At 44.9% G+C, this 268,789-nt stretch overlaps 19 protein-coding genes and 4 long non-coding RNA genes across 43 annotated transcripts; 15 read left to right on the forward strand and 8 right to left on the reverse strand.

The window, feature by feature from the left end:
- The first annotated feature begins 995 nt into the window (after window positions 1–995).
- On the forward strand, window positions 996–2,873 carry LOC129603803 (uncharacterized). The gene is made up of 2 exons (XR_008694026.1): window positions 996–1,137; window positions 1,536–2,873. It is a non-coding gene; the product is annotated as an uncharacterized LOC129603803 (long non-coding RNA).
- Window positions 1,263–6,545, reverse strand: znf330 (zinc finger protein 330). Of its 2 annotated transcripts, none has more exons than XM_055506927.1 (10): window positions 6,410–6,545; window positions 5,876–6,035; window positions 5,749–5,768; window positions 5,585–5,655; window positions 5,111–5,187; window positions 4,155–4,281; window positions 3,964–4,068; window positions 3,770–3,816; window positions 2,661–2,778; window positions 1,263–1,774 (listed from the first exon to the last, which is right to left on the reverse strand). In XM_055506927.1, exons 2-10 carry the CDS (start codon window positions 5,993–5,995, stop codon window positions 1,509–1,511), a joined length of 951 nt encoding a protein of 316 aa, XP_055362902.1. In that variant the 5' UTR covers window positions 5,996–6,035; window positions 6,410–6,545; the 3' UTR covers window positions 1,263–1,508. The 2 variants fall into 2 exon arrangements, with proteins under 2 accessions (XP_055362902.1, XP_029004671.1); XM_029148838.3 differs by lacking the exon at window positions 6,410–6,545 and adding an exon at window positions 6,125–6,274.
- rnf150a (ring finger protein 150a) lies at window positions 6,403–17,410 on the forward strand. Of its 2 annotated transcripts, none has more exons than XM_029147611.3 (7): window positions 6,403–7,560; window positions 11,608–11,858; window positions 12,378–12,449; window positions 12,612–12,694; window positions 12,833–12,929; window positions 13,002–13,212; window positions 14,230–17,410. In XM_029147611.3, exons 1-7 carry the CDS (start codon window positions 7,107–7,109, stop codon window positions 14,343–14,345), a joined length of 1,284 nt encoding a protein of 427 aa, XP_029003444.1. In that variant the 5' UTR covers window positions 6,403–7,106; the 3' UTR covers window positions 14,346–17,410. The 2 variants fall into 2 exon arrangements, with proteins under 2 accessions (XP_029003444.1, XP_040927492.1); XM_041071558.2 differs by having other exon boundaries at window positions 11,614–11,858.
- Window positions 17,411–17,814: 404 nt separating this feature from the next.
- On the reverse strand, window positions 17,815–24,621 carry LOC114855554 (uncharacterized). Its single transcript, XR_008694025.1, has 4 exons — window positions 23,526–24,621; window positions 21,775–23,435; window positions 18,520–18,655; window positions 17,815–17,998 (listed from the first exon to the last, which is right to left on the reverse strand). It is a non-coding gene; the product is annotated as an uncharacterized LOC114855554 (long non-coding RNA).
- On the forward strand, window positions 21,952–34,777 carry tbc1d9 (TBC1 domain family, member 9 (with GRAM domain)). The gene is made up of 21 exons (XM_029146342.3): window positions 21,952–22,084; window positions 25,642–25,752; window positions 26,584–26,702; window positions 27,041–27,269; window positions 27,400–27,661; window positions 27,744–27,951; window positions 28,193–28,399; window positions 28,473–28,637; window positions 28,719–28,869; window positions 29,646–29,860; window positions 29,965–30,082; window positions 30,173–30,458; window positions 30,527–30,656; window positions 30,783–30,881; window positions 31,118–31,186; window positions 31,426–31,666; window positions 31,751–31,816; window positions 32,091–32,177; window positions 32,622–32,690; window positions 32,896–32,999; window positions 33,075–34,777. The coding sequence occupies exons 1-21, from the start codon at window positions 21,964–21,966 to the stop codon at window positions 33,846–33,848; spliced, it is 3,831 nt and encodes a 1,276-aa protein (XP_029002175.1). The 5' UTR covers window positions 21,952–21,963; the 3' UTR covers window positions 33,849–34,777.
- Window positions 34,778–36,542: 1,765 nt separating this feature from the next.
- On the forward strand, window positions 36,543–38,829 carry ucp1 (uncoupling protein 1). 2 transcript variants are annotated; one of them, XM_029147366.2, is made up of 7 exons: window positions 36,543–36,699; window positions 36,887–37,020; window positions 37,111–37,309; window positions 37,409–37,606; window positions 37,695–37,796; window positions 38,095–38,275; window positions 38,359–38,829. In XM_029147366.2, exons 2-7 carry the CDS (start codon window positions 36,895–36,897, stop codon window positions 38,471–38,473), a joined length of 921 nt encoding a protein of 306 aa, XP_029003199.1. In that variant the 5' UTR covers window positions 36,543–36,699; window positions 36,887–36,894; the 3' UTR covers window positions 38,474–38,829. The 2 variants fall into 2 exon arrangements, with proteins under 2 accessions (XP_029003199.1, XP_029003208.1); XM_029147375.2 differs by having other exon boundaries at window positions 36,559–36,699; window positions 36,884–37,020.
- A 59-nt stretch (window positions 38,830–38,888) lies between these two features.
- Window positions 38,889–43,115, reverse strand: elmod2 (ELMO/CED-12 domain containing 2). 2 transcript variants are annotated; one of them, XM_029160945.3, is made up of 9 exons: window positions 42,958–43,115; window positions 41,912–42,059; window positions 41,806–41,834; window positions 41,309–41,406; window positions 41,044–41,173; window positions 40,598–40,731; window positions 40,076–40,144; window positions 39,835–39,968; window positions 38,889–39,719 (listed from the first exon to the last, which is right to left on the reverse strand). In XM_029160945.3, exons 2-9 carry the CDS (start codon window positions 42,054–42,056, stop codon window positions 39,568–39,570), a joined length of 891 nt encoding a protein of 296 aa, XP_029016778.1. In that variant the 5' UTR covers window positions 42,057–42,059; window positions 42,958–43,115; the 3' UTR covers window positions 38,889–39,567. The 2 variants fall into 2 exon arrangements, with proteins under 2 accessions (XP_029016778.1, XP_055366685.1); XM_055510710.1 differs by lacking the exon at window positions 42,958–43,115 and adding an exon at window positions 42,689–42,868.
- Window positions 43,116–44,673: 1,558 nt separating this feature from the next.
- On the forward strand, window positions 44,674–49,743 carry gprin3b (GPRIN family member 3b). The gene is given in 3 exon segments (XM_029152205.3): window positions 44,674–45,164; window positions 47,103–49,146; window positions 49,148–49,743. Coding segments are annotated over 2 exon segments (2,130 nt in total). The 5' UTR covers window positions 44,674–45,164; window positions 47,103–47,187; the 3' UTR covers window positions 49,319–49,743.
- Window positions 49,744–49,882: 139 nt separating this feature from the next.
- Window positions 49,883–65,958, forward strand: zgc:154142 (uncharacterized protein LOC555481 homolog). The gene is made up of 25 exons (XM_029152193.3): window positions 49,883–54,395; window positions 55,187–55,317; window positions 55,692–55,785; window positions 56,411–56,551; window positions 56,782–56,879; window positions 57,362–57,488; window positions 57,896–58,108; window positions 58,744–58,959; window positions 59,447–59,587; window positions 60,143–60,388; window positions 60,521–60,706; window positions 61,446–61,555; window positions 61,678–61,778; window positions 61,872–62,149; window positions 62,357–62,520; window positions 62,601–62,790; window positions 62,898–63,116; window positions 63,289–63,423; window positions 63,528–63,749; window positions 63,866–64,039; window positions 64,136–64,248; window positions 64,341–64,435; window positions 64,616–64,905; window positions 65,011–65,171; window positions 65,528–65,958. The coding sequence occupies exons 1-25, from the start codon at window positions 54,269–54,271 to the stop codon at window positions 65,723–65,725; spliced, it is 4,170 nt and encodes a 1,389-aa protein (XP_029008026.1). The 5' UTR covers window positions 49,883–54,268; the 3' UTR covers window positions 65,726–65,958.
- A 305-nt stretch (window positions 65,959–66,263) lies between these two features.
- On the forward strand, window positions 66,264–100,756 carry fam13a (family with sequence similarity 13 member A). The gene is made up of 24 exons (XM_055508031.1): window positions 66,264–66,512; window positions 68,707–68,902; window positions 69,751–69,960; window positions 71,389–71,590; window positions 72,598–72,745; window positions 74,095–74,178; window positions 74,718–74,804; window positions 77,526–77,746; window positions 81,827–81,868; window positions 85,871–85,912; window positions 86,003–86,191; window positions 86,790–86,975; window positions 91,970–92,202; window positions 93,930–93,995; window positions 95,365–95,578; window positions 95,663–95,804; window positions 95,913–95,994; window positions 96,086–96,291; window positions 96,442–96,525; window positions 96,686–96,781; window positions 97,621–97,704; window positions 98,673–98,869; window positions 99,258–99,359; window positions 99,455–100,756. Exons 1-24 carry the CDS (start codon window positions 66,486–66,488, stop codon window positions 99,576–99,578), a joined length of 3,264 nt encoding a protein of 1,087 aa, XP_055364006.1. The 5' UTR covers window positions 66,264–66,485; the 3' UTR covers window positions 99,579–100,756.
- On the reverse strand, window positions 88,367–91,609 carry LOC121202761 (uncharacterized). The gene is made up of 2 exons (XR_005898666.2): window positions 91,137–91,609; window positions 88,367–89,000 (listed from the first exon to the last, which is right to left on the reverse strand). It is a non-coding gene; the product is annotated as an uncharacterized LOC121202761 (long non-coding RNA).
- A 263-nt stretch (window positions 100,757–101,019) lies between the features above and the next one.
- Window positions 101,020–116,909, reverse strand: herc3 (HECT and RLD domain containing E3 ubiquitin protein ligase 3). 4 transcript variants are annotated; one of them, XM_029147960.3, is made up of 25 exons: window positions 116,672–116,904; window positions 115,242–115,584; window positions 114,478–114,637; window positions 114,265–114,341; window positions 113,719–113,940; window positions 113,302–113,393; window positions 113,015–113,145; window positions 112,598–112,749; window positions 112,416–112,489; window positions 111,271–111,395; window positions 111,064–111,123; window positions 110,016–110,127; window positions 109,312–109,501; window positions 108,844–109,007; window positions 108,575–108,688; window positions 108,348–108,371; window positions 108,138–108,236; window positions 107,855–108,025; window positions 107,595–107,738; window positions 106,926–107,092; window positions 106,084–106,150; window positions 105,759–105,841; window positions 104,246–104,429; window positions 103,747–103,849; window positions 101,020–103,487 (listed from the first exon to the last, which is right to left on the reverse strand). In XM_029147960.3, exons 2-25 carry the CDS (start codon window positions 115,462–115,464, stop codon window positions 103,279–103,281), a joined length of 3,147 nt encoding a protein of 1,048 aa, XP_029003793.1. In that variant the 5' UTR covers window positions 115,465–115,584; window positions 116,672–116,904; the 3' UTR covers window positions 101,020–103,278. The 4 variants fall into 4 exon arrangements, with proteins under 4 accessions (XP_029003793.1, XP_029003638.1, XP_029003883.1 ...); XM_029147805.3 differs by having other exon boundaries at window positions 108,138–108,239; XM_029148050.3 differs by lacking the exons at window positions 115,242–115,584; window positions 116,672–116,904 and having other exon boundaries at window positions 108,138–108,239; window positions 114,454–114,616.
- A 170-nt stretch (window positions 116,910–117,079) lies between these two features.
- ppm1kb (protein phosphatase, Mg2+/Mn2+ dependent 1Kb) lies at window positions 117,080–123,407 on the forward strand. Of its 2 annotated transcripts, XM_029155992.3 has the most exons (8): window positions 117,080–117,229; window positions 117,328–117,419; window positions 118,212–118,742; window positions 118,844–118,944; window positions 120,845–121,010; window positions 121,089–121,233; window positions 121,329–121,463; window positions 121,556–123,407. In XM_029155992.3, exons 3-8 carry the CDS (start codon window positions 118,273–118,275, stop codon window positions 121,685–121,687), a joined length of 1,149 nt encoding a protein of 382 aa, XP_029011825.1. In that variant the 5' UTR covers window positions 117,080–117,229; window positions 117,328–117,419; window positions 118,212–118,272; the 3' UTR covers window positions 121,688–123,407. The 2 variants fall into 2 exon arrangements, with proteins under 2 accessions (XP_029011825.1, XP_029011834.1); XM_029156001.3 differs by lacking the exon at window positions 117,328–117,419 and having other exon boundaries at window positions 117,096–117,229.
- Window positions 123,408–124,202: 795 nt separating this feature from the next.
- abcg2d (ATP-binding cassette, sub-family G (WHITE), member 2d) lies at window positions 124,203–130,664 on the forward strand. Its single transcript, XM_029151793.2, has 15 exons — window positions 124,203–124,411; window positions 125,314–125,373; window positions 125,445–125,559; window positions 125,759–125,911; window positions 126,003–126,160; window positions 126,260–126,411; window positions 126,534–126,629; window positions 126,763–127,013; window positions 127,870–127,952; window positions 128,440–128,529; window positions 129,099–129,220; window positions 129,324–129,478; window positions 129,626–129,715; window positions 130,021–130,127; window positions 130,206–130,664. Exons 1-15 carry the CDS (start codon window positions 124,203–124,205, stop codon window positions 130,351–130,353), a joined length of 1,989 nt encoding a protein of 662 aa, XP_029007626.1. The 3' UTR covers window positions 130,354–130,664.
- A 41-nt stretch (window positions 130,665–130,705) lies between these two features.
- Window positions 130,706–137,961, reverse strand: pkd2 (polycystic kidney disease 2). 2 transcript variants are annotated; one of them, XM_029157480.3, is made up of 15 exons: window positions 136,778–137,961; window positions 136,356–136,469; window positions 135,306–135,439; window positions 134,844–135,094; window positions 134,489–134,713; window positions 134,018–134,246; window positions 133,759–133,929; window positions 133,467–133,648; window positions 133,263–133,383; window positions 133,062–133,160; window positions 132,727–132,848; window positions 132,518–132,635; window positions 132,213–132,373; window positions 131,680–131,827; window positions 130,706–131,517 (listed from the first exon to the last, which is right to left on the reverse strand). In XM_029157480.3, the coding sequence occupies exons 1-15, from the start codon at window positions 137,199–137,201 to the stop codon at window positions 131,317–131,319; spliced, it is 2,700 nt and encodes an 899-aa protein (XP_029013313.1). In that variant the 5' UTR covers window positions 137,202–137,961; the 3' UTR covers window positions 130,706–131,316. The 2 variants fall into 2 exon arrangements, with proteins under 2 accessions (XP_029013313.1, XP_029013303.1); XM_029157470.3 differs by having other exon boundaries at window positions 132,213–132,376; window positions 136,778–137,959.
- A 1,804-nt stretch (window positions 137,962–139,765) lies between these two features.
- g3bp2a (G3BP stress granule assembly factor 2a) lies at window positions 139,766–148,254 on the forward strand. Its single transcript, XM_029151832.2, has 13 exons — window positions 139,766–139,942; window positions 141,504–141,622; window positions 141,707–141,788; window positions 142,208–142,381; window positions 142,659–142,749; window positions 142,875–142,980; window positions 143,066–143,246; window positions 143,367–143,465; window positions 143,631–143,733; window positions 143,939–143,998; window positions 144,103–144,234; window positions 144,319–144,437; window positions 145,083–148,254. Exons 2-13 carry the CDS (start codon window positions 141,528–141,530, stop codon window positions 145,362–145,364), a joined length of 1,524 nt encoding a protein of 507 aa, XP_029007665.1. The 5' UTR covers window positions 139,766–139,942; window positions 141,504–141,527; the 3' UTR covers window positions 145,365–148,254.
- Window positions 148,255–149,409: 1,155 nt separating this feature from the next.
- Window positions 149,410–161,266, forward strand: uso1 (USO1 vesicle transport factor). Of its 7 annotated transcripts, none has more exons than XM_029162557.3 (27): window positions 149,410–149,665; window positions 150,430–150,516; window positions 151,102–151,166; window positions 151,286–151,362; window positions 151,603–151,614; window positions 151,890–151,943; window positions 152,745–152,845; window positions 152,938–153,040; window positions 153,146–153,201; window positions 153,312–153,432; window positions 153,597–153,775; window positions 153,876–154,016; window positions 154,113–154,201; window positions 154,279–154,433; window positions 154,584–154,789; window positions 154,933–154,953; window positions 156,727–156,837; window positions 157,135–157,253; window positions 157,620–157,801; window positions 157,895–158,016; window positions 158,150–158,288; window positions 158,644–158,804; window positions 159,085–159,150; window positions 159,356–159,454; window positions 159,541–159,645; window positions 159,826–160,041; window positions 160,406–161,266. In XM_029162557.3, exons 1-27 carry the CDS (start codon window positions 149,600–149,602, stop codon window positions 160,484–160,486), a joined length of 2,934 nt encoding a protein of 977 aa, XP_029018390.1. In that variant the 5' UTR covers window positions 149,410–149,599; the 3' UTR covers window positions 160,487–161,266. The 7 variants fall into 7 exon arrangements, with proteins under 7 accessions (XP_029018390.1, XP_029018399.1, XP_029018418.1 ...); XM_029162566.3 differs by lacking the exon at window positions 154,933–154,953 and adding an exon at window positions 155,815–155,829; XM_029162585.3 differs by lacking the exon at window positions 154,933–154,953.
- Window positions 161,267–162,503: 1,237 nt separating this feature from the next.
- LOC114862387 (cytochrome P450 2U1) lies at window positions 162,504–165,205 on the forward strand. The gene is made up of 5 exons (XM_029162632.3): window positions 162,504–163,095; window positions 163,206–163,856; window positions 164,124–164,285; window positions 164,410–164,577; window positions 164,682–165,205. The coding sequence occupies exons 1-5, from the start codon at window positions 162,660–162,662 to the stop codon at window positions 164,870–164,872; spliced, it is 1,608 nt and encodes a 535-aa protein (XP_029018465.1). The 5' UTR covers window positions 162,504–162,659; the 3' UTR covers window positions 164,873–165,205.
- A 2,376-nt stretch (window positions 165,206–167,581) lies between these two features.
- Window positions 167,582–170,475, forward strand: hadh (hydroxyacyl-CoA dehydrogenase). The gene is made up of 8 exons (XM_029162683.3): window positions 167,582–167,781; window positions 168,730–168,858; window positions 168,958–169,115; window positions 169,207–169,333; window positions 169,578–169,667; window positions 169,754–169,826; window positions 169,968–170,084; window positions 170,163–170,475. The coding sequence occupies exons 1-8, from the start codon at window positions 167,665–167,667 to the stop codon at window positions 170,279–170,281; spliced, it is 930 nt and encodes a 309-aa protein (XP_029018516.1). The 5' UTR covers window positions 167,582–167,664; the 3' UTR covers window positions 170,282–170,475.
- A 657-nt stretch (window positions 170,476–171,132) lies between these two features.
- Window positions 171,133–206,317, reverse strand: lef1 (lymphoid enhancer-binding factor 1). 4 transcript variants are annotated; one of them, XM_029162672.3, is made up of 11 exons: window positions 205,301–206,315; window positions 203,443–203,509; window positions 202,266–202,393; window positions 186,656–186,788; window positions 183,719–183,809; window positions 182,614–182,733; window positions 181,659–181,818; window positions 180,902–181,009; window positions 179,291–179,333; window positions 178,777–178,818; window positions 171,133–172,578 (listed from the first exon to the last, which is right to left on the reverse strand). In XM_029162672.3, the coding sequence occupies exons 1-10, from the start codon at window positions 205,496–205,498 to the stop codon at window positions 178,784–178,786; spliced, it is 1,083 nt and encodes a 360-aa protein (XP_029018505.1). In that variant the 5' UTR covers window positions 205,499–206,315; the 3' UTR covers window positions 171,133–172,578; window positions 178,777–178,783. The 4 variants fall into 4 exon arrangements, with proteins under 4 accessions (XP_029018505.1, XP_029018498.1, XP_029018488.1 ...); XM_029162665.3 differs by having other exon boundaries at window positions 179,291–179,339; window positions 205,301–206,314; XM_029162655.3 differs by lacking the exon at window positions 178,777–178,818 and having other exon boundaries at window positions 205,301–206,317.
- Window positions 206,318–234,307: 27,990 nt separating this feature from the next.
- Window positions 234,308–242,365, forward strand: LOC121202300 (uncharacterized). Its single transcript, XR_008694588.1, has 3 exons — window positions 234,308–234,868; window positions 236,811–236,918; window positions 237,525–242,365. It is a non-coding gene; the product is annotated as an uncharacterized LOC121202300 (long non-coding RNA).
- A 1,874-nt stretch (window positions 242,366–244,239) lies between these two features.
- LOC114857109 (mitochondrial calcium uniporter dominant negative subunit beta) lies at window positions 244,240–251,603 on the forward strand. Its single transcript, XM_029153275.3, has 8 exons — window positions 244,240–244,729; window positions 249,862–249,931; window positions 250,031–250,195; window positions 250,277–250,381; window positions 250,517–250,677; window positions 250,757–250,960; window positions 251,057–251,173; window positions 251,354–251,603. Exons 1-8 carry the CDS (start codon window positions 244,622–244,624, stop codon window positions 251,429–251,431), a joined length of 1,008 nt encoding a protein of 335 aa, XP_029009108.1. The 5' UTR covers window positions 244,240–244,621; the 3' UTR covers window positions 251,432–251,603.
- A 576-nt stretch (window positions 251,604–252,179) lies between these two features.
- Window positions 252,180–261,761, reverse strand: LOC114857094 (uncharacterized). 3 transcript variants are annotated; one of them, XM_029153235.3, is made up of 13 exons: window positions 261,681–261,761; window positions 260,926–260,966; window positions 260,376–260,714; window positions 260,209–260,310; window positions 259,260–259,592; window positions 256,372–256,692; window positions 254,504–254,824; window positions 253,970–253,994; window positions 253,679–253,828; window positions 253,479–253,555; window positions 253,002–253,177; window positions 252,772–252,901; window positions 252,180–252,623 (listed from the first exon to the last, which is right to left on the reverse strand). In XM_029153235.3, exons 2-13 carry the CDS (start codon window positions 260,960–260,962, stop codon window positions 252,400–252,402), a joined length of 2,235 nt encoding a protein of 744 aa, XP_029009068.1. In that variant the 5' UTR covers window positions 260,963–260,966; window positions 261,681–261,761; the 3' UTR covers window positions 252,180–252,399. The 3 variants fall into 3 exon arrangements, with proteins under 3 accessions (XP_029009068.1, XP_029009076.1, XP_029009096.1); XM_029153243.3 differs by lacking the exon at window positions 261,681–261,761 and adding an exon at window positions 261,400–261,471; XM_029153263.3 differs by lacking the exon at window positions 260,926–260,966 and having other exon boundaries at window positions 261,681–261,717.
- Window positions 261,762–268,789: the final 7,028 nt, after the last annotated feature.

The following is a 268,789-nucleotide window of genomic DNA, read 5'->3' on the forward strand; positions in this document are numbered from 1 at the left end:
GTTGCATGTTCACAAAACACCTTTCAACACTTTAAGAAGGCGTAGATTTGTATTACTTGAAAAAAATGATGGAAAATTTCAGAAACTCTTATCTAAACATCAACACAGTTTCAAAACATATTTTCAGAGTTGTGCATCTTCATCACTTTCAGATCAGTTTGTTGTTAACAGTGTTTAGGGGCAAACTTGAACAATTGAAACAGTTGTGTTCATATGGAAGGACAGTATATAAACAAGGGAGGAGTATTTGTGATGTACATGTACTACCTAATATTTAAAGCTGAGGGAAAATACGTCGTTTTAACACACTTTGCATCATCCTCATCATATATATATGTATATATAGGACCCCTATAGTCTTGAGTGACGCACTTGATTCAGTAGAGCGTAAAGTTGATGTTTTACAGTGGGTAAAAATAGTTGAAAACACACCTACACACGTTTTTCAGATAAAAGACGCCTAAATATGTTCTACGCACGTGTCGGCCATTCAGAAATAGCGCAGCCGTGTGTTTATACGACAAACGCTGCCTATTTACAACCCGCCGAGAGGAGGCGGCGCCTCCTGAACCTGGCCGTGTCCCCTGCACAAATGAAAGTGAAAGTAAACCTCAGCGGCCGTGGCACGCGCTTGGTTTTTCACCAAATAATCGCAATGCGGCGCATTTCACCTGGAGCCGCTCAAAAACAACCAACCGCCGCTCGACGCACGTGGATGCGCGCGCTGACACACCTCCGGTCGTTACGCGCGACCTGGTTCCTGCCGGTGCGACCTTTGGCACCTTTGGCCCCGTCGCCAAAGGAAAACGCCAGCAGAGGTTCACCACGACGGCTCGACCGCGCCGCACCGATCCGCAGGGAGGCCGCTTACCACTCGCTGGTCTCCGGGGCACGGGAGCTGGACGAGGACCAAGTGGAACGCCGTCATGGGGCCTGTCATCTGCGCACTGGCCGCGGCTGCTCTCGTACCGCGCGGAGCGACGAGCGCGCCTCACATTTTTGCATTTCACTTGAGATAATGAAGCCGTTTCGTCTCATTGGCCTGTGTCCGGCAGGAACGCTCGAGGCGGGCTGGATGCGATCCTAATGTCGCCACGACTCCTGAGGCCGACTCACACACGCCCTAATATCGTCATGGTGAGTTGAAGTTCACTCCTCCTCTGATTCGTCATTTTGTTACAAACCAATGCGTCGTTGCACATCAGTGTGTTATGAGACGGCCGCCCTGAGGTTTTTTTGAATCAGTGTAAGAGAGACCTCAGTGTGCTCCAGCAGACAGGGATTTATTGCCAGATTACACGTGAAACAAGCGTGTCTCAACAGGAGCTAATCAGAGATCAGAGCATGGCAATAATGTTTGGACAAGCTTTTAACTACCAATTAAGCGAATAAACTGTTAAATGTGATTGTTCTAGTTTTGTATCTGTGCAGACTTTGGCACCTCCAGTATTTATAATCGGCGTTGTCCTAGTTTACATGTGTCTACTGATTCCTCAGTCCATCCCAGTTTACGCAGCGTCTCCATCCACTTTAAGTTCCGCCAGGGAATCGGCCGCTTCCTCGGCACAATCTTCGTCCTCGTCCTCCTCCTCGTCGTCCTCATCCTCCTCCTCGTCGTCCTCATCCTCCTCCTCGTCGTCCTCACCATAGTCATCCTCTTGGTCTCTGCCTCCCGACGCTAAATTCTTCCAGTAGGAATCATAACCGGACGCCCCATCGTAATCGTCGTCGTCGTCGTCAGCGCCGGCCTGGCGGCCAAACTTCAACGTGCGAGCTGCAGAAAGCAAAGTCGTGTTAGAAGCGTTGCTCTCATTTACATTATCACAATTACAGGATCGTGTCATATTTGTCAGGATAGGGAAAAAATACAATTATACTGACTCCCCGGTTTCACCTTTGTGTTGTTCAGCAGACATTGGTTTCACTGAAGGTCTCTGAGAACCCTTGGCATTTGTAAACAACCTTGATTTCCAGGAAATGTTATTAAAGCAATGTACTGGTTCGATCAAATTTCAGTTTTGCTTTTGGTTCTGTTTTTTTTTTTGGTACCTACATGTTGCTGTACAGCTACAGACAGGACAGCGTGAATACTGTGCTTGGGGTGTGAGGACTGATACCAGGTTCACTAGTACTGACAAGAAAGCCACAACACAACTTGAACCACTTTCCCAGACTCAGTCTCTCGCTGTGCAAACACAGATAACAGTCCAATAACAGCAGCCACCAGCGTGTCGTCACAGTCATTAACCTTTAAGCTTAATGTATCTGTTGCTGCACTGTGCTGATCTAGTGGTATAAAAAAAACAGCAGTGTAAAAGCCATTGGGTCATAAAGAAATTCTCAAGCAAATGTGAAAAGACAAAAAAGAATAGCCATTTGGTCAAACAAAAAGAAATTCACTAGAAAATGGGTAAATGTGCAAGAAATAAATAAAAGGGAATAAATATGTGAGAAAAAACGCATAAGGCTTTTAACAGGAAATCAATTCAATTCATGTAATGCACATGCACATCTCATAAATGTCCCGATTTTCTTTCTGTTTCACTACCAAAATCCTGATTCAGCAGGAAGGTTGAGGGTGGTGAACCTACTTCCACAATTCAGGCCCCGACCGAAAGAAAAAGCAGCACTTTTGGCTGGTTTGTTTGTGTGGGACTCACTGGACATGCTGAGGTCTTTAGTCTCCTGGGTCTCGTGGCCGCACTTTGGACAAGGTGGAGATTTTCCCTTCTCCTGCTTAAAGACCTTACTCCTGGTGTGGTCGTCGCAGTAGCAGGCCTGCAAAATGTCACGTGGAAATGTTACAGCACAAACGTGACGGTGATGCATAATTCAAACTGTCTTTTGAAATACAGAATGAAAGGTTATCAGTAGTCAGACTTGTTGTGACTAGTAATGTAACTCGTTCCCATACTTATGTTTTCTTTTTCTCTTATTTCCTCATCTGCTCTTTTCTTTTCCAGCAGTGTTTTGATAAAGCTGGGTCATTTTGTATTTTCTATAACATAGATTCAAAAGCTAAAATTCCCTTTTGTGGTTTCCCCAGACGAAGCACACATGTGCGGCGTCACATGTAGGGTGTTGCCATTATGCTTATATACACTTAAAACACACAAAAATAACGCTTTATATTTAGACACACATGTTTAGAGTCTGACTTTTTTTCCTATATTTCTTATAGTGTGGCCAATATAAACAGGACAAATGTTTACACCACATATAAATATATATTTGAATAACAGGATTCTGTATTTTAAGGTGTAAATATTTTGTTGATAAGTTTTACTGTTTGCTGTTTTAATTATTTTACCTTTTAGGTTAAAAATTCCAAGTTTGACGTCAGAGAGGCTGATTTGGCTGCTAACACTATAACACAGTGGAGACTAATAGTCATGCAGAACAGGTAATCAGGAAGTTAACTTAATGTAATTACTTTTTGAAAACGGTCACGATGCCATAACTCAACAAATAACTGACAGGGTCAGAGCAGTTTAAAAGAAAGTGGTAGGTCGTCTTTTTCTGATGCCTTCTGTTTCTGCTGCTTTTTGATCTTTGTTTCAATTACATTTCCTGTTTTCCAGGACAATTTCCTGCTATCAGCTAAACTGAAATCATAACCAAATAAGGGTAAGATCGTATGTTTTGTTTAACACTGAAGTGATTATATGGGAGTTACTTGTGAGTGTTTACAAACCCTTATCATGGCTGTGAATAGAAGCTTAACTCAGCTTCCTCCACTGCCTTGTGGATTTATTGATGTTCTGCTCACCTTGCAGCGCAGGCATGAGTGTTGTCCGAGTCTATTGCAGGAAACGCCTAAAATACAGTGTGAGAAAAGGTAAAACCAGCCGTCAATCATCACATTTTCTCTCTTGCAGATTTACCCCCCTCCTCCAGTTGTTATAGGATACACTCCAGTTTCCACATTATCCAGTGATGTGAAAGAAAAAGTGAATGACTCACATTTGAATGTTTCTGCTTGAAGGACCTGGCAGCTTGCCTGGTGCTCGAACTGATCATCCTCACACAAGAAGTTTTGACAGAAGGAACAGCGGAAGATTCGCCCTCCTGTTCACACAGTTAAGAGGCGGCACTGATTTTTATTGTGTCACTATGACCTGGCGACTTTCACGCTGATGTGAGAGGAGTCTTACCATGATCCCAAACACCACGGTCACACTCAATGCAGTCTGCGTCCGTCAGGGGGCATGCACAGGCGTGAGTGCTCAGGCATTTCCTACCGTGGCACACCCAGGCTTCACAGAAGTCACACACTGCTCCCTTTTGAGCAAAACAAAAATTTCAGGCTCTGCAGTTTGAATTTTTTCCCACCACAGTCTTCAAGTCCTCCAACTCAATATACATAAAGTGATCTTGTATCAAGGATGTAATCACTTGTAGGTAAACTTAAATTCCTCATATTATGATTCTGTTATAACACACATATTAGTTTTATCTGATTATATTGTTACTTACACATTACAAACGGTACTTGCACAACATTAGAACTCTTGTGTAACAGGGGCTAAGACCAATTGCCCTCCTCTTATCAGTGGTGCAAAACTTATTCACTTAAATAAATTTCATGCATTCAAAGGGTTACTCTAGTAGAAGCACGTGGATTATCAGGACACTGATTATTGTGTAAGCATCATTTGACTTTATGAACTGCTAAGTAGTTTATAAGTGTCTACCTGAAGGCCGTAACTTTTTTTACTATACCGTTCTTAACTGCCGACTAGGTCAATGTACACACAGTAGTTCTTTACACTACTACTACTACTAATACATCTACGGTTCTCTAGCATCTTATAATGGACATTAGGGGAGGATGGCACATATTTATTTATTACTTATTCACATTACCCTAGGCCAGTAAAATCCAGTTCAAAAACTGATTAAGATTTTACACATTATACAATAAATACATATCCAATGAAGAACGTTGCATTTGTAAGGATTGGCCTGACCTAAAATGGAACATTATCTACGAGTTTTACAGTCATACACCATAAAATGTATAAAACAATAAATGGGAGGAGATAACTCACTGCAGAAAGAGATGGACCTGTAGTGCAAGTATATGAGAACAAACCAACTGCCCACTTACCACCATGGCCATCCCAGTGGTGTGGATTCCCGGATGTTTGACCACACAGTCTGATGATTTCATGCACTTGGTTTTGCCTCAAAAACAAAATTTGAAAGATAACAGTTTAAATAAGTGATAAGTAAAATCTTGTGACTTTGCACTACACTAATGACATGAACTAATGTATGGTAAAGTGTTCTTCTTGGTACGTCCCCAAGAGGGCGCCACAGCAGCATTCCAACAACTATACAATTAGTTTTACACCTGCAATCTATTGGTTTCACGCACAACATTTACGCCATTAAACGTATGAAAACACTCCCCGTGTTTGAGAAAATGATCCACAGTATTTACCAGAGTTGTCAGTCTAAGGCAAACCTTTGCATTGAAATATAAAAAGACTGCATTAAAAACATCTCAGCGTGATGTAGACCCCCTTCTTCCTGTAGGATTAATGTAATATATGTATAGATTGCTCAGCAGTTTGCTTACCACACTGGGCACAGACAGGCAATTTCTGCACTGCGTTACAGAAGTAGCAGAAAGCTCTGTTCTTCTGTTTTCTACCAGATGACATAAAAAAGCGCATTAGTGTCACACTACCTGTCTCCCACCATTGACAAGCTACTTGTATCTGATACGGCGCAGTTACTTACCTCTGACATTTGTCGCAGTCCTATAAAACAAAGCACATCAAGGTGATGTTTAAAATGATAATCGAAGCTCTGCGGTGTTATAATTATGAAGTATTGCTGAGAGGCATCAGCTATAGCATCTTCCTACCATGTTGACGTTACAGGGATGTTTGGCCACATCGACATGTTCTCGATTGGCTCGATTCTGTTTCTCCCGTTCTTTGCGACTTTCTGCCTTTTTCCGAGCACCGGTTTTCTTCTTGGGCATTTCTCCTTCAACGGGTAGAGCGGCTTCTACTACAGGCTGTCTGCAAACACGAAACACCCAGCTGCAGTGAACAGTGTAGCTAGTTTAAACTAAGCTAAGCTAAGTTGTCCTTAACAAAGGACGACCTACTTTTTAATCTTTAGGGATTTATTTTGATTTCTGAGTAGTAAACACCAAATTTACGGTAGACATCAGTTGTTCTAGAACACGTGGCGCATTATCGAGCTAAAATCACGATGAAGAAAAGTTTAAAACGCTGGTGTCAATGCTGACAAACAGTTTCAGGAAGCGCTGATATTGACAGTCCAGTACCCGCATGTGTGTGATATTCATCTGAATGTCTTTATATATAATGTTTAAACTATAATGAATAACTGTTACTAAGAATGAAAATTCTGATTTGCAAAAAATTACCGAAAATCTTTGCGCCACCGCCGCTGTTGTGTCCGCTCCGAAAATCTGTTCGAGTTACACAAATTACACAGCCCTCCGTTCCTGCATTATGGTTCCGTCTTCCCCTAACTAAAGGTTTCACACCACTGCACTGCACGTCAGCCAAACTCAACTGATGTTTTTATTTTTTTAAATTACTTTGAATTGTAAGTTCTTGTGATTATTTTAATGAAATTACTATATGATATGAATGAAGTGTATTAAAAGGAAACTTCTGCTTTAGCGAAATATATACAAACAAAGCATCCATTATCCAGTCATTAATAATTATATCTTCGTGTCTCCTTTACAGTGTTTTTCATGGTTCATGTTTTATTTATTTATTTTTACATTTTTACATGGTTTATGTTTTAGTTTTTCCACATGACACGGATGACATCAGATATATTGGCACGCCTCGGTCACGTGTTGGAGTAGCGAGCCAATCCGGAGCGAGGACGGGAAACAGCTGACGCCGAGCAACAACAAGCAGCGTCGACTTCTACTGCAGGTGGTGCTATGTAGTAGCCTCCAGTCCACAGCCCAAAACTCTGAGAGCAGCTGTCCGGTCGTGGCTATTATGCAAGACGCCTCCTTAACCAGCGCCTCGTTTCAAAAGAGGGACTCGCTGTGAGATTTCAGGAGGGAGCCCGGAGCTCGTCGTCCACCCAGACCCACAATGGCACCGTCCCTCATCCGAGCTTGCCGCAGTCTGGCTCTCTCGACGTGGCTGCTGTCGTTTTGCTTCGTCCACTTGCTCTGTCTGGACTTCACGGTGGCGGAGAAGGAGGAGTGGTACACCGCCTTTGTCAACATCACCTACCTGGACCCCGTCACGTCGGAGATCAGGACGGAGAAAACCGAGTGCGGCCGATACGGCGAACAGTCGCCCAAGAGAGAAGCCAGGGGTCTGGTCCTGGTTCCGTCCCACCTGCAAGACAGACAGGCGTGCGACCCCAACGTCAGGTTCTCCCCCGTCTCCGCAAACACCGCCTGGGTGGCCCTGGTGGCAGCGGGCAACTGCACGTACAAAGAGAAGATCCGCAACGTTGCAAACCTCAACGCATCTGCAGTTGTCATATACAACGTGGGCTCCGGCAGTCCCAACGACACCATAACGATGCCCCATCCAGGTAAGAGGAAACCTGCCAGCACTTAGGGCCAGTAGTCCAGGAAGTGTATCCTACTGATATATCGGCTCCCGGTGCAAACAGAGCAGGCGTCTGCCCCACAGGTGATCAGCCACACGTCACATAGGCCTCAGAGTACACATGTCACCCATCGGCTGCCTGTGGAGCGTTAGCCTGGATTAATGGTTTCATCTGCAGCCCTGCTCCTCTGCAGCTGCTTAATCAGCTAAACAATCTGTCAGAGTCTCCTGATAAGTAGAGGAGGAGTAGCTGGAAATGGATCTGCAGGACATCGGCTGGACGGGACCACCACAGCCTGAAGCTGTGATGGCTGGTCAGTATAATGTCCAAGTTCCCATACACTCACCAGTCTAATGCCAGTCTGGAAGCGCACGTTTAATGGCAACTCACTGGTGCAAAAAATGCCTGTACGCTGCAACCTTGTCTCTAATTCTGTATTGTTAATCATAGGTGTCGCAGCCGTTTGATCTTAAATCGGCCCCTGTGGTGTATAGATTTGTGGACAAGTAACTGCAGCTCAACTTCTCCCAGTCTCATGAAAGGGAGGCATCTTAAATGTGAGCTGATGTGTGAGGAGGTCGGGTTAACACTGAGTCGACAGCACCTGGAAACACAGACGCCAGATTCAGTTTCAGGCTCTCAGAAAGCATTTTCCTCTTCCTTTTCTTCTTCTCTGCTTTGCCTGAGGCAGTGCGAGCTGACGCTTGGATAACTGGACACTCACTCATCTGTTTAAATAGCACCAGGCAGAGTCGTTTACTCGCCGTTTGCCCGTGACAACTGCTGTACGTACATCCATTCACACTGTTTATGCTCTACGCCTAGGAATCGATCCCAGGCGAAGGCAGATGGTGTTTAGTTGGAGTGGAGGGCTCATTAATAGGCTGTTCAAAGAGGCTGCGCGTCCTGGGAGCCTTCCTCTGCACACCAACTGTGGACATGTTAAAGCTGTCAAACGTGAATTATGGGACGCCTCATTGATCTTCATCTGGAGTTTTCTAGCAGCTCGCTCGATGCTGTTGTTGTTGTTGTTGTTGTTGTTGTTGTTGTTACAGCTGTTTCACTCACGCTTCAGTGTGCAGCAAACGAGTGGTTCCTTCATTTTTTTTATGTTCCCATTTATATTTTCACCCAGTCATATTTTCTTCCCTTCTTGACTTAACTCTTGGCCTTTGGTGTTTGTTTTTTTGCTTTTTGCTGCTCCTGTGCCAGACAACGATGCAATGCGGGACGTGACATTACCTGAACAAACATTATCTGTGACAAAAGAAACGGCACAGGAGCAGATGTTCAAACAAGAGTCAGGTGTCAGCAAATAATAAGTGAGTGACAGGTGTCTGGATGATTCACACTGTGTTCATGTTTTTAAAGGATTTAGTCAAGTTATTATGAGTTATGGATTGTTTAGCACTATATTTATTGTAATTCTTATCCATTATGTGCTGCACTTGTATAAAGTGAACACAAAGTTCTCACTGGTTTAGTTCATATTCATCAGCCTTGTTTAAATGCAGCCAGCGGTGGTTTTTAGTACATATGTTTACAGCAGCACAAGTACACAACATTAGCAACTAGCCCATGGACACACAGAGCCTCAAACCCTGCAGATATTTGTCTCAGGAGTTGGTGGAGAGTAAATATAGCATTTTTCCTCACGAACCACAACAGTTTGACTAAATGCTAATGTCGCTGGGCCACAGTGGTAAACAGGAAACGGTTTGTTAACGCGTTTGGAACAGCCTTGTAAACTGAGAACGTCAGGGTTGTGAGTACCGTCCGCCGGGCTGCTGTCAGTGCTCAGGTCAGATAGTGTCACCTGGTCTCGTACACGGACACAAATGATGACATCATTGAAACAAAAACGCCTCCATGCGATGTAATGTGGAGTTTTAATAAAGGAAGGTGAATATTAGGGAGTCACATTGGTGCAGTTGCCCTTTAATCATATTGTGAACGTTCTCCTTTTTTACATGTTACTATTTGACTCGGTCTGATAATGTTTGACCATTAATCATCCTGCATTCGTTTGTCTTTGAAGTAATTTACAGGCAACACAGTAAAAAAAGGAAGCCAGGGTATTTTTAACGGATCTGCCCTCATTGAGCCTTGACACAAATAAGAACCCAGAGCCAGTGCAGGTGTGGCGGCCACGCCAGCGAAGCCGAGGAAGCTAATGTGCAGCGACAAAGGGACCGATCTTATGTAATGTGTGGCCTGACTGTGTGGCTGCCAAACGAACAGCGCTCACATGTGGCCTGTAAAGTCCAGAGGTGCCAGAACAAGGAACCTGTCACGTCCTGTTTCACGTCCGCCCGTCGTTCCCCGGCCATTTCTGTAAAGTCCACTCACAGTGTGTCGAACCTCGCTTCCCGTTAACGTGAAACAGTAATGGAGCAGGTCCACCGAGAAATGAAGCGAACGTTTTGGCCGGAGTTCAGTCAAACTTCACTTCAGGCTGTGAAACTGTCAGTTGTTCTGTGTTGAGTCGTGGTGAGGGAGGCGTCGGCACTGAAGGCTCATTCACCAGGTGGATTTTTATTAATAATTCATTTAAGGGTCGCTGCTTGCGTTGGCTGTGATGCTGAACATGTGAAACTGCAGAAGTCTGGGCAATGAATGTCTTTATGTATTTATTTTTTTATTCTGTCTTAGTTCAGTCTTGTACTTTGCATTGGTTTCGGTACACGGTTGTTAATGAAGGGGTTCACGGTTAAACTCCAGCAGATCTGGAGCCTGTTGTTGTTGTTGTTTTTTGTCTTCATGTCCACATTTTGGCAAAAGTGGGTCTGAAGAGTCTCAGACTTTGCCCTTCTGTTTTACCAGCAGCTATTTTTACCTCCCCCCGACTGCGTCACAGCGGACAGAAGAAGATAAGAGTGGAGGCTTAGGAAAATCCTACAAGTCTTATTATACCTTAATTCTCCTCAGTATGCGGCTGAAAGAGACTGTTTTTAAAGTTGAACCTTTCTTGCCTCTGGACTTTGTTTTATCATCTCAGAGCCTAAAGAGATTTACTGTATAAAACACACTCACACATTGATATCGTGAACTAAATATCTTTTTACAGTGTTTTGTCAGTGAGAAAGAGGTGAACTCTACAACCTGCATGTGTGTGTTGGCTAAGGGGCCCAAGTCTAAGCAGATGTGGCAGTACCTGTGCAAACACAGCCTTTAGTTTGGCACTGTTGTTTCTAGCAGGGTTCTGTTTAAGTCTGAACTGAATGAACTTCATGAGCTGGTGTGAATGCTCGCTTTGACTTTACACTCAATTCTACCATTCTAGTGAACAGTGTTACTCTGTTTAAACATATGCTGTATTGTTACAAGAAAACCTTTTAGGGCATCATTTTGGACCTGGCTACAAGACCTCAGTCATAAAAACAGCAGCTGTGCAGATTTTACAACAGACATAAAGTTACATAAAGGGATTTCTGAGCCATAGTGTAACACAGCTCCATCCTGAAGGCGCACCATGTGTGTCGGCTTCAAAGCCTTTAAAGCTTCTGATAGATGTAAAACACTGTTTTCTGTCAGCGTGAGTGTCTCTGTGACAGAATCATGCTGGTGTGCGGTGTTAGGATGGATTTACCACAGCGCCGTGTGTCTGGCAGGACGGACGGATGAATGGATGGATGGGTGGATGGGTGGGTGTCTGGGCAGCAAAGGAGCCCATCTGACCTCACACAGTGATGTAACTGTGGCCATTCAAAAACATTACATGTACAAAAGATTTGCTTTCTGTTAAGCTTCACTAAATTGGAATAAAAGCCCTGACTCTGATTTGAAATACACTGAGAAAACCTGAGGTTCACATTTAGTTTTATTCCTGCATTTGAATTACAACGTCATTATCTCTGTTAATACTAAGCCGCTCATGCACCTCTCTCTATATTAGTGAGTATTGTGTCCCAGAATAAAATTATTTTAATCCCCTTTTAAAGCTAAGTGTACATACTTATTGAAGAGCTGGAGCTCTGTGGTCCTGTCACTCTAAGCTCCTCTATGTCTAACGTGCCCTGTTCTGTGCAGGAACAGGTGACGTTGTGGCCATCATGATCCCGGAGCCCAAAGGTCGTGAGATCGCGGCCTTGCTGGAGCGGAACGTCGTGGTCACGCTGCACATCACCATCGGAACGCGCAACCTGCAGAAGTACGTGAGCCGGACGTCGGTGGTGTTCGTCTCCATCTCCTTCATCGTGCTCATGATCATCTCCCTGGCCTGGCTCGTCTTCTACTACATCCAGAGGTTCCGCTACGCCAACGCGCGGGACCGCAACCAGGTACGTGGCGCCTCCGAGCGTGGCCTGCATGAGCCTGACCGCCGGTGGAGCGGCGCGTGATCGGGCTCAGCTTCCTCCAATCAGCAGAGCAAATACTCGCCCGTGCCTCCTCGTTGTTGTGTTTGTTTGTCGTGACGTCTGTGGACACAGTGTATGAGTGCGTCTGTTGTGATGAGAGCCGGTGCCCTGGCAACGCTTGTTTGCTCTTTCACATTGAATTGTGTTGATTTATGTTGTGATGTGAATTCAGACATATTGAACACGCCGGCTTTCATATTTAATTTTTTTTAAGCAGGACAATAAGTTAAAGCAGATGGAGTGTGATGATAAACTGTTATTACTATTTCCGCTGTGTACCTATGTAAACTGTGTAACACACATTTCTGCTGTCTCACTGCTGCACGTCCTCAGTGTCCTGGTTTCTCTTCAGGTGCATTCGTTCTGTCTCTCTGCTGCTGCCGAGTTGCTCGGTAGTTTTGTTGACATTTTGAATCCATTTTATTTTTCCTGATCTTCCAGCGGCGTCTTGGAGACGCGGCAAAAAAGGCCATCAGCAAACTCCAAGTACGAACCATTAAAAAAGGAGACAAGGTAAATCGTCCTGTATCACAAACCTCCAACTATATCTGGCTGTCAATGAGCTCAATTACGTTTCTGTGTCTTTGAGGTTTTATAGGTTTTACATGAATTACTCTATACTTTCTGTATTTGGAATCTGAGAAGCCGCTTCTTCCATCTCTGCCTTTGTTTCAGGAGACTGAGTCCGACTTTGACAACTGTGCAGTGTGCATTGAAGGTTATAAACCCAATGACGTAGTGCGGGTGTTACCATGCAGGTACTCTTTGTTTATCACTGCTGTGCATCGCTTTAACACGGAGCAACTGGTGTCTGTACATTCTGCCAAACGCACCTTTGCACTGTTGTCCTCCTTTCGTTGTGCTTCCTCATTTTCGCTCTTGTCTCGTTTGGTCAGACACGTGTTCCACAAACACTGCGTCGACCCGTGGCTGCAGGACCACCGCACCTGCCCCATGTGCAAAATGAACATCCTGAAAGCCTTGGGAATCCCAGTGAGTTCCTCTGTAATAATCAACCTGAATGCGGCTGCGCGTAGCCCGCGTTACAGTTCCGACCCGTTCCAGGTCAGCGCCGACTGCTCGGACGACATCCCTCCGGATTACGAGATGTCGGTCGGAGGCCCGCCCACCGACCCCATCAGCGCGGCCAGTGAAATCACGGTGAACGAGAGCTCGGTGGTGCTGGATTCGGCCGGACGAGCGATCGGCCTGCAGCAGCTGCCTCCTGACACGGAGCTGGCGCCTCAGGCCGGGGAGAGCTACGTCATCTCCAGCAGTGAGTTCAGGCCTCATGGCGTCTGCTTTCCTGTTAGAAACCACCTGTGTTAAACCAGCTCCATCTGTAAAAAGCTTCTAATTGCGTGTGATATAAAATCAATATATCAACAAAGACAAAGTGGGAATAAATGTAGAACCTTTGGTACCAGATACAGATACTCCCTTTAATCTGCAGAGTTCAGTGTTCATTCGTTCTAGCGCTGCTTATTGACTGCTTCCTCTCACCTCCTCCAGTCCAAGGTTGTTTTATTCTGGGGTCCAAACCGGGTCAGCAGCCACCTGTTCCGTGCTCCCGGGTGACGCTGTAGGGGAAACGATAGCATATGACCTGATCCAAATAGGTTTTACGGCCCTGTGTGGGAAACCTGTGCTCTTCAGCACTGTTTGAAGGCTCCCCGCGTCCTGTCAGGATTAATGTGTGGGAGACAAACGTAGAGCGGGTCCAAGTGTAAAAAGGGAAATGTAAACCACCGTTTTATGTTTTGGAACTAATTCAGGGCATTTTTCCAAGTTATACCAAGCCATAAAAACCAGAACATATGACTGTGCGTTCCCATTTTTATTTTTATTTTTCTTGGAAGGCACTCACAGGCGGCTGACACAAAGCTATGCTTCTGCTTTTGTGGTGGATCGCTCAGCACGGATGAGCCTTGATTTGTCATCTGCCGCAGCACTAATAAGCCGACAAGGTCCCTGACAGGCGGTTAGCGTGAGGAGAACGAGCCGACCTGCCAGGATTTCTGCCGCCGAGGCCTGGGAGTGACGGAGCGCACGTCCGGCAGCACCTTTTAGCTTGAGTTATGACAGCACTGCAGCTGTCGCCCTTCTAGAACCACTGGGCGAACGTCTCGGTACCAGAAACATACAGTATGGTTGGAGACTGGGCCAGTCTACAATCCTGTTAAAAGAATATGTAGTACAACAGCAACCAAAATTGATCTGTTAATTTGCAAATAACACAAAGATGGCAGAGAACAGGTGGTTATTAATTGATGACTCCCCATGTCTTCATCAGGTGACCACCAGCCTCCGCTCAGCAGCGACTCAGACACCTCGATCATCATGGCCACTGAGGGCATGTTCGAAGTGGACCTGTCCGCGGAGCAGGAACGCGACGGGGCCAAATCCTGAGCCGATCGCACCCGAGGGGAACAGGCGTCAATCACAAGGGAAATTAAGCGAGGGAGCAGCACAGAACGATCAGGAGCTCCCAGAGATTCAGCGCGTCAGCGGAGGATGTGACCTCACTGAGGATGAAATGAGCAAAACGACCCGCGGCGGCACAAAGCCACCCAGATAAACGGACCCGAGCCTCCGTGGCGTCCGTGGACACGTCGCTTGCTCATTCATGCAGTGGTCACAGCTCACCGTTTCTGGCCACCTGATTCTTCACATCAAAGCCTAACATCCGAAATACACAGATTAAGATAATAGCGACCTTTAATTAGTATTATGAAAATGTGGATTGTTGTATTTGATTCCTTTTTAGAATGAGATCACTGCCAACATATGTGATTTGTCTTTAAGATCAGTTGAGACATGAATGCACAGATTTACTACACTATTTGTGTTTCCCGCTGTTGTTGAGGGGGAAGAACCCAACATGTGCTGGATGTGCAGTGTCTGTCCTCACGTTTGACAATCAGAAACTGCTGCCGATTCACGAGTCCGCGCGGCCCACGCCGTTGGCCCTGCTTCCTGCTGGCTGTGGTGGTGGTGGTGGTGGTGGTGGTGGAACAGTCTGACGCGTGTGTGTCGCTGTGGTTTTTCGCGTGGCTGTTAACTGACCCTAAAACTGTGCATGATTCGAAGCTAATCCAGTAACGCGAGGACGGACGGACGCTGTGGTAAAGCACTGCATGGCCAATAAAGTGGAGTTAGCCAGAGTTTTATTAATAGATGCTGCGGGCGTGAAAACTGAGCTGTATAAAATGTTTACAGTTGCACAGTAACTTTTTTTTTTCTCTGTTTATTCGCCACAAAGAGATCCACACGCAGCAGAGTGGCCCCTGTTACGCCCTCAGTCAGGCAGAACTCACCTTTAGCGGATCTCTACTAAATGTTCCTCCTCATGGTTCAGGCTGCACTGAGTCCCAGCCCGAGGCTTCAGTTAAAAACCTACAGGAAACCGGTTTATTGACCTACAAAGGCACAGGAACAAGCACAATCATTTTGTCACTGGCAGCCAGAGGCTTGTAGCTTATGAGACCATTTGTGCGTCCAAAGATAATTAGTAACATTTGTGGTGCCGTACATTTAAACTGGTTCTGATTGTTGTGAAAGGTGTGGGCAGACGTGGACAAAGACTTCATGTGGAACAGAACTAGGACTCAAACCCCCGACATGATGACGACTGTTAATCGCTGTTCATAACAGTGATTCTAGTGGAACATTTCTCCTCTTCCTATTGCGCGTTAGTTGAACACAGGATCCAATGCTGCGTCAGAGCTGTTTCCTCTCACATTCCTGTAGAGCTGCACACTAAAGAAGCACAGACCCAGCTAGTGGAATTTAACTGGCGGTTTTCTCCCGCGGTCAATGTTTCCATTATGTCCTGCAGCCACCTGGGACACACACACACACACACACACACGCACACACACACACACACACACACACACACACACACACGTTATGCAACACACACGTGTCCACACTCTCCTTGCTTGGGTTAATCATTGCAGGGTCATTGGGCGCACAGGCAGATGTTTCAGTTTCATGGGAGCTCTGGCATTAGTTCGCTGTAACTCGTTCCCGGCTGCAGCAGCTCGGTGCTCACATTATCCCACATAAGCTATAGTTCCGACGCCGATGAATCGTTTTGGTAGCATTGCAGGAGAATTCATGAATGTATATTTGTATTGTTTCCTGAACGAGGTCAGAGCAGGATGGAAAAGGAGGAAGATTGCGATTCCTACCAGCTTAATGTAGATTTATATTTGAGAGATCTCTACCAGCCAAATCTGGCCCCGACGCCTCTGCCTGCTTCTTCAGCTCACGTTAACATAGCACAAGACATGCGATGAATGGAGACGCTCAGCAGCGCCCATCTGAGTTTATCGTCTTCTCCAGCACCGCCTTGACTCCGTTTCTCCTTCACGTGTGTGTGTCTGACCGAGCGTTTGAGCCACGGTGATGAAGCACATCAGCTCCAGATGCTTGAGTCTGGCTGCACTGCCTAACGGGACAAGCTGCTCTAAGTTGGACTAAGGCCTTGATTTTACATGGCAACTTGTGATTAAGCTGCAAGTTGCTCGCTCAGATTTGTCCGTTTACAGCGCTTTAATAACAACTGTGTCAGAACTTTAAAGCCAATTTAAAGCTTTTAAATCGCACGCACAAAAAGCTGAGTGTGTCTTGATATGACCTTCAGTCTGTATGTCAAAAACGAAAAAAAAAGAATGTTTCCAAATTTTACCAGCAACATTCCAAATTATTGTTCTTTTAAAATGAGACACGTTTCCCTGAAAGAACTTTGTAATTTGGTACCTAGACACTTTCATATTTTAGGAAAAATAAAATGTCATTATTCAAAAAGCTTAATTTAAAGTCCCGTTTGTTTGTACGTGATTAATCTTTTTACTTATTACCTTGTTTAGTATATTTTACAAATTGTCTCATCGTTTTCATTATTGTGGCCACACATTGATGTTGCACAGAGAGCTGAGCTTGTGAATACATATCACACTGGCAGGAAACTAATATTGATTAACTTCCTGAATAAACAGTCGTTCAAACCCTATTACAAACTTTTCTCCTGATTAAAATTATTCAGTAATAATAACCCTGTTAATATAAAGTTCTTTCATGATGTGACATGAGGCCATTTTCTCTGTCACACGCTCGCTCTGTAAACTGTCCTATTTGCACTTTATTCCTCCGGTGAATGAGGAGCGGCTTTACTGAATGACTTGAGCCTTTTTTATGTGCTGCTTTCAGGGCAGAGGGCTACAGTTTTGAACATGGCACACGTGTCATTTGTTGCTTCATGTGAAATGTTGTGATCTTTTATCTGTTCTCTTGTGTATGTGTGTTGGGGCGTATCAATATATTGTTCACTATACCCAGCAGAAATAACAGCATCGCTATTTTGTATTAAACAACTCCGATTAGTTCTGTCGCTTCCTTGTACCTTGATGCACGTGTATGAATGTCCTTGATTTTGGCATAATAAATTTTACCCAGGTTTTTTTCAACCCTGCTTTTTTACAAGACTGTGATTTGCCACATGCAAGCATTGTATTAAAAAGATGAGTGTGTCAACGCTGAAAACGAGTCATTGCAGCAGTTAAGAATGAAGGGACACTGATTCCTCCATAATTTATATGCGCAGAAGTTCTCAAACTGGCGGATTATTTGCTATGAGCTCACAAACAACTAGTGCTTCCTGGTTTCCTCTGTACCTGCCCCGGCAACGGTCGGACTGAAGGGGCGGGGTCAGACAGAGAGGGGGCGTGGCTAGCCTGCTGGAGCGCAACTGCTCTGTCCGCCATTGTTTCTCCTCACATGCGCTTACAGCACTTACATTCAATGGCGTGTGCTACTACGTGATTGAGATTATTTAGAACACAGCGAGTACTTCAGCACGCACAGTCTGATATTTGTGGTTAGTTGCATGAGTCGTTCAGCAGCGTTTTATTTTAATTCAAAGCAGACAGTTGTTAGAAAGCCACAAATTCTTCATTTAGCCTCTTCTTTTCTTCATCCACTGTTAGTGGCTGGAAAAACAAGACACTTGTCCCTTCCAAGAGTTTCTGTGACGGCCAGCAACTGGCCGATATTACCTGCAAAAGAATGAAAATAATTATTTTATTAGTTTTATGGGTTTCTGCTAGCCAAGCTAATACATAGATTAAGGTTAGCAACATAAGCTAACCTAAGGTTTTGGTCAACGCTTGTTAAAACTATAACTATTCTTTCAGCTTCTCACTTTTTTTTTTTTTTTTTACATTTTTTTGTTTTTAATTAAAAAAATGGGAACAACAGAAAGGATCAGGAACAGTAATTAATTCTGTACCACAAGGTGGCGCCTTATCCACAAGTTTCTATATTATTGCAACTGTAGAATAACTCAAGGTCATTCAACACTAGTATTAAAACAACACTTTTTGTGTAACTAATTAATTACTAATATGTTTGGCTTGCAATAAAATATGGAACTATTAAGAATCCACATGATCCCCGAATCCACAGTGACATGTTTACAGTGTTTATGTTTTCCAACCAAAATCCAAACAAACCTGGATTTATATCATTTGACTGGATTGGTTCACAGACCAGTAGCATAATTCACACAGCTCAATACCTGCCGCTGGCTTCAACGGGTTTTCGAAGAGGGAGAGGAATGATGCTACATTGCTGCCAGAATGGGCCGCGGTGCGGAGCTCAGCCACTTTCAGCTGGGCAGAAAAAAGCCTATAGCATAAACAGGCAGCATAAATCTATAAGACACAAAATAGGAAAACAAAAACAAAAAGGGATCAAATAAACATTTTGAATTTCCTGTGTTGTATCCAGAGTTATAGATTTTTTCAAACAGGGCACCTTCTTTTTCAGTGGATCAAAGGTATTTGGACAGTTGACTAAATATTCCACCAGGTGCGATCAATGCTTTCATTGATTGCAAACAAGTGAAGGACATTAAAGGTGTGGATTTAATATCCCGTATTGAGTTGACGCTGTTTGACACTGTAGCAAACAAAACCGAAGCAGGGGTGAGGTCAACAATCTCAACGCCTGATGGCTGTGGAGCTGCTCTACATAGCGTCGATCTATTCTGCTGACAAAGGCAGAAAGACCCTCTGCAGGTCAGTCAGTTTTGCTCATTGTAAACTAGCATTGAGTGCAGACAAAGTCACTTTGATGCGGTAGTGTTTGTCTTTGGTGCCAGAAGAGAAAACTGAGGGGAAAAAGGAGAAGACAGACAGAATCACGTTCGAAGCATATCCAGGTAGTGAAATGTAAACATTGTTGTCTTTCTCATCGAGTGCTCAAAGATCTGGGGTTTCCTTCAACTCTGATGAAGTGCAGTGCACCTTGTCAGCATGCCTCGTTGATCTCACTGATCTTTTGGCTCAATCACAGCATTGCCATAAAGTACGTTATGCAAGAACATTCCTTAATGTCATAAATTCTGCGTGTGACGGTGCAGGAGAACAGAAATGGTTCTAATGAAACAGTCTCTCTTCTTGATTGCAGGAGAACAGCTGATTGAGCTGGGCCCACAGACAAACGATTTGTTGCATCTTACAAAGGAGCTGCCTTTGAAGTTGCTGGAGAAGGAGTGTGTAAAGCCCAAATGATGAGCAACAGCCAAATAAAATAAAAAAGCTGTAGCCCAAATATTGTTGGAACTCACGGTTCTGTATTAAAATGTGTCCACATGCTTTAGTGGAAAGCGTCTAAATGATAAGTAGTGCGCCCTCTGTGGGACAGATGAGCATTTCTGGTCCTTCTCTATAAAAGCTTGTTTCTCTGGTTTTCCAGCAGATGGCGCTGTAGAGCCCATGATTCCCTGCATCGTATCTCTCTGTGTCTTTGTTGAAGTGAGACAAGAGCACACGCTGCTGCATCCCATCAGACAGGGGACATTCTGCCACAGAATCCCCTTTGGCTGAGAAATGTGTGATATTAAAAAGATTTCCCACGATGCCACAGCAGGTGTTTCTGCTGAACATGTGATGAAACGCAACTGTGGAAATTCCTTGGGAAAAAATGGGAGCCTTGACAAATTTACTTTCTGTTCGTGGTGTGAAATTGTGAAATTGAAAAGACTCAGTTGTTTGATCTGCAATGACTTTTTTATGTAAAATCTGTATAAAATCTAGCAAGTCATGGAAATGCACAATATTAGCATCAATTTTGCAAAGTTCTCTCAAATAGAAAAATCAATTTACTGATTTACTAATGTGGCTGTTTAACAGTTTCCAGGTTTATATCCATCCTTCTGTTTCAGACTGTTGTGTGCTGATAGATACGGTTGATTGTGTTAATAGTAACCACTTAGATGACTCCACCAGATTGTTATAATACCAGATGTACATTTGCTAATGAGGCCTCTATCCTCCTAAGGAAAGACCCAAGTTGTATTTGAAACAATGAAACAAGCTCTGTCTTGTTTTATTTTTCCCCAGCAAAATGAGGGAGAGACATAACTACTGTACAAAATAGAACCGGGTACAAACAAACACAAAGGTTCTTCTTCCCTTATATTAAAAAGAAGAACCAAAGAACTGCATGCAAAGAATGAGGATGTGATTCAGGAACTACGAAGTGGAACAGATTACGGGGGACACACTGTTGCTGGTCGGCTTATTGTTTGATAAGAAAGACTGAGCATTTAAGAACCGAGATGTTCTACTTTGCAATGTTCGCTGACATAAATAAAGCCACAAAAGCACTGAAAGCCCATGGTGTCAGTACTCCTGCCACAACCCCACAAACCAAAGTGGAGAAAGTCGCAGCACTGTAAACACTCAACACTCATTTTAGTCCCGGTACTCGCGCAAACAACTGCTGTCGACGAGTCTGTGCCGCATGTGCGCGCAGCGTCGACGCGGTGCGGTTGACCAGAGGGGAGCGCTGGTAAACACCTACCTGAAACCATGATTCAGTGGGGTTGAGTCAACCTGTGACTGCACGGCTGCTCCCCCTCCTCCTGCATCCTGTTTATCGGCCAACGCGCACAGCAGGAAACTCGGCATCTCAGCACCTGCGTCTCATTCTTCATATCTAGTGTTTTATATTCGTGTTTACTGCATTCGCACTTCTTCTTTAACCCTCTGTCTTTCCCTTGACATAATCGAACGCCTGACCAAGCGCTGACACCAGGGTTTGGCTGCTCCCAGCAGCACTTTGGCCCCAACGACTGCAAGACAAGACTCCATCAATGAGGCTTTTGCGTTCGAGTCCACGGTGTTTGTCCGGAACCGAGACAAGACACGGGAGTCTGGGTGATTTAGTGAACGTCCCTAATGAGAAGCCACAGATGTGACGGTGACGGGTTACTGACACCAATTGTAGCGTCTAACCAGTTAATTCATTATTTCCTCGCGCACGCTGACGTCGCGCCTCGGCCAGTCTGTGACGCGCTCGCTTTATCCGTGCGCGGCGCCACGGCCGAGGAGGAGGAGGAGGAGGAGGAGGAGCGGGCGGCGAGTACCGCAGCGTTACCGTCGGCCTCACGGGACCCGCGTCGTCTTTGTGCTTCGATGCCACGGCGCTGACACCGCAGCGGGGAGCTCACGCGGCCCGTGTACCGAGCGCGACGCGCCGTTTCTCCGCCTGCTCGGCGTCGGTCGGTCGCGGTGTTGACGGGCATCGGGTCGCGCGCACCTGCCGCGGAGCGCGGACAACAAAGAGCGCAGCGCCGCGCGGCGGCGAGCCGAGCCGCTCTCCGTCGGAGGGACAGAGTCCTCGTTGAGTGCAAAGTCTGCGCCGCTGCGGCGCGCGGAAGACCCGTGTGCGCGAGCTCCGGCGTCGGTTCGCCGTGTTACAGGCCGACGCTCGGCGGCGCGCGCTGGCACGGTTAATTACAGCAACACTTGCATGTGCGCCTTACTTTTCACCGGACATCCAGTAGCAGGCGACACCGAGAGGGGGGTCGTTTGAGGAAGCACCGGGCCGTCGACGGCTTCTCCAGGATATTCGGAATCCTTCCTCGTCCCAGTCGCACATCTCCGGTAGAACCAGCTTTGATGGTCGCCGTCTGCGGTCCCGTGTGTTCAATGCTCCCTTAAAAACAAGGAATATGTGGGTCAGCCCGGAAGATGTGCTGCTGGCGGGCGCGCTGTGGATCACCGAGAGAGCGAATCCGTATTTCATCCTGCAGAAACGGAAGGGCCACGGGGATGGAGGCGGAGGACTGGCGGGTGAGTGCCATCTTTACGCCGTACTGATCAACAACAGCCATGCCAGCGCTCCTTCTAACCCCGCGACACGCCGCGGCGGCAGTCACGTGACCGCAGGTTATCGCAGGTGGCCTTTCACCTGGAGGCAGGTCCGGGAGGCGAGAGACGGAGCGTCCGTTTGATTGAGTCACGGCCTGATGCTCAAGAAGCCTCAACCTTTGGTCCAGCTGCTGAGCACGTGACAGGAGCACAGGAACGGGCAAAGTGCATCGTATAGTGTCTTAAAGCAAACTTTAGGACATGATGGAGGACACTAAGCTCCCACTGTGTGACTGTGACTGCCGCTGCACAATAGCAGCCGTTGTGCAGCTGCTAAAAGCTGGAGCCTCAACAACAGCAAGTCTATCTGCGCGAGCGGACGCGCCGCGTTTCTGCTTGCTCATGCTGAATCACTCCGCTGCTTCTTCTCTGCCTCCTCCTCCCTCCTGCTTATTCCACCCAAAACGGGTCAGGCAGCAGCAGGAAGCCTGAGGAAGGGGGCGCGAGGGCGCGTGGTGGGAATGTCCCGTCAAACAGGCCGCCGCCCCGCCCCTCGCGCTCCCAAATGGGAAACGGGTTCATTTCATGAGCTGAAAAACCACAAAGTGACACGAGATGACAAGTGTATCAGGTTCACAACTTCAGAGGAACTAGACGAGGCTATTGAACATATGTTGCTACGGTTTGTCTCCACAGACCTCTGTTTCAGCGTTTAGTATTTTGATGTCTCCCAGTGGCTCCTCATCATAAAGAGTGGCTTAATTGTGATGGGGTAATAGAAGGATAATCTTAAAAACAAAGAAATCTAATTTATCACATTCTTCTGGATCTTTGCCCAAAGCTGTGGAAAACAAAATATCTTCCATAGAACGCTGGTTTTCTGGTTAATCTGGTGAACTGGAGAGTTACCTTTCTTTCAAACCGAAGTCTAACCAGTGAGGTTGCGGTTTATTCCAGATATAACACATGAACATATACTACTGAACTAAATGCAACGCGCTGGTTATAAAATGTCATTAAAATATTGGTTATTCGATCCCCTTCGACATCAATAATTCAGCAAATCGCCCCCTTTCTCCCTCTCCGGTGGGTTCTCGCCGTGGCAACTCGTATTGTGCTAAGTGGCGCTGGGGATGATGTCATCGTTATGTAAAAGCTGAGCTCGCGGACTGGCGCCGTGTGCCAGTTGGCGCGCGGCTCCCGGTCGCCCCGGTGCCGTCCTCAAGCGGCTCCGCCGGGAGGAAGGAAGGCGATGAGCCGCGGCACAAAGCGCACAGACGCACAAACGCACACCCGTGGGCTCGGCTGGCGTGTTTTGCACCATTTGATGGAGCTGTGGATGCAAGGACAATGCTCTTTGTTGAATAAATATCAGAAAGGAGGTCAAATTGGCCATGAAGCAGTATTTACTGTAAATACCCACAATCAGACGCTCCTGCTACTTGTTGTGCAACCTTGACTCGCGCCTTTTAAAGTGTTTGTTGTCGGCAGGTCGCACATCTCGTACTTGACACGTTGCGAAATGGTGGAAAAACACCTCCATTTATCCAACAGCTGAGGCGATAGCGGTCCAGGCTTGCGTCACTTTTCATGTGATCGGAACGGATATTGATGCGCGGGAGACGACGGCTCCCTGTGCTCAGTGCGACCGCCACCAAAGAAAAGGAGGTGAACTCTGTCAAAGAGGCCCGTTTGGACCTTCACGTCCAGCACCGAGTGAATACCATGAGTTTGGGTTTGTTTTGCTCTGACGGCGGGGAGGTGTGACTGTCGCCTTGTTTCTGGGCAGAGAAGCGCAGAGCGTCACATGGCTAAACCGCTTGCTTCGCTGAGCAGCGCGCCCTGAAACGCCCAGCGCCGGGGGTTGTTTCTGTTGCGTTTGACGGCGGCGCGAGGAAGGAAATCCTCCCCAGTGCAACTTCAGACTCCATCAAAGCCACCGGAGGACTGTCTGGATGAGGTCTTGCACCTCGGGGCGGCCTCCTTCCTGTGTGACCCGAGGGCTTCCAGCGTCAAACCTCAAGTCACACGTCGTGGGTTTGACCCAGTCATTCCGTTGACTGCCTGAATCTGCTGCTTTTCATGAATTCACATTCAATGACGCGTCCGTTCGCTGCCGGGCTCCAGTGTCTGTCACACGGCGCGGGGGTGGATCATGGCGACCTGGTCGGACGCCTGGGCGGACTCAACTTTCTGGCTGTGGCTGTTTTGTCCTTGTCGTCTTACTTCAGTCAAAGAGGAACTTGTCGTCAGCCTCACAGCAGTTGTTTGTTCCTTACAAATGCGCTAAACCAGAGTGTGAAAACGCGGTATCGTGTTCCAGCACAAGATCAGGCAGTTCAGTTCGTAGGTAGTTATTAACTGAGATGCAGCTGAGCAATGGCTGCGACAGAACTTGGTAAATCAGGAAGTCCGTGTGAAATGATTCCAAATAATAGCTCAGTGTTTCCTGCAGATCTGCTGTTATTTCGTGCCTTCGCTCCTCATCCTCGCCGCGTGACTCACTCCGTGTTTGCCCCGATGAGCTGCCGAGCAAAAAATAACCTGTCTCTGGTGGCTGCCGCACCTCCCCAAAGGGAGGGCCGCACATTTAGCACACTGATCGAGACGACGTCTGATCTACAACGCTGTATGTGTAAATCACAGCTGCACCCCTTTTTTTTTACACTTTTAAATGACAAAGTTGTTGGAAATCGCACAGTGGAGTCATTTTACAAAGCCGCGTCCTCCATAGAGTCAGTCAGGGTTTATGGGTCTATCACTTCATGCATACAGTAATACACCAGTAGCACGGGCTAATGAGATGTGCTGTGGTAATTGGCCCTGTAACCTGCACTGTTTACATCCACAGCCACGCTTTCTGTCGCGGTGTCATCAGCGAAACCAGTGTGAGGGTTGCGTTTCACCCACGTGTTCCTGAACACGCAGAGGCACGACAAGAAAACACAACTGAGACTGAGTCAAGGGGACATTTCTAAGAGAAGCCCATATAATGATATTAGTTTAGTGCTGATTTCACCCCGTTTTCTTTTCCCACGCTACACAAAGCTCATCTAACCTTTAATACGGGGATTCTTACTAGTCTGAAACTTGAAGCTCAACCTTCAGAGCCATGTTTACTTCTGATATTATAGTTTTTTATAAAGAAAGCAGCAGACGTTTTCTCTCCACTGCATCTAGTCTGTACACGTCTGTGTGTCGGGCGCCAAAAGCCAAAAATGTTTTTATTCCAACCATTCATACACAGTCGTAATTTTAAGCCAGAGTTGTACGTACTCGTCTAAAATATATACACCTAAGTTTCATGTAGGGACTTGAATGTGTGCTACACTTTCAGGCAGGAGGTTAATATTAGAAACCACAGAACCTCATGAGTTTCTTTCAGCAAAATAAATGGTGTAAAACTGTCCAAGCACCTACTGTATCAGGCTTCTCGCGTTAACGGCGTATAATATGGCTGCTGGTGCTCATCTGAATCTGTTTTGTTTTTTGGGCAATAACTGAGATATTTTTGTCCACCCACTTTTTGATTCTTGCAGGTTTACTGGTGGGGACCTTGGATGTTGTCCTGGACTCGAGCGCTCGAATGGCGCCGTACAGAATCCTCTACCAGACTCCGGACTCGTTAGTTTACTGGATCATTGCTCATGGTAGGTGCACTTTAACTGCTGGATCAAGACCTACGCTATGTAACAGGAGTGAGCTGTGATCCGCATTTGCATTTGTGAGTTCCTTTTATGAGGATATCCAGTATTTCAGTGCAGACCTGTGTGACTAAGCCGCCTCCCGTTCCCCAACAGCACATGATATTAGAACCTTCTGCTGCTGCTTGTACTGGATGTGCCTGCACAGCGTGACGTCACGGCCCGGCAGGCTCACAGAGAAGGTTCACGAGTGAACGCTCAGGTGTTCAGGAGTTTGTCACCGGGTGCTGCTTGTAATAGTGTGATCTGCACATTCTCTATGCCAGCCTTCAGCTGTTCTCTCCAGGTTAATGCGAGCTGTGAGAGGCCTTTGTCTGGTGCAGTGACTTCAGGCTGATTCGAAGCAGCACCTTTTTGAACCGTCATTTTAGTTTGCAAGGTTTGCATTTTTTTTTAAGCAGTTTGCTACTAAATGTACATAAAAAGCATATAAAATGCGCCGCCTGTCTGAAATGGAGGCTGAGTGAAGACCAGCCTGGCTCTGAAAAGGCATTAGCGCCGTTCTTCCCTCCCTCCCAGTTCTTCACTCCGTATCCCAGTGATGGGAGAGTGAAGCCGCCTGCTCTCACTCACAGCCGTTTGCTGCAGTGCTGAGGCATACAGTATCTCGACTGATCCTTTTAATGGCCACTTCCCACACTTCAGTAGAATGCTGTCAGACAATTTGGGATCATACCTGGGTCATCATTTCCAAAACATTACACCTCGGTGGCCGCTGTGTGAACCCGGACGTGAGCTCTCTGACCGCTGCTCCTCCTCCTCCTCCTTCCCCTGCAGGAACCTCCCGCAAAGAGATCACAGAGCACTGGGAGTGGCTGGAGCACAACCTGCTGCAGACGCTGTCCATCTTTGAGAACGAGAATGACATCACCACGTTTGTCAAGGGAAAGGTCCAGGTAAACAAAACCAAATTTCATTAGGTCCCTGATTATTGTACTGTAGCATTGCAAGTGAACTATAGCGCTCATTTGTATCAGATTCTTCTTACTGGTCACACAAATAATGTTTATAATTGGATCAAATAGCAAATTGAAGGCACCTCTCATTTCAGTGAGACCAGTAATAAATTTAATTTGCCATAAATGTTTCAGGCCAACAGACAACAATGAAGGTGTCGCGCTGCATCGTCATCTATTCCTGTAGTGAATAGTCATTACAGACAAGGATGTGCAGAAGCCACTGCTGCTTCCTCTTTACAGCCCTGATGTCTGTCTCGTCTCTTTCTTTGCTGCAGGGCATCATTGCGGAGTACAACAAGAACCACGACGTCAAGGAGGACGACGACACGGACAAGTTCAAGGAGGCCAGCGCCAAGTTTCGAAAGCTGTTTGGGATGCCCGAAGAGGAGAAGCTGGTCAACTACTACTCCTGCAGCTACTGGAAGGGGAAGGTTCCTCGGCAGGGATGGCTCTACCTCAGCATCAACCACCTGTGCTTTTACTCCTACTTACTGGGAAAGGAAGGTAGGAAACCCTCCACGTTCCACAGATTGATTCACGTCACTGCTCCACAGATCTTTATCCGTATCTCTGTGGGCATTTTAAATCCTCCTGAGAGCATGCGGTGCATCTGCGCCATCTGTCTCCCCCTCAGCCAAACTGGTGGTGCGCTGGGCGGACATCACCCAGCTGGAGAAGAGCGCCACGCTGCTGCTGCCCGACGCCATCAAGGTGAGCACGCGCGCCAGCGAGCACGTCTTCTCCGTCTTCCTCAACATCGGCGAGACGTTCAAGTTGGCCGAGCAGCTGGCCAACATCGCCATGCGGCAGCTGCTGGACAACAAGGGCTTCGAGCAGGACCGCTCGCTGCCCAAGCTCAAGAAGAAGTCGCCCAAGAAGGTGTCGGCGCTCAAGAGGTACGTGGTGTGAGATGGAGGAACGCATGAGCCTCAAACTGAACGCTTACAGAGGAGCTCAGATGCATTGTGCCTCTTTTAGGGATCTGGATGCGAGAGCGAAGAGCGAGCGGTACCGGGCTCTGTTCCGTTTGCCCAAAGACGAGAAGCTGGATGGACACACGGACTGCACCCTGTGGACCCCCTTTAACAAGATGCACATCCTGGGCCAGATGTTCGTTTCCACCAATTACATCTGCTTCACCAGCAAGGAGGAGACGTCGTGCAGCCTCATCATCCCCCTGCGTGAGGTGGGTTGTGTGTTCGAACTGGTCACGGACGTGTGTCAAACGTGTACAGGGACAAATGTTTCCCAACTGAATGTGTCAGGAGCAAATCCATCGCCATGAGTGTAAACATATAGATTATTGACTCTCGTGCACAGACTGGTTGGTTTGGCCCAACCTGTTTGACTTGAAGCTACAGAAATGAGACCCGCTGTGTGTTTTCATTCGAGGGGACCGATGGCTAACGCTCCCTGTCGTCTCCCAGGTGACCATCGTGGAGAAGGCGGACAGCTCCAACGTGCTGCCCAGCCCGCTCTCCATCAGCACCAAGAATCGCATGACCTTCCTGTTTGCGAACCTGAAGGATCGCGACTTCCTCGTGCAGAGGATCTCGGACTTTCTGCAGCAGACCACGTCCAAGATCTACTTGGAGAGGGAGCTAGCGGGCAGCCTGAACAGCTCCGATGACGAGGTGGGTGTTAGAGGGGAAATGCACAGTTCCGCATCATCGCCATGGTCGTTCTCACGGCGCGGCTCCTCTCCAGGTTTACTCCCAGCACGGATCCTTGCTGTCCAGCAGCCCACAGCACAGCCTGGGGTCAGAGGGCGAGCGGACGTTCAACCTGAATGACAGCAGCGTGCCCACGGCCACACAGGCCCTCATGACCATGTACCGCCGCCGCTCGCCCGAGGAGTTCAACCCCAAGCTGGTGAGTGGGGCGACCCGTCGGCGTCATTGAAAGCATCTCGTCCGTTTTAACAGACTGCATCTACTCCGTGTCGTCGCGCAGGCGAAGGAGTTCCTGAAAGAGCAGGCGTGGAAGAACCACTTCACGGAGTACGGCCAGGGCGTGTGCATGTACCGCACCGAGAAGACCAAGGAGCTGGTGCTCAAGGGCATCCCTGAGAGCATGAGGGGCGAGCTGTGGCTGCTGTTCTCCGGTGAGCAGACGCTCCTGTCCTCCTGCGACAGCACACCTACTAGTGAGACACATATACACAGCATCAAGTCCAGCTGTTTGACTGTGTAGAGCGTCACAGGACACTAAAAGCGTGGTCAAACACGTGTGCCAGAGCACAACATGACCTACTGACCTTCAGACTACTTTCACTGCTGCTGTGCTACTTATTCAGGTGTGCACACGCGCCAGACTTTCCTGTTTTCAAGCCCGGTTTGACTTCATCGCGGTCGTGCAGGCGGCGCTACCTGAGCGCAGAGCGGTTACAAACGGCTCCAGCCTCTCTCTGCCGCGACCCACTTTCGTCACCGCTGTGTGTGTGCTCGCACGCGCGACCCGTGACATTTGTGTCCCTCGCGCCGCGACGACCGCGCGGCCTCCTCTCAAAAGAAAACAAGCCGAGAGACGACCTGCAAACAGGCCTGAAGTGCAAGCGTGACTTTTAGTGTTGTTTTCTGGATGTTAAAACATGCAGGAAAATAAAAGATAATAAAAATGAAACTGTGATAAGACGAGTTGGTTTTGTGGTGACTGCGATAGGCAGCGTGTCTTCCTGTACAACAAGGTTCAGCCGATGTCAGGAAACCCTTCACTGACTGTGTCTAGACGTTATCAGTGGTAATATACAGCTTTGATATTTGCTTTTGCTTTATTATGATACGCTGGGACATTGTTTTTTTATTCTTCTTTATCTCATTGGTGACTTCGCATCTTCACCTTCATCTCCTGCGTGCGTTTTTCTGATTCATTCTTCCACAGGGTCAGTCAACGAGATGGCCACGCACCCCGGCTACTACGAAGACCTGGTGGAGAAGTCCATGGGCAGGTACAACCTGGCGACGGAGGAGATCGAGAGGGACCTGCACCGCTCGCTGCCCGAGCACCCGGCCTTCCAGAACGAGATGGGCATCGCCGCGCTGCGCCGCGTCCTCACCGCCTACGCCTTCAGGAACCCCAACATCGGATACTGCCAGGTACCCGTCGCACCCGCTCGCCTCCGCACGGATCGGCAGGAACCCGGCGCCCCCCCCCCCCTGACAGCGCTTGTTGTTTCCTCTCGGTTGCCTCCGCTCCGCAGGCCATGAATATCGTCACGTCCGTGCTGCTGCTCTATGCCAAAGAGGAGGAGGCTTTCTGGCTGCTGGTGGCGCTCTGCGAGAGGATGCTGCCCGACTACTACAACACCAGAGTTGTAGGTCAGCGTGTGCATTTTCACCTCTACTTCCCGTCCTGGTGCCTGTTCTTCACGCGTGACGCCCCGCCCGGTTTGACATGGTGCTTTTCAGGCGCTCTGGTGGATCAGGGCGTGTTCGAGGAACTGGCCCGCGAGTACGTGCCCCAGCTGTACGACTGCATGCAGGACCTGGGGGTCATCTCCACCATCTCCCTGTCGTGGTTCCTCACCCTCTTCCTGTCGGTCATGCCGTTCGAGAGCGCGGTGGTGGTGGTCGACTGCTTCTTCTTCGACGGCATCAAGGTCATCTTTCAGCTGGCGCTCTCCGTGCTGCACGCCAACATCCACCAGCTGCTGGGCTGCAAGGACGACGGCGAGGCCATGACCGTGCTCGGCCGGTAGGAAGACGCGGCTCCGTGGCTGCTCATCGTGGAAAAACACAGGGTGAAATGTCTGTGTGTTGTAGGTACTTGGACAGCGTGACCAACAAGGACAGCACTTTACCCCCCATCCCCCACCTGCACTCTCTGCTGACGGACAACGGGGAACCTCATCCAGAGGTCGACATCTTCAAACTGGTCGGCAGTTCCTATGAGGTATTTAACATGGACGCCGACGTCTGTGCACTAAATTAAATGGGTTTCGAAGCACGTGAAGTTCATTCAGCATTTTTTACCTTTTTTCTTGATCTGTATTTATTTCCTGTCTTGCTTTTGTATCAGAAATTCGGCTCGATCCGTGCCGACGTGATTGAACAGATGCGTTTCAAACAGAGACTGAGGGTGATACAAACCATCGAAGACACAACAAAGCGCAACGTGGTGGGGACACAGTTACACATGCATTCAAATTTGAATGTGTCAGGTGCAGAATATATATAGAATATATACTAGACTATGTCTGAACTGCACTTTAGCATCCTTTGGTTCAGCAGGTCAAAGTAGCTTAAGCTTTGAACTACATTCAAACCCGTATCGGATACTCAAATCGTGTTTCTTGGCATTGAATCATCATCTCCAGGTTCTTTTTAAGCTAAATTAATTATGTTCTGTTTCAGGTCAGAACTATTGTTACAGAAACTGCTTTCACTATTGATGAGCTGGAGGAGCTCTACGTGCTCTTTAAGGTGAGTTCTCACCACAGACCACTGTGAATGTGCCACAGCTGAAATAAAGACAGGAAATGAACATCCATCCTGTCTCTGCAGACGCAAATAATAAACAGCGCGGCAATAACTTGGCGTGGTTGTTTCCCTCTAGCATGAGCTCTCTTTACTACAGGCCTGTGTATTACTAGGCCAGTTTTCCTCCCTCATTCCCAGCGTAGCGCGTGGTCGTTTCAGCCTTTTGCCCGTTGCGTCCGCAGGCAGAGCACCTGACCAGCTGCTACTGGGGCGGCTGCAGCAACCCCACGGAGCGCCACGACCCCAGCCTGCCCTACCTGGAGCAGTACCGCATCGACGCCGAGCAGTTCAGGGGCCTGTTCAACCTGCTGTTCCCCTGGGCCAACGGGGCCCACTCGGACCCCCTCGCCGTGCGCTTCTTCCGCCTCCTTGACCACAACGCAGACGCCCTCATCAACTTCCGTGAGTTCATCAGCGGTTTGGGTGAGTAGAGAAAGATTATGTCAGTGTTTAACAGCGGCGGTGCGTCATGATTCCTGTTTGGACTAATGATAAGCGTTGTTGTAGGCGTTTTGTGTCACGGGGACCTCACTGAAAAACTGAAGCTTCTCTACAAGATGCACGTTTTACCTGGTGAGTGAGCATCAGTGCAGAAACGGGAGAAGAACTTTGTCAGGGCTCGGGTCAAATGTTTTGAATGAGTCAACTGACATTCATTCGTTCATTCATCTCCATTTGGCTCTGAACAAAATGTAGATTTCACTTTTCATTTTTAAAACAATATAACTATAAATTAAGTTATATATAATGAATATTAGCAGCATTAAGTCAACACTGAAAAAACTTTTTTTAAATGCAAAGCAACTGTTTTAAAATATAAGTTGGTCGATGTTGAACTTGTTTTCAGAGGTCACTCATGAACAGGAGGAGCCAGACTCTGCCTTTGAAGCCACTCAGTATTTCTTTGAAGACATAACTCCAGAAACATCAATCGGTAAGATTGTTTATTTATGTAGTGAGCGTTGGACTTGTGTTACTTCATGCCTTCAACAAGCACAACGTAGGTGGTGCAGTTTTACCCATTTTTCAGCATGTCAGAATTTTATAACCTTTAAAAAAACAGTTGAGGTAAAGACCAAGTAGGTTATTAAAAGAAAGTAGACAGAACTGTACAGATATGATGTCATTAACAGATGAAGAGTTTCTGGAGAGCATCTGCATCTACAGGTTGAACCTTGTGCTGTTAGATGATTAAACCAAACTATTAGAAACCTGCGTACGTCACAAAAACAGGCTCATTAAGTCACGAGTGAAAGTATCACATGTAATTTCATCATTGTTACCTTTTTTTCCCTTTTGTTCAGGTACTTATTTTTCTGGTCATTTGTTAATCACAACGGTGATATGTCACATATTTACGATCACTATTTCTCCTCAGGCCACGACTCGAAGTGCAGAAGCGAGAAAGACGATGGTTTCGTCAGAGTTACGTTTAAAACTGAAAAGGGTAAGAAACACAAATCATTATTTATTATTATTATTATTATTATTATTGTTATTGTTATTATGTCTATTTATAGTAGATTTACCTCAGCAAACTGCTGTTTTATTGGAGTTATATTGGTTGTACCACACGGTTCTGTTCTTACAACGACTACGTAATATGGTCAGACATGGATTTAGTTCAAACACGTTCTGTTTACCTTTTACAGTGAAGAAGCTGAACACTCCTGATTACCGCAACTACCTGAAGCTGTGGAACCAGGAGGCCAAGCCCAAATACGAAAGCACAAAAGACCTCCCCAAGCTGAATCAGGTCAGCCTCTGCCTCCTGCATCGGTTCGTGTGTGGAGATGCAGCTGTGACGGACCTCATGTCTTTGTCCCTTTAGGGCCAGTTCATCGAGCTGTGTAAGAGCCTCTACAGCATGTTCAGCGAAGACGTGGCCGAGCAGGAGCTGTACCACGCCACCGCCACTGTCACCAGTCTGCTGCTGGAAATGGGAGAGGTGGGGAAGCTGTTCTCCAGCAGGAAGGAGCTCAACGCGGAGCCCCGAGCGGAGCCCCGAGCGGAGCCAGGCGCGTGTACGATAGACATCACAGACCCCCGCTCCGTGCAGGCGTCCGGGCCCGACGGCGCCCTCCAGCACAGCGACGCCTTCGCCCCGTCCAGCCCGGAGAGCAAACCGGGGGGGGAGGGGGAGGGCGGCGAGCGGCCGCCGCCGATGCACGACATCAAGCTGGAGGACGCGTCCCCCAAGGACGCGGGCGCGTCCTCCGCCATGCTCATCTCCGACGACGAGACCAAAGACGACACGTCCATGTCGTCGTACTCGGTGCTCAGCGCCGGCTCCCACGAGCTGGACGAGAAGCTGCAGTGCGAGGACATCGCCGACGACACGGTGCTGGTGCGCAGCGGCGACGACGGCGGCGACGGCGGCGCCGGGCCCCGCGGCCGAGGCCTGCCGCACAGCACCAGCATCGACAGGGACTGGGCCATCACCTTCGAACAGTTCCTGGCCTCGGTTCTGACCGAGCAGGCCCTCGTCCGCTACTTCGAGAGGCCCGTGGACGTGGGCGCCACCATAGCCAACGCCAGGAACGTGCGCAAAGTGGGCCGCACCCTGTCGTCCACGAGTGACTATGAGATCTCAGTGTCCGGCTGAAGCCGCCGCCATGTTGGAAAAGGGAAAGCGGGAGGACAATGAAGATAGAAGTTTAATGGATGTGTATGATAGTGGAATGAAAGTGACCAAAAATGCTCTTAGCGATGTATTTTACCAGATGTGAGAGACTTTTATTATAACAATCACTAGGTTCTGCCCCGTTGAGAAGGAACATGACATTAATGTTAAGGTTGGTGTGTACTTGTAGTAGCTGTATTTTAAAAGACATACAGTAGGTAGTAATATCGTAATCTCTAGTACTCTCACTTCATCTAGTTGTGCACAGATACAGTACAGATTCAAACTGATAATCTACAGTATGTACGCTCACCTAACATTATATCTGCTAGAAATGTTGCCTCCTTACTTTACATTTCCATTTGCTGCAGATTTTTTTTTAAGTTGTTGCTAAAGATGATATAAGTGAAAAAAGAGGCGAAACTAAGCTGTGAAGATTCAACTGTAGACTGAATTTTCACGTGTCCATGGATGAACTCTCTTCAGCTCCACGTCACTTTAACGTCTCTACATCCATTACGTTCCCAAGCATCGCTCCAGCCAACGACTTGTTCAACAACTACAAAACGAAGGACCATTTTCTCAACCATGCCTTCAGGTTATGGACACGGATTCTCTGCTATTTGAGAAACTCAATGGACGGTTACACTAAGTAAATGCTGTTGGACGAGCAACCTGCACTTTATGCTTACAGCATCATGTGATTCACTAACGTTTTTGCCTGCGAAACTTCATCTGCACTCAACAAAACTGTTTTTTTCTTTTTTAACTTTCTTGCTCTTTTACAGTTTTTTACACCTGTTTTCTTTTGCAGTATTTTAAATGTCTCTTATGGTTGTTATTATTTCACTGGATTCTGGTGCATTGTATATCATGCTAATTAAAATTTCTGTACAATTGATGCAATGCTACACTGTCTCTAGTGTTTCATTACAGTAACTACATTGATCTGAGGGAAAAGGTGGCGCGAGCTACTGCCATCTAGTGGAGAGTAATGGGATGACACATATTTAACACGTAAAACGAGTACATTTGTTTTTAAAAGACTTTTAAGCGGCCAGATGTTCATTTTAAAGCCAAATGTTTTGTCAGATGAAGAGCTGCATCCTCTGAACTGCAGACTGAAACCATTGGTGCTCACACCACTGCACTTTTAAACACAGTGGAACAAACAACATTTTTGACTGGCCAAAGATATTGTAACATGCACCTTGAAGACAACTGCACTGTGGACTAAACACACTGGGGTTGTGGCCCGGTTTGACCAATCACAGCTCGTCAACTCAACTGAACAGAGGCGCACATGCAAAACAAGCATCGATTATTCAATCAGCAACAGTGTGTGTTAACCAATGAAATACTAATCACACGGCTCGTCTAACAATTACCAGAAACCCTGAACTGTGAACTCCTTGTTGCTGTTGAGAACTGTGGCTAATAAATAACATCATATGTGATTACATTAATGGGAAGAAACAGCATAACAACATTAAGAATAAGCTGATGTCATTCCTTTTGACAGATCATTTTTGTGAGATAACTCAGGGCACAGGTCATGTGGCTCAGTGACAGGCTGTGGGACATTATCATCTTTATCTACGACTCTCTCTGTGTAGACACATTATTATCTCTGATGCTATAGTTTTCCCTACCAGTACCAATACTGTGGTCTGTGATGTTGGTCTACTGTGTTTATATAAAAGACGATAAGATAATATGAAGATCTATACTTCATTTATCTATCATATGATTTCTAAATATCTTTGAACATTAAATAATTTAACTTAAATATAAATAAATAATATATTTATACACTGGCAGCTTCATTTTATATCAGACTATGCTCATCATAACCTTTATAGAAGTAATATTTCTGAATTAGATCATATTAGTTTGTCTGGATCACGTCCTTTTTCTCTAACATGTCCAGTCAAATCCTTGTATAAATGTACAGGTACAGTGTGAGCGGCTACTGTACATAGGTGAGATTCAGGGCAAGGTATTATGAAACACACACCCCCTGTGCCAAACTGCTGAGTGGCTGAACACGGTGTGATACACAGCTCTTATCTGCACCTCAGTGAACTTCAGTCAGTAGCCGACATCCCATCGCTCTCACCCGCCTCCTCTCTGAGATTCATTCTTAAAATGAACGTCTAATTTCTGACTGTGACTGATAGAAATCACAGCCAGCAGGGTGTCAGTGGATTAGTAGGAGCCACGTAACAGCCCTTTAACAGGGCAAGGTTGACTATAGTCTCCTGAACAGTCATTTAGCCAATCAGCTCCAAATACTCGATCATCATCTGCACGCTGTCCTGTCATTGGCTCAGAGAAACCAGGCCCTCAATGATCAAGTCCTATTTGTCTTCATTATGACTTTTGTAAATCTTGAACAGTGCTAATGAATTAAAATAATTAATATGAAGTGAGTAAAAATAGACAGAACAAAACTATGAACAAATGCAAGACGGCAATATTTATCATTACTACTCAGGGTTCTATGGCAGGATGCAGCATGTTGAATAGGACAGCAGGAATGTTACAGTGGAGGTTGAGGGGTTGTTTTTCTCCAAAGTGTCTGCCCTCTGGCTTAAATTGAACATTGACTGTCTGACAGCCGGTGGACTTTGATTTGGACTCTGGGTGTAGAGGAGTCTACAGTAACGCCTCCCCGTGGATGTCATAAAAAGCCAAGCACAAAAAATATAAATACAGGGCAAAAGATGCGTCGGTCCTTTCTGTGGAGTAGGACTCTCTATGGATTAATATCTGGCCTCGCTTCTGCCTGCTAACGGACGACCAAGGAACAAGGGGCACCTTTTTAGACAGCGTAAGTGTGATGTGTGTTTTGACATTCTACTCAATGATTAGCACGTGAAGTTAACGGGCAGCTGCTTGCTGTGTGTGTGTGTGTGTGTGTGTGTGTGTGTGTGTGTGTGTGTGTGTGTGTGTGTGTGTGTGTGTGTGTGCGTGTGTGTGTGTGTGTGTGTGTGTGCATATACCTGTCATCCCAGCAGCAGAAACCATGGTGGGACTTAAACCCTCAGACGTCCCCCCTCCACTGGGGGTGAAGATGGCGAGTGCTGGAGCGGCGGCCTGCATAGCTGACATCGTCACATTTCCCCTGGACACGGCCAAAGTCAGGCTACAGGTACCTGTTCAACAGCGCCGAGCAGAGAATAAGGACAAGAATCCATGTGGTTTTAGCTGGTTCTAGCACGGAGCTGTTCTGTGAGCCCAGATCCAGGGAGAGAAGAAGGCGGTGGCAGGCATCCGATACAGAGGCGTGTTCGGGACCATCAGCACCATGATCCGCACAGAGGGACCCAGGTCTTTGTACAACGGCCTGGTAGCGGGTTTGCAGAGACAAGTGTGTTTCGCCTCCATCAGAATCGGCCTGTACGACAATGTGAAGAACTTCTACACGGGTGGAAAAGACAGTAAGTGGTCAGAACCTGAGCTCAGTTAGGAAAATGGGACCCATCCTGCAGAAGAGCAGCAGCACAGCCTCACGCTGCTCCTTGTCTGTCCTCCTCCAGACCCGGGCGTTCTGGTCCGCATCCTGGCCGGCTGCACCACAGGCGCTATGGCCGTGTCCTTCGCACAACCCACTGATGTGGTCAAGGTTCGCTTCCAAGCGCAGATGAACCTGGACGGCGTTGCCCGGCGCTACAACGGCACCATGCAGGCCTACAGGCACATCTTCCAGAACGAGGGCCTGCGAGGACTCTGGAAAGGTTCGCTCGACAACGAATGTTCCGAAGTCCCGTCAAAATGAGGGAGGTCTTTGCTAAAGTGTGTGTTGTTCCTCCGCGGCACCGTCAGGCACGTTGCCCAACATCACAAGGAACGCACTGGTCAACTGCACAGAGCTGGTCACGTACGACCTGATCAAGGAGGCTATTCTTAAACATAACCTGATGTCAGGTGAGACACACACACGCACACACACACACGCACACACACACACACACACACACACACACACACACACACACACACACACACACACACACAGGGCCTCACTCCTGATTGGGCAGGCGTCCGCACACCCTCCTACCCCTCCACTGCTGATAACAGCACACCGCTGCTGCAGCACATCAAGATACTTATCTGAATCCTATCTATTGCCCCATTCATAGCGTGCGATTATCTAATCAAAGTGTTGAGGGATCAGTAAAAGCCTTCTACTCTACTCACTGACATTCACGCTCTCACCCCACAGACAACCTGCCGTGCCACTTCGTGTCTGCGTTCGGCGCCGGCTTTGTCACCACCGTGATCGCGTCCCCAGTGGACGTGGTCAAAACCCGGTACATGAACTCACCGCCAGGCCAGTACAAGAGTGCCATCAACTGTGCGTGGACTATGCTGACGAAAGAAGGGCCCACAGCGTTCTACAAAGGGTAAAGCTCCTCTCATCCCCTCACATTACTTTACAAATCTCTATACTACAGCTTCACTCACTTTGGACCTTTGCTTGTTGCAGGTTTGTACCCTCGTTTCTGAGGTTGGGATCATGGAACGTTGTGATGTTTGTCTCGTTTGAGCAAATCAAGAGGGCGATGATGGTCACTAAGAAGAGGATAGAGGCCCCAAATTGAGATCAATGGGTTGGAGCTTCTGTGATAAAATCTACAGGACATGAGCAGTAGTTTTCTTGTCCTGTGCTGACAATCCTTTGGATTGGATCCTTTGTTGAAAAAGGAGTATTGGACAAACTACAGCACCTTGTGCTGACTTCACAGCCACGGTCCCTTTTTCCTATTTATAATCTGCCCATTGTCAAAGTAAAAGGCATGAGTACAACACTATACAGTAAGAACCTCCTTTTGGTCCTGTTTGCACTTTAAAATACATCGATCTGAGTCTGCCAGCTACACTTTTCAGGCAGCTGACGCTAGTGCACCTTTGTATGGCAATATAATTGGTGCCCACAATAAAAAACCTTTTGACATAATTCTTGTTTAACATCTGCTTGAGTCTCTTGATGTCTTTGACACAGACATGAAACAGATATTTCAAAACATCAAAGTGTTTATTAACCGAGCATTAAGTGTTAATCATTACAGGTCTCAAAAGAAATCAAAGCATAAAACATTAAAAATGCAATTTTGAGACATACATTTATATTTAAAAAAAACATAAAAGGGGAGGCAACCCTTTCATTTCCACATCACCTATATTACATCATACAGATGGCGTCAGTGGGGACACATTAAGTCATGCACAACGTTTAATAACACTGCACAATGGAATTTAAACCTTACATTTGAACTAAATGATTCCAGGTGTAAATACTACATTCCTGAGCAGGAGAGGTGAGAACAAATACAAACAAGAGCAATTCTCAATATCTGTCTTTGAACTGCAATCTTTTCATTTGGATGCTTGCTTACGAAGGTGCGTAACGCTTCAGTCCAGTCATAACCTCAGTCTCTGCAGCAATGCTCGATCTCCATTAACGTAGGCTAATAGCTCACTGGAATGGTCATTTGTGAGGTATAGGGTGTTACGCTTGTGCTTTAAAGCCTCAAAGTATCACACAACAAGGTAACAACTTTAATTTAAAGTTAGGTTCAGTCTGTTTTGTGCAGCACTGCTCACACTATCTTGCCTTCTTCTGGCTGAAGAAACAATGGATGCTGCAGAGACGTCAGGAGGACATGTTCATCTTTACAGTTAAGTAACTGTTGGTTTATGAGTGGACAGTCAATGTGAGTGACACACCAGGGTCTTCTAGATCTGCCTTGACCATGTTATGGAATTTTTCTCTGTACTGATTAAACTGCATGATGCTTTCTGGTTCTTCTGCCACCCAGAATTTATCAAATTCATACGCCAGGTAACCTGGAAGAGAGGAGCCATTTGTATATTTACAGTTTTTTATAAAACGGATACCCTCCAACAATCATGGCTTATTAGAAGGTGCTTTATTTTGCCTTTGAGATGCTATTTTACTCACAGTACAGCTGATGAAAGTGCTGAAGCTCAGGCGTTCCCAGTGCGGTGTTGTAGAAGTGTGGCTTCAAAGCCCCACTCTTCATGAGGCTGTAGGCCATCTCTGTCAGGTTGATCCCAACTATGGCATATGAATAACTGAAATGTGTAGAGTCAAGAAATAAAAAGATTAAATCAAAAAGTGACGTGAATATGCAGCTGTTGTAGCACAATTCTTATAGAAAATACACTTAAATATTCCTTACCCCAGTTTAGGATGATTTGCATGTGACAACACCTGACGAGCCTCCTCTGTGTAGTGTTCACTGAAAAAACTGTAGAAGCAAAAATATTTCTGTAGTAGCACTCCTTACTTCTTTACATGACGGAGAAAACATACTTTCAAATCAGAGTGAAACAAACTTTTGCAACTTGCTTTGCATCTCTGCCAACTGGAGTGCTCAATATTATGGTTTTGCATTTTAAGGTGGTGATGAGCCCTGGTGGGTTTAAACCTGGGACCTTGTGCTTCCCAGGCCTTGCTTCACCAACTGAGCTACCAGGTTACATTTATACCTAACCATTAGACACATACCCTACAATGTAAAAAAAGAGGTTTGGCCCCAAGTATAACACAGGATGTGTGCATAAGCCATATAAACCAATAATGCATCTATTTAATCAGTTACAACACATTTTCAGTATTTAGATTTGTAATTATGCCTTGCAAAGTCTTAGACTTAGTCCTAGATAAATAATGATTTCATTATTGTTTACTGAGAGCTCACACAAGGTTGATTAGGCCCAGCATCCCCATTCCTCTGAAGTCTGTCTTAGGGTCATCTCCTTGGAATCCAATGTCTCCCCACTGTTTGGTTATCCTTGATTCCAGTTTGACTGTTGGCATCAACAGGTCCCACAGCTGGGATCACAAATAAGGTGTTTAAGGTGTTACATTTTATTTATAGTATTAAAGCTGAGTGTGATCAGTACTGTACAGTCATAAATGCTCTCCAAAACATTATTTTAAGCAGAGAGAAAAACTATTTCCAGAATTAATTAATCAATCATTTAATTAATTAATTATGGTGTAAAAGGGCTTTGGTAGCTAAATATAGCTGCAGATCTGAAATCCTTACTGTGACGATAAAAAAGTCTACTGCAACCTGATTTTTGTGAAATCTAAGTATTACCTGAGCTATATGATGACAGTGATGCAAACATAAGCATTTACCTTCAGAAGCATTGCTTCATGTTCTACTTTCTCTGAGCTGAAGACTTCTTTTCTCAGCTCCTCCACAGACTTAAAGAGGCTGCTGTATCCTGTTATCTGTAACAGACAAGTGTGTAGGTTCTCCTTGAACCTAAAAATGCAAAATAGATTAAGTGATTGCATCTGCCACGAAATATAACTGCATATGATTCCATTCATTTGTTAAGGAATGAATTATATGTCATGAATCAATTCAAGTTCAGTAGTAGACAATAAGTATCCTTACTGGGGATCTTTCTCAGGTTTGATATCTTTCTCTTTCATAATTTGACCCACACATTCTTTTAAGTTATCTTTTCTGGCTTCCAGTGCGCTTCTTAAAACCTACACAAAAAAGATGAAATTACAAAAGAATAAATGATACAAAATCCCGGCACAGTGGTCACTAAGTAATCTACCCCATCAACAACAATTAAAAATATAAGCCTTAGAAAAAGATGAGCGAGCTCATGTGTCTCCACACTCAAAAGGACTGCTGGTTATAAAACGTTTAGTTAGCAACTATCATAAATGACAAGCAACGCTGACTCATTCGCTTGGCAAGTGTATTAAAAAATACAGACTGATTAACTTAGCAAAGTTTACACATACAGTAGTAAGTAGGTAATAACGATGTTATTACTGCTCCACACTGCAGTATTTGAAAAACTTGAGGAAACATATTGTGCGGTCATCTCTAACATACAATTTCAGATTATAATATTAATTGTAACATTTTCTTACCCTGCTCTTAGATGATCGAAGGGCATATTCTGCAATAAAAAACAACAGGTTTACTTATAGACCAAGAAGGATATTTGTAACACAAATAAAATAATAACTAATTAACCTGCTTTTGTTGTCCTTGTAGCCCCTGGACTGTATCCTGAGCAAACTCTTTGCAGCTCACATGTCCCTGTTGCGTGTCTGATCAGCCACTTTAACCAGTATCTCAGGAACGACGTGTAGACACAGTCCAAGATAAACCCCAACATTTTCTGCAACACAAAAATCAATAAAAGCAGAAATAACATATACTTCCTAAGTATTGTGGATGAGATACATAACTTATTTCACTTGATGAGGACATACCATTATGATAATGGAAGATCCTACAACTGGCAATTCAATACATTTCAAAGCCAAATAAACTGAAATCCACTTGGCATGAAGATTTCACAAGACCAATACTGTGAAGTAATCACACTTGTAGTTATTTAAGTGAAACAGCAAAGTCTGAGACTGTCTACATGGAGTGTATTTACTGTAAAAAAAATACTTGAGCTTGCCAGTTGCTTATTAAGAACATAAACGTAGTTCCAATAAATCAGAAGTTAAACATTGACTTCTGTTTTAACATTTAGGTGAAGGGCTCAATGAGGCGTGATTACAGACAAAAAAGACTACTGGTGGTCACGTGACTCACTGCCAATAACACTGCTGGCATCACTCTATATTAACCACAGCAACTAAATATAGAAGAAGACTAGGATCGTTGTAACATACTAGTACACACATGTTAGAGGACTAGACGGTACTGATGTGCACGCTACTGGGACAAAGCTATACAAAAGCAACAACAGCACTGCTCTAGTTAGCAGTGACGCTAATGCTAACCTCAACCTACCGTGCATTTTCATTTTACAGATACGGGGCGACTTTTGTGCGCTTTATCGAGCGATCTGACCACGGCGTACTAATGATAATAAACTGCCAACTAGTTGCTCCAGGCTGGAATGAATACACGGAGCTAACAGGCGTCCGGACGCGCAGATGTCACACTGTGAACTGGTGTCACAACAGGTTGTCATTGTATTGGCCTGTTAGCCAGCGACATTACGATCACTTTATTGCCTTATGTTGCAGACAATCGCTAATCAGTGGCTTTAAGCTTACCTTGGTGCGATCAAACACCAAAAGATTTGTCCAAAGTTGTCCGCACTTTCAAGCTAGCTACAGGCGTGCGCCGAGGTTAGCAACGTTTCTATTGACGACTGTCTGGCTGTGGTGCGTTCACGCTCGCAGCAAACACACGGCACTCAGATCAAGGGCAGTTGCTGAACATCGCGCACCTAGCGTACATGAATGCAGAACACGCTATTATGAAATACTCACATGTCAACCTATGCAAAATGTAATTAACAGGAAAGGGAATCAATTGCATATATGAGAAATCGGGGAAGAATTTATCTGTAACCCAAACGTGACTGGAGGTACTTGAATGCAGCACCAGCCAAAGTAACGCTGTGTTTTGAACGATGAAACAGCGTCACCTACCGTCCAGTCTCACCGTCTGCACGTCTACGCCTGTGGTAGTGGGTACATTCGGCCCCCTCTTCAAGTAGATGGGTTCACTAACAGTCAGGTGACCGTATGAACTATCTTTAATCGCTCGAATTCTTAATGCTGGCCACGTTTCTGCCTTCTGTATCATCAGTGTGAACAGGAGGCGCTCAGTCCTCACTGTCCTGCTGTTCTCACATTAACCACTAGATGGCGCTAGATTCACCATTATTTGACTGAACACCCTGATTTTAAACCGACGATTATATTATGTTAATTAAATATTGCGCTGGGTCTCTATGTCATGATGGTTTGCTGTATTGTAGTAATTGAAGTAAGGGTACTTCATTGATGCATGCAGCTTCCCCTGGGTTGCTGGCGCACTTTTAACATATTTGCAGCCTGCTGGACCTTGTCACCTAATCAGCCGCTGTGGGCTTTCAAAGACCAGAGGAACATCCCATACTGTACAATCACTATATTTGAGGTTATATTAGAAAACAGATTTCAGCCGACGTAACTACTTTGAAAATAACACCAGCATACATAAGTCTGGCCATCTCTTAGTAAAGATGCTGTAGATTATGGTGCTGAGGGACCTCCTTCAAACCCCAAACTCCCTATTTTCTCCAGCTTTCCTCCTTCTGTCTACTAAAATGCTTCCATTATTCCAAATGTCACGAATTCTGTCTTTTTCCTCCCTCTCTGTAGCCCCCTTTATTTCATTTTCTGTTATCACTGGAGTCAGTGCTGTGCATCTCCAGTCTGTGGGCTGTTGCTTCCTGTTGTTGCTGCGTTTGTTTGCTCCTGTTGTTCCTCTGTCTTCTCTACCTTCCCAGTCCTGCTGAAGCAGATGACAGCCCACCTTGAGCGTAGTTTTGCTGGAGGTTTCTTCTGTTAGAGGGAGCTTTTGCTATTTAGATGTATTTAAAATAAATATATAAATCAGGTATAAAAAACAAAAATTAGATCAAGGTCATAACTTCATCTCATTAATATTACTATGCTGTTGTACTACTATTACAAATATTATACCTAATATAATAAAGCAGGTCCATATGAAAAATATTTGTAAGAGTTGTTTGTGAATTTCATGCTTTGGTGAGTGCATGTATCAGATATCAAATAATAAACAAATAAAATTCCTGAATACGAAACTGGTTTATTGGGCGGAATTCCTAAAAACACAGTGAGAACGCAGACTGAATCTAAAAAAATCACACCACTGAGTTCAGTTGCTTTCTACTTGCGATAAAAATGGCCCAGCCAAAAGAACTATTTCCCTGCTTTGGCGTGATGCAGGCAGATGTTAGTGTGATGCAGACAGATGTTATTGCTGGGATGTAAACGCGATCACCATCCAGCGCCGTGAATACCTGCGGCCGCCTCCATTCTCACCCTCTCCCCCATTCATCCGTTCATCTGCTTTACTGTGCTGCACCACGTTTCCCGTGCTGCCTGCACCGGATCAGTCTGGGATAGCGCAACACTCCACGAGAGGTCCATTTTGGGCACGGTTCACTTTTTCTTCCCAAGCACCAAGCGGCGTTGACAAATCTAACGCAAGAACATCAGGTAGCGTCCGCCGGTCGGACGGCGGTGACTCATCGCGCGCAGTCGGCGAGTCAAGGTGCTCGCATTTTGCGCTTCGCTGGGGAAGATCGATACCTCCAAGACCCCATAGTCTGGTTGGAAGGCGTGGCCTGGTGTCACCGACACAGCGTTGATTTTCCATATTCATTTGTAGGCTTTGGGCTCGTCTCGGTGACACGGACGCGCCGACGGCACCCCACGGCACGGGACACAGCGCGTCTGTCAAGGTAAGCCGCCTCCGGTCGGCGTTAGGCTGCGACCCCCTCCGTCACACGCGGGGTTCGACGAGGAATTGAAGGTCAAATCACATGAGCAAATATCAGCGGGCGGTGAGATCTTGGGGAGGGACGGGACCGCAAATGTGGGCTGTGGTGGGGGGAAAAAAAGGGCACAATTAGCCTCACGTGTGCATCACTTAATTGCATCGCTCGCGCGTGCCGCGTTGCGTGATTTCACGTCGTGCACGAACTCTTGTGGTTACTCCCAAAGTGCTGCAGAGGGCGGAAGGAAGCGGGGCGTTTTAACAGCCGAGGACCTCATTACAGTCATGATGCGCTTTGTCAATAAATGTTTGCACTCTGACAACAGACGGGCAGATGCACGGTGGGAGAGCACACGCACGCACACGGTCCGCACCTGTCCACGAAGCGAGCGGCTCCGCCGCTCCGCATCACTTTACCTCCATCGCCATCGCAAAGATCCCAATCTGCGTCTGGCGCAAATGATTCTTCGGGATAATTGAGTCACAAATAGGAGCTGATCAGTGAGCGCGTGCCGTGCGTGGCCGTGCTGTACCTCCTCTAAACGAACCGTCCGACTTTAACGTTACTCTGATGGACTACACATTATGCAGCTTGGATTCTCATCAATATTGTCATGGAATGGAAACGAAACGGCCGCGCTCTGTGGAGCATGGAGTATGAAATGGTTGTCTGTGCTTATCTTACACGTAGCCCATAGGCTCTTATGTGTAATGAAAGTCCTGATCACAGTGTAATTAATTTGTCCCGTAGATAAGGATGAGTGCTGGCGTCGCTCAATGCTTTTACACATTCACAGACTGAGATGGACTCGTCATCAGGCCTGTGATGAAGAGACCTGCGAACACTGTAGATCATCGATTGATTACAGGGCACGGGGTTCGGTTTTAGGTTTGAAAATGGAAATGGACTCAAATGTATATTGCTTTGCCTGGAGTAGAAGCATGTTTTATGTTAGTAACAGCGTATTTACTTGTCGAGTTTGCCTTTAACGGCGCCACACAAGAACCCAGTTTACGTGATAGCAAACATCACATGGTGCGGCCTCTGAGGGAGCATCAGTAGAAGGATTCGTCAGTGGCTGAGCTTCGCTTCCGCCTTTCACACCGTACCGGTCTCCACTCCTGCTGCTTAACGAAACTCCAGCTGAGAAATGGGGGACACCAAGTGACACTTCAGGTGGAACGCCAGTAAATGTGGGACAGTCCCAGTTCTTAATCATACAAATGTCCCTGTAAGCATTTCCAGCCTACCTGCATCTGAAGCTTAATTCTGCACTTTAAATACTTCATCTCCTTGTTTATAGCAACTTTGTTTTGCTTCGGCCCGACACAGCATTTTCCTTTAGATTTGCTGGTCTGAATTGTTGTGAGTCATTAAACCGGATCAAGTATATTTAAATTCTCTAGTCGGTGTTTGTAAAACATCCACGTTTCAGTGAGCAGAAAACAGCTCATGGTTGCATTTATTCAGCATTACTGCATTGTAGACCTAAAAAACTGTTATGATTATATATTGTGGCTAAGACTATAATTGCACTTAGGAGTACAAATATATTCTGCTTATCAGTCAAAGCAGCTATTAGGTCAGGAACATATGGGTCATTTACTATTATTCAAACAACTATTATAGAGTAAGGTTCTTTAATCCACACAGCTTCACCTGTAAAGTCCAGTTTGACCCAAAAAGAAACTATAACTCCAATTTCTCCTTTCTTACATTGAAGCTGTCAGAAAGATGATAATTCTACTAAATGACTGTTGGTGATGTCATCTTAATGAGCGTATTCAAAGACTGCTTAAATGTTTTGGCTGTAGGTTCATTACGTAAACCAATGCTGTATTAATCATAATCACAGTCAGACTCATTAAAAAACAAACTAAATCTATTCTGTCCCTCTTTTAGGGTCTTCCTCAAAGGTACTGGTAGCATATTCTGTTTGCATCTTTGGATTACGGCAATATTTAAAGACTGAGACTCTGATTCCGGCATGGGAACGAACCCAAAAAGGACAGTGACAGTCCAGATGGTGCCTCAGCTGGCTGTGGTTGACACGCTGAGCAATAAGGAGCCCAATGCCAACTTCACTAAAGAGCCCAACCTCAAACTCTCCAAGGTCTGTCCAAAACCCAGCCTCACATCTCCCGATCACTTGCCTCCGACAGCCGCTCCCGCTAACGTCGGCTCGCAAACCCAGAAAACAGCCTCCACGAGAGGTGAACCGGAGCCCACGCCCGTCCCAGCCAATAGGAACCAGAGGATGCCGGAGCACGTGACCGGCGGGGACCAACAGACGCCAGACCTGTCTGGGGCAGGCCAAGGTGTGGGCCGGACGGATTCCAACGCTAACATGAACGTGTGGAGCCCAGCTGAGGAGCAGGATGTCTGTAAGGCCGGTTTGCCGTCCGCCGCTCCGGCACCAAAGGTCAGCGTGCAGGCCGGCGTCTGCAGGGTCCAAATGCCAAGCGCAGCAGAGGAGTGTGCGAAGCCCACGGGCTCCGCCAGAGCCGCGGAACCGGAGGACAGTAGTAAACACGCTTCTCCAAATAATACAAACCCAAACGCCTGTGAATCAAAGCAAACAGCATCTCCACTCCAGCAGGATAATGAAGGGATCCAGTCTGCTTCCACACACAAGAAGTCTAATGAGCCTGATCATAAGCAAAGTTCCTCACAAAGCTCTGTGAGTCTGCAGGAAAGTACAGAAGCTGCTCCTCCACCTCCATGTGAGAGCAAAGACAGGGCAGGGAGCAATTCTGCAGAGAGCGATTCAACTTCAACCCTCCCAGAGAAGGATGTGCAACCAGCAACGAGGCCACCGGTGTCCTCAGACGAGCATCAGCCCGTGTGTGCGCTGAAGGAGTCGGCGGAGCCGCGGGCTGCACCGACCACACCGGCACGGGCCCAGGACGCGGGCCCGACGGACACAGCGGGCGCTGGAGCTCAGCAGCAGCAGCAGCAGCACGACAAGCTCCACAAAGAGGCTTCAACCATGACCTCACCCCCCACAGCCAGGCAGTGTCACGATATGGAGGTTCAGGCAGTGGTTGCCGTGTGCAGCAAGGCCGTGTCCACCAGTCCCAGCCTGCTGCCCCCCGCCGCGGCCCGCACGCCCAGCGCCGGCGCCGGCGCCGGCGCCGCCCCCCGGGAGGACGCCATGAGGCTCACCGTGGAGGCCGAGATGTGCCCCGGCCACAGCTCAGGCCTGCGCTTCTACCCGGAGACGCTGGCTGTGGAGCAGCACGCGCGGCTGGGGGCCAAGCCCAAAGAGCCCGGCTCGGCTCTGTGCAGCATCCAGCCGGTTTATCAGATCAACATCGAGCACAGCGACCGCAAGGGGAAGAAGGAGACGGGTGATTCCCAGGACAGAAGAGAACTTCAGACGTCTACAGCAAAAACGACCGCTGCCGAGGCTTCGAGTCTCAAATCAGGGTCCCCCCCAGAGACAGAGTCTGGATCAGCTGACAGTAAAAACGCTGCTACAGCGAAGTCCAACCAGGCTCTGCCCTCAACCACGGCACCACCGCCACACGCCGCCGCCAAAAAGAAGGGGGACGCTTCTAAAGACGCGCGCAAGGAAGCCGCGAGTAAAGCCAAGACTAAGGAGACGAGCTCCAAGAAACAGAAGGTCGAGCCGGAGCGAAGCCCGGAGGACGAGGAGCAGCCGGAGAAACAGGGAAAGGGAAAAAGCGTCCACGACGTGGTCTGGGACGAGCAAGGGATGACCTGGGAGGTGTACGGCGCTTCCCTGGACCCGGAGTCGCTTGGCTTCGCCATCCAGAGTCACCTGCAGTGCAAAATCAAGGAGCAGGAGAGGAAACTGATCGCCCAGACCTCCATCCGGAAGTCGGTCTCCGGCTCGCCGCAGAACGGCCGCAAGAAGAGGAGGCACCCCAACATTTTCAGGTCAATGCTGCGCAACGTCAGGCGGCCCAACTGCTGCGTGCGCGCCCCCCCCTCCTCCGTCCTCGAGTAGCTCTGCGCCGGCGCAGCCCGTGTCAGACGCCCCCGTCCCCAGAGCTGGAAACGTCCTCCTCCGTCCGCGAGTGCGACGCCGCGCCAGGCGCCGGCGGGGCGGCGATCCCGCCAGCGAGTCCGTCCACCGGAATGTTGTAGCATAAAGAGTCGCCGTGTCTGTGAAGTGTGTGAAGGAAGGTAGGAAATAGACAAGTATGAACAAAACCATGTATTTTCTAGAAATAGATATTATAAACAGAAAAAAAAACCTTTTGACAGTTTTTAAATAATCAATGCAATAATAGTGAAATGCACGTATATTAGTTCCACAGCCGGTTCCAGACGTCACGGACCGTGGGTAGACATATTACTTACTGTCAGAGTATTAGCGCACACATATTAAACCAGCATCCCATTGGGTACAGTATGTTTGTGAGGTGTCTGGGGACCTCATGTGACGCCGTAGTTACTTCTCATGCCCATTTATTCTTGGTGATTCATTTTGTTGTGGAACAAAGCGACTGTATGCAAACGTGCGCTGTTCAACTCCTGTTCTTTGGTTTGATATTAAAACAACAAAACAAACTCAGCCGGTGTCAGAGACATGTTGGATGCTCCTCAGTCCTGTCATATTATTATTACTATTATCATTATTATTATTATCTGCTCTCTAATAGTAGGTTCAGGTGCACACGGCACCTCTACAAGTAAATATTATATTATATTATATCCTTTCAGCACTCTGGTAAAATCAACAGTCTTCATCCGAGTGCTTTTGTAGTAAAAATTACAACCTAATTTCTACTTTGCTCCTTGTTTGTACAGGAATAGATATTGGGATAAAACACACTCTTGGGAAGAAGATTCATGCAAAACATCTGACTCACTGTCTAATAATAAAAAGGTTCCTGCCGAAGTGGATCACAGAGTGTAATTAAGCACAAATCTTAATGATGGAGTGTCACATTGTCAGTGAAGCTCTCTCTAACATGACATCAGAATCCTGCCCTTCGTGATGTGAACATGGTGTGAAATGCTGGGCAATAACAGGACGTGTGACCACAACAGGGGAGTGAGGGAGCAGAGGCCGAGCAGGCGGAACGCGCGGGGGTTTTAAAGCAGCGCTCCGAACTGTCAACGTTTCCTCCCGCGTGTCGCCTCTGAGGCGGCGTCGGCTTCTCGCACGCTCGCGCTCGCCGGTGTAACGCTGATCTCAGGCGACTGCTGCTCTCTCTCCTAACGAGCCTGTCGCGCGCCGTTAAGGTCACGGCGAGACGCGCTCACGGCCGAGAGCAGCGCGGGCCGCGGACCCGACCGGTCGCTTGCTGTAAATGGGATCCTTTCGGGTCCCAGCTTTAATTAGCGGCGTTTCAATTTTTAATGACCCCCTGCTCGCTGTGTCATTACGACTGCTTCCCGCTGGGAAGTGCAGATTAGAGGCGACCACAGGGAGATTCGCTCCAGACGAGGAACGCCAGGGGTTACGAGCACCATAGTTACCAGATAATATAGTATAGTGGAGGACCTGCTTTCTGTCTTCACCTCAGTGGCTCATTGTGGGGAACGTCCGGCAGCGCGGCATTTTGCAACTCCAGCTGCCTGAATATCGTCCCACATCAGCTGTGGCAGCCAGAGCAAAGTGTCAGACATGCAAGTGGCAATTTGCAAAAGCAGAACTGTTTCAGTGGAAGCGTCTGTCACCGCCTTGCAAAACATTTGCACCGAACACACTGTACAGGTTTCTCAGTGACATCGCATCAACACAAGCCTTTTACACGCTCAACAGAACCAAACCTTAACTAAAGCGCTTCCCTGTGAGGCAAATGTTATTCCTAGACTGGTTAAAGTGAGTAATGCCTCCAAAAATTCTAAGGTTCCTGTTTTGTTTGATTCCAGTCGTTCTGTGGGAAGTGACGATGGGTCACATCACCTTTGATGCTCTATTTCTTATTTCTACATAAGAGGCTATGGAATAAAACATCAGTCTGCCTGTGTTTCGTTAAATTTTCTAACTTATGACGTATGACACCTATGACACTAACTCACAGCCATGTGCAGCTGAGTAACAGCAGCCCACAGCAGCAGCGTCGTACAGATAAGCGGGGCCTGGTATTAGGATGTGAGATTTGCCTGTCGTGACCCAGTTATGGTCGGGAGCGCGTTCGCGTCCTCCGCTCCGTCGACGCCTCAGCGCTCGCACGGCGTTCGCTGCGTCTGCCGTCGGCGCGGCGTCTGCCCACGGATCAGACCGCGGTGGTCTCCTGTCGCCGAGCGGCCGCTAATGGCTGTTTGCAGATCACATTACAGATTGTGTGGATGGCGGTGGCTAATTAGAGGGCGGCCGGCGATCACGGCGTCGCCCTTTAATTCCACATAATCCAGACTTTGAAAGCGCCCTGGAGGAACGGCTTCTCCTCCGTCTCCTTCGTCCGCCGTGGCCTCACCTTCAACTCCGGCTCACCATCATCACCTTCATCTGGGGCTTCACTCCATCCCAGGTGCTGCTTTGGTGATGGTATCATAGCGGAGGGCGAGCGGAGAGGCCATTGAGGCTCCTGCTTCGCTGATCAGTGTTTCCCATAGAGCTGCTGCTCCGCTCTCCTATTTACCCAGTGTTGTGTTAGCTGCCTGGAAGTGGGGCCCGTCCTCTTGACGGCCGCTCAGCTCCCACCGGAGTATGTGACCTACATTTGTTTGTGGTGCAGTGTTGGGCTCGTGAGTCACTTCCTTTATCAAACAGACAGTTTTTTGCAGCGTACCCTTCTCGTCCCCCCGAACGCCGACTGTTTTGTGCCTTTTTGTGTCTTTTTGTGTCCTTTGGCTTCACGCAGCGCTTCGGAGCTTGAGTCGATCAAAAATGATTTCGCTCACAATACACAATAAAGACACGCACGCGCTTCGATGTATACGCATCCGTGCACAGAGGTCACCTTCCTTGGCTGGGATTGTTATATTATGGTGGACAGATGTGCCCCTAAATCTGTGGTCCCCTGGTGAAGAGAGAAGATTCAAAACGCTGAACAACGACAAACGTGATGCGGAGAAAGAGAGAAAAACAAGGGAGGAAGAGACAAAGAGTGATTAAGGTGCATGAAGACAAACACAAACATGCACAAACAGCACATGTCTATATATTTAATAAACTGATTATTCACTCAGACCATAGGTTTCCACCATCATTTTGCATAGAGGATGGTTTCTCTGCCCCGTGGGAGATGAGCCGCTTTTGTTACGTCGCCTTTTGTCCCAGACAGAAAATGGAAGAAACGTCCTTATCATGAGAGACAAATGAGGAATTTCAGCTTCAAATTTGAATGTACTTTGGCTAAAGTGAGTCCAGGAGATGAGGCTGATGAAACACAATGTTTTTATGGAGATTCGGTCCCAGATGGGGCTCTGGCCTCAAAGCCTTTGTCTGTGACGCCCTGCATTGTCTGCAACACTGCGAAGGAAGTTAATCCTCCTCCTCCTTTACCCGAACAGACAGAAATGAATATTGTCTGTGAAAGGGACACTTTGGAGGGACATTACAGTTCAGACTCCTTCCTTTCAGTCTACATTTCTGGGGTCATGTGGGAGAAATAGTGAGCTTAAGCCCTCGACACTTGCCTGCTGGTAACACAGTGGAACATTTGTGCTATTTGCTCCAGGAAGTAAAAGAGAATTGTGGACTTACAGTCGCCATGTGGTCAGAAACATATCTCTAAATATAGAATAGTGTAGCTCTATGCTCCTGAATGAGTGAACAACCATCTGTTTGTTCATCACATCAGCTTATAAAAACAATGATTGTTTGTTCACAACGTGTTTCCCCGGTGGGAGACTTTTAATTGTTTCAAAGAGCAAAACGCAAACTTGATGGGGGCTGTGTTATGATTTTCACTCCGCCTCTGGATATGAGCTGATACATGAGCGGTCGCCGTCAGGCTGTAGGTGAGCTGCCCACGCTCAGAGAGTGATGTCACAGTTCTGCAGGGATAATAATGAGCATAATTATTTAGTCTAAAAGGGCTGTAATAACTTTATTATAACAGAAGTAATCCACCTTCCATAAATGTCACACAGCAACTCGTGTCATGATCTGAGTGTCCTCACGTTTGGCTCCAGCGGAGATAATCTTTGTCTGATTTAAATCAGATGATCAATTTGCTGCTTGCAGGTGAATACAATAAGTTCTTGGCTATGATAAATAACCATTATATAAACAGTCAAACTGCAGTTAAACTAAAAGAAACCTAGAATGGAGAATGACACCTTATTGTTTCATAATTTACTTCCACCATTACAGGTATAAGTATTGAGTGACACAAGATAAATAAGATTTAGTTACAACTAATGCTTTTAACTATATGCATTTTGCATTTGTGTGCACAGTAGAATCGGTTTATTACTGTATATTGGTTGAAGGGAAGAGTTGGATTAGCTGCATTAGCGCCATTCTCACATTTATTACTTTGGTTTATGACCCAATGACGTGTGAGTAACAGCTCAGCAGAAAACTGAACACAGACCGACAGAGAAGAGCGAGAGGAAAAAGTCCTACGTTCTATATATGTAGAAATACAAAAGGTGCAGTTCACTGGTTTTCCTTCCATTTTTTCATGTTTCACTGCATTTTGCAATCTTAAGCACATTCAAAAGTGTCAAGAGTTCTTCAGATTGCAGACTGAACAACACTTCTAAATGTGTGTGACTGCAGGCTTCACTGCGCGAGATACGACCACACCAGAATCGCTGATGTCAGGTCAGCCGCTGGTGTCTGTTCATTCAAGAACCTTGAATGCAGAACGCCAGTGCTTCCTTCCTCTGTTTCGTTAAAAGTAAAAGTAAAAGTAAAAGTAAAAGTAAACCAACAATTCTGCCCTTTGCCATTCGCGTCTATCGGTTTTCCATCCTGATAACCTCCAGATTTGGACATCGGCACCGTCACTACTCATTAACCTGCTGCTGAAAAGCTGTATTACCTGCAGCTGAGTCGCATTAATCTCACTCTCGGCGTGAGTGAGCTCAAGGTTCACCTGTGCTGTCAGGTCAGATTTACCCCCCGACCTGCCTTATGTTGGTATCAAGCCGGTGAATTGAGCCACACGCAGTTGACTGTGAAACAATTCAAGATGGGTCAGAGATTGAGAACCCTGGAAAAGGTTCTGATCGTCTGCTTCGTGGCCGTGACCTGCGCCTGCCTCGCCCTCGTAGTCGTCGACTTGGTCCTCGACGCCGACTCCTCTGTTCAACCAGAAGGTGAGAGATTACGCTCAAAATGCGTTGTGTTATTTCAGTCATGCATCTACATCATGCGCGGTGAAGACACCACTAATGGACTGATTCTGGGAGTTTTGGCCTGTCTTTCTAAATGCTTGGTGCATTTGGGATAAAAACATGAGTGTATGCATTAATGGTGAAGAATACTGTCATAGTAGTCGTTCAGGATGGAGGCCAGTCTATGTTAAACGTCCATGAAAAACTAGAGGACACCCACCTGTCAGCTGATTGATCCTCTATCTAAGCCAACTCCTCACATGCTGGATTCATTCATGCACAGTGTAAATCCAGCTGTTTAATCCCTGAGATGCATTCAATTTGTCACCGCCTCAAAAATAAGGGATCCTTGTTTTCCAAATAGAACAACAATATCGTGTTCTATCCAACCACAAGGGAGACGTGCTGCTACTGTGGAGGGCGACAGGCCGTACAATCAATGTTTTTTTTTTTAAGGCACCTCAATTTATTTGAATTTTCCATCATGATTTTCTGGAAAGATTTATTTGTTTGTAGTTTTCCCTGCAGTGAATTTAAACTCTTACAGTTGAAGGGGCAGTGGTTTTGGTCCTTTTGTAATCATCAAATTATCTTCTGTTTGCAAGACTGTCTGTCTGAGCAGTTGGGTTCAGCCCCAGCTTGTTAGTGTCAGCCTTTAGCAGCAGCGCCTCTCCAGGTTCTGTAATATCAAATAATTGTCCGCCAGTTTAGGATATAAAAACGTAGCGTAAGGATGATGAATACCCAACGCCCCTGTTTTCCTGCGCGTCCAGGACCTCCCTCAGGCTGTGGTGGCCCCCGGCAGCTGTCTGGAGACTCAGGAACCTTCACCAGCTGGAACTACCCGAACAGCTACAACAACGGCAAGAGCTGCAGCTGGGACATCACCGTGGACCCCGACAAGGTGACGGCACGCGAACGCAGAAACGTGCCCGTGATCGACTGCTGGGTAAAAAACGGGGGCCCCATTGGCGGCGTGCAGAGGCTCCAGCCGCCAGAGCGTCCACTCACGCGTCTGTTGCGAATGAGGGCATGTTCGCAGACAGATGGCTGCCTTGTCTCCGCTTCCTTCAAAACCAAAGCCTTGATGCTTGTTTGCTTCCGATCTCGTCCCGGCCGCCCGTCTGGCTGCTTTGACATCCACGCGTATAAACATAAGCAGGAGGCGCTCAGACTTCACACTGGAGCTGCCTTCCCTGTCAGCGGCGCGTCTTTTTATCAGCTGCTCACATTTACAGATGAATAATTAAACCCCCCGTTTTCATGCTTCTGCGGCAGGTGATCCATCTGTGGTTTGAGGAGTTCGCGTTGGAGGAGACCCAGCTTTGCGGAGCGGACTTCGTCACACTGCGGGACTCTCTGGGAAACATAGGTACAGTATTGATTTGATCGCGTGGGAGAGAGATGCGTTCAAGGCGGACGCATGGAAACGTGTGGCGTGCACGCTCACATTTAGCCCGCAGAGCTACAGCGTGAAGCTGAGGGGGTTGAGCCCTGATGTCAGGCCCGTTTGAGCCCATCCACCCGTGCACGGACGGATCCAGCTAGCGCCGGTCGGCTGCACGCCGCGCCGCTCACAGTAACACTGGCCCCAGAGCTTCACCCCGCAGTTTGAAACACAAACGGCCTACTTTTCTGTGGGAGAGCGGAATCAATGGACACAGACACAGAGGAGAGAGGCAGTAGAAAGAATCCAAATCCAAAGCCCTTGTTCCTGGCAGGAATCAACTGGGTTTTATAAATTGGTACAATATTTATTAGTTGCCATAAATTAATTAAATTACCAACTGCTATTTGTTCTACCAAGCAGGGGATGCTGGCAGATTAGGAGACAATGCTTCTCATTCCCTTCATCCGTTTTGCTTGTGGCTTTTGTTCCCTTTTTAGTTTTTTTTTGTTCGACTTAACGTAACGATTTCTCCAAATTATTTTCAGAGGAGTGAGTTGTGTCTGATCTCACTGCTCCTCGTTCCCGTTGTTTTTTGCTCTGCCTGTAGGTAAATACTGTGGCTACACTAAGCCGAAGCCGGTGGTGACGCTGACAAACCACCTGACGGTGTTTTTTGACACCAACGACAGGAAAACAGACCAAGGTTTCAAGGCTCATTACCGAGCTGTGGCTCCAGAACTCGCATCAGGTAAGTCAGTGACTTAAAATCATGCAAATCTTCTTAGCTCAGGTATTACACTGGATGCCTGTCTGGTAAATGACTGACCTAGAAAGTAAAGGCACGGTAGAAGGGATGGGTGTTTGCTAAAGACAAGGATAAGAGAAGGGAGCTGAAAATGAGGTAGGCAGGGGGGGGTGGGGGGGACGGGGGGGGTTGTCTGACAGCGGAGCTCAACTGTCCTCCATCCCTGCTGCCAGAAATAGCTGGAGCCGGTGGCTTTCTTCAAGGTGACCAGGGAGACCTGATGACCCCCGGCATCCCTGAGCACAACTACCCGAACGGAGCACTGTATCAGGTAAAGACACACACAGCAACAGGTTTGTCTGCCGCCACCGTGACCCATGCAATGTCTGTGGATTTCAACGCAATCATACACAGAGGGCAGCGTTTGTGGTCTGGGTGATGAATGCTTTTAATTAAATCATCATCTCGTTAGAGAGGGAGGTTTTCCTCTCCACGGTTGCTGTCAATTTGTAATTAATTACATTTAAATGCTTGGTGTATGTGGGATTTGTTGGGTTTAGTTGTGTAAGGTCTTAAACCTTGCCTTGTAAAGTGCCTTGAGATGACTCTGCTGTGAATTGGCGCCAGGTAAATGAAGTTGAATTGACTTTAACCGAATGAAGGTCATCACCTGTTCAGTTTGCAGCGGGAGAAGAGATGTGGGATCAGACAGTGGCTCAGGCTGCAGCTGATGACCATGAGACGAGCAGCGACGCTTACAGTCGCTTTGTTGACTGGCCGAGTTGTGCGTTTAATTCGTTGTTCTCGGTTTAGTGGCTGATCACGGTCCCTGAAGGGGAGCGTGTCCGGATCACATTCACCTCCTTTGACCTGGTCCCTGAGGTCTGTGGAGACTTTGTGGAAATCTATGACGGCAGCAAAGCCGGCTCCTCTTCACTAGGTGAGAACGACTCAACGTGGTTTCTCTACTTTTGGATGAACTCTTTAAAAGGGATTTTAAAACATATCTCAATGTTTCGACTCGTCGGGGAAGTTTTAGTCAAAGCAGGAGATGTGATAATGAAGCAAATAGATATGTAAGAACTTCAGAATAGACTGTGGGCTTTGTTCAACATTAACAATGCCAACTGTGCAGATGCATGAATAAAAGATGAGCTCAATTAAAAGTTTGAGAAGTGGAGTCTATTTTAAACCAAATGAACTTAAATCGGCCCACAGACTTCACTGTAATGACTGATCTAACGATGTATTACTGACAGTTATCTAAACTAAAGGTCAGGGATTTGCTGTTGTTTTATGGAGGATATGTCAGTGCTCCTTTTAAAACCCGTCTTATGTCCATTAAAGGTAAAATGTGCGGCGGGAAGGTGCCAAAGCCAGTGGAGTCCAGTCACAACTCCATGGTGGTCCGCTTCAAATCTGACCACACTCTGACTTCAAAGGGATTCAGAGCAACTTTCACCAAGACCAGTCTTCCCCCTGTGGTTGTTCCTACCACAGCAGAGCCCACAACCACAGCCAGCCCCACCACACAAGCCCCCCTCCCCCCCACCACCTCTGGTAAGAATGCTCTCCTACCGTCACGTCGACTCAACCAGCTCCAGGTTCACTGTGCTCATAAACTCTGTATCATTCTGATGCTTTTGATTCATTAATGATGCTGTTGTAACATTAAAAGTGACCAGTAAAGCCCTCATTTGTTAGCTGTTATCAGCTTTAAGCTGGTTAGGCTTAAGAACTATTGCCAGTTATGTGCTGAAGGTTCGTAAAGATGCACAATAAAGTATAATCTCGTTATCTATGTTCTCGTATTATCTCCAGCCGGGCCTTGTTTCCCGGCCAAGGAGAACTTGCTGATGCACCTTACATAACCGTGACGCCTCCTCGTGCAGTTTTCAGTGCACAGCTCTAATCAGGCGACAGCTACCAAATAATGATGAATGCAAAAAGAGGGGAGAAATCCCCCTTGAGGTTTTTTTTTGCTCATTGCTGTATTAAAGGTATTGGCAGACAGACGGTTTTCTCATGTGACCAATTAAGGACTTACATAATGAGTCATTCATAGGGCAGTTTTGAATCAAAGTGAGCTGATCCCCGTTAAATGGCTCCACACAGGAAGCAAAGCGTTTGATCCGGCTTCCTTCCCTTGCTTTAGAATGACATGATACCTTCCCTACTCTGTTGCTACTGGGCAGGAGGTGATGGCCCAGTAATCCTCCAGGGACGTAAAGGAGTGATCCAGTCGGTGGGATTCCCAAATCCATACCCTGCCAACGCAAACAGCTCCTGGAAGATAAGCGTTCCCAAAGGGTTCCTGGTTGAGCTGCAGATCACTGACATGGCCATCACAGGAGAGACTGGGCTGTGCAAAGAGGACAAGCTGGTCGTCTCAGATCGGTACAGTGTTCTAGGTGAGCGACGTCAGTCATCTTCCTGCTCCTTGACTGGCACCTGTCACGCCACGGTACAAGCCAGTGTCGACACAAGCTAGAAACTCGCCCTTTTCCTCCATTTTCTTGCACTTAGAAATCCAATGAGGGTCCAAGATAAACAAGTGGTCAGATAATAGGACTTTTGATCTGGCTTTTGAACAACTTTAGCACTAGAGCACGGCTCAATATCTGCCACCTGCAGTAAAACACTGGAGCCCAGCTAACAGTAAATTGCCTCTCCTTATTATTCAGTTCAGTGGCTGCAGTCAGGCTGATACGGCTGGGTTCTCATGGGCCAAGACTCAAATAGGGGGCGAGACTTGTCCTGGGGTGTTTGTGTGTGAAATGCAGAGAGGAATAGGAAGCTGACACCGCAGGAGATCAGGCATGCGTCCGAAGCCGTCTCCTCACCCGCCTCCTCACCCGCCTCCCTCCCACCCCTGACCTTCCCCTTCCTCGTTTTCAGGCACGCACTGCGGCTTCATCCTTCCGCCGCCGGTGTTCAGCGCCGGCGACACGATATCTGTCGCCTTCCAGTCCGACGGTCGCCTCACAGACAGAGGATTCTCCGCCAAGTGGGAGGCGGTGTATCCGGAAGACATTGCAGGTACGGCGCACACACAACCAACACGTCCACACCTCAGGCACACGTCGCCATGAGCGACTATACACAACTATAGTGTTCTCCCAACACCTGCTGTACAAATGAGGCCCAATCTGACCTAAACATGGTGACTAAACCTTGACACCTGCTGATTCACGGCTGCACCTGAAAACACAGGTACCGTGTGAAGACATGAAGCAAGATAAAACTCTGTTATCCTCTTCTTTATCATTTGTATCAGGCCAATAATAGAGTCCGCGTAAGATCACGCGTAAAAGTCATTTATCAGAATGTGATTATAGGGACTGTCACCTGCTGCTTATCGCGTAGGCACAACTCTGTAGCCTGTCAGCTATTTTTCTATCATTATAAACCATTATTGATCATTTACTAGCGGAGTCATAATGGGCAAAACTGTATGTATCGCTGGTCTGTAAAGAAGTAGTAGATGGAATGAAAAGTGAATCCCATTGATTGTTGAGGCAGATTCGACAGCATGTCTACACGTACACGTCTCTAATTATGATCCCACACCTCTTCTCCGACTCCTCGTTTCAGAAATTCAGGGCTGTGGCGGTTTTTCCCGAGAGCAAATGGGCATCATCACATCCCAGAACTGGCCTATGAACTACAAGGCCAACACCGAGTGCATGTGGAACATCGCGTTGCCTTTGGGGAAAAAAATCACACTGACTTTTACAGACTTTGACCTGGAAGCCGAAGACATTCTCCTGTCTAAATGCTTGGACAGCCTGGTGGTGTACGACATCAACAGTTTGACTAACGCACTGCTTAAAACACATGGTAAGTTCAAGATCACAAACTCCCTTTTTGAACCAAACCAATAAAACTGGGCATCTTTACTGACTTCTATCTGTCAATTAAAAGTTGACACCAACAGTTAAAGTGACAAACTATTCTTTCAATCCATCATAGGCCCATTTTGTGGGACAAAGCTGCCTGGTCCCATCCAGACCAGAGGCAACAAGTTGATGATTCGCTTCCATTCCGACTTGTTTAGTGAAGCCAAGGGCTTCAGAGCCTTTTGGTCAACAGACTCCAGTGTGCCCGTTCCCACTGAGCCACCTACGCCACCCAACCCCTGGGACAGCATCCCCATAGGTGGAGTATCCAGGTTTTAGCACAGCAGCAATAGACATTCTACACAAGTCACTGTAAACTCAATACAGACACAAAAGCAGATACGCAGTACGTACAGGATTGACTGACAGAGTAATATTGTGTAATAATCACATCCTAAATAATCAATAGATTTGACCCAAGATATTTTTATGGTGAGACCTGAGCAGAGCAGACTGACATCAACACTTTTCTAACAGCTCGTCAGCTGCCGCACAGACATGTGCTTTGTATCAGCCTGATTCATGCTTCCTCATGCTTCTGGCTGCGTGTCATCTGATTCCTATTCTTCGCCCAGTGGCGAGCCCCAGGTGGTCCGGGCTTCTGCTGAACCACGTGCTGAAATAGAGTTGGGTTAACCCTCGCCCAGGAGAAAGGAAGACAGATGAAGGGAGAGAGTGCGAGATTAGTGACGTTGATGAATTGACACGAGGAAAAAGAAGCTTTTCTTTTGATTAACAATGTGTTGTGTTAAAGGGAGTCCTTTTTTGGACCCATCTTTAGAGCGAGAGCACGGTTTCACATATGAGTACATGCAAACTAGACATAGAGGAACACAGTTCTCTGCAGCCAGTCAGTATCAACAGCTGCTTTCTTGCAATATGAGGACAGTTACCTGCAGGCTAATGTCTACTCCTGCAAACAAGCAGACGTAGTCATGAGCACACAGCTCCATAGACACAGAACACCTTTCATTGACTTCCTCTACCACCTTTTGTAGACTGGCCAAGTCCATGTGGGAGACCACAAGTTCCTCCCAACATTGTGTCACGCATAGTGAACGGTGAGCCGGCCAGGCCACACTCTTGGCCCTGGCAGGTATCCATGCAGGTGAGGAATGCTTCATCCTAGACTCATTTCAAGGACTGAAAAGCAAATTGACATTAAACAGCTGATTAATGATGAATATATTGACTTTCTGTACTGATCATCTTCTCTATACATGTGTCCAGGTGTGGCCATCTAGTCGCCCTGAGCCTAGTTTCTCCCATACCTGTGGTGGTACTCTTATCCATAAGAACTGGGTACTTACAGCAGCCCACTGCTTCATAAGGTAAATGCTTCGACGGCCGACAGTCGTCACGGTGGAGTGGATTCTGTGTCTAAACTGGACAGTGAGGGATTCTTGTGACCATCTTGTACCCAGGTACGCGGACGAGCTGCAGCGCTGGCGCATGTGCGTGGGCAAACACAACCTGACCTTCACGGAGCCCAGCGAGCGCTGCTTCAACGTGTCCGGGATCTATCGCCACGAGGGATTCAAGTATCCCAGCGTGCCCACCGTGGAGTTCGACATTGCCCTGGTCCGGCTGGATGGGGACGTGACGCCCAGCGCCCACATCTCATTCGCCTGCCTTCCCTACAGCGGAGAACAAGTCCCTGCGGGGAAGAAGTGCTACGCCACCGGCTGGGGAGATGAGACTGGTGCATTTTAGCTTGATGTTCATTAGTAGCCTGCACATTTCTCCACATTAGCTTATATCCATCAACCTTATATTTCTTCTGTTAACATCTGATTGTCGTGCAGCTCTCCTGCCCTCTGCTGGATTTAATGTGCACATACTGTGTTTACGCTCTTCATTTGCCCTCGCTAGCACTATATTAAGTCTGACTGTATATGTATATCATCAGGTAACTCACTGAACCCTAAAGCTGCAGAGGCCCTCAACCAGGTCGCGCTCCCCGTCGTACCGTACGACACTTGCAAGAGGATGGATTACTGGTGGTTCCAGGTCAAGACCTCCATGATCTGCTGTGGCTACACGCTGCCCGATGAACTCAAGTCCGTCTGTCAGGTGAGGTCCCGATTCACATCGTTGTGTCAACCACGGTTTAGGTAAAACTCAGTTTGAATGCTGATTCGTGACTTTAACAGGGAGATTCCGGAGGTCCCCTGGTGTGCCAGGATGCTGTACTCCCGGGTCACCCATGGGAAGTTCAGGGTATAACCAGCTTTGGCCCCGTCGGATGCATTATGGATAAGAAGCCATCTGTGTTCACCCGCACCTCCGCGTACATACCCTGGATCGAGAATGTTATTCGCAGGGACATCTACAGCGAGCACAGTACGACACCAGACGGTCCACACGGACCCACTTTGCTCGGATCTTCTGTACATGCGGGTGTAAGTCCAAGTTTTCGCTCATCTTCTCCCTCTCTTCTCCCTGTGCAGCATCCGGCTGTGGCGGCCCAAAAGACCTGAGTGGCACAGGTGGCACTGTCTCCTCTATGGGTTACCCTGGCAGCTACAACAACAAAGCCCGGTGCCAGTGGAACATCCAAGTACCCACAGGCAAACTTGTCCACCTCCAGTTTCACAATTTCTCCCTGGAGGAGACTCAGATGTGTTTAAATGACAAAGTCAGCCTCTCGGACCGGATCGGAAACCTAGGTGTGTGTGTATCAGCTTCCAGATGTCCCATCATGCACTGCAGTTGTAGTCTGCCATTACTGTACAATATGTATGATACTGTCTTCCATAGTACAAATGCTGACAACTGAATATAAGTACAGGTTTCAATCACGTGAATTTAAGGTGAAAACTAACTGCTGTCTCTCCTCAGGCACCCACTGCAGCCATGAACCTCCTCAGGACCTGGTGAGCGAAGGAAACAGGCTTCACATCAGCTTCTCCTCCAATGACAAGGTGGTGGACACTGGCTTCACAGCCACATGGAGGGCTGTGGATCCCACAGACGGTACGTAACAGAGGGGAGGGGTTTGAACACTGAAAGACAAGCCTCCGAGGCAAAATGTCTGACGTTGGTCTTGTCTTCCCTCCACTTTTGTGAACACGCTGTAGCTCCTTGCGGAGGGAGCTTCACCGGCGCTCAGGGTGAGCTCACGTCTCCTAACTGGCCCGGTTCCTACCGAGCCCAGTCCGTGTGCACGTGGCGCATCACCGTTCCTTCAGCGACAGCTGTGCGCGTGAACTTCACTGATTTTGAGCTGCAAACCGCAAACCTGTTGGGAAACTGTGTGGACTACGTGGAGGTCTTCAGTGGAGACGGCACGGAGTCCGTCGGTAGGTTTTTGTACTACTGTTTGTCTGTATTTAATGCACTTGTTAGCGTTGATGACTTAAATGTTGTACTTTATTGATTTACGGTCGTAAAAACGAGTCCATTTATCGTTGTTCAGGTCGATTCTGTGGATTTACTGCTCCGCCCGACCTTGTCATACCCAGCAACACCGTCATCATACGCTTCCTGAGTAACGCCGCCAATCAACAGAAGGGTTTCCGTGGTAACTGGAAGGCTGTAATCCCATCTTTACCGCATCTAGCTCCTAACCAGTGGGAGGACATCACTATCAGTGAGTCTGTCTGTGAAAGCTCTGTCTATATTAAGCTGAAATTTTATTATTATAACAGTGTTCAAACTCATTCAACTGTATATTTTCTCTTCTCAGATTGGCCAGAAAATTGCGGCAACCCAGCAGTGAAGCCTAACACAGCCGCCACGAGAGTAGTCAATGGGGAAGAGGCCACCCCCCACTCGTGGCCCTGGCAAGTCTCCATGCAGGTGAATAAACTTCCATTTCTTGGTGGACCTGACTGACTAACAGTGATGGATGACTGTTGTTACTGAGTCAAAGGTGTATTTCTCCCATCCAGGCTTCACCGATGGCCCCCATCCCTTACATGCACGGTTGTGGCGGTTCTTTGATTCATGAGGAATGGATCCTAACAGCTGCTCACTGCTTCATGTTGTAAGATATGACAGGCCTGTTATTAATATTATGTTTTTATCAGTGTATCAGAGCAATGATAAACCAGTGTAACAATGATGAAGAGGATGCTTGTAACAAATCAACATCATAAATGTAAAAGATGAGCTAAATTAGCATCTCAGGTTTGCTTTTCTCTTAAATTTCCCACCCACTTGACAGCCCCCTGAACACACCATCCTTCTGGCGCATGTGCCTGGGGAAGCACCACATGAATTCCTCCATGGACGTCCCCTCGGCCGAGGCCTGCTATAAAGTGGACGGCATCATCCGCCACGAGGGTTTCGTCTACGAGCAGGACCGCAGCGACATCAGCAACGACGTGGCCTTGGTCCATTTGGCCCGTCCTGTCGCTACGACGAGGGAGATCAGCCCCGTGTGTCTGCCCGCGCCTGGGGCCGTGCTGCCTGCAGGGACGCCCTGCTTCGTCACCGGCTGGGGAGACGAGAGAGGTAGAGTCGCTATTCTAGAGTGGGAGACAAAGGCAGTGGGACATTTATATGCAAATGCATACTCCACCAACATAATTCGTGCATTCGTTGATGCTTCTGTCTCAGGTAACCTGTTCCCTAGAGTGTCTGAGAAGCTGAATCAGGCAGCCCTTCCTGTTATTGACTTCCCCACCTGCAGTCAGCCCGAGTACTGGTGGGACACCCTCAGGCCCTCCATGATCTGTGCTGGCTACGAGTCCCCAGACGAGCTCAAGTCAGCTTGTCAGGTGAGAGAATGAATTCGGTCTCGCGAAAAGAGCATCATTATAGAAACCACTAATACGTGTGTATGGGGAGAAGTCTTTCCTTAACCCTAATTATGCTACGTGTTATTATATAAGCACGCTGGCCTCTAATGATGGGATTCTTTTATGTAACACGGTTTTGTTTGTGATTACAAAAGGCTGCCCCGTTTTGCGGCGTAATTGGACAGAGGAACATAGAAGCATTATTTGTTCGCTGTAATGAGCGACCCAGCAAGCAGCATGGGAAGATTAGGAATTCAGAAAAGCACAGTTGGAGATGTATTTCTACACATAGCTTGCTGGTCCACCTTCTCACCCGAGGCCTGTCGCTCCCGCAGGGTGATTCTGGAGGCCCCCTGTCCTGCCCCGCTGCCGACACAACCTGGGAGCTTCACGGCGTGGTCAGCTTCGGGCCTCTGGGCTGCATCAGAGACAAGAAGCCTTCAGTGTTCACCCGGGTTTCTGCCTTCAGTGACTGGATCAACAGCAGCATCAAGAAATTTATACATGAAAATGGACAAGAGCACTTCAGCTAATATTCTGATGTCAGTCTTTTCCTCATATTTTTGTCTTTTGGACCAAATGTGCCCTTTCATGTTGGGTTTGCTCCCTTCTGCTGATAAGATTTAGTTCAAAAATTTGAACTACTCTGAACTGACTCATTATGTAATATTTTTGAGAGATAATTGTTTTAGAACCACTTTTATCTCATCATCATATTTTATATCATCATATATACAGTTATTGCAAATAAGTTTTGCTATTTTTTTTAATTAATTTAATTAATCCAATAATAATGCACTAAACAGCATTTTGTAGTAAATACATGTAATGTTATATTAATTAAAGTATCACCACTGAAAACTGACTGGCCTTGTGATTCATTATAACATTACAGTTCCCTCCTCCTTCCCCCTGATTTGCAGATGAATCCTGCAGACACGCGTTTAAAGTTTGGGGGTTTTAAGCCCGCCGTCACGTGACCCGGACAACCAGCCAATGGCAGAGCTCGGCTCAGATTTCAGCCTAGGAGGAGTGAGGGGGAATGAAGAGGGAGGAAGAGACGGAGACAAGCGCTGATCCGCGCGCGTGGGTCGGACACAAAGTAGTTTGCCGGCACTGACAGCTTTGCTCTCCGGCCTCTTTCGGCATGGATTACCCGCTCGGTGCTTTTGGAGTGTGTGGATGGCCCCGTTCGAGGTGAGGGGAAGGCTTGGTCCCGGAGCAGAGTGAGGCGCGAGGACAGCGGCTCTTTTCCCCTTGATCTTCGCCTCTGCAGACTCCTCCTGTGGCACAATGGGGGCAGGAGCTCTGACCATCTGTGTGAGTAGGAGCCTCCACTCGCTTCTCCTCCAGCCTGTGATTAAGGCCTGAGGAATGCATGATGCCGGGCTAAACGCTGGGCTGCTCTAAAAACTCTCCCTGCCTGTATTAAAACTGTTCAAATACTACATCCATAACAGAAATACTAACAGAGGGAGCAGCCTTTACACCTTCACTGTAGCTTCACATTTTTTCCTAAGCTCTAACTTTTTCCAGGCCGCCGTCCAGTTCCCCGGTGAAGTCACTGGTTCCCATTATAAAAGAAAATGTGCCTTTAAGCATTAAAACACGGGTGTGTGTGCTTTTCCAAAGCTATGAGAGGCTTCTTTTAGCTGAGCAGCTGTTCCGTGTGGGGCTTGCTGTGCTTTTGCTACCAGTTGCTCCAGTGACCACCCACAGAGGGAGAGGAGGAGGAGGAGGAGGAGGAGGAGGGGTAAGGGCAGGGAAAGAAAGGCACACATGCTTGGGCACGCTATCCCATAATAAGTTACAGGCACAGGAAGATGGCCTATCTTCCTTCCTGTTTGCTTGTTTGCACAAAGATGTTTAAATAAACATACATTTCTCCATTCAACCCGGCAAGAGAAGCTCGTGAAGGAGACATTTACTGACACCTCTTAGAGAAAATGCAGCTCAGTGCTGTGTAGACAATAGGTCAGCGTCACAAGGTGTGGTGAGACAATATCTGAAGGTTGATGGGAGGGATGAAGGGGATGAGGACTATTAGGCTAATCACAGCAGGCTGGCGTGAATGGCTTTAATACATGAAACGCTGGAGCACTAATGAGTGTGTCCCTGGATGCTGTGTGTGACACACACTTTTCCGGTGCAACGGTCAGGGTTCGGTCATCTGACCCCCGGTCTGTCACGGCATTGAACCCCTGGTGTGTGCATGTGTGGGTGACACCACAGATTTAGGGGACATCTGCTCCGTAGGACACAACACACACCAGCTCAGACGGGCTTAACGCTCGGCATGAGCAGTCGCACGAACTGTACACACACATACACATACGTGAAGCTCAACTAATCATAGTGCCATGTTTCTGGGTCCTCACATCAAGACTGAGGGTTAAAATATGTCAGTGCTGCGCAGCCCATTAGCCCGATGTTTTCATCAAAGCACGGAGCAGTCAAACACACAACTGAAGCCTTCTTAATTAACACCGGCTCAATTTATTCACCTGTCGGAGAGTGGGTGACTGAGCATCGTTAGCGCCTGTAAAAGCCACTCGGACGCCTGTTTGAGCGGGGACGCGTTCGTGCCGGAGCATCTGCCGGGGCACAGATCCTCCTTAGTCATATTAGCGCCATCTGCCAGGTGGGTTCTAATCAGCCGCCGACTTCTGCCTCGCAGGGGCGGGTTCTCCTCCGCAGCGTTCTCAGCGAGAGGCGCTCTCTGCCTCCGGAGCGGCGCCGGGGCCGAACCGCAATCAGGGCCTCGCGTTTCACCGCATGGGTGAGCTCACGCGTTTGAAGTGGTGAACTCGGGCCGAATGACGGGGTGTCACGTGGCGGTTGCTATGGCGACGGGAGGAAAACTGGACTCTGAATCTGTGTTGCCCTGAAGTGCAGTAAGTTCTGCGTACTGAGCAACTGCATATTAACTAGGACCCACAAGTGGAATTGTTGTACACACTTCCTTTTTTAGTTTAAAGTGAATATGTTGTTGTTTTTAAACCTTTCAGCCATTTTGAATAAGACAGAACTGAGAACTGTATTTCTTTTCTTTATAATGAGCCTTCTCTTGCTTGTTTGTAGAGTCCAGCTTGCGTGTGATGTTGATCCTTCCAGTTCTCAGTCTCCACCTCTCCATCCAAATCAATAGGCAGAGTTGATAACGCTTCTCATCTCTCCTGAACAAGTCCCCGTGTACATTCGCACTGCGGGCCTGTTTGTGGAGGTGCGCGTGTCACTCAGGCGATGCCAAAGGTGTTGCGTGGTAACCTGATATTTGTCGTGGCAACACATGCACTCCCAGCCCTCCCCTTTCCTCTTCCTCTCAGCACACACTGTCCTCTAAGTGCAAGATCCGACGGCGTGAGGTGTGCATATGTGGGGACACCCCCTCGCACCATCACGCACACCTGTCACGTGCGGCGCGGAGGCGAGTGAGCCTCGGTCCTTCAGGAGCAGCCTCCAACCTGATGCCGACTTCGGCGCTGACTGCTGCTCTCTGCTCCTCTCCCCGCAGCACAATAAGACAGCGGTGCAGGTTAAAGAGGACATGAAAAAGATGGTGCAGATGCCCATACTGCGGCCGAGGGCGGTGGCGGCCAAGCACACCAAGCTGTTCGGCGTGTCCCTGTTTGAGCTGCGGGACCAGGGCCTGGTGCAGGACGGCGTCCCGCTGGTGGTGCGCAGGATGGTGGAGCATCTACGCAGCCATGGTGAGGAAACGCACGGCGTCGTCAGCTACAGCATCTCTCAGGACAAATCACTTTTTAATAAAATATATTTACAAATCTGATAATAGTTTCATTATAACAAAACAATGTGTTTTTTTTAAACCTGATCAAATCCCATGAGGATCATAATATAAAGACAATTTATAACACACGCTGTGTCTTCTGGTTAGTTAAAGCACAAGTTAGTGTCATTAGTAGCATTTATTTATTATTATTTATTGTATTATAGGCAAGTTTTTACAGTATGTGTTTATTTTTGTCAGAGGGAAAATAATAAAATCATTATTAATCTTCTTTTAGGATCATTGCACAATAAACAATAATGATGATAAACAAGCAATTCAAGCAGTTACTATGATGAGGGCATAAAACTACCCTCATCTAATAAAATCCTAGTGCTGCACGTCTTGCTTTGACCTGTTTCGTGATTTGCTGTAGTTCTGCTGTTTGTCCACTAGATGCTGGTATAAGGAAGCAGAACTTGCTCTGTTTGGCTGCTCAGACATTTGGATGCGTAGGGTTGTGTGTGATATTCTTTGCCACATCACATCACGGAAGTAGTGGTGGAACTGTTGCTGTTCCCTCTACTTTGTTGGAAGGTCCTGTTTCAAATGATCCAGTTTACTGTATGTCAGTTATTGCACTTGAATGATGCACCTACAGAGATGCTTTTACTACTACTAATATGTCTCATATACATTATATGTCCACTATAGAAAGCAAGCTGAAGTTGTGCTTTAGGCGGTCGCCCTCCTTGCATATCTTAATGAATTATTCATAGACAGCGTGGCTCCCAATCCCAACCATAAATGCTGCTCCGATTTCTCCAGCCCTGCGTCAGGAGGGCCTCTTCAGGGTGAACGGGAACGTCCGGGCTGTGCAGAGCCTGAAGCTGCGGCTGGAGGGCGGCGAGGACGTGGACCTGCTCTCTGAATGTGACACCTGCACGGTGGCCAGCCTGCTCAAACAGTATCTGAGGGACCTTCCCGAGGGCTTGGTGAGCTCCACGGTCCAGCAGCAGCTGATTCGGCACCACCAGGGTAGGAGCACTTCCTGTTTACCAGACGGCGTTAACCCAGTTCTACCCGACAGGCCTATTTTTGAGGCTGATGGTGTGTTACAATGATCCCACCAGATCGAATACATCAAAATGAGCCCAGAATAAAAATCATGTGACACCTATCCTGTATAAGTGTCCAGAATGTGATACTCTCACAGCAGCATTGTAAATATCTGGGTCGTGATTTGATGATAAGATAATCTATATTTAGCTGCTGGTCATCTGAACTATGCCGTGCGTTCAAAGGCACTGCTGCATCAGTCGTGTTTGAGATGCAGCCTGTGAGGTTAGAGGAATGATGGACCTGCCAGTAAATCTCAGAGGTCGCACAAGGTAAAAGGAGTCATCTGGAAAAGGAGGAGTCTGTGCTCACGCTCTCTTATCCTGGGTTTAATGTTTTTAAAAGGACAAGGGCACATCTTGGCTGCTGTATTCATTTTTCCCTCCCTTCATATAAATATCCGTCTGTGTTTTCTGGGCTACGGCCAAGTGCTGCATTGGCAGAACACTTTTTGATGCATGACTTGGCCGTGACTACTGAATAAAATGACTCCTGGTACTTTGGGAAATTGTTTTGGCCAAAAGAGAAATGAATGCCAGACAGTGTAGATTATGTAAATACTACAGTATGTGTGCAGAACAGGATGTGTTGTTACTAGAGACAGATATTTTTATGCTGTACTGCCCAAATTAGCCCACAGTTTCCTGAAATAAGTAGTTTTGCAGCCACTTATTGTGCACATTGGAATAAAGCCAGCATAGAAATGACACACTGTCCCTTTTAAATAAATCATTGTTCTCTGTTATTTCTCATGTACAATATTTACTCATTTCACATTTGTTGCAAAAAGGATCAGAAATGACAGAAATGCGTAGCAGTTTGAACACAGTATGGACTTTATTCCGGAGGAACAATGGTGGCTGTGAGGCCTCTAAGCCCCTCTGCACCCTGAGACGTGCACACGTCCACGCTTAAGTAGACGCACGCTCGCCACGTTTGCGTCATTCAGGATCAGAAGGAGTGTCTGTTTATCCAACTCTGACCCATTTATGTGTGCTGAGTAATAGCATCAACATATTTGCCGGCTCTTTGCTCTAATGCCCACGTATTACTAGCTAGAGGCAGGTGGACGGGGCGTTCACTGGCCGCTGGAAAAACGCGGGCGAAGACCATTTGCAGACGTTTAATATCTGAACTTTGCCTAATCATTAAAGGTCTATTTATGTTGTCACACATGGTGAAGCGCTCTGAGATGATCAGCGTGAATAGAGTTAAAGGAAGCGCCAGGTCAAGTGCCGGATCATGTTTCGGCTTCTCTGCCAAAGTCTGTGTGCTGGATGTTTTATTGATTGAGTGCCTGTCATCCTCACGCGTGACCCGTCCGGGCATCTTGTCGCGTGTCTGCAGAGAGTGACAGCGCGCATGATGATGATGATGATGACGATGACCCTTGGTCAGATATGAGACACCTGCTCCAGCAGCTTCCAGACGTTCACCACAGCCTCCTCCGCTACCTCTGCCACTTCCTCACCCTCGTTGAGTGCAACCGAGAGGACAATCGCATGACGGCCCTCAACCTGGCTACTGTGTTTGGACCCAGTGTCTTCCAGTAAGTCTAACTTTTATCCCTCTGTAACTAACAGTAAAACAGCTGTGTGACATGTGAGCAATGCAAAGAGCCACAGCAACTAAGGGTAGTTCTGTGAGACTCACGTTTCACTCGAGAGCCAGATTATTCTCTGGTTTCACTATACAGCACGTGAGCATCTCTGACGTGGAATCTGATATTCAGAGTCTCAGAAGGAAATTGTAGAAGATCTCTCAAAACAGACTTGATGCCAACATTTATGGAACATCTAATAATATACCAACGTAAACAGAACTGGCAAATTCCTTTTATTGTGAATTTACTCTGTACCGGTCCCGTGAAAGTGTGAATGTATAACCAGCAGGAGGCGCTCTATCTTATTTAAAATGACTCCTTTTATTAAAACGAGGCTTCTGATGAAATAGAAAGAGGTCGCGTGCGATGTTTTTAAAATGGTTGGTTTCTCATACATCAGATCAAATGGAATATGTGGACGATGATGCCTTGACCTGCATTAACTCCTGAAGTCAAATATTTAAGCCGAAGTAAGGCCTTAAATTCCATTCAGTTTAGGTTATTGTTTAAGGTTTTAGGTTTAGGTCATTCAGGCTCCACTGATGAGACCAGTGAACGGTTTTGAATTAAATGTCATATGACATATCATAAACACTTCGACCTTGATGTGTTTTCCAATGTTACTCTGATGATCAGAAATAAATCGTGTAGTCACTGCTTCCCTGCAGCTGCTGCTGTAAGTACCTCTGTTCTCACCAATCTATTTATGAGGGCTTTACAGCATGTTGCAGTGTAGACTCGTAATTTACTGTGGCAGAGCTGCTGTCCAGTTTGGTAACTGGTGGACAGCTGCAGTAATAAACCGCTGTGCTCCGACTGTCTCGCTAATGAGCTTGACTCATTTTTAACTTTAGTCCCAGTAGACTATAATAAAGGATAAAAAAGATTACAGTTTATTTACAATTTGACCCAATTGTTTTTTTGTTTCCTGTGTCCTCTCTGAAACTTCTCAGTGTGACTCCGGGTGTGGAAGCCATGAAAGACCAAAACATCTGTAACAGTATCATGGTGAAGCTCATCCAGAACTACGAGGACATCTTTGAGCCGGACCTGGACCAAGAGCGATGCACAGAGGAACTATCAACCCTCATCATTGTCAAGGTGTTGTTGTATACGCATTGGAGCAGCAGATGCTAATGTTTGCATGAAATAGATCAGTGACGGAGGTCATTACAATGCAGCCTCGCTGGCAGGACAACGGGCTGTGACTCACGCTGGCTGTTTCTTCCCCCTGTGCCAGTTTCTATATTCTGACTTCAGCCGTATTGATCTCCTTCACAGCTGCTTTGAGCCTCTGGTTGTTGATTTATGTTTGATCTCACGATAGGCGCTGCCTTTATTGATTAGCTTGTTTGTCTGCTCCACTGTTTTTTTTTTCTGGCAACCTCTGCCTGCAAGGAACAAGCACAACACAGCAAACCATCCATGTTGAAATGATCAGGCCTTTATTTATCAAATTTGTTTAAGGAAAAAATAATTTTCAGAAAGCTGAAATTTTATGCATCACATACATTTATAAAATGGACAATTCTTAATAATATTTCGAAAAAGTATTTATTTCACAGCTTTATTCTCTGTCCTGTAACACTATGCACAACACAAACAGTTCATGACATCACATGTTCTTTTACACATTACAACATCTTCTGCATTAAGTTTGTCCAACAAAAAATGTACAAACATTAAAGCATGCACTTCCATGTATGAAGTACATCTCCTGCACCAGGCCAGTGTCCACCACATTGTTGATTGACAGCGGTGTTACTGGTGAGAACACGCTGAAACGCGGTCCGTCTGATGCAACCACCCCGCGCTCTCTCACCTCAGCACACACGCTGCGTGCGCTCCATGATGTTCACCATGCACGCTGCTGAAGCTTTAAATGATTTCACAGATCGAGTGATTGCATGGAATAATAACTGATGAAACCCAGTTCACAGGTAGCGCTGACTCAACACACGACATTCGGTCATTCTGTAATATCATGTGCAGTGACTAATGTGAGCAATGTCCCTGACATGTTATGAATGCTGACAAGGCCACTGCCACATGAAACCCTGCTGACCCACAGGAAATCCCTTAGTCAGAATAAGATCATCTTACGCGCAAACATCCACACATACACAAATAGGGCAACATATACATACAGTGTGTACATGCACACGTGGACCTCAGGGCCTGATCTTTCACCTAATGTCTTTGAATGCAGCACACGCTGCCCCACATGGCGCTGGAGACGAGCAGGAAGCGTGCATAAAGGTGTTTATGTGAGTCTGACAATGCAGATTTTCAGCCCGTTGGAGCTATTCCTAACCATGTTGTCAGGTAAAGATAGAACACAAAACCAGGAAATCCACTGAAGCTATCCCCATACTCCAAAAAGATACTGAGCATCTGATAAATATTGTTTTTACTGTGCCACCGTGTCTCAACTCTGCGTCTCGTCCTAGGAGACACGTGTCACCGACGAGGACACAAACAAGTCGCCCGCTCACCTCCACCCGAGCACACGGACAGCAGCTCCCAGGATAAGAGTGCGTGCTCGGATCCCGTCTTTGTTTACGTGTTCCTGTGACGGATTCTGTGCTGTTGTTGTTTATGTGTCCCATTCCCGTATCAAGCCTCCATAACTCCTTACACACGCAATTATTAAGGCAACATGTTTTGGAAGAGCTTGTGCCACCGCCAAAGACATTTCTGTGTGACTTGTAGATTAGTATTTAAGGTCATTAAGTGTAAATAGACACTGACTTTACTTCTACGTAACACTTCTTGTGTCTCTTATTATTTAGAAAGAGCTTCTTATACTGACTTAGGGTGGATTAAGCCGATATCACATGCGCTGCAGTATTTTTAGACTTTAGTGGCTGTGCATATAATATTAAATTTAGCATTCAGTGCAGGGATCAGTGCTAAGCTGTTGCCTGACTGTTTTCATGCTCAACCGTGTCGCTTTGTTAGAAATGCCAATTGCTGTGTGAGTGCATGTGTTCATAATGGAGGAAACCTATGAACGTGCAAGTCTTCATTCATGAACATTTTTTTTTAATTCTCCTTCTATGCGTTCTCCAAGGTTGGACAGAAAAACCCAGCTGAGGATTCAGAGCACCCGGACAAAGCCTCTATTAACACAACCAGAGCCAGAACGAGGACGAAGAAGGTAACGCTCGTAGCTGTCAGTAGTTGTCATAAATGTTTACTGCACTTTATTTCTCACTCATCCCTATAAACACTTCCTGCCATCTTATCGCGGCTATGCTGCAGTGCTGATTAGCTGATTAGTGTCATCTCATGCCGCATGGCCTCGCCGCCTCGGTCACGTGCTGTGATTTGATAGAAGCAATCTGCTTCTAGAGCCGCAGGTGAAGTAAGTGTGGGAACGGGATGCTTCCACACTGTGCTACGGTTTCAGATGAGCGCTGTCACAAAACCAGCATTTGGTCGTGTATTTGAGTGGAATTAAAGCTTGGAAGTTTCCTGTTTCTCTACATGACTGGATTCATTCATTCAAATTAAGGAGGTCAGTAACAGAGCGGCATGTATCGTATATGGGCTCGAAAGGCACAAAGGTGTCCAGCTCTGTAAATGTCTCATTTGTGTGATTGCAAACATACAAAGTGAACTCGCATCAGATTTACCGTAGGTGTAAACACAGATCAGATTCCTCTCTCTCCTGTCTGCCACCCCAGCTGGTGGAGGCAGATGGCCTTCCACCCCAAGCCTGCTTCTGTCACCGCCGTTGAGGTGTTGTGTTTTTGTTCATATGCTGTTATCACATTAGACATTACAACTATAATGTGTGACCTTTCATTTTACATTTTAGAACAAAAGTTTCATGTGAGAGGTTTTGTCGAGGGATGTCGATGTGACTTTGACTTATTGGCCTTGTGGCAGTGGAAGCCAGTTCAATATGTCTGACGACTAGTGGGTCTTTTATGTCATTCCGTTAAACTGACTGGAGAGGATTCATTAGTCTCATGCTACTAATTGTTGTACAACGCTAAAGACACGCACACAAAAAGTCCACAGTGATGAAATACAAGCAAGAACACCAACAACATAAACAGGGTTTTAACAGTTACAACATTAAATTCAAAGAATCGCAGTCTGTAGGACGACACCAAAACACTTCATTAGTTGGTGTAAACATCTTAATCATTAATCAAAGTAATTCATCGTCATACAATAAAGATTAACTTTTATAGCTGCATTTTCCAAACACCCTCTCAAGGTCAAAGTCAGCTCACGCTTGGCCTCAGTTGAAAGTGTTATTTCGGTGCTTCTCAGCTCTCACACATGACGGTGAGCTGCTGTGGCACAGTGAGGCTGCGAGTCCATAAATTATACAGTATTTACCCACCTCAAGTCTAGTGGTGAGAAAAACACACACTCGAATTACAGAGCCCTGAACGCAGCGCGGTGCTCCCTTTGCTTTATGACGCATGTGTCATCAAAAAGATCAATGTGGATATTTTGTTTTGATCAACGTGTCTGTCCATACATGAGCTTTGGACTCAAAGGTCACAATGTTTCTGGGTCCTAGTGGCGGAATTAATACACAGTACCACCTCCTGTTGCTATGATACAACCATGAAACATGTTTGTTTTTTTTAAAATACGCAAATATTAATTATTAGGTTATTCTAGGATTTTTTTTCAAAAAAGCCAAGTTGAAGTGATTCGTGTAGCAAAGGACAGGTATGAATCTGCTTAGTTTTCACTGTTTAATTGTTTTAAGAGACAGAAAGTGGGAGAAAAGTCTGTAGACAGTTATTAACAGTAATATTATTATTATTATTTTATGAATGGAGTTAAGTTTGATATTCGTTTTTTTACATTATTCACTGTTTGGTGCTTTATATCCTGTATAGTCTTGTTTGGATTGTTTCTTTTTTGTCTTCCTTGAGAATATTTTAGTATATTTATAGAGAATTTTGGCATAAACAAAAGAACACCAACACAACAATCTCAACGTCAACAAGCGTTGACAGAGCAAATCCTGTGAAGCCAGCTCGGCATCTCTGTGGCGTTTCCTCTAACTTGAGGAAGTGGACTTTAACAGTCTGGAAACGTAAACTGGCATGTTCTTATTCTGTCTACCAACCTTTTTCTGCTTCTGCCGTCCTGCTTTTCTGGGAAAGACAAAATCAGCCAAATCAATTACGAAGCCCAAAGGGGCAAAATCCATACTCGGTCCGGCTGCAGAAGCTTGTGGAGCTCATTATGTTCACAGAGATGCACTCATTAGGTGGCTAAAAGTCTAAATGGAGGCAGCATCCACAGATGTTAGAGCAACCCATTAAGTTAGGCTCCAAATGGAAACGTTCCACTGGTAATTGGTATAAACTAAAAAAAAAGGAGGCCTTTTAATTTAACCCGTGGATGCTTATCTGGGGCCAGGCTTGTTTTTGTCCATTAGCCGATGCTATCAGACCCGTTCCATACTCCACAGCCAGCTAGATGTTTGCCCTCAGCTTAGATTAGAGACAGATCGGTGGGTAAAACAATGCGGAAAGGTGCTTTTCACAACGTGGCTGTGATTAGACTGAGGTTCTTCTACTACACTGCCTTGGACGGTTCACGACGCTTATATCCGCTCAGGGTAAGACCAACATCTGTCCACCTGTAAATCCTCCTGTTTTCCACCCTTACCTCTTCTTTTGTTCTTTTTATTGCTCTCTGCCTCACCTCAGAAGTAATCTGAGCAAAGGTTGAAAGCCCCAGCGCACGCATGTGTGTGTATTTGTGCTTCGTATCATTTACCTCCCGTGCTGTGTCATGTTTCCTGTCACGAGACTCACCTGCTCACCTGTGGTCTCATTTCCCGTGTGTGTGTGTGTGTGTGTGTGTGTGTGTGTGTGTGTTTGTGTGGTCAAACCAGGTGAGGCGGGACCAAGGCGACGGCGCTCCTCATCTCGTCTCCCCACCCATCTCTGCCGGGTCGCCGCGCACTAGGCCGCTCTCCGCTCCCACGGCTTCGCCCTGCGCCGCCGGGCGGAGGAGCCCCAGCCCGGAGGCGATGGAGGCGATGGAGACAGCTCCAGCGCCTCACGGTGACCTGCTCGACGCCAGCCCGTGTGGCAGCGCCGAGGCCCTCAGCAGGTCAGTGTGGGCTAATATTAGTCAACCACAACCTTCAAATAAATCATTTAAGCTCATCATGCTGAGCAAATAGAACGGCTGAATAAAGAATAGAATACACCTCCACGCCTATTATAATTAATCTTATTTGAAAGCCCAGTCCTTTATGGCGGTTCTAATGAAAACTCGCTGCCGCCCTTTTGACTGTGTGCGTGGGTGGCCCACACTATTTCCAGGTCCAGGGGTGGCCTGTGGGCTGCACATAGCTTATGCCCACTGTTTGTATTGGTGAGATCCTATGGGCTGAGGTTCGGGGTGAGGAGTCTGGACTCAACAGCAAGCCGTACGGCAATGTGCCCCTGACTTGCAAACAAGCCTATTATAAGATGCTGAAATGGGAACCGCTTGGTGTTGAGTGTCCTCCGTCTTGGAGTAGCAGAACTCCACCTGTGATATTGCGGTTCTGGCTTTTTTAATCAGGAGTCCACCCGTATTAACCTCGACAGTGGTCACACCTGAGCCATCGGCCTTTAAATCTCGCCCCTTTATCTCCTTTACACACCCTGAGGTCCAGCATATATGCATTTGCTAACTGAAAACATGAACCTACACAGTAGCTCGCTTTTTAACCGCAGAGCTGTTTCCACTCACTGTGAACGTACAGTTTCTAGGTAACGTCGGGCAAAGCGATGTAGCAGCAGCAACGTGAGTAATGATGCTGTTCTGGCCTCTACTACACACTGTCAAACGCACCGGTGACCTTTACTACCACATTAATCAAAGTCTGAAACCATGTCAGCACCAGCTCCATTAACACGTTACATAAAGGTGTCAAATGACACATGCGCACATTGAGGCACGCTCAGACATACTACAGTACCTGCATACTTTACTTCTGTTACTCTTTCTGCATTCAATCTTCCCATTAGGAGCTGGATTCTGTCCCTGATGAACAGTGTTAGTCGTGTGACCTGAAATTGGTTCTAAGTCAACAAGACCTGTGACGGGAAATATGTACACGAAGTGGCAAATATAATCCACTGGAGGTGTCATGAGCTTTCCTCACTATGCCAGGGTACCCGTAAATCTGCCCACGCCCTAGAATTCTGCTTGTCAGGTCGTATTGGGTGACTGATGTAGAGGCAGCGTGACGGGGACCCCAGCCCAATGTGCATCAGCAGCCTGAACCTGCTGGTATTTACCAATAAACACCTGCAGCGGGCAGAAACGGCAGTGATTTAACACACGCCAGGTCTTCACACGCACCAGCGGCGGCCGATGGTTGTTTATTACAGCCTTTATGTGGACAGAATAATATTGTTTCTGTGCTACGTAGCTATGAATCCTCCATGTATGTGATCATTTTCCATGAAAAGCTGTGTCATATGTGATGCTTGTAAGTCGGTGCTTGTTTATAGCCTCTCGGTTGTAAATTTGCTATTATAGTGTTTTACTTCTAGAGTGGTTCACTCCCAGAGCTTCTAATGGAGCCGCATTTTGACCCGTGTACTCGGTCAGACAGTCAATCTCGTACTACGCATTGCACCCACCTGTACCTGAAATACGAGTCTCATTCGCCACCCAGGCAGCGTGAGCCGGCCCAGCAGCACCATGTGAACCCGTGCTCTTGGCTCCGCGTAGCTGCACGCAGGGGACGCATTCTGGCTTTTGTGCTGCGTTGCCATGGTTCACTGGGTTCTGTGATTTAACTATTGGGTTTCTTGGAAGCCCGTTGGAAATAGACGGGAGTGCGGAGCGTTGCAGTGCGGTGTCAGTTAAGGTTCCTGGCGGGTGCCTTGGTGTTGTTGGCGGCCTGTCAGGAAGTCTCATCCTGACGGAGCATATTTACAGCAGAAACCTGCCGGCTGGCTCAAACTGGTTCTGCTGCAGTGCGAGAATTACATCTTTACCAGTTCTCACACATGGCGGTGATGGCTAATCACTGAAGGATGAGGACAAGGATGATTCCCAGTCATTCAAGACCGAAATGATATTTTACTGACTTTGAACTTCTAAATAAGTTTGATGGTCAAACCCCCCCCCACAGTTTGTTCTCTGAGGTATTCAAAGAATGGCCAGCCCCGGTCTCAAAGCTAAATGAACCGAGACACCGCTGAGTCATCATACATCAGCTGTCTGCTGCCTTCGCTTGGCCTTACATAGGCTGGTGTCATCGCCAGTCCTTCAGGGCTGAACGGTGAGTGCTGGTGTTGCGTGTTTTAGAGGGATTTCTGGCGAGGTAGGGCACGGCGGGACTCTGCCAAACTTCAATGTGGCCAGTTAGGATTATCCAAGTGACCAGCACCTGCTAAGCCTTTGTCTACACCTTTTTAAAAATGCTGAAAAAGTGGAGCGTGCCCAGATTGGCCAACTGGCCATTGGTAGTTTTCCATTTGCACCGAAGGGATCAGGCCTTTCCGAGTATCCCTACAAAGCTTCTTGTTATCCCCTCAGTAAGGTAGTGGGTAAGCAGGATTTCCGCTTTTGCAACTCACGGCGGCAGTGACAGCACACATTATTTTAATACGCTTGCCAGACTGTGTAACACCAGCTAAGACCACGAGTGCGAAGGAGAAAACCTTCATTGCTAATGCCTTAAAGGAATTTTTGTACAAGCGTCGAGTAGTGAACCACAAGTTTCCTATATGTTGTATCATCAACGAACTTTGGCCCATTTTGATTCTTGCCTGACTTGAAACCTAAATCCTTTGTTTTGAATTTGTTGAGGAGCCTGAATGGTCAAAGTGTTTTCTCCTCCCCTGGATATGCCTGCCCCTTACAGTAAGCCACATAAAGGTACGTCATGTACCAAAACACGCAAAGTACTCAAAATTCAATCACTACTCTAGTATTTCTTCAGGATTTCAGAACATCCGAACCTCAGCATGTTTACAATGTGCAGTCCTTACTGGTTGTGGGTGGATGTGATGTATCAACAAGAGCTTTCCAGTTTGTTTGTTTTTTTTTACTGCTGTATTTCTTCAGTTAATCTGAGGGTTTTAAATATTTTTTGTATACGGTATAAAAATGTGGAAAATCTGAAGGACACTACAAATTCTTAAGGCTCACTTACAGCGATGTCTTGCTCGTTTTTTTGTTTTGTTTCAAGATGGTAAAACTAGAAAATATTTGGCATTTTTGCAAAGAAAATTAGGGAAACAATTACTCAACATGGCAATCAGCAATTTAAGTAGTAGAAAATTAACTTTCGTTTCAGCTTTATTAATGCTGCAAATACTGAAATGGAATTATGTATCAATACTGTTTAGGAGAATGAACTCCAGCTTGTTGTTATTTATTGAATTATAAATACATGGTTAAGCAGTGGAAACCCCCAAAAATATTTGGGATGGACTTTGTATGCATCAGCTCTACCTCATTTGTCAACAGTGTTTTTAGCTCGACCTTATGCCCCAGTGCTTTTTTTTCTTAGCATTTTTGTCCTCTTGTCATTTGTTCACACAATTATCCCAATACAGACCAGCTCAAAAAGTAAAATCCCACTACTAATAGTTAATCATTTAATATGCTCTTACAAGACATTTATTGTGATGTAAATTAAACAAATAAAACTATACACAATCAGCCTTTATATGTTGAGGTTTTGGTTCAGTATTTTACTTCCTTCTTTGACTTTGGAGAAGATCATACACTATCCCGCTCTACTTGGGCAAACACGGCTATGTGATTATGAAATATTCAGCCTGTAAGTGCCAGGATATGAAAATGTTAAGCAACCTCAACTTTCAGTGCCAGCTCCAAGTTCCTCTTATCGTTGCATAATTTCATCATGTGTCACTGGCGTTCACTCAGCGTTCACTCAGCGTTCACTCAGCAGCAGCAGCAGCCGCAGCCGCCAGCCTATATTCTAGAGCTGCTCCCATTTCTCTGTTGGTTCATAATAATTACCTGAGACAAGTTGCACAAAGGGACTGATCTGCAGCGCTGCATGGCTATTATTCGGCAGACAAAAGCCAGCCGTAGGTCTATTTTAAGCCTCGGTAACATGTAATGATGAGGGGATGTGCTGTGTGTTTTGAAGCACTTTATAGCCACATCCTGTAAGCTAATTGATTACATCTGTTTATCTTCATATTTCAGATCCCATGAAGAAGAGAGGCCAATATCTCCTTTCTACATGAGGTATGCTTCCTGTGTTATGAAGTTGTTTTGGACTGGAGGTGTGGGGGAGGTTGCTGCATGCTGCCTCAATGCATTATCACTGCAAACAATGGGAGCAGTGATCACAGGGAAAACAGAGTGGCATGCACATGCAACGCTCGGCTCATCACTGTTTGGTGAGTGTGGCAGAGATGGTGCAACACATGATTCAGACACGTGAACAAAACCCTGGTGAAGACAAAGTGTTTCAAGTTGGTGTGATGGGAAAAATTATTTAATGGTGTGGTTACATTTTTATTTATTATTTAGTAATGCCAGGTTTTTATTCATTTATCAAAATGCTAATAATAATAATGTAATTACCTACACTAAAAGTTGCCTAGTCATACTCAATATTATACATAACATGGTTTATGTTAAATCTATATATTTATATCACCATAGAACATCTGAATTTAAAATACAACAATTTCCATTAATACAAGTGTCAGTATAAATAGGTTCATCAGAAATAAAGAGAACCACAGTAGTCGTTTACATGAAAGCTTTTTACAAATGCAGGTGTGAAGTCTCGGTACCAGTGGGCTACAGCTCATTCATATTCATCTCTTATATATCAATTATCCTACAGCGCTGTCACCACTTCCCATTTGTCCATCAGTTATGCTGACATTAGCCAAATCACAGCGAGTCTTAACATGTGGTTCCTCAGTCGGTCCTGCAGAGTGGGAACGTTGTTTGCTGATATAACCTCAGAGCTGACACAGCTCCAGTCTGACTGTGAAAGGAATTTTTTGGTACATAAAAGAACTGAGGAGATACAGGCCGGAAGCCTTGCAGCACAGTTTACTGCACCAGGTGACTGGCATGTAGAGCTAACAATGAGAAAATCAACTAATGACTTTCTGACATTGCAATAAAACGTCCTTATTGTTTGCAATTAAAGTTCAATAAACTGACCTTTGTAGCTTTTGCAGAACACTTTTACAACTGCAATAAACATGGATCACATCCAAAAAACGATCCTAACGGCAACATCTAGTCTTAGTCGCTACACGAATGTACTGTAATAAACACGGGTCCTGTTTATCGCGTTTGTGTGTTGGAACCGCAAAGGTCCCAGCTGCTCTAAGTAGGACCTCGACATGTACTCTGTCACAGAAGCAGCTAATGTGCAGCTTGTGTACATTAAAGTACAGTATGTTACATACAGTAACTACTGTATGACTTCTTTAATTATGACATGAGAAATATACAAGACCCTGTGTATCTAAGTCTATTTATTTTCGTACACAGGAAACTGTCTGTAAGTACATTTTTAACAACATATTTAAAGCACAGTTTAGTTTCAGCCCAGGTCTGTATCTCTGACATCACTGAATGACTGAGACGTAGTCAACCCAGTCACTCACATGTGTCAGTGACTAACCTTATGTTCTACTTGCACAGTGTCACGCACAAAAAAACAAACTTGTCTTCCTATCCTTATATGGACGTTTCTTACTGTGTCCCCACTTTGGTAGGAAAATGTTTTGGTCCTTACTATGTAGCATGGAAAAGAACAAACACACTCGCACATACTGTACCATACAGACTTTTCCTCAAAATCCACTTGCGTTTTTTCACAGAGACTCAACCCATAACATGGGAGCTTAACTTCATCCCAGTCAAACTGGATTGTAGACCAGCATAATTTTCTTCCCTGTGTGTTTAGACCCTAAAGATCCTGGCTAATATCTGCTCATGGTGTAATACAGGATTACCTGAACAGATGCCTTTGGGTACACGGTGCAGAGGATTTGACTGGCGTAAGCTGCTGCTGTGGAACCTTTGGAGTGGTTTCTTCTGTACTTTTTATACCTTAAGGACTACTTGACTTTAATAACTCACAGTAACTACACAAACATATTATTATGTTCCTGCTATTACTTGCAGAGGGATTTCCATAGTACAAGCTTTTTTAAAATTACAGTATACTCTGCATAACAAGATAAGATGATAAGATAACTGACAGACCTGACTAGTAAATAATAAAGACATTGACAAATGAAAACCCAGCTGACATAAATCACTTCAGGTGTTTCGTGTTTAGATTTTTAAGTGAATTCATTTGCGATACACCTGTTCTAGAAAGACATGGCATCTGTGTAGTCAATGTTAAACATAGCAAAACTCCTAAAACTTGATCAAAGTCAACCATGCAATAGATAAACAAACTTTATAGCTCACGTTGATGAAAATACACAAGCACTGTGTTGCAATATGGCCACCTGCTCAGTTACTGAGCAAACACCGGGCGATATTTGATGGTGTCACTTTTTATTTTTGAAAACGTGTGCCCGGACGAAGCTCAGCTCCCTCATTTCCTGGTGGTGGAGTTTTCATTGTGTGCCTGGTGCACTGACTCATCTTTTTTTTCCTTGTGCTCTCTTTTATCAGTAGTTCATGACTCATGATTGCGCCATAAGAGATGGGGCTCCATGCCTTTCTAATACCAGTGGGGTTTCATCATGTTTAGCTAAAAGTAAGACAGAGGTGCCGTTATTTATGGGCCGTGTCGTCACTTCCTTTACTGTTCTATGCCAACCTGAAAACTGTGCTGCCAGGCAATATTAGACCAACAAATCGTTTACCTTGATGCTCACGTTCAACTGTTTTATTTATTAGCAGCCTAAATGTGGCCCATGCAAACGTGGGAGAGCTGACTTAACATTAGCAGCCAGGACAGAAAGTGCAAACAGGGTCGGCGTGTTTCAGGGTGCAGAGAATCGCGATAATTTTCACATGCATTAAAAAGCTTTTTATCACCTACAGAACGTCTTCTTATCAGAATCGAGTCTCGCACCAGTCATAGGCTGGTTGTTAGATAAATACTGCACAAGAAAAACTTCACTCACTCTTAGTGTGTTGCTCACAGCAGTCCACGCTGAGGCCGTAGCTCCTGATAGAGAATCACCAGCCAAACGTGTTCCCCGCGGCCCTAAACTGCTCCGTGCTCGAAGCATATGGAAGTTAACCTTCATTTGTTCCACAGGAGGTTTTTTGAGATATGACGCCCAACTCCTTCTGGCTCATGTTGCAGTTATATAATTAACCCTCTCATCACCTTGTATACACAGAGCAGTGAGCGATGGGGGGGGGACTCCTCTAGAGGTTTCTAGAAACCTCCTTCATATCACTGGCCCTAATATGTGCCCTGCACTTGATGAAGTGCCTTTGACATTTACAGGCCTCGAGGGTCAAATGTTAGGTCAACCTCAAACACTGCTGCCGACCCCCGTCCCTTTCAGGAGCAGGTCTATTCTTGGCTAGCTGCCATTGTTTTTCCTGGTCTTGGTCAGGTCTGCAGCCTGTGGAGCAGCTGCGAGTCACAGCTGACACTCTATTTTAATCTGCTCCACTATGCGTTTGTATGACGACCATATGTGCAAGGTAGTTTACATAAGTTTGCCATCTTCTACAGTACAGTACCCTGAAGCCCTTATTATTCCATTATCTCCGCGGTTCAGAGCTCTCCGCTGTCACCGTCAACACCACTGTTTATGGAGGATGTTTTGAGGTCAGACCTTAAGACGTTGGGATATTTGTACCACAAACACAGCAGAGCGCAGGTTTTTCAGCATGTCTAATCTGCTGCCTGTTTTGCCCTTCGATTCTAGGTAACACTAATGGTCAAGTTGTACTAGTTGTCTAGTTTCAGATGAGCCCCTTCATGTACAGTGTTACCCAACAGTCTCCAGCTTGTGTCCCCTTCTCATATTCACATAAGAGAGAAAAGTAATAAAAAGATTAAATATACCGTCTGGGGGCGCCTACATGATCCACAGCAGGAATCACTGACTACTCACCCTCTATCTGCTTGTGTTCTGACATCAGGGAAACGCTCACTCAGGCACACGAGATGCTTTGATCACCTAGGGACAGAACCTGGACTCCTGGGGGGTTTCACCGTTGCTCAGTGACTCGTTATGACCACCTGTTTCTGCGGTGTCGACTAATCCTCGCGTCTTTCTTTCCTTCCAGTAGTCACCTATCCCCCGTCCACTGCAGACCGGATGTGTTAACGTGAGTGGAATCCGTCATTTAATCCGTCGGTGCTGCTCTTGCAATTAACCAATTTACAGACAATGCCGTTTTTATTGCCGCGCGCTGTAGTTTCCTGGATCGGACGGTGCGTTCAACGGTGGAGCAGCACCTCTTCGACGGGAACCCCATAGAGGATCAGCGCTCCGGGGACTGCGGGTCAGTCCCGTGTCTGCCGTCTCCAAGGGCGACGGTGACGGCTCGACAGAGACGCAGACACCAGAGAGAGCAGCAGGAGCAGGGGCACCAAGACAGGAAAAGGTACAGAGGACCTATAAACCTATGAGTGACAGCACTGACCTTGGCATCGAGCCCCTCCACAATGAGTCTCATTATCAAAATGAACTTGTCCACACCTCACTTGTTGTCAAGTATAAATGATACAGTTAGTCATTTTACACTGAAGGCAGAAAAAGATGCGAGTCATTTCTCAAGCTTGACCTTGGTCTCTCATTGCAGTGCCTCTGCTTTAAATTGTGTGTTGATATCAGTAAACATTCTTAAAGCTTCATTCTACGTGGGAAGATCTTCCATCTGAGGCAGTGAGTCATAACAACTAGAGCTAATCCTTGGTGATGGAGACCTAGTGAAGTCAGAGGGATCAGATACACGTGCAACAGGCGGCACAAACTGTCTGGAAGAGTGTCAAATGTAAATATTCAGTAAGCAGATTTAGCTCCAAAGCTAAATAGCATTTAGCCGCTGGAGACGGTATAAGTATGAGGTATCAGGATGACCTTCCCGAAGCATTTCATCCAGCGCCAGGCTGATAAAGACGACCCAGAAATGCTCAGCAGCGAGAGAGACGACAGGCAGACGTCTCATCCCCCCGCGCTTTTCTCGTGCGCACTGCGAACAGGGCCGTGACCATCAGGACGAGCACCGACAAGGAGAACATCCCATCTCACCGCGGGAGCGGCCGGGGCGGCGGCGCCGAGGCGCGCGGAGGCCGGGGCGGTCTCACCGAGCACAGCCCCAAACCCAGGAAAGCGAAGCAGAGCCCGGCGCCGGTGCTGCTCGCTGACAGGCAGGACGCCCACACGCAGTGAGTCAACGGCGCTCTGAATCCGCGCCTTTTATACCGCTGTGATTTCTCGCCCACTCCTCGCTGGCTTTGTGGTTTCCTTACTGCTTCCTTTGTTGTTTCTCCCCCTCACTGCTGCTGGTCAGTCGCAGCACGTTTCTCCCTTTCCATTGGGGTCAGTCTGTGGTTGTAAATAGAACCGCGTCACCGTATCTGCAGATGTTTTCAAAGGCACAAAACTGTTCATGTATAATGTGCTGCACTGCAAGAATCCCCAAATGGAGGCCCGTTGATGGGAGTGGCAACCGGCTCTGCTGGACTGCTCTGCTCTGGAGGTCAACGCTTTGCGTAACAGAGCAGATGACACACGATGCCGTGACACATATGTTATATATGCCACGCTCGGTGCAGCTGTGGCAGCGAAGCCTTGACGTTCAGCCTCAGCCTGTGTCTGTGTCTGTGTGAGCGGACACATTTGTGAGCGTGTTATGTCACAATGGGCTGAAGGTCCCTGCAGCGGCGTTGCCACTGGGTCCATCGCGATGGAGCCGGGGAGGATCCTATACATGCGCTGTTGTTTGTTCTGTGACTGAGGCGGTGTCGCGGGTGCAGTTTTAATTCAGAGCGGACGCTGTTAATGATTAAGCTGAACTATACGGTGGCACACTTTCCAGTGCTTTTAAATGCTACTGATACTTTGCTCATTGCCCGTTGGTCAGTGCTGCTCTTCAGTCCACGCTGAGATGTATCAACAGCTATTTAATCCCATGAGAGCCATTCAATGAATCCTTCTAAATGCTGTTATCTTTGTGCCATTGTCAGCGACAGAGGTTCTGAATAGATTGCTTCAATCTATCCACACACATCCACTGTTATGTATAGATTTGTTATTATTTGAGCACGTCTTGTGTTTCATTTCAATAAAAGGTAATTCTGAAACAAAGAAAAAACTAAATGCTATGTACAATGCATTTTCAGACATTCACATAATAACCATGGGGTTTTTTTGTACTTGAAGGAATGCGTTTGTGAAAGAGCTGCATCTCACCACATGGACAAGACGAGGTGAGGCTCATCTTACCTCAATTGGCTGTTTATACGCATTGACTTTCTCTATTTCCCACTTGGACCTTCCTTTATTACAGTATTATTTGTTTTACATTGATAAGCCACTGGCTGCTACTGCTGTCTCACCATGTGCTGTGTATAACGAACACCTAAAGATAAAGACTGCAGCAGGATGTGTGGGTGTGGACATAAGCTGAGACATGTGCACGATAAACACCTGCCTTAGGTTCAGTTTGACTGCATGCTGTCATATTTAAACCTATTTACCAAGCTGACGGTCTCCTTCTGGTTTTTCAGGAATAAAGCTTCAAGAAAAGATGAGGGTCAGCAGGTAAGAGTTGAGATCGCTGTTTTTTGCTGTTGGGTTTAATTTCTGTTTAGTTTCTCTCCTACTTCTCCACATCTGCTTTGTCATTAGAAAAAGAACATTTTTATCTAGTAAAAAGATCCATATGGAAAAAAATTAAAGATTGACCATCAGTATTTTCCGATTATGAAATAGAAGAACTCTAACTGTAGATAACTCTGAGCATTAAATAAAAGGGCGTTCAGATACCTAAAACAAACCGGTATGAAACGGTGAGTGTAACAGAATCAAAGTGTCAACACCTGTAAGAGTTTGCTCTGACCAGTGATTATAACACAGCTTTTGCTCAACAGAAAGTTCTGTACAGTTCCCCAGAAACGAACAATGCTCCCGTCTGACAATGGGACAGTTCAGCAGACCTGTAGATTTCCCCAGCGCTGATCAAAATACAGTGGAAACTCCTGATGTGGAATTAGTGGCGTTGTGGCCGTGAGTCATCGTCGTCGTTTGCTCTCGTTTGACTGGAGCAGCAGAGTCACTGATCACCACTATGCTGGTTTTCTTCTGAACAGTCCAGATGGATTTTAGTAGCAGCTCAGGCCACAGCTCTGCCACCGCCTCCACCACCATCTGCAGCCGGTGTGGCCCCGGTCTGAGCCGGGCATCAGTGCCTGTGTAAAAACACAAGCATGAGTGTAACAGTCAGGCCTGATATTTGTTGAGTGGAGTTGTAGTGATTTGGATAATTAACGGGCTGAACCTCTGAGACTTTGTCCCCTGCAGCTGCTTTTCAAATGCTTATATGTACAGTATTATGTCATTTAGGCTTTTTTGCTTGAACTGCTGCATTTGGTGATGAAGGAGAAATTGTGAGGCCTGTGAAAAGGATTACAATTTGATTTCAATCGTTTCTAAAGCTAAAGCTAATTTTAGTGCCAGATATGCAAATATAGGTCTAGGTAATATAGGTTTCAATAAAGATATCAGAGCACTTGCTTTTTTTATGCTTAACGCACACGTCCATAATCATACTGTAAGTGCAGTGTGTGTCTTGTTGCAGCGCAAGTCCTTGTAAACTGATAACACACCAGAACATGTTGTGCCTACAGTCCAAGATGACTGATAGAGGGAAGTGAGAGCTGCAGTGCTAATAACCAGCTAGTGTGTGCAGGCCAGGCTGCCTGTATTAACAAACGGACACCAGCTCCGACATGTCAATTACACCAGCGCAAAACATAGTTGGACAGTCTGCAGCAGCCATTAACCTAATGATAAATCGCTCTTTGTGCTGCTGAAGTCGATGCCGAGCATCGGTGCAAGTTGCACATCTTCATTTCCAGCAGAACGTCTTGTCTGTGGTCGTCATGTATTATTTAGTTCATAAAAAGTGCTGAGAGCTCTAGCAGCCATGAATCATGCAGGAGAGCCCGAAAGGAAAACGCTATCGGGCAGGATGTTTTAGACCAAGGTTATCACAGGCCCGTCTGCGCCTGCAACATGGCCCTTCTATTCCTTTTTGATTACTTTGATTGAGCCTTCAAATGTAATCATGGTCCAATGCATCCCCTTACCCTATTATACCATCACACACACGCGCACACACACACACACACACACACACACACACACACAGCTACTGTAGCACCAGCTGAACCTCTCATGATGGTGTAATTGTGGCTCAAGTGTGCAAGTGTTTCCTGGAACATCAACCACTGTGATCTGTGTGTGTGTGTGTGTGTGTGTGTGTGTGTGTGTGTGTGTGTGTGTGTGTGTGTGTGTGCGTGCGTGCGTGCGTGCGTGCGTGCGTGCGTGCGTGCGTGCGTGCGTGCGTGCGTGCGTGCGTGCGTGCGTGCGTGCGTGCGTGCGTGCGTGTGCGTGCGTGCGTGCGCGTGCGTGCGTGTAACATCTGTGCTCCTGCTCATCCCCTTAAAGCATCTTGGATGATAGTACATTGTATTGTCTCTACTCGTACCGTCAGCCGACTGATTAATCACTTGGTACAAGATCAACTAATCACCAGGTGAAAGTCCTTTATCACAGTGTTTTTCGTGGTCTATGTTGATGCCGAAACTGATTTACAATAACAGGCCTTAGTCACTGAGTAGAAACTGCTGTGATGTTAATGGCCATGTTTACAATGACCTGTGTGTGTGTGTGTGTGTGTGTGTGTGTGTGTGTGTGTGTGTGTGTGTGTGTGTGTGTGTGTGTGTGTGTGTGTTATAACTACAGGAGTGTCAGTTGCATCATCCACTGTGATATAATAATGAGGTAATTAAGGTGTTAGACCTGCATGTCATCCTTCCTCCCCCCACTTTATGTGAGAAATAAAAGCACGGATGACATTTGATGGAAAGGTCCAAGTACAGTATATAAGTGTACATACGTGATGAATTTACTGTATATCCATAAAAAGCAGCTCACAGACAGGATTATGTGTGAATAGATTAATGACTAAAGTATTTGACTGTTGATTAACTGACTGATTAACTGACTGATTAACTGAGTGAGTGAGTGAGTGAGTGAGTGAGTGAGTGAGTGAGTGAGTGAGTGAGTGAGTGAGTGAGTGAGTGAGTGCAGTATTTACGTGTTTGTATAATGAGGGGGGGTCTCGACTTGAAACCGGTTACGGTAATTCCTACTTCAGAGGAAATTTCTGCTATGAACTGGCCTCGGTCCAGTTCTCGCTGGGAACAAATACCATGACAACGGATTCTATGATTCACGTCGCTCCCGTCGTTTCCCTATTAACCGAACGGGCGCGAGGGCGCAGTTAATGAATGCGCGCGCACCTGAGAGCACTCACGAACCTCGTCCGCAACTTGGTACCGCTGACACAGAAAGAAGAGGGGAAAACACGGGCGCTGGTAATCAGATCCAACTGCAGCCTCTCTGTGATCCGTCTGTGGCATTTATGAGGTCTAGTAGCAATGTGCCTTGATGTGTTCTCCCTAAAAATAGCCTGGTCCCACGCCCAGACAGAGGAAACGGGACCCCGTGGGTCTGGCGCTAAGTGATCCGTGCTCGGTTCGGACGACACGGCCGACTGAGCGTGCTGTTTGCCCGAATAATTTATACTAGACTAGAATTCGATGGCTCAGCCTTCGTAAAAGTGAAACTTGGGGCGAGTGGGGGGGGGGGGGGGGCGGCGGGAGGACGTGTGTGCGCAGAGTTTGCGCAGAAACGGAGGCAGCAAGCGAAAACTCACGCAGTCAGCCTACGTGTGTTGGCGCACAATCTGTCTGTTTTTTTTTGTTGTTTTTTGTTTTGCCCTCAACCCGCTACCCCCCCACACACACACACCACCACCACCCCTCGCCCCTCCCTCTTCGACCCGCTCCGCCTCTCCCTTCTGCTCCTTCTGCTCCGGCTGCCGCGACACAAACAAGTCCAGAGCGGGCGCAAGCGCGCGCGTCGGCGAGGCGGGCGCGTGGGGAGCCGGGAGGGCCCGTTTTGGGAGAGGGAGGCCGCGTGGGAGGTTCCGAGGGATTCCAGTGGGCCGGGCGACGGGGCGGGGGCTCCTCCGCGGCCACACAGCGGTGGGCGGATGTTTTGGCCGGGCGCGGGCGGCCAATGGCGAGGCGCGGCGCGGCCCCCTCCGCCGGGGCGGGGCCGGCGCGGGAGCGTGCGGGGCGACTTAAAGAGTGTGTTCGCGGGGCTGGCCGTCGTCGTTGAGCGCCCCTCTGCTTTCTCTCATGGTTGTGCAGACGCTGAGGATGAAGATCCAGGAGTCGCCTGTCGCCTGTGACGCGGGGAGAGTCGGCGGCGGCGGCGGCGGGGACGTGCGGGGCTCGGAGCCCGACTGCGAGAAGACGAGCTGCGAGGACGTGCCCCGCCTGGACCTGACGGCGCTGACCGAGGACAGCAGCTGGGGAGGTGAGGGCGGCGGCGGTTGTTTTTGTTGCTGCGGTGCTCGTTGTTTTTAGATGTCGACGAACGTGCAAAAAAAAAAAAAAAAAAAAAAAAACAACAACCCACGCAGAGAGCGTGCAAAGACGTCGGAGGCTCCATAGACACATGTCCGGACAACACACCCAGCTCTGCACACGGGCGTGCGGGAGCAGCTGCACACCTTCTGCTGTGTCTGCTCCTCCTCCTCCTCCTGGTGCTCCTTCTGCTTCTCCCGTGGGATTTAATTGTCAAAGATCCTCTTGTGTTCCGCTGCCACTTAAATGGAGGAGAAACAGCTTATAGGCGTTGATGCCAACACAAGGAGGCTGCGCAGTTTGTTGTTGAGTCAGGCCACATGGGGTCCTTTTATTATTTATGTCACGGGGGAGAATGTGAAGGTGTGGTTGGAGGAAGCGCGTGGGTTGTTTTTGCGTGGGCCACTGGGTTTGCATTCGGAGAGTTAATTGATCTGTCGGACGCGTGCTCCAGTTAGAAAGTCCGGTCCATTCGCCCCAGCGACGTCGCCTTGTAACACGTTGATACTAACGCAAAGTTTGCACAAGCAGCCGCGGGCGTTGCGTCATTTTACGCGTCTCCCGTGCGCGCCGCAGGAGTTTGTCGCCGCTGCGCTGGCGCGGTCGCGTGCGCCGAGACGCGTTGTTTTCGTCGAGGCGCGGGCGGCTTTGCGGTTCCGGGAGCCGGGCTGACGGCCAACAGGTTGGAAGTCGTCTCCAGCGGAACGGACGCACGCACGCACGCACGCACGCACGGCGTCATCTGCACGGCGCATCTGCCCGCACGCGCCGTGCAGATGTTCGTCCTCGCCGCCGCCGCTTCCTGTTTGATGTGCACTGTGCTCGCGCAGCAAATCACCAAATTTCAGCAGCCTCGTGTTTGACGTGTGGAGCAACAGGCCGTCAGACGTTCCGTGGAGCTCCCTAGTGGACAAACGTGTTACATGGGAACCAACGGATCTGAGCTCTGACTTGTTTCATGGGGAATAATTGCGCCCGAGCGGACAGAAGTCTGTAATAAGTGTTGTGTTGTTCTGTCTCTCCAAGTCGAGTACAGGGCGTGTCCGATACAATTAAAATGCGCCTTGCATCAGTGGGGATTATCTGGAGGAAATCTTCGGTCCAGGTTGCAGCTTCACGCTGACATCAGCACGTGATGTAATTATAGCTCTATGTTTTTTTTTGTTTTTTTTTTCTTGGCTTCGTGCCGTCTTTCCATCCCTCCTGTACATTCTGTCCCTGAATGACTGGATTCGTGGCTGCGAGGACAGCGAGAACAAGCCGGGCTCTGCCGTGGGCTCGGCCCCATGCGTCTGTGCGCTCGCGGTTTGCTTTCACGACGCTGGCACGTTTATTCTTGAGTTATGACAGACAAAGGGGGAATTATGTTCTGGAAAAAGAAAAAAAAACTTGGCAAAGTGACTCAGCGGTTAATAAAGCGGAACAATGTTTGTAAGCAGCGTTAGGAGGGTGTGACTGTACAGAACACCGCACACTGTACAAGTGGGCATGTGGGTGGATGAGGGCTCCACGCAGTGACCTTTGACCCAGTGCTGTTGGTGCCAGTGGAGACCTGATACTGACATGAACGCACTCTGAAGCACCACAAGCATTGGTTGTAGCAACCCAGATGTCCCATTTCACTGCAGCGAGGATGCGACTTAACCACCGCTCCTTCTCTTCTCCCCTGTTTCCTAGATCCCCCGTTCTTTAGCTCGCCTTACTTTGATTTCAAAAGCGTTTTCCATCCGAGTTGTTGCGATGGTAAGTGTTGTGTTACGCCGCCGCCGGTGCCGAGTTGCTTTGGCGCGTGTGAGTCGGGGACGGAGGAGAAAGGGAGGCCTGTGTGCATGACCTTTTTTCCACCGCATGGCAACATGCTTGAGCGCTCTGGAACATTGTGGCTGACTGTCACTCACACACACACACGCACACGCACACACACACACACACACACACACACACACACACACACACACACACACACACACACAACACGGCAGCCTCCGCTGAACGGCCGGCTGACGTGCTCTTCTTTCATTAGTCCGGTTAATCCCCAACCATCAGCGAGCGGTTGATTTAAAGGATTAATTTCAAATGCCACGGAGCCGGCGCTGCCCGGCTACGCGGCACCACGCGCTGCGCCGGATAATGGGCCTCCGACGAAGACAGTGCGCGTGATGGAGAGCCGCACCTGTCGCCGTGCGTGGACGAACGGCGCGTACCGCGGCGCCGGAGGAGCCCCGGGTCCCGGTGGTGGAATCTGAGCCCGGCCTCTTCCTGCACGGCCCGGCTCACCCCGGCTAAGACAAACACGCGCGCGCGGGTTCGGCCCGGCTGGGTGTGTTTTCACGGGCTCCTCCGAACGCCCCGGGTGTTTACACGGACGCTCGGTTTCTTTCGGAGCTTGTTTTCGCGCTCCCACGGTGGCGCTACCCGTCGGTATATTTCTAGTCACCACTGACACCTGATTTCAAAGTCTTTATCTCCGGAGTCTGCATTTTAAATTCCTCCTGCAGCGCCTCACGTCGCTTTAGTGAGCTCTCTTGGACAACCTGATCTTCCCCAGTCACAGGTTGCGTTTTGGCCCCCTGTGGAGTGGGAATTGAGACACAAAGTGTAGCTCTCAGCACAGGTCACAGCCTGGCTTTATTCCACTTTATTAATAGTCTTGAAGACAGAGGGGGGGAGCGTGGGCGTGTCCTGTCCTTCGCCTCAGACCGACATCTGTGACTGTCAGGACCCAGAGGAAGTTTATTTCCTCCAGTTTAAACAGAGCAGCTTCATTATGTCCAGCGACGGCGATGTTCACGGAGACGAAAAGCGTCTGCAGGATGAAACGTGGCTCTGATCGTCCATAAACAGGCCATTTTGACCTATTTCGGGCTGCAGCACGCAATCAATGCCTCGACTGTCAGAGGGCTAAGCGTGGTTTGTTTTCATAGTTGTCCTGTCTTTGAACCCGGGAACACATGGCGTTTTACCTTACATTAACCCTGACGCTACAGCGCCGAGCCGAGCTACGCGTTCTCCGCATGGCGGCGCCGAGCAGGACGTCCCGACTAACCCGTGCGCCGTCCGCCCCGCTGTCCGGACCTGCGTTTTAACGCCGAGCTGCCCGTGTGTTGACCAGAACCCGTCCCGGCGTACTCGCATCAGAGGGAGAGCATGGACCGCGAGGAGGCGCGCCTGTCGCCTCACGCCGGGGGGCGACTGATCCGCCAGCTGCTGGAGGAGGACAGCGACCCGATGGTGTCCCCTCGCTTCTACGCCTACGGACAGTGCCAGCAGTATGTGGACGACACCGAGGTGCCCCCCTCGCCGCCGAATGCACACTCGTTCGTCAGGTAAACCCTCGCCCCGGTCTCGCGTAGGGCCGCGCTGCGCTAGGCACTGGTCAGTGGCATTTACGGCGTTGTTCCCCTGTGCAGTCGCAGGCGGAGTTCGTCTCTTGGCTCCTGCGACGATGAGAAAGAGGAGCTGACGTCGGCCCAGCTCACTAAGAGGATTCACGTGCTAAAGAAGAAGATCCACCGATATGAGGAGAAGTTCGAAGAGGAGCGAAAATACAGAGTCAGTAGAGTTTTGTAACAGCAGTTTACGACAACGCATCACTATAATACCCTGCAGGACACGATGTGGCTCAAAGATAATAATATTTGTGTTGCTTTTTTTTTGCAGCCTTCCCACAGTGATAAAGTTGCAAACCCAGAGGTGCTCAGATGGGTAAATGAACTGGCCAGGCTTCGAAAAGAACTAAAAGGTAACAGGAAGAAATTCACAGAACTTCCACAGAAAATAAACAAATTACATTTGAGCTGATGGTGATTTCTAATGGACTACTGCTTCACCAGAACACAAGCTGCTGAAGTCTGAAGAGGATCTGCCGCCCCTGACCCGTCAGCGCAGCAACACGCTGCCCAAAAGCTTCGGTTCTCAGCTGGAGAAGAAACCTCAGCAGGAGAAAGTGCCCAAACCACCGGTGGAAAGCACCCTGGATACAATCTCTAAGAAGCTGCAGGAAAAGCGGGAGGAGGTGAACCGGCCTGAGGATATCAAGGTAACACAGCTTTAAAGGACAAGGATGATGGGGGAAAAAAACACATCCTGATATTATAGTGTTTGTGAAATGTATAGAAGACGCTGAATGGTTTGCGTCCAACGGAGAATGACAGAATGTGCTGATCGACTTCCTGTCTGCTACTGACAGGACATGACACGAGAACAGATCGGGGCAGAAAAAGTGGCCCTGCAGAAAGCGCTGCTCTACTATGAGAACATCCACGGACGACCAGTAAGTCGCGCCACGCAGCCTTTTTCCACCAGTAACACTGGGAACCGAACTGTGGAAACTCCTTTTGTGGATGAAGAAAATGCTCTTTGCTCTTTGTTCGAGGTCTCTCCACAGTCCGGTGGCGGTAAAATGTCTGTCTCTTTCATTCATGCTACTACAGGTCACCAAAAGCGAGAGGCAAGTCATGAAACCGCTGTACGACCGCTACCGCCTCGTCAAGCAGATCCTCTGCAGAGCCTCCACCATCCCTGTCATTGTAAGTGTCACTGCGGCCTCTGATTTGTGGTGTGAGTTCAGTCGTGCCGCGCACGTTACCCGTCCATCAGGCCTTTAACTGCCCACTGCATCAGAGGGAATGAAGAGCTCATTGGTGGGGAACCGAGTTCACAGGGAGCAGCTGGTTGCAGAAGTGGGCAAAATATATTTAGTCTGCATCAAACACAAAAAAACCTTAAGTACTATGTTGTCTTGATGGAATGTAATTCTGTCAGTAAACCCGTTTATGTAATCTGCCCAACTGTTTAGAAGCATTTAGTTACGTAAGACGTGGTCTCCGTTATGGACACACAGTACATACGCGTTATATAAAGCTCCACCTCTAATCCCCACGATACAAGTTGGGGCCCCGGCCACAGATCAGCAGTCCCGGTGCCGCACGCTCCTTTTCCTGAAAAGGTCCTGTCAGATGATGTGGGACTACGCTGCATAATTTGAATACTTTCCCCGTCAGAAACAATAACTGCTTTTTGCCTCGTTTTACCCTAGAAACGCAATGTTCTTAAGCCTTAATCCTGGTCTTTGGAGCTTAGTCACATTTACAGAGGGACGCGCACAGTGCAGCATTTTTCTTACTTCTTCTACTATATATTTTCATGTTAAAGCGTTTTGATTTATGTTATTAGGTTAAATGGCTGGTTATAATCAAGCCGCAGTTTCAAAATTGTTCAATCGAAAAGAAACTCCCCAACTCAGTTTTCGCTGCAATCCCAGTTTAGACACAGAACTAGTTGAAAATTGGGGGGCGGTCCGGCATTTTCTCGTTAACGCCAGCGTGAGCGTCTCAGCGAGGTTAACTCTTCTTAACCATCACCACAGGGCTCTCCTTCCAGCAAGCGCAGAGGTCCCCTCCTTCAGCCCATTATCGAGGGCGAAACCGCACTCTTCTTCGACGATATCAAGGTGAAGAGCTGCTGCTTCAATAACCTGTCGCCAGCTCCCTCTCCTCACTCCCATCCTCGCCTACCCCTTATTTACTACCATCTAACCTCTAATGAACCTGTTTGCTGCCTGGTGATTGGGCAGCTGCCTGTTTCCCGCCAACAGGATCTATAGACGGGCATCAGTAGAAATGTTGAATCAGTAGCTGCCTGGATGTGATAGCACCTGCTGTGATTCTTCCTAAATAGACTTTTTTTTTTCAAATAGCTTGTAATACAAATCTGTGATGAGTAAATGTTGTGTTAAATTATTGTTGTGGTTTCTACAACTTGAGTGTTATATTTGTAGTATTTGCAGTAAATAGCACTGCTGCTAAAATGATCTTTTAGGTCTGACCTTATTTCATTTGATCTTATTTATCGTAGAGGTCAGTGCAATTTTAGAATAAATTAAACATTAAAAATACGGCATGTGAAGTGAATTAAAAGCATAAAATAATGGACAAATGCAAATTACTTATTAATAGTTCAATATTTGTTCATCAAGAGGTATCAGGATTCATTTTAAAAATACAAAACTATGAAAACAAGACTCAAGTAGTACTAAACCAGAATGATTCTAAATGTGTGCTTTAAGACCAATTGTAGAAAAAGTGATTTATTTCTGTGTATTTTATTTAATGTATACTATTGTAATGTAATATTTTGCTGCTTCAAGACAAAGTTGTTTTTCAGAGGACTGGTTTCCAGTCACCTGCCCTCAACATCAAACATACTAATGTGAACTGATGTGAATCAGAGACGGGACCCATTGACATGCATTGTGCTGCTTCACTGTGATTATTTATATCCACTAACTAACACTGCACGACTCATGCACTGCAGTGTTTAAGCCTGGAGGCTCACAGATCCTTCTGTATGGGGCTGGTTGCATGTTGTGGTCTTTGGTTTGACTTATTCATGTCAAACCTATTCCTCCCCCTTCTGCAGGAGGAAGAGGACGGCTCAGAGGACGACGGAGAATCAAAGACTCAGTTCACCGTGACCGACCGGCCAGACCTCAGCGTGCTTAGCTTTTTGGACCACATGGATGAGGAAGTGGATGGTTTCATTTCACCAGTGGATGAACTCTCACCCTCTAAAAACACAATGGATATGGGGCTGTCCAACCTGCACTCTGCCACTATGTAAGTTACTAAACAATGTTAATAATCAAAACCAACATCTAAATTCTTTCTACTTATAACATATTTCCAAAACAATTATGTACTGATTTCCCATTTTTTTATAAATTTTTTTAATACATTCTTTTATTCCTCCCATTGCCAATAAACTTATTTTGAGTCCCCCATTATATTTTGTAGGGGGCCTGTCTCCTAGGTGATGAACCACTGGACAAAATGTAATTAAAGGAATTAAAACTAGATTGACCTCCAGCAGCTACAACAGCAGATCAGTTATTACTAATGGCATGTGAAAACATTAGGGTCTAAGTTATGGAACGTCGTGGTCATTTTTTCTTTAGACTTGAGTGCATTTTGACTAAATGTGAATGTTTTTGTCTGATTGTTACAGGCAGGAGCTTGTGGAGCAGCTCCAAGAAACCAGAGAGGAGAAGAAGAGGATTCGTAAAAACCTAAAAGAGTTTGAGGACCAGTTCTTTAGGCAAAACGGAAGGTAAAGGAAAGAGAAATCTACTGAATAATAGATTTTAAACCTTCATGATTTAAAAAAATAAAGTGTTGACTTCTATCTCAATCTTGCTTCCACAGAAATGTGCAGAAAGAGGACCGCTCTCCTTTGGCAGTGGAATACAATGAATACAAGCATGTTAAAGCTAAGTTGCGGCTGTTGGAAGTCCTCATAAGCAAAAGAGACTCAACTAAGTTCATCTAAGTAAAGAATAAAACACTGTAAGGAATGGACTGATACTTAATCTCTCTAGAGATCCAGTCAAACACATCTCACCCTGCAGGACAAACGTTGTGATTTTCCTTCTTGTTGCCATCTGTGCTGCTCATGTTTCTGAATTGTGGAACAGCCTGTTAATCCGCTCCGTCGTGCACAGCAGGGTTTTCCTCCGACACACATGATTTGGAGCAACTTGGAGTCACCTGCTTCACCTGAGAAGTAAATGTTCCAGGAAAACCGTCATGAGAGTCACTTTCTCAAAAGTCAAGATTCAAAATACGCACAAATAACCTGAATCACTCTTGTATTGTTAATAATTTATTTCTAGCTTCTGAAAGGTTTTTACCAGAAAAGTTATTTTCTAATATTCTACTGTAGAAGTCTTAAACAAACCAGATGAGTAAATTAATAGATATATAATTATTTTTAAAGAAGGACTTTACAATCAAGATTTGTGTATTTTTGTAAGGGATGTGTTACTTTGCTTCAATCAGCTCAAAAGTATTTACGTAACAGTTAGCTTTCTCTATTTCAGTCTTTTCCTCCTAAAATGCCTGAAATGATCTGCTATTGCTTCTCTAGAAGTTAAATCGAGTATTTGCTCACTTAAAGTGTCTTCGAATTGTAAAATGACCCAAAGACTGACTGAGTGTACAAACTGCGAACCAAAATGGCTCCAATGCTCATGACATTTAATAAACCGCTTATTTTTAGTGATCACTGGTACTTACGTTTGAGTGTACATTTTATGCATGTTATGTTTCGTTCCCCGTATAACTTATGTCAAATAAGCTATTTCTTGCCTTGGAATCACTGCTATGTTTGTGCTCACACTGGCAAATGCTGACAAGGCCGTTTGCGAGCCGATTCTGGGGGGGGCGATTTGGCGAATAAAAGCCACTGCTTTCCCAGCGGGCTGTTTCCTTTTTGTCCTCTCCAGAACTGTTGTTCTTTTGTAAATATGGATCACCATGTATGTTTACATTTCTGTGAGCAAGTACTATTTCCTTTCTTTCTCCAAAATGGATGATTATCAGTGTGTATTTCGTTTTTATTGAATGTAAACACTGGCAAAGCTTAATGAATATTGAGTGTGTACATTTTAGTACATAAATTGTATTTGTATTTTGTATATAATACGAATGAAATCATATTTTTACTGAGTCTTGGGTATGTGTGTTTATTATGTTTATTGACTGAACTCTAAGAGTCTGAAAATTATTGGTCAGTCATTATTGACAAAGTCATATGTAAATCAAATTACAGGTCAGGAGAAGGAGAGGGAGAAAAATTCTTCTTTAACTTGTATCTACACTTGTTGACCATCAGGGTTTAGTAAGTTTCTGGAGGAAAATTCAACAGGACAGGAGCTTTGCACAGAATCACAATCCCAGTACGAGACAAATATATGCCAATACTCCAAAACTCTGCTTTTATGTTGCATTTTAATCAAAACATCAGTGTATTTTGTAGATTTCAAACAAATATGCAAAAATCACATTTTCCATGTCACATTACAAGGTGCAAATAAGTCCAGGGCCACACAAACCTTTGCATAGGACTGAATGTTGAGGAGATCAGTTCAGACTGAATTATAACAAAGGCTGACAAAACATAGAATGTAAGTACTGTAGATGCAGTATAGAGTTAAGATGGAGAGGCTTGACATTGTGTCACTGGGCCGTTTCTTATTGCTATGAGTGTGTCAGTGTGATCTGTTAGGACACATCAAGTCCTTTCACTGTTTGCAATCACTTTAAGCCACTGTCAAGTATGAAATACAGAAAAAAAGTATATTAAAGATACTGTATGCAAGACCGTTTCACACATTTGCTCAACCCAAATTCAGCGTTATTTTAGATGAACAGGCCTAACAGCAGGGATTAATACAGCAAGCTTACAGAACAAGTGATATGAAAGATATTTTAAATGTAGTACATTTAACAATAACGGGCCATCTGCCCTCAGGTAACTATGAAAAAGTTTTTACTTCCCGCCACGTACTCCACAATTTTGTTGTTTTCAACTCAGAAACAGCTCATCACAATATCTACTCTGAATCTCTATTTTTTAATTATAAAAGTTTGGATAAATACAATTGTTATTATAAAAGTGTGGAGTTAAATGAGAAGACTCAGAAACAGAACCATGCAGACCTACACTGCAATCTTCCAGCCCTCAGTGGTTGCTTGGCAACAAGCAGAAAGTTACAGGCATAAGTGATTCCTCACTGACCATTGACAGTGTAGGGAAAATATTCAGATCTTTATTAAAGAGAGTAAACGACCAGGGAATGTAGGCAATTAAAAGCCGAACTATTCACAACCATAAATGTGTTCTGTTTTATCACTTGTATGTTATACTGACTCATGCATATGTTTTGTAGTTGTAGAGTGACTCATAGTAATACTACAAGGTTATATTCTGAAAAAATGATTATTTGGTTGGTTTGCACACAAATAATCAATATCACAACTGCGATCACACTTTCCAGAGCCTACACTGAAACATTCCCAATGCTTGGTTTGTCCAGAAGATACATGCATGGTTGTTATTTTACATGATACAATGTAGAGAGTAAAGGAATAGTTTAAAATGCTGTTTAATTCTTACCGTCTTTGTACCAAAATAAAATAAAATTAGAAGAATACACAGTAACTATTAATGTAGGTGTGCCATGAGTACATTCAGCTTTAGTCATGGTGTCTTCTCATATAACCCTAAAACCTCCCAAAATCTCTCGTGTTTTTTGTTTACAATCAGGATTTTGCTTTGACCCAACAACATGCACACAGACAAGAACAAATAGAAATGAACTTTGTAAAGACAGCATTTCCTGTGCACACATTGTAGGTTTTACTGTAGAAGGCATCACTGTTGAATGCAGGGTTAAGACAAAGTCAGCTTCTCTGTGATCCACAGCTGAAAGATTGCAAATAGTTCACGGTGTTCCATCCTGCACTCACCTGCGTGCCAGATAATCATCACCTATCTGTTTTTAAACAAACAGGGCATGTCATTGTCCAGATTTAAAAGGATTAGCAGTCCTCCCACAATAAGGGGCAAATATTATATACATATACACACACACACACACACATATATATATATATATATATATATATATATATATATATATTCATTTGTCAAAAAAATAACCATTCTATTTACTGAATTAAAAAAACAAAAAGAAGATATACTGTCTTAACGTAATAACATAATTCACTAAAAGTGAAAAATAGAATTTAGAAGGTTAAATATAAAATACAGTGTCTTGGAAAAAAAATACAAAAATACAGCAAACATACACTCAAAGCCGGAACCTCTCAACCTTCTCTGGCTTTTAATTTTAGGCCCTAAAATCATAAGCCTTAGCTGCAAATTTTAACATGGCATAGATCATTTGTGACAAATCTATGTATTTAAAACAAATATCCACCTATGAGCTTTTGAAATTTCTCCCAATTGTCCCTAAAGGTTGAGAAGATTTGCCCAAAACAATAAAAACAACAAATACTTTGCATTAACATAGCTAGACCTTTCAGATTTAGTATGCTTAACAATTCTATAAGCATAAATACAGGGTGATATCTTAATTTTCCCCTTTGCAGTGTTTCAACACTGACATGGGGCTGTATTGCTGTTAAAGTGCATCAAAGCGGCTGCAGATGTCTCAGTCTGGTCCTCAGACCAGACTGAAGCCCTCGTACTGCTCCACAGCCTGAGTGAGACGGCGGCGCAGGATCTCTTTGGTCTGGTAGCGTGGCATGTCCAGCAGGTTGTAGCAGGTGTGAGCTACTGGCAGGTAGTGGTCCTCGGCTGTGGTGGACTGGATGATGATGCGTAAGCTCTCCATGCCGTGGATGGGTATTCGGTCACTGCCAGTCAGGAACACTGCATGAGGAGACGTACGAGAATCAAATCAAACTGATTTCAATAAATCTTTAAACCAAGCAGGCTTTAACCTGCTACCATGTTAGCAACTGCAACATAGAGCCAGGGTCACTCATTACACCAGGGTGTAACTAAACCCCCAGTGAAGCTGAATGTTTCTGCAATATGATTTGATAACATGTTTTAGTAAAGTCAGTACTGAGAGCATGAGAATTAAACGGTCAAGCAGCGCTGGGAAGTGAACCAGTTCAAGTCTTACGTAAGAACTGCTTCTTCTTTTCCAAAGGGAACTCGTGGAAAACCTCCCAGAATAATCTGACTGTTGGATGAGTGGCTGTGTATTCCCCTTTGTAAACAGCATTCTGCAAAAAGACACACAAGACAAGCTGATTAAAAGACTTTTCATGTTATATAGTCAGTAGTGGTGTTCCATCTGAGAGTTACACTTCAATCAGTAAAGCAACCTCAGAAATGAGCCTCTATCTGTGTTTGTCCACATACAACTCGTGTTTCTCACAACAGGTACAAAATAAATCTTTTTGACCAATTTTACAGTGTTTTTTTTATATGAATTCTATGAGATATGGTGAAAAATCCTGTGCAGAAAAAAAACAAAAACATGAAAAAAGGACAAATCTAACCACAAGTAGGAAGTGAGAAATGGTTAGACATTCCTGTGTCATTTTTCGTTTTGCAGAAAATGAAAATGGATGAATGGTTGGTAGGGTCATGTTGAGATTTGTGAACCGCATGCTGACCTTCTCCATCTCCTCCCAGTTGTAGTTGTTGTTGCCGACTACCATGGCCATGAGCTCAGACGGTTGGAACAGTGACAGGATTTCTCCCCCACACACCTTCAGGAAACCAGCAGAGAAGGCTGAGTACTGCTCGCTCACCGAGTCAGAGAACACGTAGCGCAGATAGGCCTCCACAAACTCCTTCCTGAAACACACACACACACACACACACACACACACACACACACACACACACACACACACACACACAATGTAAACATTCAGATCATTAATATGTTTTGTGCTGCAGCTACATCCTCGCAAATCAGCTTATAAGGAAAGAAGTTTTTCAGGCTTCAAGGCGTGACTGTAAACACTTGGGGACACAAATCTGTTTAACATGGTCATACTGTGGGGACAATCCATCTTTTTAGAGGACAAAAAGCCAGTTCCTTTTAATTAAATCGTTTAAATCTAGGTTGAAGATGATCTGGGTTCAGCAAATAAGACATGTAGAAAGGGTTAATGAAAGTTTCCAGGAAAAAAAAGACAGCGTAACATCCTACTAGATAATGTATTATTTTAGTTTATTATTTAATAGTCCTTAAATTTGTCTTTGAGGCTCAAAGGAATTTATCATTATCATCCTCTTTCCGTCTGATATGAACATGTTAACATGTCACTGAGGTGTCACTGCAGAAGTTGATTAAGATTAAACTGAAAATCTCATCATTCCTGCTGGATTCGTCCAGGAGTCCATCACTAAAAACATACAATCCAAGTGTTGAAATATGTATTCCAAAAAGGTCTAAATGAATTAAAACTTATTTGTGTATTAAATTATAGAAAATTATGTATTTAGCACACTGGTTCTGTATGTATTGTATGTTGACAAGCTCTGTAGCACATACAGTATATATGTAGAATAAATCTAATTTACAATCTAAATCGATGCGTTTGTTCTGTTTTAACGTGACATTAAGATTTCTCCATCATTTATCTAATCACATTTTCATATCTGTGCACTGAAGGGATTTAGCAGGAACAACTTGGGTCACTGCCGCTCTCACCATCTGTGCAGCACCCGCAGTCAGACATGTTGACACCGCCCAGCCCACAACTCTCAAAGGACTCCCTCTCATAACACTGTAATCAATGGCACTGGCGCAAGGACAAGGTTAAGAAACCGGGTGAGGATTGTGGCGAATGAAATAAAGAGTGCCTCTCCAAATACCAGATCTATTTTATTTTTATATCTTTAAAAGACGTGTCCTTCAGTTGAAACAATGGGATACAAGCTGTCAGCTGTGTAAGCACACGATAATCTCAACGCTGGAACAAAATATATTAAAAAACTTGACGATCATCTGTTTGTCTGTTTCAAAGAGAACAGAGTGCAGGGAATTATAAATATTCATAAGACGAGATCATTTTAGATGAGACAGGATGAATTTTTTTCTCACAACAATCCAATCAACTGAAATGTCCGCCTACATTTTCAGCTGCTTAAATTTGATCTGTTTTGCGACCTCACCTGTTGTTTTTATCCACACTGATGCTCTCTCCTCCAGGGATCAGCTCCTTCACCTCTGTCATCCCATAGTTCTCTCTGGTGATCTAGGTTGTGAACACAGTAAGTCTTAAGTCTGGACATGAGTCATTTTCTTCTATCTCATCTGTTGCTTCTTTGTGAAAGTATTAGCATGGAAATACAACGTACAATGTACAAATCTGCAACTAAAATATTTCCAATGAAAACACATTTTACCAAATACACTTTTAAACAACTATGGCACACATTTAACTTTGCTTTATTATGAGTAAATCCAACCAAAAAACAGACAAGAGGTGATGCTCACAGCAAAGTTGAGAAGAAATGTTTCTTCAACATCACCTCCTTCATAATCCAGAAGTTGTTGTAGACTCCTGCCACACAATTTTAAAAAAGGCTGTTTATCTTGAAAAAGGCAAACACAATTAACATGACTTTAGGGGAAAATAAGTGTTGTTGAAATAGCACTAACCTACAGTACTTTAAAAGACTATTATTCTGTTACAATTAGACCCAATTAATACTGAGCTGAGATAACGTTGCAATATTTTTAAAGGATCAGAACATGATAAAATTAATTTCAACAAAGCAGCATTTTTTCCCTATTTCTTTCTTGTCAGTGAGGTACGCAGTGTGCAGACAGCAGACTGTTGAAGCTGAACTGCCTGAACCTTTAAGAAAGTCAAAATAAAAGCGCAGCATGCAGGATATTTTTGAGATCATATCCTGTATGTTTCTAACACCAGAGGCTGTGCTGCCCTACTTGTAGGCTGTTAAGGCTAATCTCAAGATCAATAAACAACCACAGACCATTAGGCACCAGGCAAATACTTTCTTCCTGCAAATTCAATGAAGAGGCATTTCCTAGCGGTACTTAAAAAAAAAACAAACCACTGGTTATGTAAGAGTGTGACACACTGTTGCACCCAATGACAAGTTTGCAGTGTAATCTTTCTGTATATAAACAAAAATACAATGCAAATGATAAGGGTCTTTGCGGCCTTTACATAAATACAGTTTGCCCTTTTTGTGATGGCTTTCCTGATGGTGACAGAATGAAGAACTGCAAATACAGTTTCTAAGGAAAACAAAAAGCTGTCATCTGTGCGAATTAATAGTAATAAAATCTGCCTTGCTCAGCGACCTGACCTGGCCTCAGTGGGTGAGAGCTCTTTGAAGTCGTCCAGCGTTGCGGGCACATCGAGCAGCTTCTTATAGAGAGCCAGAGGGAAATGGAGATCCACCACTGTGGAGTTATAGATGGCCAAGCCACAAATGATCCCAATCAGGTGAAACCAGTTCTGTTCTACAAAACACTGACACACAGAAATACAAGGAAATGGTCTTAGTGTAGCATTTCTGGACACTTCACAACTTACCCTAATGTGCTGGTACAAGTGATACAGCATAACTGGTTTTAATCAATAAACCATTTATACTCATACTACTATTGATAGTGATATTTTAAAGTTGGAGAACCCTTTAGATTTCTTAAGGACAAACATCCATGTGGGTTCTACAGAAATGGCTAATATCAGTGTTCATGATTTTACAGGAGAACACTAAACAACAGTGTTGTTCATGGCAGAGCTGCAAGGAAGAAGTCATTAACATATAAAAAAGAGCTGCCCGTCAACAGTTAACCTCATGTGAGTAAGTATTCCTATCTGGGACAAAGTAATAAACTTTCTGACTCCTAAACATTAATAACAATGGATGACAGTAACATTAAAATCAGTGGTTCTATGATAAATTAATTTATGATCACTATTTTACCACAAGTCAAACACATCAGCTTTTAGTATTTTTGTACTTTACTTTGTCTGAGAACCATAGTAGGTTGGAATCATTATAATGGGTGAACATTCCATAGATAGGATCCATCAGCTCTTTCAACAGCAGGAGGAAAAACTCTTTTGTTACTCCTCCTGCATCTACCGCTTCCTCTCCATCAAAGATCACCTGCAGTGAAGGAGACGAAAGAAACAATGTCACAAAAGGTACAGAGACCTTTAGATGATCAAAGATCTTCTCTTTGATCATTGTTCAGAATTTAGAGATGTCGTTATGAAGCTTACCTTGAGTGGTTTCTTGAGGTCCACATCATTGTACATGGTGAGCTCACGTAAAGTATCACTCACTAAATGGTTCCTGCGCACATGAAGCACCAGGTAAGGGTTCCTAGCAAGGTGGGGTTCCAGTGTGAGCAGCATTAAGACATTGTGTAAGTTTGCACCGCTTACTGCCATCTGGGTTTGTCGCAGACAGTGACAGAAAAGAATAAATACAATTAAATCCTTTTGAAATTGTATTATTATGTGAAATTGCAAATAAAACCACTTTTATATTAGAAGAATGTACCTGCATTTGCAGTTCAGCATCAGTTTGCAGCATGGTTGTCTTGGCTTGAGCGTTCAGTATAAATGGATAGGCACATAGGTTCACTGAGGGAAAATCATTCTGCTGGAGAAAGAAGACATGGCTGAAAATATCTCAGGTATACAAAGTACGCTTAATATTTCACTATAGACTATAGATCTTTACTATCATCATCATCATCATTTCATCTACCTGTGAAGGAGAGGATCCTGTTTTCTAGAACAGAATGAGAAGGTGTTTAGAGTTACAAATATGTACAGTAGTTGTAGGTTTGTCTGTGTAATGAGACTTCCGTTAGCATTATTAAAATGCCACATGTGCAGCAGAATCCCAAGTGAACCGCTACTGGTGACTTTGTGTGCTCATGCGTGAATAAGGAGAGGTCAGGTGCAGCAATATTAGAAAATCTCAGCACTCACAATTTCAGCTTTACTCAGAAACCATTTGAGGTAGTCTTCTTGAATGTCCACCAGGCTGGTGATGTCAGGGATATAAAAGCGATTGTACTCCACATGGTGGGCTTTCAGGTTTACCTGCGTAAGAACACCTGTGTCAGCTCCAGGAAATCAGCCACCAGTACTTGGTAGGCTACGGGTTTCTCAAGAACTTCCAGGAACCATTTTACCAGGACAAACACATTTCCTCTGCAAAGACGTTTACAGCAGCAGCAGGTGACCTTGTTGCGTACCTTGTGGAGTTTCTCCAGCAACCTTAGCGTGGCGAGAAAATAGTTTTCATAGAACACCGGCACTAGGAGCGTCTTGCCCCCCGTGAGCATGAACACAACAATGCTTTTGTACATGTCGACCATTCTGGTGAACACGCTGTCATCCACTAAACACCACCAGTTGTCTGCATGGACAGAAAAGCAGATCAAATCTAATTATGAACAAATTACTCAAAAAACATGATAATATTTTAGTGTGATTAGCTGTGTGGAAAGTCGGCGAGTTTATTTATCCATCAGCAGTGATAACAGGTAACAAGCTAAGTACTGAGCTGGTGATGTGGATACAGATGAGGATGCTGGCGGTCTGTGAGGACAAACTATAGAGTAATGTGGTGTTAGATCACATTATGTGATGTAGTAACCAGCGGGAAATATGAATGACTCGATTAGTTTAAGAAACATCTAGTGTGCATGCACATATGATACCCAATACTTTGCTGGGGTTGGCGTCTAGACGGAGAATGGCCATTGCCAAGGGGATAGTGAGGCGAATATAGTTCTTGGAATCCTGCAGAGCCGGATACTCGGACAAGATAAGGTAGATCCTCATGGCCTCGACGTCGGGAGGAGAACGCGGAAGCTGAGGGATCAGCAAACTCTCAAAACTCTTGGTGGCCTAAGAAGAGGTTGGACATATACATGTTTTCACACAGTATATAGAAAGGTGTTTAAAATGTGATTTTTTTTGATCCACCAGACAGCAGGAGAAACGGCAGCATTTAGTGGTTTGAATGTGGCCCCAGTCTACACACAGATTATACAGTAAGAAATGACATTCAGAAGGTACACGAGTCCCAAACCTGACATTACTGATCTAATGTTGGAGGTTTTGACTCACTTCTGAGTCTTGCGCCGTGCATTTGTGGCAGAACTAGATGTACTTTCCAAACAAGCACAATATGCACACTGGAGATGCACGTTTGATTTGCTTAAATGCAAGGCAGATAGTGAACCACTCCAATGTTCCACTTATTAAGATGACAAAACCCAAAGAGGAAGTTAATATTGTCAACAAGTTGTACAAGCGGATGTCATATTTATCATGATGATGATAAAATACAGGAAGCTAGTTTTTTGAAATAAAATTTTAAATATTATTAACATACATGTTACTACAAACACACTGTTACCTGCTCCAGAAGTGTAGAGAATGCAGGTTTGCTCAGTGACTCAAACAGAAGTCTGACAGAGTTGAGATCAATGCCTGGAACCTTTGGGTTGGTTTTGAAGTGGGCATCATCACTGAGAAGGTAAACGACGAATTATCAGGACCATTTACAATGTGTTAGTCATCAATAACAGGATGAATAACAAGTTTAAACTTAGATTCAGGAACTTGATAGCATTAGCATTAATGCATGTAAAACGTCTCCGGATCAACTGGCTTATGCTCCACACTTGCTTTCGAGTGAGCATTAGTATATTCTAATCAGGCCAGCGAGAGTGGTTATATGTACTGCCAGCTAAAATGTATAAAAGTCAATCCCTAATGTAGAATAGAGTTCAGCCAAGGACAGCAAGTACTAACTGATGCCCACAGCGTCACATTCCTAAAGGATGTATTTAGTCAAAACACAAACAGATGAGGTCTAATCTAGCAGAGACTGTTTGCCAAACAAAAAGCACAGAAGCAGATGCTAGTCTGTGTGTTAGCGCCATGTGTGACTTTACTACGAAGGAAATACCTGCACCAGAAACAGCAAGAGCTTTTTCCCCTGCAGCCATCATCAATTTTGTTACAGCTCTCCAGTCTAAATAATGCCTAACGTGGTTCATAGTTACTTTTATTGTAATAACTGCAGGCTGTTTAAGTCAGAGTTTGTATTTCTATAAGATAGAGAACAGATCAGGAAATCTCTACATATCGTGGGCACAATAAAAGTATCTGTTAATGAATTAAAAACTATCACACATCACAGTGGATGAGCTTAACATGGAGGTTTGCAATACGGATACTGCAGCATCTTTTGCCTATATATACATGAGTGACGTTTTTGTTCAACTAGTGAAAGCATGAAGTCAAATGAGGAGGTCATTCATGCAAAGAGAATTTTAAGACATTAAACATTTTATGTCTGAAGGGCAAGGCTTTACTGCCTTGTACTAACTGTTACTATTAGTTTGTCTAGGTTTAAAGCAATGATGAATTTCATCACTTTACAGAGGAAATGTGCATACCCTTTGTCCAAAAAGCTGGCATTCCAACAAGCCGTAGAGGAAAGCTGAATTATGATCTCACTGAGCACAAAAAGAGATAAAACATGGAGTCTAATTGGTTAAACAAAATACCTTGTCCCTTGCTTGAAAAAAAACAACATCAATAAATTTGACATTTGAATTTATGTACTGCAAAAAAATACTTAATCCATTTTACACATTACTTACTTTGTGATAGTAGAATCTGAACTGTACATCAGTTTCAGTCTCCATGAATTTAACCTTTCATAAGTGATTGGATAAAGACTTTTACTGATGTTGACCACTCTGAAGTCTTCTGGGGCGGCTGGATACTGCAGGGAGCAAAAGAAAAGTACATGATATGAATGACTGTTTGCAGCAGCATTTCCAAAATATGAATGTCACCTGAGATTCACATACTGCAAAATCTGTGCTGTGTCTCAAATTTTTTATTTATTAATTTTTATTACAGGTTGAGCAGTTCTCAAACATCAAAGGAAAAACCTAGACAAGAGCGCCACCCTGTGGCACACACACACACACACACACGCACACGCACACACGCGCGGCGCGCGCGCACACACGCACACACACACACACACACACACACACACACACACACACACACACACACACACTATGGGTATTGTAGCGGATTACTGATTAAATGATATTTTTGAATTAGGAGCACATGATAGGTGCCATTTAATTATTAGTATTTCATATATTGTTACAGCAAAAAAAAGCTGAAAGTATATCTCTTTTATTGAGACTGAAACAAGACAAATTAGATAACACTGTTGGCCTGGAAGTTGTGGCTGGTTGCCAACTTTAACAACTTCACTACTAAAGCTTTCTGAACATTCTTCAACTAAAATTTGTACCATTCAAATCTGAACATGTAGAAATCATGTAATGAGTAGAATCAGCAAATCAGTAAAAATGACATTCTTGACCCAAAGGTATCAGCATTTTAATCAGATCCACTAAAAAAAATCATCCGTCCCGTGACTTGTGTGTTTTATACTTGTTGAAGGTTATATCATTCAAGAAATCCAAAGCAATAAAAAAATGTTTTTTGCTGATCATTTCTCAGATTTCTCTTATAAACACTCCTTTGTTTTCTTGATATGCTTTAGGCAAAGTAAAAGTAAAAGAAAGGTTTAAAGTCAAACTTGCAAAATCAGCGAGTGGAAAGCCACACATGCTGACAGAAGGATTCAGAATGAAACAAAAAGAAACTGCCACAGACGTCAGGCTCATATCAAACATACATTACAGTGAAATCAAGTGAGGCAAACATAACTCTTCTCTAGCTTGGTGATAAGTCCATATCTTAAGAAATCACATACCTGTTCACTGGTGTACAGTAAGAAACTATGATCTCCTCCACAGACAACTTTAATCACAGTATACTGACTTGACTCTAATGGAAACAAGAGAAAACTAAATTCAGCTGGGCAACAACTAAAAAGTATTTTAAGGAACCACACTGGTCACCATCACACACATGCAGCAGAATCCCTCTACTTGCCTGCTCTACGGAAATTTCTAGTCAGCCAACTTGTCTTGACAGGAAAAGGATTTTTAGCATCCTGCAGCATCCCTGTGCCCAGCTGCCCATGGCTGTTACACCCGAACGCATAAGCTATACCAGAGGATGGCACAAACGCCAGGGTATGGTGCCTGACAAAAAAACAGAAAGGATACCAGCTTGAGCTATTATTATGTACACATTATCAGGTATACACTCACAAAGTTTCAACAATACAATCAACAATAATATACAGACAAAGATTAACTGTATTAACTGCGTATTAACTGTAAAGAGTGTGTTTCTATTATTCTGCCTCTCTTAGAGAATAACATGTAGAAAATACTTTAATTCTACAACTAATATCCACAGTTTCAGATGTACCACTTATAAAGCGTAAACAAAATCCTGATGTACCTTCCACAAGCAATCTGAGACACCTCAGTGCCCATGAGCTCCAGCACTCGTCTGGGTAGGAGTTCGTTATTAGTTGAGCCATGGCCAAGCTGACCCCACGAGCCATCCCCAAATGTAAACAAGCCTCCATCCTGCCAGAGACAGAGACGTTACAGAGTTTAGTTTTTTAAAGAAATCAATTTCTGAGCACCAGGCATGTGAAGCTGGGTGATTTGCCATACATAGTGCATACAGTACATTGTTCTCTTAACTACAGAGCACAGGGGGGAAATAGGATGAAATCCAACCTTTGTGAGCGCTGCTGTATGTTCATCTCCACAGCTGATGTAAACAACTTTTTGAGATCTTAAAAACTTAATGTGGCAGGGAACAGCACGATCTAGGGGAAGGAACATAAACAAGCAAGTAACGTCACACTCTGCATGTCATATTTATCCACAAAGGCTGCGAGACTGAGGGAACAAGGACAAAAAAACCTGCATCTTCACAAAAATGCTTATTAATCATGCAAAGCAAATAAACTGTGCTAAAGGAAAACAGAATTTGCTTAAATTTTTTTTTCATATTAATGTCCTGCCTGAGACTTCTGACAACAACTTCAGGCAACTTCAAGCAAGTTTCAACAAGATTGCACAACATTCAATATACAAGTACTCCACTGTTTTAAATGGCCGTGTGCACACCCTCTCTTAACCAGTCATTACCTTGTTTATCATTAAGACCCAGTTGGCCCGCTCTGTTCTTGCCCCAGCCAAACACAGCTCCGGACAAGGACAGAGCAAAGCTGTGGTCTCCCCCAGCAGTTATCTGTGCCAAAGGAATGCCTGCCAGGGACTTGAGGGGATGTGGGAACAGTTTGCTGGGCTCTCCTTTACCCAGACCGAGCTGACCACTGGTGTTCTGGCCCCAGGTAAACAACTGGCCATCTGAAGAACACAGACACAGGATTTTAATTTGTAATAACAAGTCCACACCAATATCCCTGACAAAATATCAACCTCTATTTTAACTATCTCTAGTCTCTGATCTAAGCTAATCTAAACAATACATGTCAACTTTATCAAAACTATCTAATGAAATATCAGTGAATTTCTGTCTGTATTGCATTAATTTAAAGACAATACAATTAATTTTTGAAAATAAAGGCTTTTACTGCAATTTAAAGCCATGTTTAGATGACTAACATGGAACGTCATTGTATTACTATGACACAATTTTCTAGATTTTCAAAGAGAATGTGTAATTCCCACCTCTGGACAGTGCGATGCAGTGCTGATTCCCACACATTACTTGGGAGATTTGATGGTCACACAGTCTTTTTACTAGTCTACAAAAAATAAATCAAAATAAAAACATTTGTATATCACATACATCATAACATCTTTAATATTGTCCAACTGTAGTATTTTCCTCGTGTGTCTCTGAGAACTTCATTTCACCTATCGTGGATTAGACACAGTCACCTTGGGATCCGTACAAATGTCTCTGTAGTCTCAAGGCCCAGCTGACCTCCTTCACCAGCTCCCCAGGCAAACACTTGACCCTGCTCATTTATCGCCATACAATGGGCTCGACCACTGGAGACCACAGTTATCTTCTGCATATCCAAAGACGAGACTATTTCTGTAGAGACGAGGAAAGGATTGACAATCTGCAGCACACCATCAAATGTCTGTTAGCAAAAAGTTATTTGTAACATAAATTGTAATTCTATCTATGAAGCCACTTCAGAGAATAGTAAGTAAAATTACATGAGTGTTTAAAAATATATATTATATATACAGATTTCAGGTTTGAGGTCATTTATTAATATTCTTGTTTTTGAAGAAACCTCACAGCAGGACACCATGAAATGAATACAGACCCACTACTGCAATAACTTCACATTCTATAGGAGTTTTTCAGATCTTGTAGAAATATAAATTCTGATGCTCTCGGCGAAAAAAAACAATCTGAGCAGAAATTCATACTTTGTACTAATTAAAATAATTTTCCAACAAGTCAAATTCTCAACATGAGGTTTTATTCAGTTCTGTGTCCAATCAACTAAATGTTGTCGTTTTATTAACTCACAATGATCGATAGAAATATTCCGACAATTTCTAACAAAACTTAAGATACCTTTCCACAATTGAAAACTGAACACAGTGTAGCAGCATGATGCAGCCCAAAATCTGTAATAATTAACTAAAAGTCAATAAAAATGGTGTTAATGCTGAGAGCGTACCTGGGGAGGTCCCTGGTTTGTCATGGCCCAGCTGTCCACAGCTGTTAGAGCCACATGTATACACACTGCCATCATGGAGCAGGAACACTGAGTGTTTCCTTCCACAGGCTACCTCCTTCAGTCCCCTGTCACTGAACATGTGGCACATCCTTGGCTCAAAAACAGGGTTGCTGTCCACACCAGCACCCAACTGTCCATCTTTTGCATTGCCCCAACACAGCATGTTGGCAAGGAGGGTGGGGAGAAGCGCCAACGTGAAAAGTCAGATGTGCGTGATGGCCACACGGAGGAAGACTATAGTGTTCAGCAGCCTCTCTTTTTTTTCCTGATGTAAATTCCAACCCTACAGATAAAACAACACAGAACAATTATTTATTTTTGCCTTGTTAGAAACACAAAATGACTATGGAACCACGGATGATGCTCTAAGCAATAAATAAAGGATCATGGCTTCATGGTGGGCTGTGCATGGGAATTATGTAAGTACTATGACAGATGAACAGGCCATGTGGTTGAATAAACTATATATTTGTAATCCAAGCTTACGCAGCCCCAAGCAGTCACTTCACCAGTAATACATGTGTGGCACTGACTGTGTTAGGCTAAGGTAATAAACGTTGTAAATAATAGTAATAAAATGTTGTCTTGATGATAACAAATCATCTTTATAAAAATTTAAGACCAAAAATTAATAGTCTGTAATGTAATTAAACAATTAACATTAACAAGTTAGCTAAGAGATCATAATTATTATATGATATTTATTATTTTTTAAACATTAATACAGATACAATATAAATGAACTTTATTTATCCCACAGTGGAGAAATTCGCCACAAAGAAAAACAGTACGATGCAGAGGATTAGGAAATGTGCAAACGCTTTTGTGCAGTATAAAAAGGGCACATGACATATGTACAACACACATGTACAGCACACATTCCACATACAGTACAGGAAACAGAGTCCTAGAGGTGGACGTACTAACAGTGCAGTCAGAATCATTTTAATGTCAGTCCGCTAAGCAAAGAGCTGGCTAAGTTAGCAATACGTGTGTTAAGTGTAAACGGTCCAGTGTTCTCATCTGTAAATACATTAATTACATGCAACAATAGCTTCATGTTGCGAGAAAGGCTGTAGATGAGTGGTCTGGGCCTGCTTTGTGTACTTAGAGACGATGAAAAAAGACTGAGTAGCTCAGGTAAACATTTCCACTGCCATTATCTGGTTAAACAGTCGAGTGACGGAACCCAAACAGAAGGCTGGATGAGCGCACAAGCCAGTACAGCTAACCATTAGCTAACTAATCTTAGCAAGCTAAAGCAACGCTGGGGGCAAAGACGGGAACCCGCTTATCAGCCGAAGCCTAAATGGTCACATAAAGGGTGGTGTAACGTATAAGGTTTGTTAAAAATTAAAAGACTCTGTCACCTGCAGAGATGCATCTTGAAGCTGGGCGTCTGGGTTCGGCTCAGAAAACAAACGAGGAAGTGCCACAGCCACCTACGTCACTGAATAACATGGACCTTAATGCTGTGATTGGTCCGATTTTGTCCCAGTTTAGTGGGTAGGTAGGCAGTGGTCACAAATGGCCACAGCACCCAGGGGGTTAAAAAGTCCAGCATTGAATAACCAATTAAGGAAACCCCAACAGACCTCCATCAACAGCAGAAAAAAACAGCCCCGTTCTATTGGTCTAGAAGCTACAAATACCTTAATAAAATCAGCGTCTGCGATTGGCTGGCGCTTGTCAAAGTTTCCGGTATATTATTGGTAGGGACAGTTGTCATTAATAGCGTCGTTGACCAATCGTATGTGCCATGCATGTGGGCGTATAAGGAGGCGTAGTCGTGTCCGCTAAACTGATTGGTGCGGTGACATAACACACTTCGTTGGTGGAGCGTCAAACTACGACGAGACGTGTGTGGTGTTGTCGGTTTCCATCGCTGTGTTTTCCAAGGATTAACACACATCTATACGGTTTTAAAGGTTTGTCTATATTTGTTTTCCTCTATTATTGTTATTTGCATTTGCACATGTGACGTATTTTTATGCGAATTGTTGCTGCATTGTTTGTTCTAATAAAGGTTTTGGCAAAAAAAAACGAAGGCGGCGGCTTTCATTCAGTCGTTACTGGGATTCAAGAATCGCAGGGTTGAATCACGTTTAAAGACCTAAGGTATGGTTTGTGGTTAATTCACTGCTATAAGGTGAAGGGGCGATCACGGAAAAGTCAGACAGTGAAGCCACCTAGCTAGTCCGTTAAATCAATCTACGCTGCGTTAGCAGGCTAATGTAAGATAATGCTAACCACTAATGACAACCTCTATTTTTTGCGTTTTACCACTTGCATTTTATAGCTGCACAAAGCCAGCATTGTGTTTTGAATTGCTTAAGTAATAAAACCGAAACATGGTGATCCTTATGTCACAAATTGCTTTGTATGATCGACATACTGGTATGTTGTTAGCGCAAGTAGCTAAGCTAGTTGTTTTGCTGTTGCGTCATTGCTTTGATCTGATTGTTACTTATCATTTTGTACGTGCATACTTTGAAGAAACGTTATTACTACCTCCGGTTGATGTTATAGAATGGAGATATATTTGTTTTCTTAGTTAGAAGCGTTTTTAATGTTTCGTTGTTGTCAAAATGTAACCATAGGATAAATAACTGATTTATGAAAAAGAGTTACTGATTAATTTTCTGCAAAGCATTTCTTTTCGTTATAGAGAATTTTTTGCCCTCCGTTGTTTTTCAGTTAATAACTTGTCATGGTTATACAGTTTTAACCTCTTTACTTTAAAAAGAGGTTGAGACGTTAAAGGGACCTTGAACCCAAATACCACAGGGATCCTGGCTATAAGAGCAACAATTTAGGCATCCTAGTATCTTAAACCTTCTTGAACTAACAGACCTTTAATCATTACAATTCTGCAAACAGTCTAACAAACCTATTTTTATTGTTCTTCAGCATTTGGACATTCCTCTACTTCTGCATCCAGTGCTTCTTCAGTGTCCAAGCTGTCAGGGGGATGTCAGCAGCCTGTCTTGTGCGCCTGATAAGGTGCAGTGGTCCACATGTGGCTCGCAGCGGGTTTTTTCAGACGGCCCAGTTCCCACCTCCATTCCAGCACGACAGACACCTCCAGTTCACCATAATCCAGAGGCAACTTTACACACCGTCAGGACAACGATACAGCAACACGCGTTTTGATCCAGACAGCAGTGGCCGTCCTACCACTTGGGACTCATTTGGCATTTGGGACAATCGCATTGATGAGCCCATCTTGCTCCCTCCTAGCATTCGCTATGGCAAGCTCATTCCTAAAGTCAGTTTGTCCAAGGTAGGCTGTGCCTCACTCATTGGGCAACGCAAGGAGAATGAGGACCGCTTCAAGGTCTCCCAGATGACTGACGGCATCCTGTATTTTGCTGTGTTTGATGGGCATGGTGGGCCAGAAGCAGCTGACTTTTGTGAAAAATACATGGAGAAATTCATAAAGTAAGGCATTAAATAAACATGCTATACATTAGTCATAATTAGAAAATCACTGTCTAATAATTTGCCATTTGACCATTTTGTTGTTGTTGTTGTTGTTTCAGGGATCTTGTGGCAGAGGAGTCAAATCTGGAATTAGTTTTAAAACAGGCCTTCCTTGAAGTAGATAAAGCTCTTGCAAAGCATTTACACATCTCTTCAAATGGTAGGTGCTTTTATGCTGCATGTACATAAATACACTGTTTCTATATGCACACATAATAGGTAATAAGGCTTTTTTTCTGCTCTTTTCAAAACCACACTTACTTAGTGTTTGAAGTACTGCATGTACTGACACTGTAACATGACTGACATGACCTGAGCTCTTTTGGCTGGGTGTCTGTCATTTAACTCAGAATTATATAATACAGTGACTGATGAGCAGTAAACCAGTCCCTGGCAGAGTGAAGACTAGTGCTTGACTGCTTCCAGTATCTGCACATACAGAGAGGAGACAAATTAAAGGAAGAATCTGAGTATGTGTGTGATTTTTCTCTACAGGACATGAGGGGTCATGTCAATCATCAGTAGCTTTTAATAAACATGAAATTGCGTGAGTTATTTACTGTGATCATCAAACCAGTGACTATCGTTTGAAGAATGGTGCCCAAAGGTTCAGAAGCTTGTAGAGTGCATGCCAATGAATTACTCTAAAGACTTGAGTGATGACCACCTCTCTACTGAGACATTTGTTCTTTCCTTTAATTTGTCGCCCATCTGGTGAGGATTTCTCAGCTGCAAAGGGTATTTACTTTATTGGGGGTACAGGTTATGATTTCCTCTTTCGCATTTCGCAATTAAAGCAACAGCTCTCCAGTTGTCTGACCTTCTTGTTTGCCCTAATCATATAGAAACTTTTAAAATTAGCATTTTATTTCTCAAATGGCATTATGTCTCATAAGGTTATCTGTTAATCTAAAGACTAGCACACCTGTTACGTGGCCATACATCAGCCACGCTGTGTGAATTGTCCCAATATGCCTGTGTGTGTGTGTGCATGTTATCTACGGCAGCTGCTGATCCAGCTAAGAGCTGGAGGCCCTTGGCACCAATGTGGATGACGAGAGGCTAAATATTGAAGGAGAGTCCAGCGGGTCCTAAATCCTGGACTACTGGAAGGTTCCCTATCTTTCTCTCACTCCTCTCTCTTCCTTTTTATTCTCGACAAGTGTATGCAACGCTTCTTACGAGAGTGCTTCGATTTGACAAGTTTGAGATGCACAGTAGCTTCAGAAAGTATTCAGACACTTTTTCTTATTTTTACCTTAAATTGTTGTATAATTCATTTAACATGGTAAAAATGTAAATCTTCCAACACATGTCCCTAGACTTAAATGAAAATGCGCTTTCATTTGGTCATTGTGGATAATTATTCATATGAAAACACAAAAAGCCCGCAAATGCTATAAAAGATTTGTAAAGCAAAGGGTTTTCCTGAGCATGGTGGCTCTAATAGCTGACACTGTTAGGGCTCTTCATAGTGTTGTCTTTGGTCAGGGAGGTGACCCAAGAAGAATCAACATTTAACAGGTCTGAATACTCAGTGAAGCCAATGGATGTCAATAGTGACAAATGTAGCCTATGAGACGCAGTGTACTGAATATACAGAACAATTCTAGTTGTAGTCTTGAATGAATAGTCCTCTTGTTTGTTTAATTTGGACAGAAATATATGCCTAAAAATGCAAATGATATTTTTACGTGCAGTTAGAGATTTGCTGCTCAAACATCCTTGGCCACACATTCTCAGTTGGCTTAAACCATTTTGTTTAGTTCATGATAACGTGTTACTGTTTGCCTGCATTAATATTTATTAAGTATCAAATAATTAAAATCACTTCATTGTCTTATGTGGTCTCAGATCAAATTGTGCTGAAACAGTTCATCCTGCATGTGTGATTGCCTCCTCCGTTTACTGTGTAGTCCTTAGTTCCCTATAAGACTTCCCACCCATGTGTTTTTGTTTTAGTATGGGACTGTGTGAGTGTGAACTGTGTGCATTGACTTTTTGTGTTTACCTTTTTAAGACTTGTTCCACCGCTGATGTTTCCTTTTATGTCTCTGTAGTACCGGGGGTAAATGCTGGATCCACTGCCACTGTGGCCCTGCTGAGGGACGGCATCGAGCTGGTGGTGGCGAGTGTCGGCGACAGCCGCGCCATGCTGTGCCGCAAAGGCAAGGCCCATAAACTCACTGTCGACCACACTCCTGAGAGGAAGGATGAGAAAGAGAGGTACACCAGAATTATCACGGTTATTATTGGTTGGTTGGTTTTGTTTTTGTTCTCTTATCCTCCATTCTTTGCATTAAGGATAAAGAAGAGCGGCGGTTTTATTACCTGGAACAGTCTTGGACAGCCACATGTAAACGCCAGGTTGGCAATGACACGCAGCATAGGCGATTTTGACCTGAAGAACATGGGGGTCATTGCTGAGCCAGAGACCAAGAGAGTGTCGGTATGTATGGAAATCGAATCTCAGCTCCTCCTGCTCTCATGTTGTCCCAAAATCTTTATCGATATGTTTTAATGCTGTTCTACTGCTTTCTTCAGTTGCATCATGTCCATGACTCCTTCCTGGCACTGACTACAGATGGCATTAACTTTATTATGAATAGCCAGGAGATCTGCGACGTTATCAACCAGTGCAACGACCCCAGAGAGGCAGCTCAGAGAATATCTGATCAAGTAAGACATTCATGCTTGACTTTGTATTTATCAAACCACGAGTTTGTAGGCCTGTAGGTATTATTTTAATTCTTCTGATTCCCTTCTCTCAGGCTCTTCAGTATGGGTCAGAGGACAACAGCACAATCATTGTGGTGCCCTTTGGCGCTTGGGGAAAGCACAAGGGTTCGGACACAAGTTTCTCCTTCAGCAGAAGTTTTGTTTCCAGTGGTCGCTGGGCTTAGTCGTCAGGACTGTATGGTCTGTAGACCTAATTAAGGTGTGCAATACAATCAAACATCAGTGGCCTAAAGGAAGCATAAAGGGTGTGACTTGTCCAAACAGTAATATCTACGGTGGTTATTTAGAGTAGTGTGATATTTATTCGCTTGTGTGAAATAAGTGGCAGTAAATTCATGAACATGCACTAAATTAAAACCATCCTTTTGAGTAAAAAGTTTTGTATTTTATAGGCCAATGACCTTTAAAGGTGCTTGTGTTTGAATGGCAGACAGTAATTCATGATGACATGCAAAAGTAGCTTAGCTAGGACCAGCATTCCACACTGTCTGCCATTCAGCTATATATTTTTAATCTATACACATATCCATAAATGGCAAGTTCATACAGTTTTAACTGAGTTCATACAATTAATTTAATTTCTAACTATTTCACGGTAGAGCTACAACCACAAAAGAGTAACGAAATATAGTAATTAAGTTACTTTAATCAGCATGTATGGATGTATCTCAGAACATGTGATGTATCTGGGATATTTTTACCCTGAACAAGTAAGTTGGAACAAGTAATTGGTCTGACAGGTTCTTTCTTTAAGGTTTTGGGCTCAAAGGGTGTAAATTAAATGACAGGAATTTTATTGGCTTGTAGTTTGACAAACTAGCATTTGTTTGTTTTCTTCATTTACCATCACTCACTTCAAGAACTTCCGCACATTACAGCTTCTGATCCTCTTTTCTTTGCACTTGGCAATTCCCCTGTGAAAACATGGATGGATGCCCCTTTTGCACAAATATGATAGTTTAACAAAACTGTGATTTTTCTGTGACCTGGTGAGTTATTAGTCTGTGTGAACAGAGGTTATAAATGTTCATAAGAACAGTTTTAAATAGCTGATATTAGCATAAGTGAAAATTCTTGCAATTCAAACAATATTCAAACTTGTTAAAGTGTTAATATCTGTACTGGTTTTAAACTGGTCTGGTTGTGGCGCTATGAAGTGTTCAGGGTACAGAAATGTAAAGTTTTGTAAATACTTATTCAAGTTCTCACGTGTACTTTTATAGTGCCGCAAAGTCTGTGCGTAGGATCTCCCACTCGCACACAGCACTGATGTGCTTCAGCTGTGTGAAGCTTCTGGTGTTTTATTGTAACTTGGTTACAGTAAGTCATTTCTTATTTGCGCTGTATGTGTCACTCTGAAAGTGCAACACGCACTTAATGCAGCAGTGGGGAGTTGTTTTGCCGAGAGCCATGAATGACAGTGTGAATGTTCGCCTAATGCCCTCCATGAGTAAACAACACAACCTGGTGGTCGTGGCTGACTGTGAGTGGACAGGTTTTGTTCAGCGACAGACCTGCTCACTGGTTTCTGTGAGCCTTTTTTGTGCTTGTTTAAGCTAGAAAAATGCAAAATTCATATTTATCTGCATTTATGTTCAGTCTGACGGAGCTGTCCGTTGTTTCCTCAAACCTATATTTTATTTAAATGTTGTGAACTGCTTGTTTCTTCTTTAGGACTTTGTACATGGCACAACCTGCTTTGAAGTCTCATCATCTACTTCACCAAATGTTCAGTGTTTCATTTGTTACTGTACTTGTTTCATTGTAATCATTAGATCCGTGGACCTGTATCTGGGACCTACACGTGACTGTTCTACCAATGATAATAACTGGATTTTGGTCTAAATAACTTGTGAAATTAAAAATTACACATCAAAAACCAAATGCTGAGTGGCTTTGATTTTTCTACTTGTTCTCTGTTTGTGGAGGAATATTGCAGTTTGACTGATCTAAAGCTGAATGACTGATTATATTTAATATACCATACCTGGTGGTCTTGTGGTGTCAACCTCAGAACGTGGACACGGTGAAGGTTCGGTAATCTACTGATGATCTGCACTGAGTGGTGTGTGAAGGGTTAAAGCATTGTGTGAAGCGTGCGCTTGCTTGGGGAGGCACCTGTCGCCGCTGTCATCAGCTGATGTTAGTGAGCTCCAGGGCTGGAGGCTGCGGCAGCTTTCTCACACTTCATCCATCAGCTCGGTAAGTGCAGCAACACCTTCTGTACTTTATGATAGAGTAAACGCTTCCACAGGCAGGATGTCGACAGTACGCAAAGTGGATTTTACTCAGGTACAGGCTATGGCTTTATGGATAATAATTAAAAACTTACAAATCCGTTTTTGCAATATATTGATTAGGGGAATGCAGGACTTAAGGATTCAAATGACCTAGATTATGTAATTGTGTTTTATATCTTTTTAGTATATGTAGATATTGGTAGACCTGCAAAGCACTATTTGGTAGTTCATAGCAATTGCTATAAACATGAAACAGAATTCACTGTAGTTATGAATTTAAGGTTGCATATGGAGTGGGCTTTTTCTTCAGATCCTAGCAAAATTCTACTTGTGTTGCTTTATTTAATTAAGGTTAATTATTTGTAGTTACTTTGTTCACAATGTGAAACACGACGATGTGTCATTTTGTAACACATCAGCTTATGAATAGTCGCTGAAGATGATGGAGAAAGTCGGACACGTCAACATTGCAATGACAGAAGACACCGGGACCAATGGCACCCACAGGTCAAAGGTCAGCGTGGACCAGAACAAGCAGTCGTCTGGATCCACTGTGAGCTTCCACAACATCCAGTACAAAGTGCAGCTGAAGACTGGCTTCATCTGCAACAGACAAACCGCTTCCAGAGACATACTGCTGGACCTGAAGTCAGTCCTGAGTCCTCTACACGCTGTGTCTGTCACTCGCCAGGCATTTTAGCATTGTAGCTCTTTGGCATCTTCTCTGCCTGTTGAATCACAGCAGAGATTTTATGTTTACCTGACTTACTCAACCCTGTTTTCAAATGGCTCTTTCTTTACAGCACCAAACTAAAAAAAAGCTCTAAACCCATCAAATCCCACTTAAGCAAGAATTATAATATAGGGAAGAATAAAATCTGTAAGTTCAGTCTACTGCAATAATTCTAAGTTGCTTAATTTGTGGAGACCATGTTACAGTGAAGGGAAAGTGAGACAATGGTGAATAGGCCTTTATATTGATTTCCTTCTGATGGTATTAAATACAGTTGGAAGCTGGATTTCCCATGGAAGACTGAATGATTTCACACAAGCGTTTTAGACTTTTCCTCCCTCAGTGTTAATTATATGATATTAAGCATGGTTTCTTGCATATAATCTCTCTGATGCACTAAAGATCAGTCTGCCAGGGAAACGAATTAAACACTGTCACGTGATCCGCTGCCAGTCTTTTAATTCCAGTTTATATCACTGACTCTTTCTAGCGTTTTTGTCTGGCTGTTCTCTGAAGTCGGAGGATTTGCTCTTTAGGTTTTTGACATAAAAGGGTTTTTGTCTGTAGATTTTCTGAAGAAATGCTCATTATATCCTTTAAAACTGCAGAAATCTTGTCATGAACATTTCTGTTTTTGAGGCGAAGGCAAGAAATAAATGTGTGGAAGTGCATGGAAGTTTCATCACATGTTTAGGATCATCTAATTGTAGCAATAAGGCAGAGAAGTGAACTTTTAAGATTAAACTACAACTTGGATGAAGACAGTTACGTATTATGTACATTTGTACACATGTAGGTGTGTGTTTCTGTCTTTCAGTGGGGTAATGAAGCCTGGCCTGAACGCAATCCTTGGACCTACTGGAAGTGGAAAATCTTCGTGAGTCCTATGCAGATATCCATGAAGAAATATTGGCAAAATACTGAGTATTTATTTTTTTTTTCATTTAGATTCTTGGACATTCTGGCTGCAAGGAAAGATCCATCCGGTCTCTCAGGGAGGGTTCTTATTGATGGAGCACCACAGCCTCCAAACTTCAAGTGCCTCTCAGGATATGTGGTCCAGGTGAGTTTAATTATTTTACCTAAACCCAAATGAAAATCATTTTGTCATTGGAGCAGGTACGTCAGCGTAAAAACTGAAAACCAGCACATCATTCGTAGGGAATATAGTGATTTCCTTTTAAACTATGCACTTCTACTGTGCGAGATGCCACAGTCTGACCTCTGACCTCTGCGTTTGAATGGTCCTGTCTCGCCCTCAGGATGATGTGGTCATGGGCACGCTGACTGTGAGGGAGAACCTACACTTCTCTGCAGCTCTGCGGCTGCCGAGCTCTGTGCCGCGCGGCGAGAAGGAGGCTCGGGTCGATCGCCTCATCAAGGAGCTGGGTCTCACCAAAGTGGCTGACTCCAAGGTTCCTACACACACGGTTCCCAGTGGCGATCTGAGGCCGAGACCGTGGACTGACGGCTGTTGTGCCGGCCTTGCGTGGGCGTTTCCCTCAGGTGGGAACGCAGACGAGCCGTGGAATCTCGGGAGGAGAGAGGAAGAGGACCAACATCGGCATGGAGCTCGTCGCCGACCCCCCCGTTCTGTTCCTGGACGAACCCACCACAGGACTCGATGCCAGCACTGCTAACTCCGTCCTGCTCTTACTGAAGAGGTAAGGCTTGTGCTCCGATGCTGGTGCTAATCACGCGACTGTGCGGACGCTCATCTCATCAAAGGAGGAATGCCGGTAGACATTTAACTCTGTTTCCAGAATGGCCAGTCACGGAAGAACCATAATTATGTCCATCCACCAGCCTCGCTACTCCATCTACAGACTGTTTGACACTCTGACCTTGCTGGTCAGTGGTAAAATGGTGTATCATGGACCAGCCACTAAGGCCCTCAGCTACTTCGCCAACATTGGTGAATATTCAACTGAATATGACTTTTTTAATAAAAGATAAAAACGTATGTACCTTCATATTGTTAGTGTGCAAGAACAATTTAATTTATTTGAATTAACCATTTTTTGATGTGTGTTCCAGGTTATCCCTGTGAGCCTCATAACAACCCAGCTGACTTTTTTCTGGATGTAATTAATGGAGACTTCACTACCACGATGAAAATGCACAGCTCTGAGGGTAATGAAGGCCTTGCACAGACAAAATCATTGCTGCTGTTCAGGTGTACTCATTCTACCTTAATTATTCATTGAGTAAACATGTATTGGTCTCTGTGGTCTTTAGTCATTTCCTCTTGGTTGCACTTGGCCAGATTTGGACTTCGAGGAGCTCAGTGGCTCCAGGCAGAGCATTGAAGAGCGTCTGGTGGAGGAGTACAGGAACAGCAGCGACTCCAGCGCCACACGGGCCGATCTGGACCGCATCGTCCAGGATGAGGAGTTTATGTTGCGCCCGCCATCTCATGTCCTCACCTACAACAACTCCTTCTGCCATCAGCTGCGCTGGGTGCTGAAGAGAACCTTCCAGAACCTCATGTTGAATCCACAAATATCTGTTGCCCAGGTAGACAGTACAGTAGGAATGGGTAAATCTGATGAGGCAAGGTGTGAAGCACTCCAAGAAGTAAAAAGAGCAGAAAATAACCCTCCCCCTGTTTCCACAATGAACAGCATTCATAGACAGCGCTTTGCAGAGGTCAAGGCTTAAAGCTCATTAGTCACCCCATGGCGCTGAAATGCCGTCAGAAGTCTCCTCACTTTAGGAATTATTAACAGCTAATTGGTCCTAAGTATGTCACAATAATTCTAGGCGCAGGACTTTAGGCGGTGTGGGCGCCGTAATCGGCTTTGGTAGCTGCAGTGACCCAAGTCCTGCCTCCTTGGACCAGGATCTGAACTGATATCATATCTGGCCAAAGCCCCCTGGCCGCGCTGTGGGACGCATCACATGACGGCGTCATGACCTATCCCTCCACCACATGAGGGTCTGAGGGGACGGGGTGAAAAAGGCTCAACCTCATTAGCTTATCCCTTCACCCTGGGAACCGCTTACTCCTGTCATAATCTGTAAATTGTGAGGATTAAAGCTTGTCCTGCTTTCACTTTTCTCACTCCTTTGTCACCGTACCCCAACGGTGAGTCTGCTTGACCCCTAATCGCCACAACATTGGCTTTTCTGTCAGTGAGAATATGATTAATGATTGATTTCCAGTCTTGCAGAAGAACTTATGACAGAACACGTAGAATAATTGAGTGCTGTGTTCATGTCCACCGTTTGTCTATTGAGGGTTCAGAGTGCATTTGTTTAAGTAACAAACCAACCAGGTATTAGAAGAACAGAAATGTTGACTTATTGCAAATATTGATAATACCCAGGCCTTGATGTGTTGTCTGAATGTCCTGTGGTTTTGTCTGTGCAGCTGGGAGTCAACATCTTCCTCGCCCTAATTGTGGGAGCTATTTTTTTTGGCGTCAAAAATGATCAGAGTGGGATCCAGAACAGGTGAGAGACGAACTCGCACTTCTAAAGTTTGCTCTTGTTTGTCATATTTAAACATCTTTTAATGCTTCCCCTAGATTATAGTTATTTTGTGTTTACATGTTCATGTGTTTAAACTTTACTTTTGTACATTATCATGACTTGTATTATTAAGCTCACGTAGTTCACCGGGGGGAACCTGGTACATACGAGCCGTGCAAAGCACATCACAAATATCTTGCGTTTTGTTCTGTGCATGGTTCAGTGGAACATAAGAACATAATCTCCCTCAGTTCAATGTCAGCGCATTACATTCCACAGCAGTATAGCACACAACTTGATTGATACGCAGCCACACCAAACAGCTGATCATAACTATGATACTGGCTGCGGGTGAAAACACTCTTTTGTTTGTGTGTCCTCCCTCTGTGTGGACAGTAGTTTCAACCGTACACGTGAGCTATGACATAATCATAGAAGCGTGGGACGCACTGCTTTGTTGTCTCCACAGGATGGGAGCTCTCTTCTTCATCACTATCAACCAGTGTTTTAGCACGGTGTCCGCGGCTGAGCTCTTCATCATTGAGAGGAAGCTCTTTGTGTATGTAACCTGACATTCATTGCCTTGTGTTTTATTTTGCTGAGTTATCATATTGTTAAATGTCCACATGTTGAATGAATAACCTAATGTTGAGGGTCAGGTCGCTGCTCAGTACGTGGCGACTTTTACAGGAACTATACTTTCTATGTGCATCAACCTTTTGAAGAACTTATTAATCAGATCATGAATGCTTGTGCCAGATGTCATAAAATTCCCTCCGGGCATTCCTCAGATACTGTGGCGGTCACAGTGACCTTGGTATTTGACCACCACACTCTAATCAGCTTATCCTCGACTCCAAGTGAACGTTCGGCGAAATTCCATCAGAGGCTTCCTGGCGTGTAGTGTCGACAGACAAACCGCCAGAAGCAAAACAGCTAATCTGTCAAATGATGTTGTCTATAATCCTACACATACAGAAAATAAAGACATGAAACGTTTGATGTTTGAAGACGCACACCAGACTGTGACATCTTGATACTTGAATGTCGTTTCCATGCTTTCCTACTGATTGTGCTGAAGCTGGTGTAGGTGTCCAAATGACATCTGTGTGTGTTGTCTGATCACAGACACGAGTACATCAGCGGCTACTACAGGGTGTCCGTCTACTTCCTGTCTAAGGTCTTGTCTGACATGACTCTGCGCACCATCACCTCTGTGATCTTCAGCTGTATTGTCTATTTCATGATCGGTAAGAGACAAACGACTTTGATTTGTGGAACACTCAACAACCATATTATTATGTTGTACAGCTCTGTTTAACGTCACCTGTGACTCTCCGTGTGTCCACACAGGGCTGAAACCCACGCTGGCTGCATTCCTCATCTTCACGCTGACGGTGACTCTGGTGGCCTACACAGCCACAGCCATGACCATGGCCATCTCAGCCGACCAGAGCGTCGTGGCCTTGGCCAACATCTTCATGACCATCACCTTCGTCTTCATGATGGTGAGACCATCGTCGCTGTGCATGCACCTAAAGCAATCTAATGGGACTGCTTCATATGTTGTATCAGCTTGTTCCAACTCTTCATCAAAGTGAACAGAAACAGTTCTTCTGTCAGAGCTTCAGCTTCGTTTTGTGCTGGGTTTCCAGATCTTCTCGGGTCTCCTGGTGAATCTGCCCACCATCATGGACTGGTTGGCCTGGCTGAAGTACTTCAGTATTCCTCGCTATGGTCTTGCAGTAAGTCAACTTTGAATAAGGCTCGACAGAAACAATAATAATAAGACAGGTTATGCTTCAATGCATGTCATGGATACTGAGTTCTTTAGGTCAGGTAGGATTGTATCAACATCTTGTGTGGATTCGGTTCATGTAAATAAAAGTGAGTGATCAGCCTTTGCTCATTCCTGCATTCATAGCACCACCTGCTGTTAGTTGTCTCATTCTGTACCTGTGACACCTGACAAACAAAGGCACCGCAGCCTACAAATGCTTCCAACCAATCTTTATCCTGCCCTTTATTTGTTGCTTTCCCATGTGTCCAGGCCTTGAAGATCAATGAGTTTGTGGATCTGAAGTTCTGCACGGAGGCCGTGATCCGAAGCACCAACACGTCGACAATGAGCAGCTGTGTTAACATGGCTGGCCTGATGTGAGTAGACCTGCAGACAGGCTCAAGTTAAATCTTTGCCCTCCAGTTTCTGACCACTTGGGAAACGCTTCATTTTAGATGTACGGGGGAACAGCATCTGCACTACCTGGGGCTGGAGTACACCACGTGGGGGCTGTGGGAGAATCACGTGGCTCTTATTGTTATGATGGTCATATTCCTCATCATCGCTTACCTGAAACTCCGATACACCAAGAAGTTTACCTAAACATGTGATTTTGCCTTCCCCTCTTTGGGCTTTGATATGGAAAAAAGTGGTTGATTTTAACATGTTCTGTTTTTGACTTTCCAAAACGTCTGGATGCAATATTACTTCTTTTTAGCAAATGACTGATTAGATGTCTAGAAACCATGAAATGAATCCTCTGTGATGCCTGATGTTAGCATTTAATAAAATAGTACAGATCTTTTCAAACCACCAAGTTTGATTTGGGCTTAAAATATAAAAAACATAAAACACTAACAGGTTATTATGTTTCAAATTACTTATTTACTGATGCTCTGAATAAGTCATTAATCAAAACCTTTTTTAAAGCTTGACCAGAGAAAGCAAACAGAAACATATTTAATAAAACTTTATTTGGCATAAGAGTTAAAAAAGAAACAGACTGTAAAAAAGAAGTAAGGCACAGAAAAGGAAATAGACACATGGGTTTCCCATGAACACTAAATGCACTCCGAATCGAAGTTTGTTTAAAGGTGTGTATCATAAAATGATAATTAATGTACAGATGATGAGTAAATATGACACAATGTGCCACACTTGTACCTATGTTAAATGAACACAAAATCAGCAAGATTACCGTGCAAAAAATGCCTTTTGGTGTTTGCACAAATGCTAAAATGTGTGATTACAGAGATCAGAAGCAAGAGTACAACAAAGTATGTTTGTAGGCAGGCTGGTGTATTAAACCCTCTTCATCCTGTTAATAGAGCTACTAGATAACTTTTTGACAGATCAGCTGTCTCTCAAAAGACCCTCACTCACTTTCAGTGCATTTGAGGTGAGGTGTGTTTCACTTGTGGCACCTCCATTGTAATTTTTCATAGAATTAAACAGCTTCTATAATTAATTTTGCTCTTTATATACTGTCCCACATCTTTGAAAGCAATTTTTCCAGGAGCTGGTAACTTTCCAATAGCAAGTTCTTTTCCAGAGTTTTCTAATTTTTCACAAGTGACTGCTCCCATTTGTGCTTGTATCGAGGCCGTCGGTGGACAGGGAGGAGGACGGACGTGGGCGAGGGCCGACAGGCGTTGGTGGCTGTGGCTGGCCGACCTGGGAAGCCATATCATCAGACTCCCACCGCTCGATTTCCTCCCTCACCAGCCTGTCCATGTGGGCGTCTGTGTCACGACCCAGCCGCTCATCCTGACAAACAAAAGCACATTAGGTCAAACACAAAGTTTTCCTGCACAAAAGAAACCAACAGGGAATCCCAGGACTGGCACTTTTACTTTATGTGATCTATTTGTAATACTTAAAATGATCACACAAGTACAGACGCCATATTGAGTATCATCTGTGTCTCACCTCCATGACTCCATCCAGCAGCCTGCCCAGCACATCTCTTCTTTTAAGTTTAGCTCTCTCCATGGCTTCCAGTTTAACAATTACAGCGTCCATCTTGGACACTATGCTGCCAATAGAGTGCTCCATCCGTTCCACGCGTCTCACCAGCCTGAGAAACATAGATATTAGACTTTGCATCATATTGCATGGTAATTTGTGTAGATTGTAAGTTTTGTAACAGCAGTAAATACCTTCATAGGGGAAACAGAATATAGTCCCACTGCTACTACTACTACGACAGAAAAGATGCCAGTATTTACATGTTCTATATACTTAAATCTACTACTAATAACTAAATAACTTAAATTTAATTTTTTTACATATTGATAGTATTAAACTGAAATATTCGAAAGTATGATGGACGTTTGCACTTTTTCCAGCACAATGTGTTAATTAATTAAGGAAGAAAATCCCATCAAGGCAATGTTCATTCCCCCACATGACACACTGATATTAAATTACAAAATGATAACAACTCCTTACAAGTTCCTTACATTTGAAACTCCTCATAGGAGACACCCCCTGAGCTGCTGCCACGGCGACGAGAGCTGTGACCGCTGTCTTCATCATCGTCCTCCTCCGAGTCTTCCTGAGTACGAGGAAAGCTCCGTCCTGTGCTGGGTCTTGTCAACGAATTGCGCTCCAGGTCCAAGTCCTCCTAGCAAACGAGCAGAAAAACACTGAGGACCTGCAGGCACTGGTTGCCTCTTTAAAATATTAGTGAAATTAGAACAGCACACAGCCCAAGTTGAGTTTTGTTTGTCAAATTGACTAAAACCATGATGGCATCCCCACTCACTCGCTCTTTCTCCAGGTCATCTCTCATTTGCTGATGTTCATGTTCAGTCAGCTCCTGATCACCATCTTGGTCATATTTGGCAAAGATGGCCTGAATCTCCGCATCTGTGTGTCCCTTTCTGAGCAAAGACAAAATCAAAACACGCTCATGAGACAAATAAAACTTAATCCTAATATAAGATGGAGTAAAGATCCAAGGGTCCTGGTTACCCTTTGAGGTCCTGACGGAGTTCATCAAAGTTCAGTTTGCCCCCAGCCTGACGTAGACTGTCAGAGATGTCATCTACTGCCGTCTTCTTCAGTCGTAGCTTCATCAATGCTTTGTTGCAACCCTGATAAGTAAGGTCAGAGGAAAATAAGGAATGATGTTGTCTTTGATGCATGATTTAGTGGGGTTTTAGCAGTTTCATAAATCCACTGTCAGATGATGGAACCAAAGCTATTCAATAAATATATATAGTAATATAAATATTTTGTAGATTCTGATCCATGTCTATTGTCAGACTTTAAAGATGATTTAAGAAATAAATTATGTAGCTCAATACCTTCTTAATGAGGTCAGTCATTTCCATTTCAGACCTTTGCTGGGTCATATCAGCTTTCACCTCAGAGTATGTGTCATTGATGATGGCCAGGAACATGTTCTATGTTGAAAAAACAGAGGATGTGTTAGTGTGTACAGTACATACAGTATGTTAACAGGACAGACAGGTTGTCGTGTCTTTCACAGGTGACGACCCACTCACCATGAGAATGAAGAAGATAAAGAAAACAAAGGTGGTGAAGTAAACAGGTCCAAGGACTGGGTTTGCTTCCTCAATCTCAGAGAACTCAAAGTCTCCCAGAATGATACGAAACTGAGTGAAGCTACAAAACATTTTTAACATGTTTAAACATCAGAAAAATAAGACGTAATGATACATTTGTGCATCTACTATTAATGTTCTTACATGCTGGCTTGGAAAGTGCTGAAATCATTGACTTGGGTCCCAAACACCAGGTAGGCCAGCTGAGCATAGGCCAGGAAGATGATGAAGAACATGATGGCAAAGCCCACCAGGTCCTTGGCGCAGCGAGACATGGTGCTGGACAGCTGACTCATGGTCTTATTAAAGTTGATGAATTTAAATAGCTAAAGGGATTGAAATATCATCATTAGCTTCCATTTGCTGCGGCTGGATTATCTTGTTTGCAAAATGCTCGTTAGTTATGAAGTGAGTCTAACCCAGTTAACATTCATACCTTGAGCCATGAAAAAAAGACAATGATTGCAGCTACGTTGTTGAACTGGACCTGCAGGTTGGCCAGTCCCTCAAAGCTGGGATGAGCTGTGTGGTTCTCCAATAGGTCTTTGAGAAGGTTACCCACCATGGCTGTTCTGGTTATATTCATGATAATGGCAACAACGCTTAACTAAAGGAAGTGCAGAAAAAAAACAGTCAGTCTCATTAAATGCTTATCGTGTTATCTTACTATGCCTAAAAACGGTCCTGACACATACCACCACAATGAGAATATCCAGGCAGTTCCACAGGCTTCTGAAGTAATGGAGGCGGTGGATGCGGATTTCCAGCACTTCCTCCACCACATAGTACACGACAAATAGGCAGAATGCCACCTCACACACAGCCACAAAGTAGTCCAAGCTGGACACGTATCGTATCAGACGCACTGTCTGAAATTGTGAAGACGTCACTACCCCACCAGTAGCTGGGAACTCCGCCAACAACCTGGCAAATGCATCAGATTATGTCAAGTTATTGCTACTACTTGATGCCAACATTTGCTTTTGTACTATATAAGGAAAATGTCATTTTCCCTTCTACAATTTATTTTGTGGATTTTTCCCTCACTGACATTAAGACATTGAGGACAAAGGATGTCATGCTGTAGATACTGTCTCTTGAAGCAATTGGATCTGGGTTGTATATACACCTGTACTATAGATTTTTTTGCAACAGATGATTCCCACCTAGCAATGCAGAAGAGATTGATGTTGCCATTATAGACAGAGAAATCCATAAAGACTGCTCTGGTGCCTCTGTCCAGCCACAGGTTGTCTTTGAGAAGCTGCAGTTGAAGTGCTGATTCCTCTTTTGTACGAGACAGATCTTGGTAGTATCCTCCACCTCCATATTTTGATATTTGACCACAGTAACTACTTGCGTTCATCTCACTCTCTGGTGTATAGGCCCACCTGAAAGACAGATAACTTGAGTGTAGCAAATTGTGTATGATCGCTCTCATTGACACACTTTAAAATAGTTTTGCTGTGATGTGTTCTTCTTGTTCCAGTCAGAAATGTCAAAATAAAGTCATGTACTTACGCAGTTCCATTCTTAGGACCGAAGGGGGCGGTGTCTTCATTGGTCGGGGTGTACATGCTGTAGCAATCCTGGACCTCATCTCTCAGATCTTCATGGACGGAGCAGGACTTACTGTGGACTTTGACCTGACGAAGGCGCGGTACGCCAAGGAGGAGGTTCTCATAGTAGATGAGACTCTGATTCTCCGGCAGATTCTTGTTGTTGTACCACACCTCCCAGTACATGCCATTCAGAAAGGGTCCCTCTGTGAACTACAGGTTTATGCCACAGATGAGTTCAGAATTATTTTCATCTGATTGTGATAACTGCGGGATTTCTATGAAGACATTTGTAGCAAAGAACTACCACACTGTAACACAAGGCTTACTTTCCTGAGATTCAAATTCTTGAGCAATTTGAAAAGTCTACCACTAAAATAGCCTTACAGAAGACCCACCCAAACCAGAGCTGAATGTTGTTTACCTTCCAGAATTCCTCCATGGTTGAGAGGTCCTTAAAAGTGGAATGGTCCCCAGGAGAGATTGGTGTGTCCAGAAACAGCTGAGACATGATTTTGGTATAGTAGTACATATTGGCACTCACCATCCCATAGGTCACTGTTGAACAAATAACATTACACCTTTGTAATATTTTTACTGAGGAAATATTTGCTCCACAAGAACAAAATGAGAAAATACACACAGTTATTGTGGGGTAATAAAGTACTGTTTACACAAATGTGTTAATCCTCCAAATAGTTAATAAATTATTCTTCTCTCTTTAAACACATTTAGCCTCATTTTGCCACACCTAATCATTACTAGTCCTTGTACGCTATTCATGAAGTCTAGCTCAGGAAACTGGCCCTGCCTACATGCTCTAACCCAGTCTGCCAGGAAATCATTTTCTGGTTTACCCTGAACCACAGTTTGGCATTTCTCATAGCAGAAAAGCTTTACCATATGTTTTCTTGTCACACTAATTTAAATTATTTTTGCCGTGTTGTTGTTGGAATTTAAGCACCTTTACAAGAACAGGACGCTGAGCTGTCAGCTGCCAAAACATTTAGGCATACTCAACTTGGAAAAAAAACTTACAGAAACAGGCATTTTTGGTGCAACACTTAAGAGCTTTTAAAAGCTTTTCCATGAGTCATTTGGCTCAACTATCAACTCAACCCAGGACTTAACAGGACACAAGCAATTTATGAGCATATAGGCAAAAATCATGACCATACTATGGCAATAACCTTTTTTATTAGCAAATGCAACCTATGAGCATCTGTTATTTTTGTATATTGAGAATTTACAATAATAATTTCTGTGGTGACGTTTGTAAACCAACCAGCACTGTGCATGTTAACAACAGAAAGATTTTTGTTTAGTTAACAGTCCTAATTTCTAAATGATATTGTATTTGCCCACACCTAACTTGTCTGAATGTTTTAATAGGTGATGAGGGTCTGTGTGTTCTGAATAGGCCCGTAAATACATTTCAATGCTCGCTTTGCTGCACTGTGGAACACATACTCACAGATACAAATAGTGATGAGGAAGGCAATATACGTGAGCATCTCCCGCAGCACGTTCCTGAGGTATCGCTCTCGACTGCTGTCACTGTCTTCCATCAACTCTGTGCCCCACAGAACTGCAAAGGAGACAACGGACTGAGCATTATATACAGTAAATGTCCTACACATTTATCCTACAGAATTTATAAAAATGTGTTTGCTTTTCACATAGGAACATAGTTTGTTATTGTTATGATAAAAAACCTGTTATTGTTATGAAAAAAACGTACAACTTACTTTTAATCAGTTACAGATATGCAAAGCAAATAGTTGCAGCCAAAATGACAACACATTTACTTTAATACAGTAATTTTGACTGATCTATACAGATTTAGTCGTGGTATTTTCGACATTGTCATCATGTAGGGAATCAGGGGCTACCAACTTCTGATTTTTTGGAGTATGTGCTTCAGGCAGTCGGGGTGCTCGGGTCGGCCCGGCTGCTGGGCGTCCACAGGTGGGCTCGGGAACAGTCCTCCACGGGGGACGGGGGTGCTGCTGCCCCCGCCGTTGTAGCTGCCAAGGCCGCTGCTGCAGCTGCTGCCGGAGGCCGTGGAAACTGACCTCCGAGCCGGACTCGCTGGAGGCCAGTCGGCTTCCATAATCTCATCTTCGGGCTCAAAGCCCGGGTTGTCCCGACTCCACGCCTGCCTGGACGGAGGGGACGGGGTGCCCACGACGCCTCCGAGCCCCAGGTCTTGATGCTGGATGCTCTCCATCTCTATCCCCTCGCCGGACTCCAGTCTGTGCGGCGGCCGCTCAGTGTGGTTCTGTGGCGGCTGCTGAGGTCTGACTCGGGACGAACTCATGGTCTTATTATAAGCACTTATCTGGCATTTGAAAGAAATCAAAACGTATAAATCTTCTGTCCATATAATCTATCTGGTTAAATGGAACATCTCGGGCCTCTCGCTTCAGAAACAAAGCAGATCGATTGGGAATGTTTCAAAAACTAATTAAAGGAATAAGCAAAAAAAAGGGGGACATTTAGCAAAATATCACCGCTGCGCTCCTCGTGAAGTCGGTGCCGTTAGATCCTCCACACCGTCAGCAAAAAAAACTTTCCTGGAAAAAAAGCGAACTTCAAATCTGATTTAAAGAAAACATCTAATGATGTCGTTAAAGCGTTTAAAGTTGTTAGCCCAAAGCGGAGATTAATGTGGAGAAGGACGCCGCTCTTGCCCCAGGACAGCAGCCATCTTGTTCTTCTTCCACCGTTCCTCCAAAAACTCTCACTCTTGTTTTCGTTCGGGACTCAGATTTCATTAGAAGTCATGGCGTCGCAGGAAAAACAGTGGTCGTGAGGCTAGTTCCTGTGAAAAACATGTTTCTTCGCCGAAGTACTGGTTGACTCTGCTACAAAAACGTGTTTCATAAATTAACGGTATTGTTTTTATCAATTAGCGTATAAATCGAACTTTAAATTTCCGAAAGTAGCGCTTTAAAAATAACTTTTCCTAAAACCCTTATACACTCTTCATGACACCCAGTGGGATCACAATTGTTTAGCACAACAGTTAGATAACTGTAGCTACAGTGAAATTACATCATCTCCGTGTTTGGGTGTCTGGTTGCTATGACAACAAGGCACCTGGCAAAGAGCGCCTTACGAAGAGAAGTTCCCATCTTTAATGAGTAAAAACCATGGGCCCCACGTTCACGAGCAGGTCAAAGCTCACCGTTTCACGACTATTTTTGTTTGTGACAATGATCTAAATGTCCACACATTCAAAACCTGACATTGATAGCTATAGTTTTTGTTTTGCATTTTGCATTTTTCTCTGGTTCTTTCGAATAATTTCCGATTGTTTCGTGTGTTTTTGAGGATTGCCTTTTAAATGTGCAATTATACACATTAGTCTTGCTGTTTAGTTTATTTATTTGTGTTGTTTATTTTGCTTGTATTTTTCTGGATTTTGTCTGTCTGTGATAGTTATAATTTTATTTGTATTTGGTCAAAGATTAACTTAACAAAGACTGTGTTGTGCTCTCATATTTATTTCACTTTATGTAGTACAAAATTGACTGTTTTAGTCAAAGTGCAAGGCACAAAGGTTGTTTGACCACTTGGTGGTGCTCATTGTCCAAGTTTGTTAAAGTCCACGCTAAAAATACATCCAATTGTAAATATATTCATTTTATATAATTATATAATATGTGACTTGTTTTTTGTAAACCTGTACATGACTAATTCATGTATCATCTATCACTAACATTCATGTCCTGCACCATAGAGGACCAATAGTTTGCATCACAGGAAATTTAAAGATGAAATAAAAAATTAATAAATAATTTAACTTTATTGATGCCGCATTGGGGGAAATTAACCTCTGCATTTTAACTCATCCCTTGAGAGGAGCAGTGCCCTGGTGCCGAGGGAGCTAGTATAAAGTGTCTTGCTCAAGGACACACCTGGTGCCAGAAGCAAGGCTCACACTACGGACCCTCTGCTTTCTAGGCCAATGCTCCCCCTACTTACAGTACCTATCAGGCCAGACCAAGATTCAAAAAAAAATTTATTTATCCTAGAGGGAAGTTGCTTTGCACACTTATGATTGCTTTCACATAGTATAGAAGAAAAGATTGAAAAAATCAAAAAAGTCAGATCAGAACAGAACAGAGATGTAATATATGTATAAATACTTGTACTGTACACACTGAACTATATTCACATAGTTATAAATAAAGTTTTGTGAATCTTGAATCCAGATGTATACACATATACCCACATATACACACATTCATACACACTATCATATCAAGTTACTTTGTATGCACTGTGTGCACATACAACTACTTTAGACTGCTGCAGACATATGTACACATATTTATGCACTATGCTACACAAATACAGGTCGATCCTTACAGAGGGGGGAGGAATTGTACAGACTGATGACCACCGGTAGGAAGGATCTCCAGTGAAGCACTTAATACTGAAGGTGCTCCTCTGTTTATGTAAGTTTAAACACTTTCATACATTAACAATACATAAGTTACTCCAAGGGTTTCACCACATCATCTAATCTTTCATAATATTATATAAAAATATAATACTATATAAACAATACTTGTTAATTTCTATTAATGTTATTAAAACTGTCAAAAAGAAGACAACTTGACTGTTGTGGTCTAGCAAACGTAGCTTTAGATTGAAAAAAATACAAAAAAACACAAAATACTGTTAACACTATTGTCGACCTTCTATGAGTGTCAGAGTGCATGCCTGCAGTGGGATTAGTGTAAAGTTTGGGGGCGGGGTTATTTATCATGGCGTCATAATTTATGTTGCCTAGTGTAAACAGTTCATTGGCTGAATCGCTGTGATGGGGGTTCCCTGCCCCAGATTGCAGGGGTACAACAATAAATCGAACCTATCATTTTAAATCTTCAATCTCTCGTACAGCAGAGATCATACACTGTGAGGTAGAGGATCGTGTGGAATATTACAGTGTTTCACCTGGGATACTTTGTATTTCAGAACAATTTATAGTCGCTTAACTTTGGCTATTTATAAAAACAATTCTGTCTACATAGATAGGTTTTTCACAAGGTAAGTTACCCAGTCCTTCCTAGCCGTTTGCTGCCAAGCTAGCTATAGTTAGGTTCCTGTTAGCTGCATTGTCTATTCAAAACAACAACTAACTATTCGATTAGCAGTAATCGGTCAAAGCTGTTAACTTCACGTGTCATTACTGCATAACTGTAGTCGGCAATATCTACCTAGCTATTTTATCGCAATTAAACCAAATCTGTGAAGTCTGCCTTTGTTTTCTTTGAGCTAGCATAGCATTGAACTTTCATTGATGATGGTGTGTTTTTCCTCAATTGTAAGAAAATCACGTTTTTTCGGCAAATAATATATAATAATTAGAATCAGTTTTTTAAATTTGGAGCCTCACGACGCTGTTGTGGATATGTTTTATGTGGGCACTACAATGGCTATCACCGGGTTTAACGTGATGTCGGCATGATGGGTTTTCACCATTCATAATCAGCTTGCAGGTTGTTTGTCCAAATGTATAGAGAACTCACACTTTGAAACGTGGCTGTTTTAATGTTTTGTCCGACAACATTAGGCGTTTATTGAGGTGTCGCTCCGATTCGGTCTGTAAGTGACCACCGGCTGAAAGAAAAACGACGACGCCACAAGTTAGCATAAGCTAATGGTTGCTCCTTAGCTCACTAGCATTGTCACAAGCCTGCAGTTGCGTTTCTGTGTACTGTGCTAGGGTTAGCCATACATGACAGCGAGGCCGGCAGACTGCAATGAATATTCCTGCACTTCGTTTACATGGTGGATAACGTAGGGACTAGTCGAGTGCGTCGTATTAAATGCACATAACGTATAAAACAGGCAAAATAACACAATGCAGATTCCTAATTCGTCACGTCGCTAATGAACATGCGACAAAATGTTAGCATAGACACGACAGGCCTCTAGAGTACCACACGTTGCCAAAAAGCGATGTTTAAATGTTGCTTGTTAGAATTAGATGCGATTGTCTTTTTTTATATGCTGCGAGTTTCGTTTTCGTCAAGCGTCTGCATCAGCTTTTATTTCCTCTTTTGTCTCGTTGGATCAACGTGATGGCGCAGTTGATTGTTAGCTCGATAGCTAAACAATCAGCTGTGTTGCTTGCCATGAGATTGCTGTAGTTCAGGTGAACCGTCTATTTAGATCAAGCGAAGCCGTTATGTGGTAACGTCTTATTTCTCTTTTAATGCGTGTACCTTTTTATTTCCTATGTGTGGTTTCTAAAAATGGCCGGATCTCAAACACTTAATGCTTCACTAGTCATGTAGTCTCCTACACGCAGCTGTCATTTTCTTTAGTTATACAAGCTACGTAAAACTATTTCAAAATCTAGCCACATATTAATTTCTTGATTTAAATAAGTTCAGAGACGTGGCTTTAATCTTTGATTGTTTTGGTGCAACATTTTGTGATGTAAATTAACTATATAGCGAAATGTCAAACTTTAAATCATATCCTATCAAAACAATAGATTCTGCTTTGGGTTGCAATGCACTTGTTTCTGTAGGTGGCTGAAAACACTTGTTGAATTACTAGATAGCATAACAACCATACCTTGGTTTGCTTTTTGTTTCAGCACTTAATATTGTTTACCAAAGAAATGGTGATGGAGAAGCCAAGTCCCCTGCTTGTAGGGCGGGAGTTTGTGAGGCAGTATTACACACTCTTAAACAAAGCTCCAGATTTCCTGCACAGGTAATTTAAAAAAAAAAGTGACTTGGTGGGCATTAAGTGTATAGGTGTTGGTAATGCTAAATGTAATGCTTGTGTGCCTTTTAGATTTTATGGGAGAAACTCCTCCTATGTTCACGGAGGACTTGACCCAAGTGGGAAGCTTGCAGAAGCGGTGTATGGGCAAGCGGTAAGTAATATGGAGTAGTAAATGGAAATCGGTGCTGTAAGTGATAAACAACTTCAAATGCCAGTGTAAGTGATACATATTTTAATTAGTTTAAACATGTAGTAGTTAAAGTTGGTAGGATTTGAGTAAAAAGTGTGTCTACTCCAGTTTTATGTTTTTTTTTATGGCTGTTCAAGTTGCAATTCAGTCAGTAATATACAAGTTTTGGATCACCTACGTTAAGCTGATATGTGAATATTAAAATAGGTTTAAGAATTAATTTGTTTTTGTTTTGCAAGAATTATTCACTCTCAGAATGAATTATTGTGGCAATTAGCTGTAAAATGCCAAATAAATAGATTAGCAAACTACAGGGAAATTATTTCAATTGTCAACCAGCAGTTGTTAAGTCTGACAAACCCAATGTTGCTGTGTCTCAGGAAATCCACAAGAAGGTCATGTCCCTGCAGTTTAGTGAATGCCACACAAAGATCAGACATGTGGATGCCCATGCCACACTGAGTGATGGGGTTGTGGTTCAAGTGCTTGGGGAACTTTCCAACAATGGTCAACCCATGAGGAAGTTTATGCAAACATTTGTGCTTGCTCCAGAGGTGAGTGGTTCCCGTTTTCTGCCGTAGTAACAACAATTTAGTTATGGCAACCGTAGAACATGACATTAATGGTTTAGTTGTAAATTTTCACTGAGAAGTGAACTGTTTATTATGGCCATATTTTCACAGGACATTAAATTGAAACTCACTAAAGACCTGCCCCAATAATTACTGTTTAATTATTTATCTATTAGCTTGGTTATTTTTTAAATGATCACTATTTATTACTAAAATGGTGGTGGTGTTTTTTTTTGTTTTTGTTTTTTTTTCTTTTTAGGGTTCCGTGGCAAACAAATTCTATGTCCATAATGACATCTTTCGTTATGAGGATGAAGTTTTTGGAGATTCTGAAGCTGAGCTTGATGAGGGTAAGACATTCTTGCATATTCAAAACATATCCTGTTTTTATTTACAGGCAAGGTTTTAGGTCGTGTCTTGGTTTTATGTAAGGCTATTCATACAAGAATTTATCAATCTGCTATTCTTTGCTTAGAATCAGAGGAGGAAGTTGAAGAGGAGGCAGAAGAAAGGCAGCCATCTCCTGAGCCACTTCAAGAAAGTCCCAACAGCACCACCTACTATGAACCCCACCCTGTTACGTATGTCAAAGCCTTGCATGAATGATGTTGCCTATGAAACTTTGTTTACCTTTTGGAAGTCACAACAAGATATTATGTCCTGTAGTAATGGGGTCGAGGAACCCATGGAGGAGCCTGCTCCTGAACCTGAGCCTGAGCCAGAACCAGAGCCTAAACTAGAGGAGATAAAACCTGAGGCAGAAGAGAAAGTCCTGGAGGAAATGGAGGAGAAGGCACCGTCACCAGCCCCTGTGGAATCCCCACCCAACCCCCAAGAACCTCCCAAGGTGCAAGTGATGTGTCCTTTTGGTTTTACTTTTCATTTTATTCACACAGCAAAACTTATCTGACCCTTAAGAGCTCGCTTGTTGCAACCTTCTGAAACATCATCATGCAATTTCCAACAGACTTTCTCCTGGGCCTCCGTGACCAGTAAGAACCTGCCTCCATCTGGCACAGCCACCTCTGGAATTTCACCCCATGTTGTCAAAGCTCCAAGCTCACAGGTAACCAGCCACCACTGGATACACATCAGCTGTGTATGTCATGAAGAATACATAGTATAATTACCCTAAAAAGCCAATGAGGGGTTCAAATTTATTGAAATGCTGATTCTGAGATGATAGAGCAATGTTGTTACAATTAGTTATGTGACTATTTTTTTCCTATAGCCAAGAGTTGAGGCCAAACCAGAGACGCAAACAGCACCCCTGCGTCCCAGAGATCAGCGTACGCGTGACAGACCAGCCTTTGCTCCTCGAGGTCCTAGACCTGGTAATGCCAGCTGCAGCTGACACTTTACTCCAAACATTTGTTTAAATGTGGTAAATTTATTATTATTAAAACTATATTGATCCTAGCAGTGTGGGGAAATTATATCTGCATTTCATTCGTCCCCTGCAGGGAGTAGTGGAAAATTTTTAAAATAATTATGAGATATATTTTCCAACCATCAATACCCCCTCTTCTTTTTTTTAAGATGGTGTTTCATCTTTGGAGTCTCAACCTGGAAAACCACATCTGAGTTTTCTTAACAAAGGTATTCCACGTAAATATGATCATCTATAAAACTGATGGGTCTGTATGAATTTGGTTTGCTGTACTGATGCTGATCTATTGTATGCCTGATCTTCTGACTTGCAGGTGGCAGGGGAGATTCCGAATCTGGTGACATGGACAGCAGGCGGGTTGTCCGATATCCTGACAGCCACCAGCTTTTTGTTGGCAACCTACCACATGACATTGATGAGAACGAACTTAAAGAGTTCTTTATGAGTATGTTGTTTTGGAAAGCAAAACTTACTTCCTAAGTTCAGAAGGTAGATAGTTTAATTACATAAATGTCCCCTGTCCTTGCAGCATATGGAAACGTGGTGGAGCTGCGGATCAACACCAAGGGCGTGGGTGGAAAGCTGCCCAACTTTGGATTTGTGGTCTTTGATGACTCTGATCCCGTGCAGAGAATCCTTGGGGCCAAGGTAGAAGGGGCATGTATCAGCATTTCATAACCACTCATTCATTTGGTGGTGGTTTGGAGACAAATTCCTATAATCAATGTGTCACTGACTAAATTGTATTGATTAGTTTATTTAAAAAAAAAAAGATCTGTCTTTTAATCACTATCTATGTTTAGACTAGCAGTGGCACTGGATCGGTGTTGCTGCATGTGCATACCTTTTTCTTTTTTTTTTTTTTTTTTTTTTACACTTAAGTTTTGAAACACTAGAGTCGGCCCAGTGTTTCTCTGTACACCCTAGATTCCTGTTCTCCTACCTACACTAGCAAGCACATTACATTCTTGGATGACACTTGATTGTTTGATGAAACGACCTGCTCATTTAACAACCCTGCATTTTACATTTTTAGAACAGGTTTTACAGCTTTTGTGTTGGTCTGAACATACTCCGTAAATAACAAATTTGACTGGCATGGACTTTGTCATGTCAGACTGGTATGATGTAGCACTTTGTAAATAAGAACATAGGCACATGAACAGCCAGGTGTCGGCAAACCAGTGAATGATGTGGGTTGTGAAATTTGTGCAGAAAGATTTGGTGGTATTTACCCCTGAAGTGAAAACGTGTTTAATAAATGTGTTGTTGTTGTTTTTACTATTACTATAGCCCATAATGTTCCGAGGCGAGGTACGACTGAATGTGGAGGAGAAGAAGACAAGAGCAGTGCGTGAACGAGAGACCCGTGGTGGAGGAGACGAGCGCCGGGACATGAGGCGCAACGACCGGGGCCCTGGAGGGTCTCGAGGCATCGTGGGAAGTGGAATGATGCGAGAACGGGATGGTAGGGGACCACCGTCTCGAGGCGGCATGGCCCCCAAACCTGGCATGGGCTCTGGAAGAGGCTCTGGAGGCCAGGGAGAGGGTCGCTTCACAACCCAGCGCCGCTGAGAAGAGCACCACCTGCAGTGTGGAAGTAGTACAGTGTTCTTCATCTTCAACCGTTCTCGTTAACAAAAAGAAATCTTCATGTATAAACGTATATATTTGTTTTTTGTTTATTTTGTATTTTTTGTTCCCTCTTTGCTTTGGAATGTGACACAGCCTGTCAACCATTTGTTTGTGAAATAGACAAAATAAGCAAACAAAAATTTTGCTTGTTAGTTGTGAGCTGAGCATCCTTTCTGGGTATCTCAAGAAATCACAGACTTTAATTTGTAAATTCGTGAAAAAGGCAAACCAACCAGGAGCAATCTGCCACATTAGGAGGGACTGATAAGACTTTAAACTACGGTAATACAGCCCATCATTTGGAAAAGAGATTATATGCCTTGACTTAACTGGGGTGCTGCTTCACGAAATCCCTCTATTGCACATTTTATATGGTAGTTTTCTGCCCGTTACTGTTGGAAAAGAGTGAGATGCAGAATTTGCGCAGTTCCAAAGGAAAAGCTTGCCTTTTACTTTTTTCCTTTTGAGAGACCACTGCTTCAGAATTGCATAATGTACTCATCAATATGCACTAATGGGTACTTTTGTCGTGTTACATTGACATCCATGCTTGGAACGCAGCTGGAGAGACCTGTTTCGTCTCAAAGCGATACGACTTACCGGGGCAGGCCTCGCTCACAGCCCATATGCTGTGGCCAATGAACTTTTCTCACTTTTGACCCAAAACTACGCTTCAATTTCTGCTGGATGGACAAGATGACAAGTAAATCTGCATTATATTTTTCCTTGTTTATAAACCAAACAAAAATCTCAGTTCCTGGACTTTTACTAACAAACAAGTGTGGGGGCAAAGGATAAACAAGAAACAAAGTTGAACAATAGAAAAGTGCTGGTCAAGGTGGCGGCTCGCTCGGTTTTCTTTCAATTCAAAGTTTTTGTTTCTTCATGTTTTTCCCTGCCAGCTAGACCACAAAACTGGGATGATGATACCTCCCTCTTCCTTCCCTTCCCATTGTTAGGTGCGGAGTAACGGAATAAATGTACAGCAAAAATCATAGTATACTGTGTTTGTTTCTATGTGTATAATTTCCATTTCTCTCAACTTGATAAAAGCATGATGGTGCCTTCTATTTCACCTTTTCCAGTCTTACTAAAGCAGTTTGAGGCGTGCTGCCTGCTAATATATGGAGCTGCTTGTTCTGAACTATTGTCTACTGGAGCAGTTAAAAAACAAATAGTATTGACAAGATTTAAGTTTATTTCAGGTGCATTTTTCATTTTTCCATACTGTTTTACTACCTAAGGTGATCTGCTGTGAGTTTTGTACATTTGTTTTGTATTGTCTGTCTTGGGTTTTGTAGAGACAATAGGTGCCTCCAGTTCTGTTTGCTATAAAATGGTGAATAGGTGCATCTGAAGAGCTACTCCCACTTTAAGGTACATTAAAATGGTGACAGTGAAACGCTTGGGTCTTGGTTTAAGAAGACATAGCTCCACCACCATTATTTCAGTGAGCTAAGGTTTCCATTTTGGAAAGAGTAAATATCTCACAACAGTTTGATGCATTGTTGATACTTGTTTGAGTCTGGCCATAGTATCTGCAACCTACGGCAGAATTTGGCTTAATCCCTGGACTTAAAAGTTGTCAGACTGTTTTTTTCCTCAACAACTTTTTTTGTAATGATCTGTGTGCTTGGGCTGGCCCTATCTCCAGCCTACAGACAAGCAAATAATTGTGCTCACTTTTCTAGCTGTTTATGCATTTGTATTTTCATATGCTGATGAGTCATTGTGCTTGCTCATTAATTTTTCCATTCAAGACTAGTCTCATTTGAACTGGGCCGCACAAGTTGGCCCACTGACATATTTTGCTTTTACTATTGGGTAGGGAGGGAAGACCTTTGGTTTCAGCTGGGACGAAAAACGTGATCTATGAAATGTTATCATTTTTGTTTGTCTTGCACTGATGAGGAAAGTGAGATTTGATGTAGCATTTTCTGGACTAATATACTAATGAGGTCTTCCTTGTCTGTTGGTATTGCACTATTTCCAACAATTCTGGGACAATCTGTCAGTTTAAACACAGCCTCTCCAAAATTCTCATCTGGAAATGAAAAATCAAAATACTAGTGCTCATCTTCTCGGCACCAAATGTTTGCTTTCTCACACTTCAACAGAATTTGATGTACAGACTTGGCTTATTCAATATAGTTTTCCACAGTGATGCTCAGTTCCTCAATCTTGTATTTGTGAGTTTAATATGTTCAGATGTGAGAATAGTTTTCAATACACAGACTTGATTTGTTACCACCAGCCTTTGACCCAGTGTTGGGGAATAAAGAACAGTTCTTTAAGTGTTTTTAACAGACAGTTCTCAAGGGTGCCTCTGCCCCTAATGTTTGTCAGGTAATTACTCAGCATGGGCACTGCAATTGTACGTCTAACCGCAATGGTCGGTGAAGAGGAGCCATCATGCTTTCAGACCAATATTGTACTTATTACATTACAGCATTACAAATGTTTGAGAATATGAAATTTACACTCGGATAAGTCTCCTTGACAGAGGTTTTCAACAACCAAGCCTTCTCCAAGCTAAAAGGATCCTCAAATACAAAACAAAGAATAAAAAAGCTAATAATTTATTTTTCTGCTGTTGGAAAAGTGGATCCTCATTCGTGAAGTCATTCCATTGTTTTCAAGTGGAAATAGAAAGTACCCTCTTGGCTTTAGCAGGTGTGGTAAACAGTTGGCTGCCATCTTATTTTTTTACTGTGTTTACCCTTTACTTGTTGCTAGTAGAAAACTGTTGCAGGTGGAGAATCTTTTTGTTTCCTTTCCATTATGAATGTGTTGGACTTTAACATACAATAAACTACTGATATCAGCACTACTCAGTTTGTCATGTTTAAGGCCGTGTTGCATGCAACATAATATTGCAGACATAGTGGATAGTGGAAAAAAGGTTGTTGATGTAAATAGTCTGACTGGACATTTGTATTTATTTCTAATATATTGCCAAGATTTGGCAGTGGTGTCAAATGTACTCTTCCAGCCGGTAGATATGCTTTTAGCAAATATTTGTTTTTTAATACTGTACGTCCAGCATCTTCAACATCTGTTTTCACTTGAAATTATGTTTCATTAAGCTTGGCTGAGTATTATTTGATTTACAGCTGGAACCTATAAAATCTGATATTTAGGGGGGCTCAGTCTCTAATCAGTTTGCAATGTGCCCAGAGTTGAATTAAAATCATCACTAAGTCATTTTACTTACTACTAAACTACTCAATAAATAAAAATCTACTTTTTTCATCTAATGTAAATATACTGACATATAACAGTACTAATCACACTTTTTCCTGCCTCTTTCTCTTTCTACTGACCCCTCTTACACTTTTTCTATCTCTATGCTCTATACTTATTTATACCGATTTAAATGTGTCACTTCTCACTCCATTATATTTATTTATGGTTTGTAACTTGCATTAAGTGTTTAAATAGCAAAACTATAATTTCCTGTTCCTTCTATTGTATGTACTTTGTAACCCAGGCACTGCAAAAGGATCATCTTGCACGCAGCAGACACACAAGGCAGCTTTGTGATATTTTTTTTCTTGTCAACTGTGTGTCCTTGTTACAATATGACATGTCCAGAGATGCAGAGATTATAACCCAAGTTTTTACATAGACCCAAACTTGCAAATGGAACCTCAGATATGTCAACTGATGCTGTTTTTCTTTTCGTGTCAGGTGTTTAACGTAGATTTAGTACATGCCTAGTTCGAACAGGTCGATTCCTTTTGAACGCACTGTGGTGTTATACAAAGACCAAAAAAATGTAGTCAGCCTTTTTTAAACTATTCTAACTTCCTTGTGTGGAAGAAAATACACAGTGGCATCTCCCTATGTGAAAACTCTCCCACAGCTACTTTGCATTAGTTGAACCGTTTATTTACCTGTTACCTTTTCACTCAGCGTAATGAATGAAATTCCTGCCCTTTAAATGTAAATGTACCTTCACTGACTACGGATCAGCCACGTATCGCCACGTTTGCGCGCATGCGCAGTCCAATCCCATCGGTGTTCCGGATTCGCTTAGACAGAGTAGGATAATCATCATTGTGTGCCTTATTTCATTATCTTCAATATTTATTAGACCGAGCACGAAGTGGTGGGTTCGGGCTTTTTGTAGGAGAGGACTCGCTTAGACACGGCACCGAGAGGACGTCTGTAAAATGAACTTCTTCAGGGGAGTGATGGGCGGGCAGGCAGCCGGGCCGCAGCCCTCTGGAGCGGAGACGGTAGGACAGGCTGGCTAGCTGCGGCTAGCTTAGGGTACCTGACAAACCGAAAGTGTACACGCCGCCAGGAGAAAAGGCGTCAGATTAGAGTAAAAGTTGGATTTAGTTTTTAGTTTTTAGAAAGAATTACGCCTTATCTGACCAGGCCCTGTGCTACCCAGTGATAACAACAAGCTAGTCACAGGGCTAATTAGCTAATGTAGCAGCTCTGTCAGCAGCAGTCAGTGTGGCTCACCTGACGTGTAGCTGTGTAGTGGGAAAGTGAGCGAAGGGAAAACAACAAATGCGGACTATTAGCAGCATCAGCTGGCAATAAATCACTTTTTCAATCAACATATGTTTTGTTAAATGGGAGTCAACACCAAAACAACGACATGCTCATATTAGTGTCGTTTGAATCGTTTTTATGTCATTATTAGTAACAGTTTCTCATCATTATTTACTCAAATATATAATATTGAATAATCGTCCCTTTTAATTCATAGAATTAAAAACAGTAAATGCAAGGTTTGGCTTTTCTAAGTCTAGGTCTGTTTTGTGGAGTCAAGCGGTCTGTCTCTTTCACATAATGCAGAATATGTAGATGCAAGTTAGATAATGCTCTATGTTGTGATAATCTATCTTTGGCTCTGTCTGTTTAGTTGATTACTATTATTCTGTTAGACAACACAATTAGTGAGAGTTAAACTTTTGTACAGTGAACTCTTTGCTCTTTATGAGGCACAGGTGTTAACAAAATAAGCACTGTGTTATTTCATTGTCAGATCCAGAAGTTGTGTGACCGAGTTGCCTCCTCAACGCTTCTAGAAGATCGCAGAGATGCTGTTCGAGCTCTTAAATCCCTTTCAAAGGTACAGTATCTACATTTGAAGAATACACTGGGTCTGTTTTATTTGTCTGTATTAATCTGTTGGTCATAAAAAATCAATGGGGAAACAAAGAATTTGTTGATGTGTCATCATCTTGTTAAGATGTTGTTTATTTACTGTCAACGATTATGACCAAGGGTTAAAGATAACAGTTTAGTTTGTCGAACTCTACTGATCTGAAATGTGCAAATCGTTGGCACAGACCTTTACCAAGTCACTTCTGTCTAGTTCTGTTCGTGGATTGTATTGTTTCTGACGGCTCTATCAACCATAAGTAATGCATTTATCAGGCTTAAATAAGGGGGGTTAAGAGGCACCAGGTTGCACATGATCATACTGTGAAGCATGTAGTGAACTATAGTAAAAACGAAATACATAAAAGGAAAATTCAGTTTTTAATCCCTACATTTTTGGGACAAATGTAAATAAAATACATCTTTAAAGTTCGGACTCAGATGTTTTATTAGTTTTCACCTGAGAGTATACTTGTATTTGTGTAACTAGCTCAGCTATTATATTTTGTGTGAAGCAAATTATTTTGCTTAGATTTACTTTTCTGGATTGTAGAAATATCGCATGGAAGTTGGAACACAGGCGATGGACCACTTGATTAACATACTTCAAACGGACAGGTATGTGGAGGCTGGTTCATTTGATTTGGTATCTATTGTGGTAAGATAAAAAAGACCTTTGTATTTATTATAAATTACTTATGAAACCTGTCTAGGTAATATTTTGATTCTCTCTGCAGATCGGACTCTGAAATCCTTGGCTATGCTTTGGACACGCTGTACAATGTCATCTGCAATGATGAGGAGGAAGAGCAAGGTAATAATCCCTTCTGTAAAAGAATTAGAATATATTTATAAACCTTTGAAACATAAATCTTTCTAGTTATGTTCTTACTCTAAACAGATCTGATTCACAGAGTCATTGTCTTTTTTGCATGTCTAAATTAGTTAAATTAATTTCTTTTGGACATCAATTTGCGTTCCTCCCTTTCTCTGAAACAATTATTAATATAAAGACTTTCATCTCTCTCTTCTTTTTCATTTTTTTACCCTACAGATGAATCGGAAGGTAAAACTCTCCTATTGTGCATGACCCCCCGCCCCATTCAGCAACACTACTGATCACAAATCGTAGATTGTTCATGGTTGTAATGTGAACGCTTGGCGCATATAGTACAGTGTCTTTTCCTAATGTCTCACAGTGCCAAAATTGTAAAAGGTGGACCGGTTGCACTGCTGTGGATTGGCTGTTGTCACTGCATGTCTTCATGAAGCCTGCTTCTTTACTTCAGAGTGGCTGAATGAATGCAAGCTTGAAATTTCCTTTCCCCCCTGCCCTTGCAGATGCAGTAACCCCGCTCCCTGTCTCAGGGAAGCATAAGAATGTGTCCATGCCTGGTCAGTACTGGAACCAAGCCATATGTTCAGTAGCTTTAACACTACTTGGTCAGCTAACTTCACTAAACTTCGTTGGCACTATAAAAGTGTCAGGAAAATTTGTTGGGTTTTAACAAAGATGCTTCACTAATGCTAGCACCTTCTACAACCTCTTTCCCTGTTGTCCTCACGTTTAAATACCTGATCACTTTTGCACTGTTGTGAAGTTTTTTTTCTTTTAACAATTGTTTTTCCAATTCTTCCAAATGACAGGAAAATGCTTACTTACGTTCCATTATATGTCTGTAGCAATGCAGGTGGTTTTGTTCACACATTGTTTAAGGCCTGTAGATTTTTATTTTTTATATATATTTTTTGCAAATGGGTTGTTTGAAAGTTTTGAGGTAAACATCTGTGTGTTCAGCTCTTTTATGCTTGCCTAACTCTTTGCTAACGTTCTTTCTTTCTGCTGCTATGTGGTGGTGGGATTCTAAAGCATATTTTTCATGATGTTGTCACTCAACAATTGCCTATTGTGACTCAAAACTGATGAAAGTTGTTATATCTATGAATTGAACCATCCATTGCTGTATTTGTAGGTGTATCAAAATATAAATTAATGGGGAAAAAAATGTTTTTTATTTAGGGGCTAACATTTAACAAATAAACCTATATCAAACAGTATAATTACAGGAACAGACCAATAGGGGGAAATGCAAACTTAACCTTGCATTTGTCTGGTTTGCAGATTCAGATGTAGTTACTGCTACGCACAAGCCTCCTGGTTTCCTAACTGATTCTTGCTTTTGTTCTCGTTTGCAGATGAGAATGCCCAAAAGCAGGCAGACGACCTTGGTGCCCATTTCACAGACAAGTTCATCCAGGACCCAGAGCATGTGACCCTGCTTCTCACTCTGCTGGAGGTACTGAAATGATGCTGCTTCAGTGACCAATCCAATATGTACTCATATTTGTTGCAACAGCTGCTTATATGTATGTGGTGTTGGGAATTTAGGAGTTTGACTTTCATGTCCGATGGCCTGCTGTGAAATTGCTGACTGCTCTCCTGAAGAACCAAGGCCCCCAGGTCCAGGGTATCATTCTTGTTAGCCCTATGGGTAAGTTTGTTTGTTTCACATGAAGCCTGTTTAGATTCTAACTTCTTTATCATTATTATACTAAGAATAAATGTCCCTGTATCTAATTTATGTTTCCTTTCACAGGTGTTTCCAGATTGATGGATTTACTTGCAGACTCAAGAGAAGTAATTCGCAACGACGTGAGTCATTTTATTAAACGTGAACTCAATCATTGACTAGTTCAATTAAGACGGAAAAATAAAAACAAGTTTATTGTAGATGTGTAACAAGCTGTTTCCTCCTTTAACAGGGCCTGCTGCTGCTTCAACAGCTGACTAAAGGCAATGCTGCCATTCAGAAAATTGTGGCATTTGAGAACGCATTTGAACGCCTCCTGGATATTATCACAGAGGAGGGCAGCAGTGATGGAGGTAACAGATAATTGCAGTATTTTAAATTGTATTTGTTTCTGATTTCAGTGCAGATTTGTATCTGGAATTCAAAGTGTTTTCTATTAACATTTCTAATCAGAATAAGATTATAGACTTTGTGTGACCTGGAGGCTCAGATCATGATTCAGCTTTTCCCTGAGCAGGTATTGTGGTGGAGGACTGTTTGCTGCTGCTGCTTAACCTTCTAAAGAACAACAGCTCCAACCAGAACTTCTTCAAGGAGGGCTCCTACATTCAGAGAATGAAACCTTGGTTTGAGGTTGGTGACGACAACTCTGGTTGGTCTGCACAAAAGGTCACCAACCTCCATCTCATGCTGCAGGTAATGCATAATAGACAAGTAGAAACTGTTGACCAAATTATCAGTTTATTATGCTGTAATAGGAATTAATACGTGCACCTCCCTCTTTTATTCTTCCCAGTTGGTTAGAGTCATGGTGTCTCCAGTAAACTCTCCTGGAGCTACAGCCAGCTGTCAGAAGTCTATGTATCTGTGTGGCCTGCTGCAGCAGCTGTGCACCATCCTCATGGCCACTGGTGTACCTGCTGACATCCTCACTGAGGTAATCACCATAATAACCCCAGTTCAGAGAACAGTTGTGGCCTTGTTATTGACAGACAGTTGATTTCTGTCTTCTTTCTTTCTTTTATTCTTTCAGACCATCAATACTGTGTCAGAGGTTATCAGAGGCTCACAGGTCAACCAGGACTACTTTGCTTCTGTCAATGCACCTTCAAACCCACCAAGGTTCAGACATGGCAATGTAGGTTTAGGCTTTCTCAAAACTGAGTTGCTCTCTGAACTGTGTCTTCATCTTTCCACAGACCAGCCATTGTGGTTCTGCTTATGTCCATGGTGAACGAGAGACAACCGTTTGTGCTTCGCTGTGCAGTCCTCTACTGTTTCCAGTGTTTCCTCTACAAAAATCAGAAGGGCCAGGGAGAGATTGTGGCAACACTGCTCCCCTCCACTATTGATGGTCAGTTACATTGGAGCTGAAGGTTATTCAAGGTTACTGAGTGGCCTGTTGCGCCAGTATTGGCACAACCAGACACATTACGTTATTAGTTATTGTGCTTGATTCCTTCAGTCATTTAAAATGACCTTGTACCCTTTACTTCATTCTAAGCCAACTCCATCTCAGCGGGCCAGCTGCTTTGCGGGGGCCTGTTCTCGGCAGACTCGTTGTCCAACTGGTGTGCTGCTGTGGCCTTGGCTCACGCCCTGCAGGACAACCTCACCCAGAAGGAGCAGCTGCTGAGGGTCCAGCTTGCCACCAGCATGGGCAACCCACCTGTGTCCCTGCTCCAGCAGTGCACCAACATCCTCTCCCAGGTAGAACAGTAAACATATTAGGTAGTGTGTGTGTGCACGCTTGTGTGTGTAGTTTCAGGTTGTGTAAAGCTATTATTTGATAAGTGGAAAAAGGAAATATAGTCTCAACAACGGACCAGTGTTACATTATTGTGGTTTTGCAGGGAGATAAGATCGTCCGGCGGGTGAGTAAAGCATTTGCATACTTTGTGTTTGAGTGTTTGGGCAGCACCTGTACTGGTTATTTGGGCTTGGCATCTGTTGTAGGGGTCATAGTGGCCCGCGAGTTGGGGGAATCTTACTCTTACTGTTAACTCTTAACTACCTTTTCTTTGTTGCTAACTTTTAACTACGACTCAGCTCGTCCGCATTACAGTGGCACACACTACACTGCTCCCCATTTGGACGATTTAGTTGCTTCCACTGTGTTCAGTGGTTGAGTGTAGTAACTGTTACCCTAGCGCTTGCTTTGAGCTGTGCCATTGCACCGTTTGCTGTTCTGTAATATTCGTCTTTTGACGAAGTGTGATGCTGCTTTTGAGTTTTTCCCATTTCACATACTTTGTTTATAAGCTTTCACAGAGGCTTTCGCAGATGGTTCAGATATTGAATTTATTGTTAACAGGAAAGTTACTTTCCTCTCAACGATCCTTGGAGATTCTCTTTACATTGTTTTAGTTATGTGTCCACACAATTGTCAGTTCTGTGTTTCTCCCGTTACGGATTCTACAGTAGGAGTCTATGGCAGTCTGCTAGAATGAAGGAGAAAGAGTGAAAGTTGTACAGTGACACAACTGAACCGCCTGAGGACAAGTGTGTGTCGAGGGCTTTGGGGTGAAGAAGTTGTAATGTGTTACTGTTGTGACTGCAAACTACTGTAGCTACACTGGTGGTTTTCAGTATAGGTGCATAGTTCATAAGGGAGGTGTATAGTTTGTAATAATTCAACCAATAACACAGGGGCCTATGTTTGTTCTATCCGTGCCTGTGGTCATTTTTCTTTTTTATGTTTTCCTCTTCATTTTTGCATTACGACAAATTTGGAGACAAAATCTGAAAAGGTGACTTCGTAGATTTTTGTAGTTTGGAATGCTGCTAAGTTTCTTTTCCTACATCTTCAACATTTGCTTAAGGCTGTCATTTTGTTAAAGAAAAAATTAGAGATGCTCTTTAAAAGCATGTTATTCAGCAACTACAGTGTAAAGTTGAGGGTTTACTCAAATATGCACTTTTAGTTATCTTCTTAATTTTCATCAACATAGAAATCATGATTCATAAATTATTCAAAACTGTCAGTTTCCTCCTAAATGAATAAAAGGGAAATGAAAAAGAAGCATTCATAATTCTTCTACTTTCGTGGAAGTGCATGATTTATTTTAAAATCAAACTTTTAATTTTACGCTAAGAAGCATAACTAATTGCATTGCATGGACCGAAACAGTTAAGCTAAATTTGAATAATTTAATATTCAAATAAAAATGGCAAAAAACGACTTTTCTTTGTTGGTTTTGTTGCCCGTTTGCAGACCTGCATGCTCTGGGAAGCTAAGGCTGTCTGAATCTACTTATTGTATTAATTTTAATAACCTTGTTAACTAGTACTAATAGTTGATGTAACTGGCGTGCTTCAGATTAACCTGCACTGATTCATTGTTTTATTGTTTCACTATCTTTGTGTATTGACTTAATTAACATTAGAGGACATTTAAAAACCTGTTTAACAGCCCACGGTTTAGTCTCTTGGCCATCTTTGGTAGATTTATTTTTATTTCAGAAACATTAAAATGATTAAAGATTTTATGTATGATAAAACCTCGCATGTAGTAATCTGTTGTCTAAACTTTCATTGCACCAAAATATTTAGATTATTACACAGTGATCTCTTTGTTCCCCCTTAGCTAATTTTAAATTGGTAAGACACACATTGATATTTTTGTTTTTTTTAATTGTCCTCCACAGGGCAGTAAAGTGCAGACGAGGGTGGGCCTTCTTATGCTGCTGTGTACGTGGATTAGCAACTGTCCCATTGCTGTCACACACTTTCTCCACAATCAGGAAAATGTTCCATTTGTATCCTTGAAACAGCTTACAAACGACAACTGACTGATGTATTCTTATGTTATTATTTTTGAGGCAATGGTGAATTTTCTATCCTTGCCTCTGGCACCAGGTGTGTATTGAGTAACACTTTCCACTAGCTCCCTGGCCGCTGCACCATTTTTGCCCCCTGGGTTCCCAGGGAATAGGTCAAATGCAGAGGTAAATTTCCTGCACTGCTGGGATCAATAAAGCCATTAGTTATTATTATTACATCTCAACCGGTAAGTTCTGCATACTGTTGAATCCTTGACTCAGTGAATCCTGCAGCTGACTGCTCAGATCTCAGAGAACCTGGGAGAGGATGAGAGGCTGGTTCAGGGTCTGTGTGCGCTGCTTCTGGGCATCTGCATATATTACAATGACAACTCCCTAGAGAACTACACCAAGTAAGTGCCCGGGCTCAGTGCTATGAAGTAGCACTGCTTGCTTCACATCTTAATTAATTAATTAATACAGATTTGTAGTAGTATTTTATTTACAAATTAGTCACATTGGTTTCTTGTTTAATTGTCTGTGTTTTGTCCGGTTTAAAGACAATTTATGATCATTATGATCAAATATTTATTACATTAATTGCTTTACGATGAAATCATCATCATCATCCAGAAGAGTTATACTTGTGATAACCAGAATTATTATCTGAGCAAACTAATTTCCTACTTATCTAATCTTTCTGAAGTCATTTATGAAAACTTAACACACGTTATCTAAAAGTAATGTCTCGACAAGCCTGTCTTCTCTGTTCTCCTCAGAGAGAAGCTAAAACAGCTGATTGAGAAACGAATCGGAAAAGAAAACTTTGTAGAGAAACTCAGCTTTGTTGCCAAGCATGAGCTGTATTCACGGGCAGCCCAGAAGCCGCAGCCTGTTTTTCCATCTCCAGAGCAGATGCTGTTTGACCATGAGTTCACCAAGCTGGTAAAAGAACTGGAGGGTGAGTGTCAGACAGATCCACATCACCCGTCATAATGCATTTATCAGGAGAGTCGCCGACTTACATTGTTGCCTCCTCCTGTGCCGTCTACAGGTGTCATCACCAAAGCTGTTCACAAGTCTAGCGAGGAGGAGAAGAAAGAAGAGGAGGTGAAGAAAACATTGGAACAACATGACAACATTGTAACTCAGTATAAAGAGCTGATCAGAGAACAGGTAAGTCCTAAGCAATTTTAAGCTAAATGCATTGTCTGTGGTTAATCTTTGGGTACTGCATGCTGTTCAGTTCAATCTATTATTGTTTTCTTATTCCTAAAGCTAATTTTCAATTTGATTTTGTGACTCTCAGGATGCTCAGATCCAGGAGCTGAAAGAAAAGGTAGTGTCTATGTCATCTCAGAATGAACAGTTGCAGGCTACAGTCACCCAGCAACTGTCTCAGATCCAGCAGCACAAAGACCAGTACAACATCCTCAAACTAAAGTTAGGTGAGTTTATCACAGAGCTGCTACTTTAATCGATTGTTAAAGACACATTTTGCAAAAAACAAATCAGGGAAAGTTCATTTGTAGTTATTTGGTTATGTGATTTAGGAAATGTTAAACACATAGAGCCTGGGCGTGGTTCTTTTACTTTAAGGCCTCTTGCAGTCACAATGTGATTTAAACTGGATTAAAACCTGTCTGGAGCTCATGTGACTTCCTCGTTCCTTAGTAGTAACTAGTAGGTATAAGACCTGTGGTTAATCATACATGTGGCGTATAAACAGTAAATTAAATGCTATCCAAAACCAATGTCTGCAACATTTGAATTGCATTTGCATGTGTGTGGTTCTACCTTCAGGTAAGGACAACCAGTCTAACAGCCAGGGGGATGGTTCTCAGGTGAACGGGCTGCAGACAGAAGAGCTGACGCAGCTCAGGGAGGAGGTGGAGGAGCTCCACAAGCAGCACGCACTCCTTCAGACTCAACTTGGTGACAAAGATGCACTTATTGACACCCTGGTTAGTGATTTGTCAGCTCTGCAGCACCCAGGGTAGCATTTTCCACTGGTAACAGTGGTCAATGTTCAACCAGATTAAGTTTGTGTAATTAATACCACACACACACAAGGAAAATAAGCAACTAGACACTAAGATAGTAGTTGCCAACAACAGTTTTAAGCATTTCCATAGAACATTGGAATTTGTATGTTGTTGCTTTTGAATTAAACCTGATTATAATATAATGTATGTAAGACTGTGTTTTGTGGTACCAACTAATGGATTTGATGTGTACTTGTAGAAATCAGAGGCTGCACAGAAAGCTGAGTGTTCAGCAGGAGCATCAGACAACACAGACCTACTCAAGGTGAGAGGCTTATTTTCGACACGATAAACATGGAATTTGCTCCTGACCTGTGTGATGCATTTAACAGAGTTTTAGTTGACACCAGCACACAGGTACCAAACACAATGAAAGGAATTCAATTGCCGTTGAGTGGTGATGATTTTGTCTGTTTTTCTGTACCTCTGTGTATAGGTCTATATGTTGTGACTTCATTTGTTCTTCGTAGGAGTTGGAGGCTCTGAGAAGTCAGGTTCAGTTGCAGTCATCAGAAATCAACCTGCTGAAGACTGAGAGACAAGACCTGCTGAAAAGAGCTGAAACCGGGGTAAATATAATCACATTTTTACATCGACAACAATATCAAATGTCTCCTAATGGGTACTATATGAACTACTGTTTGGTTTGCTTTAGCTCTCTGACACAGTCTCAACCGGTGACAGCTCATCAGACCCTGCCAAGATGGCAGATCTGGAGAACAGGCTTGCAGCACAAACAGCTGAGACAGAGAAACTCAAGGTGAATAGAGCATCTGTAGTTCATCTGTATGACTGTGCAACTCTACATCACTTCACAACAGTTACAGGAGCCCCTACCTCTTCTCCCCCTGTATTCACCATCCACATATACTTACCCCTTATTGTGCCTTTCCTGTTGTTAATACCTCCTCTGTCCTCTCGCTGCTCTTCACTCATCTAGGATGAGACAAAGAGTTTGTCAGAGAGCCGGGCAGACCTGGAGCAGCAGCTGGCTTCAGCCACCAGCACAGTGGCAATCCTACAGACAGAGAATGCAAAGCTGCAAACGGAGGTTCAAGAGTCTAAGAAGGAGCAGGATGACCTTCTAATGCTGCTGGCAGACCAGGACCAGAAGATCCACAGTCTCAAACAGAAACTCAAATCCCTGGGACAGACGGTAGACACACTTTACCCTCATCTCTGCTTGACACAGCTTTGATTTTGATAGCAGTATTTTAAGGAATTTCTTCATTTTATTTCTTCAGTTCAGACATCAACTATTCAGTCAGTAGCAGTAGAAATTCTAATGTTGCACGATAAGTTCAAGTAAATGTAGTGAGGGAAAAAGTAATCATCAAATTGATTGAGTATTTGACGTGTGTCATGTTTAAGAATATGAAATGACAGCAGTGAAAGAAAGTAGTGGAATAAAAGTAAGTTAAGTGCAGTAGTAGATTGAAGTAGTGGAGATGTCTTGCTGTCTCGACCTTTCAGCTCTGTTTTGTGTGTTTGCTTTAGTTAGACTGACCCTTTCCTTACAGGTGGAAGATGAAGACGACCTGGATGCCAGGGACCAAACGGATGATGATGAGGAGGAGGAGGATGATGACAATGAGGACTAGTGCAAAACCCTGAAAGAATTTAAAGGGAGAACTGGGGATAGATTTGCCAGCAGGGGAGAAAAAACTGCAGAAACAAACCTGGGAAACCGAAGCACTGGACTGATGGTTTCTCTTCCAGCTGCCATGCTTTCTTTATCTTTTTTATTCCTTCTGTTGCATCACATGAACATTTTACAGTAGTGTTCTGTTCAAAGTAAAGTTCCACCTTCTAGAGAATGAGTTTTCAGTGATCCATATAAGATTTGAACATGTCAGTGCATTCACCCGTGTAAATCGGTTTGTGATGGATTTTACCAGTTTTGTGCTTATTGTACGTTTTCGTGAATAGTTTGTAATCACAGAAAACACTAGATTAATTTTAACATGAGTCATCTGGAACATTTAAACAACTGAAAATGTAGCAACAACAAGCAGATTAGATGTTATTCTGATTTTATTATAAACATGATGGTGAGGATGCTCTCTCAGCTTGTTAGGATGATCTCAGACGCTGGGATGTCTTAACATCACATGCAACACGTCTCTGTGCTGGTCCTTGCACAGTGAATTCACCAGCATTCACACCCCCCTCAGTTTGAATTTAGTGTTCAAGTATTCTCCAGTAGTTGAGTTTTCACTAACTGCTCTACAATATGCTGCAAAACACTGACAAACAACATGTAAAGGCAAAAAAGGTATTTTTGCAACTTTTTGTCCAGTACTGGCATCAAGCTTCTGTATAATACTGTGTAACTTATCGATTTATGAGCCACATTGAAATGAATAAAGAATTTATCAGTCTGTATGGAGGAATAATTGTAGATAAATTAAATTTTACCACAGAAATCCACAATGAGGCTTTATTTGTTTTACAGTATTATTTCATTAGAAAATAATTCTAATAAACGGGCAACACACAAAGCAACCGCTCCCATTTGTCAGTACTCTTAGTAGTTTGTTATCATAAATGCTACAAAACACATAGCAGAAACTAACCTTATTAACCCCCCTAGCTCTCAGTTTGTGCCTGTCCTAAACATTTTTACATTGTTTATCTTCATTTAACAAATTAAATATCAATTGCAGGACTGCTTTGACTTAACCCCAAAATATTTTTTACACAATACTAGAGATATTAGATTAATACTAAAAGTAATACCTGGGATACTGTCCTGTGCACAGGTTGTCTTTATTTAGTATTTAGGTTTTAGGTTAAATAATTAATGTGAAATGTTAGTGAGATGATAAATGCCTAGTTTCTGCCTTTGGTGAGGGGTAACAGAAATTCTCAAACAGCAGGGTCGAAAACATGCATAATGTATATAAAAAACATCACATGTCATAACATCAACAATTAGTTTTATTTATTTTTCCACAGATTAATCTAGAAAAATCTCAGACTCAGACACCCAGAGCTGCAGAGATGGCAGATGGAGACGAAGCAAAAGAACAGTTGACATTCTGCAAGTGAAGCCTGATGGAATAAATGCAGCTAAAGAATCATAATCTTGAATTAAAGCTACTAGCAGCAGCTTTAAATCTTTAAATGTGCACTTAAGCAAGGGCCTCAAAGAAGTTTAAAGTATGACCTCAGATAATGTATAACTCTTTGGGAGATAGGAATTCCCCTGGAGCCTTAACCGGTAAACATAACTAGAACATGCAAATATTAAACCAAACGTGGAACAGTTGCGCAGGTTCGACGAGAACCTACTTTATTACCTGTTAAACCTGTGGGTGACAAAAGAACGGTAACTTTAGAGGTGTGAGGTTTGAGAAGTCGATCATTTATTATGGACATTAATAATTTACAGTCAATAAATTGTTTTGTTGTTGCATGTATTCTTTTCTATTTGTTCTTTATTCTTTTTTATTTATTTATCTGCGTCATCCTCTATACATGTTTATACGTATACGGTATCAGTTACATTACCTGTGGCAGCGTGTGCGGCAGGCAGTCGCGTTCTTGGAGCTGACCAATCACAGCAGGCCACAATTATGTCAGCCAATAGGAAGTCAGTAACGACGTCACGTGATGTTGTTATAGCCAGGGAACGTGCGGGTTAGTCTTTTACTTGTTCAGGGGCCACTCTTGGCGCTGGCATCCCGTAAACAATGTGGTGCGTGCTTCACAGGCTCCTGATTATGGGATAGTGTTGCCACGTCTCAGGCGTTCGTATATTTAAACTCTGACATGATGTGTTCGCTGTCATGGCTGACGCATCTCTGCGGCTTCGTATTCTCGCAGGCCAACGGCGCCGCGTTCATCGCCTCCCTGCTCGCGTACCTTCTACTCGGGTTTTACCGGAGGCGGCGGGACTTCGCTCACATCCCGCCCGGTCCAAAGCCGTGGCCGATTTTCGGCAACTTCGGCGGCTTTTTCATCCCGCGTTTCATCAGGAGGCGCTTCCGCCGCCGCCGGTCCGAAAGCGGCGATCTGAAGAACACCCTTGACGTGTTAACGAAGCTCGCGGACACGTACGGTGACGTGTACAGCCTCTTCGTTGGGAGTCAGCTGGTCGTTGTGCTCAATGGCTATGACGCTGTCAAGGATGCTCTGTCAAACCACCCGGATGTGTTTTCCGACAGACCGAACATCCCCGCTATCACGATATTGACCAAACGCAAAGGTAAAAGTGACCAATGCGGCGTGACGAGCTCGGTAACTATCAGACAATCAGCTGTTTCAATGCGTGCATGGTTTTCATCCCGCCCGTGTGCTTGTTTACTTCAACTGTAGGAATAGTTTTTGCACCCTACGGTCCCATTTGGAGAAAGCAGCGCAAGTACTGCCACGCGACGCTCAGGAACTTCGGCCTGGGGAAGCTGAGTCTGGAGCCGTGCGTTCTGCAGGGACTGGCCGCCATCAAAACCGAGCTGCTGCGTCTGAATGAGGCGTCCGGTGGCGCCGGCGTGGACCTGGCTCCGCTCATCAGCAACGCTGCGTCCAACGTGATCTGCTCAATGATCATGGGCGAGCGCTTCCATCACGGGGACCGTGAGTTCCGAACACTGCTGGACCTGATGGCACGCGGGCTGGAGATCTGCGTGAACAGCGCCGCCTTCTTCATCAACATCTTCCCACTGTTGTACCATTTGCCTTTTGGGGTCTTCAAGGAGTTCAGGCAGGTGGAAGGAGACATCACGGTGTTTCTGAAGAGGATCATTGCGAAGCACAGGGAAACCCTGGATCCCGTGAACCCCAGAGACCTGACTGATATGTACCTGGTGGAGATGTTGGCCCAGCAGGCCGCTGGGGAGGGCGACAGCAGCTTCTCGGAAGATTACCTTTTTTATATAATAGGAGATCTGTTCATTGCTGGCACTGACACCACCACTAACTCAGTGTTGTGGATTATTCTCTACATGGTCTTATATCCTGAAATCCAAGGTAAAAAACGCTGTTTTATGAGAAGCTGTACACAAACACACAGTGCAGTAATGTAATGAGCCTCAGTTATCGGCTCTTTTTTGCTCGTTGTCAACATATACAAAACACTTTTTTGGGAAAAAGCCATTGGAAGTCTGTCACAGTAATCCACCTCAGAAGAACTTACCTGAGGACAAGTGGCATTTTTGTCTATACATCTTGTTTTGAATTAGGCCAATAAGACACGACTGGGGTTTTGCTGTTTTGCTGACTGGCTCTTGATTTCAGGCAAAGTCCAGGCAGAGCTTGACCGAGTGGTGGGCAACAATCGAGTCCCATCACTGACCGATAAGGGACGTTTACCTTTCACTGAAGCCACGATCATGGAAGTGCAGAGACTGGCTGTGGTGGTTCCTCTGGCTATTCCTCATATGGCCTCGGAGACAACAGGTGACATTAAACAACACCTAGTGATGACTTTGAATGAATTTATTATTAATTCACGTGACCTCCTTGCTAATTGTTGGTTGGCTGTTGTGGATGACCTTGTAATTGTTCTGATCTTTTTCTCCAGAGTTCAGGGGCTACACTATTCCTAAAGGAACGGTTATTCTGCCCAACCTGTGGTCTGTCCATAGAGACCCCACTGTGTGGGAGGATCCAGACATTTTCAACCCATCACGCTTCCTGGATGCTGAAGGAAAGTTGCTCAGGAGGGAGTGCTTCATACCATTTGGGATCGGTATGCCACTCATTAAATAGGTCACATTTTGATGTATGCGTTACTTGCTCTTGAATGCTCCAGTCCTTTAAGGACTATGTAGATGTCGCCCCTGTGTCCATCAGGTCGTAGGGTGTGCATGGGCGAACAGCTGGCAAAGATGGAGCTGTTCCTGATGGTGACCAGCTTACTGCAGGCCTTCGCATTCAGCCTTCCAGAGGAAAAGCCCCCCCCACCTCTGCTCGGACGATACGGCCTGACACTCGCACCATGTCCGTACTCTGTATGTGTGAGAGCCCGACAGGCGATACTGTAAAAGACTTGGTTTAAACATAGGGAAAAACATTTTCTGTAAATGGAGCCAGATGGAGCCTCTGATGCCAGAGGCCTTTTATAAAGGGCCTTGAAAAAGAGTAAGCAGTCTGTGCAATACACAAGGCTTTAATTGGTCTGTAGATGTATTATAATGCTACTACTGTTATTTCCATACAATAATGATGAATGCCAGTAAGAAATATTTTATAATACCAACAGTTATTTTTAATTATTTAATTAATATTTTATTAGGTATTATATTTGTAACAAAATGTTTTTGCTATGATATGTTGTTTTGGATTTGAGTCTAAAATAAATAACTACTGTAACACAACTTGTTTCATTTAACATATAGCCAGCAACTGACGTATGCTTTTGTCATAAGAAAAGATTGATTGGATTTTACTTTGCGCTTGATGTAAACGTGTGAAAGCTTGAAACGTCATCGGAATCACGTGACCGCGGACTTTACTCCCAGTGACAGATGGGCGCAGGAATTGCACAAGTAAGCAGCGGCATTAGATCACTTACCGTTCGCTAGGCATTTCTTTGCTTAAGCACAAAATGTCATTATTTTTAATATATTTAACATGTTTTTATGTGTTTATTCGTGCATGTGTGTGTACGTGTATGCGTTTAGGTATTCACTTTGCTATTTGTGTGGTCGCGCTTAAAGAGGCGTTCATTTGATTCAACTGAGCAATTAGTAAGACATGCTTACTGTACATGCAGAAAACTGAAGGAGACAACGCCTGCCACTAGAGGTCACTGTCGACTAGTTTTTCAGAATAATCCTTATACATTGATTTGTCAGTTCTTGCACAAAAACTGTTGAATGTTCACTGTATTGTACTCACTTTATATATTTCCACAATCTTCCTCCACCACTTACTGTATGTTATTGGTGTATTGTATGTTATATATATATTTTTACTTATCTTTATGTATTATAATTATTAATCAATACCATGCTTAAATATTGATGACACTACGGTATAACCGCACAACATCCTACGTCCAACGATTCCATCATTTAAAACATTTATGAACTGATTTCCTCCTGGTAGGTTGCTGCATCAGCTGGCCACACAGTGACACTGGGGGACACTTCTGATGACATCCTGAAAAAGGCCGTCAAAGGAATTGAAGGCAGCTTGAAACGAGTGGTCAAAAAGAAGTTTGCTGATAAGCCAGAGGTGAGATGCAGTAAATCAACCAGCACTTTTTTATCAACCAGGTCAGTGAAACGTCAGCAGCTGTTGCACGGTACTGGAGCGTGTGGTTGGTTTCAAGCAGGTGAAGAGTTCATCCAGTAAGTCCTGAAGAATGTATCGACTTTAACGGACGACACAGCTGCAGTTCAGAGCACAGATCTTGTGTTGGAGGCCATTGTGGAAAATCTGAAAATCAAGCAGGACCTTTTTGGTCGACTTGACAAGATGGCACCTGCTCACACAATTTGGCACCCTGTCCGTACTGTGTCTGTGTCCGAGGCTGACAGGTGATGCTGTAGAAGACTTGAGTTAAACACATTTTGTAATTGGAGCACTCTGCTGCCAGAGGTCTAGAAATATGGCCAGGTATGTTTATAAAGGTCTTGAATGCTAGTCAGAAATAAGCACAAACAATACTATTTTTAAATTAGGTATTATATTTATTAAATATAAAATATAAATCTATCAGAGTTGTAGCAAATCCTCTTAATCCCACAGCTGGAACCAGCAATGGTTTTGTATATTCACATGATAATCATGTAGCAATTTTGGCGTTATATTGTTGTTACTGAAGTAAAATATTGTTATATTTATGTTTATAATTTTGTCGTCTGGTACCAGTCAACTTATTGTTTTGGGGCATTAGTAAAGTATTAGTTAACATGGCTTTAATATATTCAAATAAATAACTACAATAACCAATTATTACATGAATACACATTGCATATTCTTTTCATTCAGTTTTTTTAAGTCCACGTTTCTTGCTATACTAACGTTGGGAGGCTGTTTTTATGTCTACCCAGATAAAAGACTATAATACATAATTTAAATTTAAAGTTAATAAATAGCAAACACTGATCAGTCCAGAGTTAAGGTTAAGAAACCTGGACAAAAGCTACACCACCAAAAAATGCAAGTGCAAAATGGTACAGCTACTATTGGAGGCAGTATTTTTGTTTATCATAACTCCAACCCTTATATTATAGTTTGGTCCAGAAGGCAAGACGTTCATTCATCTTATATGAGTGATATTTGGCATCAAATCGGTAAAAATGTGACCTCCGCTCTAAATGACTTCATGATTTTGACGTACCGCTTGCCAAAAGTCAACTTCCGGGTTTTGAGGAACCACCCGCCCTCTTGGCTGCCATCAATGTCTGCAGCAAGGTCTTCTTGCCTTGACCTTTTACGGGTGAGGAAGTTTTGATTTTATGTCGCCTTTTTTATAGGTGACAATTTTAAATGCGTGTGCCTAAATGTTACTGTATGTCTCAACAGCTAATTTACTCAAATGCGTGTGTGTAAAAATGTACGTAAAAAGTGGAGTAATTAATCATCATATGTTGTTGTGCATTTAAGTCTAGAATAAATAAAAACGACCGTAATACATATTCATTATGTTTTATTAAAAAATGACTAGTAACTGAAATACGGAAAGAAAATATGGGTTCAACTTTACTTGCGCATGATATAAATGTGTGAAAGGTCGCTGAAGCGTCATCGTGTTCACGTGACCGCTGACTTTAGTGCCCGTTTTCTGTCGTGGGTTCGTGTCCTGATTTCTGCCGGGCCTGTTAACATGGCTTTCTACACGCAGCACATCCGCAGAGGTTTCTGTTCTTCGGCCGTCAGGAGTCTTGCTATTAAACATGTAACGATCATCGGAAGTGGACAGATGGGCGCAGGAATTGCACAAGTAAGCTGCGGCATTAGATCACTTAGCATCTGCTAGCTTAGCCCACGGCTGTTTAACTCACGGGGACCCTTTTAATATCCTATACACACAAAACTGTTTTATAAAGTTAAGTTTTATAAATAGTATGCATTGATATATTTATGCATTTGAATATTTAATGACACTTTTTTGTCATGATGCCCCGTAACCTTTAGCTTAAACACAGAATGTCATTGCTTTCAATATATTTAAACTAAATGTTTTAATGTATTTATTAGTGCACGTATGTGTTTAGGAATTCACGTATTTGTCTTGCCGCGATTAAAGAGGTGTTTATTTGACCCAGCTAAGTAATTTAGGTAATGATTTGTTGTCTCGCAACACAGTCTTGACCTGCTGAACCTTGAAAACCATGTTGTGTCATTTATTCAAAACACTAGTCGTTTCGTGGTGTCAAGCTAAGTAAGACACATGCTTACATGGAGAAAACTAAAGGAGACAACGTCTGCCACGAGGGGTCGCTGTCTACTTGTTTTTCCAGAATCGGCGTTGTACACCTGAAAATACTGATTTAGTTACATTGACATTATTTTAGTTCCTGCACAAAAACTCACTGCTGAAAGTTCAAAAGTTTACTTTTTATATATTAAACAAATTTATATATTCCTCCACCACTTACTATATGTTTTTTATAAACTTACCATTGTCTATTATATTAATTATTAATCAATACAATGGTGATATATTACTGACACTACACACACGGTTTTAGATGAAGTTGCAGCCTAATGGCACTGATTTAGGGAGGTCAGTGGGAGTTTATCTGTTTTAAACATAGAACTAGTGGCTTTAGGGTGAACAGAGTTATCTTACTAGTGCCAATCTCACTATCACAGACAGTGGTGACTTCATTTCCCTTTTTATAATTCAAGCATTTAAAACATTTATGAACCGATTTCTTCCTGGTAGGTTGCTGCATCAACTGGCCACACAGTGACACTGGTGGACACTTCTGATGACATCCTGAAAAAGGCCGTCAAAGGAATTGAAGGCAGCTTGAAACGAGTGGTCAAAAAGAAGTTTGCTGATAAGCCAGAGGTGAGATGCAGTAAATCAACCAGCACTTTTTAACAACCTGGTCAGTGAAACGTCAACAGCTGTTGCATGGTATTTACTGGAGCGTGTGGTTTGTTTCAGGCAGGTGAAGAGTTCATCCAGAAAGTCCTGAAGAATGTATCTACTTCAACAGATGACGGAGCTGCAGTTCAGAGCACAGATCTTGTGTTGGAGGCCATTGTGGAAAATCTGAAAATCAAGCAGGACCTTTTTGGTCGACTTGACAAGATGGCACCTGCGTAAGCACTTTGCTCTTTCTAAGTTGTTTATTGCTTGTAAGCAATGGAATTCTACTATTTACTGCATATAATTCTGCACCTTGTGTTTCAGTCACACCATCTTTGCCAGCAACACGTCCTCTCTTCGCATCTCTGACATCGCCAGCTCCACCAGCAGACTGGACAAATTTGGTGGCCTTCACTTCTTCAATCCAGTCCCTATGATGAAACTTGTAGAGGTCGGCCCTTTAGTCATCATGTGACAGTGTAACAACAAGACTGCATCTAATGCCAGTAGTAAAGCGGAAACACAATTATGGAAAAAACTTCTTACTGAGATTTAACTCTGAAAATGCAAAGATAACGGCCTGATTGAGCAACAATGAAAAGTTACTTATTTCAGCACAAACACTTGGTCTGATTGTGTTGACTGGTCTGTGCCATATGACCTACAGCTTTGCTTAAAGTGTTTATCTTTGACAGGTCGTTGCAACCTCAGCAACAAGCCAAGAGACTTTTGATTCTCTCCTGAACTTCAGCAAAGTACTTGGAAAAACATCAGTGTCCTGCAAGGTGACGATTCCTCTGTCGTTGCAGCTGTTGTAGTGTCTTATAAAAATATTCAAACTGGCAGCAGCGTCCAACTTGTATGTTTTCAGGATACACCAGGATTCATTGTGAATCGCCTGCTAGTTCCTTACACAATGGAGGCCATCCGGTTGCACGAGAGAGGTAAGTTGACATGTTATTGCAGTTTAAATGACCTTGGTGAACACAGCCTTCATTATGGGCTGCTTCATGATGTCTGAGTTTTCCCATTTGATTGATTTCTGCGTCTTTGAGTGATTTTTGTTTTTTGTTTGCTTTGTTAAGGTCATGGCTCCAAAGAGGACATTGATATTGCCATGAAGCTTGGTGCTGGTTATCCCATGGGGCCTTTTGAGCTATCGGACTACGTAGGATTAGACGTAATAAAATTCATTATGGATGGTTAGTAAAGTCTTGTGAAAAGACACAGATTTGGTTTGAGATGAATGGTGGATAAAATCTGAACTCTGATGTTTCTAGGTTGGAATGCGTTGGAGCCTGACAACCCACTGTTTGCACAGAGTGAACTGCTGAACAAGTTGGTGGCACAGGGCAAATTTGGCCGAAAGACAGGAGAAGGATTCTACAAGTACAAATAATTGTTTCACAGTGATGCAAGTTTCCATGGACAAACATTGTAATGAAAACGAGCCATCCAGGAAAGGCTAATGAGAAACGCGTAAAGTGCCTCTGCCTCCGACATGAATGGTTGACTGTTGTCATTTTTTGATGGAAGTTGACCAGGTAACATTTTTTGCGTGTCTGACAAGATTAAATATAATCAAGTAAAACAGTTCTGTGTGTGCTTTTGTTGCAGTAATGAAATATGAAATGGCTTTAAATGGAAATGCTTGTAACAGAAGAATCTCAAATAATTGACTGAACCAGTAATTATACGTTTGACGGACTTTTGCGATTTCTTCAACTGACTCCATTTTCATGTATTAGAGCTCATTTGTCATTGTTAGAGGATCAATTTATTAAACATTAACCCTTGACATGTAATATCTTTACTATGTGCTGGTGAACAGACGGAAACACAAGGTGGTGCTGTTCTCCTTGAAATGGGAAACGCTGGAGAGGCACAATTCCAATTTGTCCATAAATAGAATTTTCCTTTGATCTTGGTCTTTTCATCAAAAATGTTTACTTCAAAAGTTTAATTGTTACCTGAAGAGATTTTGCATAATTTAAAAGGTTTCTTTATTAAAAAAATGAATCATACTCCTTTAAATCATGTTTCCCAATTGAAAGGGTTTTATGCTATGATATCAGTGCAATAATACTGTATAAATGTAGCCTCAGGCAATGTGGGTTTTTTAGTTTTAATTGCTTGTCAATATTTCAAGCTTTTTGAAGTTGTACCTAATGTGTTTTACCTGCTTTTCTCCACTAACAAGGACGACGCACAGGCCGTTACGTCTGCCACCACACGAGTGATCAAATGAGCCAATGGTGCCTTTTTTTTATTTTTTCTTTATAAAAACAAAACAGAAAAAAACATGTTGAGACAGTTCAGATATGACCACTTGGAAAACAAAATGCTATGCCAAGATGACAGTGATCCAGAATATGATAATAAAAAGGGATTTATCAAGTAATACTAAAATAGAGCATTAAAATCAAAGTGTTACAGAGATGCTTGTATGGAATAAACAACATGGCTAAAGACCACACTATTAGCTACCAGAGAAAAGACAAAGGTCCATTGCAATAAAAGAAAGACTGCCAAGTGCTGGGGTAAATATATATATCTGTGTCATTTGTCATGTTTTAGAACAATAAAATATAGGCCTCTGAGCTATCACTCTCGCCTTTGTCCTAATGTTGCCTGCAAAAATACCAAGAAAATTGACATATCCTGACAGTTTTAAAAAGTACACATAGTGAGCATTATTTTACATCTGAGCAAGACTCAAGGTCACTATTTGTTACAAATAGTTTATCAAAAGAAGCCTTAAGAGTCAATTTTCTGCAAGACGCTTCAACAAGAAAAATGGCTTTCCTGTGTCCAAAGCTTATTTTCATATAGACCACTATATAAAAAACAATATTAAAAAAAACACTGCTAAAATATACACCGAGAAGTTGAAACAAGGATTCAAGGTACAAATAAAAAAACAAACATTCAAATTAAAATTCAGTCTAAAGAAAAGCAAATCCAATTGTTGATACTTTTGCACCAACTGGTCAGCGACAAACTAAATTGGCATCTTGAGGACCGTTTTTTTTTTTTTTTTTTAAACAAGATGAGATCCCTCCATCTTCCTTAGTGCAGTCTAAAAAGAGGTGTTTGGTCGGTTCGGGTAAATCCCCAAATGGTCTCAAAAATCCAGTGAGAGAGAGAAGGTCGGTGAAGGTCAGTCTAATGGACTATACAAAGGAACAGAGGTGACAAATAACTTACAATAACTTAGGAAAAGAGGCTTTGGGGGCGGTGCAGGGGCAAAACGTTTGTGCACACATCAAAGTTGCTGCTGTTTTATCAGTGCAGTGCCTCAGATTGCGGTAAAGCTGATTCGTGAAAAGGGAACTGACAAAACACGTACGTCAAATTGATGGTTTTTGGGGGTTTTCAGTGAGAATGTAGTCACGTGACGGTGCTTCTAAGTGATTGTCTCGTTCAGTGTCTCTACAGCAGGTGCCTTCGGGAAGAGTGTAGAGTCAAACAGTGAAGTGTCTTCGGTGGAGGCGGTGGCGACATGAGGCGGTGCTGAAGGGTGAGGGAGTGGGGTTTTGGGGGGGGGGCAGAGAGGAAAGAGGGTCCTCTGAGAAGCGGAGGCTTCAGTTTGGAGATTTGAGGGTCTTCATGGAATCTAGCAGGCCTCCATCTCGAGCAGAGGGCCCGTAGCTGCTGCCTTCGCTTTGCATGTGGAGAAATTGGTCCGTTTTCCCCCTGGGACAGAAAAAGACACACGGCATGAACTAGCTGCATCTGTATACAAAAAAAAGAGGCTGCTGCGTTTTCTCATCAGTGAGGAGATGAATTATTCGAAACAACGTCAACAACCCAAACCGAAACGCTGGTCGTGCTCAGGGCGCATTAACCAAAACCAGACATATCACGATGACTCAGAACGACTCCAAAGTGTCTCACCATTCAAGAACGCGACCCCGGCCCCAGGGAGGGACGACTTATCTGTCATTACCATCTATACAATCAATCACTAGTTTTTTTGTTCTTCGCGCTACAGCTGATTGAATGAGTCTCAGCATTGAGCCAAGGGCTGAGCTGCAGAGGAGTTGGAGGTCAGCGGCAGGATGTGGGCCGGTCTGGCTTTGATCTGATCCAACATGGGGGTCGCCGTGACCCAGCTGGCAGCGCTCCGCTCCCCTCTGTCCTCCTCTCCACTCTGTCTGAACCAGCAGCCATTTGTTTAGCTTCTGCTTGACATTTAGGCGGCTGCTGTAGGTGCGCGACGGGGGGGATACTTTTCGCACATGGGGGGGGGGGGTCGGTGCCGATGCAGCTCAGGTGCAGAGCACAAAAAAAACAAAAAAAAAAACAAAAAACGTTACCTGACTGCTCAGTCACACAGGACACTCATGGAGCCGGCCCCATTCCCAGCTGCAGAAGTGTTCATCAGGCCTTGAGCTAACGCTACAGCGCTAGCTTCAGTTATTGACGAGCCAAAGAGAGTTATTTCGGACCCGAGCAGCATCAAATAGAATGCGTGATCAAAGACACAGAGGTGGATGGATGACTCCTGCGACTGGCAAGATGGATGTTTTGCGGGAAAAGGAAGCGGCGTTCGTTTGCCTCTCCCTTGTGGCGAAGCCAAGGGTGTGTTGTTGCAGGGGAGCAGCGCGCGGAGGCCCCAGCGCTCGGATGGAGGGAGCACCGCCGCTGCCGCCGCCGCCGCCATGCAAACGCCTTCACCACATGTGGATGAAAGGGGAGCGCTGACCCCGAGCCGCTCCGAGAGGAGCCGAGCGCCGCGCGCGAGAGGGGAGAGTCCCCGTCGCTGTTGTTTGCCTCCCCCTCTTCATCCCGGGAGCTCAAAGTGGGGCCCGCACACCGACGCCGCGTTTCCTCGGGTGCGCCCCCCCCCCCCCCCCCCCCCCAACCCCCACTCGCAGACATGAAAAGCGCTGGCCTTCCTGCCCGGGGACGAGGCCTGAGGGGCTGCGGGCTTGAAGAAAGAGCCTTGGTGCTAACGCTTGGTGTGTGCTTGTATGGCGCTTGGTTGCGTGGGGGGGGGGGCACCAGGCCAGAGCTTCACAAGGTTCAGCCGACACAAACCCTGGGATTCAGGAGCAAGTTGACCCCTCCTCCCCTCACCTCCTCCTCCGCCTCCTCCGCCTCCTCCTCCCTCTACATTAGTGCTCAGGAATGCCGGCTGTACTTTTTTTGCAGGAAATGAAACGCTCCTCTGTTCAGGAGGGTAGTGAAGGTTTAGCCCCCCCCCCCCCCCCCCCCCCCCCACCCCTCCTCCGGTTCCCTTCCCTCTACGGGAAGGAGAGGGAGAGGGGGCAGGAGTCGGACAAGCTCTCGGCGAGCGTTTGAAGTGTGGGAGGTTAAGATAACTGGCACGGCCTCGCGTCTCAATCGCCGCTTTCACCTCCCGGGCCAAATCAAAGCGCCCGCAGCTGGGGCCCGCCCGCCTTACAGCCCCCTGACCCCCAGACCCACCTGCCCCCCTTCCCCACGCGGAGCTCTGGGGTTGCTTTTGGTGCCATTAAAAAGAAAAACACAGCGGACAAATTACTCTAAAAATAAGCCAAGTGGAGAGAGGTGTGTAGAGCGCAACGGGGGAGAGAGAGAGAACGACAAAAACAGCTGACGAATGAAAAGGGTCATTCATTTGTTAGATCATAGTTCTGCCCGTGATTGTGCTCAACAGAAAACATGGTAACAGTAACAAAGTGAGGCCAGTCATCCAGGTAAAAGGAAGGAGGCTCCTGGCTGAGAGTTGCACAGCTGGTTGTGGTGACACCTCCAAGCTGCCTCCTGTCTATAAAACTGTGGTTAGTGCTGCTCATAAAGGCACCAGGGAAAAGTTGAACAGTCAGAGCAGTAAAGCACCTGGAAGAGAAGACGAGGCTTTCAATCACAATGACCTGTGTTGTCAGCACTTTGTTTCGCTCGGAGACGAGCTGCATGAAGCTAAAAGAAGCTTTGAGATGTTTAACGTCCAGTCAAAAGGCAAACCTGGGGCGAGTAAGTAACGCAGTCAGGAGGAGCAGAAACTGAGAGGAGGAAGATGGAGTCTGGGTTAAATGCTGCAGACATGCAAAGGGTGGGGTCTGGTTGTGGTCAGCAGGGGGGAGAGAGGGGGAGTCACTGAAATCCCAAATCCCACGCATATGTGGGTGAGACTAGAAGTGGGAGGGGGGCGAGGGCGGGTGTGGGAGGATGGGGGGGTGGGGAGGGGGTTGCCCACATCTGAGGCGGCATCGCTGGAGGCCCGGGCAGCTGAAGTCTGGCCGCGTGCCCCCGCACAGCTCAGTCTGAGCCGCTGCAGGCCGGGGGAGGGGGGGGGGGGGGGGCAGCGGCACATTCAAAGAGCCGCCACAATAACTGTTCCCTCTGCTGTGGTCTGGCTTCAAAGGCCCTCCACCGCCACTCACATCCAGCACCAGGACAGAGGTGAGGAGCAGGAAGAGGAGGCGCGCGGGGAGCGAGGGGGTAGAAAGCGTGAGGGAAAGAGATGCTGAAGCTGGGCTTGTGCTTGTGTAACAATGGCCAGACTGACTAGGGTAAAATAAAAATAGGCTCTACTTCCTGTCCGTACCCCCGCGTTTACCTGGGGGGCCTTTCATTCAAAGATGAGCGTCTCATAAGTGGGAGCCAGAAAGCTGCAGTCCCTCAAGTAGCCAGGTGGAGGTGGAGGTGGAGGAGGGGGGGGGGGAGGAAGTGGAGAAGACATCACAAAGAGAGAGACTGGACCCTCATACTGTTGCTCTGCTGCTGCAGCTGTCCAAACCACAACACAATGGGCCCGTGACTCAATCAAAACAAATTTCATGCCCCAGTCTAAACAATGGCGGCGCTGTAGCTGTAAACACAGGACGGTCTGAGGGTCTGAGACCCTGACGGTGTTCTCAATCAAAGGGTCCAATGAAGGCGACGGTTGCTCGGCGGACGCAAACCGCGTCGATGTGAAGATTAACGCGTCTCCGCTCACACCGCACGTCGCGCTTCGCCGCCCCTCTACAAAGTCCACACAAAGTGCTGAGCGGGCGGTTTCTCTCCACAGAGTCGGCCTCGTGGAGGTCAGGGCGGTGGGCGAGCGAGACGACTCCGACGGCGAACATTTCCCATTCCGTTTCCTACCCGCAGTAACATTAGCCGGGGCGTCGCTCCCATTCCAGCCAAAATCTCTCCCCCCCCCCCCCCCTTTTAATTTTATTTTTCTTAGCGAGTACAGCTTTGAAAACATCCTCTCGTCCCCCGTGCGCAGCTCAGAGCGAAACCCTGAGCCAGTTCCGCGATTAGGATTCCTTCCCCAATTATCCCAGGTCACTAATAAGGCGGGTGCGGAGGCACTGGGCTGTGCCGCAGCGGCCTGGAGGCTCCTGGGCCAAATTGAAACGACTCGGGAAATAGGCGCGGGCGCCGGATCCTCCCTAATTGCAGCCAGTGTGTGTGGCTGGCTGCTCAGACGCACACGCGGGAGACGGAGAGAAAAGCGCGACGAGACGAGAGGCAACAAATAGAGAAAGAGACGAGGGAATGAAACGAGGGCTGGAGGCTGAAGCATGAGTGGCAGTTAAGTGAGATTGGGTAAAGTCAGGACTCTGGAGAATGAGGGATTTTCTTCTGGGCCTCGTTTTGCCCTCGCTTTCCCCCCAACACTCGCTGCCCTCCCCGCTCTCTCGCCCTCTCTCTCCCCCCGTCCTCCCTCCTCGCTCATCAAAGTCTTTTGACAGCTGACTTCTGGCTGCACACATGAGGCAGAACGGAGCCAGGGCAGGATTGATACAGGAGGGAGGAGGAGAAGGAGCGGCCGCCTTAACAAACGCTTCCTTTCATGTTTCATGCAATCATGGTAATATTCAGAAGAAGATATCCTGGATCATGTGATTCAAGAATACAACTTCTTCAACAAATGTGGACGGACTGTGAAGACACCGTGTCACCAGTCGTCGTCATCAGAAGGATGATTCAGATGCAGCTTCGCAACTTCGTGGCCCCTTCATGGCAGATGAACAGTGGCCTTTGTTGGGAGTGCCCCCCCGTGAATAAAATGTGCAGTGGCTGAACGGGGAGAGCTCCTGGAGGGCACGCGAGTGTCTCCGTCAGATAAATATCTCGAAGGCCGTGAATCAGCGGGTTCGGCCAAACAAAAAGCGCACAAGGAAGCAAGAAAGACAGAAAAAAGGGCGTGGAACGGAGTAAAAGTTCAGTTTCCAGCGGTCGGAGCAACGTGTCAGGTTCTGTGGGAAGAGACGGAAACCCTAATTTCACCATGTCAGGGTAATGACTTCTGCGAGCGCTGTTGCGCCGCGGCGAGGGCCAGCTGTGTGGCGGGCCCAGCGTTTGACGTGCTAAAGATAACAAAGGGAGGCGACGTGGAGCCATGAAACCCTCCTGGACGCCGCCGCTCCTCACGGGCACAAGAACCCAGCGGCAGCCATAAAATATGTTAATATGAAAACGTATTAAGTCAATTTTCCCTTCATGAAAAACACCTACCGAGGCTGAAACATTTCATTTGGTTATGGTGAAGAGTGAGGCGGCGCACGTGCTAAAAACAAAAGGCAACGGGAGTCAACATTCGCCGCCGTTCGCTCCGTCGGCTAAAAGGTTTTCGAATTGTGTCGTCAGAATATAGTAATTAACTAATTTCCCTCATACGGCGCGAGAGACAGATGGAGAGGAGGCTGGGTCAGATGAAAAGAAATAGTTCATTCAACGAGTTCATTTAAAGATGTTTTTTGGCGTCTACACCGAGCTAACCTCAATCCAGCTCTTTGGGATCTGCATAAATTGAGGGCTTGGGGAGTTGTGGCAGTATCCTTGGTATTATGCATATTAGTTTAAGGCTGTCACTGAGAATCAGCAAGGGTGTCCATCCTGCTGCGGCTAGGCGCTGCTAATTATTGGATCAGAGATAAAGTGCTTTTTAGCGCTTGCTCTCCCTTCGCTTTGAAAACCAGTGATGGAGGGGAAAAAAAAGGAGAAAGAAGAAAGGAGGCAGCCCAATTTGGGGTTCAGAGAGAGCCACTGGGTCCAAAATCGATCAAGTGGAAAACCTTTGTCTGGTTGGGGCGATTTTGACGCAAGACCAGATTTGTCACATCTGCCCGGCTTTTTCTGCCGCCGAAAGAGAGCGGAATAACAGGATGCTAGCAAGCTCTGAGGGAGGGAGAGCGAGGGATCCACGGAGAGCAGGGGGGGGTTGAAGGCAGGGAGAATAGAGTTGCCTTCACCACACGTTGGCAAAGTTAATCCTCCTCTCTACCAAAAGAAGGGGCAGGTGACAGTTCAGCGAGGGTTTGACACGTTATCGAAATCAATACATCTCAACATGTCGCGTAGAGGAAAAAAAAAAAAAAAAAAAAAAAACAGAGTTTCTTTGTGATGAAAACATTACAGACACGCTGAAACCCCAGATACCATGAAATCGTATTAAGGTATAGCATCTCATTACGTTGCTGCCAAACAAGCTGCTCGGCTTCACAAAAGATACAGACGCAGACAACACATGTGCGGCTACGCTACGATAGCTCAGCTTCCACCAGCAGAAAACAACCCCCCAAAAAAAACGTTATGGGCTTGTAAAACGTATCTGACGTGTCTGATTTATTAAGCAGTAATGCTTCCCAACAATCCAAAAACTGCTGACGCCACATCCGTCATCCGCGTTGCCCCGATTCACATGCACAGATCCACATGTAGCAGCACACAAACACACGAATGCAGAGAAAAGACAAACCCAATGCCTATTGTGCCGAGGCCTTTCACACACAAACCACAATCCCCTTCAGGCCTCAACACCACTGACACAATGACTATGGTGAGGTTAGGGTGGACCTCTTTAGGATTAGTCTGTGAGTACACACTCTCGGGTCAGTGTTTAGCAGTTTAAAAAGACTTGACATATATTGAACGGGAGCAGACAGGGAGGGGATGGAGGGGTTGTCTTACCATTCTCTCAGATGTACGCCGTTTTCATTCTCTGGCCTGTACCTGCAGAAAATTGCATCTTTTTTTAAAATAAAATCGAGGTATCTGGGCAGCATAGACTTTTTTTTTTATTACTGTCCATTTGGCCTTCACATAGACCAAAAACATACTGACATTTTACTTAAGGTGTAATTCTCAGTGGATTACAGTTGCAGTGCAGAGAGGAGGCTCAGAAGCGCAGCTAAACAAGGTCAGCAGAAAAAAACAGTGTAGTACAGCAAGCAGACAAATAGAGCAAAGCCCAGAATCCTAAGTAGTTGTATAGAATGGACAGACTAATCCCAAAGTAGGTGTAATATGTGAAGATGGGGATGAGAGCAAGGCAAAGGACAAACAGGTGGAGGGACGTACACAAAGGAAGCCTGCTGTGACTGGGTGACGTAGAAATGGAGGAGGATGACGTTAGGCCGACGATGAGAAGATGATGAAGTCAGACAGTTATAATAGAAACAAGACGAGGGAGCCTGATGCTTACCCGTGGCCGATTCCTGCATCTTCTCCCTCTTCCGCTTCTTCTTCTTCCCCTAAAAATATACAGAGGAACGCATAAAGTGTGGCTCCAGCACTCACGCTCACTAGACCACTCTGATATCCTGCTGCTGACTGCCATGTTCACTCATCCCCTGCTGGGCATCTCACCAGCATCCCTCAGGCCTCCGGACCGCGCCGCCAACCGCCACGCTGAGGGGGACGCGCCCCGGCGCTCACACATACGTTTTCACGGGGACGGCTCGGCCTGTTGTGACCAGCCCGCGTCACGTTTCCCACTAGCTTTGAAGTCCCTCTAATGACAAACATTAACATGAAGGGCAATTAAAAATGCTCACTGTAATTAGACGAGTCTGGCTCAATGGCTGTGGAGAGCGCCACTCTGTTAGCGGCGAGGTGGTGGGAGTGTGTAAGGATTTATAGCTTATGCTAAATCCCCAGGGGGGAGACTATAGGTATAGATAGCAGTGTAGAGTCATTCTAGTCAAATATGAGCAGCACTTTGGTTTCCTGCTGCAAAGTCTGCTAATCCACTTATTCATGAGCTAATCTGCCTTCCACTGCTGCAGCAGACGGGGGAGAGGAGAGTGGGTGAGAGAGGGAGGATGCGGCGGAGGCTGCGGAGCAAAAGGCATCGATGCTGCTGCTCGCTCGCCTGGGTACTTCCAGGCACGTCTGAGGAGGGGGGGGGGCACAGAAACGCACTCACGGTGTACAAACAATAAACATATCGTCTTGCGTTATCTCCGCTGAGCCAAGCGGAGCCCCTCCTCCTCATCTCAAGTGCGTGCTGTACTAACAAAGCGGGAAACTCAAGTGGAACGGGGCCGACTGTCACTGGCTGACGGTGTGCGCCGTTAGCTGTGCTGTGCTGGGCTTCGGGGGGAGCGGAGGAGTCGCCCCCCTCCTCAGCGAGGCCGTCGGCGGAGGAGCAGCGGAGGCGCAAAGAGGAGGGATGCGGCCGGTGTCCGAGGGGAGGCAGATAAACACCACAAAGCACTTTGGTGGTGGAGTGAATGTGAGTGCCGGAGCCACACTTTTAATAAAGGCTGGTGCTCTCTGTCAGATCAACCACACACACACACACACACACACACACACACACACACACACACACACACACACACACACACACACACACACACACACACACACACACACACACACATCTTGATTGAATCTGAGTCTTCCTACGTTCGCAAACACAACGGGCAGCGGCGGGGGGCAAAGGTCGCAGCTGCAGAACAGCCTAACCGCTGCTTTTTACATCCGCACGCCGATATGGAACATCAAAGACCAGCATAAACCATTACCAGGCAATTTTCCCCTCGCTGTGGCAATAATACCGTCCACGGCGCTACGGTCCACATTTTACTGTGCATTGTAATAGAACAGTGTTATGAATTAGACATTAGGCTGAAACAAAAGCTCCACAAATGGGCCCTATTAGCGCCGGAGCCGGCTAGCGTGAATGGAAGTGTGTGTGTGTGTGTGTGCGATTACTGTGTAAAAAGGACAAGTCACGCAACGCAGACACCATCAACATACACGCGCGCAAACACACGCACCTCTGTCGATCTGTTCTGTTGATACTTACATAGTTGTCTCGGGCAGACCAGCCTGGGTAGAGCTGCATGTGGAGCTGCCGTTCCTTGCGAGCGAGCTCATAATACTTAGCTTGCTCCTCCCGAGACAAAGCGTGCCACTGTTACAGCACAGGGGAGAATAGCACACAGTCAATCACTCGCACGCAGCGGCGCGTTGGCGTCGCACAGAAGCGCGCGGCTGTTTTGGTAAAGAAGGTGGAGGAAGGAAAAAAATAAAAAACTTTTCAACTCCAAACATTTGGTGTGGAAAGAAATAGGAGGGATGAAAGAAAGGCGAGGATGGAGGGGGAACACGATGAAGAGATTAACACGCGTAAAAAAAAGAGAGAGAGAGAGAGAGCGAGTGAGAGAGAGAGAGGGGGAGAAAACTTTGATTTCATATCAAAACACTGGTTCCAATTTAGCAGCACTTTTTATTCGAACTATGTCAGCGAGCAATTATCCGGCGCAGGCCACAAACCCGGCTTTGCTGTGGCCGGCTGCCTCGACCGCCGGGCCTATTCGTTAAGGCCTTTAACATGGCTCTGTGGTTCCACTCTTTTCCCAGTCCTCAAAGGGAACAAATTTTGTCATTTCCAACCGTGCCATTAACCAGGCCCGTTTTATTAAAGCCACTCCGACTGAGCGTCACTTAGATACGCCGAGGGCCGTAATTGGCTGAGGCAATCATGACAATAATCACAACAAGTCCATGCTAATGGGAAGAGGAACCTTGGGCTTTTTTCTGGCCTGGAAACCGCCACCTACCCTTCGTCCCAGGATCTGATTGATGGCGGCGCTCTCCTTCAGCGTGCACTCGGCGACCACGTTGGCGCGCATCTCTTTCATGTAGAGCATGAAGGCGTTTAGCGGCTTCTTGATGTGCGGTTTCTTGGGCTCCTGCTCCTTTCGCTGGTCATGGGATTTCCTTTAAAAAAAAAAAAGGCCAAAAAACAAACAAAGACAAACACGGAGGGAGGTGAAGAGGGAGGAGAAACAGAGGCGTCAGAGGACGAGAGAAGTGAAAAGCTCAAAACGGGAAACGGGGGCGTCTCGGTGGCGACGCGAGCAGCGCGGCTCTGGTTGCACTCAGCCGATGGCGAGGACGCGTGAGAGGTTCGCCACGCCATGGGCCCCTGCCTTTTAATCATGTGCAGCCCTTCATGCAGAGAGATTACTTCACCAGTAATGGCAACCAAACCTCCCAGTCCACAGCGTTCCGCCGACCACTTAAAACCAAAGGCTCAGCCTCACACACTCGCCCTGCGTCTTACTTTTAATAACCTTTCTGATACTAATACAATCCTGGGATGAGGACGGCCATGAATAATGGAGATATCAGCGATAACCACTTCAGGGCGCTCACAGCACTTCCCACCACACACACTAGGGGATGTGAATTCAGCTCACTCGAGCACTAATCTGGGACCTGTATCTGTTGCTGGCTAAGTGCGTTGTGATCCCCGAGGCCAAATGAAGCATAGGCCTGTTATCAGTGGAACGCGGGCCCTCGCCGCTTATCTGCTCACATCAAGGGAATGAGAACAAGGCTCTGACAGGGGGTTTGTTCAGCGAAGGCCTGCTGTAGAGAAACCTGGAAGCCTGTGCTCTCAGGAAAAAAAGATTTTTATTTGGGGGGCGGGGGTCTCGGTTTAGTGGAGGTGTGCTTTAAGGGGACGTGTGAAAGTGTCTGATGAAGTCGTTGTGCGGGTGCGGGACTCACATGTGCATGATGTCCGTTTCATGCGGCGGCTCGTGTTTGACCTGTGGGTTGACGATGGCCGGGTGGGGGATGCCTGTGGCGTGGGGACCCGGGGGGCCGGGCACCATGTGGTGCGAGAACCTGCAATAGGAGCGGACGGTGTGACGGTGTGAATTTTAAAGTCACCAGCTACAGTCTCCAACTTTTTCTTCATGAATGTAGGTTGAAGAATTTTGGCTAACTACTGTTTCCTTCTCTGACTGACATCACAAATACCATAATCGCTGCTTCTATTATTTAGAGTTGGGGCATCACCACTAAAACCTCAAGTGCATCTCATGGAGTTTGTTTCCATGATGTGCATTTGTGGTCCAGCATTTGTGATATTTTGCCGACGCTTTATGGAACTTCTCCAATAGGAAATCTTTCGATATGCTTTTCGTTCCTTGTCACATTTTATCTCCCCAGACATAGTGCGATGATAGTTTGTGTTCTGTCGTCAGATGATCAGGGGGTCCAACGAGTGCGTATCTCTGTCCTCTAATTTGTTCTCGCTCACATCAAGTTTCAAACATTGCGTGGATTCTTGTGAAGCGTGAAATTTACTGCTCAGCACTACAAATGCCACACACCCTCAGTCCCCACAGCTGTACACTGTAAGCCTCCATATTAATATTAAGAGGAAAGGTGGTGGAGAACGGCGGCGTTTGCACCTTCCATCTGGCTTCATTACATCACACCGACAGAGGGAGAAACAATAAAAAAAGCAACAGGAAATTGAAGTGACAAGGATGCAGTCAAAAAAGAAAGAAAGGAGCGCTGCAAAAAAAAAATAAAAGGAGAACATGAAGTGTGGCTCAGAGAGAGAAGTGCTTCCAGAACGCTTTGATGAGGGCTGAGCAGCCAGATGGTTATGCAGGGGCACGTATGTGGTGATGTGTTTGACATGTGCCGGGCACAGAGCGGCGACGCGGCCGAGGCCACAGCAGCGCAGCCGGCGCAGCCGGAGGCGGGCGTCCCCGTGCACCGCCGCCCCGCGCTCCCCCGCCCGCTGCACGGAGCCGCCGCGGTGTCAGTCTGATGACGGCATCGTGATTGCCGCCTGTTTACACAAACGCGCTCTCACCAGCCCAGCGGCGGCGTGATCTGCCCGACTCCTCCGGGGGACAGGGAGTAGAAGTTGGGCATGTCTGGTCCGGGGTGATGCCTCGGCATTCCTGGACACACAACAGTGGTGCACGGCCGTTAGGTGGAAAAGATGGTAACACAACAGGATAATGGAAGTAAGATAAGTCATAACATCACTCATTTTCCAACCAGTTCAACTCACTTGGTTTCTACATATTTGTGTTCATGCACAAAAAGTTTGGTTAGGTTGGGATTTATATTTTTATTAAACTGCCCTTCTGCCGAACGTGTAAAGACCAGTGCACACGTCAGGCCCTGAAGTGGCCTCTTCAACTCTGACAATAAGGATAATATTTCCCTGTGCTTAGCCGGAGCCCTTCAGTGTGATCTGGACTTTCTAAGCTGGTTAATTGAGGCTTCCTCTTTGTGGCGGAGGCTGCAGCTCTCCCTGTAGACACGGGATTGACGTGGACTAACTGTGGGTGGATCTTTGGGACTAAGCTCCTCCATCTCCGCTCACCCGCCGCCGCTGGATTTCAAGGTCGAGGGGTCTCTTTTTGTATGAAGGCTTAATGAGAAGGGCTGACTGAAACGTAACCCCACCTACGACCAGGGTGTTTTCCTGCAGCACCTAATCGCCATCACGTTAGAACAGAGCGAGCGCTAATGCAACCGCTACCGTTTGTAAATGAAAGGAACGCTGTTACGAACGTCTTCAGTCACACATTCACAAAGAAAAGAGGCCAAATTCCTCCAGATAAGCACCGTCTTCTAATCCCTGCCAGAGTCTTTTCTCGCTGCCTCCATCGCTTCTCCTCCTTCTCTCTCCAGGCTTGGGTCTGAAGGGGGCTCTCCCTCTTCAGAGAGGCAGGGTGAGTCAGGGGCTCATATCTCCAAAGCCAGTGTTGCAACGCTGGATTCGCGGCGCGCACAGCCCTACCCCCTGCCCACTAATCCACCGCCGAAACACTCCTTAGGGCCCTCCCGAGGGCACATGGGAAGGAGACAGGGAGCGAGGCGGCGAGGGAGGAGGCGAGGGAGGAGGCGAGAGCCCCGCCGCGTTAACCCCGTCACTCACAGCCCCGAGGTGCTCAATTAGTAACTCGCCCATTCGCACGTCCCCGTCGCCGCCCGGGCGCGGGTCCAACACCTGGAAACGGCCCGCGTTCTCTGTGTTGTGTTTACACTTTCAAATGAAATGCAAACACGGGGGTCTGCGCGCCGACCGTACGAAGCCTCACCGCGCAAACACACCCACACGTGCTCTCGACCTTCCATCCTGCATTGCGGCCCTGTGCAAATTAGAGCTCATAATGAGAAAATCCATGATTGTTTTTCATAATTAATGAGGAGATCAAAGTCTAAGCCCACTAAGGATAGCAGAGTAGCAACTGGTCGATATGAGCGAGTGAGAGAAAGAGGGAGAGAGGGAGGGAGAGAGGGAGGGAGAGAGGGAGAGAGGGAGAGAGGGAGAGAGAGAGAGAGAGGGAGGGACAGCAAGGAGATGAACAAGGGAGGATTCATTTTAAGCATCTCCAGCTTAGCTTGCTGGTACACACACATGCATATGCCTGGGGAAATCATTTGCAGCTAATTCTGCAACTGGATCGCTTGAACATAGATTTCTGTTCGGCTGCGAGTGCAAAAGATCAAATATATTAAGTAAAAGGACCTCCAGGGGTCCTCTCTGCTCCTCTGTGTTCGAAACGTGGTGAATCTCCAAAGACCAGCGCGGCTGAAACCGGCAGCCAAACTCTGATTGTACAGCATAACAATTTTGCGGAATCCAACGCCTGCATGCGTGCAAGGTGTATTTATGTGTCAACACGACTCTCTCTCACCTCTATTAGGGGGAGGAAATCACAAAATGTGCCTGATGCATGATTCTTCTGACATATGTGGAGCACAGCTTCTTCGTCTCGCTCCCTTCATCTCACCACGCCACTCAGTTCCACATTGTTATTTATAGCTGGTCCCTCAGAACCTCATCATCATCATCATCATCATCATCATCATCCCCTACATCCTGTCTGATCTCTCGCCTCCGTTTCAACTGGCAGCCGCGAGAGAAGAAAGCCGGGAGACGAGAGAGGAAGGCGCGGGGCGAGGCCGCGGAGAGAGCGGCGAGGAGCTGCCAGCGTCTCCAGCTGCGCGGGGCTGAGGAGCTCGTCCAAGATGCTGAGGAGCTCTTCAGAGCAGCTGTCAGAGCGGGAGCCTGATGTTGTTACGGGGAGGCGAAGGGTGCGGGGGGGCGGGAGAGGGCAGCGGAGCTCCGCGAGCCATCCCGCAGGCGGCTTCAAATGAGTTCACGCTCAGAGCTGATGGGGAGGAAGACTTTGTTGTGACACATTTTGGTGAGCGTCTCTATTGATTCTTGACAGTGTTGACAGATAGGGGTGTAAAAAAAAAAGCAGGTGGATTCAGTCCAAAACTTATTATTCAGCATTACTGCACTTAAACCAAACCCTTTAATTCTCTCACTCTTCATCAGATCAGCAGCTCCTGCATATATCATATTCATATTGAATTCAAGTTCAATAAAGTGGATCCATATCTGCACAGATAATGAACCGGCAGATCTGCAATAAAGTGTTTTTCTTTGAAATTCATATTTAAATAATGCTCTGATGGTATAGCTGCCAGCAGGGCTTTTAGTTCCCCTGCAACCCTAGACCTCGCGTTACCTTAAATAGAAATGATTCCAATTAGTTCCGTGGAGTGAGGTACACACAGTTTGAAACTGGGGGGGGGGGGGGCGTGAGCACTAGCATTAGCATGGTACATGGTTCTCTTTTGAAAACACTACCACTGTTTTAAACTCAAACACTCAAACGCTAAAGTATGCGAACAAGCGGACTATTTGGGCATGATAGAGTATTTAGGCTCTAGTTGAGTGGGTGGTGGAGGCTACAGCGGACTCTACTCGGGTCTCTACCTTGCTTGTTGTTGCCATCCTGGGGGTGATGTCCAGAATGAGATCCTGGAGCGAAGTGCTCGTCGCTGTACGTGATCAGTGGGGTGAGCGGGTGGACCGCGTGCGACGGCTGCACCACGGGAACTTTGTTGGACTGTGGAGAGAAACGCAAAAAAAGGGGTTAGGACCGATGTGGATGCGCGATGTCATCATGCGTGAGCTTTAATAACATTTTCTTCCTTGCATAACACGGCCCCGTTCTCGGTCACATGATGCGGGGACTGGTACAGCAGACAGGGCGGGTGGTCTGTTATGCAGCACAGAGCCTCCTGATAGATGTGGGTGAAGCTCGATCGCATGGTCAGAATAGAACGAAATAGACTTTCTCCTTATTTATATGGTAGCACCTCCAGAAACACAACGCTAGGTCAGCAGAACGAAAAACAGTCAAGGATCATGAGACGGATGCAAACGGAGCTGGAGAGAACGGGAGCAAGGGAGTGATAGAGCAGAAAGAGGGGGAGAGAAAAGACTGGAAGGGGAGAGTTAGAGCAGAGGTCTTAGGCGGGAGATCAAAGGCAGTCATTAGCTGGTGAATAAGGGGAGTTCATTACAGAGCGAGAGCTGGGGGAATGAGAGATGGAGGAGGAGGAGGAGGAGGAGGAGGAGGAGGAGGAGGGTTCGCAAACGAGACGGTGTGAGACTTGCAGGGACAGTCACGTCAACGGTGGCCCGGTCACGCCCCCCCCCCCCCTAAGAGACCTGCCTCCTGACAAGTGAAATAGTTCAAGCCAATCCCCCCAAAAAAACTCCAGCCCCCCTCGAACCCACCCCACCCCAACCCCCAGCCAACAGCGCTTACATGCTTCAGCAGCACTGAACACATGGTAATGCTTAGCCATGCTAAATCTACTATTCACAATCTGAGCCCAGAGCTGAGCTGCAGTCAAAATATCACCTCCACAGGATATGCAGCTAATCGGAGAGACATCAGCGGGACACGCCTCACACCGAACGGCTCCCACAAGCTCCACTGAACGTACGTACTGAAAAACGCACCAGAGGTGTGATCTTCTGAGAAAAGCCATATAATCAATAATAGTGATCAATGTTCTTGTTTGTTCTAACTTTGTTAACTCCTGATTAGTGTGAGCCAAGGACACACACACACACACACACACACACACACACACACACACACACACACACACACACACACACACACGCCCCGTGGGCACAAGAGCGACTGGAATGTCTGAGTTTCCCCGAACCTCTCGCCGACTGGCACAATCTCTCAACTTAAGGCCCCCACCCTCCTTTTCCTCTCCCCAACCTTCTGGGAACGTCCCGACCAGCTATACAAAGGGAGGTATGTCGGGTGGGTGTCCAATGATTTTAGTGTCCCCAAGCACATGAAGCGTCATCCACATCAGACTCCTAATCAGGCTGAAAATCTCATGTCTGAGGGCACATTTCTTTCCCTTCTCATATTATGAGCCTCGAACTCCCCGGGTCCAGCGCTCACTGTGCGCACACTTCAAACAAACGGGACAGATCCCGCCTGCTAACCAATTCAGGAGGCGGTGATGCTGAGGCTTTTCACATTAGTCCAGGTTAGGTGGGCTCTTTGACCCAGGTCAAAAAGAGTCAAAGGTGATGGGATAATCTGCGCGAGTGGGAGGGTCAGCCCTCATCCTACAGAGGGGAGGGTTGATTAGTGATGGGTGCTCACCCTGAAGGACGGCTCTCCAGGACCCAGCCAGCTGGGACATACCTACACCAGGGGCTAAGGCATAGCATTCTCGCCCATATTATTTTACGCCTCTCCACTCCCATTTGTTATCCTGTGGGAATGAGATAAGAGCCTGGAGGATTATCATTATCATTTAAGCTGAAGTCGTCTCCAACTTGTAGCAAAAGGAACTGAAAGAAAAGGCGAACGAAACAATAAAAAATATCCCCCCGTACTTCTTTGCTCACATAAGCTACGATACAGCAAGTAATTAAAACGTGATTGACTCTTTAGCCCCTCAGAAAGCCAGTGGTTTGTGTGACAGAGGAGAAGCGCTCTTTTGTGGTTTCCACGGTTACAGCTGTCAAATCCCATTTTTCTCAACTTCTTAATAAACGGCCTCCATTGTGGCCAAATCCACCAGAGAAAAACCTGCAGGCCTCTGTGACCAATACAGGATGTATGGTTATTTGAGAGCACATTTAGACAAACTGCATGCTCTAACTACCCATGGTTTACTCCGGGAAGATAAGCCCAGCAATAAAGTGTCATTTAGACCACATTCAGGTCCATGTCGCCCCAAATACCAGTGCATTACCATGGGGAAGCTGCGACAGGTTAGGTGAAGTCGTCACTAAATGTTTTGACCAAGTTGAGCTCATTTCGTCCCAGTAGCCGTCTCGGAGCCTTGCTGGTTTGCCGCATCCACTTCACGGCTCTTGGCAAGCTTACACACAAAAGAGCACAACACCCTTTAACCAATTTCCTGGAGGAAGTAGTTGGAGACACTCAACTGACCACAACCTCGAGGGTCACGCAAGGTTGCCGCGATCGGACCGCCCCTCCCCGCTCCGACTCCGAACCCTAAGCGGGAGCGATCTTGAGATGGGCGGCAGCCATATTGAAGGTTCCTTTTATTGAATAGGAGAAATAATAGGCTTAGGCTCCTTCTATTCATATTTTTTCAGGGAGAGCGTAAAGACGAGCGGCAGTGAGGATTGAAAGGAAAACGCTCCATTTGGAATTTCATATCCAGGCTTGGCCAGGCCCATAAAAGAACCCCTCAGATGTGGTTTTAAGAGAAATTCATTGTGCGGAACTGGAGCTGGCACGAAGCCCTCCACGGAGGAGACACTCCAGTGTGCTTCAGCACGGGGAGCCAATGACTTGGCATGCCGTCTGAAATTGGGGGTAGGGAAGGGAAATGGGACATTTTCGTGTGTGTTTCTTTTTGTTTTTGCGTTTTTTTTTCCTGCAGGAGGAATTTTTGTGACGGCACGCCAGTGTCTCCGATCATGTATGCTGTCAAATCCACCAGCATCCTGCCATGGTTGCTAAGCACGAATGTGTGTCTATTTGGTTCACGGAATAACTATCCCTGCAATAATGCCTTTTTAGTATCTCTCTCCCTCTCCCCCCTCACAGCACGGCTTTTGTACTCCACTCAATTATACCACTTCTGCAGAGTGAAGTGGGGGGAAAAAAAGGGAAAGCGGGAATTTTATAATAATCACTTCCCACTTCTGTAATTTATATGCAATGAGGACTCTACGTGCCTGCAGCTACAATCAAGTGTGTAGAAACCATGTGAGGTGTTTCACAAACAGCTGGGGAGATGGCAGCTCATGTGGTCTATGGAATCCCATGCTGCTAAATCTTCTCCCTAAGATGCACTTCTCACCCTAAAACCAAACCCTGTCACAGGATTTCGTGCACACTGGAGGAGGAGAAAAGCATAAATACAGATTTGGACAGAATTCACCGAGATTGTGGACATGATTAGTGGTAGGAAAAGATTTAAAATGCAGGTGGGGTGTGAAGCAAGGGTGTGCCCACTGCTGAAATGCTGCTCTCACCCTCAGACCAGGTGTTTCATTCTCAGGTGAGTCGGCGTGAATGTTGTCCAACCTCTCCCCCAACAAAAGTCAGCAAACATCCTCCCATAGCGGCTTTGACGACACCCCCCCCCCCCCCCCCCCCCCTCACGATTAACCAAAACCAGTGGAGACCAACCTGAGGAAGCTTAAGTAAATAACCAATTACCATTCACAGAGCGGGTTGAACTCCACCGCTTTCGAGCAGAGTGCTAAAAATGGAATGTTTTATTGGCAGGATGGCCCCCGTGGCCAGGGGGCTTAATGTAACGAAACCCAATTAATGTGAAGAAAGCAGAGCCGCCAGCAAAGCTATGGAGCGCCACGCGCCGAGGGTAATGAGACGAACAAGCAAAGCCAACCACAGGGACGAGAGTGGAGGAGGCTACCAATAACAGGAAAAGCCTGCCCTGGAGAGAAATCTACATCTGTGAGCCCCTCCCCACCACCAGCACCGCAATCTACCCTCCTCTCAGTTCAGTCGTCAATCCTGCACACAAGCCAGGAAGAGACGCTGCAACACTGGTGAAAGTGGAGAAAACTCCAAATCATAAATTTGAAGCTGAGAGCGGAATTAATAAATTATAAAGCAAAAATAGATGGAGCACATATAATATATACTAAGACACTGCACAAATGCATCATGCAGCTCTAGCTGTATTTTAATCACAACTACTAAACTGTCATAAATGCACAGATCGTATGCAAACATGACGCCACACATGATCAACACAATCACTCTAGAAAAACCAGTAAACAGAAGGCAACACGCGAGTTGCTGTGCTAGCAAACGCGCTAGAGGTACGGGGTGAAGGGGAACAGATCACAATAACCACGCCATTAATCGATTTAACGCACAGGCTACATACGAACACAAAGGAGCTATTAACAGCCAAGCGTCTTCGTTCCCACCACCACCCAACTGAGGATGAATAGGACGAGGTGGATTACCCATCATCCCTCAGCTGGCATGAAGCGCAGGAGCTCCGAGCGAACCGTCGTTCGACGATCTGAATGTGTAACGCGATCACTCGTGTGAAATTTGGAATTCTGCATGTCGTCAGGTTATTAAAAGCTGAGGGGAGAGCAACAGCTCGTTTGGGTGGAGCTCTCATGCTGGCAAAAATTTTGTCTTTGAAATGTTCTTATTATTTATTATTGTTTGCGACACATGAAGGAGCATCACTCATATGATACATGCAGTGTGTGGCAGGTGATCAGCTAAGACCCGAGGTCCTCTCCACCGTGTGTGGTGGAGGCGTGGCCGGGGGTGGGGCCGCTGCTCTGGCAGCGCCGCGGGCGAACGGCGGGACGTTCACCTTGCGGCAGGGCACAGCGCTCATTATCACAGCGGGACCTGGTCACATCAAAGGACTGAGGAAAGGGCAAACATTCTGCTGAAGTGCCACTGTCAGCAGGCCTGCGAGCGCCTACACACACACACACACACACACACACACACACACACACACACACACACACACACACACACACACACACACGCTCCCACTAGGCACCTACACCCCCACAAAAAACCTGGTTGGAACGCAGAGCCATCACTTGCATCAGACCTACTAGACTAGTCATTGTGTCATCTAGTGCCTGAGTCATTTCAGACGCGAGTCGTCTCCGTGCAAGAGCTTTGTTACTAAATCATGTTACATCAAAATGTCTGAGAAAAAAGAAAATGTTTAAAGAAACTTATTATTAAACTTATATAGAAGTGGAGAGTTTAGATGGGAGGGACTCGAAATACAGCCACTGGTTCTATGTGGCCAGTGCGTCTAACCTCTAATGACTCTACTTGGGTCACATTTTGTTCATCTGATCAGCTGTGAGCCTCCAATCATGGGAAATGTCAATCGCGTGCCTGTATGTTTGATTTCGGCCTTCAAATCTGACCGTGAGCAGAAAATATTTGAAGCACGCTTTATTTCTCTTCCTGAATCAATCAGCGCTGCTTGCCAGCCACTATTTATAGCCGCCCCACTGTTGCATTAACACGCTGCATGATTTATCATTAGAAACCAGCCCTGGTCTGCTGAGTAGCTACATTCATGCGAGGCAGCGCGCCGGTGCCAAGATCCACATTCAACAACAACACTGGACGGCCCCGAGAGATGTGAACAAATAAAACTGCAGCACACGCTAAGTTTGAGCGGCTAGCGCGCTAAAACGTTAGCCTGCCCACAATGCCGGCGACGGGGAGAGAAAGCGGCGCAGAATGGAGGGAAAAGTGCTGATGAGTTCCCTCACGCAGGAGCTTCATGGATCCATCGAACAAGAGCGGATTTGCCTGCTACACCTAGATAGTGCCCCCCCCCCCCCCCCCCACCCCTCCCCCACTCCAGCTTTCGCCCAGGTATTCTGGGCATGAATGGCTGTCAGTTTGGATTTGAGGGCTCAGTGTTGAGGGGGAAAATGGAGTCTGGCGGGGGTCTTTGTGCGCCTCTACCTGTGGAGACGGGAACGTGAGGCGGCGCTGCCTCGGCGCTAAGCCCCGGCTAGCGTCGAGGCAGCGCCGCGCGTCGCATCCGCGGAGAAGAAGGCGTGAATAGACGCCGAGGAGAGGCGGATGGCGGCGGGTCGCGGCGAAGGTTTTCGGCGGCGCGCGCACACTCAGACATATGGATGGGGAGGCGGGTTGGATGAGAGCTGCTTCTGCCTGAGCGGCAGCGTACTGACCTAGTTTTCCTCCTGTATCCCAGTCAGACAGATGCACACCCACCCACGTAACATGCAAGAATAGGGGGTATAAAAATACTGCTGGGGTAGCAGGTCTGTGCCATTGATGACTTAATGGAACAAATACCCCAATTGCGAAAATATATTCCATTAGTTTTATAGACATGACTTATGTAATGGTATGAAAGCGCTTGGTAACCAGAAGCTCCGTGGCCTCAGGTGCCATGACACCTGCGCCCTGGTCCTGATCTGAACTTTTGACCCCGTCCTCTCAGACGGCCGGCGCTCTCGTCCCCCGGTGCACCTTTCGGTTTTTCGCATTTGCACCTTCTTCCCCGGCCAATACGATGCAGACACGCACACACAAAGCTGTCGCCTTCCAATTATCTGACCTTTTTAATTCCGGTTACAATGAGGCGAGGTTCACGTCGCCGCGCTAAGCAGCATTCATGGCGGAGGATCACATTGCAGACCTTTCAGCTCATTCACATTACGGACCCATGCAACAATACCAGCAGCTCACTGCTTGGGTGTGATTCCACGTTTTAAGGGATTAACTGGTAAAGACTACCAACAACTGCCTTTCAGCCTGGAATTAGTCATTAATGAAACCACACATTTTAGGGTTTCTTTCCAACCAAGCGCACACGCCCCTGCTAAGATCTGAATGAAAAGCACGGAGCTATTCAAATCTGATCCCCCCCGAACAAATGGCTTTTCTCCATCCCCACAGAAGCGGGGAACACTTCAAGAACCTCTCCAAGGATCTGAACGGTCACACAGAAGCCCCGCCCCATCAATCAGCTGTGTGTCAGGCTTTTGTGAGCTTTAAAACAAACAAAACAATGACCATGTACAACATGGCAATGGACAACGTCTGCTTATCCCTTGATATCCCTAAAGAAATGGTAATAGTACATTTTGAGAGCACAAAAGGAACTCCTTAGGCTCTGGGCATATGGTTACAGCACAGTCACGCACCTGATTCCAGAATCTGAATGATAATGAACACACAAACAGTTGTAATTCAGCTCTTAGTGGGATTAATTGCTCATACATTTGAATCTAATCTAGTTTGTATATTAAAAATAGGATTAAATCAGCGGTCACATCTGTGCTTTTACCATTCAAGTAATTTAAAAAGTTTCTATTTTATATATCGATTTAGATGAAACTTTTAAATTACACTTACTTTTTTAAATTTTGCTTCAAAATTAAAAATATATTAAGTTTATGCATTGGATTATGTACAATAACCTGCTTCTAGACTAGATTTTAATGTATGAATAAATCCAGATCAGATCAAACCGCTTTTTTTCGCAGTATTGTTGCTTCTTTTCGGTAGAAGTGTGACGCTTTGCGCCTCCGCCCCTTCCCCCATCTTTCATCAGACCAGATAGGGGTACAGTGGGGGTGGATTGATTTGATGTTTTGATGTGTTGTTTGATGATGGGCAGCTCAAAGTGAAGGATGCCTCTGTGATGTCTCTCCGCTGCAGGACATGAAAAGCGTCACCTGGCCCCCGAGCTGAGGGTTACAGCCGCTAGTGGATTTAAGGGCTCCCGCTGGGCTGGACGGTGGCCCCATTGATGCCACATAATCCATTCAGCGTGACCTTTATATTTAGAGTCAGCTCCAATTCCCTGTTAGCTTGCCTTGTTAAAACAAACGCGAGCAGCAAAGTCCTAAACAACAACAATGTTCCAACACAACCAAATATCTAATTTATTTAATGTGCACATCCCACAAGGAGGAGGTGTTTCCGTCGTCGACGAAGCCGTCCGATGATCAAAAGAAACACGGAGCACGAGGCGAGCTCATCAGATGAGCAAACACATTGTTGCTAGATATCGTTGTGGGTTTCATCATTCTGCATCAAGTGACTGCCGAAGATAAAAACAAAGCCTTGTTCTCATCCCTGTGACATCAGTGCTTGGAGACAAAACGCAAGGGAGGAATCAAAGCTCGGGCATCGCGCGTCTCCGAAACGCTCGTCCAGCAATGCGAATGAATAATTTCCCCCCGTCCTGCGACCAACCCCCCCCCTCCCCAAATGATTGTTTCCAAAAAATATCACTGCCTTACATACAAGAAATAATCTCATGGCACATGTGAGGCAGAATTAGTCACAAGCATCAAACTCCCACCACGTTCTACATGTGCCTAAATTAGGAGCAAACATAATTGGGATGAATCTGCTCAGTAAGTCACATAAAAAGCAGAGGGGTGTAAATTGTTACACTGCTGTGTGTTAAGACACTGAAACAGTTGCACAGATCAAACACGCTGCAGCTGCAGGAAACGAGAAGCATTCAACTCTGCTGTTTTCCTCTGTGACTTGGGGCCACTGAGTTTTTCTCCAGCCATAGTAAATTGGGCGCCGGGGGCACGAGCCTCGGCCAAGCTTGCATTTCGGAGCCGACTGCGGAGGGCATGAGGGATAGAGATATGGCAGTGGGGGGGGGACGCGGTGATGGATGGTGGGGGAGGACTGGAAGCACAGAGGAGGTGGCGTTACGCGCACGTTTTGACACAAAGGGGAGCTGGCTCGTTAGCACGCTAACTAGTAAGCTCCATGGCAATTGGCACTCTTCATTCTTCCTGTTCTGAATGCACCTCATCATAAATATGCTACATCTGCAAGTGTAATCACTCCATTGTACTCCGATTTTCTGCTCTGCTGGACGGCAGCATGGCAGCCTGCTTTTCAGCACCTCTCTCTCCGGCTCCCTCCCTCCCCTCAGACCCCTCCCTCCCCTCAAGTGCCCTCGCCTGTTCCTGGCTACTCCTTTTGCTGGTGAGGCCGGTATGTCTCACAGATTACAGAGCCCCGGTCGCTCAGGTAACAAGGGTCACTAATCTGGTAGAGGTTGAATTACACATAATTGCCTCGGCACCGTGATTGATTTCAGCCCTGGAAAGGAAAAGACGACGTCCCCCCCCCCACCACCACTATCACCACCACAAAACACCCCCCCATCCCTGCCTCTCTCCAGCGCTCACGAGCAGCAGCCAAGACTCTCCATCTAGTAGAAGGCAGGAGGCTTTGAAGAGATCAAAGCCAAGGCCGGGAGCAGTTGCGCGCCCTGGGAATACGGGAGAGAGGCTTTCTGCTCCTCAGCCCTATTTTCTAGCGTCATGTCGGATTGCAGCTGTATTGCATTTCGCCAGTTTTCTTAATGCTCTTGGTTTTGACTTTGACATCAGTGATCCCCCCTCGGTTTCTTCAAAAACGGGGGGGGGGGGGGGGGGGGGGGGGGGGGGGGGGGGGGGGGGTGAAAAAGTAAAGTAAGTGAACGAGGAAGAAAAAGAGAGAGAAGGAGGGAAGGAAAGGGGAGGTGGTAAAGAGATCTACAGACTGATTTTTATTTTCACAACTCCATAATTGGCCGGTTCAAAGGAGAGGAGGGGAGAATGTAGCATTTGTTTTCAATTCTGCAGCCAATATGAAAGGAGCGACAAACTTTTATGGGTTTCCCAAGAATTAAAGACAGGCTTTTTTCACAGCCAAAGAACGGGGTGTTTTTTATGACCGAGACCACACAAAACGAACCGATAGCAAATCCCTCCTCTTTGTCCTCCCACTGAAAACTCACCAGGGCAGCACGACGCTGGCCGACGGCCGCAGACGCGTCTGCCGCTCGTGCTCGTGCATCCAATATCCGCTCCGTGTACGAGTTGGGGATTCTTGACCGGTGCAAAACCGGATCGGATGTGTTTTTGGCGCAAAATGGGAGGCAGGAAGAAGATGAAGTGCAAGCTACATCCATGTATTCACGTAAGAGCCGGGCTAATAAAGCCTGGTGGCGAGGAGGCGCCCTTTGTACAGTAACTGTGCGGCCCTGCACCAGCCTCCCACACTGGGGACCATTAATATTTCAGCGCTGTCAGATACACATTGCATGCGAGCGTCTTTAGCGCTCACACCCACAACAGAGAGAAATAATGAGCTTCTGAAAAATATGAAACAGCACAGAGGGGGGGGGGGGCAAGAACACACCAGAGACTGACCAACTTCATATAACAGAGCAGCTATTGATCATAGCTCCGTTTCTCAGCCGGACAAAGTCAGGGCTGTTTGAGCTCCTCTGAAGTCTGGACACAGCCGGCAGGATTTGCACCCATGTTTCACTCCTGTGGTCCTATTGTTCCCCGAGCTTCAGTTTACTGGCTGGAACACTGCGCGCCTCTATGCGGACCTACAAGCTGTCAGGACGGACTCAATAAAGCCATTCATGTTTTTACTCATTTTATGGCAGCGTCAGAACAGTGAGGTACTGTGATCAGGCTCTTTGGCCACCGCTGTCGAGCTTCAATCATGGTTTAAAGGCAGAACTGGGTCAATCGAGTTAAACCAGTGCTGCTATCGCAAAGGCATTTAGATGTCGCCCAACTGCAAGCGTAGTACTTGAAAAACATTGGGCCCTAGTTCATGAACTCCGACCAAACATCTGCCAAGAGGCAGCAGCTTCACCCAGAGCCTCCTCGAGCGACGCGCAGTCACAACAACCCGGCGAGTGACGACAGTTGGACAACAAACTGGTGGAAACGCTACCCACATGCGTGCGCCACCCTCACCACCAGTTCCGACCCGCCCTTCACGGCAGCCCACACCCAGGCGGCTCAAATAGATCTGGGCTTAGGGGACAGCCTTGGCGATGCCCCCCGCTGACCCCGGGAGACCGGCAGCCGCCCGCTGGTGCGGAGTGAAGCCCTCCGAGCAGGTGCTGAGGGCCCGGGCGGCGGAAGCCTGACTGGCTGGCTCCAGGCGGCGCCGCCGGATTGGCTGAGCGCCATCCAATCCAGTGGGAGGATGGGGGAGCGCAGAGAGAGTGTCATCATCCATGAGCGCTTTGCTTTAATAAACACGGGCAAGGGTTCAGGAGTGATTCTGTGGGTCATGATCGCAACCATGACGCCGTTAATCGTTTTTTCTCTGGCACACGGTGGCACATTTTCAACGTTTAAATGATTTTCATTTTCTCCAAAGCTATAAACAGAACAGAGTCACACGTCTGCTTATATCTGTTGCTCGGTTCGGTGCAGCTAGGAGTGAATAGAATAGATAGAATAAACATAATAGAATAGGATGAGCATGTTTTATTTCCTACCGAATCGATAAGCAGCACCGGGACAGAGTGACGCGGTGCCGCTCTGACAAGCGCTGTTCGACACGACGAAGCACGGCGATAACGCGGCCACGGCCACATGGCGTCGTTAGCGATGTGCATATGGAGTAAATGTGTCGCCCGGCATCGCCGTGCAGCGAGAGATGAGAGGAAGCCTTGGCGTTAATGGTGCTATTTATACAACAGCGAGGCCTAGCAGCACTACAAAGAGCCCGAGACGCCAAGTGTTCCTTCTGTGTGAGGTCCCTGCCGCCGTCCTTTATGTGAACACACATACTTCACTGTTTGACGGAGCTGCACAGCAGATGACATCAATGTCAGCGCAGCTCTTTGATAGGAGCTGCCTGAGTTACTGATAAAATAAAGGTGATTATATGAGTATTATATTCATATATGTGATTACTACAGAGAGTCCAGCTTCTCCAAGGTTAAATTCCCACAGCCACCACTAAACTCCACACAGCATGTCCACCCTGTAGTGAAAACTACACCCGATGCCATAAGCTGCCATCTAGAACATTATGTGTGGACATGGCAGGCTGCTGGTAAATGTAGTGTTCTCTTTAACAGGGATCCTCCACGCTAGCGCTGGGGGTATGAGCTCAGGACACACATGGCACCGAGGGACACCAGAGCGGTCCCACCAAATCCCGTTAGGTAAGCCTGGGTTAGTGATTCCACGCTGCGAGACACTGGCTAGCACATCCGTCACGTTCCCACAACATCAAAGGAAAAGTGCAGCGTTACACACACACCCCTTAATTCTCGCCATGAAGATCCGCAATTGAGGGTCCGAAGGGGGAAAAAGGGAGTGCACAGCAAAAGGAGAGGGAGCTTTCTAGAGTTCCCCCTCCACCAAAGCCACAGATAAATAAATGAAATAAGAACATCAGCAGATCTATCGGTTCCTCAAGCTGCTGCTGAAGACCCTAAGACTGTTATACACATGTGGGCTTTGCACCGTGGACATCACCGCTGAGGACAGGCATGTTTTGACCTGGACACCGCCGCTGGTTTGGGGCGTTGGCACCAGCTCAGCGCTTGCAGGAGTTTCGTGGTTTTAACGAATGCAGTTTATGCAACAGCGGCAGCGCGCTCCAAGAATGGATTTCAGGTCATTTAAAAATACGACAGGCGCGTTGATCTTTATTTAGAAACTTTCTCTTTGTAAATCCTGAAGTAGATTCAGGAGCCCGAAATATCGCTTTCAGACAAAACCCATCAAAGCAGGGAGCTTGTGTTTTTCTACCCGTCAACCCAGAGCGACGACATCCTCGACGCTTTGAAGATCACACTTCTCAAGCGTCGCGACGCGTATCATGCGTCTGACCAAAAATTGTAAGAGCATGTTTTAAGTGTCACTACAATCCCGGGCGCACAGAAGCCAGGAGCGGCACGAACCTCCAGTCTCCACAATGTTTTCCAGATTCCCACAGCAGAGGCCAGAGTTTAGAACAACAACGTGCGAGCCACTGCACGCAGACGAGCTTCTTCACATTATCTAACGCTGGAAATCAGTGACTCACGGACGCGCTGACAGACGAGAAGACGACAGAGATTTGGACTCGCTTGTAGATAACCCAATTATTGTCGAGTTGGATTTATTGCTCAAGCTACATAACAGATGTTTTTTCCCAGGGTGAGAGTTCAAAATATGACAAAGCCGCATTCATCTGAACAAGTAATTCCAATATATATCTGCATTCACACAATCTTTAATTAGAGTAATCAAATAATCAGGATAAATAGTGTTCGTCTGCGGCAGGTAGATTAGAATTAGCTGCTGGATCCCAATCATCATGAACATAATGTACTTTTGCTCCTTCCAGCAGAAAAGCACATCCTTTCTGACGGAATGATCCTCACTTTCACTCAAGTGTAACCCTGCAGACTCCACATCCTACAACACATATTGGTTTACATAAACACCAGCGCATATATAGCACATCAGCCACCCTTTGAAGTGGTCGGAGCTGTTTTAAATCCACATTAACCGTACAGTAAATGAAAGTGAACACCATTAGGATCCCTGACACCAAAACGCTCAGCTCTTGCGGTGGAGGCAACTTATCGAGCTTGAAGCTCTGAAAATCTGCTGACAATCAGCGACTCCCAGCAGCCCCATCACGACTGGGCGGCATGTGCAGGAATGTCATGGTCAATGGAAATCAATCTAAACTACTGTGATTGGGGGGGATGGAAGAGAATGAAAGGGAGAACGCGCCTTTGATCTGGGTGAAAACCGATCCCAGGCCTGCAGATACTGTGGCTGCGGTGGCCGGCAGCCGAAGGAGCGGGCTGACATCAGTGAGAAAGCCGGAGGAGCCGTGTTCTATGATCCATCCACCGAGCCCTGGCTCCTCTTATTGGATAAGTGAGAGAAACACATATAAAATGACTACCGTTTTATTGAAGACAGGGATGGGGGGGGGTGTTTAGCCAAAGTAAATGAAACAAAAGCAGGTCTTTTACTGGCAGCGTCTCCACCGCCCAACGTCCTGGACTAATGCATCTGCAGAGGGTTATTTCCTCTCGTACACTCAGCTGGTGTCCATACAGGCCTCTGTAGGTTTCTGAGTGCCTCTGATGGAATAATTGATAAAATTGACCAGAAAACAAGCCCTAAAAGGAGAATTTGGAAGGCACCGTACCCCACATTTCCCAAACCGTTCTATTTGTCAAGTGAATCATGAGGTAATCGGGATCACGCTTTCTCCACAATGTCACATGCTTTCACCCTCTGCGACTTTGGCAGAGGGGAAGGCGTGCAATTTTAACATCATTCCGCGTTAGAGTTGCGTGTGAATGAAGATGCTTTACACTCAGCATGTGGCATCTGCCCCCAACAATTACATCTGCCTCTGAAAGCGGATTCTTAGAACAACACAGAAGTCACATTTTACAACTTAAAGCCTGATGAAACCGGCTCCTCGGAGCTGCAAAAGCACAAACAACCCAGGGCTTTTGGTTCTCCTCCGCCATGTGTGAGCACTTCCTGCACAGAGCCGCCGAAGCGCAGGCCAGACCGAGGCTGGTCGCGACACAGGAAGGTGGACGAGGCGGTGGACAGCTGCTGGCGTGCCGGGCGCTTCACGTCCGTCTTGAGAGGGGAAATTTGCAAACGAGACAGACACAGGAAGCGAGCACCAGCGAGAGACCTGCAGCTGGCCTGAAATTAATACCGTTACAGGGATCATGGCTGCAGCACACGCCGCGCCTGGACTGTACGTTAGACTCCTCTGCAGGGCCGCCTCAGAGACACGGAGCTGCCTTTAGGTCTCCTGAGTCATGCTGTGCTAATTACAGGGCTTACTTGGGTCATGTAGACACGCATCACTTGGGATTTGGACAAGATGAGAAATACCCAATCTATCACGCTAATCTGCTCCAAGGTTTGGTGGGTATTGGATTTCTATGGCTCGTAAACAATGCTGTAAACCAGGGTAAATATTGTGGTGAGATAGTACACAACAGCGAAACAAACACGGCACAGTGTTCATGTGGCACCTGTTTGGTTTTAAGTGAAGCGTCTTAAGTAAAAAAAATAGATTTTCCATGAGATTCAGCGTCCATGCGTCATTAACATTCCCATTATTTCTGAATACATAAGATTATGATTAATATTTACTCATTTAAACGTATTAAGTTTGTGTGAGTGAAATCAAAGCAATTGATATTTTATTTAAAATTGAATAAGCCCATAAAGTTTTTACGACCGTGGATTGACATGTCGAACCAAAAAACACTGGAAGAGCAGAAAACAAATCTAAATCAACATTCAAAAACAGCGCTACGTACAGGTGAATCGTTTTCACGTGCTTGTTTGTGTGAGGAGACCGGATCATCTGGTCATTGACAGGAATCATGTTCTTTGTGTTTAGTTTAGCTGCGCTTTTAGCTTGTGTACAGGTAAATACACAGGCTCTAAACACAGAAATATAAAAAGCATAATAAAAAAACATTTCTTGATTTAAATGCACACAAAATAAAAATGTTTCAGGAGTCATTGTTCTCACCATCGTAGTAGTAGAAGTATTTGATTTGCTTTGACTGATTTAAATGTGATTTTACTTCTTCTACATATCCTCTACCCTCCAAAAACATCTTGGAGGACGTAACTGAGCATTACACAGGATGCTCTGCTGATTTTTGTTTCGACATCAAGTTGTTTCGAGCTGGACTGATAAGATGTGATAAAAGTTCACACTGACCGTTCTGGGCATGGGCGGCGAGAGGGAGCCATTGTTCATGTAGGAGTCGCTGTTCATGTTGCTCATCATGATGTAGCCCGGGTAGCTCGGGTACGGGTGGCCTTTACTGTACAGGTCTTGATGTTTTCCTGGTGAAAGGTGACAACAACACAGTGTGAGACTGCTGCATTTGCAAATAAAATCTAAGTTACATGCACAGGGTTAGACAATCCAGCTGCTAAGTGACTCTGGCTTTGAGCATAGACTCAGTTTTATTAGCTAAAATCCAGATGTGCTCCACACCTGATCAAGACAAAGCTGCAAACTTCTGCCTCTGCCCGTTTTGATTCTGTAATGATATCGCTGCTGATCGCTTTTAACCTGTGCCCTATTTTGCTTCGGCCTTTTGTTGATACCCTTTCTTCCCGTCTCGGAGAGGAGGGTCGCATTATGCAGTGGAACAATGGAGCCCCTCTGTGCCAATTAGCACCAATTAGAAGAACATACAGACTGTGTCAAAACAGGAGACGCCCCAACTGTTCCTCTATGCCTTTGACCTGAGAGGGGGAGCTTTATACAAGAGGCCTCCACACAACGCCACTCGCCACTCTAGTGCGTTGTGCGTATTATGAGGGCCGGGGGGGTGGGAGTGTCTGTGGTATGCTGCCTGATGGCAACGTGGATCTGGTTGTGAAGAAAAAAGCCAGTGTGTGGTTTGAGGGGATCCTATTCAGGAGTGAAAGCGGAACAAAGAGGAGACACACTCCCCTTCAAAGCCCTAATAATGACCCGCAGCAGCGGGGTCAGACTACAATAGCCAGAGACCACGGAGCCGCAGGCGGCAGCAACATGTAGCATGTGACAGTGTGACTGAGAAGCTGATACTTTAACTTTGTTAACTGGGGTGATTGCATAAAACCAAACAGCGACCTAATAATTAATATTATATTAATGAGAGAAAAGGCAGAGAATATTTTCCAACAGGTCGCGGTGACCATGAGACCAGCATGTCCCGACTAGACGTGGATCAGACGTTATCGGCCTGAGCAGAACAAAACAGCAGTTGATGTCCGTCCACTCTCCACCTCGGCCTCTCAGTCCTCACAGAACGATTGAGTGTCCAGGGTTTACGCTGCAGCTTAATGTCCCATAAAACACGCTCATTTAATAGGCTCCTGCTCCAGGCTGTGTCACTTACCATCTTCCAAATGGTCTCTGTGTTTTTCATGATATGAATCTTGTGGTATTTGGGACTGTCTAGCTGCCTGTAAAGGAAAAAAAAAGAAAGAGAGTGGAATGATGGTGAATCAATTAGGAGGGCCTTCTAAGACGGTTACACACACAGACATGCTGATACGGTCAGACACCCATAAACACGGCTGCGACAACTCCCGTCCTACTGCTCGTCACCAAAGCAGAACAAGCTCGGTTTCTCCATCTATAGAGGGGTGATGGAGCAGCCTGCACCAAGGCTTCAAAAGAACCACTTAATTAAGCTTCATGTCCTTAAGGAGCTTACAAATTAACTTGTTTTCAGTACCATTGCTCCACTCTTATTTTCATCTCTCAGTTTAAATTCAAATAAATTGTGCTTTTCTGTTATAAATTGAAAACTTGTGTGGAAACCGGATTAAAATCAGCCCATAAAAACAGAAAATGCTACAGAAAAAAAAATCCTCATCACTTCACACATGCATTGCTTTTCTCTTTTTGAGTCAGAATTGGGAAGGGAGTCTTTTTTTTTTTTTTTTTTTAGTTCAGAACCCTCAGGATGGCTTCAAGCTGAGCGAGGGAACTTCGCTGGGTTCCTAATTAACATTCGTCCTCTGTTTTGTGCGTCTCTAGGACATTTGGCGGTGAATGTGAGCAGTCTCGTACAGGATGTGCCCGAAATTTCATTAAAACTGCGGTTAATGACACGGGAGCCGACTGACTTCGTGATGGGGAGGCTGCAGCCTGCATCCTGAGGTCAGTGCACGGATGGAGATAGAGAATACGACAAATAATTGAATTGTGACGTTTTAACGTCTTTACTGTCTTGATAAAATGCCATCTTGCAAAATATAGACTATGAAGCATGTGTGTAAGGATTTTAGACATTAAAAATTCATTACAAATAATGTTTCCATTGAGATCCTGGATGCATTTACATACACAATGAATTCAACACGTTTAATGCGTTTAACGATTTGTCCTGCCTAGTTTATGAGGCAAAAAACAAAACAAATGCAACTATAACTGTATTGAACATTATCAGAAAACAATAAATTATAATTTAGTGGCACTGTTAAATGGATACATAATATTACTATTCAGGAAAATGAAAATTAAAAGAAATCACATTATCATCCTAGTATTACAATACCTGAGTATTTAGATGATAAATTAGTGGATTTAATATTTTAAGCAAATTAATGTGCTTCTCAGTAGATTTAAATGTGTGTGTGTCAAACAGGTTCAGTTGCTGAGTATTAGCCCCCTTTTCATTGGTGGCATAGAAGGCCCTAAAATGTTTACATCATAAATATTTTTTTCACTTTGATCCAAATTTCACAAAAACTCAATGAACCAAAAGTGACACGTGGGTAAAAGCATCTGTTCAGGCCTCTAGGCTCCAGTCAGAGGCTGTGGAGCATCTTAAGGTTTCTCTGAGACACACACCTGCTCTGTCGCCTCAGAGGCTTCAAAAAGCCACTGCTGCCATTTTTGAATTAATAATAAAATATGTACAGTAACACAGCACTGGCTTTAAAGTCACCTCAAATCAGCTGACGCATTTTACATTTTATGGCAAAATACAATTATGAACGTGAGTAAACTTCCTCCAATATATATTTTTAATACAAAAATCATTCTTCCAGCTTGAATTAGTAATTCGCTTTGGCTGATGGGTTAATTTCTGCTGAATAAAAAGCGAGTACTCATCATTTAAACGAAGCCAAAACTTCCACGCAGCGTCCACGCTGCCTCATCCTGTGTGACGGAGCTCCAGCTCGATACCCACCTCCCTCTGTTCCCCATCACTCGCCACATCTGTGCAAACACACATGACTCACATCGTGACTGTTGCTGTTGGGGCTGCTCTCCGACTCGTGGACCAGCGAGGACTTGATGTCGGCCAGGTCCCCCTCCTCCTCCGAGTGGCTGAGCTCGGCGAAGATCTGCTCCTTGTGCGGGTCTCCCTCGTCTTTGAACGGGATCATTTCGTCCGTGGCGCACAGCTCCGGGTCGCCGCCGCCTGATAGTTGGGGCATGTTGGGCGATTTACTGCGCTTCACCGGAGAACGCGGGGGACGACGCGGCGCTTTCCACAACTACAGGAGGGGGAGAGGTCCCACTAGAATCCCCTGAAAGCGAGCGAGGAAGCGTCCCCTCCGTCGGGCGGTGAGTCACTTGGAGAGGAAGCGGCGCGCGGACGCGCAGCCGGCGTGTTTTCGCTGGAGCAACAGGAGAAATGTGGCCGCCGCGCGCGTCTCGATCTCACGCCGGAACACGCTGGAGCTCGAGCGCGGACAACTTGAGGTGTGACGAGTCGAAAGCAGAGTCCGCGGCACGTCTCAATATCATGAGGGCAAAATAAAAAAAAAAAAAAGAGGGGAGGCGAAGCGCGAGTTAAAATCTCATCACCAGCCGCTCAGTCAGCTCGCGCGAGCGGCGACGGGTACGGTCCAGTAGGAATGACTCGATGGTTAAAAAGTGCATTTATAAAAGTGGGAGAAAATATTTCCTCAGCGGTCCAGCGAGAACTCGTCCTTGAGAGTAAAAAAAAAAGTAGGCTAACAAACCAAACCACCGTCTGGAGGTGAAAGGTAAACTGATGGATGGACGGACTGTGGCCGATCACTCTTTGATGCTCAGAAATACATCCTCGCGGTCGCTCGGCCGAGGCGAGATAAAAGCAAAAAAGTCCTTAAACAACCAAAAATAAAAGGCGATAGAGAGGAAACGCGGCGCACCGACTTCCCACTGCTCCCGCACCGCTTCCACGGCGTAATGTAAGCAGTGTGTGTATGTGTGTGTTGGTAATGTAGCCGCGCTCCCTCCTCCTCCTCTCTCTTCAGTCACTGTGAGGAAGGCGAGATGAAAGGGAAGCCGAGGCTCTGATTGACACCGCGCCGATTGACACTCCTCCTGAGAGAGAGATTTATACGCGGCTCACAACAAATGGGCAGACGGGAGGGGGGGGGGGGGGGGGGGGGAGCGGCGCGGCTGACACGCGCGGGTTAAAACAATCACATTAAACGCAAATAAGACAGGAGTGGAGGAAAAACAACAGCAACGACGGGTTTGAGGCCTTGAGAAGTGTAATTTAATCCAAACGCAAGAAATCGCAATAGAGGTGTTTTCGTCAGAAATACACACAAACTGGTAGAAAAACACGGGCGGTACATGTGGAAAAAGAGTGCGTAGCTCTGAAACAAGGTCACGCACATTTACATATTTAGACACATTTGGAGCTGGGGTGTGTCTGCTGCATTTGTCATTCTGTAAATTGCTTACTGTGGGCTTCCGGTTTCATAACGCTCTCCTAATTGTCCAGTAAAATATTTTTTGCTGCCCCTATTTTAACAAAATATACACAACTCTCCTACAATAATGTAGAGGCGATAACGAAACAAGACAGGCCTCAACTTATGTGACCGAGGACGTTGGGCATTAGTTTAATTTGAATGTATTTAGAAACGCTCTAATGACCTTTTACAATCTACAGCCCAAACTACAATAGCCTTTGTCCAAAGAACCGGGGTATAAATAAATTATCGGCACATATACGAACACAAATAAATGAAATGAACCACAAGAAAGGAACAGCAACTGTGTTTAAGGACAAGTGATTGACACATAAAAACTCGTGTTTCTGTAGAAAAAATCGCACACGCACGACCGCGCGTACACACACACACACACACACACACACACTAAATAAATAAACTCGTCGATTAATTAAGAATGACAAATGTGCTAAAGCAGGCCGCGAGGACGCGAGGGGGAAATAGTTGAAAACCAAATAAAAAGCTCGAGTCTTCCAGCCTCTTATATTTCATGGGGAAATAAAGGAAAAGCTAAATAAACAGCACAAACGGTGGAAGTGGCGTGCTTTCTGTGTCTGTCTGAGCGCTGAGAGATTGCGTGAGAATCAAAGTTGGGATGGGGAGGCAGATCCTTATAAAGCGCGGAGGTGGGGTTAGCGGGGCGGAGCCGCGGCTGCCTTTGATCTTGCGGCGGCTGGCTCTTTCATCCCCGACTCCCCCCCCCCATCCACCCGGTTTCCCCTCCAACACCGCCACCGCCGCCTCCCCCCTGCCCCCCTCCCTCTCTTCCTCCCCTCCGCTCTCCCTCGCCTTTGTATGACTAAATTTGGTCCGAGTGTGGAGCCGGGCCAACATTTCCACGTGTGCGTTCATCCCAGCTGAGAGAGAGAGAGAGAGAGAGAGAGAGAGAGAGAGAGAGAGAGAGAGAGAGAGAGAGAGAGAGAGAGAGAGAGAGAGAAGGGGTCCTCTTCCGGGTAAGGAGACAGCAAGGAAAAAAAAGATCAAAGGCTTTGGGGTTTTGGAAGCGGAGTGTGGGTTCAAAAGAGCCGAGACTGGCTGCATTCCAGAGTATAGCGGAAAGCGCGCGCACTCTCACGCGCCCACATAGATGGGTGCACGCGGATACAGGCCCCGGCACGCGCGTAAATACAGCGCTGGAAGAGAGAGGGTTAATTACAAAGATTTCACATTGGCACACGCGAACAGCCGAAGCTTTCATTGAAAAAAAGCGCCTTTAACTTTGCATTTCAGGTTTCCAGCCAAATAAATGTGACAGCAGGTATAAAATCTGGCTGTTTTCCCTTACACTCTGTAAAAAGTGTTGGTTCTACTTCATTAGAGCAAGTCTTTAATTTAATTACCCGCTCCTTTTTTTCTGGCACAATTTAAAATGATGCTACCTACATCCACCACTTCCCTTAAACCATCCTAACAGGAACAACCTCATTTTCTTTAAATATGTTTCCCTTCCGTGTCTTCTCCAGCATTCACCTTGGATAAGGCTTTAAATCATAAAATTAGAAGAAAAGGGAAATCAAGAGGGGATTTTTGGAGCATTGAGGCCTGTGAAGATACTAAAAGGAGACAGTGCAGGCCTGCAGGGCCTGAGGTAAGAGGTGAAGAGATCCAAGCTGTGGAAAATGAAACTGATTAAATAAATCACAGGACTAAATGATTCATGTTTAATTTTTGGCTTTGGTTTGGGTTTATTGGCATTGTAGCATATTATAAAACGGCGTACAGCTGCCTCAAACCCAACGCTCTGTTTGCAGGAGTCTAATTGTCTTATCGCCTTACATCTCATACTTGTATGGAAACAAATCATATTTACTTTACATTTCTTATTTGTGTTTAAACATCCTACAGTACAGTTTAATCAATATGCATCAGCGTAATCAAATTGTGAAAATCAAAAATCCTGACTCTGGGTTTTGATACAGAAATGTCACATTTTTCATGTGAATGGTCATAGTCAAACAACAGGAACATTATATACAATTGATTTTTAATTTAGTGTAGTAATTTAATAAAATAAACATATATTTAAGGTGAGGCATAGTGAAATCATATTTCATTACTTTTACAAAAAGAAAAAGATCAGAATTAATGTTATAAGAAAAAGAAATTAAGATACATATATTTAAGCTAAAAAGGCTGAAAAAACAGATTACAAAACTGAAGATGCAAAATAAACCAAAGGGATGAACATGACATCACTGTTAGGATCACTGCTGGGTCACGTATGAAAAATACAACCATAAACAGAGATCATTAATTAAATTTAGTCTCATACGATGGTGTTGTTTCAAAATAATCTAAAAGTTTTGTGTTCTACGCTTTGAAGAACAGTTTGTTGAAGTCTTCAGAGACTGAGAAATTCATTATTTATTGTTTTTGCTGCATGCAGGAGACCATCTTCCTGATTAGAAGGCCTGAGAGGCAGGGTCATTTGTTCACCGGCCACTGCGCTCATGCTCATATATCACTGAGTGATATGGATTAGATTTTAATTTGCGTCTTTTTAATCCATTTATTGAAGTTGTTTGCCGGCAGCAGGAGAAGGAGCGCACGAGCAATAGGCCAGCCAAGATAAAGATGGAGCTTTTGTTTGCTGTGTAATGATCCTGGGTTGGCGACTTGATGACAAGACAACAAACGACAGCCTCCCTAATGAAGCCGCCGTCAGAACCACCATACACACTTTCCCTTGACATCGAAATGCATTATAATCTCCAGCGACGCTCCGCATGCCGCAGACCCGGTTGTTAAGAGAACCGGGAAAAGTTGGAGTGGAGAGAAAAGAGGGGGAAAAACAGAGGCACATTAGCATTTCTCTCCTAATGAGTTCATAAGAGTGACCCCTCTGGATCTCACATGAAAAGGAAGATTTCCTACTGCGCTGTGACCTGAATTCAGTTGTCTCTCACTTTAGATACTACATTCTGGTTGTTATATAAGCAATGAATGGATCCATACACGATATAACTAGTGTCGCCTGTCTTCAAAACATCAGTATTGAATCTGGAGGGAGCCGATATATGGAAGTCTCTGTAAAACCCAAAGTGATGATGGGTGTAATGCTTCTTTAGCATGTTTTGTATAATCCAATGTTTCCCATCTCCTATAAAGTTTCACCACTGGTTCAACAGAAAATATCAATCGTGTCAAACAAAATGCTCTTTGTTGAAACAACATCCAGTCGAGGTCCTCTTTAGATCTATTATTGTCTCATCTTTTATCTGTGCTATTTTTACTGCCATGCCTAACACTTCAAACAGAAATTACCCTAATTATCTTCCATTCGCACACGGTGCTGCGTGTTTGTGTGCGTTTCCTCGCCTGCGTCTGAGGCGTCAGTGACGACCCGTCGATATTCGCTCGCCAGGTGAGGTGCGAGGGGCGAAACCCCTCCCCCCCTCGGGGTCGATTACACCTGCCAGTCCCTTCGAAACCGCGGGCTTGATGTAGAAATTATAGCCCCCCGCGCTCACGGGCACCTCCAGCAAAATGACAGGAAACAGACGTCAAATTATGATGAAAAGAGCTCGCAATTAAAGACGCCGTTTATCAGCCGCGTAAATCAAACGCGAGGGAGGTCCACGGTGAGTGATTATTTGTGCAGCTCTTTGATTGGTGGGAGGTGAGTCATCTTTAAGGGGAAGAAAGTTTCTTGGGGGTGAGGTGAAGGAAGACGTGTGATCTGTTGATTTATGGCTGCTCTGTCAGGAGGCCGTCTCAGACAAACTGTCATTAAAATGGAATTATCTCCTCGGTGGAGAAGGTGGGGGAACTCGGATGCGTCCCACCGGGAGAGGAGACGCGGTGAACCAACGCCGCAGCGTTTTAACGCTAGCATCAGCACGGCGGCGTGCTTACAGCAACAATGCTAACATGCTGATGTCCGCCATCCAAGTTTGGCGTGCTAACATCTGCTATTATCAATAAACACCGCCGAGCCGAGGCCGACGGGAACGGGATGCGGGCATTCAGACATAAACACAAACACTGATCTGTGCTAAACGACAAGCGATGACATCAGAGTTGGCAGCGTTGTTTATTTGCACACAGATCCACAAACATTAACCTCACGGTGGCACTAGAGGTGAAGTCACCGGGATTCATGACGCCGGAATATTAATTAACCTCGTTTCGTGAACATTTTGATGCCGCTGCAGAAACAACACGGACACAGAATTCTGGGAATATGCAGCTACTGGTTACTGCGTTATTTGAACCGGCCGGCGTTGCCCTCCGAGGGCCCGGACCGCACGTGGGGCCGAATCTGGAACAATTAACTCGAAAAAAACAAGCCTCCCCTGGAGGACCCGCTCCTCCGCCCCCTCGCACACACGTTACCATTGTCTTTTCCACAGCGGCTGAAAGTGATTCACGCCGAACGGCACCTGGCTCCACCTTTCTGTCTTCAGCAGGCAGCGATGCTGACAGAACGGGGAGAAGCCGCGCGCGAGCTGCTCGGAGACGCAGGTGGGGATCACGTTTCCCCCGCGGCCCTGACTCGCCGTCGGAGGCGAAGCGCTTTCACCTCGCTCCCTCGTCCCCACCGTCTCCGCACGCCACCTCTGCTGACACAGAAAGCGGCCTCGCTGCAGATGAAGACTAACGGGCCGATTAACACCTGGACGACCCGGGCGCTTGGGGGGAAGCGGATGGCGCCTGTGTTTACCTACAAACTTCACCCGGCCGGGGCGGCCACCTTCTCCGGCGGTTTTCAGGAATTTGTGGAAAACTGCTGAGCGAGCGTAGTGGCACCGAGGCTTCCTGTTGTTTATAGGGGCCACGATTTAACTCTGTGTGCTGCATGAATGCCGGGCCCTCTTGTTGAGATTTTCCCTCCAGCTACAGGCGATCTTTTCTTTGCACAGGGCCCACATATGTCCAGAGACCGGCCCAGCTTCGGCACCGGCCCTCCTCTGCCACGCACCGCTGTGCTAGGATACATTCCTCGGCGCTGAAGGAGCGGTGGCTCAGTCTCCTCAGTGCGAGCGACACAGCGAGTCCCTTCATCCCGCTGTGTCGCTGGGGAAAGCATCGAGCGCCGCGTCAGGGCCCGCTGTGCGGTGGTCACGGGTCAGAGCTGGCCCGCTGTGAGGTCACAGGGCCCCCGTCCGGGCAGTAATCAAGCTTCGCCGTCTGTGACAGACACCCCCCCCCCCAACGTGAGCCCGCCGCTGCTGCCTGAGATCAAACACGGAGCGGCGGTACCTCTGGCCCAGCGTTATCAGCCTGCGTGTCTCATCACATCAGCACACAGGTCTAAACAGTAAACACATCCAGCCTGGTCTGGCTGGTGTGTGTGTGTGTGTGTGTGTGTGTGTGTGTGTGTGTGTGTGTGTGTGTGTGTGTGTGTGTGTGTGTGTGTGTGTGTGTGTGTGTGTGTGTGTGAGCTTGTCTTCAGTATACAAACCCGGGCGTTACTGTACTGCACCCACGTGTAGTAAGTTAATATTGATTACACAGGGAACAGGTGCTGAGATCAGGCTCAATATCGTCACGATGGTCTTAAATTTTTGCTCTGCTTTTGGTCTCAACCATATGCAGGACTCTCTGTTATGTTGACAGCTGGTCACTGGCTTCTTCTAACTGGGCTGTGCCGAGCCGGTGTGGAAGTACGACGGGAAAGATAAAGCTGATGAAGTTTAAAGGTAACAAGTGTTCAGCTGCTACAGTCACACTAACACAAAAATATAGGAGCTATAGGATTGCTTGTTCCACATTCACATCCATTTTACTCTACGCGCTTTACTACAGCGTGGGTTCAGCTCTTACAGGCTCTCTTCAGGCCACAAGCAGCATTTAACCCGGCTGGCAGCTGATTTCCTGTGTGCGCCGGCCTTCACCGTCAGGATATAAACTGTGCGAACCACCGGAGTGTGATACTTACTTGTGCTGATTGATTTCTTCTAGTCTCACAGAGGGAAAGTCCACAATTCCCAGAAGTTGTTACTAGAGAGAAAAGCATTTCCAGACACCTGCACATGCTGCCAATTTAACAGGTTTAGTTAGGCACCTTGGGTAAGCTCCTTTGTTGGATTTAAAGAGCATCTGATGATTTTTTTTGGGCAGTCTGTGTTTGACTCAGCTTCAGACTGAGGAGACAACATTTTTCTCTTTGTTTTTTGGGTTTCTCCTCCCAACACGAAGGAAATGTTGCAAATGGGTCTTTTCTTTCTGGCACGGCTCAGGAACAGAGGAAACGTTCGCCGTATTCCTGAGTAGACAGTAAACAGTGATTTACTTTTCCTGACACTTTCTACACTTTCTGGCAAAACTTTACTGGTATTGTCATTTATTTAACAGTCCTTCTCACAGATTCTCGTCTTCGTTCTCACGCGCTGGTTTTGTCCCAGTATGTTCTTCTGTGCGCCGACAACAAGGTCTCGGAAAACGTTGAGGTTTGTGTTTGTGTGGACGCCCAAACTCACGCGTGAGTAAGTGACTGTGTTACTATTCTTAACGGTTTGAGAGGGTTGATCAAAGGCCCTCGATTCTGAGTAACTGGATTTAATTTATGGCCTGCGTCTAAACTGGACATGTCATATTTCCTCCTCCAAACCCCGCTGTGAGCTCCAACATGTGGTTGCAGGTAATATTTCTGAAACACAATATACACACAGTAAAGCTAGAGCCTGTTTTGTCCTGCGACCAGGAGGCCTTTTGAACTCCAAATCACGTCCCAATTTGAGCCAAATCTGAAACAAATCTGAAACAGTAAATTCCTAGTGGGCGCTGGGTAAACTGGCCGTGCCAGGCTCCTGACCATCTGCTTCACAAAAGGCCTGCAAAAGTGACATTTAGAGGCACCACACCTTCAAGAAATGTGAATGCTGTGTAAACAGCCATGCTACTTTTTTCGAATTTCCTTGTATGTAATTAAGAATCTAAGGCTTTCGGCCGTGGGTGTGGTGATCCAATGGCCCCGTTGACATTTCCAGTGTTTGTGCCTTCCCTGCTGTTAATGTCATCGGCCCTCGCCTGAATTCACTCGCCCGGGCTTCGACTCAGAGCGACGCTCGTAAACAAGCCTCCGTTGTGCACGTCTCCGTTTTCATCTGCGTCCAGCGCCGCCGCTGCCTAAGCGGTTGATGTCTCTGCGAATGCCAGCGCTGTCCGGGCTTCACCTTTTCGGGCGGCGCGACGTCAGACACGAAGGCGCAGAGGCAGGCGTGGGCAGGAGAGAAAACCCCACAACGTGATTCAAAAGAGGCCAATCCTCCAGAGATGAGTTCACGCACAGTTTCCACACACAGAAATCCCTCCCACTGCACATAAAACATGTGAATGTCTCCTCTCTTTGTACGCTGCCACTGGTCCAAGTTACAACTTAAAACGAATTCCCAACCTCCATCGAGCCTTTGAGCCTCGTTTTATGTCATGCCCTCCTTTAATCCAGTACAGCAGCCATTGTTGTCATGTTATGGGTCACTTATAAAACTATTTATATGGAAAAGACTGATTCTTAAACAAACCTACAAGAGACAGATGCAACAGGAAATGTTAGAACTTAGTGTCTTTACTTTGCTTCTAGTCCATTTTATGAGGCAACTTAAAACTAAAATGGTGAACTGTGCAACATTTGGATAAAAAGGTCAAGTTTGTCAATGAAATATATTTACAGGAAACATGTTTCTGCATTAAATGAGATCTGAACTTGAGTAAAGTTACAAATATAAACTAAATATTTTCAAGGCATCGACGGTTTACGATTCATTTTCCTTTTTGCAATGAAAAATGGTCCAGGTCCAAAGGCCACAAGGGCCCAATTCATCACACTCACTCCACCATAACTGCAACCTGGGGTTCAGTGCCTTGCCCAAGGACACTTCGGCCACAGTTAAGAGCTGACTGCTTAACCTCTGGAGCCACTGCAGCTCCTCCTTGTTACTGTATTTCGCTACGGTGAGCAATCAGTCCTGGCACGATTAATTCAATGGGGTCCAAATAGGAGCCTCAGTCTAAGCCAGGATGCACAGCGCCGGGAGCCAGGCAGAGTGGCATCAGCGGATTCAGATAACGCTCAGTGTGACCTGTCACAGGGGACCGTGCTGGATCACAGTGGGTGAAAGTGAAATGAATGCCGGTGCAACAGTCCACAAGAGTTTCTCCTCAAAGATGCACAGAATGATTAAAAAAGAACAAACCTAAGGAAACTGCTGTGATGTGGCTGTTTCACAAAGTGGGAGTGAACGGGCGGGGAATTCTTTGTTCTCAGATTTAAGATCAAATGTAACGCTTTCTCACACAAAAACATATTTTCAGCAGATGCCGTCAAAACAGCGAGTGAAATTCTCCTAGAAAGTCCAATTAAAACACACCTTTTTGATGTATAATTAAAACTGGTTAATATATAATATAACTATTCAGTTGAGCATAACATCCTGTGAAGCCTTGGTTTAATCCGCTCACCCTCTAGAACGATGTGTCGAGGAGAGAAAAGGCATCAGAAACGTAAACATGAGCCTGAATCTCTTGATTATGAACTTTAATATTAGGATCTGTACGAATGCTTAAAACGTCGACTGCCGTTCATCATGTAAAACCTTAAAACACGTCTTGGGAAAGTGTAGCAACTACTAAGGACACACTTAAGTCTTAGCACCAATATGTGAAAGATGCGGTGAAAAAACAAAGGCCCTGACGCGCCCGTCCTATTAAAGCAGACACTGCCTTAGCATATATTACTGATGCATATTATCTTCACTAATCACGCTATTTGTGGGTCTGATTGCGGCGTTGCTTAAGACGGGCGGGCGGGGGGGCTCCTTTGTGCCGGGGCTAATGATGTCCCTTTGTGACGGAGCTGGGTGTGAGGGTTGAGGACACTGGCGTAGACTCCGAAGAGCTGCTGCGCGGGTCTTAGTGTGACTGGCAGCTGCAGTAATCCGCCCTTTGTGTCTTCAACAGGGCCCCACTGAGCTCCCCTGACAGGGACCCGTGTTCCCGACTCCACCGGCCCAGATGGGCCGAGTGACACGGGAGGAGAGAGGGAGGGGAGGGGGGGGGGCGATAAGAGAGGGAGCAAGAAAGGAGGAGAAGGAAGTGAAGAGAGAGGAAGGACGGGATCACAAAATGTGGCTAAATGGAAAACTGTGAGGACGGAGCGTGAAGGAATGGGCCTCGTGACAGCTCTGGGTTTTGGTCCGGGTTTGTTCGTCCAGCATTTGTTTTCTGTGTCATGACTTATGATAAAAGGTCCTCTTCCTGCCGCTGATGGTGTCCATGCGCTTGTTCTCACCGCGGTGCCATGAGCTGTGACAGTCGTCACTTGCGCTGCGACCACATCCTGCTCCACGGCGTCACAACGCGGCACTGACATAGTTCCTCCATTTGTTCCACCGGAGAACACAGCCTCTAAATATTCGGTGTCTGTGACGCGACTGTCGCACACAGGAGTGACAACGTCAAGCTAACGTTGCACAGGCAGAAGCGTGAGCTCAGCACAAATCAGGTTGGAGGCTTCGTGGCCTCTTTTTCTTTGATGCTACACATGTGGGTTTGTGACCTTCTCATATGTTGTCATTGTTATTCAGCTGCCGATTTCTCACTTTGAGTTTTGTGTGACTTAGATGAAGAGATAAATCTTGAACCTGATTTATTTATTTAACTTAAGTAAATTCATGATATGATTTACTTGTTCATTTATTATCTATTTTATTATAGAAAAATCTGCTCATTATTTTTCGCAGTTGACATTTTTTAAAACCCAACCAAATGTTCAAATGTTAGGATTTTTATTTATATTTTATTGAACCCCCAAATTTTGGATTTAGTGTCAAATTAAACAACATCATTACATCTGAGAAAGTAGAAACAGATAATAATCAGCATTTCATCAAACCTGCATTTATTATAACCATTTTCATTATCATCCACCACATTTCACCAACATTGCGCAACATTATTTTACACCTCATGTTTTCTGCCTTTGTTTGCTCGTTCTATTTGCTCTTTCTTATTTTAGCTTAACATTAAGTCAGATTTAAATATGTTAACAGTTATAATTTAGTTACATATAAAACGTTTCACAGTTAATGTTATGTAATGCAATAATTACATATTGGTAGCTTACTAATTAAAAATCAACAAAATGCTTTGTTGTTTGCTTTTATTGCTGTGAAATTAATAATTTCAATAATATACAGCAATAACAGAGTAATACCTTATTACGACTAATTTCTTTATGTTGCATCCGCAATATGTTTTAGGGGATAAAGCTTAAAAAATGTTACGAGTGTTGTTCAGCGGCATTTATTGTAATGGGGAAAAAATATTGAGATTATTAAGAGCTAGGAAAGTCAAAGAAAGTAAAAGTGCTGAATGTGCAGAAAGTTTTTTATTCTTTCTCATGATAAGCTGCTTGTTTGCAGATGAGTCCTTAGACGGTGACCTTACGTGTCACACGTATTTCTTACAGCACTTGTTGATCTAAAGTTCTTTAAGTCACGTCCCTAATCCCTGGTGAGCCTCAGACTAACAGGCTGTAGTGTAAATATGGTCAGTGGACAGAGAGCATCACAGTCGGAGCCACAGAAAAACTCCCCGTGGAAACAACAGTTTCCCTAAGGCTTAAAAACTAACCCATGCCCAAAGTCCCGTGCTATAATATTATCAGCGCATACTGAAACTAAGATGACAGCTCTTTGATTTTAGTGTGAATGAGCCCTTCACTCGAGACATCAAACAGATCATAAAGCAACTGGGATTTCAGCGTGATAGCAGTCCCATTGATCTTCTGCTTTCTTCTTATTTTATATTTAACCATTGGCTCTGTGTTTATGGCCTCCTAAAATCCATCATTAATTTCTTACAGCTAAACCCAGACCAAACATTGTTGTAAATAACGTTAATCGCAGATGAAACTCCGTGATTTCAACCATCAACACTTCCTCAAACAGCCCTGTGTTTGCCCAGACTCCCACAACAAGCTGTTGAGCCTTAAAGTCCTGGTACCACGCTGCCGGGAGAAGAAGTAATTGTCTGCATTGAATTGCATGAGCTCAAATGGGCCCGTGCTCTGATGTGTTCAGAAACTAATTGGGAGACAGAAAGAGCGAAGGGAGCCGGGTCAATGTAAATTCAAACAAGACAAATTCAGTTTAAATAATAGAAAATGCCGCGTTTTCAGTGCGATGGCGTGTGTGAGGATTCATGTGTAAGTGCATAATGGTAAATAGTGGTGAAGCAATTCAATTATAAAATCGAACGAAGAGTTTTATTCTAGAAAACAAGTCTATATTTAAAAACAAATTTTTCAGTGATATTTGCTTTGGGAGCAGCATCAGAACCAGTGACACCATCAAACGGGTCAGGAGGACTGGATCTGTGCAGGGGACCTCTCTGGAACCCTTGCAGTCGCTTGTGGAAAGGAGGATGCTGCACTAACTGCTGAAGATTGTGGAGAAGAGCTCACTCTCCCTTTGCATGCGTTCCTACTTACATACACCTGCATTGACCGAGTGCATATTAGATGAGTAAAATGGAGGGCGGTGGCAGAACCAAATCTTCTGCGCTCGCTTTGTACCTTTCCCAGCTCAGAAGACGAATCAGAAACCGAAGAGCTGCAATTCCATCTTTCTACCTCCGTCTAATTGGTGCATCATAATTGCCACTCCACAAAACCCAGTGAAGTCTGGACACTGAAATGCTAGAAGCAGGCGACTTCACACCCTGTGCTTCTGGTGGGGAAGTGTTGCATTTGAGGTCTGCAATTCACCAATAATTCTGGAAGCTGAATAGTTTATTTCAAGGTCACAATTAAACATAATCAGTGTGAATCAGCATCCAGCAACTGGGCTGTTCCTTTTCCTTGAACTACGGACGTAAGATATGAAGATCTGAAGATAAGCAGCTGCAGCATGGGTGGACATGCGCGGCAGAGGAAAGAGGTATGGAACTGTAAAAGATGCAACAAAACTTTCCAGGGAGTTTATGCTAGTTTCATGTAAGTCCTGTTTGAGCTTGGTCTCAAGTGCAGCTTTATGAACATGATGAAATGGCCTTTTAAAGTACTCTCAGAGGATCCAGCACTTCAAGAGCTTCTGAGAACCCGCACCACTGCCTCGTATCACCCTGAGAGTGGGAGAGAAAATAGGGGCAGAGGAATAGAAAGAGCACGCGAGAGGCACCGAGCAGGAAAGAAACCGACATGCAAAAGAGTGACAGAGATGAGCAGAGAAACTCTCAGATAAATAGAAATGAAAGCGAAAAAAAAAAAAAAAACCTCTGAGCTGATCCTCAGATCAGATGAGATAAGAGCACAGTAAGTTCAGTCTCTGCTCGCAGCTGAGTTCAGTTCTTTTCTTTTTGCAACTTACTGAATGTAGGACTAAAAAGAGGACCAGAGGAGGGAGAAGGCGAGCGCAGCGCGAGCATGCCCACTAGCTTTTAGTCAGGGAGCCTAATGAGTTCCTGTGGGATGGAGGTCTGCTGTCAATCAGCCTCATTCTTCTCCGACGCGATGCCGTGTCGTCCCGTACGCACAGAACCAAGGGGCATGAAATAATTAGAGATGGCCGACCGGCCTCGGTGCGACTTGGCTGTCTGGCGAAGCAAAGAAGTCACAGAACGATGAGACGCGCGCTGGATTAGGGGCGTTGGAAGTACCCACCTTCACCACGACACCAACATGTGACAATGAGGTAATAGTCTTACAGCCTATTGCGTAATGTCACCGTAATGCCTGACTTATTGTGCGGCCAAATGAAACCAAAAAAAAGGTGAGCAATGGATTCAGCATATGATGAAAGGGAGCCCCTGCTGATAGGGCAGCTGTGAGTCTGTGACGGTGGAGGATGAGACGGGAAAGAGGGGGCCTAAATGAGCGCGGAGGCAAATATCAAGCCTATTGTTGAGAGGAGTTAGAGATTATACAAAAAGGAGGGGGGGGGGGCATATATACAACTACAATTAAATATTTATCAGGCGTCAATATGGCCTCCCGGAGCGCGCAGGGGTTGACTTTATGGATCACGCAACCAATTAACGTTTCTTTACTAACCCTCATTTTTTGAGTATGAAGAGGGATCTGTGAGGGATCCACCCCTGAAACAAACCAAGATGAGGATTCTTTAACATCTGCTGTGATACATACTGTCTAACACCAGCTGCGTGAATCTGCTGAGGACGGCTTAGGACGGTCATGTCACCAGAACTGTCTTTATAGACGGGGCAAACGTCAGTTTATCTGCAGGAACTCCTTGGGGCAGTTAATAATCCATGGATTATAGATCCATCTCCTGTCCAAAGCACTGCATTTGTTTTGTGTAAATCAACTTCTCGTCTTCAACTGGAAGACGAGAAGTTCTCTGCCAGGGGTGGTAGCGTGGGCATGGGCTCAGGGGACGGAGCGTGAGGCTGCAGAGAGCAGCCGAGGTTGACCTACAAGGAAGGTGGTGTGAGGATGTCAAGGCGCTGCGCTATCAGTGAAGAAGTCACCTGTGTCTACCCTGTGTTTCTCTGTCAGACAGGCCAGAAAGGCAGGATAGGCCGAGGAGAAAGGAAAGGAAAGGAAAGGAAAGGAAAGGAAAGGAAAGGAAAGGAAAGGAAAGGAAAGGAAAGGAAAGGAAAGGAAAGGAAAGGAAAAGAAAGGAAAGGAAAAGAAAGGAAAGGAAAGGAAAGGAAAGGAAAGGAATTGGATTTAAGCTTCTCAACCCTTCAGAATAAAGCGAGTGATAACGCAACACTGTGTCCCGGCTACCACAGCTTGGACATAACAGTTTCACTACACTTTGTCTCCATCACCCAAAGCAATAGCTCTTAAATGCTCTTGAAGTCACTGCATCTCACATTATCTCTCCCCCCTCAACCGCCAACGTCTTCGTCTATTTTATCCCTTTTCTCCCTCTTCCCAGTTTCCCCTTTCAGCTCCTTCCCATCTCCTCACCCGTCATCTCTCCCATTTCTCCTCGGCCCCTGCCGTCCCCAGGGGGGTGTGATACAGTCTGGGAGACTCGCTGTATGTGCCGCTGTCATGGCCTGAGCTCCCTGGTTGAGGATCCTTTGATGGTGTTGGGGATTATTCATCTTGTTCATTGGGCTGTTCACCACTGTCACAGAGCAGCAGCAGCAGCAGCATCACAGGCACCGACAGACGTATACACACTCTTGAAAGTAACTACACCAATATGCAGTTTTTTTTCACCACTGACACACTTTGATGTTGGAAGTATTGTAGCTGCTAAGATATTGTAAAGTTATGATGCACCCTTGATTTCTACTGTGTTTATTTAAGATGAGACTGTATTAAACCCATGTTCCTTATCTGACAACAACATTATCTATGCAAAAACAAATAGGACCAAAAAAAAATGTGACTTCAACCTCTCTGCCCCCAAACTCTGTTTGGAGCTTGTTGACAAAAATCTGCCATGAGCAGAGGTTTCAGAAGCCGTCGTTTCTGATGTGATGGAGTGTATTAGAGTGACGTGCATATGTGTGAAGGTACCTTCAAAGCAGATGTGTATATGGTGGTTTAGAGACACATATGCTGCCATTAAGGCAATGTCTTCTCCAAAAGTCAACAAAAGGCCTCATTCAAGTTTTGTATGCACGTGTGTGTTGTTCCAGTCCAGATCTGTCCCCTATTAAAAACATCAGGATAAAGGGAGTGTGATAAAGTCTGTGAAACATTGCTGATCAGCTGAAGTCTTGTATTAAGCAATAATCGTATATCCAAGAATCCTGAAACCAGACAAATTACTTCTTGCTCTGCTGGAACAGAGAATTTTTAATCTCACATATAAAGTCACTGCAGACAGACTACTGTGTGTGTTGGCAAGTAAAGTATAGTTCTCACCCACAGTCATGCGTGCCAATCATGGATGCTGCCCTTTTCCCTGCCTTTCTTTGGGTGTCCCCAGAGGGATCCGGGAGCATCTCCTTAATGATCCTGAATGGTGCAGCAGTGGCAGTGTGAGATGGAGCTCCACAGCACCTCATTAGGCCCCGGACTCCCAAGCTGGAGCCACATTAAAGAGCAGCCATGCCTTTCAACATGTGCCGGCTGGTCTCCCTTCCGCTCTCCCCACTGCTGGAGCAGGTCCTTGCATTTTAGACGCGTCCACACAAACATAATATATAAGGGTGATACGGTGCAGTATGGACGAGATGAGAACACGAGGGAGGAATTAGAAAAAAGAGAAGGTTGATCTAATAGAAGTTGCTCCGCGCTTTAGTGTGATGATAACGTCAGTGCAGGCACTTTGCATGATTGGACAATAATGCTGGCATTTATTTCAGAATCAATAAGAACAGGACCCCAGGAACACAAAGACGACAGTGATGGATCCTCCTCAAATCCTGACTCTTAGCGGAGACGCTCGGCGCAGACAGCACATAATCCTCTCTCCACGCACTTAAGAGAAGTGGGGGGATCTTCTGCTCCCCCTGTGAAGTTGGGCGCGCGAGGCGTCTCGGGGTCAGCTCCATTGTCGCCACTGTCATATTGATGAAGCACTCCGCTTTGCGCGCCCATATTTCAGCCGACCACCCCTCTAAGAGGAGAGATCGAGCGGCTCCCCCTGCGAGCGAGCGCCACGTGAAACAGGGTGTTTGCCGCCGATCGCTCCCCCGACTGCTGTGGGAATTGCTTTTTCGCGTGCATATGTTTGCGATCGGTGTTTGTGATTTAGGGGAGTTTTGCTGTAAACAAGCAACCATGAGAGAGCTGCTGGGATGCTGAGCTGCAACGCACGTCTCTTTTAAGTGTTGGAATCAATATCCCATATAATCGCAAACATGAGGGCATTAGAGAGCGATGTTCTCCTTGGCTTGGAAGGACATACAGTGTGTCATATTAATGCAGTTTAGCTCAATTAGCTCTTCGCTGGGCGTGCCATGGGGGCCCAGAGGGATATTTTGTTGACGGTATGCAGCGAGTGAACACCAAGAGGACCGACGGTGAATGTGATGATACGAGGGGAACGTCTGGAACCAGCAACGAGCCGAAAAGTTTTAATTAATGGCAAAACAAGGCTGCGATGGTTCACAGCCAGTCGGCCGCAGGGCGGCGTGAGAAAAGTTCGGGCTCTGTCTGTCAAACGAAGAGTCATTTAATGATGACACTCTCTCTATAGGTGCATTTAAGAGGGAAAAGTGCATTAGTCATCATGCTGAATGCTAAAGAAATAAAACAGCAGCCCTCAGGTTTCTCCTCTCAGGTGAGTCCCTGTCACGAGTGACACACGCACTTATTTTCCTATTTTCACCGTATTTCATTTAAATTCCCATTCTGTGTTTTAGAAATGAATATTTGATCTTTTTCCCCTGAACCTGTCACCAATGGGCCTTTGAAGCTGCGAGACACTGCATTGTGTTTTTGACACTGCGGGATATACAGGAGAAAAAGATCAAACTCCGCCGCAGAGCGAGAACATGAAAAGCTAAACATTGTGTCCTGGCGGTTTACCTGTTTGGAGGCGCTCTTTGTTTCAAATGTTCTGACCACAAATGTTTAGGGGCCACAGCCTTGTGCAGTGTTTGCTTTTCTGGAAATGATTGTCTGCTTTAATGTTTACTCCCCGTGTTTGTTCTGCAAATGCTGCTGCAGTTTGCAGAAAAAAAAACTTTCACTCTGACATCTTCGCTGTTCTCTCAGTGTTCTGTTGACTTTCTTAAGCATCTTCTTTGTGTAGTTAGGCTGCGTGCGTGCGTGTGTGTGTTTAATGGCAGCAGCAGCATTGGAGGTCTGTGCAGTAGCAACCTGTGGAATTCCCCTCCCTGACATCAAATGGAGGAGGGGGGGGGGGGTGTGCTCTCATTGCTCTCCAATTAATACTTCACCTGCATCACTGTAAAGATGAGAAGTGATAAGATCAGAGAAGGGGACAGCCAGAGGTTGAAAGAAAGTGTGAAATGAAGATGGAACGAGCATCAAGTGTTTTGGAAGCCTTGGATCCGCCAGCGTGTTGATCAGCATGCGCCAACATAAGAAGAGTGAGGAAAAGTATACTGGAAGGTGTGTAACAAAAATGTTGATTCTATGCTCCAGATTATATGCCTATGTAAAAATAGAGAAAAACATGATAAGCACGCTTTTATAAAAAAGTGAAAATTGAGCAGCCTAGTTAGTCATAATTGGCTAATTTTGTTTGTAAGGTCACGATAGCACTTAAAGCCTCTCTGGATCCCTTCCCGCAGAAATGCAACATGCAACACAGGCAGCCCTTTTGTGTGCCAGCGAGCACTGATGTGCTTTCTGTTTCCATGCCAACTCACTTTCATCTTTCATCTTCCTTACCAGCTCATCCTACGCTTCAGATGAATTAGGTTTGTTACAAATTCTTTTGAAGTGCACACACAGCCTCCCCCTCCTTGCCACCCCACTTCAGCGAAACAAAACAAAAACACTGAGGAGCTACAAATGTAAGCCAGTAATCTTGCTCGTTTCGGCTCCTTGGCTAACCAATGGCACCGCGGACAGGATATTTCCACTTCATTTCAATTTGGAATACATCCCTCGCTCCTTCCACCTCTTGGCTTCCATTTTCTGCTGTTGTGAGCCGCTGCTCTGCGCCGCACAATTCATTTCCATTATGGAGACGGTCGCTGAGAGGGCTGCATTGTGGGTTAGTAATGATCTTCAATTACGCTGATGCCAGTACCCGAGGGGTAAAAGGAAGGTGGGGGTCTTTCAAGGATCAAAGGTTCAGACCTGAAGAGGACATCGATGTCCTCGCAGATGCATTTTCTCAAGATGCTCCAGTGAATTCTGCCTCTGGACACGGAGCCAACTTCCAGGCCCTGGGCTGTGTGTGTGGGTAATGGAAATCTGGTATCTGCTGGAGCTCTGGCCTTTGAGATATCAATGATAAACATGCAAACTTAACTTGGGTTAGCTCCTGCATTTGTAACTTTCATTTTTAGCTTAGATTAAAGCTGCGATATTCAATGTTAATTTCGTTTTAACAATGGATAAAGTGACTTGGAGAAATCTGTCAACTATGCAGATTCTGCATTGAGTTTAAGTTAATTGTTTGTGTATCTATTTAACGTTTTATTATCTAGCAACACTTTTGTAACAGTGGGGGGTATCAGGGAATCAACTAATACTGCTTTAAAAAGAATAGATTGAAGTGACGGTTTTTAAGACATGTGTTGTTCATTGCATGTCGTAGATTTGCAGCAACTTTTCCATTCACAGGTTTAAAGATGAAACTCCACAAATATCAACTCCCCAGTTCTGTCTTTGAACCAGAAGTCAGCATGGTCTTCTTTGAAGGTCACTTTGGAGACATAAGAATCCAAACTGTTTTCAAGCCCAACACATTGTTGCCCTGATGTGCAGGCAGCCTTTTCCCATCCATGCTGAGCTTTTCACCTAGTTTTCTCTAAATTGTACGTCAGTCTCAGCTGCAATATTTGTCCCTAGTGGCATCAAATATGCGTTGCACTCTCTCCGGGTTCTTTTGAAGTTCTCTCAACTCAGGAGAAAGATGGAAGTATAAATAACATGCGATCTGGAGCCTCACATCCAGTGAACCTGGACATGAAGGTTCGGTTTTTTTGCAAGAGAAAAGAGAAGACATCAGCCTGCAAGCAGCTGAAGTTTCGGCGAGAAGCGGAGGAATAGAAAAAGTTTTTATCTTAAAGGATCATCTCATGGTGAGCAAAAGGTGAAAAATGAAGCCGTTAGAGACACTCACAGATGAAAACGCATGCCAGCTACGTTGGCAGAGAAGCTGTCTGCTGGTGGTCAATACCGAACCTCTGGATTCTACCCATGAAGCTCAGCTTTTTAGCCTCTAATTATTTAGCTTTAAATCACAGTGTATGGACACGGCCAAGCATAAATATGTGAAGGGCTGGATCCGGCACCACAGCGAAGCCACAGCGAAGCCACAGCCGAAGCGCGTTTAGCACAAACACACAGAGAAGGTGCATGTAAAGCAGCAAAATACACAATCAGCGCTTTTAATGCTCAATTAAGCCTGGCAGGTCGTGACAAAAAATTAATAGCCACTAAAATTCTTTGGTCAGCCTTTCAAAAGTGAAATACTGTGGTAATTTACTTGATTGGAATACAATTTTAAGGTTCAATTAATTCCAAGCTGATTTGGAATACATTACAGGAAGACTGATTTATTTAGGTTAAGCTTCCATTGGTGCCACGCTGAAGAGCAGGGAGGCTTTAACGGAACAATATTTCATAGTGCCGAAGTGAAAAATATTCAAGCTCCCTGAAAAGGCGTTAAAGGAGCATGAAAGGAGCCAAGGGTGATACTATACCCTACAACATTTGGTTAATTGGAGATTGGTCACGGGCTGTAATATTTGACTGTAATCTGAAAGGCCTGTGAAAGCAGGAGTGTGCAGTCAGAGAGAGGGAGAGATCAGCACAAGCTGTGAGGAGCAGCCAGTGATAAGATTAAACCCATTCACATCCTGTAATGAAAAATGAGCAGCATCAGCCTCATTTCTCGCATCGTCGCTCCGCTAAGGTTGTTTTCACGTACAGCAAATACCTAAATAGGCGCCTCGGCGAATGCAGCGATGCCTCTGTAACATGCAGTAACATACGTTCAGCATCGCGTTGAACACCAGGAGGAATAACCGCAGAAATATCAGGCCTGGCCTTATTTTCTCAGCGTAACCAAACTGACTCATTATGAACTTCAAAGACACAGATAGGAGTTTTAATTAAGAGAAATGCTGCAGAGCCATGGAGATAAGTAAGTCCCCCACCTCCCCCGTTTTCTCCTGCACCCCCGCTCTCCTCCTCACTCCCCATATCCCCACCCCTCGCTGCTCAGACAACATCATTAGGACAGTGCGGCGGCTGGCGTCGCCCCGCCACGTGAAACCAAAAGCCCCGCATGGCTTTATGCGCTAATCCTCACATCACGGGCCCTTTGCGCTGATGCGGAGTGACACTGTGCACGTTCCGGCATACACATGCAAACACAAACTCGGGATTACCTGACACCAGGAGCATCACCGGTCCCGTCGGCGTCCCGCGCGGTGAGGGGAACCCACGGATCCGCGGAGGAAGGTGGATCACGGCCCAGAGCAGCATCCGCTCATTGACAGCCTTGAGATTATGTAACACTGTAGACATGAGATCAGATCACTTGTGTTTTAGCCTCTAGAACCTTTGACACTTTGAAAAAAACTGCTGAATTAACTGGTGGGCAACGATATTTCTAATTATGAATTAGAAATTTTGAAAAGGTGATTTAATTTGTTATCTATGAATTTAACATTGTTAACATTGTATTTCTAGCAATAAGATATTATAGATATTAAGATATTATTATTATCAGTTGGTTTTGACTAGCGCTAGCTAACTGGTGCAGCTAAAGCTAGCAGCTATGGCTATGTTCTCAGCCACTGCTAGCCAGCTACTGTCGCTAGCTGAACGGCAGTTGGTCGCGCCAATGCTTTATTTACTGTGCATTTACTGCATATGTACTATGGCCTGTTATGTCTTATGTTGTCATACACTAAGTCAACAACTTTAAGACAACAGTTTAGAAAATCCTTTTCAACACGAAACATAAGTAGTGTCTTTATGTGACAAACTGTTCAAACATAGCAATTAATATTTCTACCCCAAAGACGTAACTTTTATTTTACAGTGCAGCTCCGTTACAGACACACAGCTGCACTGAGGATAATGAACATGTCCCGACTGCACTCAAACAGCTTTCCTCCACTCAGCCAGATAGCTGACATCACTCCATCCAGCCTGCCAGGCGAGTCGTGCCGTTGCTAAAGTCTTTGCCGGCGCTCAGGTGGATTCCCTCCCGTCTGAGCTCTCAGCCCGCCCACGCGCCCCCGGGCCTGCTGCGCGGCACAGATCAGTGGCGGCGCAGAGAAATCTGCCCCCCCCCCCCGGGAAAGGCCTCATGTCGGAGAGATTAATTGCAGACTACGGCGCTGCAGCACGCTGGGAGCCCGCATCGCTCGTAGGCTCAAATATATTCATCCCAGCCTCTCTCGCCGTCTCCCTCGCAGGCAGGATCCATCAGCATGTTGAATCCCAGATGAACATCAAACCCCCTCAGAGGTGCTGCTCCTTTGTCTCCAGGTAGCGCTGCCTGGCGTCCTGCCCGCCGCCTCCCGCTTTCATGTGGCCACGGGATTTATCCTCCCCTTTGTGTGCGTGCACGCGCGCGTGTGTACCGCTAGCGCTAGAGTGTGGCGCCTTGACAGGTACTAGCTTTCATATCTGTTTTCCATTCTGGGAACGGGCCAGCCAGCCTGTACCTCACAGGTGGTTGGCTCGCTCTGCCGCCGGCTCCTGAGCAAGGCAGCGCCAGCGGAGACGTGTCGGGCGGCGGCGCTGCAGTTAGCGGTGACGGTTTAGGAAGCGGTCTGCCATGCGTGTGCGTCTGCTGTAAATCACTGAGGCTTTTTCCTGTACACAACGTGCTCCTCTGCTCTGAAGGAGCTTCGCTGTGTGCTCATGCATTTCCCCCTTGTTTAGTTTTATTTGTACAAGGCGAAGTTGAAGGTACAAACCCTCAGTGTGCCGCGCTGCTTATTTTGGGGAAACATAACAACTGGTATTTCCCAGTCTTCAAAGCAGGCTGCATAATGCGTGGTTGTGCTGTGTGGAGATCCCCACTGTGAATCCAGCTTAAATGATTTCCCATCTTGACTGAACCTTGAAGGCGGCTCTAGAGTCTCAGCGAACTTTTCACAACAAAGGCCCTTGCGGGCTTTGATAGTGCCATTAGACGCGTGCGTCCGTGTTTGCGCGCGTCATCCGGAGACTCGGCGTTAACTTTTGTTCCTCCACGACTCTGGTTGTTAACTCGACAAAGAGCCGTCTAACTTTCTTTCCTGGTGGTGTGCGTGACTCAGCCCATCTCGTCCGACCTCTTCACTCCGGCACCGGCTATCGCTAACATCAGCACCTGCATTGGGAGCTCCGGCTGCGCTCTGTGCATGCGCGGCCTGTGGTTTGCTCATGCGGCTTCGCTCTGATGTGGAGGCACTGCCACTATGTTTATGCTGAGGCAGAGTGGGCCTGCAGGAGGAGCAGCAGGTGGCCGCCATCTCTCGTGACAGCAGTCGTATCCGGTTCTGGGGATACTGGGCTGCAGGACAGAGAAGAAAGGCCTGCCTAAAATTTCTCCATATTCAATCTCTGCTTAATATTCTAGCCTCCAATACTTCCATTTGAGGAGGATGTTTACAGAAGGAGACTCTCTGAAGTGTGTGAGTCTACATGATTATACTGTGTCTCAGTCCAATCCAGGGCCTTCAGGAGATGACAGGTGTTTATTCAGATCAAGACACCTACTTACCTACTGATAAATCTACCACAATTATTATAATGAGTTCATATTTTTCCAACTACTGCACATTTTGCGATACCTTGTAAAAATTCATTTAACCTACACAACTGACATCACAACTGATGTGAACAAATTAAAGAATAGGAAAAGTTGCTAAATTGATTTGTGCAACCAGTCTCTTCTTAATAAAACAATATACTTTTTTCTAGACAGCATATAATTAAACATAATTACTGGAAGCTCACAAAAAATATCGCAAGCGTTTTGTCCAATCCGTAGCTCTACTGTGGTCGATATTGTTTACATTTAGTACATAGCTAAAGTAAAATAAAAAGCTGAGAATATTGTAAAAAGTTGCTGCTGTGTCCACTTTTCACTGCAGACCGGAGACGTCACCTCGGAAAGTGCATGCGTCACTGTGTAAAAACCACAATCACACAGTGGAAGCCTCTGAGTAAACTCAAACACTGTCACACATCGGCACAGGTTGACGTTCATGTGATGAATGAGACAACACGTGAAGTCGATCCGAGTGAAAACCGCTGAGCTCACCTGCTATTGATCGTGAGTTTAGATCCATTCAAGAGACGCTGCACCACGTAAACTAAAAACATTGTAATGCACCTACTGCATGACAGTTTATGACAGTTTGTAAAAAGGGGGGGAAAAAAGATCTTGACATTCTGTAATATTACATAGGATACGAAAAGCTGGATGCCGCATCACTTCAGTGCCTAAAGTCAATATTTCTTCCAAAATAGAAATCCATTCTCCCACCCCCACAGTTCCCTTTGATGTGTGGGTGTCTGGGTCTTACATCAGACATCAGGGTCAAAGCCTGAAAAGGCAAGTCAATTTACAGACAGACATCAGAGGGAGAGGCTTCTCCTGAACAGGTAGGGCCAAGCCTTCACAACCTCGTCATCTGTCAAATTTGAATGGAACAGACAGCTCGGACAGCTCGGCTTAAAGCAGGTTTATTGTTGGCTTCGTTACACACACCGATTTACGAGCAGGAGCGCAAACAGTTGAGCGCCGAGTCCTGAAGGGCGGGTCGACTAAGGTGGTGTGTCCACCGGCAGCCACAAAGGTTGGTGTGTCGGCACATCAAAGCGGCGAGAGAGCACGGTCCAACAAGCAGTAAACCGCTTCATGGTATTAGCAATTTGCCCATGTGCCTCTATCTTCATGGCTCTTAAACATCTCATTCACTGAGACATGAGAAGGACGACAGGAAGCGAGCGCTCACTACAGCACCAGCGGTCGGTCCAGAGTGGCTGAACTCCATGCAGCGTAAGGTACATGGCACAAATAAAGCACATCTTGTTTACACGCCCGGGGGTGTATTGAAATTTGAGTTTGACCAAAGTTAACATTCAACTTTTCTGTTTTGATCTGCATGAGGGGTATTCAAATCACTGTAAGCGAGAAAAAAAACACATATTTTACTTTGAACTGCATTGATGTCAAGTGTAATATGTGTCTTTGTGTGAGGAGTTGTCAGACATCAAATAAATGCAGAAGCTGGTAATAATACACTTTTTTTCTTCAAATCAGCGTCAGTAGAATGTTTTAATCTGAACCCCACAGGAATGGAGGCTGTTTCGGGAAAATTAATTGCTTTCACTGTTGAAAAATATTTAATTTCTTGACCGCAGCTTGTTGAAAATATGAAGTGTGCATTTGTGAAACCTCTAAAATGTCTGGCAAGATCTCATTCCTCAACCCAATTACATCTCTTACTGCTGTATTCATTCAGAATTCCGCTGTGTTGACGCATCACAAAAGCGTGACTGCATTAACACTGCAGAGATTGCGTGCACGACACCGACACCTTCCCAGTCGTCCTCGGCGTGTCTTACTTTTACATTTGACCTCTGTGCGGCGCCGATTGCACTCCATGAAGAAACGGGCCACATTTACTGCCTCAAAGTCGTAAACAACTCCCCCCTGCAATAAAGTGATCCTTGGCAGGCTCACATCAAATACGAATATGGATGAAAGACAGAAGCGTAGCACCTCCAACACGGCTCCTGTATGTGCCGTTACATGCAGCAGAGTTCATTAAGCTGAGTATGTGAGGAGAGATAAAGGCCCCTGTACTGTGGGATTTCCCCTGCTAGTATTCTGTCTGAACACGACCTCCAGTGTCTTTGAATGTGGTACAAATGCATGGCTGAGGGCGTGTTCTCATCAGGCCTCAGATCCCAGATCCTGTCTTCTTTCCGCACACAGATGGACGTTCTTCCCTCGTCTGTGTCTCTCTTTCTTTTTTTTACTAGCATGCTAGTTAAACGGTACACAGCGATTGAAATATGTCTTTGATAAGGATGAAGAATTGATTTACGGCCGTACTTTTATCGTGGCTCGCTCAAAAACCCGCTGCCCCCGAGCGCTCCTTCCTGTGGAGAGGAAACTACCTGCTTTGATTTATAACCCCACGGATGGAAAGCTGTCGCCTGGACACCAGTGTGCGAAAACCCTGACATCTCTTCAAGGTTCTGTCACAGTGATGACCACTGGGGAAACCAGACGCTCAGCCTGATGGTCTAACTTAACAGTTGGACCTTAATATATATATAAGTGGGAAATGATGTAAATATGATCAGTTCACCCACATTTGGCCTCATCAGCCAGAAACCTACCTTCACACAGCACATCCCATTAAAACCCAGTCCTGACATCCTGAAAATTCATAAAGTCATAAAAGTTACTGATTTCATTTTTGTCAACATCTGCATGCACTCTTCAGTTGAATACTTCTACTTACTACATAGTGCAAAGCCAATGAGATGATAACGTAACATAGGTCCCCAACAGAACCCCGAACTTTGTTCTGTTTAATGTGACAGCAGTCAGCGCCTGAAATGCCAAAGGCCACAACATCTTATTAGCGTGACTGGTGAAACGCTACAGATACAGATAAATCAGTGTGGATCCTTCTAAACAGAATGGATTTATAATCACAACCATCGCTGCTCTATATAGGCACGTTGCCACTGCACAGCAGAGGTGGGACGGATGTCGAGCCCCTGAGCTGAGCAGCTCGCTCACACCAAAATAAAATGCCTTTATGTTGTTTTTAGCCTTTGTAAAGTCAACAGTTGTTTGTACCAGGGCGCTACAGATGGGACTTCCTGTAGTGGAACACATTGGCAATAACCCGACAGGGGCTTCAGATAAACTGGGATCTGCATTGGAAATGCACTTCATCTCCTAGGGCTACAGGCCCTCCTCCATTGTTTCATGGCTATCTTGACACCCACTCACCAGAATGGAGGCACGCCGCAATGAACCCTGGGATCTGTGATCCCGCCACCGATAGGCACAGCAGTGCCACAGATTCCATTAAGCTCCAAATTAAAGCAGGCACATCAAAGCAGCAGTGAGGAGGCAGCATGGAGATGTGACAGGGAGAGGGGGAACGAAAATGAGTGAGTCGAGAATAAAGAACAAAAAAAAAAAAAAACGAAGCCTCATTTACGCAATCCCCGAACGTGACAGAGCCTAATCCAAATCAATATCTGTGAGTGGTGGAGTGTTGTTACAATGCTAGTGTGGAACATATTAGCAGAAGATGAAAGCATCAAAGTGGCTTGCGAGATGAAATTATGTCTTTTATAGAATGAGAAATTACTGGAAAACTCAGGCAGAGCTGGCACTCGTTTTTGCTAAGGTGTAAACGTTCTTATACGTGACGGTCCGTGCGTGGACAGGATGCAGTAGCTCTGTTTGGACACTCACACCTGACTGACGGGCTCAAGGTGGGACACATTTCCACTTTGCAATCATCTTCAGCTATTAGATTAAGGAAATCACAGCACAGAAAACATATAAATGTGTATTAAACTTTGTTCAGGACCTGTGACATGAATCTCATGTTAGTCATTTTGGAGAGCTCACTTTTCAAGTCCCTGTCTGAAGCCTTGACTTGTGCCCTCTGTGAGGAAGGTAAAGCGAGAGGGGGCCTTTGGGATCGCATTGTCTCTATAGATAATCTCTGTTTATTTTTCTGTCCAGGGTGGAAAATTTTCAACAAATCCCTCGGGTTTCTGCAAGTGTTTTATCACTGAGAGATTTTCCTCGAGACGATGCTTGTGATATGGGAACGGGGAGGACTCTACGTGATGCCGCCTGCATCGTTCCCAGATCCAGGGAGCCAAGAGTGCACTCTGCACAGTATTGGAGGGGGGAGTTTTGGGGGTGGAGGAGGAGGGGGGGTCGCCTGTGGCCTTAGAACACTTTGGCTGATTGCATCGCCACACGAGCGTGCCTTCAAAGCCGTCCTTACCCCACCGCCCAGTTTGACCAGATAAGTGCCCCCTAACGCTGCGGTTCAGCTACGGGACAGGAAGGCACACACAGGGGTCAGCGGCGGTGCCATCTGCTCCCCACGCATGGCAAATATTGGACTTCCACATCAACAAGACGCCTGGCTCTCCAAACACGTACGTGGACTGGCTCTGCAGCCGGCTGCACCTTTGATCACTTTATGGGCTTTATATTGAGTTTTGTTTGTCTTTATATTTATATAGATTCAGGCTGTTTGTTCGACCGCTCATACGAGTATGGCGACGGCAACGTTGATTGAGTCGGCGTGTTTTTTCTATCATTTCGAATGGCTGCCATCAGGCCGGCGTACGGCGTTAGCAACGAGTATTTGCAGCGCTGCGATGGGTCAACTCGCCGTGACATCACATTCCTGCGCGTCGCCTCCTCGGAGCAACCGACGTAACTCAATCTGCCAGTAACAATTCGACAAATGGACGGCGGCGTGTCTTTTGCCCTGTGGTGGTTTCTATCTGAATAAGAATGCCAGCCCCATGAATTCACACCACACACACACACACACACACACACACACACACACACACACACACACACACACACACACACACACACACACACACACACACACACACACAACCCTCCGCAGTCCCGGCCCTCGACTGGTTCCACCACCTTTAAGTCTACGCGTCAAGCGGTGTCAGCAGCTGTCACAGACGCCGTATCGAGTTGCACGCAGGCAGCCGAGCCAGCGCCTCCAGGTTCGCAGCTCGCCGAGGTGGCTCTCGCAGCAGCTTTTCATCTTTTGCTCTTTATATCTCCCCGATACGTCGACGTATCCTTTGCCTCGCATTCTTCGTGTCACAGCCGGGCTGTTGGCTCCCGGTTGCTAACACATTATCAGGCCAATCAGGAGATAATGACTATCATCTGGATCTGTGTTTAATTAAGTTGTTTCCAGTACTTTCTAACAGCACACCTCTATTTCCCCCACGTCCTCAATCTTCCACCACAAAACTGCTCTCTCATGACTTCACCTGCGAAGGTGCTTTCCACTTGCACACTAGGTGAGACCTGAGGGAGTTTGCCTCTCAACAGCCAGGGCCCCCCAGAATCCATAATAATACTCAAAACTTCAATTACACGTGTGGTTCCAACCATTTGATGAATGAATGGTTTACTTGCCGAGACAACAAAGGAGGTATCTGGATACAGTCACCGCGCTGGGTAATAAACCCGGGGAATATCAAAGCGTTTAGTCGGTTTAAAGACAAGCATGAACTCTGGCATGTAAGTATGAGCTGTTCTCCAAGTATGAATCTCTGCAGTGTGTGAAACAGTCATGTGGGGCCTTGACACAAAGCCAAAGAAAACAGAATCTGCTTTGCATAAGAGACAAAAGTTGCACAATAGAGTCGGTAATATCTGGTCAAACAAACCTGTGATTGATGCATTTCAGACAATAGGATAGTTCAGCACTGAAAAGGATCATGGGACTGTGACCAAAGAGCCTTTAGATCACTTTTCTGGGAGAGGCCTGAATGCGGTGAGTGCTTCACCCAGTGGTTATTGTGTTTTGTTTGGAAAACTCTGCTTTATATTACAGCTAATGGGAAACAAATTGTCTGGGCATGTAGTCCCCTAAAACGGAGGGATTCCCTCGTCCAAATCCACAGCCGATAGACGGAGACAGAGAGGTTTAAGCCTCAGACCTTCTTCTGTTTGGTTTGGTGTGGTGTGATAATGACAAGGAAGACCGGGAGTCCTGGCAAGGGTGTGGACCCCCCCCCCCCAAAAAAAAACATTCACGTCGCGTTAAAAAGCCACAACACCACAAGGAGAGGAGATGGGAAACGCTGACGAAGGACGGGCAGAAAGCTGCAAGAGAGACTGTTAGCAGCAGTGGACGGAATTCAGGGAGGAAAGAGAGACCACATACAGACGAGAGAACAAAGGGCCTGTTATTGGGGTTTGACGATAAAGGGAAGACTTAGTGTCCACTTGTACAGTACGACGAATACCCAGGACTCACGCCGGCGACTGAACCCACGTCAGGCGTGGAATTCGAGGCGAGGCTGCTAAAAATGTTTGCAAATCATCCAACGTGGTGGCCACATGTCGGCTTCAGGACTCGAGGAGCGGGAGGCGGTGACGAAATGACACGGCGAGCGTGGCTGCACGTGCACGCACGCACAAGCGAGCGTGTGTGTGCGTCTGCTCACGGTGAGAGGGTGGGGCGTCGAACAGAGGCCCCTCCAGTCCAGACTTGAAAAGGCATTCTTTCATCATTGCTAATCTCCCAAACATAAACATGAGAACATCCATGCAGTCTATCTCTCAGGGCCAAAGGGGTGACCCTCCCATGACTGGAGATGCGGGACAGCACGTGTGCAGCACAGTGGGCGCTTCTGGATGTCGGCCCGTTTGGGTTAACAAGCGTTATTGTTGGTTTTATAACAGTTGTGTGCAAGCATTTTTCGCGGGGGGGTAGTTTTGAAGGTGTGCAGAAAAGACGCGCATGTGTGTTTATGCTAGCAAAGATGTGTGTGTTCCTGCGCTGCTGGGGCAAATCGGGCTCCACCATCAGGGCGCGACTCGACACGCGAGACAGTTTCATCCGCAGCAACCGACAATTAGTCATTTTTCCACAATAAGCGTGTAAACCATAATTGCGTGTGGTTTCCACAGGAAAAAATATGTCGCCGGCGCTGAATTCTCAGCTGACGGGGGACAAGGAGAGAAAGGATAGCTGCGTCTACGAGTCAAGGAGCGCTATCGGAGGCAGATTGGACGGACGGTAGCGTGGAACCGGCGGCACGCGGCGGCGGCGCCGGGGCTCCTCGTCGCCGCCCGGCTGCGTGGGATTAAACCAACACACGCGTGCGTCCGCGACGGCACCGCTGCCCGTCCACGAGCCGGGGCTGTTTGTGCAGAGCGTTTAAGAGATAAGGCCTGTGAGTTAATGCAGACGTACCGCCGTAATCCAGCCCCCCCTCCCTCCCCCCCAGCACTCTAACAGCTAACTGCTTCCCTGCGCTTCAGCGGCGTATCTGTGACAGATTAGGGCAGATCACCGAGGATTACCTCCACCAGACGCAGCCGCTACACGTTGACCAGAGACAAGTGTTAAGGTGTTAAGGGGTTGATCACGTGCTGGAAGGAGGCTCTTACTATTAATTCTTACCAGGCAGAAAGTTTCAAAACAATATTAATGTGAAGCCCGGCGACGCCTCTTCACGCGATGCAGGGAGTTGCTGTGTTGTTGTGAAGGAGCACAATGCCCTGATACCTGTGCTTCCTCTGGGATGATGCTGCTGCTGCTGCACTGAAAATAGGTCAAGTCTTGTTTTTGTTATTTGCTGGATTAAAGACATCTACAGCGCCTGCTAGTTACTGATGATCAGTCTTCACTAACAACACAAGGCGCATTCAGTACCCAAAGCCAAAGATCTAACAGACAAATCATTACTTTATTTTCTTTGTTCCAGACTCAACAACTTCGTGGTTCTGTGGTTCTCATCCCAGCATCCGGTGGCGGCTTTGGGAACTGCACGCTGGGAGGGGAAAAGGTTTATCTCATGGATTTGATGTGGCATGTGAGATAAACTGATACTGATATCCTACCACTTTTTAATGTGTTGCTTCTTGGCATTTTAAGGGCAACATTTTACATATGAAATGCATACGAAATGAGGGAAACTTTCTAACTTGTGGGAGTTGTTCACAGTTAAAGCCCAGAGAGAATATTTTACCCATTTCCATTAGAAAAGAGCCTGAATAAATTAGCAACGTCCTTTATCCTTCTTTATCTAGCCACAGCACTTGACAGCAGCCATCTTGTTTATGATTAATAATATATGTGTTAATTATTTAATATGTGTATACTTTATAATTCGTATATATTAAACTGCTTAGCTTTTATTCACAGTCTTTTCATGTGTTTTTATCTTCAAAATAACTTCTCAAACTGTGCATCACTGAACTGAATCAAATGCATCAAGGGGAATAGTATTAGTGTTACGAAGAGGTTAATTATTTTATATACGTAGATCACATGCCCAAGGTCCTATTGAAGCATAATATGAAATATAAGAGAAAATGTAAAATGGCTGGAAACAAAACAAAATGTGTGTGTGTGTGTGTGTGTGTGTGTGTGTGTGTGTGTGTGTGTGTGTGTGTGTGTGTGTGTGTGTGTGAGATAGGCAGATAAGGGTGAGCGAGGGTGTTTTGAGACCCCACCTGGATTGAGAACAAGCGGGGGTTCGACGAGGGACGCGGACGCTACACGGCGCACACTACAAAGGGCTGGCGGGGCGAGGTGCACGGACGCCATAACACAGCCAAAGTACCATTGTTCTATCCCTGTTTCATCTCTCCTCCTTCTCTCCAAATATTTGGAGGAACGCTCTGAATAACATACTGGTACTGAGAGTATTGCACTCTGTATATTGTTGAAAGGAACTGAGGCAGTCTGAGTTTTTCGCTCTTCAAAGACGGTTGCTTTGTTTTGTTTGGGTTTTGTTTGCTCCTGTATTTGAATTGTGTACCGTGATTTCGTGGATATCTCATTGTTCCAGGATTCGAGATTGTTGAACGGAGAAGCGCCCACTGGCTCATTTATTTTCATTGCGTCACGTGAATCATTGTAATTGCGACACACGGGGAAAAACAGGCTGAAAAGATGCAAATAATAACAACCAGCTCCCGTTTCCTGCTGCCGCTACTGGGTAGCTGAAGAAGTTTAGTTCCCCTTCATCATTAGAGCTTCAATAGGACGGTTCCTATACAGACTTCCAGGGTGCACATTTCCATACGCGAGTCAATGGGAAGTCAGTGATTAAAAATCCAAGACCACAGCTTTGCATCTGAGTTCAAAAAACACCGAGCAGAAAGCGTGGAGCTGGGCTATTAATCATGTGATCAGTGGGGGATGAGTGCGAAGCTTGACGGTGCAGGGTTACAGCATCGTCTTATAGGGTCGTTTGATAGCCCTTTCCTGGGGACCCCAGCATTGATTGGGCCCTGAGGGTGCCCTGCGGCGCTGCCCCGTTGCCAGGGACTGACTGACAGCTCTAATGAAGCCTGCCATCGTCGGGCAAGGGACCGCTCCAGAGCAGGCACCGAACTTCAATCGGCTTGTGTGACGTCCAAAGAGTTTTGATATCTCGGCAGCGGCGAGGGGGTAGAAAGGAGACCCCTGTGGGAGACAGGCAGCCCTGGCCTGCCTTTGAATATCGCCGCGTTTACCGCGTGTCAGTTCTCGGTGTTGGAGATGCACAGAAGGGAGATGTGGGGTTGGACGGGTGGGGGTGGTGGGGGTGACGGGTGGCTCTGGTGAATTTTTCATAAGCAAAAAGAGAAAAAAACAGAGAAGGCCCCGCTGCCCCATGGGACCAGGTTCAGATGTTGTCATGTGAATGCAGACGCTGACGTTCTGTCGTTGTGCTAGTTCACAATGAGGACTGTTTGAATTGCGAGGGTTCGGTGTTGCAGCTTCGTTCTCTACTTGAAAAAAGAGAAAACATGTCAGGTCTGTAGTTTTTCTCATGCTTCAGTCACAGAAGTTGAAACTCTCTGCATCCCTCTATCCGCCACACACACACACACACACACACACACACACACACACACACACACACACACACACACACACACACACACACACACACGCTCCGTCTCCCTCTGATGGAGGGATGTTGAAGAGCAGTGGAACCTCAGAAGGCTCATCCTCACTTTGTTCTATTATTCACCATCTCTGGCTTCAGAACTCTCTAGGATCTCCATGGGGTTACACTCTCTATCCTGATGGAAAGACTCCTGCGCCGCTGAGAGCCTGTTTACTCCCCCGGCCCGGGCCCCGCGGTCCACTGGCGTATACAAGCAGTCCCTCCACTTCCATGCTCACATCAGAGCCATCAAAAAGAAATCAAAACCAGACTGGTGCGAGCCATTTGTTAATCTCATGTTCCCTGGCACTGTTCGGAGCTACTTGCCGAATGAAAACGCGTCTGGCAGCTCACCTAAAGAGCCCGGGCCGCGACACTCTGTCCAGCGCTCATCTCCTTTTGTTTTGTTCGCTTAGTCCAAATCTTTACATCCTCGCCCACTCTGATACAATGCGATCCCGTCTCAGAATGCTCATTTGTACCAGCATAAATAGTTATTTGAAAGATAAAAGCAAACATGTTTGTTTTTTGTTTGTGTTTTTTCCTCTCCTCAGCTCCCCCAAGGCATTTATGAGCACTTTGGTAATAAGGACCAGAGAAGGATTTCGCTGAAGAAGAGGAGCAGAGGATGCTTTGATGTACTCTTAGATTAAGTGAAGTCTACGGTGATGTCTACAAAAATACATGCAGCACATACACTCAGCTCAGCGAAGTGGATTCCTCTCAGCTGGTCCTTCCTCTCTGGTCCCAAACCATCGCAGCATGAAAGACAGTTTGTATGTTCTGTGGCAGCAGGAGACTTGTACGGACCTTGTCGACAGCTTCAGATGAACCGTTCCCCAAAGAAACACAAACTAGGGGGAATTTTTTTTTCAGAAACTTGCTTTTTCCCCCCCAAACCAGAGATTTTCCCCAACAAAAATCTAAACTTTTAAAAAGACTGGGTTCAGAGTTGCTTTGATTTTCGTTTTTTTATATACATTGCTCTGGTTAAAAGAGATTCAGCAACTAGGCAACGCTCTGAAGACGAGCGCGGGCCGAGCGTCCCGACGCAGCGCCGGGGTCTGAGTCAGAGGAAACCTCTGAGAGATGGAGACAGTGGGAAAGATTTTGTAACTTGTTATGAAATAGCATTTTCAATACTAAATCTTATATTAAGTTTTCAACATTGGTCTAAGTGCGATGAGCTTTTCAGCCAGAGGCACCAAAAAGTCTTAACTCTATCCTTTTGCTATTTCGTTTATTCTAATTACTTGGTTAGTAAGCGGAGGTCCAGTGACGCTGTCAAGACCGCGTTGGGCTCAGTAAAAATGTGCAATAAGTGGGTTTACAAATCAGCAAGCGGGCGGTTTCTTAAAAGAAACCCTCCTTGGCTCAGTGGCTGCTGCGATTCCCCGTATGCGCTGCGATTTGTATTTGTTTAGGCTGTTAATGAAAGGTCACATGAATAATTGAACATAAACAAAGCATGTGATTTCTAATGAGCTGCGCCTCTGTGAACACGTGAAGCCTGAGTGCATGTGGGATAGATTCTGATGATCGAATGCTGACCTCTACTGGACTGCGACCAAAGCCACTCCACACGTGCTGCACCCATAATGACTGAATACATTCATAGTAATCTAGTGCATTAGTAACAATTATTTATTCCTATTTCTATTTGGTCATTTGTGGTCAATGATGCCTGCATTGAATTCACTCTTTATATCTCTTCTTTAAAGCAATTACAGTATATAGTTAAATGATATCATTTCAGCAACTGAATATTACAACCTTATGTTTTCATAGAGGATTTAATGAAGCTCCATGTATTAGAGTGATTTTTTTTACCTTACACTGTCCAGCTGCCCCAAGGCCTCGCTCCTATCGACGGATAAAACACACCTTTTCCCTATTTTGTTGCCGTGCAAGTTCCGCTTCCCTTTTCCTCCCTACTTTTGAAGTTCCCCTCTCCTTCCCCACCCACACACAGCAGCGCTGCCACCCCACATGGCTCAATTAACATTGTGGGTCCAAGGGTGTGAATTATTTAGCGATGAATTATTAATAAATAATAACAATGAGGCTCTGGGGAGATGCAGCTCAGTCAATTAGGAGAGATGGGGAGAGCGAAGGCGAGCAGCGAGCGGTTGGAGGCGGCGGATCTGCGGCTGATCTGATCTCATCATTATCACCGCCCGTCAGACACAATTACCTCAGCCGCGCGCTCCCCAGCACTTCAAACAGCGGCCCTTCCCTGGGATTCTGACAGCCTCCACCTTCCACTATCTGGGCTCAGCCAGCGAACACAGCTCACTTCCACCGACTACATCACAAGCTTGTACAGTACAGCGTCGCGTTTTGCAACGCGGGCACGAAAAGCGTTTGTTTGTGATCGGCTGTAACAGGATGAAACCTGAAACATCAGCGCCTGTCAGAAGGTGACGGAGGCACAGGTCCTGTAAATAATCATGGTCCTCAGAAGTTAGGCATTTGTTGCTTTACAACAAAGGAAAAATAACAAAGCAAAATCCAAATATACAGTAAATTACTCAATATTTTCTTGCATAGGTATTTACACCACAAATACACATACATCGTCAAAGGTGCTTAAAAGCTTAAACCCATGGTTCGTCAATGTAGTCAGGGGTCGCAAATGATTTCTAAAAGTAACACCTACATGTGTCGCTTACACTATGAAACATCCAGTATATCATCGTTACCACAACGCTGTGAAAATACTTCTTGTACAATAAGGTTTACGTAGCTAGTGGAACATTCGCTGCCTCTCAGTGTAGGACAGAGTCATGACACAGCAGCTTGAAGATGAAGTGAAAAACAGTAAACTGAAGTTAAAAATATATAGGCGTTCATAAGTCTCATTCCCTGAAACAAGTTTATGCTCCTGAAGGTAAATATATTTTCATATTAGGAATGTGAGATTGTGTTTTATGTATAAGAAAACACAAGGTGGCGCCAAAGACCAACATGGAACTGCAGTGCAGGTATGTAGCTAATCATTCAAACATTTAATAAGTAAAATTGTAAATGTATTATCAGTATTTATATATGTTTTACAAAAAACAAGTAAATATTGTTATGCGCTTTTTGTATAACTTTAAAATGGTAACTTTACAATATACAGCTATCTTTGGTGCCTAAAACGGTGCTTGTGTAATGCTGATCTGCGTACAGCAGGTGGCAGTGTAATCCCACAATCATGACCTGACAAAGGCATCCATCAAAACTATTTATTTATTCTTTGCTTATGCATTGATCAATATAGACTCTCGAAGTAAAACGTGCCTTTGAAAATCAGCAATGTTTAAGCTGTTTCCGTAATGAAATGTAAAAGCATTTTTGTCATTTCAAATTAACTAATTAAACGTTATAGTGCAACTGGGTCCAGATCCGTGAGTCATCAGAACCAGATATTTATCACCTCACCATTTTCAATAATTAACATCTTTGTGAAAGCCAGATTTTATTATTGAAGTGCTGCTTCTCTCTATTGCCTGCAGCTCTACCAGCCAACTTCTTCCCACACTCCTCCCATAATGACTCCTTTTGGGGGAGGAGGGGGTGAATGCAGTCTTAAATGTTCGGCTTGTGGATTAATCTGGCACCAGTGGGTAAAACAGGAGAAATAGCAGTAGTTGTGCCCCGTTATTTTCCACATAGAAAGCTTGTATGTGCAATGATAACTGGTACATTTATACTGAATGTTCAATAATGTGTGTAAACTTAACTGTGTACACATAACCTCCTTGTCTAAAGCACATGGACTGTCATCTGTCTCAGGGAGTATGGATGACTATCATATTTTACAGGATTTACTGCACTGGTCTGTCCTGTAGGGTAGAACATAAGGATGTTTGCTGAGGTCTATCACTCTAATCTAATCTTGTTATACAGTAGTAGAAGGTAGATATCTGTAGCCTGTTAGAATAGAAAAGAAAATGCTTCACTTTGCACCAGTCGAGGCTCTTTTTGGGATCATTATTAAAATGCAGCTCCACTTTGTCTTCCCATGCACTCATTGCATGTTGATTAATTGCTGCCAAATTAATTTCTTTTGTTTGTCTAGGTTTGTTGGGCTTGAAGGCCAGTAAAAGGCAATCAGATGCAGTTTTGCCTGTTGCAACTGCTATTCCATTAACCAGCCTCAGGTTTTTAAGTCCATAGCTTATCTGTGATGTGTTTAAATATTAATGAGCAGTCTGACAGCGCCTGAATCAATGGTGTCCTAAATGTGATTTTCTAAATTGGCATTTTGACAGGTCAGACCAAGAGTGAATTACTCCTTATTGACTACACAGCTCAGGGTCCATTGATTAGTTTCAAGGTAAAGAACTAAAACATCCACATCCATGAACTAGACAGGGAGTTTATACGGGCAACAAGTCTGGTCACATGGATCAGACATGGTAAACATGATAACGGTTTATAAACTGTAGGCCAAAAAACACAACATGTTTTGAAAGCACAACTAATTGTTTCCTATGTAATAAAAAATTAAAAAGAAATTACTTTCTTTTCCACCATTTGAACATTTGAATTACACAAAATTAAACAGATATTTTATATATTGTAATTCAAGTATTTAACTAAAAGTCTGTTTAATCTTACGCACGCCGAAATACAAATATTGAATTTGCAAAGACGCCTAATATGAAGAGAATATGCAAAGGAGAGTGTAATAAAAGAGTAAACCTGTGCCCCGTGTCTTAGCAGATCTTGGAAAAGCAGCCATAACAGGTAGGGAGCGTCTGTTCTATTAGCATCAGCAATTCATTGCAAAATTGTAATTTTTTATATTTTTGCAAATATATTATGTTCCTACTTTCCATATTTAATTTCTCACATTCTTTTAGGCCCATGGGAAATGATGTTTACGGTCACTAGCTACTGGATATATAATATTATATTGTATTTCTGCATCCAGCAGCTAGTGTTGTTCGACCAAACTTGACTAAATGCAAAGACGTGATGCCTTTTCTTCTCCATCTTGTTTCAGTGCAGGTGGCAAACATGCTATTATGCTGGAGTGTGAACCACAGTAAGAAACCCAATATAAACAAAATAAGTAAAAACTGATTATAAGTTTCTGACCTCCTCACATCGGTGCCTCAGCAATTGAAATGTCCTGTACATGAAACGAGTGCACACTATTTGTTGTCTTTTATCTTTTAAAATGCTTTCTAACCTTTCTAATTTTCCCTCTGACTGACATAAAGCATTGTGCTCTTGTGGGCATGCGCAATAGCGACATAGCTGACGTGAGCGCGCGGGACGACCCCTGATGGTCCACCGGCCTTATTTTGCTAAACTACTCATCTAGTGTGTTTGTGTTAGCGCTCTTTACTTAGTTGCGATGGAGCACATGCTCACACATAACACAACTCGTCACCCAGCTAGATAAACACTGCGCCTTCGTCTTGTTTATCTGCTGAGTCGCCGAGCGAGGACAGAAAAAAGGATACGAAGGGAGCGGATTGAGACACGGACCCCGCCTGTCAGGAGGAAGCGGCACGCAGCTCGGACTGGGCTGCGCCTCCCTCGGTCCCGTAGCTGCCGTCACGGCCGCAGCCCGTCGTCCGTGCTCCCGCGTGGAACCTGCTATGTCCCACGGCAGCTAGCCTCGGCCGACGACGATGGCTTCGCTGCGGATGGTCCGCAAAGTTACGGGCGCACTTTTGGGAAGTCTCCGTCCACTTCGCTGCGGTCTGGTACCTGTTCGCCCGCTCGCGTTCCGTCACCAGGTAAACGAACCCGCAACTGGCCGATCAACGCACGCACGCACGCACGCACGCCCGACACACACTGCGCTGAAACTACAACATCTTTTCGAATGAACTGTTTTCCGGCTCCGTGAACGCACCACGGCGCGCTCGGCGTTAGGTGTAGCTCAAGCTAATCTTCCCGTGAACCCAGCGGTTTTAACAGCCGCTAAACTTTTTTCTTTTGTTTTGCGTGACTTTTCGCTTCCACTACTCTGTTCTCACCAACACAGCGTCCACGAAGTTAATCTGGTTCCTGGACGTTTTTAATGGTGTGGATGTTTTTAGTTACTTCTAAACTCTAACTACAGCATTTCTCTGTCACTTTACAGTCAGCGATTCAGTGTGTTACTCAAAACTGTGACTGGTGCATCATCAGATCTTATCTGTGTGTGTGTGTGTGTGTGTGTGTGTGTGTGTGTGTGTGTGTGTGTAATTCACTGAAGTGTTTGCACACGTAATCCAAGTGCAAACACTTCCCATGGTGCAGGAGGAAATACTGCATCAAGTGAAGCCACAGAAGCCGTGGGGTGTTTTACTGGTCCTCTGCACTCATAATGTTATCGATGAGCTGTTACTGAGTCCAGCCTACATTCTATTTCTTTTTATCGTCCATTTTGTCGTGCTCTGTGAGAGATTGCAGAGGTCAGCAAAGTCGTGACCCGACCAGATGAGCTCACGTCTGCCGGTGCACAGAGCTGAGGGCCTGGACACCGCGGTATCATTAGAGCCGTTCTCATTATCGTCCTCCGTGCTCGATGGACGTGCTGTCATGACTCACTCCCACATGACTGAGATGAGATCTATTTTAGTGAACTGTGCGAGGAATTGGACTTGCAGTTTCCCTCTTCGCTGTGAGCGGCCCACGGCGCGGCCAGCCTCACGCAGCAGCTCAGTGAGCCGAGACATCGCTCCAAAAACGCACCTCGCTGTGTTCACTTTACATTATACAGGTCATTTTTCACCAAACTGTGCTTAATGTAATGGCTTCGCTGAGAGAGTCTGAATTATACGGGTGAATAATGATCTGCTGATTATGATGCAGGGGCACATTCATGTGGTGCTGTGGATAATTGTTAGTGTTTTCTCAACAGCCTTTCTGTTCTCCACAATTGAACAAGCTACACATATTTTGTGGTTGACGGGATTTGTAGCAGGGGTATTTTCACTTTGTTAGAATGGAATAGAATAGAATGATGTACAACAGGATGCCACTGGGTCACAATAGGCCATCTACAGAGTGTCCGAATGCAATTAATTATAGGTGGGTTATTAAATTGGCTCATTGGGTTCTGGGTGATTTGACCAAAAGAGGCCTCATCATCACAGCTTGTTAGAATTGATGTCGTCTGCTAGAGGAACTGGAGCAGGGGAGCTGCTTGCAAGTCAGAGAATGCCCCACAGCTTCAGATTTGCATGTGACTGTATTAAATAGAAGAGACTGGGTGGATTTCAGTTCATCTAACGCTGACCAGTAAAGCAGTCAGTGTTACGATATGAAGATGATCGCGTTTACTCACCAGCCGGAACCTGAACACAGGAATAAAAACAGCAACTCCACAGAAACAGGTTTAGAGATAACAGCCACATGCTGAAGGAAACCTGTTCTGGATCATATCTCTGTGCAGTACAAGTCTTCAGACGTGTTTAAGAGGCAGCAGAATGTTGGAGGCAACCATCCAAACAGTTTTCAGTCAGTTTTGAATCTTATTAAAGAAGCTAAATCCTTCTCTGTCCATTATCTATACTGTCTGAGCTGTGTGAATCCCTTAAGTTTGCAGAGGGGACATTTCTGTTGTTGCTTTGCATTCTAATTCAGCGCGGGATGAATGTTTTTGCTTTGGCTCCGTTGTAATCTGGCTCCTCTGGACCCTGAACGCCACATGGTTTTCTAAACCACTGACTCTCCTTTTTGTCCCGTTGCTTTTCAGGATTCAGCTGCTCTGTGCTTTGCTGAGCTGCAGTCTCAGGCTTGAGTGGTATCATGTGTCAGTCATACAGTAAATGTAGGTGGAGTGGTGATTCACTGAAGGTCCTGTGCTGAAAAACAAAATATCCTGCATCTACTTGTCACAACCCTGCTGTTCAGGATGTTGGATACTCTATTTTTTTAATAGCTTTTTCTTCACATCCTTTAGATACGTTGTTGCCTTTCTGTTCTCCACTTTCCCTCTTCTCCCTCTGTTGTCTTCGTGTCTTTCGAACCCAACCACATCATTACCTCCATAACAAAATGAATGCTCCCATGCAAATTGTTTGCCTTATTGTTTGTGCAGCTCGTTCTCCGCCATGATAACAGCCTGGTGCAACGCCATTTCTCCTCTTGACGGTCGTTTTTCACCCCGGCCTTCAGGGTGTTTTCCACACCCACGTACTTGTTTTTGTCACGTCTGCAGTACACAGTGAGTGATGAGTGCACGTGTGCGTGTGGGACGCGTCCCCGTCCCCTTGTCCTCGTGGCTGGAGACCTGTGGAGACCGTGGGAGGCGTCACCTCTGGGAAAGCTGAACGCAGCAGGCCGTAGCTCAGCAGTGGGGTGGGGGGGTTGGGGGGCTCGTGATGCAGTGACCTGCTGGGAGGCTGCAGGGATGATGAAGCCCCTTGTCACCGCCATAGCCCTGATCGTTGCTCAAGCAGCCAGCCGCGCTTGGCTGCACGCGGCGATGACGGTGCTGCGTTGGGCGTCTTTTCGCTCCGTTTTCTCTGTGGCCAATCGCTCGTCCCTCCCTCACGGTGTGGCATGAATAAGAGATGCGTGGCTTACGGGGTAAATATACCTTTAGCTGATTGCTGAGGAGAAAGAACAGTTGGGGGAAATTACGAGGTGATTGGGAGCAATTCTAATTGAAACCCAGAAGGGCGTGAAGGGCGAGTGAAAGACGGCGACCACTCAGAATATCGACTGGTTTGTTTAGTCAAGGTGATAAACGCTCCATGAGAAGCCTGTGGGGACGTTGGAGCAGAAGAACTCAGTCCTTTTGAGCTCCGTGCAAACACATCATAGAGGTTGCTTCTCTCGGTTCAGGGGCCTTCTGTGCTCAAGATCGAGTTCAATTATTTATTTTTTTTTTTTTAAAGACACAGTTGTTTCTATGTTTTTAGAAGCTGTTGGTTCCACTGAGACATCAGCTGACTCTCATTTATTTACATTGAAGAAGAAAAAGCTCGTCCATATAACTTCACACAGTTCAAGGCTATCATCGTCGTTCGGACTCTGTTCAGATTCGGTTCAGTCCATATTCATCACTGCTGACGGGGCCGTTAGCCTGCCGGCTGCTTGATCATCATAGGTCTCAAGCTGCATGAATGTGCCACAGAGATTGTGTTCTACTGATTTACTGTAGGATCCCACTGGGCTGTGTGCACATCGGTGCTGGCATTCAGCTGTGGCATTGACTCCGGCCATTGATTTTTACATACACACATGGATCCACCTGCCCACACAATTGCACACTCCCATTCAGGGAAGAGACAAATAGCTTGGCTGTGTGATTGAAATTTTGCGTAACTGATATTCAAATGCGTCTTTGCAGCTAATGCATGCACTGATAGCCAACACCTGCACCACTCAGATTAATGAAGCAGTTGGGACCATAAAGAACCGACTCAAGCTGTTTCACATAATGAAATTGTGTTTGTGGTTTAATGGTCACAGAAAAACTGGTTCAGGTTTTTCTTAGTTGCACTGTCTACAGCTGTACCTGTAATATGAGTATACTGTATATGTGTATATACTGTAGTTAGATTACACAAATCTGTCACGATTCAGATTCCTCTGTATAATTAGCAGCTGTGTCTTTAACAATGTCTGTCTGCCTTCACTCCCTTAGTTCTGATTACGACTTTACATGCAGATGAGAATGATTGAATATAGAATCACATCAGCCATCTCACCATATCTGCAGTTTAAATAATGCAGCTAAGTCTTTAGGGGTCCTCCTCCTTCCCACATGTTCACCTCTGTTGTGCCCTCAGCTGTCGGCTCATAACTGCAGGCGTCTGCAGATCCTGTGCACCTGAAGCCAAGCAGCGATAACCACAGTTAGAGCAGCAGGGTGAACGTTGACGTGAAAGCACTGTTTGTCCTCCTGAGGCTGTGGGGCGTCTGTCACACGGAGATCAGGTCATTTTATAGTTTCACACAAACAAAGCATGACTGTTCACATGGCGTCCCAGAAACTATCATCTTTGTGTATTTCCTTTGTCCGTGTAGAGCTGCTGTCCTGATGTGTAGGTGGTAAAGCTTCGTGGCTGCTTTCAGCTGTATATCACCATCTGGAGCTGAACAGCTTAAGCGCGTCTCATTGGAATCACTTTCACAGACGTCTTCGAGAGATGCAATATTTATAAAATCTCAATTCTGCATTCCCTTTTACGTTTAGTTATGTCCTGTATTTGTAGTTCTGATTACTACCATGTCTTAACCAGTGCAGTGTGTTGGTCTGCTGATCCATGCCGTCACCTGTAGACTCAACTTCCTGCCTTACTCCTCTTTAATGACAAATTGATTGACTCATTGCTTGAGTGAACGGAATGCAGACACTGGTTGCCACATCATGACAACCCCAGATTATGTATCATTGCTCAATAGCAGCTCAGTAAAACTCATTAACTGTAAAACTGTAAAAAAAAAAATCAGGAAACAACAGCCATATGCAGTATTAACAGCCTTAAATGTTAGTAGAAAGAGGAGTTAGCCTGTAAAGTGAAAGGACAACACCCAGTGAATGTCAAGTACAGGAGGAGAAGCTGTCTGGAATAATCCCCCACATCAGGACTGAACAGATGCGTGGTGTTGCAGCTGTGAGGCCGACCAGCATCTCATCAGGCACTGAACACCGACTCTTAAAAGTCATGCCTCAGCAAGATACAGCAGGATTCATCAGTCTGGCCTGTCAGCTGGTTGGGTTATGCACTGCTAGGAAAGGGGGTGAAGGCATTTCAGAGAGTGGTTGTATACTGTATGTGTTTGTGTAAAAGCAGGCTCAGAGCAAGGTTTAAGCTCTGAGGTAGTGATGGAACTCATTCATAAACCCAGTGAGCTGGGAACATTTATTTATGATTCATTCTGTGTTCAGTTCTGTTTTTCACTCCCTTACTCTATTTCCCTTTAGGTTAGACCCAGGTGTCCTGTCCTTGGAAACTGCCAGGCTCCTTTCTACAGTACACAGCTGCCCTCCAGTGGTAATGTGCTGTCATTACATCCACATGAAAATCACCACTGCAGCGGTGCCACCCTCTGCCTGTGATTGTGAACATTCCTGTTCACCTCATGTTTTGCAGAAGTGTCACTGAGATACAACCATGGGCGTTTGGCTCTGGAGGTTCATTTACCATCCAGGAACGAGAAGTGCCTGTTCTTCCTCAGACCCCTGCTGATGAGCGTTGGAGACCTGATTGCTGATGTGCAAAAGGAAGATCCTGGAGTCACTGCTTCTGTTTTCAAGGGTATAACACCACATTCTGTATGTTATGTGCAGTATATTAGCATTAATGCTGTCATTAGATGATGAACTGCTCCTCTGGCAGATGGAGAACGTGTTGCCACCTCAACACCATTAGAGGTTGTGCTGGACAAGGGCTTCCAACTCATCATCAATGATGCAGTTTATGACGTTCAGCCATGTGAAACAAGTATGAACACATTTGTTTCTATACATAAATTACCCTGATGACGTCTGTGTTGCAGCTGATAAACAGTTAAACCTCCAGTTTCCTTACTCTTGCTAGTCTTCATCCTCATCCACCTTGTTGTGGCCTCTGTTGCAGTGCAGACCTCGAGGAAACACGCGGCGGAGATGGAGGACGTGAAACATGTGGTGAACCTGCTCCACTCAGCGCTGCACCTGCCTGGACACCATCTGCTCAAAGAGAGGCAGCTGCTGGAAAAGCTGGACCTGATTAAACAGGAGCTCTCACCACTTGAACAGGTGCTGGAGGCGTCGTATGTGAGAACTGTTCATAGTGGGAGTTTAACCAGTTTATCTACAAACTCTGTGTTTTTGACAGATGAAGGCACAGCTGAGCCAAACAGCAGAGCGTCAGACGTCCAGGGTTCTATGGAGCGGCTTGGCCCTGCTGTCTGTTCAGGGGGGGGCTCTAGCCTGGCTCACCTGGTGGGTCTACTCATGGGACGTCATGGAGCCGGTCACTTACTTCATCACCTACTCCACCAGCATTGGAATCTTTGCTTATTATGTCCTGACCAAGCAGGCAAGTGTCAGGGCCTGAGGCAGTCAAACCAAACCAATCAAACTGTTTTAACCTTTGAACATCACGCTAACTGTGAATCTTTCATTCTTCTTTAAGGACTATGTGTATCCAGAGGCTAAAGACAGAAAGTTCCTGAATTACTTTTATAAAGGAGCCAGCAAGAAGAAATTCAATGTGCAGAAATACAATGAGCTGAAGGATGAGCTGGCTCAGGTTGGTAGATGATCATTTTTCAGTCTGCATAAAGTAAATAAAAAGTGGTTTAAATACAAGTAACTAATGAAGTATTAAATGATAATATTACCAACGATCAATCACTGTTTGGTAAATTCCAAATGTAATCATTAATTTAATAGTTCAGGATAAGTTGTGACGTCTTTGTATTTGTATCAGGTGGAGGAGGACCTGAGGCGCCTAAGATACTCAACACACCTTCAGCTGCCACTTGAACAGATTCAGCCAAAGCCATGAATGAAGTCAAGCCATGAAGATCTATCACTTGCATTGACACGCTCTTTTTATTTTGATAATGGCACCTCTTCACCAGAAGCCCATGTCGTTATGTTACTTTACAGTCTTGTAATGATGATTTAAGAAATGAAAACACTGAAATAAACAGGAGTAAAAGAAATTAAGAACTTAACATTCTGTGCAGACAAATGAGTCATGATTTTAATCACTGCTGGTGAATGAAGATGCTCGTTGTCTCATTTTGTACAAAATGTTTTATAAAACAATGACCATTAGGACGCAAACAGTGGCAACATATTTTAACATAATGTTGTATACACAGTCAGTTTGTCATTTCATCATCGCAGTAATGTCGTGTTGAAGGATCACTGTTTGTTGGTGTATCTTTGTTTTTTTTTATAGACACTGATTATGAGCTAAAAGTGTTTCACATCCACAGCACGTTTTAAAGGACACATGTTCTCCCTGAGGTACAGGACCTGATGGTTGGTTCTATGGCTGCAATAATCAGTTTAGTACCATAAACTGCTACAGCACAAAGAACTGCAGAGACACTGATTGGAGCATAAAGACAATAAAAAAGACAGTGACTGCATAATTTTGTTTAACAGAGTGAGCACTGAGGTACAATATGGAATGATATTTGCTCTGACACAGGTTTTACAGTGTGACGACACTCAGAACGTCAAATTCTGTTGACTCGCTGGTGTGTAACAATAAATCATCACTACCTCACTATTCATACTCACATCACTACTATCACACAACTACTTAACAACCTTAAAAATGATCTGTTCAAACTACACAAACACAACTCAGGAGCAGATCAGAGAATAATGGATGATAAATCAATGCTTATACAAATAGCAGTGCTGATAATCAAGTAAAAGCAAAATTCTTTGTAACGCACCCTGTTTCCTAAGGAATCATCAAACCAACCACCCTGTTTCCGGCTGAGGAAACTGTTACTATTTTGGGAGGAAGTACAGTTTTTTGGGCACTGAAGAAAAGCGAGGTACTTGCCTTAAATGGTTTACTCTGTAATTGCCTCTAGCTTCCCTCTTTGACACTTTTGCATTAACCAGGGTCAGTAATTCTGTGAATTCAAGCGATTCACCGTACTTCTGAAGCAGCTCACACAGGTCCTGGATGTACCAGGAGCCATCAACAGTGTTTCGAAAGGAGACGTAACCTTAAACAAAATAAGACAAAGTACAGCTACTGAGTAATCAGAAAGACAGTTGAACAAACTCATGACCTCAAATGTATTTGAGGGAATCAAGTAAATATTAAATGGGTTACACAAATAGTTATCTATCAGTTCAACCCACAGAATTTACCTTTAGCAGCAGCGTGACACATGATGAAGTCAGCTGCAGCAGGCAGCGTGTTTACAGATCCAACCTCTGCATCATTGTCCTCAGGGTTCGTGTCGATGCAAGGTCGATCACACTCAGTTCCAGAGTCACTCTGAATTTTAGATGTGTATTGATTCAAAACCAAGTTAAAGTAAAGTAATTTTTTAATGAACACTAATGGAGTTTTGGTTATTGTTCACATGTACATGTACCTGCCATATGAAGATTTTGGGTTTTCCCACAAGGCTGCTGCAGTTTGTTCCTTTGAACTTGTCTGGGATGTCGTTCACGGCGAGTTTATCATCGTGGGCATAAACATAACCCTCTTCACCATAGCTCATAAAGACAAGTAATAAGCAGTCAGCATCTGAATGATCGGCGTTTGCAGCTGTTGAGACAACAAGGTGTTAAACTCAAGGCACAAAAGCTAAACGTCATTTAGTCCAATGCATGCTAACGGCTACAATGGTCAGTATTCATAGACTTTTTAATTAGTCTTGTACTATGTCTGTTACATTTCTCTAAACATGTGCTTTAGCTACAACTGTTTACTGCAGATTAACATTAACACAAATTATATATCTTATTCACACAGCTGAACATTTCTCAATAGATTGAACATCACTTCATGAAGAAGGTTTTATTAAATAGCCGTTGGCTGCATGTACACATGGCTTTGCTGCACTTACCTTTATCAAGTTTAGCATTAATGTCGTCTTTCTTTAAATCTGTGAAGAGCTTCACTTCAAAGCCAAGATGCATCAAACTTAAAGAGAGACATCCAAAATTAAAGCAATGAAGGTTTCTATTATAATGTTACACACGAAACTAATTAATAAAGAAACACAATCAAATAAAGGCAGCAGCTCACTGAAAAGACAAATATTACCTTTTCTCCAATATGGGAGCATCAACTTCACTTCCATGCCTGTCACAAAAACCCAGTTGGTGGTGGAATTGTTCCTGGTTAAAGATGAGAGCAAGGCCTCGTCTTCTCCTGTTCATGTTGTAGGCCTTTTCAGGGTTTAGTTCTGTAAAGCTATTTCATGATTACACAGGTCACAAATAGAAATATTAGTACAAATTACATATAGTAACATTAATACTAAAATTACTTCAGAACTAAAGCAGAGTGACGTGAGAACATTCCACCTGATGATCCAACCCTGTAGAAACGTACCTTTCAAAGCTCTCCGTTAGGTTTTCTGTTGTAGGTAATAAGAAACACATACATTAGTCACCCAGACAACAGTGTGAATGTACTGATAAACTCTGATGCATGTTTGCAGTCTGTTATAAAGATAAACGTTCAAAGGGAAACTTTGTTTCAGCTTTGATGTGCTGCTGACTGAGCAACAGAGATTTTCCCCTATGAAATAATACCTCGATCTTCTTCTACGTGGCTTACTGTCAGAAGATGCCAGATCAGCAATTGTCATAATCACAGAAATCTGAGGACTAGTGCTAGCTCTCAAAAATATGAAAAGGTTGATTAGAAGCATTAATATAATTAGAAAGATAAATATCTTAAAACATGAATGGTTTCAAGTGTAACTTGTAAATCAGACAATGCCCCCTGGTGGACAAATAGAGGAATGAGCCTCCAGTAGCCAAAGTCCTGTCATGTGGCTTTTTCACACTTCACACTATTCAGACACTATTCTATGTTTATCCTATTATCTATCCTGTTTATTTGCTTAGCATGAACACTGACCTTTGACCTTCAGTTGCACCTGTTTCTTCATCATGATGTTTTTCTCTCTGTTGTAGACAGTGCATATGAAGGTTCCACTGTCTTCGTATGTTAGGTCCTTCAGGCTCAAACTAATGTCTCCACATTCCAGCAGATTCATCTCTGTTCGACCTCTGTAAAGACTGTGTTGTTCTTCAGGCTGATCAGAACCAAGATGATACACATAGACCTTCCTGCTCTTACTGTCCTTCCACTCCACTTTGACATCTTCAGTTAGGTCAACTGTGGTTTTACAAGGCAGCAGAACAGATTTTTCCCCTGAGTCCACCTGCACTGATTGAACTGAAATAATAAAACACAACATTAGCAACAGCTCTGACTGATCTCATTTTTTGAGTGTCTTCAGTGAATTTTAATTCAATTCAACTTTATTTATATAGCGCCAAATTAGTTATTTCAAGACACTTTACAAGGCAAGGTTTAAGATCTCACACAACTAAATCCAACAAACCCCACATACAGCAAACCTTTAATTGTAATTAATTACAATTTGACAGCAACAGTGGAGAGAAATAACATCCTCTCCAACGAGGAAGAAACCTCCAGCAGAACCAGGCTTAATGTGGGACAAAGTGGGAGAAAAAAAGAGGGACAAGCACAGCTATTGAAGAGAAAGAGACAAGGTTAGTTAAGCATAGAACAATGATGACATCTTAATGATAAATAGATGAAATAAAGGAGCTCGGTGTATAAATTAATTCCCCAGAAGTCAGCAACAATGACTTTATGGACTATTTTATTAATAAAACTAGAGAAAACATTGATCAGCATCTTCCTCCAAATGACCAGAATCACTGTCTAGATCCACCAACTTTAAATTTACCAAGACCTGTGACTTACTTAGCAAGCTTTCACCCATAAATCTTATGCAGTTAACTTTAATAATTAACTCTTCAATAATTAACTCTCAATCGGCCACTTGTCTTTTAAACCCAATCCTAACCAGATTACTCAAAAAAGCTGACTTTAATTAGAAGTTGTGGTTTGACTAAACTAAAACAAGGGGAGCAGAACCCAAAAGCATGACCCATGTTTAATTCAACAAATTACTAGCAAGACAGACATAATAACTGCAATTGTGAGGAGCTGGGCAACCAACAGAAATACACTACACGGCAAAAAGAATATTACTAAAAGTCACTGCTAACCACAGGAGGACACAATGATTGAAAAACAATTTTGATACTAAGGAAACTGAGATTCCCTGCGATGGACTGGCGACCTGTCCAGGGTGTACCCTGCCTCTCGCCCATAGCCAGCAGGGTTAGGCTCCAGCACCCCCGCGACCCCGCATTTGGGAATAAGCAGCTTGGAAAATGGATGGATGGATGGAAACTGAGATTCACTGGACAGAGGGACGATATACAAAACAGCAAACTAAGAACACTTTAATAACTAGACGTTAACTCAAACAAAAACAAGAACCTTGGTGTCATCTTTAACTAGAATCTATCTTTTACATCATGTATTGAAGAAATCTCCAGAACCGCCTACTTTTATATTAGAAATAAAGCTAAAATTAGGAGCATCCTCCCTCAGAGTGATGCAGAGAAACTGATTACATTTGTTACCATTACCATTATCATTACTTTATCAAAGCTCAAAGATTAAAGATTTTACATTCATTCTGCCTTGTTGTATCAGGATGTAGTGATGTTTTGAGGAGAGATTTGGATTTCTGTGATTGGGTGATAATTGTTATACTGACAAAAAACGTATGAAATCCTAGTTTTTAAATGAATTATTGTGTAGATGTACTGTTGTTTATTTCTGCCATTAAATTTGTATATGTGTCGTTCTATCAATCCTCTCAAGGGTAAAACACTGACCTTTGACCTTCAGCTGCACCTGTTTCTTCATCATGATGTTTTTCTCTCTGTTGTAGATAGTGCATATAAAGGTTCCACTGTCTTCGGATGTTGGGTCCTTCAGGCTCAGAGTGATGTCTCCACGTTCCAGCCGATTCATCTCTGTTCGACCTCTGTAAAGACTGTGTTGTTCTTCAGGCTGATCAGAACCAGGATGATACACATAGACCTTCCTGGTCTTACTGTCCTTCCACTCCACTTTGACGTCTTTGGTTAGGTCAACTGTGGTTTTACAAGGCAGCAGAACAAATTTTTCCCCTGAGTCTACCTCCACTGGTTGAACTAAAAAGATAAAACACAACATCAGCAGCAGCTCTGATACATTTTTTTTCAGTGAAATTCAATTCAATTTTGTTTATATATTTAAGTGCCAATTCACAACATAGTTATCTTAAACTAAACCCAACAAATCCTACATACAGCAAGCCTTTAATTGTAATTAGCCAATGTAAGAGAAATGTGATCTCTCTCTTTCTAAGTCCCGTCAGAACTCTGGCTGCGGCATTTTGAATTAGATGTAGGCTTTTTAAAGAGTTGTTAGGATATCCTGTGAGTAAAGAGTTACAGTAGTCCAGCCTAGAGGTAACAAATGCAAGAATGAGTTTCTCTGCATCGCTCTGAGAGGGGATGCTTCTAATTATAGCTATGTTTGAAAGCAGGCGCTTCTGGGGATTTGTTTAATATATGATGTAAAAGAGAGACCCTCATCAAAGATGACACCAAGGTTCCTCACAGTAGAATCTGAAGCTAATGTTATGTTATCCAAGGTAGCTATGTGATTTAATAGTGCCTCTGATTTTAGGCGCAACGATAAGAACCTCGTTGTTATCTGAATTTAGTTGGAAGTTATAAAACAGCCAGGATATTATCTTTTAAGCAAGTTTTGAATTTTGATTAGTTCATCTGTTTAATTTGGTTCCAAGGACAGTTATAACTGAGTGTCATCTGCATAGATGACACTCAGTTATAACTGATAATAATATCACCTAGAAGAGACATGTATAGGTTGAACAATATTGATAGGGGCAGTCCTGGCCAATTTGGCGCCATGGGCGAGATCATTATTTTCTTTGAGCTTTATTAATAATAACATTATTATCAGTGATATGATATAGATCAAGAATTTATCAACGAAAGAATTGCAAATGAAACTAAATAAGACAGGTCCATCCACCTGGATTCGATAAACTCGCTACACAGTAGATAGTCAGATTGTCAAAGGTTAAGCAATTAATTAAGCAGGTTAGGCAGCAATATCCTTATGGTCAACGAAGCATAAATCTGGCCATCAGAAACGAAAAGAGTGGTTTAACAAAGCAGGATGAGAAAAGAAGGGTCCACAAGAACTTTCAAAATATTTTAAAAGAAAGGTTTGTTTATTTGTGGAGCTTCCTTGCCGTATAATATTAGCGCTACTTTCATAGCTGACACTCTGTGGACTGTCCTCACAGTGTGTGCACTACGTGCTTCTACACAGCCAGTGAACAGAATAAAAAAAGCCCACACAAGGCTTTAATTTTTTTGCATTAGATTACATGAGCTGCTACTGTTTTTCCTTCTCACTGCTGACCCTATCTTACAAACGGGAAAAATACGTCTAGGATGCGCTATTTGAGCGGTAAGAGCGCTCACTAGAACTACTTTCCAAGACCCAAGTGCAGAGCTCTCACTCTGACAGGTTTACAGAATCAATCTTTTAACACTTTTTCTCCTCAGCTAACAGGCATCACACTCTTCAATAGTGTACATTTTTTATTATTGAAAACGAAATTAATGTAATTTTTACTAAATACTCATACATGAATACTCTCTAGGTGAGATCGTGACTCTGCGCCTTTCTCCCCCAGGAGCGTATATGCTCATGTTTTTTCTGACGGCTGGGAACGGTGCCCCCAGGCAGCTGCCTCATCTAAAACCGCCACTATGTATCGGACCAAGAACAGAACACTGGGGTACTCCAAAGCTAATCCTTGTGCATACGGAGGATTTGTCATTAGAAGAAAGAAACTAGAATCTGTTCAGCAAATAGTATTCAAACCATCCCAGAGCCGATCCTTTAATTATTGTTGTTGTTGTTGTTGTTCCTGTCCCCCATGATGTTTTCTAAATCCTGACTGAAAATCTTTGTACAGGCTATTTATACTCATGTGTCAGATAATTGTCTAGCTAAGATTATTTTCTAGCTAAAAATCTTAGACATAAAAGGTAAATTAGAAATTAGCCTATACTGTAGTTGGCTTTGTAGTTCTCCAGTGCTGAGACAGTTACGGTCAACATCTACATGAACGTTAAAGTCTCCCACTACAATGACTTTATCTGTGCTAAGAACTAAGTCAGATAAGAATTCAGAGAATTCAGTTAAGAACTCTGAATATGGAGCAGGAATTCAATAAACAATACAAAACACAACTGGGTTCTGAGTTTTAGAGACTGGGTGAGAAAGGCTCAGAGTGAGGCTCTCAAATGAGTTATATCTATGTTTAGGTTTAGGAGTAATTAATAAATCTGAGTTATAAATTGCTGCTACTCCTCCACCTCTACCTGTACTTCTTGGAACATGATAGTTGATGTGACTCATTGGAGTCGACTCATTTAAAGTAACATATTCATCCTGCTGCAGCCAGGTTTCAGTGAGAATCTTTCATCTTTCCTTCACAGTTTGAGCCTTCGCTAGAGGAGGAAGCAGAAGGCTCCTCACTAACACACACTAAGAGTTTGAGCTAAATCATTCATAGCTACTGACTAATGAAAATAAAAAGTTTGCTCTCACTGTTTGTATTTGGCACAACAAACAAACAAACTTCTTTCCAGCATCTTCTTGGTTCCTTGCTCAACATATAACCACTGACCTTTGACCTTAAGGATGACCTTTTTTTCCATCAGGTGCTTTTCCTCCTTGTAAACAGTGCAGGTGAAGGTTCCTGTGTCTTCATCTGTTGGATGTTTCAGGCTCAGACTAACGTCTCCAGTTCTTAACAGGTTTCTCTTCATCTCTGATCGTCCTTTATAATGCCTGTGTTGTTCTTTGGGCTGATTAGAACCGTTCCGATACACATAGGCCATTCTGTTCAAATTGTCCTTCCACTCCACTCTGATGTCTGTTATGTCTGTTAACAAACAAACTAGGGTTTTGCAGGACAGCAGGACAGACTCCTCCCCTGACTCCACTTTCACCTGATACACTGACAGAACAACAAAGCACAGGGAAATGGTATCACAACCTACAGTAACCATCCTGCGGTGTCTTCTAATGTTTAAAAAAGTTTATTCTTGTTAGTTATGGAGCAACTGTTTTTCATTTTCTTCTTTAAAAGCATTGAACTAATATTTACTGCTTTCCTTGCTCACAAGAAACAGGAGCAGAGAAATATTTGTAATGTAGTGGGAGAAAATTAGCATGGAGCAGCCATTTGTATATTTGTGATTCGTATCATGGTCAGTGCCTTGTGATATTCATGTAGAAAACTTTGTGGTATAATGACATGCTTCGCTGTTTACTGTTGGTTGTTTCTGGAGGGTTATGAAGCATTTGGTTTTCAAAGAAGCAGGGTTTTTAGAAGGAAGGGGGAGTCGCTGCTTTATCTATAGCAAAGACCATTTACAGTAAATGTGGGGGTTTGTAACGGGGCATAAATAAAGGGGTCATGCTCTAAGTTCTTTAGTGGATACTCTGTAACTCTTAACTCCACAACTGTAATTGTGATTCACTCCACGTCCACATGCAAGTAAACCTTTTAGATGGTTTATCACACTGACATTGTTTTGTAGATTTATCATAGGAAGATTGCCACAACTTACCTGACATGAAGAAGTGACGAAAATGTACTGATAGAGTCACAGCAATAATAAAAATAATAGGCAGGAGAATCAGGAGAGCTGTGGCCCAGGATGGGAATTGTTCTGTGGGAACAAAGAGCAAAATTACCTCTGACCTGTATCTACAACAGATGCCTGTTGTTACTGACCTTTGACCTGCAGCTGTACATCTGCAACTTTTCTTTGTCCTCCAGCTGATCTGACGTAGCAGGTGTAGGTTCCGCTGTCAGACACTCTCAATCCTGTCAGGTTCAGACTAAGGTCTCCAGTCTTCAGAGCGTCTGTGCTCATTGATGTTCGGCCTCTGTAAAGCTGGTTCTGGTCTTTAAGTTCATCACCATCCAGCTGATGCTGGTGGACGATGGAAGGACTGAGATCGTAGCGGCTCCACACAACAGTGACGTTGTCTACTTCAAAAGTGGGAAACTCACAAGGCAGCAGGAACCAGCCGCCCTCATACATGTCCACAGCTGAGACATGATGGGAAACTGTGGGGACACAAGCGATAAAACAGTTCATCAACATAGAGTAGAGTAAACTGACTAATAGATGTCTGAACACAACGCAGTAACACAACCTGAAAAAAGACCAGCGACCTACAGGGCCCGGAACTTCCGGGCCGGAAGAACTGACCCGAGGACAAGCTAACGCATAAAAAACACTGGATAAGTCAGGTTAGAGAGAAGAAGCTTCTCTTACCATGAACCATGATCACAAACACCACCAAGATATGCATCTTCCTATAAGAAAACCACAATAGGTACAAAGCTGTGAGAATAATATAATACGACTATGATAATAAATGATAATATTTCCTAATTGCCTGATCTAATACAAGGAGAAACAATGTGCTGTAGAAACTCAGACTACCACAAAGTACATAAATTGCTAAAATTAAACAACAACAATTTAATAAAGGAGTGTTAATATTAATGTCAACATTCTGGGTCTCAGTGTGTATCAAAACACGACCGACCCGCAATCCCGCAATGCTTCAAGTGTTACAGAACTTTTTCGATGTTGCGCTTCGAATGCGCTTCGGTGGTTTTACGGTAAAGGTCCGGTGACTGGTCCCGGTCGGTCCGTCCCGCCCCGGTTTCCCTTTTTCTTATTTCGTTTTTCAAGTTGAGAAAACGAGAATCAGTAATTCGCAAGAGTGTTTTACCGACTTACTGTAACAAAACACCGCATAAAAAGATTCGATGTTCATTTTACACATAAAAATGAATTGCCGTTAATGCACGGACGCCCCACTCTTCACTGATAAGGTTTAGTTTCACTTTTCAGATCCCAGAGAAGCAGCTTGACGTTTACTCAGTCAATCGCACCCTAACGGTCATTTAATCGGAGCGGAGACCGAGACACAAAAAACGGGGTATGGGGCAAAGCTTCAGTCTAGAAAATCAATAGTTTATAAAACCTTTAGTTTCAAAGTATGTAAGTAAAGTTGTTACCTCCAGATATTGTCCTTATTCTTTCGGGAGATAAACGAATTTTGCTTCTTGGTAAAGAAGTCTCCTCCTCTTTAACATGATTGGCTGTTTCGAATGTAACGGAAGTTTTATAATTTACATTGATACCATGTTTTACTTTGAATAATTAAGAAGCTTGCTGATATAATTTAGAATACAGGGTGTGTGCAGTAAACAATGGTTGCAGATCCGTCCCACTAAAGAATAACATGCCATCAACATTTTGTGCTTGCTTAGAGTTACATAGGTATTAGGCAGAATATATAATCATGTGTGAGTAGAATGAGTTAGTCTGAGACCTGATAGATCGAGAGACTCTCACAGCTCCAGATATCTGCAATTGAATTATTCATGTATGTTTTGTTTACATGTATGTTGACAAAGCACAGCGCCTCTTCTCATCACAGAACTCAGGGAGACTAGAGGGTCACAACAGTATCTATATTCAATTAATACATAATTAATACATTTTAAAAACACACCAAACATAACACACACTGAAAGCAATGAAAATTAGAATCACACCATGCACGCAGAAGAAACTAAAACAAACAAAAACAAATAAACATAAGATAACTAAATACTGTTAACATAACCAAAACCACACAACTTATACAAAAGAAACGAGGCAATGCTAAGTCACTTAGCATAAGAGTTACAATGTGTGCGCGCACACACACACACACACACACACACACACACACACACACACACACACACACACACACACACACACACAGTTAACACAGTTACATAAGCAACGAGTGTATCTGGGCAGGAGGCCCAGCTCTGCTTCTATTTCCTGTTGTCTTCCTGCCCAGATTTTAACAGTCAAGGGATGAGAAACAGGACGGTCTTTTATTGAAACATGTTCTTTAAGATACACCAGCGAGGTTCCTGTTTTCTCCAAAGAACATACTGTATAGCTTGAGCTTGAATGAAAATGTCAGCAGTTCGGCCCACAGACGTAACCATGTGAGGAGCTGGTTAAGAGGCTTAGGTTGCGTTTATGTCTGTGTATAAATACTCGGGACAGAAAACTTTGAGCATCTTCAATGAACACTTTGTGTGTGCATTGATTGATGATTGATTTACATGCACCTGCAGAAATAAAATAACATAACAACAAGAATAAGACAACTTTTGGATTCTTCTCTGCATTGTGTCATCAGAAGCCCTCGTGGTAATTTATTCCACAACACAGAAAGACAGACATCTGTCAGAGGGTTTGTACAGATTAGTGGTTATGTGAAAGTGTAGTATAATTCATTTTTTAAATTAATTAGTTTTCTGTGTAGAGTGCATATGATAGGGCTTTATTGTCTGTTCTTAGTCACTGGGGTTTAAAGGGTTTGTTTTAATGACTACTGTTAGTGTTACAGTTCATCCCTCCGGCCTGCTGGGGGCGCGTTTAGTATGTTGCTGTCCTGTCATCTGTTGTCATTTCCTGTTTGTCCAGTACTTACTTGCGTTGCGTTGTGTCCTGTCCTGAGTCAAGTTTTGGTTGGTCCATGTGTGTTTTTGTCCCTATGTCTGGTACTGTACATGTTTCTGTTTATATATGTTGATTGCAGTAATTTTTTGTTTTGTTATCTACTGTACGTGTGTTAGATTTGTGTTTCCTGCTATTTGTTATCCTGCTTTAGGACGATTCTAAGGGCCCACAAACTTTGAGGGGCCCACAGAGACCAGCTTTATTAATAATAACAACATTATCAGTAATATGTTTTCAGTTTGGCCAAGAAATATCTCCACATGCCAGCAACATCTGTGCCGTGCGAGCCGGTCTTCTCCAAAGCTGGAGAGGTGGCAACCTGAAGGAGGAGCAGATTGAAACCCCGTACTTAAAACCATTCTGTTTCTTAATAGAAATCTTTGATGTCAAAAATCACAGACGCTCGTCAATGTAGTGAAAACAAAGTTGCAGAAGCACTCACCCAGTAATTGTAACATTTCACTGTCACACATATTTGACATGTCAAGGCTACCAGATATAAATTTATCTACAAAGAAACACAATTACACATCTTTGACAAATAATTTCATTTGACAATAAAACAGGGACTGTCAGTTGTTAAGCCACCACATATCTGAGGATTTGAGGCCAGTTTGCTTTGTTGCAGTTCTCGCAAACAACCAGAAGATGTCTGTCTTTCTAACTGTGGCAATTGTTTCGATCAGCATGTCGATTTCAACCCAGCTGTGTCAAAGTTGCTCGGTGATTCACAAGGCTTTGATTTCGCCATCTCTACAGCAAGCTGAATAAAAAATGTCCACACAAGCCGTTCTAAGATGCACGTCTAAGGTGCGCTATTGGCCGAGAGCGTTCACGCGAACTACTTCCCCAGATCCAAATGCGGCGCTCTCACTCTGACAGGTTTACAAAATCAATCTTTGATTGAATCTTTAACACTTCCCTCCTAACCGGAAAGGCGTCACACTCTAAATTCAATAGCGTACGTTTCTATTGAAAATGAAATTAACGTAATTTTGACTGAATACTGATACGTTATCGTGAAAACAAATAGTAATTAATTATGCAGCTGGTTTCGAACTCACAACCTCAACCTTACCAGCCTTGCACTCTAGCCAGCATAAGAGAAATTAGTCAGTACTATTAATAAACTGTACAGCTCATCGCAGAGGTTTACTGGAAACACATCTTTTGTCTGAACAGCTGACCTTTTCGACCTCTCGGTTCTCTCTGCAGAAAGAACAAACAGACCTCGTCTCACTTTTATTTTGATCTTATCAGTTTATCATATTCCACCTTCACATGTGGTGAAGTTCAGTTGGTATGTATCAACTGAACTTACTGTTCTGCTAACAAGCATCTCTAAACCAGTGCAGTGTGTAGGTCTACTGCTCCATTACGTTACATGTAGTCTTGTTCTTATCCTGCCTTTGCTGTCTCTGTTTCCCTTTAGGTTCTGCAGTACACAGCTGCTCCCGAGTGGTAAAGTGCTGAACGAGAGGTGCCTGTTCTTCCCCAGACCCCTGCTGATGAGCGTTGGAGCTGATTGCTCCAATTACTTCAGAACTAAATCAAAGTGACATGAGAACTTTCCACCCGATCCAACCCTGTAGAAACGGACCTTTCGAAGCTCTCTGTTTATAATAAATCAAGACAACAGTGTAAATGTACTGATAGACTCTGATGCATCTTTTCAGGCAGGCTGCTATAAAGATAAACATTTACAGGGAAACTGTGACTCAGCTTTTATGTGCTGTTGACTGAGCAGTGGAGATTTTCCCCTACGACGTAACATTTGTTCTACGTGGCTTACTGTAAGAAGATGCCAGCTCAGCAATCATAATCACAGAAATCTGAGGACTGGTGCTAGCTCTTAAAAACTATGAAAAGGTGAAGTAATAGCATTAATTTTATTAGAAAGCTAAATATCTTTAAATATGAATGTTAGGGCAAACACGCCACCAGGGGGCAGCCTGGCTTCCCCTTTTTTGGTTTCGTGTTCTTGGTCTGTGATTTCCTGTAATTAGTTTGATTTGGTTCACCTGTCTTGTGTTTAGGCTCTCAGTTTGTGACTCCTGTTTACTGGTGATTACCCTGCCTATTGTATTCAATGTTAAGGTTTCCTCTTGTTCTGGTTGTGTCCTATGTGTTGTTGGTAGCTTGTTTAGTCTGCATGTGCAGCGCCCTTAGTTTGTGTTTTCTGTGTGTTTAATTGATCAGTTATTAAACTGGTTCTCGTCAGTCCTGTCTGTGGGTTGTTGCTTTTGTGTCCTCACTTGTTGTCCTGTTTGTGTGCCTTAGCAGCCTGTGATTCCTCCTGCACTTAGTCAGCGCCTCTAGTTTGAGTTTAGTTTGTCTCGAGTCCGTAACAATGAATGGTTTGTGTAGCTCAGTGTTTTCTGCATTTCAACAAACTACACACTTTTCTTGTTGATGTGACTTTACATTATTATGTATTAAAATATAAAAGTTTAATAGGCCATAAAGATCAAGATGCCTCCTACAAACTGACTACTTGAAAGTGATAAGATTTATTATACAGTAGATGTAACTTGTAAATCCGACATCACCTCCTGATGAACACTTGGAATAAGCCTCCAGTAGCTAAGGGCCTGTGATGTGGCCTCTCAATCGTCACACTATTCAGATACTATTCTATGGAAAACATAACATTCCTTGTATGATGCCTGATTTGATCAGTTCTCATTAACTATGACTATGTATCAAAACCAGGTTAAAACCTGGTTGGTTGTTAAAATTATTTGACAAATACTACCATTATTTTAGCTTAACAGACAGTGTTAGATACTTCTAAAAATTGCATTGGAGAGTATTTTTATGACAAAAGAAATATTACCTGAACAAAATACTAACTAAAATACTTTGTTTTCGCTTACTACATGTTGTCTGGGAATTCTAATGCATTCTTGTCATTCAATGATATTAAGCATGACCCAACCAAATCTCACACTAGACAACCATGCAGCACAGTTGCCATTATTTAACTGTAGAACAGCGCTATTCAATACAGCAAAAAGCAAAAAATAAGTATATTTACATATATTTATTGTTAAATTAAACACAAATTCAGTTATGCTTCTTTCAGCGCAAAGGCATGATCCATCTCTGCTGGACGCCAGCTCTCTGCTGTGGCTGCCGGTTCCTGCTTTGTCCTCCTCCATACGACGTATATACGAACTCTGGCTCTAAACTAACCAGGAAAACAATGGCGGGCCGAGCAGTACCGGTTGAGGATGCACTTTAGGCAGACACATTTATAACTATAACAAAGCAGCATGTATTAGGCTGAATGTCGATGGACAGGAGAGAAGTAAGAAAAAAAAAATAAATTAAAAAAAAAAAAAAATATATATATATATATATATATATATATATATATATATATATATATATATATATATATATATATACACACACACACACACACACACTCTATTCTCACGCTCCGCGTGTGGTCTCATCCACTTTCCAAGCTCGGGTCCTCTACCAGAGGCCAGGGAGCTTGAGGGTTCTGCGCAGTATCCTTGCTGTTCCTAGGACTTTTCTGGACTGAGATTTCGGATGTTTTTCCAGGGATCTGTTGTAGCCATTCCACCAGTTTGGGGATCACAGCCCCCAGTGCTCCGATCACCACAGGCACCACTGTGGCCTTCACCTTCCAAGCCTTCTCCAGTTCTTCTCTGAGCCCTTGGTATTTCTCTAGTTTCTCATGTTCCTTTTTCCTGATGTTGCCATCGCTTGGTACTGTATTGCCACATCCACCACTACGGCTTTCCTTTGTTCTTTGTCCACCACCACAATGTCTGGTTGGTTCGCCATTACCATTCTGTCAGTCTGTATCTGGAAGTCCCACAAGATCTTGGCTCGCTCGTTCTCTACCACCTTGGGAGGTGTTTCCCATTTTGACATAGAGGCCCAGATCTACCACACCAGACAAGACCCAAGGTGTAGACTGTGCAAAGAGGCCCCTGAGACAGTCCAGCACATAACTGCAGGGTGTAAGATGCTGGCAGGGAAAGCATACATGGAACGCCATAACCAAGTGGCTGGCATAGTATACAGGAACATCTGCGCAGAGTATGGACTGGAAACCCCAAGGTCAAAATGGGAAACACCTCCCAAGGTGGTAGAGAACGAGCGAGCCAAGATCTTGTGGGACTTCCAAATACAGACTGACAGAATGGTAATGGCGAACCAACCAGACATTGTGGTGGTGGACAAAGGACAAAGAACAAAGGAAAGCTGTAGTGGTGGATGTGGCAATACCAAGCGATGGCAACATCAGGAAAAAGGAACATGAGAAACTAGAGAAATACCAAGGGCTCAGAGAACTGGAGAAGGCTTGGAAGGTGAAGGCCACAGTGGTGCCTGTGGTGATCGGAGCACTGGGGGCTGTGACCCCCAAACTGGAGAAGTGGCTACAACAGATCCCTGGAAAAACATTCGAAATCTCAGTCCAGAAAAGTGCAGTCGTAGGAACAGCAAGGATACTGCGCAGAACCCTCAAGCTCCCTGGCCTCTGGTAGAGGACCCGAGCTTGGAAAGTGGATGAGACCACCCGCGGAGGGTGAGAATAGAGAGTGTGTGTTTGTGTATATTTCATATATATGCAGGCTTATTATATGTATGTCAAAACATCTCTTTAGGTTCCAGATTTGTACGTGTACAAATATTTGGTTGTAATGTTAGTGTTGCAGTCAACCTGTAAATTAGTCATAACTTGTTCCGCATTCTGTAAAAAATACCAGTTAAATACCACCCATTAGATTTCCAGTCACAGGACTGCTAGAAGCCAGTCCAGCTGACAAACAACAACAAAAACGACTAACAACCCAAGCAGAAGCTGGATGAACATTTTAACTAACACAGTGAGGCTACAGCACCAACCACTACATCACTGTGATGCCCAGTGACAGATTACAGATTTACATGAAGTAGTGGATAATAGATAAAGATGAACCTGTGAAGACACAGACTAAAGTACACAAGTGAAATATCGGTTGTTTGTAACTGTATTCATTCTTGCCTACATTCCTGTTCAATATTCTACATTGTTGCTTCATTCCTGTTCAATATTCTACATTGTTGCTTCTCTGTGGCCTCTTTGCACATAGAAGCAGCTTGAAGGCTTGTTTGCTTTGTTAGAACCAGTTGCTGCACATTATGCAGAATGGACGGCGTGGGAACGACCTGTAATAAGTCCATGTTTCAAGTAGGGCTGGTGTTGTCTTTTAATTCCAAATTTCTCTTTATTTGTAGTTGTTGGTTTTTCTGATTCACTGGCTCTTTTATGCTGCCCCAAACCCTTGTTTGCTAGCTTGGGAGTTTTAATTTACTGTAGCGATAATGTGTTACGTGTTACCGACCGGAGCAGCCACTTTATAAAGGTAGTGGTTGTGGGACACGCGACTGAGACAAGCGTCTTGACATGCGTCAAGACTAAGTCGTAGGCAGACGAGAGATTCCAGTAAATTTCTAAAATTAAACATTGTCCAGTATCACACAATGGATGAAAAACAGATGTGAGTTAAGATTTCTTCCACGGCCTGAAACCAATTGACCTATAACGGTCCGTGGGTCGGTTCATATTGAATGA

Source organism: Betta splendens, chromosome 1, assembly GCF_900634795.4.
Source record: "Betta splendens chromosome 1, fBetSpl5.4, whole genome shotgun sequence".
NCBI lineage: Eukaryota > Metazoa > Chordata > Actinopteri > Anabantiformes > Osphronemidae > Betta > Betta splendens.

What these genes read in the sequence shown, in the direction of transcription:
- rnf150a (XM_029147611.3), top strand. Translation starts at nt 7,107, where the DNA reads ATGGCACCGTCCCTCATCCGAGCTTGCCGCAGTCTGGCTCTCTCGACG. An exon ending in CCATTAAAAAAGGAGACAAG is followed by an intron (nt 12,450 to 12,611) that starts GTAAATCGTCCT and finishes CCTTTGTTTCAG; the next exon opens with GAGACTGAGTCCGACTTTGA. An exon ending in GAGCTACGTCATCTCCAGCA is followed by an intron (nt 13,213 to 14,229) that starts GTGAGTTCAGGC and finishes TGTCTTCATCAG; the next exon opens with GTGACCACCAGCCTCCGCTC.
- znf330 (XM_055506927.1), bottom strand. Translation starts at nt 5,995, where the DNA reads ATGCCCAAGAAGAAAACCGGTGCTCGGAAAAAGGCAGAAAGTCGCAAA. An exon ending in GACTGCGACAAATGTCAGAG is followed by an intron (nt 5,656 to 5,748) that starts GTAAGTAACTGC and finishes GTCATCTGGTAG; the next exon opens with AAAACAGAAGAACAGAGCTT. An exon ending in TAAAGACCTCAGCATGTCCA is followed by an intron (nt 1,775 to 2,660) that starts GTGAGTCCCACA and finishes TGCTTTCTGCAG; the next exon opens with CTCGCACGTTGAAGTTTGGC.
- LOC114857094 (XM_029153235.3), bottom strand. Translation starts at nt 260,962, where the DNA reads ATGCATATCTTGGTGGTGTTTGTGATCATGGTTCATG. An exon ending in TCGTCACTTCTTCATGTCAG is followed by an intron (nt 259,593 to 260,208) that starts GTAAGTTGTGGC and finishes TTGTTCTGTCAG; the next exon opens with TGTATCAGGTGAAAGTGGAG. An exon ending in GGTGCAGCTGAAGGTCAAAG is followed by an intron (nt 254,825 to 256,371) that starts GTCAGTGTTTTA and finishes TTATTATTTCAG; the next exon opens with TTCAATCAGTGCAGGTGGAC.
- pkd2 (XM_029157470.3), bottom strand. Translation starts at nt 137,201, where the DNA reads ATGAGTTCGTCCCGAGTCAGACCTCAGCAGCCGCCACAGAACCACACT. An exon ending in AATCTCTTCTGCATTGCTAG is followed by an intron (nt 134,247 to 134,488) that starts GTGGGAATCATC and finishes TGCATTTGCCAG; the next exon opens with GTTGTTGGCGGAGTTCCCAG. An exon ending in TGGATATTCTCATTGTGGTG is followed by an intron (nt 133,930 to 134,017) that starts GTATGTGTCAGG and finishes CACTTCCTTTAG; the next exon opens with TTAAGCGTTGTTGCCATTAT.
- g3bp2a (XM_029151832.2), top strand. Translation starts at nt 141,528, where the DNA reads ATGGTGATGGAGAAGCCAAGTCCCCTGCTTGTAGGGCGGGAGTTTGTG. An exon ending in AAGCGGTGTATGGGCAAGCG is followed by an intron (nt 141,789 to 142,207) that starts GTAAGTAATATG and finishes GCTGTGTCTCAG; the next exon opens with GAAATCCACAAGAAGGTCAT. An exon ending in TCCTCGAGGTCCTAGACCTG is followed by an intron (nt 143,734 to 143,938) that starts GTAATGCCAGCT and finishes CTTTTTTTTAAG; the next exon opens with ATGGTGTTTCATCTTTGGAG.
- tbc1d9 (XM_029146342.3), top strand. Translation starts at nt 21,964, where the DNA reads ATGTGGGTCAGCCCGGAAGATGTGCTGCTGGCGGGCGCGCTGTGGATC. An exon ending in AAGGTGTCGGCGCTCAAGAG is followed by an intron (nt 27,662 to 27,743) that starts GTACGTGGTGTG and finishes TGCCTCTTTTAG; the next exon opens with GGATCTGGATGCGAGAGCGA. An exon ending in AGGAGTTCAACCCCAAGCTG is followed by an intron (nt 28,638 to 28,718) that starts GTGAGTGGGGCG and finishes GTCGTCGCGCAG; the next exon opens with GCGAAGGAGTTCCTGAAAGA.
- ppm1kb (XM_029155992.3), top strand. Translation starts at nt 118,273, where the DNA reads ATGTCAGCAGCCTGTCTTGTGCGCCTGATAAGGTGCAGTGGTCCACAT. An exon ending in AGGAAGGATGAGAAAGAGAG is followed by an intron (nt 121,011 to 121,088) that starts GTACACCAGAAT and finishes CTTTGCATTAAG; the next exon opens with GATAAAGAAGAGCGGCGGTT. An exon ending in CTCAGAGAATATCTGATCAA is followed by an intron (nt 121,464 to 121,555) that starts GTAAGACATTCA and finishes CCCTTCTCTCAG; the next exon opens with GCTCTTCAGTATGGGTCAGA.
- LOC114862387 (XM_029162632.3), top strand. Translation starts at nt 162,660, where the DNA reads ATGATGTGTTCGCTGTCATGGCTGACGCATCTCTGCGGCTTCGTATTC. An exon ending in CTTATATCCTGAAATCCAAG is followed by an intron (nt 163,857 to 164,123) that starts GTAAAAAACGCT and finishes TCTTGATTTCAG; the next exon opens with GCAAAGTCCAGGCAGAGCTT. An exon ending in CTTCATACCATTTGGGATCG is followed by an intron (nt 164,578 to 164,681) that starts GTATGCCACTCA and finishes TGTGTCCATCAG; the next exon opens with GTCGTAGGGTGTGCATGGGC.
- uso1 (XM_029162557.3), top strand. Translation starts at nt 149,600, where the DNA reads ATGAACTTCTTCAGGGGAGTGATGGGCGGGCAGGCAGCCGGGCCGCAG. An exon ending in GAGAAGTAATTCGCAACGAC is followed by an intron (nt 153,202 to 153,311) that starts GTGAGTCATTTT and finishes CTCCTTTAACAG; the next exon opens with GGCCTGCTGCTGCTTCAACA. An exon ending in CTGCTGACATCCTCACTGAG is followed by an intron (nt 154,017 to 154,112) that starts GTAATCACCATA and finishes TTATTCTTTCAG; the next exon opens with ACCATCAATACTGTGTCAGA.
- abcg2d (XM_029151793.2), top strand. Translation starts at nt 124,203, where the DNA reads ATGATGGAGAAAGTCGGACACGTCAACATTGCAATGACAGAAGACACC. An exon ending in CAGCTACTTCGCCAACATTG is followed by an intron (nt 126,412 to 126,533) that starts GTGAATATTCAA and finishes TGTGTGTTCCAG; the next exon opens with GTTATCCCTGTGAGCCTCAT. An exon ending in GTTAACATGGCTGGCCTGAT is followed by an intron (nt 130,128 to 130,205) that starts GTGAGTAGACCT and finishes GCTTCATTTTAG; the next exon opens with ATGTACGGGGGAACAGCATC.
- elmod2 (XM_029160945.3), bottom strand. Translation starts at nt 42,056, where the DNA reads ATGTTGGGGTTTATCTTGGACTGTGTCTACACGTCGTTCCTGAGATAC. An exon ending in ATGAAGCAATGCTTCTGAAG is followed by an intron (nt 40,732 to 41,043) that starts GTAAATGCTTAT and finishes TTGTGATCCCAG; the next exon opens with CTGTGGGACCTGTTGATGCC. An exon ending in GCAAATCATCCTAAACTGGG is followed by an intron (nt 39,969 to 40,075) that starts GTAAGGAATATT and finishes TACACATTTCAG; the next exon opens with TTATTCATATGCCATAGTTG.
- ucp1 (XM_029147366.2), top strand. Translation starts at nt 36,895, where the DNA reads ATGGTGGGACTTAAACCCTCAGACGTCCCCCCTCCACTGGGGGTGAAG. An exon ending in CCTGCGAGGACTCTGGAAAG is followed by an intron (nt 37,607 to 37,694) that starts GTTCGCTCGACA and finishes CGGCACCGTCAG; the next exon opens with GCACGTTGCCCAACATCACA. An exon ending in TAAACATAACCTGATGTCAG is followed by an intron (nt 37,797 to 38,094) that starts GTGAGACACACA and finishes CTCACCCCACAG; the next exon opens with ACAACCTGCCGTGCCACTTC.
- lef1 (XM_029162646.3), bottom strand. Translation starts at nt 205,498, where the DNA reads ATGCCCCAACTATCAGGCGGCGGCGACCCGGAGCTGTGCGCCACGGAC. An exon ending in GGATGGCAACAACAAGCAAG is followed by an intron (nt 183,810 to 186,655) that starts GTAGAGACCCGA and finishes TTGTGTGTCCAG; the next exon opens with GAATGCCGAGGCATCACCCC. An exon ending in GAAACGGACATCATGCACAT is followed by an intron (nt 181,819 to 182,613) that starts GTGAGTCCCGCA and finishes TTTTTTTTAAAG; the next exon opens with GAAATCCCATGACCAGCGAA.
- fam13a (XM_055508031.1), top strand. Translation starts at nt 66,486, where the DNA reads ATGGGGGCAGGAGCTCTGACCATCTGT. An exon ending in GGGCACCAAGACAGGAAAAG is followed by an intron (nt 86,192 to 86,789) that starts GTACAGAGGACC and finishes CACTGCGAACAG; the next exon opens with GGCCGTGACCATCAGGACGA. An exon ending in ACCGGCCTGAGGATATCAAG is followed by an intron (nt 96,292 to 96,441) that starts GTAACACAGCTT and finishes TGCTACTGACAG; the next exon opens with GACATGACACGAGAACAGAT.
- herc3 (XM_029147805.3), bottom strand. Translation starts at nt 115,464, where the DNA reads ATGCTGTGTTGGGGCAATGCAAAAGATGGACAGTTGGGTGCTGGTGTG. An exon ending in TCTCTACACTTCTGGAGCAG is followed by an intron (nt 109,502 to 110,015) that starts GTAACAGTGTGT and finishes ACCTCTTCTTAG; the next exon opens with GCCACCAAGAGTTTTGAGAG. An exon ending in TACTATGGTTCTCAGACAAA is followed by an intron (nt 107,093 to 107,594) that starts GTAAAGTACAAA and finishes TCTGTGTGTCAG; the next exon opens with TGTTTTGTAGAACAGAACTG.
- hadh (XM_029162683.3), top strand. Translation starts at nt 167,665, where the DNA reads ATGGCTTTCTACACGCAGCACATCCGCAGAGGTTTCTGTTCTTCGGCC. An exon ending in CTATGATGAAACTTGTAGAG is followed by an intron (nt 169,334 to 169,577) that starts GTCGGCCCTTTA and finishes TATCTTTGACAG; the next exon opens with GTCGTTGCAACCTCAGCAAC. An exon ending in AATAAAATTCATTATGGATG is followed by an intron (nt 170,085 to 170,162) that starts GTTAGTAAAGTC and finishes TGATGTTTCTAG; the next exon opens with GTTGGAATGCGTTGGAGCCT.
- LOC114857109 (XM_029153275.3), top strand. Translation starts at nt 244,622, where the DNA reads ATGGCTTCGCTGCGGATGGTCCGCAAAGTTACGGGCGCACTTTTGGGA. An exon ending in CGTTCAGCCATGTGAAACAA is followed by an intron (nt 250,382 to 250,516) that starts GTATGAACACAT and finishes CCTCTGTTGCAG; the next exon opens with TGCAGACCTCGAGGAAACAC. An exon ending in AGCTCTCACCACTTGAACAG is followed by an intron (nt 250,678 to 250,756) that starts GTGCTGGAGGCG and finishes TGTTTTTGACAG; the next exon opens with ATGAAGGCACAGCTGAGCCA.
- zgc:154142 (XM_029152193.3), top strand. Translation starts at nt 54,269, where the DNA reads ATGGGTCAGAGATTGAGAACCCTGGAAAAGGTTCTGATCGTCTGCTTC. An exon ending in TCACCGTGGACCCCGACAAG is followed by an intron (nt 55,318 to 55,691) that starts GTGACGGCACGC and finishes CTTCTGCGGCAG; the next exon opens with GTGATCCATCTGTGGTTTGA. An exon ending in CGCACTGCTTAAAACACATG is followed by an intron (nt 60,389 to 60,520) that starts GTAAGTTCAAGA and finishes AATCCATCATAG; the next exon opens with GCCCATTTTGTGGGACAAAG.